This window comes from Myotis nattereri (genome assembly GCF_964212035.1).
Source record: "Myotis nattereri genome assembly, chromosome: 5".
Classification (NCBI taxonomy): Eukaryota; Metazoa; Chordata; class Mammalia; order Chiroptera; family Vespertilionidae; genus Myotis; species Myotis nattereri.
The window spans coordinates 57,469,521-57,757,878 of NC_138080.1; the positions used below are offsets into that span (position 1 = coordinate 57,469,521).

At 40.1% G+C, this 288,358-nt stretch overlaps 2 protein-coding genes across 2 annotated transcripts; one reads left to right on the forward strand and one right to left on the reverse strand.

Moving 5' to 3' along the window:
- The first annotated feature begins 89,647 nt into the window (after positions 1–89,647).
- TTC29 (tetratricopeptide repeat domain 29) lies at positions 89,648–241,967 on the forward strand. Its single transcript, XM_081090701.1, has 13 exons — positions 89,648–89,799; positions 90,439–90,481; positions 95,724–95,821; positions 98,108–98,191; positions 117,110–117,333; positions 124,345–124,530; positions 148,184–148,396; positions 151,816–151,901; positions 179,197–179,288; positions 187,743–187,866; positions 192,281–192,509; positions 240,803–240,872; positions 241,166–241,967. The coding sequence occupies exons 3-12, from the start codon at positions 95,730–95,732 to the stop codon at positions 240,835–240,837; spliced, it is 1,365 nt and encodes a 454-aa protein (XP_080946827.1). The 5' UTR covers positions 89,648–89,799; positions 90,439–90,481; positions 95,724–95,729; the 3' UTR covers positions 240,838–240,872; positions 241,166–241,967.
- A 30,450-nt stretch (positions 241,968–272,417) lies between these two features.
- Positions 272,418–274,075, reverse strand: POU4F2 (POU class 4 homeobox 2; the record flags this gene model as incomplete). The annotated part of the gene is made up of 2 exons (XM_081092680.1): positions 272,418–273,359; positions 273,803–274,075. 2 exons carry the CDS (start codon positions 274,073–274,075, stop codon positions 272,418–272,420), a joined length of 1,215 nt encoding a protein of 404 aa, XP_080948806.1.
- Positions 274,076–288,358: the final 14,283 nt, after the last annotated feature.

The window sequence follows — 288,358 nt, forward strand, 5'->3', positions numbered from 1 at the left end:
AATAACTCCACAGGGATTTCTGACAGAAACTAGGCAAAAAAGTGATGGAGGCACCAGGGCATTTGCTGTGGGCAGTTTAGTTCCTGGGCTGGTTTGGAAACAATCTTGTCATCTGTGCTCTCAGGTTGTTTCCTGCCTGACTGTCCTTATTCTCTGTTCTCATCTTTGAGAATTACATTTGTCAGATTGCCTTCGTTCTGGCATCCAGGTTGCTGTGGATGATGAGAGACATGGTTGAGGGTGAGAAAAGGGGAACTCCCAGAGTACTTCTCCTTTCTTAACATGCAGAGTCTCCAGAGAGAGCTGCATCTCCTTCCTGGCTTCAGCAGGATAGCCTCTTCCTCCTCCCTCCGTTAAGCCAGCTCCTGCTGGGCGCCCCACTGTGTCCTAGTTCTGCTTAGTGGCCCCAGTGTCTGGGCCCTTATATTATCTACTCCCTTTGTCCCTTAATCCTAGGGTGCTTGTGAATCTCTGAGTCATGTCACCACCACCCCTGTTTGGCTTCTTGCCATCACTTGTAATATCTTGTATTAAATTCTCCACTGGAAATGCCTAGAGTGATTCCTGTTTTCCTGGCTGGTCCCCGATGGATGCATGCCAACCATATAACATTGAGGCCTCTCTAGGTTTTATATATAAATGAAGCAAAAGAAAGAATCTGCTTGAAAGATAAAGGATGACAAGACGATGTCCTAAGGAGACCAGCACTGCTTGAACAGCTCAGAAGTTGAGGATCATATTTATAATAGAATTATTATTTTTTCCAGTTTTAATGAGATAAAATTGACATACAACATTGTACTAGTTTTAGGTTCACAACATAATGATCTATAGATAGTATGAAAGGATTATCACAGTAAGTTTAGTAACCATCCATCCTCCATAGCTACAATTTTTCTTTCTTGCTATAAGGATTGTTTTTTGTTTTTTACAAAATCTTCCTAAGATAAGTTTTGACCTTTATTTGGGCAAGTTAGATAATCAGAAATCAGACCTTATATGTCTTTGAAATAAGTATAAAAATGTTGAAATGACCTATAGAACTGAAATACAAGTTGCAGCCAAGACAATAGACTGAACTCTTGTCATTTTCTTAGCTCTTTTATAGATGTCTGAAGTTTTAATTAGATATTCATCTGTCATTTGTACTTTAGTCTGGTTATCCCCAGAGATGATGCTTATGTGTATTTCAAGAGAACTGTGAAAAGGCCCATATCAATATTACTGTATTTGACAATTACTGTAGAGATGTCAGGAATGTACTATTTGATATTGTACAGTTGGTAATCCTCAGTATATGAACTCTTCAAAAGGCTTGTATATTTTTCAAAACTTATTATCATAGCACCTAATGTAATATAACATATCATTATTATATTATTATAATGCTTACTATAGTATAATGCAGTAATTATTAAATATAGCAGATAAAATAATTATAGAGACAGACTTTTGTTAGAGTTTGGCACCATCTTCTCTCAACGCTGCTGTATAGTTTTCATTTTTTTTTATTATTAGTTAAGGTATTACAAATGTGTCCTCATCCCCCCCATTAACCCCCAACCTCCCCCCCCCCCCCCCGCGCCGCACACTCATGCTCCCATCCCCCTGTTGTCCATGTCCATTGGTTTGGCTTACATACATGTATACAAGTCCTTCGGTTGATCTCTTCCCCTTACCCCCGCCCTCCCCTACTTTCATTTTTAATAACATTTGTGATTATTCAACAAATGAATCAACTTATATAACATGTTATTTTTGTTAATAAGAAGGAAACCCAAGGGCAATGTTCTTCTAATTTCAAGTTGTACATTTCTTATAAACAGCACCGTACTATCATACAGGAGCCTGGAAATTAATTTTTTTCAACTAAAATTTAACTTAGATGTGCACCCAAATAATATGGCTTAGCACCAGAATCTTGGAGAGTCATCCCTTTCTTATGTGACTAGAAACATGGTAGTAAAACAGCTAATTGAAATTCTAGCTGTAGTGAAAGACATTAAGGTTAACACACGTCTTGAGGGGGATAATGTTCTGGAGGCAAAGGAATGTTTCCTTGAAAATCTCACATGGTATTTTTAAAAGAATCCAGGCGTGAGTACATTTTACCTGGTGTCTATAGAATATAAGCCCATTGTCGTTAATATTTCTCTCCTGATTTTTGTTTTTGAATGTGATTTCCTTTTATATCTCTTGTTCTGGTTTCTTTAGAAATGTTGCACCAATAAGTTCATTTAGATCAGACAGGTCTGTCCCGCTTAAGGAAGCCAATGCACAAAACAAGGTGTTCACAGGCAAGAACTTCTGTAGTTTTACTTCTCTTGTTTAATGAGACTTTATAAAAGTTACTTTTGTATTTTTTTACATATTTTCTTTTTTTAATATATTTTATTGATTTTTTTACAGTGAGGAAGGGAGAGGGATAGAGAGTTAGAAACATCGATGAGAGAGGAACATCGATCAGCTGCCTCCTGCACACCCCCACTGGGGATATGCCCGCAACCAAGGTACATGCCCTTGACCGGAATCGAACCTGGGACCCTTCAGTCCGCAGGCCAACACTCTATCCACTGAGCCAAACCAGTCAGGGCAAATATTTTCTATGTGTGAACTTTTCCACCTCTTATGAATTTTATGTTTTATAAATGTCTTCACAATTTTACTGCTATTTTAAATTTTAACTTTCAAAATACTATAATTTACTGTAGTCAACAGATCCCAAATGACCAAGCTTCTGAATCTCAAAGTCCTAAACATGTTAGTGGCCATATTCAGCTACAGAATTAGGGTCCTGATGCATTTTTGGTTAATCTCACTAATTCAGACCATCAGATTTTCTCTATCACCCTATATTTCAAGTAAAACCCACAATTTTTTTTTAATTTTAAAATTAAGAAACTATAAAATTAAGAATTAATTAACTATAAGGATAACCAAAGTCACAGCAAAATTGTGTGTGCTCTTCCATCAGTATGACACATAGGGTTTCCCATGTCTCATGTTGTGTTTTAGACTGCATATACTGAAGTTGTAGCAAGTTCTTCCTTTGAACATGCTCATTGCACTCCCTCTAGTGATACACCCATGTATAAACATTGTTTCTGTGTGTGAGAGATGGAATTTCCCCAGAGGCCCACAAAACATTTAATGAAGTGTGAAGCACAAACATTTCATTACAACATATTGTGTACTTTTGCCTTTAATAACTACATTCCTCATCCAGGAAGTCTCGATAGCTTTCAGAAATGAATTACTGTAGCATTATTTCCCCCAGAATATAGTTTTTTCATGACAGAAACAGCACTTTCCTAAACTATTGTATTTATTAGCAACCTGTTGCCCTTCGACACTAGTGCTATTTTCATCGACCCTGGTCGAGTGTGTATCATTTAAACTTCCTTTAAAAAATATTAAAATAGTTTTATGTTATTGGATTCTTTTTTCTTCACCATACAAAACCACCACTGAAAACGATGCAAAGAAAGGGAAAGTGTGCAGTCGTTGAACATTACACTTAGTGGAGAATTACATTCTGAACTGCAAAAGTACAAGCATTTAATGGTGAAGTTTAGAGGGAGTAGGGAGATCTTTCCCTCGACTGAGCACAAAGGAGGCAGATTAGCTCTGAGCTCCTGCATTTTATTACTTCCCACTTCGGTTCACTCCAGAAAAACTCTCCATCTTTGCCTTCCTTCCCTTCCTCCATAAGGCAGCCCCCTATTGGCTCTTCTATACACATCAGAAAGTTGAGAAGCAACTTGTCCTACTGACTCTGAGCTTGTGCCAGTTAACAGAAGTCAATAGTTGTCCAATATCATAGCTCCAAATGGACACTTAAAAATAAGCTTAAATGTTTACAGCATGTGTGTACCTCTGTACAGTATCCCAGACACCAGCTTTTTCACAAAAGTAAAACAACAAAAACAGACCATACAAACACCTGTGGCAGGTGGTCCTTTATAATTGGTGTGTTCTTTTTTAAACTGATTTTAGAGTGAGGAAAGGAGAGAGAGAAAGAGGAAAGACAGAGAGGAGAGAGAGAGAGAGAGAGAGAGAGAGAGAGAGAGAGAGAGAGAGAGAGAGAGAAACATTGATCAGTTGTCTCAGGTATGTGCCCTAACTGCGATCAAACCCTCCAACCTGCCACCTTTTGGTGTACAGAGCAACGCTCCAACCAACTGAGCCACACTAGCCAGGGCATAATGGGTAATTTCTCAATTTGAAATTACATACAGCTCCTGAGATGAAGTGGGTCACATAATGTTATTTTATTGCTCTATTTTCCCTAGAATCATAGCTGCATCTCATGGCTTCATGATTATTGGTTTCTATTGGTAGTCTGTTCAGTCAGAGTTATGGGAAAATTAACAAGAAAACTATGGAGATGCTGTAGAATAGAGTTTTAACTGGTTTGTTTGGGTAAGGGGGTGATTGTGCAAGCAGATTTGAAGCTAGCTTCCTTTTTCCCAGAATCTTCAGAGCTTGGAGAAATAGCTACCCTTTCTATTCCTTCCTAACAAAGAAATATTTCATTGAACAAACATATATTTTTATGTGTTTTTTAAAAATATCTGTTTTCATTAAATTGGGACTTCTTTATCCGCCATTATTTCCATTAGACATGATGCCAGAAGCTGCTTTAGAATCCCTTAATAATCCTGGCGTTTGAGTGATGGTCTGTCACTAACTCATTAGGGAAGGCAGAAGGAACTAAAGCTTATTGTTAGCAATGGAGTTGGGGATGACAATAGCCAACAGCCAATATTATAAATACATGAAATACTTTGCCTTGGTCAATGATGGCCTTCATGGTTTTATCAGTGAAATAAATTATCTAAATATTTAATATTGCTGATTTTAATTCACTTCTTTTTTTTATTTTTTTTAATTTATTGCTTAATTCACTTCTTAATTATCAATATTGTATGTCTAAATGATCATTAATACAAAACACCCTTTATTTTACTTTCTTGGATTTTTTTCTGTTAACATTCCGTTAAGAATGTTATCAAAATCTGTGTTCCTAACCTGTGGATGAAGTTAAATTGGCACTTGGTAAGGTACTCTTAGATAAATTTTGATTAAGAGAAATAAAAGTTATTTCAGTAATTTATGAAATCTATGAGGTATACATACCAAGGTTTAATTCTTGGTCTATAAAGTTCCTGAAAAAAAAAACACACACAATATTTTTGGAAGGAAAATGAACAAATGGCTACTTTCCATGCAGTATAATTTTTCTTCCGTGGTGAGAGAAAGAGGAGACAGTTTGTGGCGAGGACCCTGTTTCTCTGCCACTTGCTTTTTCTTCATAGTTTTTGGTAAACTAAGTAACTTATTTGAAAGGGTGGTAGTTGGTGATTTAAATGAAAGAATTCTGAAAAAGAAACATCAAGGTTTTTACTGACTCCAGTTCTCCTTTCTTAACTCCCTGTTGCCCTTATTTTGCATACTGTACATGTAATCTACATTTACTCATTCATTCATTCATTTGACACATGGCCATTGAGCACTGCCTATGGGCATGTGGGAAATACAAAGATGAACAGACAGGAGTTATGCTTGTCAGTATGCCTACTAAATATGGCAACTGCTTCACATTGGGTCAGTCCTCTCGGACCTACTTTTATCACTCCTTTCTGTATGATAGAGGCTGGATACCTAAGAAATAAAAGTTCTCAGATTCCCTTATAGCTAGTATTCCACATGGGCACTTGGTCTCACCAAACAAATGCACCCGTATAAGACTTTGAAAATGGCCCTAATAGGTTTGGCTCAGTGGCTAGCAGGGGTGGGCAAACTTTTTGACTCGAGGGCCACAATGGGTTCTTAAACTGGACCGGAGGGCCGGAACAAAAGCATGGATGGAGTGTTTGTGTGAACTAATATAAATTCAAAGTAAGCATCGTTACATAAAAGGGTACGGTCTTTTTTTTTTTAGTTTTATTCATTTCAAATGGGCCGGATCCGGCCCGCGGGCTGTAGTTTGCCCACGGCTGGGCTAGAGCGTCAGCCTGCAGACCAAAGGGTCCCAGGTTCGATTCAGGTCAAGGGCATGTACCTTCGTTGTGGGTACATCCCCAGTAGGGGGTGTGCAGGAGGCAGCTGATCGATGTTTCTCTCTCATTGATGTTTCTAACCCTATATCCCTCTCCTTTCCTCTCTGTAAAAAATCAATAAAATATATATTTTTTAAGAAGACTTTGAAAATGGAAGTGAGCAACTTGAGCTTGGGGTCATCTGTGGGACGATTGACTGTTTTGGTGGAAGCATTTGGTTTCCCCAAGGCAACTGAGATTGTACACTCTCTCTTGTATCCCTGGTGTTGTAGGTACCATGAACTGAGAGGGGGCAGTAGAAACGGAATTTCTATGTACACAAGGGAATTGTTTGCATACAGTTACTTTGACTGCATTGTTTCTGGATGTGAAACAGCCTCCCAGTAATTCTAGAAGCTATGTAATAACCTGTAATAAATCCCATCCTGTGTAAGCTAGACGGGGTGGATTGTATTGTCTGTGTCAAAGTACCCCGGCCTTTATGCTACACAGTTGGCGGATATCGTGGGCATAAATTACTTTAGTACCAAGTAAACAGTAATTACTGCTGTAGAAAGGTAAAGATAAACTTGTTCAGAAAGAGCTGTTGATACTTGAGAAAGGCTTTGGAAGGTGGACAAAGCAAACTTCTGGAATGGGAAAAAGGGCACACCAAGTTCAGGAAGAAGAGTAAGAGGTAGGAATGGGAGCAGGGCTGGAACATAGAAGCATAATAAGCAATAATGAGATATAATCAGATGTAGTGTTAGAAAGATAAATAGGAAATAATGAGACACTGAAATTTTTTGTGTAGGATGGAAAAGATTTACTGATTGACTTGTTCATTTAACAAGTGTTTCTTGAGACTCTATGCTGTGCCAGGCATTGTGCCAGACAGGACTCTACCTCATTATGATTAATTTAGTAGCAAAGTAAAGAATAACTTTCAGTGATGAGAACACTGACGACAGGGAGCCAAGAGGCTTTTACCTTAGTCTAATGAGAGATAATGAGCAGTGGCAATAGGAATAGAGCTACTTTCTACTGTCGGCTTCTTTACTTGCCCATTTTAATTGCATGGCACAACTTTTTATTTTGCTGTATTAGTTTAAAATTCTGATGTATATATTTACACATACATAATGAGTTATGGTTTACTTATTATTTTATATATGTATGGTATGTCACCTCCCATGAGATTGCAATTGCCCAATGAGTAAATGACTGATATTTTAGGCACGTAACAGGCACCTAATAGAAATCCCCAAACCTACATAAGATTTGCAAAAATTATCAGAGAACTCCATGAGCCTACAAAACCATATCCAAGCCAGGTATTAGCAAAGGTCATCCAGGCTTTTGTGGTTCAAGAAAAATTGATTTAAACCCCCATTTCACCTATAGAGGAAACTTAACATCCAGGAGAACTTTCGAGTGTCCTCATGGGACAGGTTTGGGGTGGGTGAGGAAGGTTAGGATTATGCAGGTCTCCTCTGCTCCCAGGTTCCTGGTTCATCTATTTATTCCAGTTGTGCCCTTTTGTTCCATGACGAGCAATACCGTGACTCACTGATCAGAATACCAATACCAGCCTTGGTATAGAACAGACTTTTACTGATGAGTTAGAGTCACACAGAGAGTGTATATTAAGGCAAGCAAGTTTCTTGCAATTGGTTATCAGGAAGTCCTGCTCCTAATAGTCTTTTTGAGCACCCAACCCGTCATTTCTCTGTCAGGCCAATCTTTCCAACATACTGGTTTTTCTTTTATTTTGTTTTGCTCTTCTTTCTCTCCATTTTATTCCCATCCCCAGTTCTCATTAATTTTATAAATGGAACAATCCAGTCATTCATAGTTTCCTACTGTCTTCTCCAGGCCAACCTCCTGGTTCAAGTTTGGATCCCACTTCCTCACCCAAAGCCATCATCTATTATGGAATTTTCCTAAACAAAAGGGGCACTCCTGTGTTATCAAATAATACGTATTTATTCTGCTATACACATAGTAGCAAAAATATGTTTCTGGGGAGATTCCTCTGTGAGAGGGGGACTTATATTCTCATCAGGAAACAGGAAGTAAAACTGGCAAAATAAATTGATGCCAATTTATGAAAAATTGTACATATGGAATTAAAATTTCAATTTTTAAACTGTGTTAAATTCTTAATTCAGTTCCCCATTGAATAAAGGAGTGATATTTAAACAACTTTTTAAAAGCATATTTAAAACTGTAAGGAGCAAACTTAATTTACTAGTCAATTCTACCAGGGCAACATTGGAATACCACTTTTTAAAGAGTTGTTGTGCTCCATAAAATGTAAATTTATTTCAACGCCTTTGGAAGTTTAAGTTCCATATATTTTTCTATGGCTCAATCAAAACTTTTGAAAAACTACATATATAGTTTTTATATATAGTAATTAAAATAAATTACTTTATTTGCAGCCAATAAAAATAATACTGTAGAAGAATATACAATGACATAGATAGATTTCAAGATTTATTATGTAAAGAAAGGTTTACAAAATATTATGAATCCACTTATATAGAATATACACATTTATACATATATGTATATATGTATATATGTGCATATATATTAGGGTATGTATATTTATACTTATAGTGTATAGATGGAATATATATAAGATGGTTACAAAAGCCTTATTCTCTTGCCCGTTTGTGAGCCAGAGATAGATTGGCTGCTGTGAAGTCACAATTCAGTGAACAGAGGCGTCAGAAGCTTCCAAACCCCAGGGAAGCGTTCAGTTACGCCAGAGAAGCTCTTTGCTCTGCCTGATGAGTCTCGTGTGGCGGGTTCACACTGATACCCCACAAAGCCTGGAAGGAGAACATCATTCTGTGCAGAAAGAGCAAGCCTTCTCCCACCTACTCCTTGGCTTCCAAATATCCTGCTCTGCCTTGGGAACAAACAGCCCTCAGGCATGTTTCCTATTTGGGGTTAAATTCAGTCTGCCAGTTGTTGATGGCATGTGACCCATCTCAGTTCACTTCTCTTCACATATAAAATACTTTCAGCTCAGAGTTCTCACTACTTTCGATAATTTAATAGTCATTTATTTTCGGGCAGAGGATATGAATGCCAAGGAAGGGAAATAGTCTCAACCTCCCCTGTTTTGAACTGTTTTAGGGAAAGGCATACCTTCCAGGTAATTTTTAAAATAGAGTTTGTTGTAGGCATGTTCTGACTATAAAAATAATGCATTTTCATTTTGGTAAATTTTGAAAAAGAAAACAGTAACTATCATTCCCAGAAATAATCATTGTTAATATTTTCTGATCATTTACTGGAGTCTTGTACATTCCAGTGTGTATAAATGTGTATAGTCTATATAAATGGTATCATAGTATTTAGTAAACCTTTCTTCACATAATAAATCTTGAGATCTACCTATGTCATTGTATATTCTCCTACAGTATTATTTTTATTGGCTGCAAGTATAGTCATTTATTTTAATTAATCCCATACTGTTCACATATTTTGGTTGTTTTTAATTGTTTAGTATTTTAAATCATGCTTCAAAAAGGCATGTGCTTGTATTTGCATATGAAATTGCACTTTATAACAAAAATAAAATTTCAAGAAGCACAATTTCATCATCAGGAAATATGGAAACATAGTTATTGTTTTTGATAAATAGTGCTAATTTGTCTTCAAGAAATGCCATGCTGCCTGTGGTGTAGGGGGATGGCCATTTCTTAGGTGGTCATTTTGATTGTCATTATTTACCTTGAACTTTTTTATTTCAGTATTTGTAATTTTCAAGCTTTCTCTACAAACTGCTTTATTTTAGTTCTCTGTTACTGCTGTAACAAATTACCACAAACTTAGTGGCTTCAAAACCCCCCACAAATTTATCATCTTATAGTTCTCGAGGCCAGAAGGCTGACATAGGTCTCACAGGGCTATAATCAAGGTCTCAGCAAAGGTTCTAAGGGATAATCAGTTTTCTTCCTTTTCCAACTCCTAGAGTATACCTGCTGCCTCGGCTAGTGGCCCATTGCATCCTCAAAGCCCTCAGTGGTGGCTAAGTCCTTCTTGTAACACCATCTCTCTGGTTCTGATTCTCCTGCCTCCTTGTGCTTCATTTATAGGCCCGTGGGATTCCACTGGCTCACCTGGATAGACCAACATAACTTCTCCATTTCAGGGTCAGCTTATTAACAACCTCAGCTCCATCTGCAGCCTTCATTTCCTTTTGCCATGTAATAGAATATGTTCGTGGGTTCTGGGATAGGACATGGACATATTTGGTGGATGTTATTCTGCTTCCCACCTTTTTCATTTCCTACAAGGAAAAATACAACATAGGAATTTCAGGGCATTTACTACATACAATTTGAATTTTGTAACCACATTACCTATGTGCAGAGTTATGTGTATTGTATTTCTATATCTATGGCTCTAGAAAAATTTCTTAAGCTTCCTTCTGTGTAATTTCTTGGACAGTTTGTCTTGGATAGCTATGTCTTTTGATAAGCACCCATGATACATGAGCTTTAGAAAGGAAATCTAGAGAAATCATCATTGTGAAGGAAATTGCTACATTGATATATTCCACACTCCAGCATTTAAAAATTCATGTTTTGGTTGTACTTCCATGGCTTTTCTTTCTGTTGCTGATGCCCTACAGCAGCGGTTCTCAACCTGTGGGTCGCGACCCCTTTGGGGGTCGAATGACCCTTTCACAGGGATCACCTAATACATCCTGCATATCAGATATTTACATTATGATTCATAACAGTAGCAAAATTACAGTTATGAAGTAGCAACAAAAATAATTTTATGGTTGGGGGTCACCACAACATGAGGAACTGTATTAAAGGGTCGCAGCATTAGGAAGGTTGAGAACCCCTCCACAGGATTTCAAAGTACCCTCATTGCTTCTGGCATTGCTTTTTGGCAAGGTACAAACAGGTTGCAGACAGACCAGCAGATTGGATTTCACAGTAGCCCTTCTAACGGATATTTATTCAAACCCAAAAATCTAGAAGGTACATGGCTTTTGTTACTGTGAGTGATCTAAAAATAGCGTGTGACTTGCCATGCACAGGATGCCTGTCACAGAGGTCAGTCCTACTGTGATCGACTGAAACAGACCGAGCGCCAAGCAGGTGCCAGCAAGCACCGGCTCACATTGATGGAGTGTGAGGGGCCATCCTGTAAAAAAGGTTTCCAGTGAAGTGGTTGGAAATACTTTTTCCTTAGAGTACACTTGAAAGGAAAGGCGGGGGCGGGGAGGCCGACCACCATGACCGAGCTCCATCAGGAAGCGCCCCAAAGCGAGAGGGAACAGCTCAGACACAGTTTTAGCACCTCTGGTTTTCAGAACACAGTTGGATGTAATGTCAACATCAAGGAACTGACAGAGAAAAGCTAACTGGTGTGAAAAAAGACCCACCCCACTCCTTCTGCCGAAGCTTCTAAATGCCAGTTGTCTAAACCTATTGGTAAGCATGGATGCATTATTAATGAAGCCAGCAGCCTGCCTGGTGCTGCTCAGAGGGTTCAAGCATTTAGTAGGAAATATTTCTGTGAAGTTGTGCACAAAATAATGACAGTGTCTGTCTTAAATCTAAACAAATGGCTGTTGCAGGCTCTGGGGAGGCTGCGAGAAAGCAGCTGCTTTCCAGAGAAAGGCAGAGGGGCACCACCTGCTGCAGACAGACGGGCAGGCAGTGGCCCGCTGAATACCGACTCCTTAATAATTTAGGGCAACAGGAACCCCTGGCTCTTCCAACATGGCGCTGCCCCTTCATCACAGGCTTTGCTTTACCCTAATGAGCTACTTGAAGAATTTGACGCTAACGCGTCTTCCAGTAATTCTCCAAAGACTAGCACTCAAACTGCCACAATGAAGAGTACTCTCTGCTACTGAAGGGTCCATTTTCTGATTTTTTCCACTTTTTCCCTTGCTCTTTTATCTCCTCTTATCCCCCCCGCCCCCCCCCCCTCATCCCCTTGGCCATTTTTTTCTGTCTTTCTTCCATCGTTTTCAGTTTTTCAATCCTTCCATTTATATCATAAGAATGACAGGTAAAATGCTAAGTTAGGAAAAAGGTTTAGAATCACCTTTCTCCATAAACTTTCGATATATTAAAGGAGCAAAACACGATACATGCGTGATCTGATTAGGTTCCTAGGAGGAATATTTGAGCAAGACCGTATGCTCAATGGGGATTTTCCCTTGGACACTTCCACAACCAAGCTTGCAGATGAGTCCAGCAGTCCCATCATGTTCTGCAGAAGGAGATATGTTCTAAGGTTCAGTAGAATAATCCCAGCCAACTGGACTGCCCTTCAGTGGTCACATATGAAGCCCAATTCTCATGACGCATACAGATCATAACTGCAAGAGGCAATCTGAGGCTTAATTGGTCTCACAAAATAAAAATGTTGGAAAAGTGGTGTTTTTATTTACTAGTGGAATAACACTTCTCTTGGCATTTTTTTTCCTATTTGTTTAACAAGGATTTATTGAACCCCACAATGTGTCAGGCATGAGGCTTGCTGATACAGCAGTGATCAAGGCTGACCACTACTCTCATGAGATTTTCACTCTCTTTGGGGATTTATGAATCATAAACTAGTAAATAAATACATCAAGGCATCAATTACTGGTTGTGTCGAGTGCTTCAGAAGCTCTATGTAACAGTTTCATGGAGAGAAAATGGGCAGGGTTAGAAGGAGGCTCCTACAGACTTGAGTTGTGAGGATGGTTTTGCTGAGGAGGTAGCATCTTAGCTGAGACCTAAAAAGTGAGAAGAAGTCAACCATAAGGTCGGAAATGTTTATCTGCAGGTACATAAGTCATTTCAGCATTATAGTATGTAGCTTCCTCCATATCTATTCTTCCCTATTCCTTACTAACAAAGTCATAATTTTATTCCAAACAGTAAGCTGCCTCGATAAAAGGTAATTATTTTATGGCTTCTTTTACAGATAAGGGTGGTTAATGAGATAGAAGTAGCAGGTATTAAGACACCGGTAAGATTTCTGGGAAATCTCGTAGGGGAATTGTCTCAACTAGGAAACATGACCTTGTGCCTTTCCCCGCCTGCCTCCTCTTTGTTGCCTGGAGTGTGGTTGTTAGGCTGGAGCTGTAGCAGCCATGTTGAGCCATGTGTCGATCTTGAAAATAAACCTGTGGCTAAGAATGTAGAACACAAAGCTAGAAGAAGCAGAGTTGGCTTGCCTCCATATTACTAGTAGCCTATGAGTGCCTAGCCCCCAACATTTTACATGTGGAAGAAAAATAAACTTCTATCTTAGTCTAGAGTTCAGTTTGGGAATTCTGTTGTATACATCGGAACATAATTCTTTCAGAGACACCGCACTGTGTTATTTTACATTCAGCCTTTGGATTCAAATATTAGTTATTGAAAGAGAATAAATATGATCTAATTTACTAGGAAAGGAGACATTGCTAAGAATTTTAAAAATAGAGGTATCTTTGAGGAGGATTTTCCCAAGACTAAAAATGTTCTTTAAAAAATAATTTCAGAGATGATTCATATATACACTTTTTCATGCTTTTTAATATTTAAAAATGAGACAACTTTAAAGATCTTATAAACAGAGAAATGAAAACCTCAGAATGTCCAAGAAGCCAAAAGGGACTTTTTCAATTCAAATTTTCCATTCTTTTGAAATTTTTTGTATCATTTCTTGTTATACTTATCCCTTTGAGCAGAAATTAAAGTAGGTCATCTAATCATATTTTTCTTTTACCAAGATAATTCTAAAATTAGTTGTACACATTTTTTTTTTGAAAATTGATGTGTTTTCTTGGCTATGTCTTCCTTCTGTTAATATCAAGCACAATATCCCTTGTGGGACTCATGAATCCGTGTTGTCGTACCTGAGACATCTTCATGTTTACATTCATATGATATCATTTACATGAGCAGTGGCTGTTGGTAAATGTTGACTCTACATTTTTACTTGTTTAAAAGTAAAAATGTAAAGGAGGAAATATAATTGTTTTTCTTAAGTTGACATTATTTTCCAAGTAGGCATTTGAATTATTTTAATATTAATTCACTTATTTTTTTTGAATTGAGATATAGCTGACATATAACATTACATTAGTTTCGGGCATATAACATAATGATTCAATATATATATATATATATATATATATATATATATATATATACACTAGAGGGCTGGTGCACAAAAATTTGTGCACTGGCCGGGGGGGGGTGGGGTGTCCCTCAGCCCGGCCTGTGTCCTCTCTCAGTCTGGGACCCCTCAGGGGATGACCACTTGCTGGCTTAGGCCCGCTCCCTGGGGGATTGGGCCTAAGATGGCAATCAGACATCCCTCTGGCAGCCCGGCAGCCCTGAGGGGATGTCCACTTGCCAGCGGGGAGCAGGCCAAAACTGCAGTTGGACATCCTTAGCACTGCTGAGGAGGCAGGAGAAGCTCCCACCACCACCGCTGTACTGGCAGCCATCAGCCTGGCTTGTGGCTGAGCAGAGCTCCTCCCATATGAGAGCGCCCTGACCACCAGAGGGCAGCTTCTGCATTGAGCATCTGCCCCCTGGTAGTCAATGTGTGTCATAGTGATCAGTCATCCCCAGTCCTGCTGTTAGGGTCAGTTTGCATATTACCCATTTACTATATAGGATAGAGGCCTGGTGCACGGGTGCGGGCAGGATGGTTTGCCCTGAAGGGTCTCCTGGATCAGGGTGGGGGTCCCGCTTGGGTGCATGGCCAGCCTGGAAGAGGGGATGATGGCTGTTTGCAGCTGGTCACACCCCCTTCAGGGTGAAGGTCCCCACTGGGGTGCCTGGCCAGCGCGGATGACGGGATGATGGCTGTTTGCAGCTGGTCACACACCCTTCAGGGTGGGGGTCCCCACTGGGGTGCCTGGCCAGTCTGGGTGAGGGGCTGAGGGCTGTTTTCAGGCTGGCGGGCGACTGAAGCTCCCAGCCTCTCCTTTTTTCTTTTTTTTTAATTCTGGGATTTATTACCTTCTATAGCTGTCACTGGAGCTGAGAGCCAGCTCTAGCTCTGAGGCCGTTGCCGGCTGAAAGCGGGTATCTGGGTTTGTTTAGATTCTATAATTGAAACTCTGTTGCCATCACTGGAGCTCTAAGCTCTGAGCCTGCTGATGGCTGAAAGCAGGTACCTGAGGTTTGTTTAGGTTCTATAATTGCAACATTGTTGCATCAAGAGCTCAGAGCTGGGCTGCGGCAGGCAGGGAACCTTGGCTTCCTCCGTCACTGGAGCAAGCAAGCCTCATGTTCACTTCAGCTGCCTGGCTGCTGGCCGCCATCTTGGCTGGCAGTTAATTTGCATATCTTGCTGATTAGCCAATGGGAAGGGTAGTGAAGTTATGGTTAATTACCATGTTTCTCTATTATTAGATAGGATTGTGAAATGATCACCAAAATAAGTCTAGTTCACATCCATCACCTTACATAGTTATAATTTTTAGTGTGTAATGAAAAATAACATTTACTCTCAGTAACTTTCAAATACATAAAAACCTTGCTTATTGTTAAAGTCTAATAGCAATGAATTTAGAGATTTTTATGAGAATTCTGTTACATTAACTTATTTACCCATTTTGTTTAATAAGTGGGAATTTTCTTTTGTCACTTAAGTTATACAATTTATTTGCTGAAAGGAGATGAAAGGAGGGCACCAACTAAATGTTTAAAATTTTAAAAAAAAATCATACTAAGAAAAATACCCCAAACAACCAGAAGTATGGTTGTGAATGTGACAGACCTGTGTACAACTAACCTTGGTGCCAAACAAGATGGGATTAATACCGTAAATAAAGTGAACTGAAACTAGAGGATAATTAATCCTGAATATGGGAATCAAAGAAGGCTTCTGAGATGCAGGGCATCTGAGGGGGTCTTGAAAGATAGAAAAGGTTTTGAAAGTCTGCAAATTGTGAGGAAGTCATGACAGGCAGAGGGGAGAGTGTGGGCAGAAGTCTGATGGGGTAAAAACGCCAGTAAATATGGAAGGTTATATTCTTGGAGGCAGGAGATGAGGGAGTGGATATTGTATGGGACTTACAGTTACTTTTGTTCTTCAAAGCCACATCTTAGGAAGGAAACAGGAAGGAAACAACAAATGCCCGCGTGACATTTAGGGAGAGTGGAATGAAAAGGGAAATCAGGGGCAATGAGAGAAAACAACTAACGTTGGGCCCTGTCCCTGCAGGCCGCCCAGTATTTCAGGTAACATTGACACTGAGATGTGAAGGTCCCCAGCTATGTAACTTTTGGGAAAGAGCATTTCAAGAGAGGGAGCTGAGCTGGTATATTTAAGGGACTGGAAGTGTGTCTGAGAGGAGTTGGGAATATGGAGGAGGAGTGGCAGGAGGTAGAAGTTATTCTGATGGTCAAAAGTCAGACTTATTTAAATCATAGTCTCACTTCTAAGGACCTAACCCTCTAAAAATAAATTTCTTTTTGTTACCTTACTTGAAATCTAAAGTAAATGCCCTAAAGTAATATAATACTCTGTGGTAGTTGTAGATTAATTTTTGGATTTTTCTTGAAACATTTAAAAATGTCTTCTTTGTTTAAAATACAAAATTTTTGTTGATTCTGACCATTGATAGCTAATCTTTTTTTCAGTGTTAAAGATGAATAATCATTCCCGATGATGGTGGTGGACAGATTCAGCTGAATAACTGAATATCTCAAAATTAATGTTAACCACCTAATTATTTTCCCTACCAAGACTTTGACTAGATTTGTTAAAACGAGCAAAGAAGATGGATTTTTTGAATTTCTCAGTTTTGCATTTGAGTTGGTGAAATGATGATCTGAGAAATCCCAAAAGGAGTAGAAAAGAAGCCATAGCACTTGGATGCCATAACGTAACTTATATAATTGATTATTAACTAAAGTCTATTTTTAAATAGTCTACAAACATAGTACCCCCTTATGCACTGACAGCTTTTTAGATATCTGAGAAGCCATATATATTTTCTTATTTTCAAATTTCAAAACAAAAGTTTTTAGAGATCAAGTAAATGAGGTCTGAAATATTTTTTTTGACTACTACTGTTCCACCACATAGAAAAAAGAATTCCTTTGAAAGATATATTTCTACGTGTGTTTCAGAGAAGTTTGAATTTGGGCTCCTAGTGGTACCCAGGAAATGAAATGAACCATAAATGAGACACATCAAAAGTAACTGACAAAGAACTTTTTCAATATTAAAGTGATGAATCAGAGCTCAAATTAACAAGTAAAGGAGTTCGCCTATAATGAAAATCTTTTTCCAACATAACACTTCATTATAAAGGGAGTTTTTCTATAATAGAAGCAAGTGTAATTACATTTTTATATATAATTAGGACATTATTATCATTTCACCATATCAAAGTTCATTATAAGACATCTCCAATACATTTTTTATAGAGTAAAAATAAGAAGAGAACAGGAGTCCTTCAATTAGATTCATATAAGGACATCCACAGAGACTGAGAGAAGCTGATCAAACAGCTTATTTAGCCCAAAAGGGACCAGGTAGAACCCACGTTGCTTTTATGACACAGAAGTTGCATTTTTTTTGTATCCCGTATAAGTTATAATTATAGTTTCCACCCCATTCGTATTCAACCATGAGACATTAAAGGTGCAACGTTCTCAGCTGGAACCCAACTTTCCCCCAACATTTCAAGCTGCTGTACCACAGTTCCTCGGTGCTCACTCTGCTTGGCATAATTCTTATTGGGCCTGACACGAACACCTGTCAAACGGGAAGGAATCTACAAACCGCGCTATTTCACCAGTTTCATAAAAACAATTAAGGCCCCTTCTTCCCCTGCCCCCAATCACCTCATAACATCTTTGGAAGATAAAGTAGTTTCTAATAAATAAAAAATTACATTTTAAAACAAATTACATAACAGATATGTCTAGTCAAATGTGAAAAATGTATCACGTGGCAGAATTTGTAAGTGGGTGTGTACAAATAAATCTTGACTTGCAGAAATTAGCACATTAATATGTTCAAAGTTAATTAAAACAAAATGCATTTTTGTGCATTATTAACCAGTGAATGTTGTTTTTGTGCAGATGAAATGATGACGGTAACATGATTTGGGGAATTGACTCTTAATACTCCAACCTCAGAATGTCTTCATTTTGGTATACTTAAGACCCCTCACTGAACAGAGCCCCGTGAATTTATCATGCATGTTCCTCTTGGTTTTATGATTTTCAGCCTTTGCTCTATAAGCAGGATGTGAGGGATGTGCCAGAGAAAGATTTATTTCTGCCACGTGTAGTTAGAGTCCCAGAAGGTCAGTGCCTGGAGCTGGAGAGAGCTTCGCCTTGTACAGACAGGGAAACTGAGACACAAAAACCGCCCTTCTGAGCCTGGACCTGGAGCCAGGGCTGGGACCTCTAGGCTCCACCCCAGTCTGCTGGCTTTTTTCTAGTTTCTCTATGATGATCTCAGTTCCAAAACATAATTTTTAAAATCAAATTATTATCTCTACTGCACTAAGTAATTTATCTTTAGTTTGAAGATTTTTTTATGTGTATGTGTTTGCTTTAAGATATACCATCTCAAATTCCCCACCTTTTTTTTAGGTAGCAGTTTGGTGTGAATTAATATACGAAAACAAATAAAATACATGTAAGTTATCTCCAAAAAAAATGATTCAGGAGGTATTTCAGGAGCTTATGATTTATAATTTTAAATACCTATTATTATTATTATTATTAAGTTACTATAAAACTATCAAAATTTATTGGATTTTCTGTCGAATACAGTTTAATAAGTGGATAATTTATATATGACCATTTCACCGGGCTCTACAGATCTTTTTATTCTTTGTGATTTTTACTCTGATGGGTGCATATTATTTTTTATAATATGCCCATACTTTGCATATAAAGTGTTAAAGAAGACTCTGAAGAACCAGGTCATTTATGACAGAGGTGGATTTGAAATAATCCTTTTCTCACTTAAACCACCCTGCTTCTCAATATAAGTGGTAAGTCATAGATATCAGAATTGTGATTTACTGGCTTGACCATTCACTTATGTAGCTAGAAATATAGTTGTTTAGACAAAGTGAATCCTCTTAAAAATTAACTTGTCCTCCTAATTTCTTAAACCCAATTTAGTAATCAGGAACTTCTCACGGTACTCATGCTCCTGCCTGTAATCCTGTTTGTGGTCACATCATCACTGGCTTGTGGGTGAAATCTTTATCCAAAATAGCAGCCAGTATTTCTGTGCCCAGGCAGGCTGTCTGCTTGTTCCTTTGGAATGTTCATAAGATTTTCTTGTAAATATTAGAATTTTCTATGGAAATTATTTCTTACAACCAGACAGTTTCTCCTTTATCATGTTAAAATGCTAAATATTAAGATGATAGTCTCTGTTAGTGATTCCTGAGGGAAGGGGGAGAAATCTGTTAACTACCTTCTTGCTCCTTGCCTTTTACATTTAAAACCCCTAAGTGAGCATGTGTCACACTCCCCTCCAAATTAACCTAAAAAGTATTGTGCGGGAACATTATTTGAATATTGCAAGTTAAAAGTCTGAAACTATCTCCATCTTTTTTTTTTTTTTAGCCAAAATGAAATTTATAGTCTGTTGAAAACAATTAACAGAAGGGAGACAAAATCAATTATTGGATTAAATTTATTAAACCTTTATCATATGATCAAACTATGTACCTGCTGTCCTGTCCCACAATAAATGAATGCTTGGACTGAAAATGAGCAAGTTGGTTTGGACCGCGCTGTCAGCTGCGTTTGGCGCCTGGCAGCCACGTTTCCAGGCCATCTCAGTGACATTAGCCTGTCCGTGAGGCACTTCTCTCTGCACTAGCTCACGTGTTCGGTTGTCACTGCGTTGCATGCTCAGATTTCTTTAAGGTGCACATGCTGTTTATACATTTACATGCATTTGTTTAGATCTGTTTCTTCCATCTGACTGTTGGCCCATTGAAGGAAGGAAATCTATTTGCCATTTTATTTCCTCCTTTCCAAAGTGCCAGGTAAAGAGCTCTGCCCACCACGGGTGTTCAGAAAATATCAGTGGTTTGTTTTCTAACAGCCGATCACTATGACATTATGGTTTTGTGCATGTTTGTTTTGTTTTAGTTCTGTGGTACTGCTATCCCTCAAATAAGCTGAAAACATCTTTCTTTTAAAAAAACATATGAATGCTGGTGGGTGAAACTGGGACCGGGGGACTCTAATGCATTATCATGTCCCCACCACCTTTGTAGATAAATACACCCTAAGGTTTCAGATGTCTTCCCAAGGAAACATCAAGCACAGACGTGCTTCTTCTTTACAGCAGAGGTGTCTTTTCACAAATCAAAGGTCTAGGTTTTTCCAAGTTGCTTTCAGAACGCTGGGCTGGGTGTAGCACCCCTTTTAGCCTATAAAAGGACCGATATCACATTCCGAGTCTGAAGTTATGTGGATTCATATTTAATTATGTTGGCCAATTATTTTGCTACCCTCACAGAAGGGGGAGGATGGTGACATAGAAGAGAATTCCCAGGCCACATGAACTATTGCTATCCCTCCTAGCCATCACTTCCATACTATCTACATATCCTGCTTCCTTTAAAAAAAAAAAGAAACTTTCGTCTGTGAAAAGAATAGCATTAAAAGAAAGTGCCACAGAAGGCAGCTGCGTTTGGCATCGAGCAACATGCTGCAAGTGCTTGCAGTTCAGAAATGCATGTTCGCTTCTCCAGAAGGAAAAATTCTTGCTCTCGTTGTGTTTACAGTAAAAAGCTCCAGACATGTTTTTACAACGTTGACTCCAGCTTGGACAGATTTATTATACTTGGAAATGGGGCTCCGCTCTTTTCAACCTTTAGCTCCTTGAGGTTAATATGAATGATTATTTTCACAAAGAATGTGCGCAGTATAATTGTGTATTTTCCTAAGTGGTGGCTACAATTGGGACATCATTTAAGGTGAAATTAAAAGGGAGCTTTGTAACACTTAATGAAGTGGCCAATTCTCAATTCAATATGCTATTCCTGTGCAAGAAAATGGAAATTTTATGAATGATAAATTTAGGTATCTGAATCTATTCCTTTTATGAATACGTCTGGCCCCAGGTAAGGGAAAATTCACAAAAGACTGAAATGATTTTGTTTTAAGGTTCTATATTTGGTCAGATAGAGCAAATCCTGTTATAATTTTCCACATGAACCTCTAGCTTCATATTTTCACATCAGAAAATCAGGCAGACAATGGTGAGCTATCACTCTCAGGAGTAGACCTTTGTATTTGTACAACCACGGAAATATACTTAACATGCTTTTTCTTCCATAAGACCTGCTCTGAAAAAGCTCTCTCCCCAACTCCCTACGCCAGGCTGTGTGTATTTTGCGGTCATCCAGCCGTCCATTCGCTCACATCTGCACACACGCTTGCGTTCAGAGAGATGCCTAAGGACCGACCACAATGCTGATAGCTGCTCTCGGGGAGCTCCCAGCCTGGCAGCAAAGCTCACACGAGCATAAACATGGGGTTAATGCTTTCATTGTTTCAAAAGCAGTGTTTGCTTGCTTTCCCTGCCTCCTCCTCCACAAGGGTTGCTTCGCCTGGGAGATTCGCCTCAGGGTTGAAACGCTGCAGCAGCAGGGACTCTGGTGGGCAGCATCCCTTCTTCAAGAGAGGATGCAGCCCTGCTCCTGTGCTGCGAGGCTGCGTCTCAGGGGCAGCTGGGACAGCTGTCATGGCCAGCTCATCTCCTGTCTTATCTGACCTCTTCTGGGCTCATTTCATCCATAAGTAATGTCTGAAGTTTCATCCAGTGGACGGTGCTCCCGCTCTGATAATGCAATTATTAGGGTCCCTCAGTCAACCAGTTGGCCAGATGAACATAGAGAGCAATCTCTCCCAGATGCCCTTGGCACCTGACAGATGGCTGTGTCAGTCATGTTTAAAGGCACTGTGTGTGCCTGAGCCCTTTTAGGCCCCTTTAAAGCTGTCCAGCCAAGTTGAGTGTTAGAGAGAAGAGTGTCATCCAAACAGCATGACTGATATGAGGCTCAAAAATTACCAAGAGGAAATAAGGGGAAGATAGTTTGAAAGGGCATGATGCAGCCAGGCTGCTGTTGCTCAGTGGTTGAGCGTTGACCATGTGCCAAGAGGTCATGGGTTCGATTCCCTGTCAGGGTACATGTCTGGGTTGCGGGCTCGATCCCTAGTCGAGAGCATACAGGAGACAGCTGATCGAGGCTGTCTCTCATCTATGTTTCTATCTCTCTATCCCTCTCCCTTCCCAGTGGATAGGCACGGGTACTGTCTGCATTCACAGAGCTCACTGTGTAAGAGGGAAGCATGATCTTCTTTGTGGATCTTATTGCAATCTAAGAACGGAGTTCCTTTTAGCCGGAAAGAAGCCTGGGATTCCCAGCAAGTAACCTCGAAACTTCCCACATCAGTGAAGACAGTGGAGCAGTAGGTAATGAGGTGGCCACTGGATGCAACTTTTAGATGAAGCTCAATCCTGCTCAGTCTGAGTCCCCGGAGTGTCTCTTGACTCAGCCTCTTTTCTTCATCTGACTGTGTCATCTCAGTCTGGAGAACTGCACGTGTCCGGTGGTCTCCCTGCACCACTGTCTCCCAGCGGGGCTGGGGCCCTTCCTTACCGCCGTCAGAGCCTCTTCCCTTCGCTGGAGGCTTTGTGTTGGCTTCCTGTCTGTAGGTTGAATTCCACATGCCTTATCTTAGCATATGAGGCCTTGTAGAGTCTGCTTAAACTTACTTCCCTCGTCTCATTGCCTGTCATTCTGTCTCCCACCTCGCCTTCCTCCCACCCCGCCACACACACACACACACACACACACACACGCACACGCACACAGATACAGACTAAGCTCTGGCCGCACGGACGTTCTCACAGTTCCCCAAAGCTGCTGCTCACTCATGACTGCGTCCCTCAGCACATGCCCTTCGCCCAGCGGGAAGCGTCTCTTCACACGTTAAAGTTGCAGACTCTGCATGTGGTCTTGCCGCCCTTGGCCTGGCAGACAGTTTAGGCAGGACTGTTCCCTCCCAGGAGATCCCACAGCACGTTTTCATTCCTTTAAAGGATGATATTATAGGTTGTCTGTGTGCACATGTCCTCTCCCTATGAGTTCCTGGGGGGAAGGGGTTGTGCCTCACCCATCCTCATATCCTAGGGGCCCAGCAACATCTCTGGCACTGAGCGACAGGCTAATAAATGCTGCCTGAATGACTGGATACGTGAAGGAAATCAACTGTGCCTGCTCCAAGGCCTAGCGCATCAGTACCTCTTGTTACTCACTGTTTAAAAGAGCTCAGTGGCAGTCATTTTGTGGCAGTCTCCGGGGTGAGTCTGTGACCACCTGGGGCACACACCGCATTCCATATCAGGAAGAAGCAGCTGCTGATGGTTTGAATGTAGCTACAGAAAGCGAAGTTCTGTATCGGAGCAGAATAGCCCCTAAGCACAGAACCTTTGTCCCTGATTGCTCACAGCTCCCCCGTTACTAGCAGTGGGGTCAGGCCTCTCTGTACGGAGCCACTGCCGGCTTTGTTTTTCCCAAAAGTATTTTCCTCTGGCTTCAAAGAAGTACAGCAATGCTGTTTGGGCGATTGTCCCTCTGTGATGCCAAGATGTTTCAGAACAATGTTACGATGCCATGTCGCACCTACTATCACTGAGACAAGCCCAGAAGTTAAATTATGAAGCAAACGTAAGCTTTGAAGAAATTTTTATTTAATCTGTATTCCCCTGTTTCATCTGCACAACCATCCAGCACAATCTGCATCATTATTAGCCACATCAACTTACTAAAAAAAAAAAAAAAAGAAAAGAAAAGAGAGAGAGTAAAAAGTAAGACATCTGTGTTACAGCATTAATATATTCAAAGGTTTTTACTTTCATCTTGCAGGCATTAACAGTGTGTAAATGCAATGTAAGCGCGACGTACAACAGCACTAAGTTAGCAGAAGAAAAGCCTTAGGAAAAGAAGGGGGGGCTGGCAGAAAAAGAAAGAAAGGTGTGTGTGTGTGGAGGGGACCACGGGGTTGGGAATAATGTGAAAATCAGAGTTTTTCCGGTACGTAGAGTATTTTGCCTATTGCTCTTCCATGGCTTTGCTTCTAATTGCCGGCGCAGTTTCTAAGGCACTGAGGCAACCCTCAAGCAGTGCGCCCAAGGTGTGTTTGTGCTGCTATGCCCTCTGGCTTGGCTGCCAGCCTATTCCCTTAGATCAGAGCCAGAAGGCAGACTGTTTTCGAATACCGATCACCTCACCCGGACCTAATCCTTTGAGTTCTCTTTGGCATCTATTCCTTCTGCCAGTTTCCTCCTCTGTTCCTCTCTTTCCTTCTGAAGTTGACAACAAAGACATCCTCAGGGCCCTCCTTGATGTGAGACCACTCTTGATGTTATTACAGTGTGTGTTTTTTTGTACCCTAAAGTTGTGCTACTTTTATATTCAGCTAGCACAATATTTGCACACCAGAAGATAAAGAACGTGTGAATACGTTATACACAGTGATAGTTTCTTTCGCATTCGTACCCCTCTGTGTTTTTTGATGTAAACCCTCCTCTTTCCCTGTCACTCATCTACATACCTGATCAAGAACCCGAAGGCCTCCCTTTATAGATGATGTTACTTCTCTACCTCAAATTGGCCTGACCTGCCACTTTTAATTTTAAAAAGATGGCTGTACGAGATATGGATGAATATGGAATTTCTATGAGGCACAAAACTTTTGAACGGTTCCTGTCCTCTGTGATAGTGAGTTTTAAAAGGGAAATCTCCAAAGAGCTAATTAGTAGACAAGTAGAGCTCAGCCTGAACAAAGCTGAAGAGATGGCGGATAACTAAAAGGACCTGGCCAGAGCTGACAAAAATCAAAGCCCTGACAGGGAGCTGGCAGTAACCTTGGGCTGCGAACTGACAGGGACAATAAAACAAATGCTCCAAACCCGGCAGAGAGTGACAGCCTCGGTATGGGCTCTCAAAGAGCACAATATCACCACAACAGGAAGCGGTGATTTTTCAGCAGGCAAACCAAAGGCTTTTCCACCCACCCCAATGCCAGCAAATGTGAACTGGCACCAGCCACCACCCTGAAGTGGGAGAGAGAGGGAGAGTGAGAAGGGGAGGGGGTCGGGGAGAGGGAGAGTGAGAGACAGAGAGACAGAGAAATGGCCCCTAAGAGCTTTTAAAAGTTCCTGGGAAGTTCCAGGCTTGTTTAACTAGAGAGTAGAAAGTCTCTCTCTGGAGCAGCAGGAGGAATGTGAAGTGGCCCCACGTGGAGACAGAGCTGGGCTGTTGCTGGCCGCTCAGGCAGAGGAGCAGAGAAGGAAAGCTGAGGGAAAGCGCTAGTTGGGGAAAACCTGTCCAGGCCAGGACTTGACTAGCCCAATGACCAGCAAATAAATGGTTGCAAATCAAAGGAGTGGTCCTGGCCAGAAGCTTGAGGCATGCAAGGGCAGAGGAAAGTGGGGTCAAGGAAAGAGTAACAGGAAACATAAGTTGTAAGGAGAGGTATGGAGCAGAGAGCCACATTTTAAAACTACTAGAAGAGAGAGAAAATGCACAAAAAATTCTTTCAAAAATCCTCTTTTATTTACTAAGAAGAGAGAGGAAGTTCCGATAGGTTTATATCAGGCTTAGGCACTAATGAGCTGCAGTCTAAAATCCCAAGGATGCAAAGCCCATGAGAGGTAGGAAAGGATGCTTCCGTTAACCGAGTGATCCGAAAATTTCTCTGTGTTTACAAGGCTCCTTATATATTTCTGGACATCCAGACAATTATATTTAGGAAAGAAGCCAAGCCCTACAAAGTGCTATGACGGCAATGAGGTAAAACTTGAAAGCAAGCACTTAAAACACATTCAGCTTTGAAACCCAAATGCTGGTAATGTACATTAGGTGGTTTTTATCATCCCTAAATAAGGTCTGAGTTTCAGGCATATTCTTCTGCTTCTATATTTATTCTTCTCCGAGATACTAAAATCCAAACCCTTACTGAAGAAGCCCTTGAAGACATGAGCAGTGACTGCACACTCCAGGGGTATTATCTCAGAGAAACAAGGAGCTAGGAGAGGTGAAAGCTTTGGGAGAAACCTGAGGCATTTTTCAAAGTCTATAACATATGCTTAAGTTCGTGGAAAATGCATCTCAATTTTCTTGCTCAGACTCCAGTGTCTCCAATCATATACCTCAAAATTTACATCCTATTTACATAATTATATTATTATCCTAAATATTATATTTGCTATTTATCTTAAGACTGTTATTGAATTCTCCCATTTGATAAGTTAAAAAGCTTGGCTTGGCTCAGAATGAGTCTGATCTCATATGATAGTCTGAATCTGGACAAGAATGAAGATAAGTAAGAAGGCAACTATTTGAATACTTGGCTCATAGACAAGCTGGCCCATGTTAAACTTTCGGTAAAGGAATAATTTTTTTCTTTTAATTTGGGTTTGAGATTCAATGACCATTTTGGAAAAATAAGCATATATTCAGAACAGCTTCTAAAATATATCTGCATATATCTAAAGGTGAGTTGCATAATCTAAAAAAGAAAAAGCAAGTAATTTAGAAGTCATTATAAAACACGGCCTAGCAAATACTTGATGTTTCTTTCTCCTTAATTCACATCTACAGGAAAAACTAAGGGTTTTCTGTTTCATATTTAAAGATGATGCTACTAATCCACCCACAGTAGAACACGTGAGTTATTTTCTCTAGGACTGGAGATAGGCTTTTGGTGAGACATTGGTGGGGCTAACTCAAACATCTTTATCCCAGAACACTATCACATGTTTGTGGTTCCTGCCCAAGATTCAGAAGAATAATGAGAATCTGGAAACTTTCCTGGGGGGGAGCACTTTGGTCCCTTGTACAGATAGAGTTCCCAAGGCCCAGGAAGTTGGAAAGCTTAAACTGCATGATGAAACTGCGCAGTGGCCACGCCAAAAGGAGAGCCCAGGCCTGACACTGTCCACCAGACCTTTCACTACTAAGAGGCACATGAACCACACCGGTACATACCCGCCTAGCTTATTGACCTGCTTTGGTAATAATCAATTACTGGCTGGAGTCTAGGTAAAAATAAACTGTCCAGCTATCCAGGCCTGGATGATCATCCCTTCGTGGTCTATCTTACTGCTGAAATCCTCCCTCCTTCCTTCTCTGATGAAATTATTGTCTCTTGCTAGCTCAGTCTAATCAGGCTGCTACACCAAAATACCATAGACTGGGTGGCTTAAACAACAGGCCTTTCTTTCTCACGGTTCTGAAGGCTGGCAGGTTCTCAAGATCAGAGTGCCATGGTGGTCGGAGGCTCAGTGAGGCCCCTCTTCCTGGTTGCCTTTTTGCTGTGTTCTCACAGGGTGGACAGAGAGATTGCCAGCTCTCTGGTCTCTGCTTTTAGGGCACTAATCCCATCATGAGGTCCCCACTCTCATGACGTCATTTAAATCTGGTTACCTCCCAGAGGACTCTCCCTCGCCCCTCTAGCCACCATCACTCCAGGGATAAAATCTTTAACCTGAATGTGGGAGAAGACACTATCATTCCGTCCACAACACTTGCCATCACTTTGGGTTCGTTCCTTCATACCTTCATCAGACACATCAGTTTGAGAAAACAAAACGAGAGTTGGTGACTGGTTTTTCCCTTGTAGCATCTGTAATGGTGTCTGGCATACAGTGGTGTTCAATAATATTTTTTAAATAAGTAAATGAACCAATTTCTAGTTCTTAGGTGAAAATCAGACAGTAGCTCTATGGATTTTAAAAAATAACTCTTCATCTGAATCTTAATTAGAACTCATTGAGATGACCCTTTATAAGCTAACTGCTCCCACTCAACTTTTTCTGGTGATTATACCTTCTTGATTAGCCCATCTATAATTTATTGATAAAAATTTCACCTAAGTTTGCTTAATTAATGCAAATTTTGAAAATTCTTCTCTAAACATATGCACTTGTTTGTATAAAGTGATTTTTTTTCCCTTTGTGGATCTCTGTGACAAATCCTTGAAGTATGTCACAACAAAATGGAAGAGAGAGTTGAAAACACACTGTCATATAGACACAGATTATGTATGCTTCATTTCCATAATGTCAGACAGATTTCCTTTTTTTTTTTTTTCTGAATTCTTCAATGGCAACTCTTCAATGAATTCTTCAAATTCTTCAGTGACTCTGAGTAGATGCTTCTCATTTCTTTTTCAGTCATCCAACTCTTAGGGCCTTTAACAGACTTCTCTGTGGCAGCATCCACATACATTGCTATCAATATGAAACCATAGAAACACTACATTTTCCCAGTCTCTGCACATTGCAATGAACTCATCTCAACACTGACTTTCTTTTTCGTTTAGACTAGAGAACAAATACATTTTCTAAAGGACCATATGGCCTTTGGTTTAAAAGAAAAAAAGACATATTGACCTAAATAGTAAAAGCTAGGCACCAATCCAATAATTGCAATTTAGGAAAATCATCAAAAGATATCAATGTTAAGTGCCAAGATAGCTTTTGGGAAACATAATGTGTGTCAACAACAAATATTTGTTGAGCTCTGCTTAATAAACTCTGCTACTGTGTGTGTGTGTGTGTGTGTGTGTGTGTGTGTGAGTATATACACCCACACACGCATTCAGATATGTATATATGAATAGGTAGGCAATCTCTAACTTCCAAAACAGTTCTTCCAAGTACATCATGCCTAAACACATTGCTCCACTATTATAATTGGCAGTCAGAATAGTCCACAAATGCTGATTTCACAGAAATCACATTGACAGTCAAAATTCGAATATACCCCCTAGCCAAATGTTGCCGTTATAATCTGAAAAGGGGTAATAGTGCTCATGGCACAGCTTTATTGCCCTTTATCATCTAAAATGTGATATATTAAATTCCCACTTCTCTTTTTAGCTGGGTGGCATTAGGAGTAAAATTTATAAACTGAGGAACTTGGCAATAGTTCCTTATCTAACTTATTGGGACTTGGTAAGTTTCCCTTTTCCCAGTTATCTTATTTGTAAAATAATTATTCCAGTAAGAGATTAGAAATACTCACACTTAAAAAAATAAAAGGTGGCAGTCTACTGCTTGTAATGATTATATTAGATTTCCGCCAGGCTTTCCTCACTTCTGAAATACATAAACCACCAGTAACATAGTCAACTACAAGATCTCTGATTTGAGACAAATACAAATCATTATGGTGCTCAAATTTAGAACAATAATCTGAGATTACATTTTGTATATCTGTGATAATAATTTCCACCTTAATGTGCTTCACATAAATGCTTGTTGATAAGTATTTTACAATTTTACAGATGGCAAAAGTAGGGAGTCTGTTAGCAAAGTTTTAAAGTTAAATCCATGATTTCCTGATTCCGTTTATCCATGAGACCCATGCTATGATCTAATTGCCTCTCCAGTCCTTTGAACATACCTATGGCAAATGTGCTGTCTTCTTTTTTTTCCTAAACAGTCACAGAAGCCCTAGCCTGTTTGGTTCAGTGGGTAGAACACTGGCCTGTGGACCAAAGGGTCCTGGGTCGATTCTAGTCAGGGGCAAGTCAAGGGTATGTACCTTAGTTGCAGGCTCTTCCCTGAGCCGATTAGGCCCTGGTCAGAGCTTGTGCAGGAGGCAACCAATGGATGTGTTTCTCTCACATGGATGTTTTTCTCCGTCTTTCCCTCTCTCCCTAAAAATCAATGGAAAAATATCCTCAGGTGAGGATAAACAAACTGCAAAAACAGTCACAGGATAATATTTAGCATTAAATTAAAATAATTTATAATTTTTAATATTTGAAAATTAAAATAATTTTCTGATATAATAGGCTAATGCCTTTTAATAGAATTACTTCAGAGTTAACTTTTCTAGCTGAAGATGAGTATACACCATGCTTTTCTAGTTAATTATTTTCTATATTTATCAACAAATCAAATGATGCATATCTCATAGATTTGATTAAGTAATGCTCACCAACAATGGGCACACTCAGCACTGGTTGAATGCTCTGTAAAAGCCAGCAGCTGTCCTATGTAAGGGACTAATTATGCATGATGAATGTCTAATTTGAGAGCAACACAAAGCTCATTTTATTTAAAGAGCAAAGAAATTGATGTGACACACTTCATGTATCTCTTGAATTTTTTGATTGACTTTACTAAGTCTAAAGATGAGTGTGTAAATGCCATCCTCTACTCTTGGTTCAGGAACCAGAAAAGGTGGTACATTTTCCATTGGGAAGAACTTATGACATATGCATGAATGATTCTGAGTATCTTACTATTTATACAGGAATTTTGTGGTTCAGTACTGAGGTGCTGTGCATTTTAATTAGAGGCTAACTGTGTCTTTCCTCAATATACCCGCAAAAAATAAAATACTGAGTAGTGGTATAAACATGATGAAAAATTCAGAAAACAACCACAAATTTCTCCTTTAACAACTTGTCCCATGTTTATGAAATATCTTGGTTAAAGTATATCTGATAAAATAAATATTTTTGTGTGTCTCTTTTATATCAACTGCATTTTTTTTTCTTTTTACCTATGAACTCCCTTCACCCATTTCTCCCGCCCCCATCCTCTACCTCAGGCACCCACCAATCTGCTCTCTGAATCTATGAGCTTCTTTGTTTTGTTTTCTTTTTATATCCCATGTATAAGTGAGATCATTAGGTATTTGTCTCTATCTATCTGACTTATTTCACTTAGCAAAATTCCAGGAGGTCCATCCATGTTGTTACAAATGGCAAGATTTCATTCTTTATTAGGGCTGAATAATATTTCATTTTGATGGAGTCTTTGGGGTTTTCTATATAGAATATCATGCCATCTGTAAACAGTGACAGTTTTACTTCTTCCTGTCCAGGTTGACTGCCTTTTATTTCTTTTTCCTGCCTAATTGCTCCGGCTCGGACTTCCAATGCTGTGTGAAAAGAAGTGGTGAGAGTGGGCATTTAGCCTGTTCCCCATCTCAGAGGAGAGGCTTTCAGCTGCTCACCAGGGAGGCTGATGTTAGCTGTGGGCTTGTCATACACAGCCTTTGTTATCTTCATCTATGTTCCCTCTAATCCACTTTGTTGGGAGTTTTTACCATAAATGGAGGTTGAATTTTCTCACAGGCTTTTTCCTGTGCCCTGATCTTGCAGCTGCCCAGGGGATGCCTCTTGACTGCCTGGCTCTGGAGGCCCGGGGAGCTTGTGCTCCTGGTCTGATGGGATTCTACTATTTGCTGTCACCCAGAAAGGAGCTCCTCCTCCTGTCTGGCACCCCTATTTTTGCACCTGCTGCCATGGGATCCTCTGCATAGCATGGCTCTGGTGGCCTCTGGGGCTTACATTAGTGGGTCTCATAGGACTGTAACCAGCAGGGAAAGAGTTCTTAAACAGCCACCACCCCAAGGGCGCAGCAAGAGTCAGCAGATCCAGAAGCTTAAATATTTTGTGAAGGAGGACTATTAGCTAATTAGCCTGGCTTTGGTCTGAGGGGAAGACTTCTAATGAAACAGGCATCTAGGTGCTGACTGTAATTCTTTACAAAGACCCAGGAGGGTGGGCAGTATCTTTACAAAGTTCTCCTTCTGGCCCTAACGGTATTGCTCAGTGGATAGAGTCGGCCTGCGGACTAAAGGGTCCCAGGTTCAATTCCGGTCAAGGGCATGTACCTTGGTTGCAGGCACATCCCCAGTAGGGGGTGTGCAGGAGGCAACTGATGGATGCTTCTCTCTCATCAATGTTTCTAACTCTCTATCCCTCTACCTTCCTCTCTGTAAAAAAATCAATAAAATATATTTTTAAAAAAAGTTCTCCTGCCGCGCTTCAAAGCTCCAGTGTTTCCTGGGAGGAGACATTACATACGGCTCATGCCCTGGTTTTTACATCTGGTGCCCCGATTTTGTAGCTGTGGCCCAGGGGAAGCTCCTTGATTGCCTGGCTCTGGTGGCCAAGGGGGCCCGCATTTCTGGGTCCCATGGGACTCTGGCAATCAGAGGGATGGTTCTTGGCAGGCTGCCACTCTTGGGGCACTGTGCAGACAGCAGACTGAGGCACAGCCCCAGCTTCTCTGTGAGGAAGGCCTCTTGGATTGTGCTGGAGCTTTGGTCTGAGGGGCAGGATTCAGGTTTGGCATTAGTCCAGAGGCTCCAGAGCTGCTCTCCAAGAATGCAGACTGTGCATCCCATCCTGGCGCCCTCTAGTTGTATGCTCCATTATAACAGAGAGCATTTCGGTCTAGTTTACCACTCCCTCCAAACTGTCTATCTCAGGGCCTGGCATGCAATTGTCAGTGAAAATAATATGTTTTGGATAAAAGAATGAATATGTTTTAGATAAAAGAATGAGTAGAAAACAGAACAATCGCGGTTATTCAATTTCGTTGAGTTCTAAAGATGTCACATCTAGGTAGTTGGGTGGACAATTCCTTATGATTTCCATTTTCTCTAATCATTATTTTTGTCTTTTACAGGGGATATAGCATAATATATCACACATGGTGCACTGAGACCCTTGAAGGTTTGAGTCATCCAGACTGATGTACTATCACCAGGTAAATGATAAAACCACTTAGAGGGAAGAACACATACATTGAAACAGATAGACTCAGACTTGTATACCAAGATACTTAGGCTCTCTGAACCCAGGTCCATTTTCATAGAACACTCACCTTGTTTTATTCAGTGAGCAAATGAATATAAATTATCTTACATCATACCCAGTAACATATGGTAGGTCTGGATTACACATTAGCCCCTTCCCTTTCCTTTAGAGGTATATATAGACGATTGTTATATTCATATTGAGAATTTGAGGGAAATAATTCTACTGTAGCCTGTGAATTATGCATCATTCTGCTGTTTTCACTTAAGGCTTTGGACGGCCTATCATCTGCTTATTTGATGTAGTCTCTTTACATCTTCAGTGCTCTCCTTACATGGACTCATTTTCCCAATTAAGCCTAGACACATAGGCATTGATTTATAGCAAGAACACAAGTAGTTAAAGGAAGTCAACATTGAACTCAATGGGCCATATTAAACCCACATTAAATCCACCTGAGATTCACTCACTCTCCTCTTGACAGTGTAATTATAGGGCGAGCAGTGAGGCTGATGGGTGAAGTGATGGCACAGATGGTGGGAGAGTGGAAGACAGGTGTTTGAATGGAGGCACCCTTCCCATTAGGTCTGTCCAATTCAACAATTATCAATATATGTGTCTTACCCTATGAGTTCTATTTGTATTATATTGGTTCTGCAGATGGTCACTGAGTAAACAGATACAAAAAAAACATCAAATTATGTTTAAATATTAAATATAACATTGACATGGGCTGATCCAGCCATTGGAAAGATAATTGTGTCCATGGTGACCTTTTGTGAGGAGAGGCCCTAAGTGTTTAGTACCATCAGTGGGCCTGAATTCTGAAAGCTACAAGCAGGTGTGGCTGCCAGAAGAGACTCACCAAATCCTAATAATTTGACCTGACCACTTATGTTAGTGTTAAGAGCGCATCGTTTCCCCTAGTTCCTATCAGCATCAGAAAGGAACAAGCACCGTGCAATAGGTCAGCTTATGTCAGTAGCTCTAAAGCAATATTTGGTAATATAGGAAAACAGTTAGAAACTGCATTCGATTGAATCTGGCCTTGTTAGAAGCCACTCCAACCTAACTGGCAACATCCAGTCAAAACTTTTTGAGTTGGTCATTCTGGGATGTTCAAAACCAGTCATTGCACTAAGAAGTACAGATTTTGGACACTGTCGTTTCAGGAGAAAGTGTGAGAGACTGGTGACAAGTGTGAAGAAGACTGGATGGCACATCGGGAGAGGATGACAGGAGGCTTGCTGTGGAGAAAGCAAGGTCAAGTAAGTGGAGAACCAAAGATATCGTCGCCTCCTTTATGTCACACAAAGTGCTGGTAACACTTCTCTTTACTTCAACCACATTCTGCCCTTCCCTCAGATTCCACCTTAACTAAAGAGTCCTGCAAACCCTTCCCCCAGATTCCACCTTAACTAATGAGTCCTGCAAACCCTTCCCCCAGATTCCACCTTAACTAAAGAGTCCTGCAAACTCTCTGCTTACACTGCCTCAAAGGTTTTGAATACATCACTGCTTTCATGGGGCAATGGCAGGTTCTACATATGGAAGACTCCCAGGCTTGCTGGCTCTAACTCTGCAATCCTGCTGCCACACTAAGCACATTCAGAACATGTAAGCGAGGAGAGATGGGAGCAGAAGGACCCTCTCTCCTCTCTGAGACAAATGCATAGAAAGCATTGTGTGCATTATATGTGCTCTACCTGGGGCCAACTCCTTGGGATTGTAAACAAATCGAGGATGTTGGAAATGCACTCAAAGTATTGAGTGCTTGTCATGTGACAGAAGGCACTGGGGAAAGAGTGATGGGCAAGCTAGTCCAAGCCTCTGTATTAATAAGACTTAACCCGAGTCAACTGGGGGTCACCAACAACCAACAAACTGTACAAATAAATATAAAAAATAATTACTATGAATTCTGTGAATTAATGTGTAGTGATTGGTACATGTAACAGAGCATCCTGGCCTCTACTTGGGGGTCAGCCAGAGCTTCTTTGAGGAAAACAGTATTCATGCTGAGACAGGAAACTGGAGAATTATTTAGCCAGATCAAAAATGGGGAAGTGTTCCGGTTTTAGGACAGAACATATAGGAAGGCCCCAGGAAAGAAAAGGGAGTGGGTGGCACATTAGAGGAGAAAAAGGAAGATCAGCACAGTCTAACTTAAAGAGGTGATACGGAGGGGCAAGATCACACAGACGCCTGTGGGAACTCGGGTTTATCCCTTGTGGTGTGGGAAACCGTTGAAAAGAATAGATGAAAGCTGAGGGACAATGTTTTCAGAAGTTCAGTTTGGATGTGTTGTGGGTACCTGGAAAGATCCAAGGTGGAAGTGGGAAAGGAGCTAAGAGAGTGTACTGACATTTCAAGTGAGAGATGACGGTGACCTGAGCTAGGGTGGCAATGGGAACGGACAGAGAAGCATGCACAGATGTGAACTGGCTTTTTTGCAAACTCTACCTGGGCCACGTCCTTTTTCACAGCTAATTAGGCCAAAGCATTTAAAGTATATCTTGCCCAAGTGGGTTTGACTCAGTGGAAGGAGCATCGGCCTGCGGACTGAAGGGTCCCAGGTTCGATTCCAGTCAAGTGCCCATGCCTGGGTTGCAGGCTCGGTCCCCAGTAGTGGGCATGCAGGAGGCAGCCGATCAATGATTCTCTCTCATCCTTGATGTTTCTATCTCTCTCTTCCTCTCTGAAATCAATAAAAAAAAATTTAAAAAATAAAGTATATCTTATTTTCTGGGAAATAATAGCTTCTCTCTCTGTAAATAGGCACAATGATACTTATATTGTTAAGAAGAGTGCTTAATACTGCCTTACAGTGCCAGGAATTTTCCAGCAATGTAAGGTTAATTCATGTAGGGATAATAATGGATTGTAAGTGAAGCTATCTCACTTCACTTCTATGATAAGGAGCCCTCTATACATGCTACATTGAAACCTATCATTTGCATGTAATAAATGAAATTATGACTATAACTTAATAAGATTAAATGAAACACCTAGATGCATTATAAATATTGTAAACCACCAGAATTATAAACAATGTGCATTTTATTGAGAGCACCAATCCTTCCTTACCTGGTTAACTGGCAATGGTTACTCCATGTCTTAGTCCATTTGCATCCTATCTCTTTAACTGAGCCCACTCTTCCCTACTGGCTGTTTCCATTGTCTGGTGGAATCCTCTGCATTTCAGCCCCTTCTTTTGTTCTAACTAGTCTGCTCTCTGCTTTTCCTTTAATTTCCTCCTTTTTTTCTGCTGGGTTAGTAGATTTCTCTTATGTTCTCCTGTTTCACTCTCATCTGTCCTTTCTCTTCCTCTTGCTGCACACCACACTGATTTCTTGCCCTCTCCTTCTGTTCTTTGCTCTTTTTTCTTTTCTGCCCTCACTTGCGATTTCTCTCAGGAAACTCTGCTACTTTTCAGAGAGAGGGAAGTTAAATCCCAAACTTACCCAGTCTGTAATAAAGCCAGTGTCTCCATTGAAGTCAGGAGAAGAAGCTGATTGGATGAACCAGTGAGCACTAGCCTTAGTTCTGGGAAACTAAACCACGTGATATAACAAGGGATTTCTCAAGGCTCTATCTGCACCAGAGGTCAGCTTTGATGCCTGAGTTCTCTAAGAGGCCCCTGGGGAGAATATGTCAGGAAAGAAGGCCATCAGCATAAGGCACAGCAGAGAACCCATGTGGTACCTACTTTGTACTTGGGCATGTGGGGGTGCTGGACCAGGTGTGTACAACTTTGACATCAGAGACGATGTTCACCCACTTGTGAATTTTAGTTGCTCAAAGTTCAAAAGTCACAGAGAAAAGAATGGAAGACTTGAAGTCATTTATGCATTCACTTACTCAACAAATAATTATTGAGCCTTAACTTTGTACTAGGCACTGTTTTGGACAATGGAAGTAATGGAGTGAACAAAACAGTCTCTGTCCTTAAGGAGTTATATTTTGGTACAGGAGACACAATAAAACTCAAACAAATAAATGTACTACTACTATTATTATCACTACTATAATACTACTAATAATTATAGCTACCACTTACATAATGCTTACAATTAGCCAAGCATTGTTCTTATTCTCTTACACAGATTAACTCCCTTAATTCTCACAACCCTCTTTTAAGGTGGGTGCTACCATAATTCCCATTTTACAGATGAGTAGAAATAGGTTAAGTATCCTTCTCAAGGTAATGGCCTTAAGTGGAAGAGTTATATAATATCAGTGATAAACATAATCAAGAAAAATAAAGGTCAAACATGTCATATACACATTTGGCCGGTGGAAGTGATATAATTACAGTAACAACATGGTCTTTGGAACCTGAGTTCTTGGATCAATGAGCTACAAATGAGTTCTGTGACTTTGGGCAAATTATATCCTTTATTTTATAAAATAAAAGCAAATTCTATAATGATTGAAAAAGACTTGGTGCAGGCTTGGCCTACAACGTATACATCAAAATGAACAGGGTTTGCAGGCCAACAGCAGCAAGGACAGAGGGAGGAGAAAACAAATTGCCTGTGGCTGAATGTTTCTAGGACAGAAAATAATTGTTTCCTTAAGGATTTGGTCACTTGGAAGACTAAGAAGGTAGGAGAGTCGGATCTCTCCAAGGAAATGGACTTTTTCAAGAAATGATCATTGTTGGCAGATGCATGAGGGTAGAGGCTCCCTGAGGAGCTCAGCCTGGCTGGCAGGAGAGAGCGGCCATGCCCCAGGGGTTTGCAGGACTTCACATACCACAGCTGGAGGCCTGAAGTTGGAAGGATCACACAGTCCCCTCTTGATGACAGAAAGTAAAAGGGCTGGGCCCGCCTGGAGCCCTGTTATTGAGGGAAATCTCACCTGGCGATGCATAGGTGGCTCTTTGTACAGATCTGAGGGGGAAGAAGATGGCCTGAAGCAATGACGTCTATTTTCATTAGTCTTAACAACCTCATAATTCTCTCTTTTGCTTTTCCCACACTCACTCTGTTCAACAGGAACCTAGCTTGTATTTCCCATTATTGTAATATGAAAAAAAATTTTCAGTTGTCACTAATGTGATCCTTAGTTTTTTTCTCCTTCCTATAATCATGCTCTTTGCTTATCTGCTTCATTATTACCAATCAAGATGCAGCCAAGTTCATTCAAAGCATATCTCTCTGAAAGATGTATTCTCTTTAGGTGGTTATTTGGTGTATTGAAAAGAAGTAGGCCTTGGGATCGCACAGGGATTTTCTTGGTGAGTCAAAAAGACTTTAGAAACCATGACCTCTGCCCAATTCAAAATTAAAAATGTTTAGTACCAGTGTTCAAATATACATTGGCATTGCAGTTGATACTAATGGTTTGAAAATGAAGATGAGTGGATTTTTTTGCTGGATTTTACCAATACTATCTTCTAGCATATGGGGAAATCCATTTGGCTTGCTATGGACATCCTTTATTCAATGGTGTATAGGGATAATAAGCATCTATAAGATTAGTGTATTAGATATAGGATGGCTTCAATAGGATCTGTCTGCAACTTGTATAGGAACATTCATTCAATCAAGGGAATAATTTAGTGCGATAACTTTATGGAGAGAGGAGAGGATGAGTACAATACAAGCTTGTTATATTGTAAAACATGAAGTTTTAACACCTGTAATATTCTTAGTGAAAATTTTATTTAAGAAAAATAAGCACACTCTTTCGGATCACTGTTGATATTACTTAGTACATTAGAGAAGAATTCCCACAGATTTATCGTTATCAGTATCAACATGCTTCAATTAAATGCCCCCACATTGTGTGACTTTGTTGACTATATAAACAGTGCCTGCTGGTAGCACAGGTTGGTGAGGTTAACCTAGCTCTTCTTGGTCTAACAGACACACTGTGGCCCCTTTTGAGTCTTTCTTAATGAGTTAGAGCTGGTGCTCCAATTTCTCTCTTACACTCCATTATTATTATTATTATTATTATTATTATTATTATTACTTTAAAAATATTTTTAAATTCTTATTTATTTTCAGCTTTGACCTCCATATATTCTCTAGACTTGATTCAAATGCCTAACCATTTTTAGGTAAATTTTCTGAGACAAATAGCCTGGAATGACTGTCATCACTAAAACTTAAAATTGTATTCTTTAACCTATGTTCTCACCTGTGGACAGTCAGTATGTGTAAGTCTATTAATAATCATCCCCAATGAGATTAATTAGCACTCTCCTCTTTTATTTGAAAGACCTGTATTTGAGTGTGAAGCCATGTTAACATACAATTGATAGAGAATCAACATTTAAAAATATATACATATTTTTATTGATTTCAGAGCGGAAGGGAGAGGGACAGGGAGATAGAAACATCAATGATGAGAAAGAATCACTGATTGACTGCCTCCTGCATGCCCCCTACTGGGGATGGAGCCTGCAATCTGGACATATGCCCTTGGCTGGAATTGAACCCGGGACCCTTCAGTCCACAGGCTGATGCTCTATCTACTGAGCAAAACCGGCTAGGGTTTAACATTTGTTTTTGTTTTGATCCATGGGCCCTTCAGAGCAGTTACAGTACGAGATTCAAAATAGCAACAACACAAAAAGGATGAAGTAAAAAATAAAAAGTCTCCAGGGAAACCAACCTATAAATCTGAGTGGGACTGGCCAGTGGTCTTTTTGGAAACACATATATTAGTAGCTCTAGACTGAACTTCTTGACTGGACTGATGGGCTTGTAGTTAACAATTGAGCAAAAATTACTGCTTCTTTAGTATAAAAAAAGTCAGCTTCACATTAACTTTTTTGCCGAGTTCCAAGCAAATGAAAAGCATCATATTCTATTTAAAAATGTTTAGGCATTAGAAGAAGTAGATTTTCATAGGACAGGATAATATGGATGTGAGTATTTGAGAAGCAAGCTTTTCCTCTTTGAAAGAGCTACATAGGAAATATAGTCAATAATACTGTAATAACTTGCATGGTGTGCTCTGAAAGGCATGGTGGTGCCTCGTAGCTCTGGGGACATTTCCAGATTCTACTTCTCACTCTGTGTTCTGAATGCTCTCGCTCGGTCCCAGAATGCTTTGTTTCTCTTCCATTGCTTGACCTCAATTAGGCTCTTGTCCAGCCACTGCTGTCCACCTGGTTTTAAATGTAGGTGTCAGCTTTGGCTGCTTTCTTTGATTACAGCCATCATCTGTGGAGTTGCCCTGCCCTATCCCAGCCCTAGACTCTGCCTTATCCCAGACTCTGCCTAGGCTCTGCCCACAGGGTATCCACCTAATGGAAGGGTTGTTTGAACTTCACTCTGAATCTCTTTCCTGCCCCTTCCAAGTGCGAAGTGGCTGGGCAGGCCAGGATTCCTTAACTGCAGTGAAACTGAGCCATTTATTTCTTCTGGAACCTCCATACCTCTGACAAGAACACACCCAGAGCTTGAAATCACAGACTCCTGCTTCTCTAGATGGTCAGCTAGAAATAGAGATGGAACCCAAATTTTAGCAGATTCCCTATGTCTAGTTTTCTTTCTAGCTTTGGATTGGGCTGCTCAGATGTGTCTCCAGGTCTATAGCCACAAACTAATCACCAAAGAAATTTCACAACATTCCAGCCTGATTTATCCCCAATGAACTACACAGTCCTCATCCCTCAACCTTAAGGCCTTGTTCTTCTCCACACTGCATTAAGCACTTCTTTTAATTTTTCTTAAACCACATAACATGGTATCTTATTCTTTATTACAAAAGCCTTTATAATCACGCCATGTCATTTTACATTGTTCCCCCAGCTATTTATTTCTGGATGTATTTGATATGTCTTCCACATGAACTTAGAACTTTCTTGAAGGTAAGGACCGCATCTTAAACTTCTTTCATGCTTTCTCCAAAGATTGTAATGTTATGCTAAGTTCATAAGTGAATATTGGTTTGAATTATTATTGACAGGAATTAACCAAAAAAGAAGGGATTGGTGCACATAATTGTTAATGTCCATTAAAGTGCAGTAAATGTATAAGTGCTAAAATTGTCAATTAGAAGCAAGTATGAAGGCCTTTTTATCTTTTTTGAATATATTTCTTTATTGATTTCAGAGAGAGGAAGGAAGAGGGAGAGAGAGAGATAGAAACATCAATGATGAGAGAGAATCACTGATCGGCTGCCTCCTGCACGCCCCCTACTGGGGATTGAGCCTGCAACCCAGGTACGTGCCCTTGGTTGGAATTGAACCTGGGACCCTTCAGTCCGCCGGCCAACGCCCTATCCACTGAGCCAAACCGGCTAGGGCGAAAGCCTTTTTATCTTTATTGAAACATTTAAAACAGATGAAATTCCAAGTTCTCAGATAAATGGTGAAAAAGGAAAATATATATATATTTTTGATAAGTTGAAAAAAGTTAAAATAGTTTCTAAATAACAATTTTCATACATTAATTGTTAGGTAGTCTTACCTCATCATTTTAAAAAGTGTCTATTAACATCTTTATTGTCCACTTTATATAAATAAATGAAAAATATGAGCCTTGCAATCAGAGGGTAGAGTTTTGGTTTGATAAAGGCAAATGCTAACACCTCATTTTGGCACTGTAGTTTAATGAAGTTCCTTTTAACATGCATTTAATAAAATACTGAATGAAAAGCTCAGCTATTTCATTGCATGCTTTGTACACAGCACCTGCTCATCCTCCTATTGGGGAAACTGCTGCTTTCTGCTTATAAATGATATGTCTTTTGTCTTGTGGCTTAATGTTTCTGGAGTTTAAAAAATATCTTATGTTAAAGTTAAACCTACTTATGGCACATTAACATATGAAGCCAAAGATTATCTTGCCACGGGCCATTGCTATGCCCCTCAATAATACAAATTTGATCAAAATCAGATATTGAAGTAGACAACATTCACTGGAAAGTTTTCATTTCTTTCCTATTTTCTTAAAATCCCTGGAAACTTGTTTATTTCAGTAAAGAGCCCACCCCCCTTCCAAACGTGGCAGCCTTCCTAGAGCTTTATTTAAATGCCTCTGCCGAATGAAAGGCTCCTTTCATGTCATTTCAAGCCCTGAAGTACCAAAAGGGTAAATAACTTGAAGTATCATTTTTGACTGACTTGACTTTGAAACAGGCGCAGCCTGCGTAAACAGCTGCTCAGCCCAGACGCTCACCTGTCTTCTCTAAGCAGTGTTTCCGTTACCTACTAATGTTGGTAACAATGATAAACACCTTAATTCACTGGATTAATGAGTTAGAGCCAATAGAAAAGGACAAAAACCCATAACTTTTCCACAAACTTAGTTAAATGTCAAGGTTTTTAAAGGCCTAGTTAGCAAGTATATTAGATGAGATATGTCAGTTTCCCAATTTACGACTCTGACTTGTCTCTTGTGATTCCTTATAGCCTCTAGCCATTCTCTTCTTACCTGAGGCAGTCTCTGGCAAAAACCTGATGCTTCCAGTCATTCTGCATTCTTGTGTTTCTTCAAAAATAATTGGACAGGCACCTTTCCATAAACAATCATCATTAGTGATATACGGTACACAGATACGAATACCACACAAATAAGTTTCAATGGAGCGTCTTGAGCCAAGCGGTAATAATTTGGCCTGTGTGTTCCTGATGTGATTGACAGAGAGTTAATGCACTTAGCACTCTTCCAGGAGGCTCTGAGTGTTAGCTCCTTGATGCTCAGAAAGTCCTGCTCCCAGAAAAGTGACATAGACGTTGACCATCGAGTTTGTTGCTATTCAATAGCCGGTTCCGTTTCCAGGCTCTATGATTAAAGTCATTATAGGAACTGTCAGCAGGGCGAAGAAATGAAAACTGTCACAAGAAGCAACTGTCTGAAATGTTAAAGATTCCCATATTGTTGAACAGTTTTAAAGCAGGAGATTTTAACTTAATGAAGCTCAACCTAAATTACAAAGCTTCAAATATTTTCTGCTAGATTGATTAATCCCATATTCCTCTATTTCTTCCTTCCCTCCTTCCTTCCTTCCTTCCTTCCTTCCTTCCTTCCTTCCTTCCTTCCTTCCTTCCTTCCTTCCTTCCTTCTTTCCTTCCTTCCTTCACCTTCTTCGGAAAATTCTGCAAAATAATAATTTAAAAAGCCAAACCTCTGTTCTTATGGCTATGAACAAAGTTTACAACAAATATGAGTTACCGCCTTTCAAGGACTGATTCTTAGCAGCGTGCTTATTCTGTGGGAAAGACTGAGTAAACTAAAAGCACATGATCTGAAGGTTTTTGGTAATTATTTTTATATTGTGTGACCGTGATGACTCTAATATTCAATGGAACACAATATTTTCATTCTGATGGTGAGCCTGGACATGCTTATAAGTTGCTACTAGTTATTTTTTTCTAATGGTAAAAGTTAACATCCCTTATTTATAATTGGGATTTATTATTGTTTTTATAATTTTATAAATAGAGCAATAGATATACAGACCATTGAAATGATTTATAAGTTGAAAATTTTTTGGAAATTCATTAATTTAAAAAAATGGATTTTGAGTACATACATCAGTACTTATTAACACTATTAGATTATCGATTAACATTTTATTTTGTACTGTATTTAAAAATAAATGGGAAGTCTAAGAAATGGCTAGAGGTCAGAGGAGCCCACGAAGGTATGATAACTGAATGTAATTTGGTATCCTGAACAGGATCTCAGAACAGAAAAGAGATATTAGGAAAATTTAGTGAAATCCAAATAATGTGTGGAATTTAGTTAACTCATATTGGTTCTGTAATTGCGACAAATGTGCAATAGGACAGCAATGAGGATTGCCGTGGGATACATGATATACTAAAGAATGATTTGCTGTTTATCTGAGATTCACATTTAACTGGGTGTCCTGTACTTTATCGGCTAAATCTGGCAACTCTGATAGTAATGTCAGATACTAACGACAGGAGAAATTGGATGAGGGGTTTACAGGAACTCCCTATAATATCTTTACAACTTTTCTGTAAACCTGAAATTATTCTCAAGTAAGAAGTGTATTTAAATTTTTAAAAAGCAAATGGGAAAACATATAGCTCATGCTTTAACATGTTAGTTGGAGCATTTTACATAACTAAAAGAGATTAAAATCTGACACCAGCCTAAACTTATAATTCTTTTCCAATATGTAAACAAGTTTGCCTTTTCAATAATGTATGTTTTAACCCATTTGCCAGTGAGAGGAGAGCCGGATACAATTATACTAACAGTGATAGTCTTCTATTTATTTTTCTTTCCTCACCTGCTATGCCCAGGTTTTGACATTAAGAATATTGTGTTTGATATTTTCTGCATTAAAAGCCACTTTAGGCTTTGGTTCCATTTTACTCCCAGTCAGAAAGATCAGAAAAAGCTCAAGTCACACAGTGAGAAACTTTATCCACTGAATGAGACATTATCCATTCCACCAGACTGCAAATCAAAGAGTATCTCTTAGGCTGCTTAAAAATTCATTTTAAAATCTGATCCTGATTGTACTTTTATGGTAATTTCGTACCATCAATCATCCTTTTACCTTTAGTCTCTGGGTCCACTGCTCTCCCCATAGATCTCATTCACTCTGCCTCATTATAATTCTTTAGGTGAGAAAACAGGGGAAGAAACCTTAACAGAAAATGAGAGAAAGATGTAAATTTCTTGAGAAAAGTCAGATTCGCTAAGAAGCAGAGCTAATGATATGTTCTGATCTTCTTTTCTTTTTGTAATTAAAAGATGGGAGGAATAACAGACCTCAAAAAAGCCCTCCCCTCCCAAGAAAAAAAATCCAGTCTTCCATGCAAATAACCTATTTGTAATCTGCATTCTGTCTCCCTAATATACCTTATAGTTCTAAGCTGCCAGGGTTCCGACTTGTCCCTGCCACTTGAAGTGAACAAAAGAAATGTTTTTGAAACTCCAGAGAACTTTCCTTGCACTGTGTGATGTTTGCCTGCCCTGCACCCAGGCTGCCTCCTTCTTAATTCTGTTTTTAGGAAATGCAAGGGTCAGAATTACCAGCAGGCAGCAGTTAGCCAGGCAGAGCAGGCCCCTCGCTAGGTACATAGGTTCACATAGAGTTATGGGAAATCAATAACATAACTTTGGTTATTATTCTCCGTTTGGCAACGTGTATGTGCCTGCTCCAGCTAACAATTAATCACTGGGAGGGAACAGCATATGGCTGCGTGTCAGCCAGAAAGCGCTCGTGGCAAGTGAAATGATTTCTCACATCCAGTTTAAGTCAAGCATTCATTCAGCCTTTGCAGCATGATTCAATTTTACTAACAATAAATGTTATATTTTTGCTCCATTGATTTGAATGCTGACTCTGGTGTAAAGCATATTTCTTAGAGCAACAAGAAATGTGATAGATAATAAACTCAGCAGTGCGGCTCAGCCTCGGTACATTTAGATTGGAATAAAAAGCGGCCATTAACCACCAGGGAAGGGGCTGATTCCTCTCTCTCTCAAGTACCAGGTCCAGCTGCACGGTCGCTCATAAGGGCTTCAGCAAAATGTCGTGCCATAAACCACAGAATGCCGATAATAGCAATAATCCCTCCAAAATGGGTTGTTCCCAGCAGTTAGTGACCAGTTTCTCAGTCAGTGGCCTGAGGGGAAAGGCTTCAGGAAAGCTGTACTCACTATTTCCTCTCAGGCAATTTAACTGGATGCATTAAACTGCATTTTCATTGGGATTTCAAAATGTTTGTGCTCTGACAAGGCACTCATCTTAAGGTCTTTTGATTAAATCTCCATCTCCACAGTTTTAGGAAGAGCAAATAAGCAACACATCTAAGTGTGGAAGTGGGGTCATTTAAACAGTCTCTTAATTAGTAACTTAAGTGACAACCTGAAATACTGTATATAAAAATATATACGCCAATATAATCGCACACAAGTTCTTTGTTCATGATCGAATGCTCTGTGCCACTGATGAGCTGTAAACTGACCCTCCGTTCATTCATTTGTTCATGGAGATGACAGTTCCCACTTCGCGGGGTATTGTGAGGCTCAAAGGCAATTCTGCTTGTGAAAGAGATGGAAAACTACCCTGTGCCTGGGTAGCATGAGGCAGGGACCGCTAGCCAGCCCCTCCTTCATCAGTAGCAGCCAGTTGTGCTTTGACAGAGCCAACTGGTTAGTTCTCACATATGACCAGAGGATTAAATTTTAACTCCATTTGCAAAGGGAGATGGGGATAAGAGTGGGGAGGTGACCAGGGCAATGAGTTTTCAGGAATTGCATCTAACAAGCGTCTGAACCCACTGAAATTTAAATTGAAAATTCAAGGTTTAAGGGACACAGCATTTATTTTGGGACTTATAAAACACTAGCTCCTCTTCTTTTGAAAGTTGTTAAAACATCTGTTTATTATAGGATAGTTTCTGTTAGAAATGAGTAGTACCTTGCATGCAAATTAACTCAGGCCCATGGACATGGGACTTCGAAGTGATTACAAGGAGTTTTAAAATTCCACAAGTGAAATAGTAAGAATGTTATAATAAGTAATATTTGGACAAACTGCTTGATACCATTATTATTTAGCATCCTAATCTACATGAACATAGAAGTATTTGACCAACATATGTGGGAATAGTTGGTAGAAACGTTTCAGCTGATAATAGGATATACAGTGGCTGAAATGTTCATAACCAAATAATAATAATAATAATAATAATAATAATAATAATAAATGTAACATTTGCCTTTCAGGAACTCCAAATTAATATTTCAAATGCCATATAATTGATGCATTGTTTTTCCTGATCACATCTAAAATAATTTCTCCTCCTGATTCATATTTTAGGTATGTGATTAACATATTAGAATGAGGCACGAACATCAAAACCCTTATTTCAATGCATTAATCATAGGAATATACTTCTAAATTTAAACTAAAGTGTTCTGACACTATTTATATATCAATCATAAATCATTCACAAACTTGAATAGGTTACATAGAATTTTTTAATTCATCTACTTCCACAGTCTATTGGTTTCATGTGAAATACTTCAATTGCTCATTAATCACAAACATTAACTTAACTTTGTAAATAAAGGCAAAAAATGATTGACATTACAAGGAAAATGGCATGCATCAGGCACCAGTTACTTTTTACTCATTATATATAGTGCTATCTCAGATCACAAATACTCACTTGTATGTGTGCACTGAGGACAAAGGTAAAGAGCATACTGTCTGTCTATCTATATATCTATCTACCTACCTGTCTATCTAATCCACCTATATTGTTGCATGTTATATATTTTTTCTTTGTGAAAAATCAAAGTAAAATAAATGAAGACTTACATAGTAAGTTTATCAAATTGAAATTACATGTCAAGGAAAGTCCAATATACATTTGAAATCAGAAGTTTTTATTTTCCTCATAACCTAAGGACAAGATGGGTCTCCAGCATCCATCCCTTTTAAAAAACAACTGGGGCCGAAACCGGTTTGGCTCAGTGGATAGAGTGTCGGCCTGCGGACTGAAAGGCCCCAGGTTCGATTCCGGTCGGGGGCATGTACCTGGGTTGCGGGCATGTCCCCAGTAGGAGGTGTGCAGGAGGCAGCTGATCGATGTTCCTCTCTCATCGATGTTTCTAACTATCTCTCTCCCTTCCTCTCTGTAAAAAATCAATAAAATATATTTTTAAAAAAATAAATAAATAAATAAATAAATAAAACAACTGGGAATGATGAAGGGCAGGATTTGTCACCTGAAGTGAATGGGCTGGGGGTTAACGTGCTTGTGAAGAGCTCCGGGGGAATGAAGACGTGGCCCACTCTGAGGTGCCATTTTACAAAGAGAAAGGCAGGATGGAGGGGCCCTGCGTGGGGCAGGTGGACAGAAATCCTTGCCACAGAAACAGGCTTGAGTTTGGGCAGATGGGGGAGGTGCTGAACCTGCTTCCCTCAAATCTGTTCTCTCTCCTCACCGCTCTCTCCCCCACGACCATTTTACGGATGTCCAAAATTATTGGAGTGGAGGGAGACTAAGCTTTCTATCCTTTGGTGCCACTCGGGAGAAGGTGACGGTGTGCACTGTAAAGGGTCTGATTGAAAGGGACAGAGTGTGAGGTCAAGGCCCCAGCAGTAAGAGAATGGACAGGACCAGGTGAGGCCTGGGCAGTCAGGAGAGGCTGTGGACACAGGAAACCAGCTTTGCAACTCTTCTGTGTTTCTTTCTCCAGCCACCCTTTGCCTGCAAATTCAGCTCTTAGGAATATTTACAGAGTATAAAATAATGAGAGCTGAATTTCTTGGAAGAAAGGAAAGCAAGCTTTCCACTCAGACTGTGTCTTGAAAGAGTATGAAGAATGGAGGGAAAGAGCATATAAAACATAGCATTAGTTCAGAATTTTACTCACTTGATTTTCTTTTATTTGACATGGTACTAATGTGTTACACATTAGAAGAGTAAACAAAAGTGTGAAAAGGATGCTAAAAAAATGATTTTGGAGGACTTTAGTGCCTTATGCTCTCACAGATGATGGCATTGGTGGGAGAGGGTGATGGGGAATCAGAGGGAAGAGAAAAAACATACAGATTATAGTTTTAGGTGTTTCATCACATATTATTATTTTTTGGTCCTCAACTTTGAGGTAGCTGTTATTATCTCCAGTTCACAGTTGGAAAGGCCATATAATTTTAAGTAATATGCCCAAGCTGGTATTTTGCATAGGTAGATAACCTAGTCTCCAAAACCAAGGCTCCCAGGTACTAATGCTCAAGTTCTTTCCACAGCAACACTTAAGGGTCTCAGGCCTGGCAGGGCATCTACCTATAAAATCACATTGATAACAATTAATTTGAATGATTATAGCATATCTGTTATTGGGGTTACACTTTAAAATACCAGTTTTAAAGTCTACACATTTTCAAAGTAAATTATCTGCAAATAGTTTTGATTCCTGACATAAGTTTCCATATTGTCCTGGTGGAAAAAGAGGATCTTTGAACGGGATATTTTTAAGCAGCACTAGTGGCCTACGTGCTTTGCAATTATCAAAAGATTAAAAAGACCTTCCTGTAATGTTTTCTTAGAATTTTTGAATGTCGCTTTTCCACTTACTGCTCCCTAACCTGCTTTATTTTTCAGACTTCTAGAGACACACTTTCCAAAGAGCCTGGCCTCATGCTTCAGGCGCTCATGGAACTGGAATTGCCAACACAACCCTTGCACCTCGGGCTTCTCACAATGTGAAACATTGTTCAAATTACAAGGTTATTCAGTAACCTAAGCCATTTCAGGTGAAATCAACATTTCAGGGCTAGATGGAACCACTGAGAACATTGAGTTCAACTCCTCAGATATGTTTGCAATCCTTCAGATGTCCCACAGTGTACCCAGTAAAGCCCATTTCTTCAAAAGCCCTCACCTAAATGCGGGACCCCCTTGCTAAAGACGTTTTACTAAAAGCAGTTCTTAGCATTATGGCCGGGTAACAGTCCCTGCGTGCGAACAGTGCAAATAAGTCTGATTTGTGGCTGTAAGCAATATTATAACAGGGCAATGATTTTCAGGCCCTGCTCCCATTCCACAAGCTGGAGCATGGGCTTTCACTAGTAAAACTTCATAGCAGTGATCTTTTTCAAATATATAGAAAAAATTATCAGGATTTTCTCTGCCAATATGTTTAGCCCCCATATCTTTGAAGGCTTCTCTATTTGAAACTTTAGTATAAAATATCTCCTTTAAAACTAAATTATTTGGAATTTGTTGCTTTACTATTTTATATTTATCAATATTTTAACATTTCACATGATGACTTTTATAGTTGTTCAACTAAAAGTTGAATATATGGGACTCACTGTAATAGGGGGCTACATTCCTGATTGAGAAACTGGTACCTGATTTTTAAGTAAAACCAGACACAAATATGCTATTTAACCAATTGTCAGTAATACATTTTTACATCACATAGCATGAAATGCTCTAATCACATTTCTGGAAGTGGTGAATTATAACTAACATCTCTAACATGTTTCTCATTCAAGTAGGAAACAGAAAAGAACCAATGATACATATTTATCCAGTGCATTCTCAGAGAAGCCTCAGGACAGCTGAGGACTCCTGGGCTGGGCCTGCCCTGGGCAGCCTGGACTTAGGAACTGGGTCAGTGGGTAGGGGAGTTGCACCCCAGCTGGGTGGTGTTTGTTTCTCTTTATTAAGGACTATAAGTAAATAGCATGGGTATAATTTCCAGAATTTTGCCCATATGAATCTCAGTAAGTTGGATCATTGTGAATCAAAAGTGAATCATACTCTAAATCTGATTTGATGAAAGCACAAAATAATAGAAAGGATTCTTATCCATGAGTAGATGAGTGGATAAAAAAGCCATGGAACATTTACAATGGAATATTATGCAGCCATAAAAAGGAGTTCTTACCTCTTGTGACACCATAGATGAACCTGGAGATTGTTATATAAGTGAAATAAGCCAGTCAGAGAAAGACAAATATCATGTGATCTCACTTATATGTGGAATCTAATGAACAAAATAAACTCATGAACAAGATTGAAGCAGAGGCATGAATACATGGAACAGGCTAACATCTGTTCGGGGTGGGAGGTTGGGGACTGGATGAAGGAAAGTGAAGAGATTAGTCAAAGAACATATCTGCATAAACCATGGACATAGACAACAGTGGGGTCAGGAGGAAGGGGGGCGCTGGGTGGAGGTGGACAAAGCAGAAAGGAGAAATGGGGACATCTGTAATAGAGTCAACAATAAAAATAAAGTTTTTTTTGTTTTAAAAAAACTCTTGTAAAATACATGAAAAGGAAGTCTAATAGGAAAGGATTTAGTTCATAAAATGGAAATGAAATGAAGAAACTAATTCTTCAAAGAACTGATAAAGAAATTTGAGACCATTTTTCTATAAATCTGGAAAGGTCTTTACATTGTACCTTACATGGAATTTTTAAAAAAATTCCTAAAGCTAGTATTATCTGCTTTTGTTTGGGGAGCCTTATGATTCTCATTTAGAATGTGTATATTCAACATAGGATTGCAGGGTTTGCTCCTCAACTTCTATTTATCAGAACAGAGGCTGAGAGAGCCGCCTAAGAACATGGGGCAGAGAGGTGGTAGGAGTGTATGTTAAGATTCAAGCCTACAAATCAAATCAAGGCGTTTGAGTATCTCATGCCACCCCATTAGTCCAGTCAGTCAGGAAAACTGGATAAGATGAATTCTAGCAAGTGCCTGGGGACCTCTTCCACTTGGTCTTCTAATTATCCAGGAAAAGAATGCTATTGCCGAAAAATTAAGCTAATGACTAGAATTCTCTCAGCAGTAAATTTTAATCCCCCACGTTTGTCTCATGCCTTTTCTATGAGAGACTTGAGTGTAAACGAGTATCTCATTTTAGTATCTCATTCAGAACTGGTTTCTTAGGAGGAGGGGGTTTGGTCCTGATGACTAAGCAAAATGATGTGTTGGAAACTGAGCTGATATTTACCTTTCAGTGTGTCCTTCCTATCTTGCTCTGCACCTGGCACATATTAAGTGTGCAAGAAACTGTTGTGCAGTGATAGGATAAATGAACGCATGCTATGTGGGAGGGATTCTGAAGACTGGAGAGGCAGTGGATTGTAAGGTAGAATATTCAAACTACCTCAAAAGTGTCGTAATTTTTTTTTTATTTCTTTCTATTTCCACTGCTACCACCTTAGTCCAGATTTTATCATCTCTTACATAAACTACAATAGTCCCTCCTTACTTGGCCTTCCTGCTGTTATTCTTGCCCCTTACATTCTGTTCTCCACAGTTCAACGTAATCTTTTAAAAATATGAGTCAGATTATACATGCTCCTACTTAAAACCCTTCCCTGGTTTCCTGTAGCATTTGAACTATATGCTGACTCCCTCGCCTGGCCTACAAAGGCCTTGCTTCACCTGGCACCTGCCTAACTTCCTTATATTTTATCCTTGACTATTTGCCGTAGCCACTATGCTCATGTGACCCTTACTTTCCTATTTCTTGGATATATCAAACTTCTTTCCACCTCACATCCTTTGCACTGGCTATTCTCTCTACCTGGTGACCTGAGTGCCTCCTTATCATGGAGGCCCCAGCTTACATCTCCTCTTTGGAGGAGCCTTCTCTGACCACCTCACCAAAAATAGCCCCCTGGTGCCGCTATAGGATATCACTGATTATTTTAATCATTTTGCACTTATTGCCATCTGCTCCTTTCTTGTTTACTATTTTATTGTTTATCTCCCTTGCATTAAAGGGTGAGTATCATGAGAACTTATCCAAACATAAATCCTCAAGAAACAGAACAGTCTGGCATTTAATAAGAGTTCAGTAATAGCCTGTTGAAAACAATAAAAGAATAAATGAGTTGTCTTGGCTTGTGAAGAATCTGTGATGGAGAATCTTGATGAAGAATGTATTGTCCTGTGGGTTTATATGTACTGCTGTGTCTGTTCCAAGTGCCAAAATAACACATTTACACAAGGTGGGAATCAGTTAAGCAAGAATATTTCTGGTGTCGTGTAGGCAATGCAATGGCTCATGAATGGGATTTTATTTTCCAGAAATGAACCATTTACATTTCATTTAGTCACATTTAAAACGTGAAGTTTCCAAGTGGCCATTTTGTCCTAATTTCTGACTTGCTTCTCAATATCTGTGCTGTGTTAGTGTGATTCTTCCCATCCAGCATAGGCAGGGTTTTCCGTGTCTCCGGTTTATACAGTTGTTGACAAGTAAACACCAGCTGTGTGGGGAGCTGGCGTATTTCCAGGCAGGGTGTTATCATAGGAATCTGCAATGGGGAAGGAGTAGAGGTGATGAAGTGGGAATCTGTCCACCCACACTGGTTGGAAAGTCTACTTTAAAACTCGCCCAGCACCAACGGAGCTTAATATGGTTGTTACAGGGAGTGTGTGCACTGTGATGGCAATGTGTCAGGCCTAATTGGGACCTTCTGAGAGCTAAGAGGATGTGAAATTCTAGCAAGAAAATGTTAATCCAGTCACAAACACCGTATTCACAGGAAAACTTCCCTTCAGCCCTCCCTGACTTCCTTACTTAGCTATTCAAGGGAAATGATCGGTGCATGCAAACTTATAAAAATTTAAACTATTTGGGTGCTTTTTGGAAATGACTTCCAGAGCTCGACTAAACAAGAAAAAAATTCTTCCATGAAAATTAGATATTTAATAGGTATCGCTGACTCCTCTCTCACATAAGGGAAGGTCCAGCCAGTTAGAAAAGCACCTGGATTTACAGGAGTGACATTTGCAGGTGATTCAAATTTAAACCAAGCCTACCCTGTGAAGTCAGCCCCAAGGAATTCACAGCTCTCTGCATTAACCCCAATTTCCAATTTTAGGTAAATGTTCACCAAACCATGTCTGGAACAGTAAATGGAAAGAAATCCAGTATATAGGAAAAAAATCTCTCTTTCTCTGACTTAGAGGGAAGCTGAGGAGGGGTAGAATGTTGTCTATGTTGATATGATCCATTCTGGTGTCATTAACACACAGTCAGGACCACTCCCTGTGGGGGGCTAGCTAAGCTTATGACCTAGATTTGTCTTTTGCTAGTGGAGGTATTGGGTCAAGTTACTTGGAAGCAAGGAGTCAAAATACTTCTCAGATCATGAGATGACTTTGGATGTCATGACCTTCATTTCACCTTGCTAGTTGACCAATCATGAACAAAAGAGCAACAACTCATAAATGCCATCACTTGTGTGTTGTACGGTATGGTTAACCATGAGAAGAAGCTTTGAACAATAAACTGTGACATCTATAAAGATAAATCTAAATGAAGTAAAAGCAAGAGACCTTAGAGAAATGTCCTTTGCCATGCCTCCCCTTTCTATTTGGAAATGAATGAACTCTTAAGGGGTTTGTTTCATTGGATGTCTAGATGTATTGGGAAAGTTTGAAGTAATTGTTGAATATTTTATCTTGGCCTGGTTTGTGCTAACATTTATTGACCATATACTATGTGCCAGATACTATTCATGTGCTTTACATATATTAAATCATTTAATTATCACAACAGCTCCAAAAAGCAGGTATGTTATTATACCCATTTACACAGGCAAGAAATTGCACAATGTCACTTGGCTTTAAAATTGCAGCACTCTTATGAAAATAAAGTACCACCTAACTTATCATTTTCAAAAGAAGGCTTGAGCCAAACTGGAGAAAATGTTTTGATTTGTGAGAATTGAGAGTGTCAGACGAGCCAATACTTAGGAAAATACATTGGGAGCCAGACGGAGGAAGAGAGCAGCATTCCGGACTTAAGGAGACTCTCATACATGGGTATGAGCATTGACTGATCAGGACCTACATTTCCAAGCATCCAGCATCTTACAGTCATACCATTTCCTTGCTATCTAAAGTGACACGAGGTCCTGGTTTACAGTATTTGCCTTGGCTGCACACCATGTATCCTATTTGTTGTTGATGTACATATTTGCTTTGCCCTGTATAGTTTATCTCAAGGGCTGCAAGGGGAGCAATATGAAAAGAGCTCTTCTGTGAGATTTCTTGCTTTCCTGCATCTGGTGTGTAACTTACATGTGACTACTTATTGGTTACTAGATGCCCGGTGCACAAATTTGTGCATCAGTGGGGTCCCTCTGCCTGGCCTGCAGGATCGAGTTGAAACCAGCTCTCCAAAACCCCCTGAGGGGTCCCAGATTGCAAGAGGGCACAGACCCGGCCGAGGGACCCCACTGGTGAATGATCGGGACTGGGGAGAGATGTGGAAAGTTGGCCAGCTGGGGAGGGGACACAGGAGGGCTCCAGGGCATGTCTAGCCTGTCTTGCTCAGTCCTGATCGGCTGGACCCCAGAAGCAAGCTAACTTACCAGTTGGAGCATCTGCCCCCTGGTGGTCAGTGCATGTCATAGCGAGCAGTTTAGCAACCTTAGCATATCATTAGCATATTATGCTTTGATTGGTTGAACAGCTGACTGGTCAAAAAGAAACTTAGCATATTATGCTTTTATTGTATAGTATACTTAGGACAAAGTGGGGTGCTGTGTCATGCCAGGTTCCCCAGAAGCAATTCTTTGTTTATCTAGCTTTCTTCTAGATCATCTCCAAAGATCTGTCTACTTGTGTTTTAGTTCAATGTTTTATGGTGTCTCACTGAGGCCAGATAGTACAGAAAGGGACTTTGTGTTTTGTGTTAATTTCTCCTTTCAAAGATTCATGCTCAAACAGAACTGATGACAGTGTCAGATGTCCTTTACCTGAAGCTTAACAAGCAAGTCCTAAGCTCCAAACAGAAAATGGCTTTATTGGACATCCCACACCAAACCACAGACAGCTTCTTAATCTTTCTCAAATATTCAAAGTTAGCATCATTCCTATTATGAAATACATTTTTAAAATTCCCTGGGAGAATTTGATTTTGTCATTTTTAAAATTCCCTGATGAAACTTATGTTGAAGTAACAAACATTATTTTTCATTTCTGCCATATTCAGCTCATTAGGAAATAGTCAGCCAGAGACATTAATGCCTGCTCCATTCATGCGAAAGTGTTCTCATTATTTGCCATGCCATCTCTAAACTTATTCAAAAGAAAAAAAAAAGATCTCACCATGAAACTCATTCTGACTACAGGGATCTCCATGAACTGTATTTAAAAATTTAGCAGAAAATGTCCTCTTCCTATACATGAAGTTCTTTTTATAAATTGTAAAGGCCTTGAATTTTAGGAGCCACTTTTATGATGTCTTTTTTCAGGGAACCTATGAAATCAAGAAAAGATGCTCCTACAGGTGGCATTGTCTCAGCATATCACTTTCTTCTGATTAAGAGCACCACGGAGCTGCTGGCAGTCCTTGCTGGATTTCATACAAATAATGAATTCTTTCAACATTTTCTTCTAATGCATATTCTGAAACTGATGAACCAGTTGGTAGGACAGTTTCAGACATGGAAAAGACTGACTCAATGAAAGCACGTTACCCATAACCCCAGTCTACAATTGAGCACAGCCCACGTCCCACCAGAGTGAGGGCTTTGATGTGGATGACACATTCAAGGACAGAGTTTCAATGCTACTCAGTTGCTCTATTATCAGTTATAAATGAGGAACTTTCTCTCTTTTGGATTTGCCCTCCCAAATTCATCTCAGGTGTTGGTTCCTATGCTTAAGGATACCTATACTTAAAAGGTGCTGTAAAAGACAGGCCTGGGAGATTTCCTGTGAAGTGTGAGGTAGGTCACCATGCTCCACAGAGCTAGAGGGATATGATGCAGTACCTGGGCTTAAGAGTGAGAAGGGAGAAGCAAAGTTTTGGATTCCAGTAGTCCAAGAAGACTGATTAATTTACCAGGTCCTGATGGTTTTCCACAATGACCCACTGGCACCTTTCTGGATAACAAGGATTCTTTACTAGTTAACACAGTCAAACTTTGATAATCCACTGTGTCCTCCTGGGTCTAAAATCATATTCCATGGATACTCATTGCTCTAGGTCCACGGCAGTGAAAGGGCATTGAGGAGGACTTGGGCATGACTGGGGTATAGACTCGTGGACTGTCTACAAAATCATCATCTCTAGTGTGGTGGCTCTCCAACTTGGCTGCACATTTGAATTGCCTGCAGAGATTTGAAAAATCCTCCTACCTATAATTAGGTAGAAATCCTTAAGAATGAAACTCAGGATTTTAAAAAGACTCTTAGGTGATGTAAGTGAGCAGAAAAGTTTAAGACCCAGTACTGTCTTGCCCTTGCTATCAAAGTGCCCTCCGTGGACGTGTAGCTTATTGGATCTGCAGACTCTGAGGTCCCTTCTCAGAATTGAGTTAGCATCTGCAGAAACACTGACATTTGGTAAGTGTTGCAGGATAATCTGCATTTATAATAAGCACCCCTGTGATTCTTAAGGCTACTCAAATTTGGGAAACTCTGATCTAGAATTGTTCTTATTATATGACAGCATACCCAAGGGTTAAACCCAGGCTGCGTGATTTCTTCTTTCTTGATTCAAATGAATGCTGTTTTATGTTCAATAGTTAATTTTCCAGTCTTCTCTCTCCTTACTGCCATTTCCCCTTCTTCCTTGAATTACTCAGACACCCACCCCCATTGGAGCTAAGAGAAGAGAGAATTCCTGAGAGATAGACACAGGTTAAGAGATGTCTTGTGGCTCTTGAGAGACACAATTTGACTTATGTACCTTTTGCATAATCTGCCTATAAAGAATGGTCATTTTAAAAAATATTTATTTATTTAAATTTATCTTTATTGAAAGTATTACAGATGTCCTCCCTTTTTGTCCACATTGACCCCCTCCACCTCACACCCACCCCTCCCAGGCCTTCACCACACAAACTTTATCTTAAATTGGTTTTTTAGCTATTCATCTTTGCATTTTTCAAAGTAGTTGCTTAGTGATTACACTATTTATTCTTAACTTTCCCCACATTTTACTTAGATTTCATATTTTACCACTTCATACAAAATTTATGAACCTTATATCCATACTAGAGGCACAGTGCACAAAATCATGCATGGGGGAGAGGTCCCTCAGCCCGGCCTGTGTCCTCTCACAATCCAGGACCCATCAGGCCTAAACCAGCAGCCAGACATCCCTCTTGCAATCCAAGATGCTGGATGCATCAGTGGCCATATTTTTCATACAGGTGAAAGGCATCTTGCTGTTTGTTGTATGGGCAGCTACATTTTTTTGCCCTGATTATAAAAAGTAGTACATAACATGATCCTTCTGAGGCAGTAGTACCATTTTCCCCATCTTATGGGTGAAAAAACTGAAGCAGAAAGAAGTTAACTAATTGGCTTTTTCACACAGTGTCAGAATCAGGGCTGACCACAAAATGTGCAAACCAGAGTCCATGCATGTCATCGCTGCATTATTCAGTTTCTTCAGTGTTAAAGTAGCCTTGCCAGGTTTTAATTTTTAAATCTAAGAGACTGTTCCCAATATATAGGGTAGGGTCCCTAGGCCTGGCTGGCAATCAGGGTCATCTGTGGGGCAACAGGCAGGCAGAGTGATTGGGGGGTCCTGCTGGCACCTACCTTGGCTGGCACCTGCCAGACCAGGAGCAGCTCCTGCATTGAATGTCTTCCCCCTGGTGGTCAGTGTGCATCATAGCGACTGGTCGGGCCACTGGTCGTTCTGCCGTTTGGTTGATTTGCATATTAAGGTTTTATTATATAGGTCAGGTCCATTTATTCTCTCACCCCAACCTTTATCCTATATAATAAATTGACCCTAACCGCGGAACAACCAGTCACTATAATGCACACTGACCACCAGAGGGCAGACGCTCAATGCAGGAGCTGCCCCCTGGTGGTCAGTGCGCTTCCACAGGGGGAGCCCTGCTCAGCCAGAAGCTGGCTTATGGCTGGCCAGTGCAGCACCGGTGGTGGGAGCCTCTCCAGCCTCCGAGGCAGCACTAAGGATGTCTGACTAATGGCTCTCCTGTGAGGAGCAGTCCTAAGCCATTAGTTGGACATCCCCCAAGGGCTCAAGGGCTGCCAGAGGGATGTCTAACTGCCAGCTTAAGCCTGATCCCCCGGGAAGTGGCTTAAGCCATCAGTTGGACATCCCCTAAGGGGTCGAGACTGCGAGAGGGCGCAGGCTGGGCTGAGGGACACCCGCCATGAATGCACAAATTTTTGTGCACCAGGCCTCTAGTCATGTAGGTTATATTTACATATTTTATACACCCTACAATACAGTGTCATAATTTTTACTTTAGTCAGATGCATTCTTCTTGGAAATTAATATGATTTTAATATTTTATATTTATTTAAATGTTATAGTTAACATTTTCATGGATTATCATTCCTTTTTGAAGAGGTTCCATCTATGCCATTCTCCTTTACATGATGAACTTCCTTTAGTATTCCTTGTAGTGCAGGTCTGCCAACAACGAGTTCTCTTAGTTTTCATCTGTTTGAACATTTTCTTATTTCACCTTCACTGGGGTGGACAGACCTTGAGGTGACTCCTAATGACCCACCTTCTGGTGTCCATGCCTTTTAATAGCCCTCTCTGGGACTGGGGCTTGCTTCTAACCAGTAGAATATGGCAAAGTGATGGGATGCCCCTCCCATGGTTATGAGACATGATAAAACTGTTTTGATAGCTCACTCTAGAGTTTCTCTTTCATTTTATGATTCTGAGCAAGCAAGCAAGATGCCTTGAAACAATTGGACTCCACAGGGCAAGAAATTGCAACCAGTGTCTAGTTGTTGAGGATGGCCTCAGTCTTATGAACGCAAAGAAATAAATTCTTCCTCTAACCTGAGTGAGCTTTTAAGAGGATTCATTATTGTTAGTTGAGTTTCCATCTAAGAACTGAGCCCTGGCCAACACCTTGATTGCGGACTTGCAGAGGACCCAGCCAAGGCATCCTCTGATTTCTGATCCACAGGAACTGTGGGATAATAGATGTTGTGTTTTTTTAAGCCACTAAGTTTGTAGTAATTTCTTTTTACTTTTAAAAAAATATTTTTATTGATTTCTGAGAGGAAGGGAGAGGGAGAGATAGAAACATCAATGATGAAAGAGAATCATTGATCAGCTGGCTCTTACACACCCCCTACTGGGACTCAAGCCCAGAATCCAGGCATGTGCCTTAACCAGAATCAAACCAGCAACCTCTTGGTTCATAGGTCAACGCTCAACCACTGAGCCACACTGGCCAGGCTGTAGTAATTTTTTTTTTTTTATGCAGCAGATATAGTCATTTATGAAGTATTAACTGACTTTAGAATTCTGCATTGACATTTATTCTTTCATCACTCTGAAGATGTTCTTCTATTGTCTTTTGCCCTTTTGATGTGATGTCAGAAGTCATTCACATGATTGTTCCCAAGTATGCAATGTGTGATTTTTCTCTGGCTGCTTTCACATATTTTCTTACCTTTGGTTTTCAGGAATTTAGTATGATGTATCTATATGTGGTTTTCTTTGTTTGTTTGTTTTCCCTACTTGGGATTTGTTGGGCTTCTTGAAATTGTGAGTTTATAACTTTCACAAAAATGAGGAAATTTAGCCATTATTTCTTCAAACATACAGAGGCTATTTAAAGAACAAATGTTCAGTTTGGTTGGAGAATAGGTTAGAGCAGGGTTTCTCAACCCTGGTGCTACTGACAGATTGGACTAGATGATTGTTTGTTGTGGAGGCAAGGGCCCTGTGTATTTTAGGGTGCCCAGCAGGATCACTGACATCTCCCACATTACGACACCAAAACTATCACCAGACATTGTCAGATACCCTCCAGGAGCAATATCGCCCCTGTTTGAGGACCAGTGAGTCAAAGAATTGCTGGAACACGGGCTGGAAAATGCACAGAGGGCTACAATTTGAGAGATCTGGTATTCCAGCAAAGGGTATTCCACTTAATTTAAAGACAAAGCATATTCACTAATGATTTCTGGGCTAGGGAATTATAGAACCAATAAAGTGACTTAGGGAGAAGAATTTGGTAGTTTGTAAAACTGTTTTCATTTTTGTAAAATATAAATAAGTACTATTTATAGTATATATCAAATCACTTAACTTACTTGTGCCTCAGTTTTCTCATGAGTAAAATGGGGGAAATGCTATAATTGTGGCATTTTAATGAGTACTAAATGAATTAATTCACATAAAGTACTTGGAACAATGCCTGGTACATTTAAATACATTTTTTCAGTATATTGTTAATGTTCCTTATCAAAAACAAGGTACTGTTGTGGTGTGAGCAACTTTAGATCATTTTTGAAGTGCAGTTACCATTTCTAATAAGAATCAATATAAAATAATTTATTCCAAAACTAAGTCTACATAGAACCAAAATAATCACACCCAAAGGGATTACTATTCCCATTCCTCCTTAAACTCTGGATTAAAAGCTAATAAAACTGCACTTAAACACAAAATGGGAGAAACATTAAAAAGAGAGAGAAAACTGATTTTCAAGCTGCTTCTCAAATACAGATTGGAGCGCCCTGGAACCATGTAGACAGACGAGGCACCAGCCCACAACTGCTCCACAGGGGCAACTTTCAACGGGTCGGCTTCCACATGTAATTGCTAACAAGCCACAGGTGCCAAGCCACATGAGCCGGCGATAGCCTGATTTTGAGAAGAGAAATGACAATTCTTTACCCATCATTCATCCCAAGGTGCGCTTGTCATCTCTCATAGCACAGAGCGAGTTACCTTTTTATTAGTGGCTTTGGAAATATTTTTGCCGGGGAGCAGCAGCAGCATCCTTATCTGCAAAACCGCGTGTAAATGAGACTATGCCTACGGAAGCCATACATGCCGCTGCCTGGGGGGTGAAAGCTGTGCATTTGAGCTCTCAGGCAGCGAGATTAGGGTTCTTGCCTGCCTGCCTGTCTCTTCACACTGACCAAAATGATGGGCAAATGCAGTTCTCCCAGCTTATTTTGTTCTGTTCCCTCTTTTTCTGGCCGTGTAACCTCACCACATGAAGTTAAGGAAATACTTTATCTAAAATACAAAATCAAGTTAATTTTATCTGTTGCTTAATAACACAACCTATTTCTTCTAGTTTTCAAAATGCTTTGCCATAAGCCATCTTGCTTGAGCCCCTACCAAAGCCCTCGATAAATAGCACAAATATTATCTACTCCTTTCTGAAGGAAACTGGGGTTCACTGAGGTTAAATGTCTTGTCCATCGACCTGGTGAAACTTGAGAGTAGAAAGTAGGTTTTCTGGCTCAGAGTCCCAACTCTGTGACTGGACAAGTCTCTTAAACATTCTGTGCCACAGTGTCCAACAATATTCATGTACCTCTTCCTTTTTATTCCAGTCGGAATCATATATGCAACTAACAAATTTACAGATATCATGAGACTCTTCCCATACGTTGACTGATTTTCTTCAGAAGATTCTTGCTTGGCCTTTAATCATGACCCCCTTAAGTCCTTCATAACCCCCTCTCCTCGGTGACACCTTGGCAGGATTCCGCCTCCTTCGGCTACTTGTCCAGCCCCATTCTTGCTTATAGTTAAGGTTTGTCCTGTTCATCCATCTTAGATCACAATTCAGTCCAAAGTTTTTCTTTCCTCCTCCCACTGTAGGTGAGATTTATGATGAGAGGCTCTGACATGGTGATGAGAACATGGTCTGGGTCTCCAATACCAACTCTCCCTCCTCCTTCTAGGTTAGTTCTTGTAGTTTTGAGTGGGAAATGGGGCGGGGGTGGGGGGACTTGAGAGAACTTTTTGAGTAATGGTAATGCTGTATATTAATTGCTGTGATAGTGGAGTCAAGACTATACATTTGCCAAAAATCAATTTGTTATACCTCAATAAAACTTACTTCAAAAAATTTAGCAACATTGTTGGTATGGTGAGCTAGTTGGAAGTCTTTTTCTAGAACTTCAGGTATTGCCGGAAATGGAAGTTACTGTTTGATTTTTTTAATGGGAATTTTTCAGTTGTGAACCTGTGAATAGAGGAACCATTCCAATAAATATATAAAGTCCTCCCAGCCATCCTTTGAGCTTCACTGAAGAATAGGAATCTACATTTAGGTGCACAAGTGCGTACTACATGAATGCAGCCACTGATTTTTTCAATGAGTAGGAACGATCCACTGAAGGTACATATACAGATGTCAGTATTTGTATCCTTGCTATGAAACATCTTTTCCATCTCAACCTTGTAGTAAGTTAGCATCTCTCACTCAGGTTCATCTTGATCCAACCAGGATTCAGATCTCACAGTTCCTTTTTTTTTTTTTTTTTTTTCAGTTTAGGAACCTTCAGTCTCTCTCACCAAAGCAGAAGTTTCCTCCATGAGATCACCCGCTGTTATATCATCTCCAGATCCTTGAGCTGTTCTAAAATCAAGATGAACTTAAATTCATTAAAGCAGCAAATAGTTATCAAGCACCTTGTATGTAGCACTGTGCCAGATGTTATAAAATATGGGAAAATATGTGACAGTCCTGTCTTCAAATAATTTAAAAATACAGCTAGAGGTCAGATAAGAAGGCATACAAAGCTAGATATCAATGAAATATACAAATAAAAGTTTACCAAAGAGCTGCCCAAAGACAGCACATGATTAATCGCATTGTGAGTTGTATGGACAGTAACTGCTATCAAAGTTTAGCAGAGTCTGTTTATTCATGTCACCTCTCCATTCCACCTGATCTACCAAAGCTACTCTGCTCTCTAACCACCCACCCCTATGTATCTTCCCCAGTGCACTAGCTTTCTTCGTACTGTTTAACTCAGCAGGCAGATGCTTGGTGAGCCTTGTCAGAATGGCCTTTACTATCACTGTATCTGGGAATTATTTGCTTGTCTGCTGAGTCCTAAGAGTCACCTACACTCCCAAGATGAGAAAGACAGCAGCCTTGGGAAATGGGTGTGTCTAAAAACCACCTCAGAACACCTGGGCACTTCAAAGATGGGTTTGAGGGATGCGGAGAAGGCTCCTCTTAGACAGTTACTGGAGGGGACCCTAAGTGGCTGAGAAGGAATGTGGGGGTTGCCCAAGAAGAATAGAGGCAGAAGGAGTGGCATGGGCAAAGGTACAGAGATGTGAAAGAGCAGGGGTAGGTATAGGGATCTGTGAGTAGCTGGTTATAACAGGAGTAAAGGATGAGAATGGTGTGGTGGTAAGATGTGAGAAAAGAAAGGGTTGATGCAAGTAGGAAAGATAGCAAATGTGGGATCCTGTTTGACACATAAATTAAAAAGTTTTAAATATAAGGTGGTTCCAAAAGGCAGCGTAGTGTTGTAATCAAGAGCACAGTTTCTGAAGGTAGACTCCCTGACTTTAAATATCAGTGCCAGCACTTGTTAGCTGTGTGTACTTGGGTATGTTATCTAGCCTTTTTGAGAGAATTAATATATTTAAATACATGTAAATGCTTAGAGCATAGCACATAATATGTACTTTAAAAGGTAGTAGTAATAGTAATAAACAGTAAAGAATGAGATAAGACCTCCAAGAGTAATGCTGAAAGTTGTGGGTTCTCTATTCCCTCCCAAACCCCTTCCCTGAAACAGGAGGATGTGGTTTCAGTGAGAATCACTGTATGGATGTATAAAGAAATGCAAGTTCACATGCTTTCCCAAGAGCCCAGGTAGGCGACAGATGATGAAAACCCAAACTAAGGCAATCAAACAATTCACAACCTGCAGTGAGAAGGGTAGAGAATCTAGAGATAGTTAGGAGGTAAAATTGACAGGACTTGGTAATCAACTGACTCTAAAGAGAGGAAGGTATCAAAAATGATTTTGAAGACAATCAGCTGCTGTCTTCCATCCTGGGAGTGAAGGTCTGTTGGCAACTCTAGCAATAACTTCACAGTTTGGTGATAGCTCCTGCGTATTATTAGGTTGCAGATAGTAGACCAAATAAAGCTTCATAGCAGTCTAATTAAATGATCGAAGAAACTCACTAATACTAGTAGGAAAAATAGCCAGAATATATCATTGAATTTTTACAAAAACACATAAATCAAAATTCTTACTTGTTCAGGCTTATAAAAAAAATAGCCTTGCTATTTTACTGGCTGAATAAAGTATCAGATTAGGTTTTTTTATGAATCATTCATTTCATTGAGGTAAATTTATATATTCTAAAGTGCACAGATCTGCACATTTCAATGAGTTTTGACAAATGCATACACCTGTGCAATCCACATCCTTAATGAGATGCACAAAATTTCCATTTCCTCAGAAAGTCCACTCGTGCTCATAACCCATCAATTCCTGCCCTCCCAGAGGAAACTGTCGTATTCAAATTTCTCATGTAAATGGAATCACATAGTCAGCACCCTCACATGTCTGACAAATTTATTTGTGTTATTGAGTGGATCAGGGGGTCATGCCTTTTTATTGCTGATTGGTATACAGTTGTATGAGTACCCTATTATTTGTCTGTTCTCAATCCATGGTTATTTGAATTGTTGCCAGTATGGGGTTAATAGGAATAAAGCTCTCACATAGAGTTTTGTATAAATATTATGTGGACATATGTTTTCATTTCTCCTTAATAAATGCCTACAAGAGTAATTGCTGAGCCATAGGATAGGTGATTCACTTTACATGAAAACAGACAAAATATTTTCCAAAATGGAGTAAAATGTTATACTCCCATTAGCAATTTCAGTTTCTCCAAATCCCATGAATATTTAGTGTTTTTATTATTTATTTTTCCCTCTCCTGTGAGTGTATTCCAGTGAGGACCTCCTTCAGGCTGCAGACTGCTGGCCTCTAGTATCCTCATATGACAGAGCTCTCTGGAATCTCTTGCAGAAGGAGGGCACTAATCCCATTTTTGAGAACTCCACCCTCATGGCCTAATCACCTCCCAAAGGTCCTACCTCCAAATACCATCACATTGGAGATTAGGATTGAACGTAGGAATGAGGGGGACAAACATTTAGTCTATAACACCCTGACAGGAGCAGGAAAGAAGAAAGAGATTCAACCCAAGAGTGGAGGGACGCTAGAAGCATTTTGTTCTACCTGGAGTATGTTAATCTGTGAGTTTTTCTTGCCACCGAAGAAGGAACTGAACCTGCCATATTCCCATATTATTTTGTATAGAGTGGTTCTCAACCTTCTGGCCCTTTAAATACAGTTCCTCATGTTGTGACCCAACCATAAGATTATGTTTGTTGCTACTTCATAACTGTAATGTTGCTATTATTATGAATCGTAATGTAAATATCTGATATGCAGGATGGTCTTAGGCGATCCCTGTGAAAGGGTTGTTCGACTGCCAAAGGGGTTGCAACCCACAGGTTGAGAACTGCTGGATAGACTGTAAACTGTAGGTAAATAATTCATTTTATTCAGCATTTCAAGTTTGATGTTTATGTGGGATGCCATGGCCAAGGGACTCTCAGATAGTTGTTTTCAAAGACAAGATTTTTTATTAAAGATTACATTTATGGAGTTACTGCCATTGTTTTGGTCAGCTTCTGAATTAAGACTCATGTTTCTGCTACTTCAAAAACACTTAAAAATTTGTGGTTTTTTTTCACTTTTAGTTTATCTCCTAGAAGGACTTGAGAAAAATGTGTAAAAAACATAGACCAACACAATAATTTGTCTGCTATCTGTAATCAATATCATTTTCTCTCCTCTTTCCTTCTTTGACATGTATTGATTGACTGACTGTTGCTTTTTGTGTTTGTATGTGCACTGTTTCCTATTAGTGACTTAATATATTTGTGGAGTCTTTTGTCATTTTCACAGCATACTACACATCGTATGCATTATTTCATTTAATCTCTTAATAATTGTGAGAGAAAAAAACAGAAAAAATAAGTGTTACACCCATTTTACAAACATAGAAATGGGAACAGAGGGGTTAAGTAACCTCCCAGAAAAACAAATGGAGCTGTGACAAGAGCTCAGATTTCTTTCTTTCTTTTTTAAAAAAATTTATTGATTTGAGGGGGGGGGGCAGAGAAAGAGAGAGAGAAACATCAATTTGTTGTTCCATTTATTTATGCATTCATTGGTTGATTTTTGTATCTGCCTTGACCAGGGATCAAACCCAAAACCTTGGTGTATCAGTTCAACACTCTAGCTAACTGGCCAGGACCAAGCCCAGATTTCTTACTGAAGCAATTTAATCACCAAATGTAGCACATACAAAATGGAGTTTTGTATACTCTATATCTACAGAAATATGTATTGAAAATTAGTAATCAAACTGACTGAGGAAAATGTTTTATATACAAACTAGAGACCCGATGCACAAAATTCGTGCAAGAGTAGGCTTTCCTTACCCTGGCTGCTGGCACCGGCCTCCCTCTGGCCGTGGCAGGCACTCAGGACCCGGGCTGCCCTCACAGCTTTGTCAGGAAGGTCATCTGGAATGATGTCCAGTCTAATTAGCATATTATGCTTTTATTATTATAGATGCATTTAATGATATATACTAGAATTATTTTTCCTGAAGAAATATTTCAAAGTGAAATCAAAATTTAGGGTTAGATAGAAATTGCAGTTGGATTCAGAAATCAGTCTTTTCTAAACTTATTTGTTAGGTTGGGCTTTATAGCATCAAAAACCAGTGTGTTGAATGCAGATTGCAATTGATTAATTTCCCAAAGAGACGAAAACAGATGCTTCTGCATCTCTTTCACATTTGCATAATGAGGCAAACTGAACTGATCATATTTTACCAAATCAATTCAACTTGCTCAACTTTAGAACAAATCATGACTCTTTCATACCACAAATGTTCAACTGTACTGCCAGGGAGTAGGCATCATGTTGATGTGCTTGACTTTCTCTCTTCTTTCATCTCCTTTCTTTGCCTTCTCCTTTCTTCATGTCCCATTCCAACTTAAAGAGACTTTTGTTCTGGATCCAGTTTGTGCATTCCGCCAAAATGCATGGTTGAATTGGTAAAACAGAAAGAACAGGTGAAAGATAATCAAATGCTAAGTCTAGTATACTAAGCCAAAGGACATTGTACCAAAAGGAAAAACAACAATCATTGTCATGCTCTGTTTGTTATTTATAATGCATTGAGACAAAAAGGAAAAAAATAATCAAATAGTCAATCCCACAATAAAACTGCCAACTCACCATGTGCCCTGAAGAGGCTGATGGGGCAGGTGGTTAGCAGGGCACTGTGGGCAGCCGGATCTGCCTTCTGCTCGGTTCATGCAAGCAGAGGCCAGAACACTCTTAACCTTTTATGGGTGGATGAACAACTAATTAGGAATCTCTAATTGCCTTCTCTCTGAGGGCTCTCTCCCAACTATGTCGTGAAGGTATCAGCAGAGAAGTGTTGTTCATCCAAGGTGATGTTAACTTTCTGTGAAATTAAGAGACCTTTATTTGAAAACCACTTCAATAGCTTCAGGCGTAGAATAGAAGAAATGTACTCCAGGCTGTAATAATTGCTGGCTGCCCTGGGAACTGGCTTCAAGGCCGGAGCAGCCGTGGCTTCATGCAAGCACATCCTCTAATTATTGAAAAACCTGTGTAGAGTCTTCATGTTAATCAGTCTCTCAGAGACTTCAGCTTTATGTGGTTAGTGCAGATTTATAGCATTTTTCTTTTCCTGTTATTAAAACTGATATTTCACAAGGAAGAAACTATCTCCAGACAACAGTTAAAATGCAAAGTTTCAGTCATAAAAGAAAACTGCAAGATTATTCTGAGAATATTCCTTAGAGAATTCCAAACAAGGATGAGAAACAACACATCAAAGCTGGGGTGCAGGGGGGGACTCAAAAATAAAAAGGCATGACTTTAAAATATTAACAAAAAGACTCAACAGTTGGCCCATGGAATCAAGAGGTTAGAGTGTAATTAACTTAAATGCTTGTTACAATTATGGAAATAAACATTTCTGCATAAAGGCAAACTGAATTATACATAATTATGAAAGCACTAAACTAATTGGAACATTTAGATGAACAAAGTAGAAGCTAAATTGCCTTTTTAAACCAATGATACAGTGCTTTGTGTGCATCCCGCATGTGCATGGCAAATAGTAGTTAATGATGGAAAGCAGCCTAGATAGAAACATATTTCTGTCAAGTCAACATTTTTGTTTCTCTTGTAGAGTATACTCATATAATATAGATTAAATTATAGTGATTCTTATTAAAGAGATACACGGCTAGGGCTGGCTGGTTATGCCAGTTGTAACTGATCTGTATAGCAAAACACCATTTCCATATTCTTGGTATTCCAGGCTTAATGCAATGCTGAGACCTGGCTAGCCTTGAGGTCACATGGGAGTAGAAACTGCTTGAGTTCTGGATTCAGACAGACTAGCGTGTAATTTTGCTAAATGTGTAACAGGTTTTGTAACCTTCCAGAGACTCAGATAACTATCTTAAAATATGTAATACTCAGTAAATAACTGACTCCAGGTTGAATTGACTCCCTTCAATGCTTTATCTGACTGCAATTTTCTTCTTTTATGCCCTCTGACCCTCAACTCCTAAGCATATGACCAACTTTCTTGTCCTGGTTCATCACATAGACCAGTGACCCATAATCATCTGAACTGGCAGTAACACTGGCAATAAAAGGGGGGTAGTGGCCAGGACTACAAAGAACTTCTGTTCCTTCTTTGGAGTTCTGTGTGTGTGTGTGTGTGTGTGTGTGTGTGTGTGTGTGTGTGTGAGTGTGTTCAGGTGGAGGGGCCATATAGATTTTATGAGTCCCAGAAAGTTCTCTGTATTTAGTTCATATTTTTTTTTTGGAAATTTGGCTTCTAACTGTGGCTCCAACTTTAGCCAACCTTCCCTTTTCATCTCTCAAAGGGAATGAAAAAGTGTGCAATGGGAAAAACTTGATTTATATTCAGACAAGATTATGTGGCTTAATTTCTCTGAGCCTCAGAATCTCAATCCTAAAGTGAGAGTAATGCCTTTTCAGAAAATTCTTATGAGGATTAAATGGAATAGCCCAGAGGGTCTGGAATCATGACTGGTTCATTATAGGTGTTCAATAAACCACCTGATTGCCAAGAACAATGGACAAGACAACTACACTACTTGTTCATTGTTTCCCAGCCAGTCACTTCTATCCTTAAATTCTTTTCACAAGTCTTACTTTTCTGCAAATCTATCTATTGAAATGAAAATAATCCTTCACAGCTAGCAAGCCAACTACATACAGATACATACATGTACACACACACCATTGATCTCCCAGTAAATTGAGAAAATATAATATATATGCATGCTTATGCTCCATAGTTTGTGTGTGTGTGTGCATGTGTGTGTGTATGTATATATATATATGACTATATGTCTCAATAGCTATTTAGAATATAACTTCTTTAAAAACAATGAATTTTGTGCAAGTTTAATTCTGTTTAATTCCTAGGTTTATGAGAACATGACAGAAACACTATTGTGGCTGCATTTTGTTGGAATAAGAGTTTCACTCACCAGCGACTCATCGCTTGACTGTTTCATATTCTCAGCATTTTTTTTTCTACCCAATCCTCACATCTCTCCCATGCATTTGTCTTTATATTTGCATTGTCTGGTAATTTGAATATTTTTATTTGAGATTATTTGGCCTATGTCAGGTATTCTTCTCTCTGGTCCCCAGGGTCTTGTATCTTGTTTTTAACTTCTTCTCTCTCCTTGCTCTCTTTTTATCAGATGTCATCCATTGTGCCTCACTATTTTACCCTTGGGTGTTTCAATTATGCATGAATGAGATCTGCCTCACAGTTGCATGCTTCCATTTTCAGTCTAAATAACTGCACAGAAGAATGAAAGTCTCTGTGTTGAACTTGAGAGGCTCTCAGCTGGACGCGGGTTTCATTTGGATGCGCTCTGGTCCTCTCTCCCAGTAGCAATTGTTTAAACCAGCATCTCTGAGTTCACCGTGTTGTTGCATCCAGCTCTCTCCAGCCTGTGCTCTAGTATTCAGCTAATCCACTATTTTCACATTTGTATATTTGCAATGGCCATAGTTGCTTTGAGTTTCCTTTGAAACAAAAAACAGATAATTTAGCAGCAGTTTCTCTAAGAGTCTACAACAACAAATAGTGTTTCAGCAGTACCAATAAAGCACTATTCTTCTATTAAGCCCCATGATTTAAATCAATCAGAATTTCTCAGGTTTTCAAACTTACCACATTTTTTAGGAGGTAGGAATGAAAAGAGTGGAAAATATCATCTTAGCATTAAAAATTGTGTGTGCCTAAGGCAGATACAGAGAAGAGCAGAGTTGGTTTCCTTTTGTAAATCATCAATCTGGCCATGAATAAAACTCCTAGCTCCCCTAGCTTGCTCCTGTCATAGAACCAACCACATTTTATTACTTATTATATTACACTTATTTGACTATGTGTCCCCAGTACCCCACACAATGCCTGACCCATAAAAGAAACTCAATGATAAATGAATGAGTGAATGAATCACAAAGATGCTACAACTGTGACAATAAAAAGATTATTATGTTATGCATTTTAATTACACATGTAAGTGAGTGAAGTAAATCTGAGGTTGTAGCTTTGTAGTTTGGACAATTTTAGGTGTTTTTTCCCCCTATGCATTATTCTCACAGGTAATCCTTTGAATCTCGTGCATCAAATAATTTTAAATATCTATGCCATCCTTATATAAGAAGGCTTCTTTATTATTAATACAATTAGAGGCCTGGTGCACAAAATTCGTGCACTCAGGCAGGGTCCCTCAATCTGGCCTGTGCCTTCTCACAGTCTGGGAGTCCCACAATCAATCACCCCACAGAGGGAGGCCCAGGCTACCTGGACGAGGCACTGCTGTGGGTGGGTGGGGCCTCCCTCTATGGGGCGATAGATGGCTGAGCTCTGTGATGGATCACCCCCGCAGAGGGAGGTCCCACCCACCTGCCACAGCACTGCCACCACTGGGTAGCCTGGGCTTCTCTCTTTGGGGCAATCATTCACACCCCACAGAGGGAGGCCCTGCCCACCTGCCACAGCCTGCTGGTCAGTGGCCTGAGCCTCCCTCTTTGGTGCAATTGTGGAGCCCCCTGACTGATCATCCCACCGGCTGGTGGCCTGGGTCTCCCTCTGCTGGGCGATCATTGGGCAATGACTGAGCCCCCGACCAATCGCATTGCACCCACCTTGGCTGGCCTGGCACCACTGGGTGTCATAGCATGGTCGTCCAGATGGTAGTTCTGCTGTTTGGCCATTCAGTTGATTTGCATATTACACTTTTATTATTATAGACTAGTGGCCCGGTGCATGAAATTCATGCATGGGGTGGGGGTGTCCCTCAGCCCGGCCTGCACCCTCTCCAATCTGGGACCCCTTGGGGGATGTCTGACTGCCACTTTAGGGATCGGGCCTAAACCAACAGTCAGACAACCCTCTCACAATCCAGGACTGCTGGCTCCTAACTGCTCGCCTGCCTGCCGGCTTGCTCGCCCCCAACTGCGCCCCCGCTGGCCTGCTTGCCCCCAACTGACCCCCACTGACGGCCTGCTCGCCCCCAACTGACCCCCACTGATGGCCTGCTCGCCCCCAACTGACCCCCCACTGATGGCCTGCTTGCCCCCAACTGACCCCCACTAATGGCCTGCTCGCCCCCAACTGACCCCCACTGACAGCCTGCTCACCCCCAACTGACCCCCCACTGATGGCCTGCTCACCCCCAACTGGCCCCCCTGCTGTCCTGCTTGCCCCCGACCTCCCCAGCCCCTCGATGGCCTGATCTCCCCCTCCCCCTCCCCCACCGGCCTGATCACCCACAACTGCCCTCCTGTCTTGGCCCCTAACTGCCTCTACCTCTGCCCCGTCACCATGGCTTTGTCCAGAAGAATGTCCAGAAGGTCTCCTGGAAGGATTCCCAGTCTAATTAGCATATTACCCTTTTATTAGTATAGATAGAGGCCTGGTGCAAGGGTGGGAGCCAGCTGGTTTGCCCTGAAGGGTGTCTCTGATCAGGGTGGGGGGTCCTCTTGGCGGGCGGGGTGGCCTGAGCAAGGGGCCTGTGATGGTTTTCAGGCTGGCTACACCTCCATTGGGGGTGGGGTCCCTAATGGGGGTCATGGCCAGCCTGGGTAAAGGGCTGATGGCTGTTTCAGGCTGGCCACACCCCCCAGCGGAGACCCCCACCCCAATGGTGGCATGGCCAGCCTGGGTGAGGGGCTGTGGGCCGTTTGCAGGCCCCTCCCTCGGCAGCCGGCCTGGGTGACCCAAGCCTCCCCTACGCTCAGGCTGGCTCTGTGACTGCCGCCCACAGGCCCCCTCCTTGGCTTCCTCCATCACCAGGGGCGACCCAAGCCTCCCACCTGCTCTGGCTGGCCATCTTTGTTCCACTAATTTGTATATTCCCTCCTGATTGGCTGTGGGGGTGTCACAGAGGTTTGGTCAATTTACATATTTGTCTATTATTCGTGTAGATGGGTGTGGCATACATAATTAGAGAAACAATATAAAGTATCTTCCTTCGTGAGTGAATAAGGTGGTTTATGCCACACTTACTTAGAAGAATACCTGAGTCTTGGTAGGGTATTTTTTACCCCAGTTAATAGTTTAATTGTTGTCACTCTGTAGAGGCCAGACACTGGTTGTGTTGTGAACAATCCTTACAGCCAATCTGTAGAGCATCGTGGAGTAGAGATTTTCCTAAGATCCTAGCAGTCTCCCTTAGATGAACAGCAAGCGCTCTGCCAGGGAAATGTATGTGCTGTTTCCTGAGCTGGTCTAGCTTCATTTCATTAAAGAAGAACATCTTTAAAAATGTTGTGTTAAGCCCTCCAGTGGTGCCACCTGGTCACAGAGATCAACGCCCTGCACTGTTAAGGATGACAAACAGTCGTGTGTTCTTTATTGCATTGAAACTACACTCTTGCAACATCAGAGGAGGAGTGACTAGAATTTGGAAGCAGTAGCATCAAACATAAGCAAGAAACGTGTATGTAGGCCAGCATTTCCCAGGAATGTGGACTTCATAAGACATAAAATTTCAAAATATTTTGTAAAAGAATGAGCAGGACCAGTACAGAGCTGCAAAGCTTTTATTACTAAGTGATGCCATTAAAACACATGCATACTCCCCATTACTAACTGTCACCCTTGTAAAAGAAGGAAGAGTTAAAAAAACGGGGAGGGGCACCATTTGAGCAGTTCATTAAGTATAAGTGTCCTTATTTTTCTTTGCACAAAGTGTGGCCCGTGCGGTTGATGGCTCAGGCTCCTGCCTCATTCTTTTCAGGATCAAACACAAGGCCGGTGTTGAATAAGCCGCATCTGTTCAGTCCTGCGCAGGACATAGGAGATGTTGAGATTTTTACTGCTTCTTTAAGCAACAGAGTAGAAGGCTGTGTCTGTACTTAAAGTGTACATTCAAAACCCACTCACCCAGCGCCAGACTGACCCTTCTGTCCTGTGGAAACTCAGGACAGCGACACCAAGAAAATCCAGAGGGATTGGAAGAATGTAAGAGAACCAATGGAAAACTGTGTTCTGCTCACCTACCGGCTAAATCTTTTCCCTTAAGAGGCTTCATTGTCATTCAGTGTAGCCAATAATTACCCCCGAGTATACATTTTCAAGGATAATAAACAAAAGGGTTCATCTGTGATGTGATCAGCAGTGCTTCTAATGGGACACAATAAGGAGCAAAGTAAATACAAATCAACAAACATACGACTGTAGGAAAAACAACATCATCCCTCTAGGGAACATCAGGGGAAAACTGAAGAAACAAAAACCAATCAGCCTGCTCAAACAAAGACTGCGTATAAGGGATGTAATTATTAGTTAAACCATCTTAATGAAATGTACAGACCTGTGTGCTCTTAGATAGATAATTCATGTGCAATTTTATCCTCTCTCAAGGTTTAATTAAATATTTGCCTTTTGGCTAATCAACAGCAATTAATAAGAGATGCTTACTTTCATAAAATGTATGAGAAGTGTGGACATGGCCTTCACTGGCATTTTAGTGGTCTACATAAAAGCATGGGCAGGCAACAACACAGGTCAGAATTAAAGAACCTGTATATTAGGGTTCTCCAGAGAAAGAGAACTCTGTGTGTGTGTGTGTGTGTGTGTGTGTGCGTGCGCGCGCGCACGTGCGTGGTGACAGAGTTAGGGAGAAAGAGAGAAGACAGAGAGATAGAAGAAAAGAGATAGATATTTTAAGGATTTGGCTCCTGCAATGCTGGGGGACAAGTCCAAATTCTGTAAGGTCAGGCTAGCTGGCTAGAGACCCAGGGGAGTAGAGATGGCAGTCTGGAGGCAAAAATTATTCATCCTCAGGGGATTTCCATCTTTTCTTTTATCAGCTTTACTGAAACTCCACTGATTCAACAGTTAATCTTATCTAAAGATACCTTCACAGCAATATGTAGACTGTGTTTGACCAAATATCTGGTTCCTGTGGCCTAGCCAAGTTGACACAGAAAATCAATCACCACAATCCCAAAAGGCAGAGAGAAAAAAAAAGAATGTTTATTTTTAAATAGAAGGCTCAAAATGGATGAAAAAGTAAATATAATAAATACTTGATAGGTAAAGTCTCTTTGTAAGTATCACATTTATCAGCATAGAGCTAGGAAAAAGAATTTGGATTGAAAGGGGGAAAAAAAGTAATAATGAGGAGCTGACCCAGAATCATCTGTATCTTAAAAATCTCCTTGTGTCTTATGTGTGGATATGCACTCATGGCACCAGCAAGGCACAGAACTGCAAGGCAAAGAAGGGGACTTATTAAACACATAAAGAACCAAGAGTGTCATGACTGGTCATGAAATAAATGATGACTCTTGATCCTCAGTGTTATGCCACACTTCATGTAAGCAAACAGCCATAGTCTGTCTGGAACATAAAAATAAAAAAATCAAGGCAGGAGGAGACTCATGAATGACAATGATGACTGTGAATTACTAGTGCATTTTGAATCTTTGGACCGTGGTTTAAGAAGGAACTTTGAGTAACCCTCTGGTGGAAATTTATTTTGCCTTAGTTTACACTCGGTGATTCCTTAAAAGTAATTTGTAGCAAAGAAATTCTTCAACTACAGTCCACAGTGAACCATGGTTTGGGGGAAGCAGAGAACGTCATACCTCTTCCAGAATTTAACCAGAGCAGCTCTGATTTAGACATCAGCTTTATCAGAATTCGTTTGAAAAATCAATGATTCCACTGCTAAAGAAGCTTTGAAAAATCACTGTTGCTCTCATTTCTTCATTTACAGACATTATTTGTATGTCCATAAAATGAGCAGAGAAGTCATGTTGGGGCAAGGCCCTGGCTATCCCTGAGGGCCCTCTGCTCTGGGCAGGTTAATTTGGGAAAAGTTGACACAGACTTGACCAACCTAAGATGACTTTGTGTGACAAAATATGTCATCCCTTCCTCCAGGGATTGCAGTCCTCAGTAGGGCACAAGCGGGGAAGTAGAAATAGGCTGGATTTCAGCCCCCATGTGTCACCTCTCCCCTCAGGAGCCTTTGTTCGAGGTCTGAAACACACAGCGGTATCTTTGACCCTGTGCCCATGTTCCTGAAGGGCCTGAATAGTTATGTAACATTACCATATCTGCCTGGTAAATTAAATCCAGGACCTTTCTCTCTGTGTGCTAACGGTGTTTATATCAGGTAAACTAATAGATTGATATAGCCAAAAGGTTACTAACCAAAAGAACTGCAACTTACACAGCAACACCCAGAAGTGGCTTGCTTGGGGAAAATAATCAATTTCCTATTTTGAAATTCTGCCCACCCTTAGAATTCACACCTAAAACAGCCAGGAAAGGGATAGGTACTCGTAGATACAGTAGATCAGCCACCAGAAGATCCATATTTGCAAGGGCAGGAGATGATTTTTTTTTTAGATAGTATTATATTTCACCTTAAAGTAGGACCTTTTTTTGGGGGGATCCTCTTCCTCATACCCTCTGACAATTGCTTTCAGGGTTAGGAAACTCCCCCTCATCTTTGCTCCTTAGGGGAAGCAGCCACGAGAAAATGACTGATAACTGCAGGGAGAGACTGGGTCCCAGGAGCTGGCAGGCACTTGGAAGGATGAGAAGAAATGGTTTTAAAGACCAATGACCATCTGGGCTTGGAAAGTTGGGGGAAGAGAAAAGAGAATCCAGGAAGATGGGCTCAGCAATGGCTACAGAGGCTCTCCCACACCCAGAGTGCAGCTGGGCAAGTCAGCCACCTCAGGAAAACACTCTCCAGGGCTGTGGCCCTGAGGCATGCGTATATATTGACATGCGTTGAACAACAACACTTCGGAAAGACACTGGTTTATTGCTTCTCAGAAGTGTGTGTGTGTGCGTGTGCGTGTGTGTGTGTGTGTGTGTGTGTGCAGGAATCTGTCACTCTCCCCCCTTAGTCTAAAGACCATCTGTTACCTGTACTTGTCCATTGCAGAGGATGGGGAGGCAGAATCATGCACAGGAACAGCTCACCAGTAAGGCTATTTTTATTTTCAGTTACAATCAGACCTTTTGTGTTAAGGGGAATAGTGTCTCAGTTTCAGCAGATTCTTGGAGAGGCTGGTCATTCCATTCCAGAGAAATTATTCTACCAGGTCTAGATTCAGTTGGGTTCTTTGAAGTTTCAGAATGTGGTGAAGTTTTTTGATCTGCACCAGATACATACGTTAGTGTTAACACTCAGTTACAGTGTGATTAGTTAGTCACTGTGGATTTTCTATATCCTTTGCTCTCTTTTTCTGATTTTTGGCCATTCCACTGCTCATTAACAACTCCATGAGAAATAAAAGAGGAAATAAGATAAAACTCAAATCAAGGATGTCATATTCTCTCTGATTTGCTCTGACTTAGCTAGGGAGAAAGTTGACCATATTGGCTGAAAAGGCAGTGAATTTCAATGACCCATCTTGACTGTGAAAGGAGAGATGACATGTAGCTGGTCTTGCAGTGTGAAGAAAGGCCTGCCTTGTCAGAGTTGCATGACCCATGTTCTTCTGCTACTGCCGTTAGCTGGATGATCATTTCATCTCCTTGGACTTCAACTTCCTCAGTTGTAACTTGGACTGGATGTCTCCATTTTCCTGGAAAACTTCCATCTAGGCACTGGCAGTTAGGGAATTCACTTGCAACTAAGAGTCCTTACACCTACATAGCCTCCTTGTGACCATTAGTCATCATCTTCTGAGGAAGTTAATAGGAAGTAATGTGCAATTTGTTAGTCATAAAACAGAGACAGAAATCTGGCCCTACTCTCATTAATCCCTTGCTCCTTCACATGATCCACTCTTCCCTATAGACCCCCAGCCAGATACTATTGCCATGCCTCACTCTCCTGGTTTTCAGGTATTTATTGGAATAAATACAGAAGTGGCTTCCTCTTCCATCCTCAGCACTAAGTATGGGAACTTTATGGTGAATAACTCCCCCACCCATTCCCCAGTTCAAGGTCCACTGTCAAAACGACATCCTTATCATCTCTTTCAGGGTTTGCACATGTTAACTCTTATTCTAACATTATTCAAATATTTATTCTAATATAACACTAACTCTTAATCCTAACATAACTCAAACATGCTATTTCTACCTCCTTAAATACCTTTTTTTTCTTGCAAATAGTCCTGCTATGTGGAGTCTTTAGCCAAAGAATGCAGTTTTCATTATTTTCTGGATATTAGCAGGGCAGCTATCTCAGATATTTTGGGGACTCACTTTGACTTTATCCTAATTTCACTGCTGGTCTAATATATATTTCTTCATTTGGAGCCAGCATTCAAAATAATCTATATGAATAAATGGATAAGATAAAATAAACTTTCCGAGTAAATCCTTAATGTTGTTCATTTTTATACTCTTAAATACCAAATGTTTATTTGCTACATAATAGAAACTAGAATGGTTTTATTAAAATGTAAATAATATGTACTATAGCTTAATTTCTCACATAAGAAAAGTATTCAGAATAGACAATTGCTTCTATTCCCCATCCATTGTTCACTATCTAATAAAATTTTGCTATGTAATTTTCAGTTTTAAATCTGTTAATTATTATAAAATGTAACGGGCCTGTGTTATTGCTAATAATAACTAATAGTAGCTTCCTTCTCCTTCTGAGGTAAACTTTCCTTGTCATGCATCACTGTAGGTCTTTTTTCTTTTGCCACTTTTTCGATTCTGTTTCACTCTTTTTAAAAAAAAAAAAATACCACAGAAGTCCTTTTTTTTCATTCTCTCTTTGGAAAGGTATACTGAAGTTTCAAAGACTTTCAGACACAAACCACATACCTGTGTCTTGAGAAATAGATGCAATGAAGGAAGTTTGATATCTTTGTAATGATAATTTAATGGCTATACTACTAGATGTTAGAAAATTCCTCAAAGTAAAATCCTTGAAACAAGATAACAATGTATGCAGTCATTAAGAATATCTGATAGGCATGGTATGAATCATATATTAAAATGTGTCCTGACTTAAATTTAAAGCATTAGTTTAAACAATTCTCTGTAGAATAAATACTATCATGACCTAGATTTTGATGATTATCTTTCATTCAGTCTGAAAGGAGACCTTCAAACTCACTGCCTAAGGCACTAGTGAGCTCCAGGTTTTACTCACTCATGAAAGAAAAATAAGAGTCACTCTTGAGAAGTGAGAAATCTCACAGTAAAAACCCAGTGTGGGGTTATCTGTATTTCATTTCAGCAACCACACCTTTGTAGACCCGTAGTTTATTATTACCAACTTATTTGGCTCTTTTACCATAATCCATGATTGTAAACTGGCCTTCATAAGTTAGCATTAATGCAACTGAAGTGTTTTTTAAATGTATCCCATTAGGTAATTTTATTTGGGAAGTAATCATTTCTAATTAGTAAATTAAAACTGATATGTAAACAAGTAATAATGGCTTACAGCCTGGAAGCAAGAGATCACGTAAAACCAGTAAAAGGTGGCAGTCGACCAGTAGACCAGTAGAATAGGTTTGCCAGGGCTAGATCTCTGGCTCAAATGGAAACAGGGGCAGTGGTGAGGGGGAAATGGAACAGCCTGCCCCAGGTAGGAGCTGTCCACAAAGAAGGCTGCCTGGGACTTCAGTGAGACTTGTTTTACTATACCTACACCACTGCCATTCTCCAAATTTCAAGTAAATATTAAGTATATATTACAAATTATGTTATGAATATTATTGAGCATAGTGATAATAGCCTATGGGTTTTGACGCTGACAAAGCCAAAATCATTTTCAATGTCAGAAGAACGTTTATATATTTCTTTAATTTTCTATTACATGTTAACACTTCCCCCTCCATGGTTTTCATCCCATTCCTGATTTATAATGCAACCAGTATTCCATTATCTCCTAATAGAGACCACCGATACTACGTTACAGACCTGTTTATTCATTGGCTCCGTGACATGCTCTCCCTGAATATGTCAATGACATCTCAAATGTAACATGTCAAAATAGCACCATGGATTTACCCTCTCTTTGTTCCACCTGAGAAACCCAACTTTAACTCTCTCAGATTTCTCCATTTCGTAAAGGAATCACCATACTTTCTGCTGCTGAATCCAAACATCTAGGATTAGGTAGACTGCATTCAAATTTTTCTTGACTCTTCTCCTTTTTTAATATATTCCATTTCTACTACTGTGATCAAAGCCACCTCATTATTTCACCTACATTAATGAATGCAATTGCCTTCTGAGAAGTCTCCCTATCTACTCCAATAGCCCACCCTTCAGAAGTAGCCAGGAAACTTTTAAATGTGTCGAAAAGATCATGGTACTCTCTTGCTTAAATTCTCTAATGACTTTGTAACATACCTATAATGAAATCCAATTTTCTTACCATGGCCTAAGGTTCTATGTAGTCACCCTTCTACCTCATCTCATATATGTACCTCTCCCCTTGGATCACTGCCCTCCAACCAAATGTGTTCTAACCTTGGGCCATGCATTAGTTTTCTATGCTCTGTAACAAATTGCTAAAAACTTAACAACTGAGAACAACACATCTATTACCACATAATTTCTGTGGATCAGGGCTTAGCTGGATCCTCTGCTTAGCCTCTCACAAGGCTACAATCAGGCATTGGCCAGGGCTGTGTTCTCATTTGGACTCTCTACTAAGGTAGCACCTGCTTCCCCACTGGTGTGGTTTTAGGAAGCTTTGGGTTCTTTGTGGCTGTGAGATGCATGGTAGCTTGCTTTTACAAAACCAACAATACATAAGCCCTGGCCAGGTAGCTCAGTAGAGTGTCATCTTGATATGCCAAGGTTGCTGGTTCCATTCCTGGTCAGGGCGCATACAAGTAGCAACCAATGAATGCATGAATAAGTGGAACATCAAAGCCAACAACATGAGAGAGGAAGACTAGAGCGATTCTAATAGATCAAGCCTAATATCACATTAATCATGGAAGTGACAGCTTATCATTTTTGCCATATTCTGATTTTTAGAACCAAGTCACAGATATCACACACACAAGGGGATGCTGTGGACATGAAAAGGAGGCAATCACAAGAGGTACCTGAACTGTCTGCCACGTGTCAACATACCAATTTTGCTCCCACCTCTGGAGCTTTGCCTGTTCTATACCATCTACCCATGACTCTCTTCCCCCAGATCACTCTTCTACCTGACTTCATCATAGTTTTCTTTCTTTTTAAAAAAATTTAAATTCTTTATTGTTTAAAGTATTACATATGTCTCCTTTTCCCCCCATAACCTCTCCCTGGCCATTCCCACCCCCCAGTACATTCCCTCCTCCTCCCCTCCTATTGCCTATCACCATGGGTTATGCTTATATGCATGCATACAAGTCCTTTGATGGTTCCCTTACCCCCACCCCTTCCCTGTCTTCCCTCTGAGGTTAGACAGTCTGTTCAATGCTTCTGTGTCTCTGGATCTGTTTTTGTTAATCAGGTTATGTTGTTCATTATATTCCACAAGTGAGTGAGTATGTGATATTTCTCTTTCTCCGACTGGCTTATTTCACTTAGCATAATGCTCTCCAGGTCCATCCATGCTGTTGCAAGTGGTGAGAGTTCCTTCTTTTGTACAGCAGCATAGTATTACATTGTGTAGATGTACTACAGTTTTTTAATTCACTCATCTGCTGATGGTCACTCTGGCTGTTGCCAAATCTTAGCTATGGTGAATTGTGCTGCTATGAACATAGTGGTGCATATATCCTTTCTGATTAGTGTTTCTGATTTCTTGGGATATATTCCTAGAAGTGGGATTACCAGATCAAATGAGAGTTCCATTTTTAATTTTTTGAGAAAACTCCATACTGTTTTACACAGTGGCTGCAGCAGTCTGCATTCCCACCAGCAGTGCACGAGGGTCATCATAGTTTTCATTCAGATTTTACTTCAAATGTCACTTTTACACGGAGGCCTTTTCTAATAGTCCAATCTAAACAAACATCCTCTAACACACACACACACACACACACACACACACACACACACACACACATCTAATGTAATTACCTCATTTTTATTCTGATTCATAGCCCAGAAAACATCTTATTTATTTACTAGAGGCCTGGTGCATGAATTCGTGCATCAGTGGGGTCCCTCAGCCTGGCCTGCGGGATCGGGCTGAAACCAGCTCTTCGACATCCCTTGAGGGGTCCAGGATTGCAAGAGTGCACAGGCCAGGCTGAGTAACCCCACCAGTGCATGACTGGGGCCGGGGAGGGACATGAGATGTTGGCCAGCTGCAGAGGGACCACGGGAGGGTTCCAGGGCATGGCTGGCCCATCTCGTTCAGTCCTGATTGGCTGGACCCTGATCGGAGCATCTGCCCTTTGGTGGTCAGTGCACATCATAGCAACTGGTCAACCAGTCGACTGTCTGCCCCCTGGTGGAAAGTGCACATCATAGCGAGCAGTTGAGCAGCCTTAGCATATCATTAGCATATGATGCTTTGATTGGTTGAATGGAAGACTGGACACTTAGCATACTAGGCTTTTATTACATAGGATTTACTATCTGTCTCCCATTTCCTCCACTAGAATATCATGCCCACTAGGCCCATTAGACTGGAGAACTGTGTGTCCTGATTAGAACCATATTTTCAGTACTTAGAAATGATAGGCAATAGCAAAACTAGTATTACTGGCCAAATTTAATGTAATATTCTACTAAACAGCTTATAATTTATAATTTTACTTGGTATAAAGAATTGAAAGAATTGTAAGATTCCCATTTGAAAAATTTAAAAATAAATTTATCAAACCTTGTTCTAAAAATTAGTCTGCTAATGAGAGTAGCAAAGTGCAAAATGCAGTGCTTGTGAGTCTGAGGTCTGAATTAAAATCTATAATTACTTTCATTTTCTTATTTTAGAAGGATTATGAAGAAAAAATACAACTTATAATTTTATATCTGCAATGATAATTTCATTTCTAAATATATATTACCTATTTACATGAGCTGTATTCATGTATATATGAATTTTGCAGACTCTAAGCACAACATTCTATCTTAACTTAGATAATTGCTATGTCTTTTCCAGTTGGAAAAGTAGAAAATTTGAACAGCTGTAATACTCACTGGGATAAAAAGAGATACTGAAATAAGTTGCTCTGTAAAGTTTCATAGAAGGCAGTTTTCTATGGAAACACTAGCTCAGTGTCTAGTTTACAGCTTTGCAGATTTAAAGGCAAATATTTACCAGTTCACCAAGACATAATTAAGAAGTATAAAATGATTTATATTAACCAAAATTTTAAAAAGACTAATTAATATACCTGATTGCCAATTTATGTTCAAATCTGTATTTGGCAAGGCAAAAATCCTGGGTGTTATTTAGGGTATAACTGCCTATTTAACAGTAGAAAGCAAATCATAGAAAGTCACAGGTGAGCACAGAATGAGAAAGGAGTCAGATGTCCTTAAAATATACATCTGCCAAGCTTTGAAAGCCTGCAGGATTGCCATACTCTAAGGCTGTCCCTGGCTAGGTAGGGACTTTGCCAAGCCTCTCTGGAGACTTGTAAATTCTTCCTCATCCACTGCCTTCTGCTGTTTTTATCAGTCATAACATTGTCTCCTCTAGGAAACTTCTATTCAGGGGAATCAATTATCGACACAACTTTCCAAAAATACAACTGGGTCTTTATAACCGTAAGTCCTCAGTCTTAGTGGCAACACTTTACAAGTGATTTCATATAATGCGCTACTTTTATAGATGCAGAGCCCTCTTTAGTACCTGTAGCTTCTTATGGAATCAACTATATGCATTATTCTTTACTTGATTAAATAATTATCTGCTTAAATGCTTTTGGTGGCACTAATCCAGAAGAAAGGAAAAATATTTTCATTCTGAATTTCATCAATACTTTAGAAGAATAAGCTATTGGAAAACATCTTCAATTTTATCACAATTTTCAACTTCTTTTCCCCTCTGGAACAAAAGATGATAGAGGGGGAAATGGAAACACTGAAATTCACGATTTGAGTGTCAGATTTCTTGAAAATATTTTACTCTTCCTTCCATGGATTGTTGGAACAGTGAAAACTGACGGATGTGCTCTTCTGGAATTTGTGTGTTTAATGAGTTGCTGGATGAGCTCTATCTACTGAGAACGATTATAATGGTGGTTTATTTGATCTTTAGCAGCGCTGCCGTCTCCATCTCATCATTCAATATGAATGTTTAAAAACAGAAGAGGTAATTTAGAGAATTTTCTAGGCTTATTATGTATTAGTTATGTATTAGGGAACCAGCAGACATCTTCAACCAAGTAAGTTTCTGTTTTTACAAAAAATATGCCTTCTATGATTTTCATGCAAAATTAAGTGCATAAAGTTAAGTTCATTTTATTTGTGGTAAACTCTTATTGAGTTCAAACAGCCTAATCAGAGTTTCTTCTTTCCACAAAACCACCCACCTACCATTTCAAAAGCACTTCTGGGATCAGAAGACAGGAAGGTATGAGACTGAAAAAATAAAGGAAGACACTGAAATATTCAGGAATTTGAGAGTCATTATCTTTTTGTAATTTAATGAGGTTTCTCTAAGTTTTCCTCCCAATCACCAATGGAAAGTTCATGCCATGCATTTCTACGTGACCTATATAAAGTGCTGTGCTCTTCCTGTTGGGATTGGCAAAGGGCAGCCTGAGTGAAGAGAGAAGCACACGAGGGTTTCAGAAGGCAGGACGGTGAATCCAGGCTGGACAGGATGCCGAGACCATGCTGCTCTTTCTAGAGAGAGGATGTTAGTGAAAGATACACTGATTCAGGGCAAGTGGGAATATACGTATAAGCAGCACATTAATGAGGTGAAAGGGACAGGGTGGTTGGGTGGGTGACATTGGAAGTTTCCATAATGAATATAGCTTGCTAATCAAAATAATTGCTATTGTCATTCGGTGGCAGTCAATCAGATGATATTAAGATTGTATTAATACTGTGATCTGGAAGAGTTGCTAGGAGACCTCTCACCTTCAAAGGGACCATTCCCATCTGCAAAACATAAATAATCAAAGTCAGTAGAACATCATAATTAGGAGCAAGGCCTGTAGAGTCAGAAAATCTGAATATTTACCAGGTTTGTAGCTTATTAGCTGAGTAAACGTAAGCACTACAGCAGAACTCAGAACCTTCTGCACAACCATGGGGAGCTTCACAAAGCAGAGGCAGAGCTAACCCTGCTCAGGCTTGAAACAGTTACTCAAACAGTACAGTCAGTGTCTGGCAGATTGGTGCTGACCTTGAATGCATTCAAGGGCAACACGCTCTAGTCCAGGCAGTAGGAGCCAAAAGTTCTCTGAAATTACCCATTCAGAAGAGGTGGAGAATTAATCAGGATCTTAGTTGTAAAGATCAGAAATCAACTCGGGCTAATATATGCAGATACTATTTTATTAAAATCATATTGGATCACTCACAAAATATCCATAGAGCTGGAGACCATATATGAAGGTTTGACACAATACCCCAAATCATGCTTCATAATTGGTCCTATGAATACTCTCATACCACAGAGAGTTTGTGGGCACAGATGCCCCACCTTGGGCTTCTACCTCCATCAGTGCTGGCTCAGGGCCCTAAGCAGTGCTGCCTTTGAAAACGGGCCATGATGGCTGCCACTGCTCTCAGCCTTGCCATTCTCTGTGTGATCCTTATGTGTTTGTATGACTCACTGCTGGTTTTACAAACTGGCTGGGAGCCGGTACCAAATGAGGTATGGATTGCTGGGAAGCCTGAGGTCAGTACCAGAGGAGAAAGAGTCCGATCTGAGCTGTGAGTGTGAGTCCAGAGCAGAGAGAATACAGAACAGATTGGGAGTAGGATGGGAGATGGGCTGTGGTACTGGTCTAGGACTTAGGCCTTTAAGAAGACGAGGACTTCAGTCTAGTTCTCTCTGGTATTGGTGGAGATGGATCACAAAGCTTGAAGGCAAAGAAGCAGTTGTCTCTTTCGCCTGCCTGTCTTTACTTCAGTGAGTTCACTGAGGATATAAGTTAGCTTTATATTCCTACCCTAGCAGAGTACCTGGCTATTGAAATGCATGGATGGATAGATGGATGAGTGGATTTAGACTTTCAAATTTGGTGCGTAGGACTGCTATTCCATATGTTCCCCTCTTAAAACTAATTCAGCTTTTATTTATACCTTTATTTAATAAGTTCTTTCCCTCTGAGACTGTACTGGAAGTTGTAGTAGAATTTTACCAAATGTGATATTTGTCATCTTATTTATGACAGTCTTTGAAAATATCATTATATTCTATATTTTTGTTTAGACTCCCCCTTGCATATACACCATTAGATTTTTATCCTTGGAAAATGGGGGACTTCATTTCTGAATTATATTGAAAAAAATAATAATAGGCCTCTTAATATATATATGTGTGTGTATAAATATACATATATGCGATATTTGTATACATATAACTAGCTGGATAGAAGTATATATGTATATGTTTATTTTTATGCACAGACATAATTAAGGTTTAAGAGATTTGATAACTACTGAAGCATATTATTTTGTGAAGATTTGGCTCTATTTGTAGAAAACATTGCTATTGTAGGTTTATCCAGTCAATGGAGGCACAAGATAATGAGTAAATTTAACAATGAAGCATATTTTCAAATTCAAATGGCATTCTTAATTATGAGCAGATTTAGCAGTCTGCTAGAATTGCATCATAAGAACCAAAAGTAAGACTATGCTGAAAAAAAGGGGGCAAATATTTTTAATACCAACTGACATTTATATGACAAATACTGAAAGTTGTTTTTTTGTATACTTTGGGTTGAAAACAATGTGACTTATTAAAGGAAAAAACAACTGAAATTAGATTTAAACCAAGGAAATATGCATTAGATAGCAAACAAAGTAGCTTAGGTTTTCAAGGTAGGTCCTGAAGACTTTCCAGGCTTTTTAGAAGTTGATAACTTTAAGGATTTTTTCCCCCAAAGCCCTCAACTTTCAAATGTGCTCTTTCCCAACATTGGCATGCCTGAGTACCATGCCCACAGTCTACTGCTTCTCCTCCACACCTCTTTCATGATACAAAATCTTGCCAAAGGGACAATTTGAGAATGCATACTTTGCAATCTATTGCTGATTCTATTTGACTAAACCCGAAAAGCTAGTTTTGTAGTTTCTTTTAACTGCAAACACTTATGACAATTACAAGAATGTTATGCATATTGGTAAAAATCTATAAAAAGACTTTTGACTCTAAATTAAGTATAAAAATTACTTGCAAGCATCAATAAGCAACTGGCTTTTTGTTTTACCTTAGAATATCTAGTGCGTTACACACTGTTTATGTAAGATCAATAAATATTGACTAGATTTCTCCATCTAATTTATTCTACAAATGGAAAATATTTAAACCTCAAAAATATTTTATAGTTTCAATGAGTTCAAAACATATCATCATTGGACATAAATAGAATATTTTGGCCTCAAATTTTTTTAAATATATTTTTATTGATTTCAGAGAGGAAGAGAGGGGAAGAGAGAGATAGAAACATCAATGATAAGAGAGAATCATCGATAGGCTGCCTCCTGCAAGCCTCCCACTAGGGATCGAGCCCTCAACCCAGGGCATGTGCCCTTGACTGGAATCGAACCAGGACCCCTTAGTTCGCAAGCCAATGCTCTAACCACTGAGACAAATCAGCTAGGGCTGGCTTCAAATTTTTACGTGAATTTTATCAAATCTCTATGTAGCAATAGAAAATGAATGTAACTATATATGCTCTTTAGTGCAATTTCTTAATTGAATTTTAGAGTTTCAGCTATTACTTTAGAAAATGTATAATGCTCTAAAATGTTCAGTGTGAAACTTGATATTATCTTTAATGCTTACTAATTTGTGTTTTTTAAAACAAATTTTATTATTTTATTTTTTATCACCTAATACTTTCTTAATTATTGTGTAAACTAGTATTCTGTAGTTGTAAGTAATAGAAATCAACTCTGGTTAACTTTAGAAAAGTTAATTTATTGGAATGGTATCAGAGGCCTACAGAATCATTGTGAAGCTGTGAACTAGATTTGGGAAGGGCTGATATCAGGCAGATCCTACACCTGGAAACCAACAACTGTCGCTGTTACCACAGGGCAGGACACAGCTTCAAGGGGAGATCAGAGACCATCATTCAGATCAGCCTCCAAAATCCAAAGATATAAATATAAGCATTTTGGTTGAATATGCAAATTTCAACAAATTATCTTTTACATTAGAATACTTCTTAATCTAAGCTATCCCCAAACCTTACTGATGTGAAAGACACCTGTATTTCCATAAGGTATATATTGTTCCTTTTGCAAGTATTTATATTATCAAGGCATGGAATTACCTGCTCCTTCTTGCTCTCCGTGTTCTATTAGACTACTTGTCAGGGCAGTGATCCGGCATAATATTCTGCGAGATGGTAAGATAATCAAGGTCCCTGAAAACTAAATTGCAGCAAAGAGCCATAGTTGATAGATTTCTGAGTTGGAAAATAAAAGTACACTGCTAACCCTCCTAGGTAACAGCAAATCGCTTCTTTTTTCTTGCTATCAATCAGAATATGGGGTGGGGGCAGTAGATGCTACCTAACAGCAAGAAGGCTCTATTAGAAACAGTAGCACAATTTGAGTTACCATCTGGTCAACCTTTTATTCTTTAAGATATACATCTATGTTGTGCAGCTAACACAGATAATTAAAAAAGAATAGTCAAGGAGTTATCACTCCTAAAATTTTCAAGTCTGACATTTCCCCAGAAATGCAGTATTGCTTTTGATTTACTATTTTGGTAGGAAAGTACAGGGTTAGCTGGCAGCTGATCTTTTTGTTTATTTATCTCCAGGGATGCCTGGAGCCATGATACTCCCTTTGGCCAAGATAGGAATAAATGTACTTGCTAGTGATATATAATCACTATTTAAAGGTTGAAGCTCCCTTAATTCACCTGTACTACCTTGTCTACCTTGTTTATTAAAAATATATATTTGATAATCTGCATCTGTTTTACCTGATTATATAGCCTGGTTTTGGCTATGTGATCAGTGGTATATAAAAGACCCTTTGGTGAAAAGGAAAGCCTTTGTACACTGTTGGTGAGAATGTAAATTTATATAGCCATTATGGAAAATTAAAACTAGAACTACCATATGACTGACATTCTCACTTGAGGTATATAGCCAAAGTGCCCTTCAATGGATGAATGGATGAGTGGAAAAGAAAAATGGAAGATATATATATATATATATATATATATATATATATATATATATTACAAGTAGAATTGATTTATGGTTAATAGAATGACTTGTATTGCTGGCTCCCTCACCTGCAGTGTGTGACAGGAGGCAATGAATAAAAGCCTTGCTTTCTAGCACAGCTGTATTTGGGAATAAGCAACAGGCCTCACTCTTTTGTCCTCTGTATGTATGAGAGAATGAGCAAAGACGTGAGCTTCCTTGCACTTACAAGTGAGAGATGAGATGGAATGATGGGCTGAGATTAACAGGCTGACATTAATCAGTGTAAATATAAAATCTTGAGTTTCAGGTAAAAAATCACACACACACACACACACACACACACACACACACACACACAGATTCTATAAAGAGATCTTGGGTTTTTAGCTCACCACAACTCAAAATTAGATTTTCTTTCTGGAGAATACAAGGGAAAAGATGGCTCTGGCTGCAACTAAGGCTGAGGATGAGGGGAATGAATTGACTTAACTAGCTCGCTAAAGTGGCATCAGGTCATGGAGGTCAGGAATGCCAATCTGAGTGTTTTCCCATCAATCGTGTGGACAGCAGAGAAATGTTGGTGAATATTGAGAATGCAGCGCCATGAAGGAAATGTTTCGGGGCGGCAAATGCCAGGCCGTTGGTCTGGACCTAGAACGAATTTCTGAAAGCGGTCTCACTTTTGAAAGCTGCCTTGTTTGAAAAGCCTGCAGGGTCTAAGGGCCTCCCTGCCCCCGTCCCCAGCCCTCTGCAGGCCCCGCCCCCACCAGGCCCCGCCCCCGGGACGAGGAGTCTGGGAGCTGCCCCAATCCCGAGCCCCAGTGCAGCCTAACCCCGCCCCGCCCGCCTGCACCGCCCCCTCTGTATCCCTGGAGACGCTCCGGCGTCTGCTCGCCCAGCCCTGGCTTCGCCAAGTCCTGAAAACAAGAAGGGAAGTCGGGGCAGCGCCGGGCCCCTGCACCTGCCATTGGTGGAGGAGTCACTGAAGGGGAATGGAAAACCAGCGCTCCCCAGAGCCAGTCCACCGAGGTTCGTGACGCAGGGACAAGGCCGGGGCAGCGCTTCCACAGCTCCCAGGAGAGGCGGGCAGTGCCTTCCCTGCCCCCCACGGACCTTCCTCGCTGGTCTAGAGACTCCCCTCAGAGTTCCTCAGCTGGGGCCCTGGCTCGGCAGTGCACCTGAGCCTGTGAGGAAAAATTAGTTGGCCTGTTTAGAACCAGGCAGGAGCAGACAGGGACCTGAGGTGTCCTCAGTTTGGGTAAACGTAACACAATCTCATAAGTCTGAGCGATCAAGTGGTTATCCCTAATGTCGCATTTGTGTTGGAATAGAGGGTGGGGCAAAAATAGTTGTGAGCACCTGAAACACAGAGTTTATTCTTTATTAATTATTGTATTATTTTACATCTGAACAACTGTAAACCGACTTTTGCCCCACCCTGTAACATAACAATATAAGTAGTGGCGTTTCATTGATTAGTGATTAATTTATCCCATAGTGTCTATACTTTTTTTTTAAAGTTCCTCTAACCTCATAGTAAGTATTTGGTATTTGTTGTATGAATAACTTTTCATGATGTGGGGCGGGGAGAGAAATTGTTCTATTAACTAATTTAAATTTTTTTTTCCTTTTCTCCTTCGCTATTATTCTTTACTTCCTGATGTTCAGGCTGAAGTCTAGCTTGGAAAGATTTTCAGCAGAAACCTCCATTGTAAGTCGAGTGAATCATGCCTGTCTTCAAACACGTTCACTAATGTATATTTTGATTAACCCTCAGTAAATGTTCATTAGTAGGAAATCTATGTACTTAAAAACTTACCTAATTACCTCCCATGGAGTGCTAGAAGTGTCCAAAAATTATGATGTAGGAGATAAAAATTTAGTGACTCTTCAAACTCATGTTAATTTTAAAAATTCTTGTTGGGAGTGTAATTCTTTGTATTTCTTTGGTAGTTTTTTCAAACTTTCTTAGTAAGAGAGCTTGTGGTGATCATATGAAAAGTTCTCATTGTTATAAATGGTTTTGAACATAGTAAAATCCTATTTATTTTGTATTCTCTTGATGACAACTAATAAATTTGCTTGCTGCGGTTTGTTGGCTTTTACCCTAAAGTGCCTGATCTGGAGACAGTGGTCAGCCTCAGGCATTGTCACTCCTAAGCAGACTGCCCTGCACGATGCTAGGCCTCCCCTCCTCCCTGTGTATTTCCTGAGGAGGATCTCTCCTGGGAGAGTGGGCAACAACAGGGTTACTCTTTGAAGAATTTTACTTGGAGGCCAGAGATTTAAACTCACACTGTGGGACACATTCAGCCTGACCAGCGTTCTCAAACCTTTCATCCCGTGTTTCTCCATTCTCATCTGTCCTTGCATGTGGGGGCCAAATTTAGAGACTAAATATGACCGATACAAGAGCCAACCAGCAGATCAAAGAATCCACGGGCCATGAATTGGCTTCAGGCAGCCTTTTGATCTCTGTCTCAGCCCCTGTGGTGCCACATGCAGCGCGGCCCACTTGCTGGCACTGGGGGGGGAGTGGGGGGGGGTTGCCTCTGGGTCCTCCTCACAGACTGCTTCCCCCTCAGCTCCTGGGGCTAAGCTTGTTTTGGTACCAGCTAGAGCAGTGGTTCTCAACCTTGGCTGCACATTAGAATCACCTGGGAATCTTTTTAAAATCCTGATTTCTGGGCCTCACCCTCCGGAAATTCTGTTTCTTTGTTACTAATGTTGTGGCCTCACCCCATAACAAAGAAACAGAATTTCCGGAGGATGAGGCCCAGAAATCAGGATTTTAAAAAGATTCCCAGGTGATTCTAATGTGCAGCCAAGGTTGAAAACCACTGAGCTGGAGAAATACCTCTCCTTCTCTCCCTTACCGGAATCTGAACCATTGCCCTTCCTGCCTTTGCTCCCATCTTGTGTGATTTCCTCCGTGGTCTTGAGCTAGGAGAACCTCGATGAAGTGCCATGGTTAAGGATGTGTTCCATTTCTGCCTCAGGCTCGGGTACTTTCACTCCTCATGATTAGAGATCACCTAGGGGCTGGGGATACTGGTCATACCAGGAAAATGATACAGCTCAATTTAACAAACAGCAAAAAGCTTTCTTCACTCTGCAGGTAAAAGCAAGCCTGAAATAACAGGCCCCAAAGCATGCTTGCATTTTTTCTCACTTATTTTCCCTCTGGCTGTGTCTATATGCTAGATTACAACTATTCTCTAATTCAGCATAAATAAGACTGTATTTATTAAAAAAAGATAGTGATTACTTAAATGAGAAAATAATTTGTTACAGGATCCCTTTAAATATTTAATGCATTTCAAATATTAAGTGTGCAAAATTTCAGTACACACACAATCTATTATGGAAAACAAAATATGTGGCCATGTATTGTGAAAAACAAAAATCCCCTTTTTCAAAAGGCATAGGCAAGGTAAGCTGTGGGGTTTAGAGTGGGGAGGGAGCCTGTTTAACTGCCACCCTAACTCTGGCCTGAAACTTTGCAGCATAGATTGCTTGAGGGATATTTTCCCCAATATGCAGTTAATACCTTTTTTCTACTTTATCATTCAGCTCTGATCACCCCCCATTCAGAGTTTGTGCCTTGAGGCTTGCCAGCAGGGCTTGCAATACTTACATTAAACTAAATTTAAGAGTAAAGGTGCTCCTGCTGCTAATGTTCTCAGATCAGAGGAGAGCCAAATGAAGGAACTGGAAGCTGAAACTTTAATGGTAGGAAACGTTGACTCAAGTTTTTAGAAGGGAAAAAATCACAGCTGATCTGTGTGACAAAGAAGACCTTTTCCTCTCCCTATATGACAGTGATGGCGAACCTATGACACGTGTGTCAGAGGTGACATGCGAACTCGGTTTTTTTGGTTGATTTTTCCTTGTTAAATGGCATTTAAATATATAAAATAAATATCAAAAATATAAGTCTTTGTTTTACTATGGTTGCAAATATCAAAAAATTTCTATATGCGACATGGCACCAGAGTTAAGTTAGGGTTTTTCAAAATGCTGACACGCCGAGCTCAAAAGGTTCGCCATCATGCTCTGTGACATTTGCATCGGATTTCATTAGTTGTTTATATTTCCTAGCAAAATAATCTAACCCCAGTAAACGTTAAAAAGGACAATTCTTATATCCCATACTTGTAGCCCAGCTTGGGGAGAGGGTGCTGATACGTACCTTGATGGGATATATTGGCTGGATCAGAGCTTCTGGGGCCTGGTCCCACTGTTTGTAAGCAGCCTTGTCTTCCGAGTATTTAGAGAAATTACAAGTACTGTTTTCTCATTTTAAAGCACAATTATGCATTCATCACCCCTGCACCAATGCCCTTGTTATGCAAAGTGGGGCTCTCAGAAGAGTCTTGATTCATAGAGGATGGAATGCCCAGACTGAAGCAAGAACAGTCTCTGTTTTCTCCTCTCCTTTTCAAAACCCACTAGGGAGAGACCAGTCAGGGTTAGGAAACTGAGATGGTCCAGATTTGCTCTGTAGCATTAGAGGATTCTGTACATGGCGTCTCACAGTTTCTGTGAAATAGGCTCGTGGGAGGTGGGTTTGGGAGCCTTTGGTGTCCCTTCAAAACTGTACGTGGGGTCCAGCCCTGCGTTGGTCATAATTTGTCACCACAAGTTCTGCAAAGGTTGCCACTTAATAAGTTCTGGTTATGCAATAACTCAACTAATTAATGCAACACCTAATCAGAGAAATAAATTTTTTTTTCAAATTACAAAAGAATTAAGTCACTATATTATGAAGTTATAAAGTATAATACAATGTTTCTAATGTTTGCTATAGATCTTCTATATATTGTGTTTTTTGTGTATTGTCTTTTTTCCCCCCACATCCACCCCTATCATGTAAATTCACAAAGTCAGAGATCTTTGTCTTTTTGTTCAGTTGTATCTTCAACACCTAGAATAGTATCTAGCACCAAGTAGTACCTTAATCGTTGAATATATTCAAGGTCTAGATTGATGATGACTTACCCTATGTCACAAAGGTAGTAAATCCTGGAGGTAAATAATGTGAAAACCAAAAAAAAGCCTTCCTGTTGCTTGGTGGGGCTCATGGTAGAGGTCAAAACTGATGGACATAGTGGTGGTGGAATCAAGAAGCTCTGGCTTTGGGGTGCCTTTCTATTTAACAGTAGAAGTGTGGGTTCTTTGGCACCTGAAAGCCCTCACAGCATGTGACAATTTCATCATTCTATGTCCACTGACATTGTTTCCACACTTCTTCCTCTTTGGAGTAAGGTTTAGATAACTTGGTTTGTTTGTTTGGTTTTTTAAAAATATATTTTATTGATTTTTTACAGAGAGGAAGGGAGAGAGATAGAGAGTTAGAAACATCAGTGAGAGAGAAACATCTATCAGCTGCCTCCTGCACACTCCCTACTGGGGATGTGCCCGCAACCAAGGTACATGCCCTTGACCAGAATTGAACCTGGACCCTTGAGTCTGCAGGCTGACGCTCTATCCACTGAGCCAAACTGGTCAGGGCTAGATAACTTGGTTTTATAGACTCACTTTTTTAAAAAACATTTTTTAAAAATATATTTTATCGATTTTTTACAGAGAGGAAGGGAGAGGGATAGAGAGGTAGAAGCATCGATGAGAGAGAAACTTTGATCAGCCGCCTCCTGCACACCCCCTACTGGGGATGTGCCCGCAACTAAGGTACATGCCCTTGACCAGAATCGAACCTGGGACCCTTCAGTCTGCAGGCCGACGCTCTATCCACTGAGCCAAACAGGCTACAGCCTCACTTTTATTATTATCACTCATCTTCTCCACTGTGACTAATTGCATTTCCCAAAGATGGCCCCAATAATATCGTTCATCTCACATTCTTTCTGTCAATGTGACTTTGATGCTCTCTCATCAACTGAGGGGGTCTATATTCACTAGCTTTGAATTCACAACTGGGGGGCCTATTGTTATAGCAGAAGTGATGCTATGTAACTCCCAAGGACAGGCCCTAAAAGGGGAACAGCTTCCACCTGGCTTTTCTTAGGGATACTTGCCTTTGGACCCCTAAGCTTCCAAGTAAGAAGTCTAGGTTCGCCATGCTGTGAGGAAGCTCAAGCCATATGGAAAGGCCACTTGTACATGTTCTGCCAGAGACCCCAGTTGATGTCCCAGCTAATAGTTGGCATCAACTATCAGATATAGGAGTAAAGGCACATACAGATGCTTTCTGCTTCCCCTCATTGAGTTATCCCCAACTTTTAAGTCTTCCCAGCAGAGGTCCCTGCCATTGTGCAGTAGTGAAAAGCCAATCCATTGTGCCTTATCCTAATTCTTGACCACAAAAAATGTGAAAGATAATAAAATGATTATTGTTTGAATTAATCTTTTTTAAAACCACTGTGTTTCGAAGTGATTTGTTACACTGTTTTCTTTGTGTGTCTCTCATGACAGCTATCTCCATGTTGAGAATTATTCTTGGCATCTGTCCTTTCTAAGGGAAAGCCTTTATTTGTGAATGATAAAGTTTTTTAGAAAATAGAAAAATATGAGCAATTTTCAATTATTGATCATAGCAGGCAAGCAAAGCATGAACATTTGAAATTCGTAGCTGCCCTAAAAATCTTTACTTTTTAATTGCAATCATTTCTCTTATACCAACACTCCTGATTGACTGAATTTTCAACTCATTAATCAGATTTTCTCCTTCATGGTAGAGAGGCAGACAAGTAATAAATTGGCCACAAGGCATCTAGTAGAGGAAAATAATGAGAGAAGTAACCTGTGGAATTCACTCACTGAGTATCTGCCCCTATAATGAATAACAGAGCTATAGCTCTGTGTACACCCAGGCTTCCTCAGCTCAGATGATAGGCTGTGGATCTAACAATGTCCTAAAATATTCTTTGAAAGATTTATTCTTTAAAATACCATTTCTGTGTGTGTGTGTGTATGTGTGTGTTTATTTGTAGTCTGGAATGACGACCCTACCCCCACTGCCCATGTCACGCCCCAAGCTTACAGCCTTGGCCAGAGAGAAGCTGCCATGCTCCCCCAGAACAACGCCACGGTACGTGACCTTGGCTTTCATTTCTCTTCCTACAGAATAAACTCCTCCCTGTAGGAATGCCAGTAACATGTCTCAGAAAACAAGGTGTTTAAAGACAAAAGTGTATTGTTATATTTAGAGTATTCAAATGTGTGGTGTTAAAAGAATTGATGGACTTCACTTAAATATTAAGAATATATTTAATTAACAAGCTAGTGCTCATTTGATCATTTTATTTCATACTAGAAGCACGGTGCACGGATTCGTGCACCGGTGGGGTCCCTCAGCCTGGCCTGTACCCTCTGCAATCCAGGATCCCTCAGAGGATGTCGGAGAGCCAGTTTCAGCCTGATCCCTGCAGGCCAGGCCAAGGGTCCCCACCAGTGCACAAATTTATGCACTGGGCCAGTTTTGGCCCAGTCCCCGCAGGCCAGGCCAAGGGACCCTGCTCGTGCACAAATCTGTGCACAGGGCCTCTAGTATGCATATAAAATCTTTGGCTAATCTCTTTCTGCTCTACCCCTCTCCCCTTCCCTCTGAAATTCATCACTCTGTTCCATGCTTCCATGCCTGTGCGTTGAGCATCTGCCCCCTGGTGGTCAGTGTGTGTCATAGCTATCAGTCAAATGGTCGAACGGTCACTTAGGCTTTTAGATAGATAAATAGATAGATTCCCATTATATCATAGTTCCTATAAAGCTTTGGAAATACATTTTTTTAAAAAAAATGTGTATGGAGAACAAAATGCAGAAGCTTTAGGAATGAATAGTGTCTGGCTTCCAATCCACAAGGTCCTGAATGCTGATTTATGCTTTGGGGGAAGGAAGACACAGTCTTACTACTAAGGTAGATTGGCAGGCATGATTTAGCTCCTGAAATGACCATAGGGCCTGCAAACACACCATGTAACTGCTGCTGCCATTGAGGGGCTGCAGAACCCCAGAGTTGTAGCCCAGAAACTGCAGGACAGAGAACTTGATGTATTTTGTCATAATTATGAATATTAACTAATATTGCATTGTTTGGTAATTGCATTTATAATTGTATTGATGTTTAATAATGCACATGCTCTTTATCAATATAAATAATTTGCCTATCTTGGTCTGATTATTTTCTTTATATACATGCTTTTCAATTCCTGCCAAGCATAATGATCAAAGACAGTATTATGAGACTACTTTGTTCTGAAAAACATCATACCTCATTTTTAGTATTTCTGGGAAAGACCAAAGCCCCTGGACCAAACAAATACATTTAGCTAGACTACATAAAAAACACTTTTATAATAGAAAATCAAATTTTCTTTTCAAATTTTTCAAAAAAATAATTTTTATAAATACATAATTCCAGGATATATATTGTTATGGTGGTATAACTGGTATATTATATTACAGATACATATGTACATATACTAGTATATATATTTTACTTTTGAGCAATGTGAAATATTAACAGAGCCTGAAAAAGATTCTTCTTATTCTTGTTTTTAATTATTGAGATTACATTTCCTTTACAATATGAGTAAAAATATAGCCAATCTCACATCTCTAAAATAAGATGGATTTTCAAAGAAAAATTTTTCTTGTATTTGTATTGAATAAAAACATTTTTCATCCTAACCATTTAAAGGAAAGTTTTGTATCAACATTCTCCATTACTTCCTAATAAAAACAGATAATTGTTCAGTTCCATACTCCCATGCTTATAAACTATTAATAATATGCTTATATTTAAAGGTTCAAGGGAGTGTAAAGAATAAAACACTATACATGTAATATATTTCTCAGTAAAGTGTTCTTAAAATCACTTTGAACTTTTAATAATTATTTGAGTTTTATCTATGACTTAAAAAAAAACACTCAAGCAGCATTTCAGAGCAAATTTGTTAATGTTTGGAACAAATAAATGTTACACATTTGTATCCAATAGGTAGTCTTAGTTCAAGATTCTGTGCCAAACAGAATATGACTTCGTGAAAGTTATACTGTGAAACAGCATGAGTAAAATGGAAGATCTCCTCAGTTTTGAGTAAAAAAATTCCATTAATTAAAAAATGCAGATTATTTTAATGTGTTTGGTTTTTATTTGTTTACACACTGGGTTTAATATTCTTCCCTGCCTCTTTCATATGAGAAAATGAAAATTTAGAAATTATCAATCAATAACCTAACTCTACAGCTACTACAGAACATTTATTATATATGGTTTCATGCCCTGAATATTTGTGTTCTCCTGGTGGCATTTTATGTTTGGTAGCTTTTCTACTTGATAAGGCAGTGCTTTATTATTTCTTTCCATTTCATTTAGGTCTGAGTTGATCAAAGAAAAAGATGACATAGATCATTATCTGGAGGTGAAGTTCAAAGGATTGTCAAAAGAGGAGGTTGCTGCGTGAGTATAACCTCTTAAAGGCACTTTAATATAAAGTTTGTTTCTTTTGTCTTGATTCCTTATTGAAATTTCAGTTTTCCTGTGCAGTACACCTTTTCATTGGAACTTGACATTTAAAAATTAAAGCTCATATTAAATAGTGATAAGTCATGTCTATTGATCTTACACATATCAAAGTCTTTAATTTTATGACTCTCAAAATTCTCATATTTACCAAGCTATTATACTGTCACATTTGTAATATTATAGTTAAATCTGTGCCGTTAATTGCTTATTAACCTCCATTTTAAGGTGTGTTGCCTCCATGTGGGTGAAAAAAAGCTTTAAGAGAAAGATTCATATATCTTTTTTTCCTAGTGATTAAAAAATAATTCTTACTAATGTGTTTCCTCCCCACCCCAGAACCCACAAAAGATTTAATGAATTATAGTTTATTGGTTAATTTTTAAATAATTCTAAATTGTATGAATTTAGTTTTTAAATAAACAATGTAAACTTTGCCATTTTACCACTAGTTAGAAGCTAATTTATGTTGAGTGTAAAAACAATTTAAAAAATCCATGTAGGTTAGTGATAAATAAATAGAAAAATAGCTAAACAGGTTTATATTTCTTACCTATAGACTTGGTGATTCTGTTATCAGATCTTTAGTTGTAAGCATTGAAAAATCAAATCTTGTAAATGCATGTGCATCTTGTAGAATTCACTAAATCATCCAATTAAAATATTTTATGAAGAAATACTTTAACAATTATATTAGTATTGTCCAGGACTAGTGAAAAAGTATTCCTAATGATATTTTTGATATAGATTTTTATATAATCTAAAATTCTTAAGTTTCTTGATGCATTTCCTTTTATTCAATATTATTTTGCCAATTTGAATATGACAGAAATAGGGAATAGCTCATTCTGTCAGTAGATACTTTATTTTATGGAGTGACAAAATTTTACAGTAGCTGTCAGCACTTCTTCCTTGGAGCTCTACTGACAGCCATATGTAGTATCTGAGACCTTTTGTTAAATGCTCTTCTGATTGTTAGTTTGTTAACTTCCCATGGTAGCCTGTTGGGTAAAACTAAAGGTCAATATTGTCTGATTACATACTTCTAAAAAGAAAAATACATATGAGTGACACTTGCATTCTGATTTAAATATAAGAACACCCAAACAGCTGTAAGTGGCTTAAGAATTTGGGCTTTAGTTTGGAATTAAACTTCTTCTTCTATAATTTAACAAGCTGGAAATCCATATATGTAAAATCTGCTAAGCTCTCAGTCGGTATTGAAGAAAACTTTGATCTAAGACAATGCAAAATAGGCTATATTGATGCGTATTCTCTTAATAATATATTTTTTCACTAAGGAGATTACCAGATTGATTTTAAATTCAACAAGTAGCACTGGGTAAATTTCAGTCCTTAATATTGCATTTTTCTTAAAGCTACCCATCTGTCTCTAAAGTACTCAGACCTTCATTAAACAGCACCCTCTCTCATCTTCCAGCTTTAGTGTATTGCCATTTCCTTGGCCTAGAATGTATTTTCCCTTTACCATGTCCTGGCTGACGGTTACTCATTCTTAAATGGCTCAACTATATTAGGTAACCTTGCTAGCCTAATACCTGTAATGAAACCTACCCTAAGATCTACAATACCCAGAATGCCTCCCATCATGGCACTTACAGCTTTGTATCGATATGGCTACTTTGTGTCCTCTCCTAGACGGTCAGCTCCAGGAGGGCTGGAGCCATGGATGCTCACGTGTGTCTTTAGTGCTCGTACCTGTCTCACAGGTTTTGAGCCAGGTACGAAGATATCAATGAGTGGTGAGCATTTGTCCCTTCATCGCCTTGCACATGTGCCCTGTCTAAAATGCCCTCCTCTTTCCCCACTCCTGTGTACTTGCTAAACTTTTTTTCTTCCAGCCTCTGCCTGCTTCTTGCTCTGTGAGGCCTCCTTTAGCTCCTCCTCACCCACATGCTAGAGTCCAGGGCTCCTGCTTGAGCTCTCTTTAGTAACCACTGACAATCATGTTTGTGTGGGGTTTTTCCTTCCTGATTAATGTTTAACAAACTATAGAATGTGACCCATTAGTGGGTAGTGGTTATGACCCATCTGTTTGGGGATCATGACCAGTATTTAAAAAAATGAAAGGGAGGAGAGTAAAATAGAGCTTTAGAATGGCATGCTCTGCACAGAGTAAGGCTGATATTGGGAGGGCGCCCAATGTAACGAAATAGAGTGCGGGTTCTACTACCAGCCTCCCCAGGCGCCAGCTTCACACTACTAGCACTGGCTGATTTGGGCTGAGCACTTATCCTTCCTGTGTCTCACTTTCCTCATCTGAAAAAAATAGGGTTAATAATGATAGGGCCTGGCTCATTCGTAGTTATGAGGATTGAGTTGCTGTTTATTAAGATATGGGAACATTTTGAGTAGTATTGGTCTTGAACTTTTGCTTCATAGACACGCATGAAGCAAATATATGTGCACATGTACTGAATGGCAATAGAAAAGTCTTTCTTACTGTGAATTGCCATAGGAAAGGACTCTGCTCTAGACTTAGAGTCCTTTGCAAGCAGGGATTGTTTTTCACTCTCCTTTTAAGACTCTTCTGACTTACACAAAATACCACTTTATTGCTTGCTTACTTGCTTTGTAGGAAGGATTGAAGAAATTTAAAGTTAACGTTTTATATTACACAGCTGTCAGATTATAAATAGAAAATAAAAGGCAAATGAAGGAGAAGTAGGTAAATATGCTTCCCACTAGAGTTAATATAGTTCCCCTGAGGAAACATTAAGTTTCACTCTGAACTCCTGGGCAGACTGGGCAAAAAGGGAGAGGTAATGGACTATGCATTTCTCATTACCTGAGGAAAGGAAACATATCAATTCTTCAAAAGAAACAAGCTTTTTCCTGATAATAAATTCCAAAAGGAAGTTATCACATGACATCATATAAGGAAAATGGAGCAACATATTATAACTTTGCATACCTAATAAATAATAAAATGGATATTTTGCTTGTCATAAATATTATATCTCTTAGGTAGGTTTTACTTCAAGCAAGATAGCAATGGGTAAGATATATTAAATGAATCCTGTAAGCTGGTCTGTTTTAAGTGATCCTTACAATAACCCTGTGAAGGGCTGACATTGCTGCCAGAGACCAAGGCATGGAGAGGTTCAGTAATTTGACCAGGGGGATCTAATGTTATAAATAAGCTGAAGCAATAAGATAGGAAAAGTGATTCATAGAGAGGAAGGAATGACTAAGCGAGACAGAAAATGGATCAGTCATACATGGGAGATCAGAACTCCAGACTCCTCCGAATTCCCATTACCACTGTGGCTCTGGAACCTCCCTTCGGGTCTACGTCATGAGGATGCGGTCATTCTGTAATCCTGATTCAGACATCCATAAGCTCCCTTTAAGCTTGTCTGGAACAACCTCTTATCTTACAACCAGAGCAGCCAGAGAAATATATTACTAGACAGGGAATTGCCTTAAAAATTTAGTTTAGTGGGTTTTTTCCCCCCTGGAAGATCAAGATCAAAATGGATAGCTAAGCACATTGCCTTCCTCTATTTGAATTTACAACGTAGAAGTACAAAAGATGGTAAAGTCTCAACATAATGAGAAAGAAGAGGAAAAAAAATGAGAGCTTCCAAGATTTCCAGATATATATTTTAAGAAAGAGGTTGGAATATTACCAAGGATAAAAAGTGGCATTTCATAATGATTAAAAGAGGTGGTTTATCAAAAAGACATAGACCTAAATGTTTATGTTCCTAATGACAGACTTCAAAATACATAAAACAAAAAATGATAGAAAGAAAAGGAGAAACAGATAAGTCCACATTTATAATTGGAGATTCTAACACTGCTCTCTCAATAATTGATAGAAAAATTAGTATTATTGAAGACTTGAATAATACCATGGATCAGCTTAATTGACATTTAGAGAACATTCCACAACATCAGAACACACACTATTTTCAAATGTACATTGAACATTCACCAAAGGAGATTATATTCTGAGCTATAAAATAAAACAAAAATGAAAGGATTTATATCCTACAAATAATTTTCTCTTACAACAATTAAATCAAGTTATAAATAATAGCAGGAAGATCTCTGGAAAACCCCCCACCCAAAAAAAAATTTTTTTGGAAACTAGACAATATACTTGTAAATAAACCATGGATCAAAGAAAAAAATCACAAGGCAAATTAGAAAATATTTTGAACTGAGTAAAGAAGAAAACATGGTGTGGAATAGAGCTAAAGTAGTGCTAAAGGGAAGTGTATAGCATTGACATGCTCATATTAGAAAAATAGAAATGTCTAAAATCAGTGTCCTAAGCTTTCATTTAAAAAAAAAATAGAAAAAAATTATTTAAACTTAGTTAGCAGAGGAACAGGAATAGTGAAGTGAGAGCAGAAAACAAAAACATTAGAGAAAAATCAATGAAACTAAAAACTAGTTCTCTTAAAATATCAATAAAATTGATTAGTGTCTAGTCAGACTGGTCAAAGAAAAAGGGAGGAGACACAATAAACCCTTTCAGAAATGAAAAGACATATCAATATAGATTGTCCTAATATATAAAGAGCCAGGGTCCGTCATGACTGAAACATCCAGATGGACGACCAACCACAAGGCTAGGGTGCTGGCCAGAGCGGCGGAAGTCAGTCCTGGACCCAGTGGCCCACAGCGGGAGCCAGTTCTGGGTCCCAGCGGTCTATGGTGGAAGCTGGTCCTGGGTCCCGGTGGCCCATGGCACAGCAGCGGGAGGGAGCTATGGGCCCCGGCCGCCTGCGGCACCGCGGTGGCAGGAGGGAGCTGTGGGAATGGAGCCATGCTGCCATTGAATTGGCCTCTGGGTCCCTCCCCCCACCCACAGGCTCCAGGGAACCAGACCCTGCTGCCATTGGACTGCATCTTGGTGCCTACCCCTGGCCCTCAGGCTCCAGAAACTGGAGCCACGCTGAGATGGGACTGGCCTTTTGGTCCTGCCCCCCTCCCACAGGCTCTGGGGAACTGGAAACATGCTGCGATCGGACTGGCCTCTTGGTCCTTACCTCCCCCGTCCACAGGCCCAGGGAACCAGAGCCATGCTGCGATGGGACTGGACCCTACCCTAGGGGTTCCAGATTGTGAGAGCTTATAGGCTGGGCTGAGAGACCCCTCTGAGTGCATGAATTTTTGTGCACCGGGCCTCTAGTACAAATATAAGAATGCTACTTAGGGAAAAAGCATTATGCTGATAAACAACTTATATGGAATGGCTAAATTTCTTGAAAGACACTGCCAAGTTGGCTTAAGTAGAAATAGAGAAAACAGAAGGTTTATCTCCCTTAAAGACATTGAATTAGTCATTTAAAACCTCATAAAGAAAATTCCAGGTCCATATGGCTTCGCTGGTGCATTCTACCTAACTTGTGAAGAGGAAATAAGGCCAATTTGGCTCATATTCTTCAAGAAAATAGAAAAGGAGGAAACACTTCTGAACTCCTTCTGCCAGACTGGGATTACCCTGATACCAGAATGAGGAAGAGCCAGTTCATAAAAGGAAAACTATAGGATAATATCTCTCATGAACAATGATGCAAAAAATCTTAAAGAAAAAAAATTCAAAATGAAACTAAATAAATAGAAAAACCTCTGCTTTAAGAAGCCTCAATCTTACGTAAACAAAAAATATTACACAAAGTGTATGTTCTGCCAAAGTAATACATTAAAAGGTCTTTTTCTGGACACACAGTGCATTATGTACACTATCTGTACTTTGCTTTTTGTATTAATATATTTTGAAGGTCACTACAAAAACATCTGAAAGAATAGTCACAGTTGGCCTGAGCTCCTGCCAGGGAGGCTGTGCACCCTGCAAAGTCCTTCCCATTTGGCATTGGCGCGAGGAGTACCCAGCCTTGCTCTCCTGACCCGCACTCCTCAGAACGAAGCCTGCACACAGAGGGAGTGCAAGCATGCTTACCTGTGTTAGGAAAGCTAGAACTCACCATGGCGGGGGGGCTCCGTTGGTTGAGCACTGGTTCCCATGAACAGAGAGGATACTAGTTTAATTCCTGGTTTTAGGTTTGGTCCCCAGGAGGGAGCCTGCAGGAGGCAGCCCATAGATGTTTCTCACATCCAGTGTCACTCTCTTTCTCTCTCTCTAAAATATCAATAAAAACATATTTTTTTTAAAAAAAAAAAGAAATCTAGAACTTCATTATCATAAACAAACAAATATACTCTGATATTTGAGAATAGAACACAATACAAAAGAAAGAAAAGGTGAACCAAAGAATACTCAGCCTGAGCTGAAACAAAGTTTCTATAGGGAAAGGAGACCTTCTAAAGATTTCCAGATTGTTTTTTACAGACATTGTAGAAAATCTTGTAAGATGTACCTGATGCTATGAAGGACTTTAAAGAAATGGAATTTTTTTTTTTATTGTACAAAGATTTGTCTTTTTATATCACCAGTTATTTTGTTTTATGGGTCGACTTTTTGGTTTTTGTTTATTCATTATGGATTTACCTTTAATATTTTCTTCCCTGTACTTTATTTGACTTCATGTCATTGGTTATTTTCTTAGGATTTCTTTTCTAGCATCCTGAGTTGAAAGCTCGCTTCTTCACTTGTCCAAGTTGTTCTTGTTTTCTAGCAAATACATTTAAATTATACATTTCCTTTTGAGTACCATGATGACTTCCTCCCCCAGGACCTGATATTTAGTTTTTATTCTCTCACTTCTAAATCTATGAAAATTTCCAAGATGGTTTCTGTTTAGGCAATGAATAATTTAGAAATATATTTGTAAATTTTTAGGTGAATAATTTTTTCTCATCTTTTTTTTTTTAATGAGAGGATTCAGGATTGTGAAGTGAATTTATTTTTGTGCTCAGTAAATGAACCCTATATGATATCAGTTAATGAAATTTCTAGTGTGTCCAGTACATGGTCAATTTTTATAAATATTTCTTGTACTTTTGAAAAATATGTATTTTCAATTTATTTGGTAGACAGTTCTATCAGAATCTAATAATTAGATTGAGCCTGTTATTTTAGTCAAGCTCAACAGTTGTTATTCAAAACTTTCTTTGAAATATATACTTTTTCCTCACCCACAGATATACTTTTTATTGATTTTTAGAGAAAGGAAAGGAGAGAAATGTAGAGAAACATCTATGTGAACCCTCCACCTTTCAGTGCATGGGACGGTGCTCCAACCAACTGAGTCACACTGGCCAGGGCTATATAAAATTTTTAAACCTCTACTTTATTTGTAATCTTCGGGGGTGGGGAGAGGCATTAAAATAAATTTCTTCTTTTTCTGAAATGTTTATAAATCTTGAATCTATGTTATTTGATGTATTGTTTCCTAATTGCTATATTTTTCAGAAAATTAATCTATTTATGAATCACTGATATGTGTATGCCCTTTAATTTTTTATGACTTCTTTTTTGCTTTATGTTAATCAAGGTATACAAACTCTCTTTTTGTTGGCATTTTCACTATTATATGAAAATACAGAAGAAACAAATGACATGTTCTCTGTCTCAAGGAAGTTATAATCCCTAATATATCTATTTGTACTATTTCCTAAACATTTAAATTCAAAGCTCTTTTATTTTCTCAACTCACAAATACTTCCTTTAGTTCTTACAATATTATTATCCTTATACATATTTGATTTTATATACCTTATGCTCTCAGTTATAAGTAAGAATTTTCTGAATGTTTGAGATAGCTACAATAAAATTAATACAACATTCAGGAAAAGAAGATACTATCTGCAAGTATTGTCTCACCAAAGCTTCAAAAATGATTGATTTATTTTTTGGTTTTATTTTAGTTTTTACTAAATGGAAAACAAAATGTATGTTCTGGAAGTTTGATCACTATGTACACATGGCCTGTGAGGAATGCTGGCCCAGCTCTTCCTATGTGCAGTACAGCCCTCCTTTGTTGTGGTAATTAAAGAGCAGACAATACGAAAGGTTTCTTCACAAAGCTTCCACTTTGGTAGTTACCTTTTAAGCATTCAAGTTTGAAAGGGGAAAATGTATGCTTAAAGTATTTTTGATACGGGGAAAGTTAAAATATGTTTCATGAAAAGATGAATATTCCACAATAGAAACTTAAAAACTCAAATAAATGAGGTCACCTGCTGCCCTAAAATAACCAGAACTTGACATTTCTCTTCAGTTAAATTTACTGCAGATTTCTTATCCAAGAAATAGAACAGGACAAGCTGGAATGAGCCTAAAAGTTATTTGATTTAGTTTTTAATTTATTCTACCCAAAAAAGTCAAAAGAGTGTAGTTAACAGAATACCAATGGGTAGTTTGTAATGATCAGTTTATAAAGATTTTTTTTTTCTTATGACAGAAGAAATGTCATAATGAAGAACTGTAACTGCAGTTTTGTCACTTACTCTTATCTTACACTATGGTTCGTTATGTTGCTGAATAGAGCATGAATAGTATTTTGTTTTCATTTTTAATTTACATGATTTTTCCCTTTGAATTTAAACCAGTATTGTTTTTCTTAGGTACTTCTCATGTTTATAGCCCATGCATGCTATTTTTTGCCATTATTTAAGTATTATAGTATCATAATATTGTAAGGAAATATGTTTGAAAGGAGCAAAATTAAAATGTATGTGATAAAGTTATAGGTGTAAAGAATTGATCAGTTTACTTTTACCAAAGAAACCTCTTCTTACAGTTGTTTAATGTGAAAGGCTTTTCTTGAAAAGGTTAAGAAAGTTCTAATCAACTTTTGTACATTATGTAGAACTTCATTTTCTAAACTCTGCAAAAGAAAGTTTCATATTTAATGGGAAATCATGAATTATTCCATTTATTATCTACTTCCTCCTTTCAAAGACACGATCTGGATAAAAGGCGGGGTGAATAATTTCAAAAAAATACAATACATTTTTAATGGGAAGGTGCAAACTACAGATTCTCATGACTATTAGCAAGTGTAGAGGAAACAGAATTTTACTTGCAAAACTCGTCAAACTCTTGAAAATATAAAATGTATGACATACTTTAGTAAAAAAAGAGCACAGTGAGCTGAAGTTTTCTTTTTAATGCAACTTGTTGTTTTTACAAAGTTTTAACTTTATATTCTCCAGCCTTACATTTTTATTAAAAATTTGATGTTTCACTCAATTTATATGGAAACTTGATAGTTCTTTTATTTATAAAGATATGTAGACGAAGAACTGAAAGAAAAATTTAAATATCTTTTGAGATGAATTGTTTTAAAAGAATTCAAAAAATTTGGAGAGCAATCACAGAATTATGTTTTAAAAAACAGTGATATATTATATGGAGTTTTATATTAATTAAAAATTATAAATAGTAATTTAAACAAAAATATGGGAGTGATGTGCTAATGTAATCATGTTTACATGTGTGTGAAGTCCATTGTTCATAGTGATGTAGTATGAAGCTTATATTTTGTTTTTTTCCTTTTTTATGGTTCATTTTCATTGTATTAGGATGCAGAACATAACAGAATTGTTATTCAGATTTTTTAATAATTATAACTCAATCCAAAAACTAAGATTATTTTCAAACTTTATTTTTTAGCTTATGTTTAATTGGTTAAGTAACAATATAACCAATTTAATACAATTGTTATATAGCTGTTTTCCTATGGCGGAAAGTCATAGTGTAAATTTAAAAACAGCAACACCAACACCAATACTAGTAAACACGGCTGCCTCATTTAGCCAAAGTTGTCTGGACTCAATTGAGGTACTTCTGGCTTGAAAATACTTTCACTGAAAATTCTTTTTAAACAATGGCATTCACTTTATACCTTTCCATTTATGATCTGTGTCTTAAAACATCTTTTGTAAAAAAAAATAAAAAAATAAAAAATTAACTTCTCCAGAGAGTTTGCAAGTAATAAGAGTATTTATAAAGATTTTATTTGTAATTAACCTCATACAGAGGTTAATTACAGTGCTTTTTCACTAAATTTCTTCCAGTGATTTTTCACTAAATTTCTAAAGAAAAATTTTTTTAAAATGTGGTTAAGTTTAGTAAAGCCGTGGGTAGATATTTTGGTAATATTGTATATTGACTGATGAATAGTTTATTCATTTCTGATTGATTACAATCGCTGTACTTCAAATATTTGATTGAATGGGAATCACTTGAGTAAATCATTTTCAACAGGGTATGTACCTGAAAAAATGCCTTTATGTTACGAGAATTATTTAAAGCTATTAAAAGGATTGTAGTCTGTCTACTAAATAACCATGGCTTTCCTGTGATACCAGGTAACAACCACCAGCAAAATTTCTATTAGATTGATTAACATTTATTATCTCACAAAAAGTATTGCCTTTTTGCTAAATATCAGTTTAACATATTGAATCTGTCTTTGTTTCATTCTACATGAATATCCTGTATATTCTAAAATAAATCACCCATATTGAAGTGAATTCTTATTGTGCTATTGAGAGAATTCTTTGCTGATCAAAGTTTTTAATATTTTATTTTTGTTGAAATACTTATATTAGTAACAGTCCAATTTACATAATACTATGAGCTAAACTTCCTTAGTTGTTATTGTTGTTATTATTTTTATTATTAGATTTTTTAAAAACGAATTAAAGGTTGATTTGGATTAAATAGTGTTTTTCAAATAGCATTTTTCAGTTGGTATATATACTTTTAAAATTTTGAAAATCTGTGCTTTCTAACTTTGATTATCAAGAGATACAAATATGTATTTTCAAAAAATATAAAGCAAAACATATATGTAACAATTTCCTCTAAAGACTCAAATTAGTAAACTTCTAATTGCTTAGAAAAATCACAAAACCTCTTGTGGAGTGGATTTTATTTATTTATTTTTAAGTTATCAATAAATCCAGCTATCTAAAATAAATCTTAATCTAAACTGAAACCAAAATCCTGCTGTATTACCAGTTATTAATGTTCTGATTGCTGATAACATTTTTATGTTGGTTAGTTTTTTCAGTTGATTATTTATTTGGACAGTGATTCTAATAAATTTTCAGGAGCAGTATAAACTAATACATATATGCATTAGTGGTGTTTTGCTTTTATTATTTATTTTGGAATGAAGCTAAAATGTTATATATGTCAATCTTTATTAGGAGGATGTTTAGATTAAATTATAGCAGTATATGAAGTATATTATGATAAGAAAATATGATTACAATTTCACAAAGAAAATCAAGATTATTATAATGGCTATGATGTTAAAATTCCTATTATATGATTAATCATAGCTCCAATAATATCAGTATGTGTTACTTTGTTTATTAAAAAAATTAAGCTTCAGTGATCATATTATGTTCATTACATGTTCATTTTTCTTTAAGGATGTTCTGCTAAAAATGTTTAGGAGAAATTAATAACAATGTTCATTTGAATAATTAAATCTAATTGTAATGACTAATTATTAGAAAGGATAGATTCTTTGGTCCCAAATATAACAAACTCTATTTTTTGAGATATTCACTTCTAAATAGTTAAGTAATATAGAAAATAAGCAGTTATCAGGTTATTTATGACTTGTGGATATACTGAGATACAAAGTGTCTTTGTTTTAGAGAAATCATAATTTTAAAAGGGGTTTTATATATATTTACTTTGGATTAACAAAATGCCTCACTAAGTGTGTGAATCTCTAAAATATATTTCTAGTTTTTTCCAAACATGAGCATTGAATGGTTTGAAAACTTCATCTGTGAGATGCCATCTGCCCTATTTACATTTTTAAGAGTTGAGTATTTGTTAACTGATCTCATAGACAGTTACATGTTTTGCTGTTACCAGATGGATGAGATAGAATACCATGCATAACTTTACATTTATCTTCTTTGAGTGCCACCTTATTTGCATATCAATTAAAATAATATCTGTATTAAGATGGATAATGAAAGTTATCAAATTTACATGAAGTGACTGCAGTTTGCTGAATTTCCAGTAGATGCCCCCAGAGACCAGTCAACTCATTGGAAATCCTTTAAATTTGAAGAGACTTTTTTATATTGAAACTTTTTTTTCTTGCTATATTTTGAAGTACCTGGAAAATAATTAAAGGTCATAAAAAGCTCAACTTTCCAATAGTTATTACACAAAAATATGTATGCGTGATGGTAGTGTGATTCCTAATCAGCATTAATCAACACTATTACTAATCATTGTTAAAAAACAAATGTGTAAAATTAAGAAAAATGCTTTCAGTTTTCATTGTGATATCATTCTATATGCTTTTAAAGTTAAGTCATTTCAAACGGTGCTAATTTTTTTTTCTATCTGATTTCTCTTAATATGCTGAAAAATGCTGTATCTTTGCTTTAGCTTTTTTGTAGGAAATTGTCCTTTTCATGAAAAACTATAAAACATAACCAGATAATTTATGTGATTGTTATCAGTGTGTGTGTGTGTGTGTGTGTAAAATATATATTCCCCGTTCTAATTATATGTAATATCTACCCACACTGAAAAGTATGGCTAAGAATAGTGACTCATTTTATTCCATGGAAATTATATTAACTGAAGCTATTTAAGTATTAATTTAAGAGTCAATGTAATTATCCCGTAGGTGATTCCAATAACATTTATCCCTACAATATGAATGTAAGACTCTTCTAACTGACACAAAGATAACCCACTAGTGACTTATAAATATTAATTTAATGGAATAAAAGTATTATCCTGACTTTTGATTAGATATTACATATCTTTTGAGTTTATCTTTGTCAGATTAAATAAAAATTTTATGATCTTTTTAAAGTATGGTTTTTTTATTGAATTGCTTTTGAACTATTTTACTGAACGTGAAGTTTCACCTTGATACAGTATTTCAGTTTATAGTATAAAGAAAATATGTTAAATCTATTAATTCTATAATAGAATAGTTGATAATGCGTTTTGATTTTGAAAGTCTGTAAGTAAGAGAGAATAAAATAAGCTGTCATATCTACTCATTCCATTCATTCATGTGTTCATTTTTGTAGAAGTGTGTGCTTTTCATCCTTTCATGTGTTTGTCTCTTTCGGTGTTTTCCCTGTTAGGATTTACACCCTTGAGTGGTGATCACGTTATTCAGTTGGCTTTGCATGGACGCCGTTGGTTGTCTGTTCTCTCGTTTTAAGGGCAGGGATTGTCGGGGAGAGTCACAGAATGACACCTGGCATTGCCCCCAATTTACCAGGGATCCAAACAACAAATTGAAATTACATTGTAACTGTCTGGTTATGTCAAATTCCTAAACAATCAGTGCAAATAAACAGAAAATTGTGCAGGAGGAGGAGGAAAAGAAATATCAACAATATTTGGTATAGTAGGCAGCAATGTGGTAAAGTAAAAAAAATTCAAGATTTCCAGTCTGAGAAACCTGGGTGCAAATTCCAACTCTGCCTCTATTAGTTTGTATTGCTTTGGCCGCAGTGATGGCGAACCTTTTGAGCTCGGGGTGTCAGCATTTTGAAAAACCCTAACTTAACTCTGGTGCTGTGTCACATATAGAAATTTTTTGATATTTGCAACCATAGTAAAACAAAGACTTATATTTTTGATATTTATTTTATATATTTAAATGCCATTTAACAAGGAAAAATCAACCAAAAAAATGAGTTTGCGTGTCACCTCTGACACGCATGTCATAGGTTCGCCATCACTGGCTTTGGGCAAGTCACAACCTCAGGTTTTTTGTTGTTGTTGTTATTGTTTTTACCTGTAAAAATAGAAGTAGTACTTTGTAGAGTTCCTGTGTGAGTTAGAAATAATGTCCACACAGTGTCTGACACACTTAGGTGCTCTATAAATGGTAGCTATTCAAAAATGGTGTCAGGCAGAGTTTAAAAATGATATAATATCTCCATGGCCTTTTAACAGAAAGCTCCCCATTCCCCAGCTCCACGCATTCAGCTGCTGTGGAGGTATTCGAGATGGCTCAGTTTTACTTTCTGCCAGTCTACAGAATTTTTTAATTTTAGAATTTTTTAGGGAAATTTTGATGTAAATTCAGAATATTTACATATAATCTCTGCTGAATAATGTCTTTGACTAGTAGTAATATAGTCCATGTTAAATGCATGGCTGCTTAATTCTTTAAACCCATTCTTCCCCAGGGCACCCTTAGCCTAGGGCAGCCTCAGGTATCTGCAGTGGCAAAAATCTTCCTTAGGCCAGTGACCCATAGATGTCCAGCACACCCACGGCTGTCGCAACTTCTGCTTCCATGGGTGGCCTGCTTTCTGTCAGGACAACTCTTCCCAAATTCCACACGATCAAATCTCCCCATAAGTTTTTCCAGAATTCTCAATTTTCAGTACAGTGACTTCAGGTCAAGGAAATTTTTCTTCTCCTGATATTTAGAAAGGACATATTTTAATTTAAACTAGTATTTGTTTTAATATGTAAATGAAACCAGAGACTAATCAGTTCATGTCCACGTGAAATAAATAATGAATTTGCATTCCATTTATATTTATATTTGTATTTTTTAAAAATTCCTTTCCATAAAGTGAGTGAACCTTGGCTGTGGTTGTCTGTTATGAAATATAAAACCTGAGAAGTCCAAATATAATATAATGGTGGAAATTAACATGTATTTTTATCTTCAGACACCCAGCCAGTTTGTTGTAATAAATGAAAAATTTTGCAGGTAAAAGAAATTATTTACATTATAATAATAAAAGCATAATATGCTAATTAGACCAGACATCCTTCCGGACGTGATTCTGGACGTCCTTCCAGAAGAAGCCAGGGCTGGAGGGAAGCCCGGGTCCCGGGTGCCAGAGGGAAGCCGGTGCCAGCAGGCAGGGGAAGGAAAACCTACTCTTGCATGAATTTTGTGCATCCGGCCTCTAGTAAAGTATAAATAAGAATCTATTTAGCAAATCACTATAATTGCTCTTTTTTGCTCTCAAATATTAGTAATAAGACTTAAAGAATGACACATACACACACACATATAAAATAGAGATATTAGAATAGTAACATGTATTCTGAAATACTATTCTATTTGAAATGTCTTTTGCAAAGAGTGGTCTATTTTAAAAATATACTTGAAATTTTAAAAATTGCTTTTCGTTACATGTTGTGGATATTTTGAGGTTGAAAGATGTATTGGAAACAAGTTTAGTCCAGTCCCTTCTGAATCAGTTCCGTGTTCTTTGGTCAGAGTCAGCAGAAACTGCTTCTGACTAAATAAAGTGGAAATGATTTTATGGGCAGGATATTGGGTAACTTGCTGAATTTAGGGGGGAGCTGTCTCCAAAGAAAAGAGCAAGACCTGGCACCCTTGAATCTTGAATGGGTCTAGGTAGCAAGACCTACATGAGACTCCCGTCGGGATGTTGCTGCCAGGTGGTTTGAGCTCCAACCTTCTACACTTTTGTGTTTCTTACTTCAGCTTTCAAAATCCTGGGAGAAGGGGCAGTGGCTTAATTGGAGTCACTGACCCACCTGTGCCCAGGGAGTCTTTGCAATCAGGTCCAACCGAGAGGACACACAACGTGGGGCCGGCCGTTTCCAAAGTACTTTGCATTCTGGGAGGACCCAGTCCAACCCAGGCAGCCTCGCCTTCCGGGGCAGGGAAATGGACCAGAGGGTGCTTTTCTGCATCTCTGTCCCAGGTGAGATTAGAACTGGGATGGCCTCATCTAGTGTTTATTTTTATTGTTTAAAATGAATAGTCTAATTTTGGTTCATTTAGACTATTCTTCATTTCTGCTCCAGAATGTGCTCCTCACTCACAGGAAAACATGCTCTCAGCTCAGGCATCGACCTACATTTAGTGACAGTGCTTGTTTGAAGCCTGGTTGGATTTCCAGGCCCTTATCCTCTCAGTCCTCCTATACCACCCAAAAACTCTCTTTGGGGTTACCCCTTGGGTATCCTTTTAGGCTCCTCAATCTGAAGTTATCTGAATCCAAATTCATTATCTTTCCCCAAAACTGTTCATCCTTTTGTGTTCCCCTCTTCAGCAAATTAGCAATTACCCGCTCCAAAAACCTGGCTCCTCTTGTTCCATCACCCCCAACATTCACTCATGAATCAAGTAATCAATATTTTTCTCTCCTAACTATGTGTTGAATCCACCTGGTTCTATTTATCTCTCTCAGTTCCCTCAGTTCCATTGTATGACATTCAAATTAAACTGGGCAGCCGGCCCAGCTTTATCCGGCATCCCTGAGCACCGGGGTTTGTCAGCGTTCACTTCCAGATCTTGATCTAGGACCTGTGATAGACACTGGCTTTGCCTATCTGTATCCATTTCTCCCTTCTTCTTTGCCAACATAACTGCAGCTTCGTTTAGGGTAGCAAGGTGCCCTAGAACAGGCAGCGCCTTTGTTTTTCTAGTCTCCTTGTAGCAAGGATGGCCGTGGGACAGGGTTCTGGCCATCCTCCCCCTTTTTTTGTGGCCTTGAAGGTGGAAATGATCACTGGGAGCTGGAGAAGCCCTCCAGTGACCCGCAGGGGACAAGCATGAAGGAAAGGTTAAAATAAGGTTCAAGGCCTGAGCCTTGAACTTGCCAGCACTGCACCAAGGCCAGTAGCAGCCTACCTTTAGGCATCTTGTTCTGTGAGAAATATAAACCTCTCATTTTGAAGGCAATGTGAGGCCAGTTTTCTCTTTCTTGTAGTTGAATGTTTCCCTAACGTGGGGTTCTATACAGATGTCCATCTCTGATGCACGCGATCCATCCTTTTCCATCAGCTCTGGGAATATGCTGACCTGACTCCCTCCATCCCTCCTCAGTGCTTCTTATTCTCAGAGTCGTAGCTGTGTCCTCCTTCGGTCCCCAGTGGGCAGTCCACACAACAGCCGTTAGCACTCATCCCCTTCCTATGGCATTGTGGGGAGGGGAGGAGGGAGGACATGGGCTTCCACAGCATCCCATTGCTTCTTCTCCACACTCTCTCATGACTAGAAAGCAGGAACTCAAATGTTATTTCCTCCTGCCCTGTAGGTATGGCATGTATTAATATGCACACTTCACAGATGACAAGAAATGAGGTTGAGGGGGATTTCATAGACCTGGGTGTTCTGATCCAGACTTTGGGTGTTTTGACTAATTCTAGTCTATTTCCACTCCACACTGAAATTTTTATTGCAAGTAGTATCACATCAAATCAGTTGTTCTAAATATTTTTCTTCTATTTATTAAAAAAGAGGAGTGTACTAACCGGTTTGGCTCAATGGATAGAGCGTCAGCCTGCAGACTGAAGGGTCCCAGGTTCAATTCCGGTCAAGGGCATGTACCTTGGTTGCAGGCACATCCCCAGTAGGGAGTGTGCAGAGGGCAGCTGGTCAATGTTTCTCTCTCATCAATGTTTCTAGCTCTCTATCCCTCTCCCTTTCTCTCTCTGTAAAAAATCAATAAAATACATAATAAATAAATAAATAAAAAGAGGAGTGCAAAATAGTTAATATAAAGCTATATCATTTGGTCTCTAAATTCTTGTTTAGTGGAATAATAGCCACCCTATTTCCTGCATGGCAATTTGCATCTGAAATTATTTATTATTTGTTTGCTTATTTGTTGATTGTTTTCTCCCATGACAATACAAACTTGCCCCAGGGCATTGAACCTAATTGGTCTAGAACAGTGCTTGGTGCTTAACAGGAAACTCAATAGCTATTTTTTGAATAAATAAATAGAATATTTACTTGTCACTTTATCTCCTTGCATATGATTTATTATTAAGTTAGTAGTGAAATATTGATCTAACAAATTATAATGTAATCTTAACATAAGTAATTCAAAAATATATTTGGTAGTACATTTCAATAAACATATTCTGCATGAATGAATGAATGAATGACTGAGCCTACATAACATACAGTGAAACCATTTACTCTAGACTGCATGCTTTGATATTAAAATATTTTACTTATTTTTGTTTTGCTCAGGTTATTGGTTGTTTTGTTTTGGTAAAAGTCTAGTATATCAAGTATTTTTGGATGTCATCATTTGCCATGGTCTGGAATGTTTGGTGCCCCAAATTCATATGTTGAAATCCTAATCCCTAAAAGTGGTAGTAAATAGGGGCTTTGGGAAGTGCTCAGGTCATGGGTAGATCCCTCCTGAATGGGATTAGTACCTGATAAAAGAGGCTTCAGAGCAGCGGTTCTCAACCTGTGGGTCGCAACCCCTTTGGGGGTCGAACGACCCTTTCACAGGGGTCACCTAAGACCATTGGAAAACACATATATAATTACATATTGTTTTTGTGATGAATCACTATGCTTTAATTATGTTCAATTTGTAACAATGAAAATACATCCTGCATATCAGATATTTACATTATGATTCATAACAGTAGCAAAATTACAGTTATAAATTAGCAACAAAAATAATTTTATGGTTGAGGGTCACCACAACATGAGGAACTGTATTAAAGGGTGGCAGCATTAGGAAGGTTGAAAACCACTGCTCCAGAGAGATCTCCAGCCCCTTCCACTCTGTGAGGGCACAACACAGCTAGAAGGCACCAGCACAAACCACACTGTCGCCTTGATCTCGAACTTCTAGCCTCCAGAACTGTGAGCGATAAATTTCTTTTGTAAATAAGCTATTCAGTAATATTTTGTTACAGCAGCTCAGACAGACTAAGACATCAGTCAACTACCTAGCTTGTGTGTCCATATCAAAGGGAGCTCAGCTTTAGAATTGATATATTTATAATGTAATTTTATTAAAACTACTGAGTTTAGATAGCTCCTGGCATCTTTCGTTAAACTGAAGTTCTTCAGTGGTTAGTTTTCAGTGCTTTCACGGAGGAAAAAAAGGCAGCATGATTCAACCTTTCATTATTATAGGATAAAAACACTGCACAGACTTCAAGAATGAAAATAACATTTTGAGTGTTCTGATTCTTGCTCCCAGTTACCGGAACACATACAAGAAGAACATCTGTGTGGACATGCTGCGAGATGGGTATCACAAGTCCTTCACTGAGCTCTTCACCCTGATGGAGAAGTGGGAAGCCCTGAGGGAGGCTGCGAGGGTCAGGTCCGTCTTCTGGTTGCAGAAACCCCTGGAGGAGCAGCCTGATAAGCTGGATCACTTCTACTACTACCTGACCAGGGCTGAGGTGGCTGAAAGGAAAAGTAAGTGCAGGGAGGATTACAAATTGTTTCTTGTATACTGATATACCTTGATGTGGAGATGGGGGAATGAGGAGAGATAAACCAAAGAACTTATATACTTACTAGAGGCCCAGTGCAAATATTTGTGCACTAGTAGGGTTCTTCGGCCTGGCTGGTGATTGGGGCTGATTGAGGCCATCTCACCAATCCCTACCAGAGCGATCGGGGCCAGCCGGCCACAGGGAGGGACCGCAGGAGGTTGGCCACCATGGGAGGTTGGCTGTGGGAGCTCACTGACCACCAGGGGGTAGCTCGTGCATTCAGCGGCTGCTTTCTAGTGGTCAATATGCATCATAGCAACTGGTCGACCAGTTGTTCATTGCAATGGTCACTTAGGCTTTTATGTATGTAGATATGCATAGCCCATAGATATGGGCCATAGAGTGGGGAACCCCTGAGGAGATGGGTTGGGTCTAGATGGAGGGGAACAAAGGAGGGGGAAATGGGAGACATTGTAATACTGTCAACAATAAAAAATATACTAAAATAAATTGTTTCATGTATGAATTTGAGACATTAAGACATCTTAGCACAGTTCAACCTAGTCAAATAAGCATCTTTATGGAATAAGTGCCAAAACCTTGAATCACAGGGCTGCCCCAGACACAGGGGTATTGTGGTACTGTCATTGCAAACCAGAGGAGACAAGGAATAGCACCTAATACCATCTCCACAACTTTCCAATGTATTAAAATCTTCTGTATCATTAAATATGAAACTTTCCAGAGTTCTTTATCTATGAACTGAATATTGACTTTCATTGAGGCGATACTTTCAAAGAGCATTAGAATTTGAAAATTAGTGTACTGATTTTCTAGTATTTGATAATGGAACTTGAGGGTTTCATCAATAAATGCTATAGATTTTAATCAGAATTTTTACTGGTAAACTAGAGGCCCAGTGCACAAAAATTTGTGCACTTGGGGGGTCCCTCAGCCCAGCCTGTGCCCTCTCGAAGTCTGGGACCCCTGAGGGGATGACCACCTGCTGGCTTAGGCCTGCTCCCCAGGGGATCAGGCCTAAGCTGGCAGTCAGACATCCCTCTGGCAGCCCAGGAGCCCTCAGGGGATGTCCACTTGCCAGTGGGGACCAGGCCTAAGCTGCAGTTGGACATCCTTAGCGCTGCTGAGGAGGCGGGAGAGGCTCCTGCCATCACTGCTGTTCTGGCAGCCGTCAGCCTGGCTTGTGGCTGAGCAGAGCTCCCCCTGTGGGAGCGCACTGACCACCATGGGGCAGCTCCTGCATTGAGTGTCTGCCCTCTGGTGGTCAGTGTGTGTCATAGTGGCCAGTCATTCCCAGTTGTTCTGCTGTTAGGGTCAATTTGCATATTATCCTTTTATTATATGCCTGGTGCATGGGTAGGGGCTGGCTGGTTTGCCCTGAAGGGTGTCCCAGATCAGGGTGGGCATCCCGCTGGGGTGCCTGGCCAGCCTGGGTTAGGGGCTGAGGGCCATTTTCAGACTTGCCACACCCCTTTCAGGGTGGGGGTCCCTGCTGGAGTGCCTGGCCAGCTGGGTAAGGGGCTGAGGGCTGTTTTCAGGTTGTCCACACCCCCTTCAGGGAAGGGGGTCCTGCTGGGGTGCCTGGCCAACCTGGGGGAGTGGCTGATGGCTGTTTGCAGGCTGCCAAGTCCCCCAGCAGGGACCCTCACCCCATGAGGGTGTGGCCAGCCTGGGTGAGGGGCTGATGGCTATTTGCAGGCTGGCCACAGCCCCTTCAGGGTGGAGGTCCCTGCTGGGGTGCCTGGCCAGCCTGGGTGAGTGGCTGATGGCGGTTTGCAGGTGGGCCACAGCCCCCAGCCACCCAAGCTCCCAGGGGAGGCTGGCTGGAAGCAGGTATCTGGGATTTATTTATCTTCTATAATTGAAACTTTGTTGCCTTTAGCGGAGGCCACAGCTGGCCAGGGCAGGCGGAAAGCTTGGCTTCCTCCATCACCGGGGCATCCAAGCCTTTTGCTTGCTCCAGCTCCGTGGCTGCTGGCCACCATCTTGGTTGGGTTAATTTGCATGTTGTCGCTCTGATTGGCTGGTGGGCGTGGCTTGGGGCATAGCAAAGGTTTGGTCAATTTGCATGTTTCTCTTTTATTAGATTAGATAATGAGAAGAATTAAAAGCTGCAAATCACAATTATGAATAAAATTGTTAATTTTATGTATTTCATCACATCGTTTCTAACAGATTCTTTTTTTGTGTGTCCTAAGATTTTCCAGAAAGTCACTATGTTTCAAGTATTGAAGAAAATATTTTAATCTCTACTATAGTACTGATGTTGTTTTCATTTGTATTTCTTAGTTGCATATTAGAGATTAGTCATTTTATATCATCAAAGACAGGAAATCCTAGATTTTGACATACACTTGGCATTCTAAATTATTCTTTCCTTCAACTTCTTGTGTGAAAGTACCATAGGACCTAAAGAGAGAAGCTCATGCCCTACCATGACAATGTTTACATTTCACTTCAGGCCTTTCTATGAAAAAATATTAGCAACATTTTGTTACTTAATGCTACAATGGGGGAAATTGATGGGGCCATGGAAACAGCATCAGAAGATAGCAAGAAGTCTTTCAACATCCTTAATAGAGTCAATACGTATTTCTCATCAGGTTGTGACCTGACTTACAAATATGAGTAACACAAAAATCCTACCACCACCACCATAAGTGAACTAGAGAGAGAGAGAGAGAGAGAGAGAGAGAGAGAGAGAGAGAAAGAGAGAGAGAGAGAGAGAGAGAGAGAGCAAATAGGAGGTGATTATTTGTATTATGAGAAGAATTTAACTGTAGAATTGACTTTTAAAATAGAATACTTGGGCAAATTTTAAAATGTTATTTACATACAATTTCTCTGTAAATTAACTTTTATAAATAAAAAAATGCTATTTTAAAAAACCTACATACTGATATCAACCACAAATTCTGAAGTGATATTTACACTGAAAATAAAATTGATCAAGGTTAAATTTGCCCAGTGGTCATTTTTTTCAAGTTGAATCATCATATTCACTAAAGCCTTTAAATAGAGGCTTTCATTTAAGTAGAATAAACATGAGTCAAATATATCACTTCAGAAAGTGTCATTAATATGAGAAACTTATCATAAAGCATTTTGTAATGATAAGCAAACTAAAAATGCTAAATAGTCCATTTTAAGGTAGAAAACATTTTAATTTATAATCTTTTATTAAAGAAAAGTAACTATACATATAAGTAAAAATGTTTCTCCAATTCCAAAAATTAGCAAAGTCCAAATTTTATAATAACCAATATCTTATATACATGTTATAAATAATGAAAATAAATATTTCTTTACTGAGTGGTCTATTATATATCCATGGCAACCAAGGTTGCATTTGTTAAATGGAACAAAATTACCTCTTGCCCAAAATTACTCTTTTATAGGGTTATCTCCATCAAAATGCAGTGGCTTTTGCCTGTTTGAAATAGAGAAAATTAAAATTATTGAAATAAATATTATTGTAAATGCTTCCATTGCAGGACATATGAAGCATTTACATGTTCTTTTTAAAATTTTGTATACTTTTTTTTTCACATTTAACACATGAATTTTGTTGGGAGAAAATTGTTACTTGAGTTAAGACTATCTCAGGAAATGGGTAAGGAATATGCACATTCACTCTTATTAACTTGGATTAATCCTAAATCCTTAAACACACACACACACACACACACACACACACACGCACACACGCACACACGCTTCAGGTAATATATAGAATTCTGTTAATTGTACCTCAAGATTCCATTGCATATGGTTATGAGATCTGAGACATTTACTCTGAAGTAGCATATCTCTGAGCATTCGCATTTCTTCTCATTGAAAAGACCGTCACTCTAGAGTTACCATGAAGTTCATGTTATCAAAGCTGTGGCACTAACAATAGTTACCTTGGGGTCAGTTCTGTCTCTTGAGATTTCCAGAACGGGAATCTAGACTTACTTAAATTATTTTGCAAAACATTTTCTGTTTTCTAGCAAAGAAGTATTTTAAAGTAAGCCAGTCATTGCTTTTTGGATTATTTTCCTTTTGTTAAAGTGTTTCTTTGTCCCTGAAAATGTTTCTTATATTACCCGTTGTTGTGAGTAATCTCTGTACCATCTGTAACATTATGGTTATGGCCCCGTGCCCCCATGGAGCTAGAGAAGAGATGACAATAATGGTAATGGGCAACTGAATCAATAGATAATTCAAACATTATTTACACTTGACTTTATTTTTTAGATAAGTCTTTATTGTTGAAAGTATTACATATGTCTCTTTTTTTCTCCATTGCCCTCTTCTAATTCCCCCCACACCCCTCCCACCCTCCATCCTCCACCCCCCTCCACCGAGCCTTCACCACCCACTTTAAATTATTGCCAAGGGTTAAGTAGCAATTTTTTTTTCTGATAACATTTACTTAGGATATTCAAAGTACATTCTACTCAAGCAGAGTTCCACAGGATGTTGATAGGTTTTATGTGAAGCAAAACAAAAATAATTTTCTGGTGAAATAAATTTGAGAAACATCATGTGAATTAACATTAATGTCAGGCAGGTTGGTTTATTGCAGGACTTACCATAGCCTTTAACATGCCAATGTATTTACTGAAGGAGGGAAATTAGCAAGATAATTTCCCAAACTTATTTTATCATGGAATTTCCTTTTTTAGGTAACTTAATAAATACTGATCTAAACAAAAATGAACAATAAAGTTGATTTTTATTTTATAAATAAACCTGCAGATAATTCAAGGAGGGTAAAGGATGCTTATAATGTGAAAAATACAAGCCATATATTTGAATCACACAAAGATTAAAAACTTGAATATATCCCTTTATACTTATTACTCTGAAAAAATTCCATTTATCTTGATAGCTCATATCACTCATTCTAAAAAAAAACACACAAAACTTTATTTATGAAATGTTAGAAATGTTTTTCTATTAAGGCCTAATTACTGAAAAAATAGAAAAGTTATTTCAGCATTACATATATTTTTTAAAAGTTCATTATATAACTTTTAAAAATGGAAGAGAAGAAGTATTTTAATTACAGGCTTAAAAAATAACTCTCTAATCACTAAATACGACAAAGAATATAAAATACTACAACCCAGATTTTAGTGCTCTGTTCACAGTAGGTAGAAGGCTCAGCATGGGAAGATCGCGCATGGGAGAAGCCAGCTCTGAGATGAGCGCGTGGTTTTGAAGTAAATACCCTCAAGTTAGTCTCCGATTTTCACCTGTGCTGCTGCAGGATGGCTCTCCGGAGGCCGACAGGGAAAACTTTTTAGTGTCACTTTATTTTTAGGTATAAAACCTATTTTGAGGTAAATCTGATTTCCCGTGGAATTATGAAGCAATATATGTAAAGGAATGACTGGTTTAGAAATTTCTTTTGTAACATTGGAGTGACTTATGTACAGTTCTAGTAAGCTTAGTTTCAATTTTTCTAAGCAATTCAACTTTAATCTTACAGGAATGGTTGTGGGCAATGTATAAATATTTTTCACAATAGTAATCTTTTCAGGAATATATCAGTGAATAATAATGATTGTGTGTTTTTTAAATCCTTGGAAAGGTAATCCAGAGGCTACCACATATTTACAAGTGTGCTTTTTGCACAAAGGCAAAAAGACATAAGGATTCTGAATTTGTTCATATTCACCAATAGATTGGAGTTTACAGGATTGAGACACAATTTATAAACATAAAATGTTTTGATTCAAGTTTATGATTGATGACAGTGGGATTTACAAGACTGATTCACAAAGGATTAATACATTTTTTTTTTTTTTTTTTTTTTAGTACAAATAGGTCAGATGCCACTTCAGGGGAAAGGGTAGCTTTAACACACTAACAACTAATAATCTAATACTGTTTGAGTGACAGGGATGACTAGTATTAATGCATTTTCAGCAGAAAAAAAGGACTCATAGAAAACAAAAGCATAGAAGTTCACTCTTTCTTAGCGTTGCTGGTAACTCTTATGGCTGGAAATATTGCTAGAAAGTATATGGAGCTTATTGCATCATCTTTTTTTCTTTTCTTTATTGATTAAGGTATTACATATATGTCCTTATCCTTTCATTGCCCCCCTACTTCCCCCACTCATGCCCTCAAACCCCTGTTGTCCGTATCCATTGGTTAGGCTTATATACATGCATACAAGTCCTTTGGTTGATCTCTCCCCCTTACCCCCACTCTCTCCTACCTTCCCTCTGTGGTTTGACTGTCTGATTGATGTTTCTCTGTCTCTGGATCTGTTTTTTTTTTTCATCAGTTTATGTTGTTCATTATATTCCACAAATGAGTGAGATCATGTGATATTTATCTTTCTCTGACTGGCTTATTTCGCTTAGCATAATGCTCTCCAGTTCCATCTATGCTGTTGTAAATGGTAAGAATTCCTTCTTTTTATAGCAGCATAGTATTCCATTGTGTAGATGTATCACAGTTTTTAATCCACTCATTCTTGATTTTTTTTCTTATAAGCCTCATGATTGTTTTTCTTCTAAGTGAAAAACCTTGCCATTTTCATTTACATTATTTACATTATCTTTTGCCATAGTTAAGAAACCTTGCTTTCTCTGTATTTTTAATCTTTAGTGAGAAAAGTTTTTAATGATAACCACATACTCATTTCTTCTGAAAGCACTGAGCACATTGCTACTATATGTTGTTGTCTTTTGTCTTATATATAAAGTCTAGTGAGTCAACCAAAGAGTATGTTCATTTCCAGCATGTGCTAAGTTTTGGGGATGATTTTTTGTTGCTTTCCTCATATGCATATTCTTTAATTAATGCCACTACTTTCTTAGTTAATATACATTAAGTTTTGCATTCAAGTTTTAAATGTAGTTAATCATGTTTTAAAGGAAAAATAGAAAATAAATGTCACTGTATCGGTTTGCCATTCGAAGGGATGTGTCATTCTAATGCAGTTTATGATGTTTTTCTCTCTTTGAAGAATATTTTGAAGATGTCTATGATAACTTGTATGCTCTGGCCTGTTACTTCAATAATTCTGAAGACAAGTGGGTAAGGAACCACTTCTACAAACGATGTTTTGAGATTGCTGAACTGATCAAAATTGACGGTGGGAAGAAAGAAGCCGAGGCGCATGGACACATGGGACTTCTCTTTGAGGAAGAGGGTGAGTGACCCTCGGCCTGGATGCCTTGGGTGCCTTGGAGGATCCAGAGTCCAGGCAATCAGAAGGCACGTGGGGGTTGACAAAAAGACCTGAGGCTTTATAAAAATATAAGTTACTGAGATTCAAAAGCAAAGGTGTGACTTACGGACTCACCTTCAGTGTTGCTTGTGTCTGACGTCTGCCCCGGCGCTAAGCCTCAAGTTCCCAGCAGCATCACAAAGAGAAAGCTCCCCCCAACCCCCGTACATCCTTCATTCACAAACATGCTGCACCATTTTGAATTGTTTTTCCTTTTTTAGCGCTTTCTTTGTTCATTTTAAATTAATTTCTCATGTGTGAAAATGGGTATTTTTCCAAGTGCCCCTATACAAAAAAACAAAAAATATCTAAAAAACTCAGATATGGCTCCATCATGATTTTTATAGTAATTTCTGAAGGAAATGTTCTTTTTTAAAAATAACTTCATAGCTAACAATGTTATCTTAAGACAAACCAAAGTCTAAAACAACAAAAAATCATCAGAAACATATGTTGTATGGTGGTTTGTGGTTTAATAAGGACTGCAAGTAGAAATTTAAGTTATAATTATTTATCTAAGGACTAGTGTCCTGGTGCACGGATTCGTGCACATTGAAAGGAAATTAATTAGTCCCTCTGGTGCAGGGATTAATGCAGGTGGTCCCAGGCAGTGGCTGGCGGGGCAAGACTGAGCCAGATGGGCCGGACACCCCCTGGAGCCAACCTCCCATGGTCCCTCCCCAGCCGGCTGCACCTGGGCCAGTGCTGCAGCTCAAAGGGCATCTGCAGAGTAAGCGGGGTCCCTCCAGCAGGTGGGATCCCTTGGCCTGGCCTGCAGGGATCAGGCCAAAACTGGCTCTCCGACATCCCCCGAGGGGTCCCGGAGTGCAAGAGGAATTGCAAGGAACCGGGCTCCCTCCTCCCTGGTTCCAGGGTGTGTCACCCGAGAACCGAACCGCTGCTGCCAAGTGACCACAGCTTGGCAGCTCCTGTGTTGAGCATCTGCCCCCTGGTAGTCAGTGCGCATCATAGCTACCGGCTGGTCAGATGGTCAGACAGTTGCTTAGCCTTTTATATATCTATAGATAGTGGGTAGAAAATATATCTGAAGACAAAAATACTTTATCATGTTTTTCAATTTGTAAAAATGGGGTAAGTTCTTGCTTAAATAAAGTAAGATGCAAGGTGAAATTTTTGCTTAAGCTTTTAAAAATTACTACCAGTATTCCCATTTCACAGGTGAGATAAATACTTTTTTTTTTAAGCTTTTAAAAAGTATCTTCACTTTGAGGATGAGGAAACTGGCACAATGAGGGAAAGCTAGTTAGTGTTGGAACTGGTATTAGTCAGCTACCTTCACAGCCTGTTGCTAGTAGCCCCTGCTCTACACCAACAAATAATTGCTTTACTTTTATGATGAGCTAAGTCTAAAAATTCCTGAAGATTATATGCTAAAATATAATGCTGCACTTTGCTGTCAACTATGGGAACCCCCTAAAAGAATAAAATAAAAATTGCTTTTTGGTTTGTTTTTATAATTGAAGCCATCAAATTCTGTCACCTATGATGACAAATCAAATAATCAAACTGTCAGTTACTGGTCCCAAAAGAGAAGTCACAAAATAAATAAGAAATAATATCAGAAAATAAGGGGTGATTAAGTCAGGGCTACACTGATGAAAATGTAAGAGTGGTCTGGTAAGATTCAGATAGCTACTAATAAGTATATTCTGAATTTTTCTAAAAAATTTATTTCTGATTTTTAATATTTGGTTTGATTTCTCAAAAAATTGTTATTGTGGTAAAAAACTATATAACAAAATTGACCATCTGTTTCTAAGTTCAGTGGTGTTAAGTATATTCACATTATCATATAACCAGACTTCAGAACTTTTTCATCTTGCAAAATTGAAAGTCAATACCTAGTAAACAACAACTCCTGGTTTCTTTGTTCTGTTTTTTTTTTTTTAAATCTTTCAATGTATTTCTATTGGAGGATTTATTAATTGCTTCATTCATTCATTCATTCATTCATTCATCCATTCATCCATTTACTCATCCAACAAATATTGGAGTGCCTAGTAATCTTGATCAGTAACCATGGCACCTGGTTGCCCACATCATTTTAGTGGCTGAGAGTGAGGATGCATTTGGGAAATGTGATCAGGGTGGGGCTGCCCTGAGAGCAGGTCATTGGCTGGCTTACATTTAGCTGTCCCACCATATAGCATAATTCCATAGTAAATTTGAATATTTTGACGATGTAATTATTTTCAGGTTGTGTTGTTTAGTTTTGCAACTACTTTCTGTCAGATCTGAATTATTTTTCTATGGCTTAATCAGTTCATAGGCCCTGAGAAGCATGCCTTTACTGCCTGATGGATAAAGTGGGTGAGTTGGTGTTGATGAAAAATTCTAGAGACTGCCTTTGATTGTGTACTGTACCTAGCAATGGTGAAAATTACTGGTGTAGCTTTTATAATTTTAGAATTTTCATGAAGGAGGTAAAGTAGAGCTATCCAAAATATGTGGCTAGGGTGGAATGGGGACTTACCTGGCTGTAGGGTTCCCACTGAAGTGACTATGGTGTAGCTTCCGCATATCTGATCTGATTGGTCTAGACAAGCTAATGGAGGCCCCACAGCAACAGCTAGGTGGCAGCTGTGCTCAGGGGCAGGTGGCAGCATCCTGATTCCAGGGGTGCCCATTTAGGTTCAAGCAGGATACCAGCCGGCAGATGGCAAAAGGCAGACTGTCAGGGCCCAACCGAGCAGGCTGCAGTCCAGGGCATGGCTCCAGCACCCTCAGGGAACCATAGAGCAAATGAACTTGAGCAGAGGCCATAGTCACAGGGTCTGGGCACCTGAGTACAATCAGGGCCAGTGTTTAGCCCAGTGGTACATATGGGACCAGAGCCTCACCCAGAGCCTCCTGGCCAGAGTCAAGCACAGCAGACAGGTTCTAACCCCCAGTGCTGCTAAAGATGGGCCCTCTTGTACAGTGTGCCTGATCTCCATTGGCTCAAGGGCTGGCAGTTTCATTCTTCAGGGCAGGTATTTTGACTGTAGCTGGGGTGGCAGACATGGACTAGTCATGGACTGAGAAACACTTGTGCAAATCAGTGGCTATATATTCGGTCAGAATTGTGACCTATTTGTCAGGACTTTTTCATGCAAACAGGGCAAAGAGGCAGAGAGCATTCATGCCATGCCTGGAGCACTGGGGAAAGCCCTCAGACACTGATCAATAGGAGATATGCCCATTCAGAGGTCTAGTGGGCCAGGTGTCAGACCTGGGGAGAGAGCGCTTTTTAAAAGACAGGATTAGGGAAGCACTGGCTCCTTCCCGGTAGGATCAGGGGCAAGGACAATGAAAACACGATGATATAGCAGAACCTTAACTGCAGTCCTTTCCTGCCAGGGCAGCATTAGTGATCAGATGCAGCCCCAAACCCTTCCCTGATCAAGGAACTGGGTCCAGTTCCTTGCAGCTTTATTGGGAGCTGGTAAACTAGAGCAGTGTTGACCACATCAGTATTTATAGTTGAGCAAATACCAGAACCTTTTTCTCTGCCCTTTCCAATGATTTAGAATCTGGGTCCAAACTTTGCTTTTGACCAAATTAATGGACTTAGTACTAGGGACCAGCTGGTTTCCGTAGAGCCCTGCAGAAGGCCAGTCTCTTTTGTAGGAGGCTAGCATGGAGGGACATCAGACTTGGACAAATTAACCCTTAATTTCTGCCTGCTTTTTGTCCTGTCACTCCTTCCCCAATTCCAATGGGAAGCTTCTAATTATCATCTCTCACTCTGGGACCACCCTCTTCTATTCCAACCCATATGGGCTTTGAGTCTGAACTTGCCTGTGGGAGAACGGGAGGAGGATTAGAAACAGATGTTGGGTGATAGCCCCAGATGCTGATCATGTTCACGGAAGACGGGCAGGGGAAGCCATTGTTGGAACAGCTTAGGGAGTGCACACCACCTATTTCAGAAAGCCATTACCTGTGCTTTAGCCCAAGGATTGATTAAAGGCAAACCAGGATCTACAGCATTGATCCCAAGTTCTCCCCGCAACTGAGGAAAGACAGAGTTATCCTGGTTAGCTTGCTCAGATCTTAGAATTAATGTTGACCTGGACAGATTCGAAATAGTGTGTGTCAGTGTGGTTTGCCAGGGCCCCGAGGGCGCCAGTAGTAGGGTAGTGTTTGGAGACACACTGGAATGCCTCTTGGTTACTAACTGGCAATCCTGAAGCTGGTCACACCACCACCAGCAGGACTCTTCCTCTCCATGGTTGGCCTTTAATCTACCTCCAGTCCCCTGACTTGCTACCAGGAGGCCATGGTCTGGGCCTGGCTGGACACCCAGTTTGCTGGGACAGTTGCCATGCTAACCAGGTAATTGGTCAGAAGCACACACAGCATGCCTGCTGGGGCAGCACTGCTCAAAGATGGCTCCCAGAGACAGGAGCAGCAGCAGGAGTGCTGGTCCCCCACCGCCCTGTCATTGGATGCTGTATGTCTAGGGAAGTATCGTCCAACTCCTGGTGTGACCTGGGGCCAGACAGAATAGCAATATGATGTGGCAGAGCCTTGATACCAGCCGTATCCTGCCAGCTCAGCACCCAGGCTTTGAGGTCGCAGAGTCCCCCCCGTGCATGGTCTGCAGAGGGGGTGCAGGGAAAGGTATGGGGGCTGAGGTATGTGCCTAGGGTTGCAGCCATGGGATGTAGCATACAAATAGCAAGATTTCCCACGCAGGCATTCACTGTTAGGGGAGCATCAACCTCTCCCCTGTCAGGAGAGAGGGACTGAGGCATAAGCCTTTGCAATAGGTCAGGATTGAGTTCCTTAAAAGCACTGAGCCTAACTGGTTTCCTTGGAACCTTCTTAGAGTCCATCTTATTTTCTAGGAAACCAGCCTGTGGAGAGCGGCTACAGTGTTTGGACAGGTTCAAGCCTCAGACTAATGAGAGAGCATAGTCCTCTTATTGCCACGTGCAAGTCCCAGCTTGGAGGGCAAAGTCTTCCCAGCACAATTATAGTCAACAGCTATAGGTGTAAGCTTGAACCTACAGTCCAAACATGTGGTCTCACGTGTCCGAGTAAGATGGGCTTGATAGAGTTCAGGTGCATGTAGTAGTTGAGTAGAATCGAAACCCACAAGAATGTTGTAAACATCTTGACCACACCCTTACTTTGCCTCGTGGAATCCGGCTATAAAATAAAGACATGGCTTGTAGTACGTGGCGCTGTCGCTAGCTCTCCATCAGAGAGGACAGCTTTTATTCTCTTGTCTGTCTTTTCTCAATCTTTCACTGTCCCCTCTCAGCGTCACTGAACCTGGCTGAGCTGGCACGGCACATAAGGTGCTTTGGGGCTGAGTATGCCATGGCCATGTCAGCTCGCCACACCAGCCTGCAGGGGATCAGTGCTGGATGAGTTAACCCTTACCTCTTACTAGTAAATCTTTAAGTTCTGCATAAAGAGATTATGGGCACAGAAGTCCTGATCTTTAAGAATTAGGACAAAGCTAGGAACATGGGCAAGATTCTGAGCTTCAAAAGGAGCCCCCCCCCCCCGCCACCCCTTCCCCACGACCAGATGTTTCCAAGAACTGATCAAGGTAGAAGAGAACCAGTGAGTTAAAGCAAGAGACGATCAAACCTGTCCTGGAAGAATGCCTGGTAGACACTGGACTTGAATGAGGTGCTGTTCCTACAACTGCCTCCCCCACCCCCAACTCTAGGTAGAAGCAGGGTATTCTACCAGCCCCAATGGCTCGTGGACAGAGCCAGGGGGAGACTGTCCATCCTGCTTGCCTTTAAATACCAGGACTAAATAGGCTGCTTCTCATTGAGGAGTGTAGGGAATGCCAGGAAAACAAAGCATTCGTCTTGCAACAGCTCTCACAGCAACTGATTCAACTCCTCTAAGCCCAAGCCCTACATGTGTGAGGGGAATGGCATTTTCCCTGTTCAGCACTCTGGGCGTTAAGCCGGTTGGAGGCACCACCAAAAAGACCAGTTCTTATTTCTTCAAATGAAGACCTCCTGCCGTGAAGCCTCTTAGCACTGTCCTCACACACAGCCTGATCCTTTTGCCCTGTCCCCTCTCTGCCTTGACCTCAGATTTGCCGTGGGCATGGTCTCCCATGTGCCTCACACTATGACCATGTCTGTGACTCTGATTATCTGTTTGCTCGGTGGAGAAGGACTTTTCCAGCAGCCCGCAGACTCCTGTCATGGGATCACACTCTTTTGCTCTGCTTCTCCAGGTTTGGTACTGACAGCTCTGAGTAACTGCACTGCCAGTCAGGACAAGTGTTGTAATACTGCTGGCACTTCCTGGTTACTCATTTGAGAAAGAATTTCCAATCACATTTGTTATGCGTTGAATTGTGGACCCCAAAAAGATGTTGAATTCTTAACCTCCAATATTTGTAGAAGACGGAGATACGATGACCCTAATTAGGTGGACCCTAATGACTGGTGTCCTCATAAGGAGCAGATTGGGGAGAGAGAAAGACATATACAGAGGGAAAGTAATGTGAAGACACGGAGAACATCATCTACAAGCCAAGGAACACCTGAAGCTATCAAGACCCATGAGGGTGGCACTGAGTGGGTTCTCCCTACAGCCCAGCAGGAAGCAACCCAGCTGACCTCTTGGTTCAGACTTGCAGCCTCCAGAGAACGAACTCTGCTATTGACGCCACCCAGTCTGTGGTACTTTGTAGCGGCAGCCCCAGGAAACTAACACGGTATTCGATATGGTGTCAGTAATTTTTCCTAACTTAAAAAGAAAAGATGTCATTTCAGGGGCAATAGGGAATTACAATAATGGTGGAGTGATGTGAGGACATGTGACGAATGTCATGTTCCTTCATTTCAAGCTCTGACAGATAAGACATTTGTGATAGTATCAACTGGATACTATCTAAAATAATATGAGGAGATGTTTTCGTATTCTCCTAACATCTCCTATAAACAATCTTTTCCTACAGTTTTGGCTTTTTTTACCTTATTCCGTATTCCATTAAAACATGACTTCATTTGGTGGATGTGTTTATTCTTTGTTATTTTAAATGAAATTTATCATCACGGTATTCAGTTCTCAAAAAAAAGGTTAAAATACAATAATATCATCAAAGATGCCACATCAAAATTGATAGAAATTTCTTGGTAGTTTCTTATTTGTCATGGAATAATGTTTGCCACTTTATTAGAAAAACAGCCTTAATAACTAAAAGAAATGCAAAGGATATATCAGTTTTTAGTGTGGTATTTTATTTTCTCTTTCATTTTATTAAAAATTAATAGAGATGTAAGCGCTGTTGAGGGGATTTAAAACCCATCAAATACACAACATCTCATCTGAACGGAGGCGCCTCTGGAGAAGCACGCTGAGGATGTGGAAGGAAGACAGGTGCATTCTGCATATGTGCCCTTTCGTACCACACAACTGGTTACCTTGTGCATGTGTTGCTTTTTAATTAGGGGAAAAGGTAGCTAATTTTTTAAAAATCTGTTAAATTAAAAAGCATAGGAAAGGGCAGAAGGTTTTTAGAGTTGGTAAGAAATATAGTGGGGGATGGGAGCAACCGGGGGGAGGTGGGGGGGAGGGGGGAAGGAGACTTATGTAATACTTTAAACAATTCAGAATTCAAATTAGAAAAAAAATGCAAAAAGATATAATAGTGACGATTAAAGAACTATTATAGATCCAGTCCCATTATTAATGAAGTAGAAAAGTGGGGGCAATGTGAATTGTGAATTGGTTTTCAGATAGCAAGGGAAGCTCAAAGCTGCAGGAGTGGTAGAAATATGGGTTACAGCTTAAGTAAAGCAGGCACAGGGATTACATTAGTGTTAGCTGATAAACGCTGAATGATTTTCTTGGTTTAGATCAGAGGTCCTCAAACTTTTTAAACAGGGGGCCAGTTCACTGTCCCTCAGACCGTTGGAGGGCCGGACTATAGTTTAAAAAAAAAGCTATGAACAAATTCCTATGCACACTGCACATATCTTATTTTGAAGTAAAAAAACAAAGCGGGAACAAATACAATATTTGTATTGCATGTGGCCTGTGGGCCATAGTTTGAGGACCCCTGGTTTAGATACTTAACCTAACACGGCATTGAAGCACAAGGCTGCAGATGAAGTCTAGCAGAGGAGAAACTATTAGGCGGGGCAGTAAACTTGGATTCTCTTGACATTGTCATTGGCTAGTTAACTGTGTGGATCTTGCTTTCCTCGTCTCTGACGTGAGGGAGTGCGAGCACGTGCACTTTGCTCTTAGTTCACGTCCAGCTTTGATTTCCACGGCTGCTTAGATGGCTTTTGAAAAACCAGTCTTTTAAAACTCTGTCAACTTCTTTACTTATTAGGGAAAGAAAAATGTCAGTTTATAAAAAGCAGAGATGGAGCCTAAAATTAACTTCTTTGTACCACTCTTCATTATTAAAAAACAATAATAAATCAATTCTAGCTCTTCAGAGAATTCTTTTGACGATTAAATGAGATAAGCGAAGCGCCTGGTGTTCTGCTTGGCACATACGGCACGTAGGCCTACATAAAGGCTGCGTTCTGTTTTCACATTTTCTCCCTCCCAGTGTGCCTGCTACTTAAGTAGACGGGGAGAGCTACCATACCACAAAAGTGCAATATCAGGCCGACAGGCAGCAACTGTAGTGAGCCCCCAGTTAAAACTGGAGAAAGTCCTCGGAGAGGCCAGCAAGGCAGTGAGTGATCTGCACTGGGGACCCCCTCACCTGCTCCAGCTGGGAACCGCTGCTCTTCTTCCTCTGGGTGTCTCCCTTCATCTCCTCTCTCTTCCTTTGAGCTCCGACCTTGCATCTCAGTCCTCCCATCTTCTCCACTGATGATGCCTCTAGATGAGAGGGCAGGCCTTACTCTATGAATAACTTCCCTGTTGCCTTTCCAAGTGCTAAGATCACATTTCTGCACACAGTAGGTACATATTATTTTGGTCTTTGCTTGTCCCTATTCTTCCACTTGAATGCTGGGCTCCTGCAGACACTTTGAAGGGGCAGTAGCTTGGGTGGAGAATAGAAGAAGACAAGAACTATTCTCTGGTGATTCATTTTTCACAGGTTTTCATGATTCCTAAGTTGATGCTCGAGAAGAGCATAATTTGCCAATGAGGAAGCTGAACCGGAGTAATTAAACATTTTGCCATGGCCACATAGTTTGTTAGTAGCAGGTGCAAGACCCAATCCAGAGCTCCATACCCCTGTCAGCTAGCTTCTCCTTCTCTGCGAAATGCTCAGCACAAATACAGACTATCTTAATATTGCATGGTTCTTCAAACTGATTTACCAGTATCATTTAGATCAGTGGTTCTCAACCTTCCTAATGCTGCAACCCTTTAATACAGTTCCTCATGTTGTGGTGACCCCCAGCCATAAAATTATTTTTGTTGCTACTTCGTAACTATAATTTTGCTATTGTTATGAATTGTAATATAAATATCTGATATGCAGGATCTATTTTCATTGTTACAATTTGAACATAATTAAAGCATAGTGATTAATCACAAAAACAATATGTAATTAATGTGCTTTCCAGTGGTCTTAGGTGACCCGTGTGAAAGCGTTGTTCGACCTCCAAAGGGGTCGCGACCCACAGGTTGAGAACTGATGATTTAGATGGACTTAGAGCAAGTCAGCTGTATCTGCGATGTACATAGCAGCAGTCACACACAGGTGTATGATGCAACATATGAAGTGCTTTTTCTCATGCATGATGTAGGTGATGTTATTCCCCTTTGCAGATTTGCAGGAAACAGGGATCTGAGAGCTTACATGAGAACTAAAACATATCAGAGCCCAGACTGGACCCCCATGTCTTTGGATCTTAGTCTGGTGTCCTTTCACTTCCTGGAACCACATCTCTGCACAAAGGTTTGCTCAGCAGAGAGACCTCACAAAGCTGACCTTCTGGATTCACCTATTTTTATTAAAATTATAATAATAAAAGGCTCTGATATAAAATGAACCCTGAGAAAATTATAAATAAAAAAAATTGTGTCTCCTTGTTTATATCCTCTGTCGTTTGCCAGCTTGACCAACCATCTGCCTTCATGGTCCTTTCCCCATCCCCCACCCCAAGAGCCCCATGCAGTGTTCACTGAGAATCTCTTTCCATCCGTGGGTACTAGTGACCTGACCCCCTCGTGATGTAATGTTTACTACAGTTTCAGCCTATCCAGGTTGTGCAGAGACAGGATGGTTCTCTAAGAAAGCAAGTCCATGAAGGCTAGCACAGTATAGAGGCCTTTTCAAACAAAGCAGATTGGAGGAGAACGTGACTAGTAGACTGAGGGGGTGGGGGCAGGCAGGTCTGGGTGGCTCCATAATCCGGCTTTTGTCATGTGTTGACATGTGAATTAGGCTGCTCAATAATTGTGGGTAGGATAACCTAGAATGGGGGAACTAGAAGCAGGAGAAGCTCAAGGAGGTGTTGAGACTGGTGAGGGGAGTGGGCTGGTATGTTGGCTAAATAGATGGAAAGGAAGGATGACTCCAGACATTGCAGCAGAAGAAACAGCATTGGTATTCACATAGAGGGTAGGGGATTGGAGAAAGGAAAAATATAACTTTATATGCAGCATATATGACAAAGAACAAGTAGCTATATTCTGTATAAAGTATATATCAATTGGTAAGAAAAATGTTAAGATGACTGTAATTTAATGGAAAGAGGATAAAAAGAGACAATTTGTCAAAGAGGAAATATGATATGTAATGAATATATAGGAAAATAACAAACTTCTACAAAAATCAGTTTGAATCATTGTGAAATGCCATTTAACACTTCTTAAAATGCAAAAAAAAAAAAAGTAATTAAGTTTCCTTAAAATAATACTTACAGGTATTGCTGGTGATAATTTGAATCATTTAAATGATTTTGGGGAGAAATACAGCAATGCATAGCAAGTATAAAATTTTCAATACATTTTTATCGATTAACTTCACTTTTAGAAATGTGGAAAGTCGTTCTAATAAAATAATTAGGTTAGCGGAAATTTACATTAATCTCTTTACAACTGTTTAAAAATTCTGTATGAATTTAGAAAAGGAGGGGAATGATACTTGACCAAAATTTTCAAGTGCTTTTTAAGATTCCCCCCTCATAGTGTTTTATTTATGCTGATAAAATATTTTTTGCCTGTAAAATATATTACACTTTTGCTAAATATTTTCAAAATTCTTTGTATTTTGAGTCAGTGTAGGGTCACGGCTCCACAGGATTTGCCTGGGACTGAGCAGGCTCCCGGGACTGGATTCGGTGTTTGAACCTGCAAGTCCCGGGCAAACCTGAATGAAATGGTTGCCCTAATGTAGGGAACATTAACATTTTACTTTGTATCTCTAAACCTAGCATTTTATTCATGCTCCAAACAATGGTAAGACAATCATGTCTTTTTTTTTTTTTTTTTTTGCTATTAATAGATTTTGACACGCATAACATGATTATTTTTGGGTTTAAGTGACTCTTATTTATTTTAATTTTTATTGAATTTATTGAGGTGATATTAATTAATAAAATTATATAGGTTTCAAGGGTACAATTCTATAATCCATCATTTGTATATTGTATTGTGTGTTTACCATCCCAAGTCCAGTCTCTTTCTGTCACCAGTTATACCCCTTTACCCTCTTCTACCTCCCCCCACCCCCCTTGCCCCTCCAGTAATCACCATACTGGTGTGTTTTTTTTTAATTTCTTTATTGGTTAAGGTATTACAAATGTGTCCTCATTTCCCATTAACCCCCAACCTCCCTGTCCCCCCTGCCCCCACTCCTGCTCTCATCCCCCTGTTGTCCGTGTCCATTTTTTTTGTTGTTTTGGGGTTTGTTTGTTTTTGCTTACTCCCTTCACCGTTTTACCCAGCTCCCCATCCCCCCTCCCCTCTGACAGCTGTCAGTCTGTTCTGTACCTATGGAATCACTCTTATTTTCTGTTTAAGTTGCTATCATATTTTAAAATGTGTAACCATGAAGCCTCTATTACACACAGAATGCCTCAAGAGAAAACAGCACTGGAACCAACAAAGGGCAACTCATTCAATGTCTACCCTGAAAATAGATTTCCTGGTGGGCACTGTGGATATTTGGGCTGGAGAAGTGGGGGGAACAAAAACCTCCCTCCAACGGTTGCTGCTCAATCATGACCAAGCTCTCCCTCAGCCCCGTGTCCTTCCCCGCCTGCTCACACCTCTAGTACAACTGCCCAAGTTCATGGGGAACGTTTTTTCCCTCTTAATAGTTAAAAAATAAATTATATTTGTCTATTTCCCCTCACTTTTAAACTGCTTCTAAATTTGCATTTTAAAGGTCCCTTCAGAGGAAACTTTTCCAAAAAGATTCTCTGAACGAGTGAACACATTAATCCATTCAGGTTTCCTAGTAACAATATGAAATAAAGCCAAAAAGTGTCTAAGGATGAACCCGATTACTCCAACATATCCACCCATAGGAAGGCGCCGGGGCTGATGCCTGGCGGCAGCATCTCCCCTTTCACGTCTGCATGGTTGCCTGGCTCACCGCTCCGGCACTTCTCATTCGGATTAAATTCCAAGAATGGATTCGAAAAGTGGGCACTAGTATCCATTTTCTAAGGTGCACCTGACTAGATCAGTATTAGAAACTGATCACTGTACATTGGAATGAAAGTGAATTTAATATTAAAAAGTTATTTTTTGCCCTGGCCAGATTTGCTCAGTGATTAGTGTGTAGGCCTTGGGACCGAAGGGTCACAGGTTCAATTCCTGGTCGAGGGCACATACCTAGGTTGCAGTTCCCCAGCCCCAATAGGGGCAGGTGAGGGAGGCAACTAATTAATGTCTCTCTCACATAGATGTTTCTCTCTCCCTCTCTCTCTCTCTCTCTCTCTCTCTCTCTCTCTCTCTCCCTCTCCTCCCCCTCCTCCCTCCCAGTCTCTAGAAATCAATGGAAAAAATATCCTCGGGAGAGGATTAAAAAATTTTAAAAAAAAGTTATTTTTCATAAGCTAAGTCAATTAGCATTACTTTTTCTATATTAATTAGTTGTCACTTTTCAAGGCATGTCAGTTTATTTCCCATCTACTATATGTACTTGTTCATAAGACCTTACAGTATTTAATCAAGAGATCCTTTTAAAGTATTGATAGCCACAAGAAAATTATTCCATGTTTGATCTGTGTTAAAGAACCAAAGTCCAAGATCTTTGAATGGAACTTAGAATAAAAATGTAATTAGGTTACATCCCTAAAGTCTGATATATCTTTAAACAAGACTGCAAATGAAACTTTATTAGAGCTTCAAATGAATTATTTCATTGCATTTTTTTAAAATTCATTTTCTTCCCCTTTTCTTTCATGTCTGTGTTACTGACAGAGCTGCCTCTATTTTACCTGTCTTTTTCGGGGAGTTTTAATTATTTACTGCTTAACGAGGAGTGCGGAGACACAGCCTCATTCGGAGGTGCCTGCTCTGCTGCGGGTTTTTCTTTTTCAAAGCTTTGCAGGGAGGTCTTGAAAGCTGCACTGAGCCTCCAGTCTCCACACACTGAATAGATGGCTCTGGAGGCCGTGTGGCCTCTGATCCTCTGAGAAGAGGCACTGCCCCAGAAAAGCTCTTTGGAAATACCACTGTCCAAGGGCGAGAGGGGTGAGAGTTGGGCGAAGTGTACCGTTTCCAACTAGCACCTCAGGTGGGTCTCAATTAGAAGAAGTGGCACTGCTCCATGCTATTTAGGTGTTAAAGCAGTCCCTATAGCAGGCCCATCCCGATTGGCTCCAACTGGCAGACAAATAGAGACCATGGCATGAAACGTTACTGAATCTGTGCAAAACCCAGGCACTCTGCACAGTGCCAGCACAATTGTTTTAATGCCCCTTGCAAACACATCCCAAAGTTGGCATTGCCATCCTCATTTCAGAGCCCTTCAAGAAAGGATGTGAATGGTCCAATTATATCATGATGTTGAGGTTCAAGCCTTGGTCTCTGCATTTATGCCAAACATTGGACAAGTTTCTAAAAAAAAGGCTCACCATAAGGAAGTAAAGCCCCATCTCTGGGCATCATTCTGCCACCTGCTTGATATGTGAATTTAGGCCAGAGAAGCCCTAAGGCTTATCTTCCTCATCTCTAAAATATAGGCACTAACAAATATATGTAGCAGCTACTGTTGTGCTCTGCATATGATCAGTGCTCAAGTAACATTTTTTTCTCCCTCCAAACTCATCTAGATAGATTATTGTCAGTTTGTTATCTATAATAATAAAAGCATAATATGCTAATTAGACCAGACATCCTTCTGGACAACCTTCCGGACAAAGCCAGGGCTTCGAGGGAAACCCGGGTCCCAGGTGCCTGCCAGTGGCCGGAGGGAAGTCCAGGTCTCAGGTGCCAGAGGGAAGCTTGTGCCAGCAGCCGGGGGAAGGAAGGCCTACTCTTGCACAAATCTCATGCATCAGGACTCTAGTCCTATATAATAAAAGGTGAATATGCAAATCAACCCAAATGGTGGAATGACTGGTCGTTATGATGAGCACTGACCACCCAGGGGCAGACACTCAATGCAGGAGCTGCCCCCTGGTGGTCAGTGCACTCCCATGGGAGCGCTGCTCAGTCGGTTCATGGCTGACAAATGCAGCAGCAGTGGTGCAGTGGTGGGATCCTCTCCTGCCTCCACTGTAGGTGGGTGGTAAGGAGTGAGAGGTCCGGGACTGCGAGAACCCCAGACTGCAAGAGGGATGTCTTACTGCCAGCTTACTAGTAGGCCTAATCCCCCAGGGGTTTGGGCCTAAGCCGGCAGGCAGACATCCCCAAGGGGTCCCAGACTGCAAGAGGGCACAGGACAAGCTAAGGAACCCCCCCCCCCTCCTCCAGTGCACAAATGTCGTGCACCAGGCCTCTAGTCTATATATATAAAAGCCGAAGCGACCATTCAACCGTTTGACTGCTGGACTGTTCAACCAGTAACTATGATGCGCACTGGCCACCAGGGGGCAGATGCTCAATGCACAGGCATGGAAACATGAAACAGACTAAAGAATCTGAGAAGGAAAGAGGGAGGACAGAGGGAGGAGAGCCGGAAGAGATTAACCAAAGATCTTATATGCACACTAGAGGCCCGGTGCACGGATTCATGCACCAGTGGGGTCCTTCAGCCTGGCCTGCGGTGATCGGGCCAAATACCTGCGCCAGGCCTCTGACATCCCCCAAGGGGTCCAGGATTGTGAGAGGGTGCAGGCCAGGCCAAGGGACCCCACTGATGCATGAATTCGTGCACCGGGGCCTCTAGTTTATTTTATAATATCCAAAATATCATATGCTTATTTTCAATCAAAACCACTCACCTCCAACTTCCATAAGTTAATCAATACTGATACTTTGGTCTATATGCTTCCATCCCTTTCTCTTTACTCATATAAATACATATCCATAATCAGTATGCGGTTTATCTAAAATCAGGAACACTATGTGATTCAAGTAATAATTAAATTATTGATTAAGTCCAGAGCAATATAATTCATTAGTTGATCTAATGTCAATACTGACTTTATTTCTCAGATTTTTATGCTTGTCAACAACACCTCTAACTTAGTATTTTAAGGTGAGGTGGAAACCATGAAGTAAAACAATTTGTCATTTGAGGAAAATAGTAAACTCTATGAATTCTCCCAGGTTTATAATGGCTAGTATGAATTTCTTATTTATGCATTACACATTTTAAAAAATTGAGTAATCTTCATACTTCTGATTATGAACATGTAAGAGCAAAAATGTCTAATGCTTAATCCTTAGAAACTAGAAAACGTGGATAGGAACCACCTGCCTATGTTTATTAGAACATAGACCACGCCGAAACCGGTTTGGCTCGGTGGATAGAGCGTCGGCCTGCGGACTGAAAGGTCCCAGGTTCGATTCCGGTCAAGGGCATGTACCTGGGTTGCGGGCACATCCCCAGTGGGGGATGTGCAGGAGGCGGCTGGTCGATGTTTCTCTCTCATCGATGTTTCTGACTCTCTATCTCTCTCCCTGCCTCTCTGTAAAAAATCAATAAAATATATTTAAAAAAAAAAAAAGAAAAGAACATAGACCAGTGAAGCCTGCCCACCGTTTCCATCACTGGCCACAATGCAGCTATCTAAAATCACAAACAGCAATTAATAACAGGTCCTCCAAAATATTGTAGGGATCTTCTAGATTTTATGTATTTATTTTTTGCATTGGTTTCAGGTGTATAGCACAGTAGTTAGACAATCATCTACCAAGTGTTGCCCTCGATATTCCCAGTGCCCGCCTGGCACCATACAAAGTCACCGAAATATTATTGGCTGTATTCCCTATGCCGTACTTTACATCCCTGGGACCATTTTGTAACTGCTAAATTGTACTTCTTAAGCTCTTCTCCTCTCTCACCCAGTCCCCCACCTCCCACCAGTTGGCAAATCCTCTGGATTTTAAAAATCAACTTACTAGCATTGCCAACATCAGTAAGAAAGCCCTTGGTGAGTTCCTCCCACACCTGTGTTCCTGGGGTCCTTTCCGCTGTCTGGCTTAACGACTCGTGCCCTTTAACCGGGGTGTGGTAGCATTCCTCTAATGTCCATCTGAAGTCTTTGCTCAAAATGATAAAGGAAGAATTTCATTTTCTAAATAGCATCTTAAATTTCTTCTAAGTATCCCAAAGTAGCAACAAAAGTTATGGGCACATTTTCTTCCTGGTTTATTAGGGAGACTATTGAGCTGCAGGACAAAATCTCTGCTTTCCAGTGTTCCATTTGCAAAGGCGTGCAGTGGGTTATAATATAGAACAGATCTCCTCTGACAAGGGAGAAACCCTTGAAAATGATAGTTTCCACTGGGAAATGGGACCGGCCCTTAACTATTTCTGCATGTATAGTGCCATTATAATGATCAGAATGGAATGTAAAAACCTAAAGATAATATAAAATGTTCATGTGGTTAAACTGAAATGGAAAGCAGTGTCTTTTGTTTTTACAAAAGGGCAATAACATTTTTCTCTTTCTGCTACTCTTCAATATTGCTTCTAGCAGGTTTTATGTCTACACTGTATGGAATAGTAGCTTAACGCCAAAGATGTCCAGTAGCTCCAGATTAAAATGTCATAAAATATACATAAAGCTTTATTGTTCCTTTAGGTTGCTGCTTTAAACTAAAGTGGAATATTTCCCTAAATTCCTCAACAAATGTGCACAATTTAGAACTAAATATGCCTAAGACTTATACGAGTGCTGCTGAAGAAATAGGCCTTATGGGCCTGTCAAATTATTTTCATGCAATTGTTTCTGTGGCATTATTTCTACTGGCAAATGTACAAGTTGATAGAAAAGGAAATAATTAGCTACTTTCAGAACTGCTGATGCATGGAGCTAATGCAGGCCAGTCTGAGCGTCTTAGAGATTGTGACATTTTAAATTACCTGAACGAAAAAAAAAACCAGGAGCCATCTTTGGACATAATTAACATCTTGCCTAATGAATGTCAGGCTAGACAGAGTCACACTTTATTTATGAAATATTATTTTATTCAAACTTGCTCTCCCCCTTATTATATTGCAAACTTTAGATTTGTGTGCTGTTTTCTTAAGTGGAGCAACTTCTTCTTTTTTTCTTTTTTCTTTTCCCTCCCCCTTCAAGTAATCAATGCACTGCTGAATGAGTTCATTTTAATGCACTCAATCATGCCTCTAATGTTCGTAGCTTACGGGCGCAAGCATCAGTAATGCAGGAATGTTATATGGCTTTAGTTTGGGCCATTTCATAAAATATTCATGGAATCAAAAATGTGCATCAAAATAGCGGCTGGGAGAATTACATTTATGTTCCTGCTTTTATGGCAGCTTCACATTTAAACCCATTTGTGTTAATATCTAGTCAATCTTCCTACTTTAAAAAAAACTAAAATGGGAGAGATCATATACATTCTCCTTTGCTTAATATTTGTTCTAGACATCTGCTGTGATACCACAAATATCTATAAACTTTCAGAGACGCTACGCAGGGAAGAGAGGCAAACAACTATTTGGATAATACCCAAATATATAAAATCTTATTTTCTCTACATAGTGTTTGTCTTAGAATCCTACCAAGCAATTTTGCAGTTTACAACATTGTTTGGGTTTGGTTCGTATTTCTATATAAATGGATGGATTTCTTGGTTGTGTGGGCTTTCGGTAAAGTGAAACTCCTTTCTAGTAGTGTTATTTTGAAAGTGCACTTTCCTTTATGTGACAAACAAAATACATTTCCTTTATGTGTCAACCTTTTTCTTGTTTATGTAAATGTTATATAATTGTTTAAAAAACAACCACCCTGAGGCTTAGGCTACTTCTATCGACACCTGGATCCTCTTGTTCTACGCACTTGTTCATGGTGTGTCCCTAAGATGTGCTTTCTGACGTTACCTCCTATTACTGAGATAAATCGATCATTGATGATATTGATGGGAGGCCATCTCCAGTCTATTCAACAAGACATATTGGCTCCATTTTCTTCCCTGAGTCACTGGAAGTATTAGTGGACTCTCTATATTCTTGCCAAGCACTTGGGTGAGCAGTAGTTGGTGTATCTTCCTTATTGTGATGACTCATGTGATCCTTGTTGCTCACGGTGATGATGAGTATTTGTTGGTAATTCAGGAGACTTTTAACATCTATGACTATTCCCAAGGCCTTCTCTTTTCTGTCCTTATTTCAGTTAACTTTTATTTTTGTGAGACCTTGGTGTAATCATTCTTCTCTCCGACCTCTTCTTCAATAGGAAATAATGTTGGTATTTGATAATTCCAGAAAAGGGCAGTTGTCTAGATCCTTGTCCTTCAATGAGATTGATGGTAGAATCTGAAAATCTGTCCTGGTTCTAATACATTAAAGTTTATTTTTTTTAAGTTTATTTGATGACAAAGTGTAGTAGGCTGTATATGAAGACTTGGAAGATGCTATAAAGGGATGCTATGAGCCAAAGTGGAAAAATCTAGTTCATGATCTTCATTTATATTTAGCTTTGACAAAATGAGCACTCTATTGATGACCATTTAAGGTATTTCTATTAAATTTAAATTTCAAAACAAGATGTATTATGTCTTAATAAATATGTAGTCTCAATATCAGAGTCTTTACTCAGAAAGTAATAAAATCTTTAAAATTCCTATGCACAGTTGGAAATATAAATTGGATGGAAATCATATCATTGTTAATCATGCTTAAAGGGAAATACTTGCATATTTAGATGACTATAGTCCCTTTATAGGATAGACGTATATTTTAACATTTTAAATCAAACATTGTACTATTTTATATAATATGTACTTTCAATCTGACCAGCCTTTAGCAGTTTTAGCCACGCCCTTTATGTGCTTATGGTCATTTAGATCAAGTCCCTGCTGGCTTATTTACTGACCTATTTACCTCTGAATGATTTTAGAAATGAGTCCCTACATCTGAGAAGGACTGGAAAACTCTACTTCCTCTGTGTAGGCACTTTGGTGTAAAATGCTGATCAGAATCCCCAGTGAGCTCATCTGTGGCAAAGTGATTAAGGAACAGTGAAACCATAAACAGCTAGGTATGGCCACAGGTGACTAAGTCTGGGGCACCTGAGGAATTCCAGGTGCCCCCCACAGATGTCACCACGTGGTTCAGGGAAGTAAGAAATTTAGATGTAGGTCACATCCGAAGCCCATCAGAGGCTAACACCTGTGCTTTTATGTTAGAGGTGACCTTGATTATCTGAGTATAGTCACAGTTAGAGAATGGGCAGAGACTAAAAAATCACACAATTTAAGCATTACTTTTTTACTTGAGAGATTTATGTCCAGAAAATATAACTTACCCCACCTAAAGTCCTGACTCTTGGTTTGTTGGCTAACATGTGATATGGTGGTACGAAGCTGTACGTGTTTTGTGATCCCGGGTTTAAATCCTAAACATCCGTTTTTAGCCATTTAAGTCATTTAACCTTTGTGAGCCTCAAGCTTTCTCTTTAGTGTAAGAGTAATATTTACTTCACCAGTTTTTTGAACGTTAAGTCACATAATGTATAGGATGGGGAAGCTTTCCATTTTGACTAGCACCTAGCAGGCCTTCAGGGGAGAATAGTTCCCTGTTCTTTTACCTGAGCGTCTTGAACCACGATCCTTCCTTGTGGGACACCTCAAGTAGTCTCTTCTGAGAGCTGAATCTTGGCCAGTCATCAGGAGCTAAGCACTACTAGCCCCAAAGCCCCCCAAAAATCGAGCTCAACCGAAAACAACTATTCTCAGTAATTCAGAGGCCGCCTTTCATTGCAACGGGCCAACACCAATGTCCCAAGTACCTCCCTCACCTCATTCCTGATTAGACAGCCTGTGCATGATGCCTAATGGCATCGGTGACCCAGGGCAGTCTGGGATATGTGGGACACAAGGACACAGTCCCCACCTTTTTTCACTCTTCCCCACATTCACTTCACCCCTCTCCCCATTTCCTCCACCTTTCCTTTCCCCACTTTCTGCCTTCCCCTCCCCTCCCCCTTTTTGTCCCCTTGCAAATCAAATATTGAACATGACTATCAACTCTCATATTTTATTTGCTTCATTATACCTCATTTGCATGTCATTGTAATGAGTTAAGTTAACCAAAGCCTCATCTCCTGGCTCTCCTCCTAAAATTCTTAGCAAATCTGTTATTTTATAACACAACTTTGGACCCTCTTTCCATCTGGTTACTGTATGCGACCCTCGATGTTGTTAAGTCTTTCCTAGTTTCCTTACAGTCCCAATTTTTTCTGGACTTTCTGGTTTACTCACAGTCCCCTGTATCCACCATCTCCTGTTCACATGGCCAAAGAGAAATATGTGTCTATGCTTTGTGAATAGATGGATGCTGGAGAGGAAAAAAGAACTCTTGTATACATCTTCCCAGGGAGGCAGAGCTGTACTTTACAGGTAGAAATATAGTTAACAGAGGAAACATAGCACACATATATGTCAATGCTTCATTCAAGTTTCTTAAAGAATGAGGGTCATGGGTATTCAGAGCAAGGTGTTTCTGGTGAGAGGTGCTAAGGAGAGAGATGACAAACTATGCTGCTTTTTGGGAGGTAAAGAAAAATTGTCGGTTAAATGTAAAGATAGATTAGAGCAGTGAACTTCAACCTTGAGTATTCGTATCAAAAATGAAAAAGGATTGGGCATTATTTTTAAAATAGCTCCTATTGTATACTTATTACAAATGGACATAATGTGCTGAGAGAAACATTAGGAAATGACAGTTATAAGAGAGAAAAAATAAAAGCAGGAAAAACCCGTTCCTCACCTGTATAACACTGATAATGTTTTGTAAATGTTTTCTGATGCTTTTCAATATTAACACTAGGCCATGTAATGAAATATTCTTATATAATATCATACTTATAGTCTTTATAATATCATCTTTGCAGTCTTTTATCATGTGAAAACTTCATAATACAAGTTTATAAACATCTCTGCAGTACACATTCCCGTTTGTCTGTGTCTTTGCTCATATGCCCTCCTCTGCATGACACAGCAGGGTCCAGACAGGCCACGTCTTTACTGAATTTGGGTACAGATTATTTTCTCATTAACCATCTCTCTTTTTGAAAATATTTGTGTTGATTTCAGAGAGGAAGGGAGAGGGAGAGATAGAAATATCAATGATGAGCGAGAATCATTGATCAGCTGCCTCCTGCACGTCCCCCACTGAGTTTTGAGCCTGCAACCTGTGCATGTTCCCTGACTGGAAATCAAACCATAACCTCCTGGTTCATAGGTCGATGCTCAACCACTGAGCCACGCAGACTGGCAGATTGGACATTATCCATTTCTTTTGTGTTTCTGTGTGAATAGTATTCTTTTTTATGTGTGCATTCTTTAATGCTTTAATATTGGTAATGTTAGATAACAAATTTGGTGCAAAAATAGGAGGAAATGATATGTCATAGTCTTGGCAGTGGCTACACTATCTGGTAATATCCAACCTGAAATATCCAGTGAATCCTATTTGAGGAAATACATTGAACCTGATATGATCTAAACAGGGTTAATTTAATCAGCCATAATAGCATGGTAATAAGGACTCAACTGTGTCTTTTGCAGGAAAAGGAAATTGTACTTAAAAAACAAATTAGTGCCCTAACCGGTTTGGCTCAGTAGATAAAGCGTCGGCCTGTGGACTGGAAGGTCCCAGGTTCGATTCTGGTCAAGGGCATGTACCTTGGTTGCGGGCACATCCCCAGTGGGGGGTGTGCAGGAGGCAGCTGGTTGATGCTTATCTCTCATGGATGTTTCTAACTCTCTATCCCTCTCCCTTTCTCTCTGTAAAAAGTCAATAAAATTATTTAATAAAAAAACAAATTAGTGGCTATATTTCAATCAACCATTTGGATTTTTAAAAACTATTATCGCTATGTCAACAGTAGCGATGTTTATTGAGCACATACTCTGCATTAGGTATTGAACTCATATTAATTTCTCGAAAAACACCTTGAATAGTTCCACTATAATTGTATTTTACAGAAGAATTAAAGTCAGGCACAGGGAGGGTAGTAATTAGCCTGAGGCTCAACAGCAAAAAATGATCAAATAAAGTTGGGATAGAAACTCAGGCTGTTTGGACTCATCCTTAACCACTTCTGTTTGAACTCCTAGATATAAGTGCTTTTCCAGTTTATTTCAATTAGGGAACTCCAATAAAAGAGTATTTACATTATAGGACGGGGTGAACATTTCCACAAGGCAATTCACAAGTAAAATGCAATCCACAGCAGGGAGCTGCAAGCTGCTCTTCCAGAAGTAGGTTTGCTCATATTCCAAAGAATGAAATGACTCAAAGCTAATTTAGAGTTTTGGCTTTGAGAAGATATAGTTGGACTATATTGGGGAATGTAATCCAGAAAGGCAGTTAAGTTACATTTTGATTATTCAAAATTAAACAGAATTATGTACACAAATGCCTGCTTGGAAAGTTCTGTCAACTTTGAGAAGACCCATAATATTTGAATTTGGAAGTTCTAATGGATGCATCCTTTCTCAAGATACCAGCATCATTCTTGAGAATGAAGAATGCTGCCCGGTGGGAGAGCAGTGCAGGGCAGTGGTGCAGAGCCTGGGCGCTGGAGTCAGACTGCCTGGATCTACGCACCCACCACCCGGGCCATCTTGGGCAAAGTTCTTACCCTCCCTTTCTCTTCTGTAAAATGGAATCATACGTCTAGTCCACGTGACTGTTCTGAAGATTGAGAAATGTATATAAAGCACATAACTCCGTGCTTTGCATATGTAATGTTAAATGAATGTTAGCCAGTGTGATGCTAATGAATAGTTATTAGTGGACTTTCACACTCTCTCTAAACATCAGTAATCCTAGTCAGTTTCTACTACCAAAGTGCATCCCTCTAGCAAGTGTCCAACCAGAATCAGTGCTGTATCTGAGGTCCACATGGAGACAGCTCCCTTTCCAGCTTAAGTCTTAGAAACCCTAGAATATATTTCACGCTCTCCCCAACCCCCTTAATAGTAAAATATAAGATGTACGCAAAATTTTTGAAAGTATGTTCTGGCCTGTGGTTTATATTTATGAATGGCTCTTACTCTTCAGGTAAGCTTCTGGACGCTGCCGAGCATTATGAAGCGTTCCATCAATTGACTCAAGGGCGGAGGTGGAAGGATGAGACAGGCCGCTTTCTCAACTTGTTGGCCTGCGAGAGTCTCCTGAGGACGTACAGATTACTCTCCGACAAAATGCTGGAAAATAAAGATTACACACAGGCCATCAGAATTCTAATAAAAGCTTCTGAAATAGCCAAAGAAGGTAAGTGGGAAAGAACACTCACACGGCTTCCTTTAATGGGCAGACGCTGCTTCTCCCAAGAGAGACATAAACATCGTCAAGTGTTTGGGTGATTATTTCCTATGAAATGCAAAGACAAATGCCATCAATATCCTTTCAAATTTCACTGTAAAACAGAGGAGCCTTAGTGCTGACAACAAGAAATCCATTAGTTTCTTGAAAGCTTTATCTCCAAAATTACAACCTTCTGGGAGGAGTGTTGTAAAACAATGAACCCATAATGAGAAAGTACGGTGGTTTGCAAAAGTTAAGTGTGTGTGTGTGTGTGTGTGTGTGTGTGTGTGTGTGTGTGTTTAAGGTCTTATTATTCTCATAATCTGATAGACATTTCATTGTTTGTAAATTCCCCATTGTCAGGTAATAGGGAAGATTTGATAAATATTAGGAGTAACAGGAAAATAGAACTCTAATATATTGTAGACTCTTGCCTGTCACAGTGTGGCCTTTGGGCTGGCAGCATCCGCATCACCAGGAAGCTTGTAAGTAAAGCAGCAACTCGGGGCCCCTCCTGGGACCTCCTGCATCAGAATCTGCAGGTTAGCAAGTTCCCCAGGTGATTCACATTCACATTACAGCAGTAGAAACACCTTTGCAAAAGGGGATCCCTGACATTCTGTATCATTTGCATACATATAAAGTATTTAAAAATTGTGGAGCATACTAGTATGCTCACAAGCTTTTACTTTGTGAAATGCAAGGGTATTTTATTACCATACTAGTGGCCCGGTGCATGAAATTCCTGTACTGTAAGGGGGGGGGTCCCTCAGCCCAGCCTGTGCCCTCTCACAGTCAGGGAGCCGCATGATTGATCACCCCGCAGAAGGAGGCCCCGCCCACACACCACAGCTCGCTGGTCGGTGGCCTGGGCCTCCCTCTGCGGGGTGATCATGGGGCGATGGCTGGGCCCCCAACCAATCGCATCGCACCCCACCTTGGCTGGCCTGGCACCAGTGGGTGTCATAGCGTGGTAGTCTGGATGTTCGTTCTGCTGTTCAGCCATTCGGTCAATTTGCATATTATACTTTTATTATGGGTAGTAATGTATTAATAGAGTAGCCTTTTCATGAAGAAAAAAAGATAAAAATTATGCTCTTGCCCTGAACTTTATTGGCTTGTGGATATATTTTCTCTATTGGAATAGCAGATGGCTTATTTGGAATAAGCAAGACTGATTTTTCTGGGTGTGATTTTAATTTTGTAAGTAGCAAAAGTAAACATCTTAGCTTATTGTCTCTATTATGTATTTTAATGATATTAGTTGGAATACCCATAGGAAAACATCCTCCCCCCCCCCTTTTGAAAGATGTATTTCACTGCATGAACTACTTTTGAATGAATGGTGATCTAGTACCTTCTCCAAAGGGGTAAACCGTGATGTAAATAGTTAGCTCTTAGATCAATTGCAGTAGCTGACTTTAGTTACCTGGAAAGTTACGTGGAATTTCAATGAAAATATCAATTAGGAAAAGGTATTTTGCTTTAGGTTCCCATATGCTAAATTGTAAAGTCGTTCACAAAGAAAGAATGGTTCCCATCAAGAACCTTGAAAATAAAAACAGTATTTTCTTTAAGATAAATGATTATTGATTTAGAGAGCAAAGCCAATATTAATTCAACCCACTCAAACTACACAATATAAATAGTATTTCTCCCTTTGCTAGATGTGTCACTCAACTTTAATAGCGCTGACATTTCCCTCCGTTCTTTCATTGCTTTCACTTTATCTTAACTTTTTCTGAACTAGTAAACAGGAAAAAATTTTATGCTTAAATCCCATTTTAAAACTAATATTTGATGTGATCTAGCTGTTTAAATTAGCTGCCTCAAAATCAGTGGTTCTCAACCTTGGCTGCACATTAGAATCACCTGGGAATCTTTTTAAAATCCTGGGCCTCATCCTCGGGCCCAGAAATCAGGATCTATTACTGCTCAAAATCTATCAACCAGGGTAGATGTTCTTCCTCTCCTCCTCTTTGCTGGGATGCCCTTTACAAAAAAAATAGATGCAAATGATAGTAATACATCAGTGCATGCTGTGGTTAGTGGTTTAACGCAGTTACTCCATTTAACACAGCAAGTCAAATATAACCAACTTTTAATCATTCCAGGGCCACTTCACTTCTCAGCCTCTTCCTTTTGCCGCCCCTCCCCCCCCCCTCTTCCCTAGTCTCATTCCTATCCCATCACTCATATACCTATTCTAGAGGAAAAGTTAGTGCCCAGGTGAATTTTAAGAGTTAAAATTCCAGACTGGATCTACTGGTCCCATCCACTCTGCTGAACGGAAATCTTATAATTCTCTGCAATTGGTGTAATGGCTAGAGAAGAAAAAAATACAGCCACTGGCATTTGCAGTCCTATTTTCTTGCAGTCTTCCAAATGAGACACGCTCCATGAGGGATAATGCACTCGTGAAGTGCTGAGCACGAAAGCAGCACAGAGAATTGCTGGCTCCTGCTGACATCCATCATGGTGGGAACGCAGAGTTCAGAAATCTAAGGATACTTACTTTCTAAAGATCAAAAGTGAGGGTGCACCTGTCAGCATTTGCATTACCCAGGAGTTAGTTAGGTGACACTGAAAGCCAATGACTTCCCAAAGTAGAAGGATAGTATTCTTTTCATGTTTAAGCATCTTGAATGGTTTTTATAAGTATATCATATGTAAATGTTATACTTAGTGTATTAAATGTGAGTAAATTATGTTTATGAGATGGTATGATGTATATATTATTGGACCACATGTTGCATGTTTACACATTCTACTTTTGGAAAAGAGAATTTGATAATTCCTGGAATAAAGCGCATTACACAGAAATAAGAAAGGTTTAATTCCTCACGAAAAGAAGATGAAAAACAAAGAAAAATGACTCTTTCAGTCACTCTCATCCAAGTTTTAATCAATAGCTTTTAAATTGAACCTAATAAAAAATAATTCCTGAATTTGCTAATCATCTGCCCTGTTAGAGACTTAGCTCAATGGCAGTTTTGTGTATGCATGTTTGTGTATGCATCATGTAATGTTGGTTCTCTTAACTGACTATTTGATGTGTGCAGTAGCAGCCATGCTGGACGACTCTAGGTCTTTACACGGTGCACCAGCATAGAAATTATACATGAGTCTCAAAGTGATAATACCGGTCTGTGCATGTCGAGGATAACTCCTCGTGATTATATTACTTATGCACTTTAACATCTGTGATTCAGGTAAATTGTGAAGCAACAGACTTTTTTTTTTTTTTAACAGAAAACAGATTTCAGGGATTGTTGATAAATGTGTATACTTTGCTATAACTGTCTACTGTCTTAAAAGCAAATATTGTTTGTTGTAATGAATAAATTTCTTTAAAGCCACGATAATTTTCTGTATTTTCACTTTAGCAAATGACAAAAAGATGGAAGGGGAAGCTTCCTATTACTTGGGCTTAGCACACTTGGCTGCTGGAGAGCTTGACACAGCATTAGAAGTAAGTTGAACTAAATGTTTAAGTTTTCCCACTTTAAATTTTTGTTTTATTGTATTTTATTTTATTGTATGTTGTTATAAGTCTAACAGATATGGACCTTATAGCAGTGTACATATGTATAGACACTAACATACAATAGCAATATTCTGGAAACACAAAAATTGTTTTTATTGTTTATAAAAGGTAGTACATAGTCAATTACCATTAAATGCTTTAGGATACATGAAAGTTAAATATATAGAATCATGTAACTGTCTATATTCTCATATCACCAAGGACAAGAGAAATGGGTTTAAATGGCAGTAAAAAGTAAGTAATAAAAAAAGTTACTAAAGAACCTGGCGGGTAGCTCAGTTGGTTGGAGCATCATCCAGGTACTCCAAGGTTGAAGGTTCAATCCCCCATCAGGACACATACAAGAAGCAACCAACAAATGCATAACTAAGTGGAACAAATTGGCATTTCTCTCTGTATATACAGGCATCATGCCATGCACTGGATCTGTTCTATAAATTTGCAAGATAACACTAGTGGTGTAGTGTAGGGTGCAGCTATAGGGTTAAGCCTCGGACTGACCTGTTGGCAAAGCCACAAACAAGTCCCAGCTTAGAGGGCACAGTCCTCTTAGCATAATTAGGCTTGGCCTTATGATGCTCCCTAGATCTTATCTGGGAAGCTAATGGGCTGTGGGAGATGTAGCAAGTGCTGCCAAAACAAGTGAAACTCACAAGAACATTGTAACTATGGTGACCACTACCTTGTTTACCTCTGACTATAAAATAAAGGCTCAGCTTGCCTCTGGATCTCTCTCTCTGTGGCCTCAGCCAGGCACAGGAAGATCCGCCTAGACCCAGCTTATTCTCTTTGTCTGTCATTTCTTCATCCTTTCGCCGCCCTCCCTTAGGCTTTTGAACCCTTGACTGAGCTGGCTCGGCCCAGTGTAGGATAGTCTAGTAATGAATGTTATTAGGAAACTAATACACAGAGTGATTAGAAAAGATAATTCACATAAAGTTTTAAGACCACCTGCCTGGTATATAATAAACCTTTGATAATGATTAGCTTTTAATACTTTTACCCTGACCAGTTTCTGGGCATTAGTAGAAGTGAAGGTGGTGACGAGTAGATGCAGTAGTTCTGAAAGACTTGGGAATAGACCAGGGGTGGGCAAACTTTTTGACTCGAGGGCCACAATGGGTTCTTAAACTGGACCGGAGGGCCGGAACAAAAGCATGGATGGAGTGTTTGTGTGAACTAATATAAATTCAAAGTAAACATCATTACATAAAAGGGTACGGTCTTTTTTTTTTAGTTTTATTCATTTCAAACGGGCCGGATCCGGCCCTCGGGCCATAGTTTGCCCACGGCTGGAATAGACTAAATGTGGGAGGCGAGGGACGTAGAGGTGTCCAGATGGACCCTAGGTTCCTGGCTGTGTGGCTGGGTAGATGCCGGGCTCATTCTCTACTAAGGCAGAGAATGCTGAAGGGCACCAGCCTTGGGGGAAATGGAGAGTTCCGTTTTGAATGTTGAATTTGAGTACATTTTAAGATATCCAAGGAGACAGAAGTACATGTGAGTCTGTACACAAAAGGAAATCTAGGTTGGAGATTCTGTATAAACTTCACACTGAAAAATGTGTAACTTTAAGCAAACTAGAGCTGAGGAGTAGAGGAGATTTCCTAGAGTAGGTGAACAGTGATTGATGAAAAAGTCCTAGGGCCAAGCTGGGTGAAGGTGGTACAAAGGGGATTAAGTAAGAGTGTCCATGGAAGTGGGAGGAAAACCAGGAATAGATGATCTGACCGAAGATAAGCCAGGGGAACTCGGCATGTCTAAAAGACTTAAATATGCCAACTCCTTTGCCTCCTATCCCAGGTTTTGGGCTGGAATAAGAGAGCTCCTTGCAGATATTTTCAGTAAGAACTTATCCCCCTCCCGTAGGCAAGTATGTGGGTTAGTTAGGTTAGTTAATGGTTGTTCCCAGCCAGGGCAGAGGCTTTGGGAAACCAGGCAGGCCACACTCCAGGCCTCGGGCTCACTGCTGCACTCACCATACAAGACCAGCCTTTGCAGTTGGGAAGAGTTGGGGGCTGTCTTGGAACCCAGGTCTCATGGCAGAATATTGCTGCCTTTTGGGAACACAGCTGACCCAGAACTGAGGCCTTGCAGGAACCAAGCATAAGATTTGGGTCAGATCCACAGGAGAGCTGCAGGGCCAAAAGTGGGTTTGTTGTCAGGTCTGGACACAGGACGCCAAGAGCAAAGTCGAGAAGGAGCCACCAAGGATTGGGAAGTTGGGCTGGGGTCTGGCTGGGTGGAGAATGGACACTGAGCAGTAGTGGATTTGGGGGGTGGAGGTCTCCCAGCTCAGGCTGGTGGCAGAGAGCAGCCGGCTTCTGTGGTTGGACTCATATAAAATAGGTTCCCACAAAACCTGACATCTTGCTTGGATCTCAGGCTGAAGGCCATGTCTTTTCATCCTCTCTAGTATCTGACTTCAGCCACTTTCCCCTGCTTCCTTTCAGGGATAACAGGGCATGCTTCAGACTACCATTTGATTCCCCTCTCTCTTTTTGCTTCTGGACCTGGGAGCTCCTCATGTTACATAAACGATCTATTATTATTTATTGGCAAACTACCGCGTGTCTTTCCAACTGCAGTCTCTCTCCTCCCGACAGCATTGCTTCTGGTTTACAAGATATCTGTTAGCAACTCACAACATATTTTACTTGTTTAGTGAATATATTGTGGGGGGAAAAATCACATGATCAGTTCATAAATAGGATTGATTACTTGATTGATTGATTAGATATCTGTCCAGTTATCTAATGATAAAGTAAAAATTCAACATAAAAAAATTTTTTTTGAAATCTTCTTTTATCCTACGCTCCGCTCCCTCCCTGTGCAGTATTACCAACACCATTGATAGCATTTCTGTCCGGTGTGGCTGTGAAGGGGGCCAGAATGCTAAGAAACCAGCTTTGTGTTGCTGGAGCCACCCTGATAGCTGGTGGTTTGATCTAGCACTTCTTTCCCTCTTCTTATTCAGTCTAGCTTTAGTGTTCCTCAATGCCATATACTGTTTTTATTTTCTCCACCTGTAATTTAAGTTTTGAATTTAGAACATTTTCACATATTCAGTATCTTGCCTCTAGATTCAGTCTCCACCTCTCACAGATGTCTCCCTTCCAATAATGTTGTTCATCTGCTTAAAAACTTTTACATGATTTTTCTGAGAAACTGGGCTTAGAGAAACCTGTCATAAGGAAATATTTCTAATTGAAGGTTCTGATGATCATAAACAGATGAGATTTTGAAAATTTTCTAATTTATCTTAACTTAAAGGCTTTAATTTATTGACATATGATTAATACATGTAATATGAGAATATGTTGGCAAGCATATGAATACAGTCTGGCTGATAAAAAGTTCTTTTCTCAGTGACAGAATAGAGCCAACCTAAAAACAAATAGTGGATTTCTTTAGGGCTGAAGTACCTATAGTAATGAGGAAAAGGTATTTGGTGAAGGGAAAGGACAGTTACTCTAATAAACCTGTGCATGAGGTCATGGAGACCCTGACATTTAAAGAGGAGAATGTTACCTGCATATATCAGGTGCTGAGAAAAGAAATAGTCATCCCCTTTGGCCATCATCAATTTAGATCTATAAATGCTCCATGTAGAGTAAATTCTGAATTTTAGAAGGTAAATCTTATGAAGTTCTAAGGTTTTAGAGAGAAAAACTTAGGGGTGGGCAAATGTAGGTTAATAATAAATAATGCAGTAATTAATATGGGAATAATAATACAAGAATAAACTGTGTTTCACATACTCACAGCTGTAAACCTGCTTTTTCCCACCCCTTTATTTTATTTAAAATCACATTTAAGGCCTTGTGCAAAGTTGGACCAGCTTTCACAGTCAAATATTGCAACCATGAAATTATTTTAAGAAAAAGGAAGGTCCTCCCTTAGCACTTTGTTTTTATACATGAATTTTCTTCCCTCTAATCCTTTATTCCACTTAAAAATTTTGGGAACACCACCTTTAAATTTACTCATTTAGTATGTTCAGTGAATTATTTGCTTCCTGTTATTTAGCAATAATGCAGCCTACCAAAAAATTATACTATGAAAGCAAAATTCATCGTATTGATATTTCATTCATTTCATCATATGTACTATGATTTAATTTTTCCATATACAAAACAGCAGCTCTCTTTTTGCATACGTTAGCATCTTTATAATAGCTTAGAATGCTTCTAACATTGGTGTTAGTGTACGTACAAGGTTACCCTAAGTCCGTAGCCTCAGCAGCAGCAGCATTTTATGGCAAAATTATCTTATTAACATATCAGAACAAATATAGGATGTCCCAAAAAAATGTATATATACACTTTGAATAATTATAAAGGCAGTGTTTATTAACATACATTTCAGTTTCAAAATTGAGCTATTGGCCATTAAAGTGTGCATACATTTTGGGGGACATACCCTGTAGTTAGACTATTTAATTCCAGTAAGTCATGGATTGTTCATAAAGTATATGGATCATATTTGTAAAATGATATATTCTTGGGGTCTCACTAAGTAAATGTAATTAAATGTTATTTATTTTTTCAACTCAATAGATGTAAACAAAGATAAAACCATTTTATATGAGGGCATCTCTAACAAAGAATGATTTGTTTGTAATGTTTAGCTAACAGAAAGTAGGTGGGGGGAATGATCCTTGTAGCTATTCCCATTTAGTTCCTTTCTCTATTTAGAATGTTACCTTCTCCCTTAAAAGTCACTCCATTCTTGATATTGGTGGACTCTTTATTAAAATGACTAGAGGCCCGGTGCACAGATTCATGCACAATGAAAGGAAATTAATTAGAAGGTGGCCAGCAGGGCGGGACTGGGCAAGACGGGCTGGACACACCCTGGAGCCAACCTCCCACAGTCCCTCCCCAGCAGGCTGTACCTGGGGCAGCACTGGGTCTCAAAGGGCATCTGTGGAGTGAGCAGGGTCTCTCGAGCAGGTGGGGTCCCTTGGCCTGGCCTGTGGGGATTGGGCCGAAACTGACATCCCCCAAGGGGTCCTGGAGTATGAGAGGGCATTCTGCAAAGTTGCTGTCGCTCGGCTGCTCCTGCATTGAGCATCTGCCCCCTGCTGGTCAGTGCGTGTCATATCTACTGGCCAGTCAGCTGGTCACTTGGCTTTTTATATATAAAGATAATCTAGCTGACATGCAGATGCTTTGGTAGATTCCACAGTAATGTTCATAAAACAAGTTTTCCTTTTGGCCCCTTTTATAAGCAGAGACTTTTATCTACCGCGGACGCCATTATGCAAATAGAATAAATTGGTATTTCATATTTAAAGAAAAGAAATCCAGCACACTGAAAGAAAAGCGATTTGAATTTCTACTTCCTTGTCTTCAAAGAACAGTAAAAGAGATACATTCTTGACTCAAGGCAACATTAATTTTTTTAAATCCTCACTTCCATTTAAATTTTTTTTCAATTTGTCATTCTCTAGGATATTCTGAAGCCTGTATGTTTCTTCATGCCACTCCCTAAACGCCAAAGTTTCTCGTTTATTCCACTCACATATTAACCACTCCTCTCCCTTCCCTCTCTCCTTCTGCCTTCTCTTCTCTCTCAGGTAAAGAAATTGTGGCTCTTTTCAGCAGGCCGTTTGTATCCTTACATCCCTATTCTCCCCCCAAATTTATAACTCACTTAAAAAACAGGATTTATGGCCCTAACTGGTTTGGCTCAGTGGATAGAGTGTCGGCCTGCGGACTGAAAGGTCCCAGGTTCAATTCCAGTCAAGGGCATGTACCTTGGTTGCCGGCACATCCCCAGTAGGGGGTGTGCAGGAGGCAGCTGATCCATGTTTCTAACTCTCTATCTTTCTCCCTTCCTCTCTGTAAAAAATCAATAAAATATATTTTTTTAAAAATAGGATTTAGTCAAAAAAGGAATTTGAGTTATTTACTTATTTAAAGATCAGAACTATTCACTTCTCATGCAATAGAAGCTGTCTTTACTTGCCAATTAGAAACCAGTACCTAAAATTGACCCTTCTGCTCCTGTTTAATGGCCTCAGTGTCTGAGGGGGGCTCCGATGCGGGCACAGAGGAAACGGTGGACTCCTTCTCCCTGAAGACCGCTGGTTACCATTGCCCCAAACATGCAGACAGTCCTGCCTGCGGCCAGCTTGCCTCCTGTGCTGTGCAGTTCATCCCCCGCTTCCGGCGCAGGTTAGAGGGCTCTCCACTCCACTGGAGACGATTCAGGTGTAAGCTTGGGGTCGCAGCAGTCATTTTCCACTTCACCCCAGAGTATTCATCTGCCTCATTCTTGTGTCCTATGACCCACTCAGGCGGTCTCCTCCAGAATCTAAAAGGAGCAGCTGTTACAGACCCATTTACCCCAATTGTTGCCACACCAACCTCTTTCCTTTAGCATCATACTCCATCCACACACCCTCCCACCAGTGCACAATTAGCACTTACTTCCTTTTCATTCCAAACATTTGCTAACTAGAGAAATGTTCAAAATATCCGTTATCTGACAAGCAAAAGAAAGATGATAGGATTAGAAAACACACCCATATAAGAAGAAAATAGTAATATTTCCTAATTTTAAAAAATTGATTTATTTCCAAACTGCATAAAGTTACATTACTCAAAATTATAAAGCAATCATCTAAGGCATGGGATAAGCATGAATTCCATATCTGATATTATTTAATACATTTTTGAACAAGTAGACTTACTTGGAAAATAACATTTTAGGTAGTTCATAAAAATGTGTTTTAATAATTTGGTGATTATTAAAATGTAAAATGTCTTACTAATAATTTGCTACTACTGTCTTTATATTTAAAGTCATGACCTTTCTAAAATATTAAAACAGATAACCTCCAGTAATAACTAGATATATGTTTCTGGAGCAAAAATTGTTTGTAGACTAGAATATTAGTAAATTGAATGTGGTGTATTTTAAAATTTCCTCATTAATTGAGTTTAGTTTTCGTTATACCTTTTTCTTCTGTTTAATTTTTCTAATTCTTCTCTTTTCAGTGTTACAGATTAGAAAAATAGCAAGCGTAGGGATTTTTCTTTTGAAATGATGAATACTTAATGGTATCTGTCATATAAATTATAATACTTGTCATTTAAATGATAAAAAATTACAGAAAAAGAAAAAACTCAAGAAAAATGAAAATATGTCCTTTTAAAATAGTAATATGTAATGTAAAAACTTGTAAGATATATACAGACTTTAATGGAAATAAAGAGATATTTGATGTCAGGAAAGAAAGGGGTCCATGGCCTAAATTAATATAAACACTGATATTCTAGTAGTAAGATGTATTGATTCTTTGACATGTGAAAACTGGTTTTGATCCCTTTGAGACCTAGAATAGCACTTTAACCAAAACTTCATGATTATTATTATTCATTATAAAAAGTGCTGCTGGAGTAGCTGTTTACAAAGCTGCTGACATTTTATTTCCAGTCATTCACATTTTTAGAAATAGTGCAAAAAATTCCCAATACTAATTTTGAGAGAAAATAAAGAAAAGGATAGTTACTTTTATTTGGTTCATCCTAAAAGGATAAACTTCAACACGCTGAAAATTAAGTACCTAATCAACTACACGGAATAGTAGTGACATATGGAACATAATGTATGTACACTCCTTAAAGTTCAAGGCCTCGCACAAGAAAATGTTCTCCGGAGCAATAAAGCGACCTGCATAGTTCATCAGAAGACTAATTGTGTGACAGACCTAGAGGCAGTGGCTCAGCTGTTAGTGCACGTATATAGAGGCTGCAAAAAAAGAAGAGGCATCGCACCTGCAAGAACCTGGAGATGATTATAAGACTCACATGTTAAACAGCAATAGTATGTGGATCCTACTTTGTCCTTCCAGATTGAGCCAAATTATATTTTCCTCTACCACACAATAGGGGTCACTTCAGAAAGAAAAATGTAATTCAACATCTTAAAAATATCCAAAATATTCTCAAATGTATTTGCTGTGTAGACAATTACTTGATCTTCAGTGAACAGCTATATGGATATTAGAGCTTATCCTATATAATAAAAGCCTAATATGCTAAGTGTCCAGTCATCTGGTCGGCCATTCAACCAATCAACATGTAATATGCTAATGATATGCTAAGGCTGCTCAATTGCTTGCTATGACGTGCACTGACCACCAGGGGGAAGATGCTCCAACCTGTAGGTGAGCTTGGTGCTAGGGTCCAGTCAATTGGGACTGAGTGAGATGTGCTGGACACACCCTGGAGCCCTCCTACTGTCCCTCTCCAGCTGGCCAACCTCCCACATCCCTCCCCTGCCCTGATCATGCACCAATGGGGTCCCTCGGCCTGGCCTGCACCCTCTCACAATCCAGGACCACTCAGGAGATATCAGAGAGCCGGTTTTGGCCTGATCCCACAGGCTAGGCACAGGAACCCCACTGGTGCACAAATTTGTGCACCGGGCCTCTAGTTCAGTATAATTAGTGTTCAATAAAAATAACATATAATAGACTTTAAAATAACATTAATGCTACACTCCTAGTATTCAATTGTGTATTTAGAGCACTATTTTACCCAATAATTTCAGTTTCACTTAATAAACATAAAATTTTAGTCAATAACTAATAAACTAAACTTGCTCTATATTAAATCTGCATTTGTCCTATGAATGTCCTCTATACACCCTCCTTTTCCCCTAAATGATAATGACGGTGGCCATGATAGAGAAAGAGAAGGAAGGTGACAAAGAAACCAAACAACCCACAAAATGATATTCAGCTCCTGAATAATCAAGAGTTGTTAAATGTAGGTAACAGTTTTTATTTGTGAGTATTTTAAAGGAGAACATTAATATTCTTTTATATAAAAGCATAATTTAGAGGTATGGAAGGTTAGGAAGGATGTGAGACAACAGGAAGTGCAGTTAGAGGTGGAAGCTGGTGTAGAAAGTGAAGGGATGGGTGAGATTCAGGATGATTAACCTATGGAGGGCCAGTCCCACACTGCAGAGAAACTCTGTAGCAACACATCAGAGAGGGGAAAGGGAGCAGAGTGGGGAGGAAGGATGAAGGAGACAGATTTATTAAAAACAACTGATAAAAACTTACTGACCAATGATTAACGTGTATCTTGCTCTAAAGAGTGTGAGTAACTCAATCCATGTGTTAGAGTTTCAAAGTAAATAACAGTATAACTTACAAAATCTTTTTCATTGTAGTCTTAACGTGTTTTTATAGTTCGTACTTAAAAACAATATTCAAATTTTTTTTGCAAAGCTTATAAGGCGTTCTTTGAGTTTCTGTAAAAGCGTGGGCCATGAGAGGTGAAGTTTTGGACTCTTAGACTAACAACCGTGGTGTCTTGGTTTGGTTTTCTCCAGTAGCAGACTTCGAGATGTGGCTTTGAGTGCAAGTAGTTTATCTGGGAGGGGTTCCACCGGAGAGTTACTACTGTGGGAAAATGGAACTCAGTCCTGCTGGACACTGAGAGCCAGTGTAGAAACCAGCCAGTTACCCCAGTGAAGGGACAAGGGAGCTGGGGTATTTGCCCACCAGTTCCCATCCTTCATCGGTTGAGAGCTGCTTCCAGGGACACTCATTCTCCAGCAATTCTAGCGTACCATGAGCCCAGCCGTTGGGCGGACAGCAGCCTTTGGCTGGCTGTGGTCTTCCCTCTAACCTTGGATTTATAAGCCTCCCACCACCACTACTTCTCACCCCAGTCAATCTCTAGGAAAGGTTCCCTAAACAAGCTAAGCCAATCAGGTTGCTTGCCTGGTAATTTTGTCTTTTCAAATCAGAGCCAGTCCTCTTTGGTGAGAAGGTTGGCCTGGAGCCTCCAGAGCCATGAAGGACTGTGGGAAAATAAAGCTTACACCCAGAAACCGAGATGAGAAATGGAGAGAGCAATTCCTAGTGGCATTGAGTCCCTAGTTTACCCTTTTGCCTAAATTAGATTGGGGTGGTCTTTGTCCAGTGAAATCAACGGAGCCCTCACTGATAGAGAATCATCACCAGGAGCAACAAGCAACCAATGTGTCTTCGTGTGCTATGTGCCTAGAACAGTACCAACTTTATCATTTACATGTTTCATCCCATTAATACTCACAAGAACCCTAAGAGACAGATATGATTAGTATTTTCTACTTACCCTCACTCCCATTTCACAGATGAAGACCGAGACTTAGATTAAGTAACCCATCTCTTCTTGCTCCCAATGCAAATTTACTCTCTGCCAGAAACAATTAGGAAATGCAAGGGAACATGCATAAACAGTACTGTTAGTTTGATTTTAAGTTGAAAAATCTGGTAGGGCAGAATGCTTATATTTTTTGGGTAAAATGAAGTAGAGGAAGGGAAATAGGGTCCTTCCCGTAGATTTCAATTCTCTGTTACCGACTTAAACATTATCATGGGTTAATAGAGTGGTTAAGAACATGGCCCCTGGTTTCTAATCCTGTGACCTTGTGTGCCTGGGTTTACTTAATCTCGCTTGTGCCTTGGTTTCCTTATTGACAGCATAAGGATTATACTAGTACCTAATTTATGGGTAATTTTGAGGATTAAATGGATTAATATGAAGAAAGTATTTGGAACTATATCTGGCATACTCTACTGTCTCAATAAATACTGGTGAATATTATAGAACAGTAAAAGTATAATTTGCTTATGGGTTATGTTATTCCTGCTACCACTACTGTCTTACCAGATCAGAGACAAATCTCGTAGGATCCTGCTTTGTAAAATGAAGATGCTATTTATTAATATAGCATGTTGATAAAAATTCCAATAGAACAGTAAAGAGATAATGGTTTATTGGTCCTTATTATTGTACTGCAAATGATTTAACTATACATTTCCCCTAAATTTAATTAAACATATTCATTTTCCCTATGAGCTTATATTAGCTTACAGCAGAGTGACTATTTATTATGTTCATTTTATATGTTTATAATATCATAGATATTACAAAAATAAACATTTCCTTTTGAAATATTATGTAAATGAACATTAATATTTGTTACAATGTTGCAAAGCCAAAATTACTTTTTAATTGTTTATTTTAATAGATTACATGGGAATGGAAAAGTACTACCCAGGCAAATCACTATGATCTTCAAATTAATTTTGAAAGTACCAGAAAAGACCACCAAATTGGGAGTCAGACATCCTAGGTTCCAGTTCTGGTTCTGGTTTTGTCACCAAGTTCTTTGGCCTGGATAAGTCATTAAGCTTTGTTCAGCTTCCTCAACGACATTGTGGCAGGACACAATTGTTGTAATATTGGTCAACAGTAGGGCAGGTGGTACCAAAAGGAGCTAGAACTTGAGCCCGTCTATGTGGTGGTATTGTTAGGCACCATCTTGGCACTGAGGTGGGAGGGGCCAGATAAGAGTGCTGCCTCTGAAATCAGGCGACCTGGGTTCATGTCCTTATGACTTGTATGACCTTGGCCTAGCAGCTTCATCTTTATGTACCTGTTTCCTTACCTTTAAAAAGAGATAAGAATAAATATTAATGCCTACTCATGGGATGTTGGGAAAATTAAAATAGTTGATGGGTAGTCTTAAGAATAATCTGTGACTTATTTATTCAGCACATAGTTTTGGAGCACCGATTACCAAGCCCTCTCCTAGACACTTGACTTATCAGCAATAGCAAACCAGAGATCTCTGTTGTCCTGAAGGTTCCATCCCATTTGAAAAAGATGATAATGAAAATTAAATGTAATAAACAAGTGAATGAGATAGTATGTTAGATAATAATAAGCACTATAGAAAAAAAAGAAAATACAACAGAGGAATGCTTCAGGAGTATCAAAGCAAGTGGTGGGGTGAGGATTTTAAATAGGTGATCAGAGAAGGTCTGGTTGAGAATTTGACATTTGAGAAAAGACTGGAAGCAGATGAGAGAGTTAGCCAGGCAGATGTGTGAGGGACGCACGTTCCAAGCAGAGGCCATAGTCAGGGCCAAAGCCCAATGGCAGCAGTGTCCCCGGGAAGCTTGGGGCCAGCAAGACTGAGGAAGAGCAAAGGAGAGTGGAGCAGGAGGAGTCAGAGTCAAAGAGGGAAGGGGTGGTGGCCTAAACCGGTTTGGCTCAGTGGATAAAGCATTGGCCTGCAGACTGAAAGGTTCCAGGTTTGATTCCAGTCAAGTGCATATACCTTGGTTGTGGGCACATCCCCAGTAGGAGGTGTGCAGGAGGCAGCTGATCAATGTTTCTCTCTCATCGATGTTTCCAAATCTTTATCCCTCTCCCTTCCTCTCTGTAAAAATATCAATAAAAATATATTTTTTTAAAAAAAAGGAGAGAAGGGGTGGGATCCTGGAAGCCTTGCTGGCCATTGTGAAGCCAGGCGTTTTCTCCTGAGTGGAAATGGGGTCATTGTAGGCAGATGAATGTCAGAATAAATACTCAGTATTGACTATTATAATTAGGCCACGGACTGAAAAAATAGCAACTGGTAATAGGCAAAGCTGTATCTGGGCAAACATGAAGTTAACATCTAGACTGGCAGATGTCAGTGTGCAGTAGGCGCTCCTGTGGATGTTTAGAGGCTGGCTTCCAGGAACTGTGAAGCATTACACTGTGAGTGAAGGTCTAGGTCAGCATAGACATGCTTGCTGTAATCCAGCAGCAGGAGTCACAAACCAATAAGCCCAGTTCAGGTTCTTTCTCCTCCTCCAACTCTAGGGCTGTGTGTTCTGGAGCAAGTCACTCAACCTCTCTGCACTTCATTTTTCTCATTTGTACAGTGGAAATATTGTGAAGATTAAATGCACCATAAATGTAAACACTTGCACATGTGGATTTTGCTCAATACATGGTAGTAACCACCATAGGCAAGTGACAAGCACAAAGCCACAGGCTGGAGATCAGGAGTAGGACTCCTAATGTGAGCATATTGATGGCAGCAAGGTAGGTCTCCAGACTTTCAATAAGTAGGGATCAGATCAGGTATCAAGACAGAGATTCAATCAAGAAGAACAAGACTGGGACACAGCTCATGAGAACAGGGCTAGGACACATGGTGGGGGCTTGGTCTAAGCAGACATGGTAAGAGCCAGGTCACCACAACAGAGGTTGAGATCAGAATATAATCTACGCACACTGATGTGATACCAAGCTTCTACCCTGGCACGTCGGGGACAGACATGGTCCTGGGGACCGGAGCAGGGCAACACTGCTCAATGAAGGGACCCCGGCTGGGAGGATGGCTGAGCTTAGGAAACAGGGCCACTAGCAAGGGATTCCAGATATGATCTCCACCAGTCCTTTGGGCTCTATAATCTCCATTTCTAAGTATTGGTAATAATTTGAAAACGCCAAAGATAATTTCCTACTTTATGCTATCAAACCTAAAGCTTACTATAAGAACGGTAGCAGCAATTTGTTTTGCCTTTTTATTTTCAGCTCATATGTTATTTCAGAGCTGATCAAAGGCATTGGTTGCAAAGTAGAGAATAAATCACACTTCTAAATAAACCACTAAAGAGTGTTAAATTGATTTAAGTGATTTTAGGAATATTAATATTTAAAACATCTGTGTCCCAAGTCTCTTTATGACTACCTATAGCAATAATAACTACCATTTCATTCTACCATTCTTCATTTTATAATATTACATAGTAAACTGTGGGAAAACATTATTTTTTAGCCCCAGAACAGAAGTATAAGATTTCAGTTGTTTATTTAGGTTCAAATATCTTGAATTTTATTCAGTCAATAAAAGTATACTCGATTAATGCCTTCATTTTATCCTTTGCCTAGGTTGAGGTGAATAGAGTGCAGTGTCTGCTTTTTATTATTTAAAAAACTTTGCCTTTCAGTCACATTTCTTTGCATTAAATTTGATTTTAAGCTGCATGTATTTCTGGATTAGTCCCAGTCTGGAGAAATTTTCTAGCTTCACAATTTTGCATCTGTGGCTTATCTTCAAATATTCTTAAAATCGCATATAAGAATCTCCTAGATTTTTATTAACACACGGGGGAGGAAAAGGAAGTCTCAGTGTTCAGTGGAGTACCAACGAATGTCTCTCAGTGGGAGGGTCTGGGCACCGAGGGTTCCACGCATCCACTTTGGTGTCAGAGGCACCCAGGCTGCCCGGTTGGACAGCCAGCTGTGTGCGTGGTGAAAGCGAGCAGACATCTGGATCCCAGTGCACGCGTTCCAAGGCATTTCGGAACTGCTCACGCATTCATCCTTACCCAAGTCCGCAGCCTTGCCCGGGGCTTGCTCCTCAGTGTCCTCTCCTCCTCAGCCTGTCCCCATCTTTTTCCGCACTTCAGCAACCTCCCTTTTCCTTTCCAAGCTGCCTCCATCTGCTCATGTGTCAGCATGGCCCTCCTGCCACACGGCTCACTGAGGAATCCGTGCCGTGCCTGTCACCGCTCAGCGCTCTGTGCCACACTGGCTTGTTTTGTCAATAACCATTTATTTGTTGCTGGAACGGTAGCAGCCATTACATCTGACCTCCCTGTTTCATCAATTATGGATAGATTATTGGATGTGAACATCTGCAAAAGCTTGCTGTTGGACTCACCTCCTGCCTAGGATTAGATAAAGTACTAAACTGTTGTTTATTGTCAGGCCAAAACTCTACTGGGAAGGCAGGGAATTCCAAGAGTGGCAGAGCCCCATCAGAAGTATCAGAAATTGTTTCATATTGCCACCGTTTCCCCGAAGATTCCAGCCACTCATTATTCACACGTATTACTAGCTGGTATAACCTACTTGATAAAAGCTCTTGGCAGGCGTCACATTTCCACTCATTGTCTCATCTGTCAGAATGGAAATGACTCATAACTTGCTTTCTTGTCTCTTTTATCACGGTGAAAGGGTGATAGACAAAGCTGCCTCTGCATGCAAGCATTCGGGGAAGATTCAAGAAATGTGTTCGTATAGCCCGATAGGAAATCCTTACATCATGGATCTAAATCAGGGTTTACCGAGTTTACCAGAATAATGGCTTGTGGTGGAAAGGTTATCAAATTGTGCAGAGAGAATATGCTCCAAATGTTTTTCAGGGCTCTCATGGATTTCTGAGAAGGGGAAAGAAAATGGAATTTTATGGAAGCCTGCCTTAAATGAGGGAGAAATCTAGTAAAAGGGATTATGAGTAGAAGCTGGCTCTCCTGCCAAGGGAAAGACGAATCTCCTAGTGGTAATTGGTTCATGAAGAAATAGAAAAATATTCACAGTATTAGTGTTTATTAAAACCATCTAGGAAGTCACTCCCTGATAGAAACCACTCATTGGTTTGGTCCCATAGAGCCATAAACCATGTTGTTCAGAGGTCAAGTGGAAGAAGGCTGCTACGGTGGCCACTTTGCGGAAGGCTGAGGAACTCGGCTTGTCACCACGCTAGTGACTTTTCACGGTTTACTTCTCTGTCTTAACTCCTTACTTATCAAAGTAGAAACTACATTAGTCTTTCATCATTCTAGATGAAAACAAAGAGAAAAAGATATTTTGTATTCCCTCCACAGATTGGAAGAATTATTCCTCAAGATACCATGGCTACTTAACATGATTTCAGCCTCTGATCTTCCTGTGCTCACTGAGCATGAGGCCACATGCACTCATAATGGGGAAACACATTCATTAGAGAATGCGACTAGATGAAACAAGCACACATTTACATAGGGGCTCTATGTTATTTTGAAAAATCATTTAAATCCTCCTTTGGGAATCTGGCTTGTTTTCTGGTACTTGAACTCTCCAGAACTGGCTATTAACTGAAAATTTTCATATAGTTTCCATTTACCATAGTTATAAAGTTATTTTTTAATAAAGGGAGATGTAATGTAAAACATTATGAAATATGATATAAATATATAATAAGGTGTAATATATTATGTAAATATATTAATATCTATAATAATAAAAGTGTAATATGCTAATTAGACCGAACGTCCTTCTGGAGTCCTTCCAGAGGACCTTCTGGACAAAGCCAGGCTGCAAGGGAAACCTGGGTCCTGGGTGCCTGCCAGCAGCTGGAGGGAAGCCCGGGTCCTGGATGCCTGCCAGCGGCTGGAGGGAAGCCCGGGTCCCGCGTGCCAGAGGGAAGCTGGTGCCGGCAGCCGGGGGAAGGAAGACCTACTCTTGCACAAATTTTGTGCATCACGCCTCTATTTATATAATAATTTACATAAGAGCTTATTCTTCTTTAAGCCAATTAAATAGTTATATATATATATATATAATATAATTACTATAATATAGCATGTAAAATAACATGAAATCCACATTAATGTTTCTGCAAGTACTTCACTACCAGTACTTTGCAAAGGCTCTACCATATTTATTCAACAATTGTCAACTTTAACATAAGACTAGGAGTTAGGGGTATAATGGAGAACAAAACAGAAATAGTTCCTGTCTTTACAGTACTTATGATATAATTGGAGAGAGACAAATATTAATAAGTAGATATATTAATGCTGTGGTAAGTGCTACAATAGCACAAAAAAGTGATGTGTGTGTGTATGTGTGTGTGTGTGTGTGTGTACCCAAGCACTGAAAGAGTCGGGTGTGAAATCCAATGCGGGCAGAAGGATGTGGAGATGGAGAGAAGTGAGCTCATTCCTGAGAGTGGAAGGCCTGCATGACACAGTCCAGCAGGACAGTGATGTTGACATTTCTGCCCTGAAAAAAGAGTAACAATACCTAGTTGGTCAAATTAGATTTGGTGGGCATATCAACTGATTCATTTTGCCAGCGCTCTCTTTGGTCTCCATAAATAACAAGGAACTGAAATTACTTTCAATGTCATCATGGGTATAATGGAATTATTGTTCACACTCACGTATCATCATGTAAACATAGCCAAGTGGAGATTGATCATTTCTCAGCTTAAAAATATACACTCCCACTTCCTCCCCACTCCCACCCCTTTATATAATCTGTGTCTACTGGCCTGTTGCCATGGAAAGAATCAACCTGTAGTCTCTCACTGATTAACATAGAGGAGGAAATGGCTTGACGTTATTTACTTGCCACTTTAGCTCTAGAGAACCCTTTTATGTCTCAGTACTTCTCAGTTTTATTCTTTGGGTATAAGAAAGAGATTCGTTCAGATTACGGCAAGTAAGGGAATTGATTGTAAAGATTCCTGTGGCAATGAGAGAGACCCTATCCGAGGAATACCCAGGATCAGCAGGCCTCCCAGACCGAAAGATTTGGGCGAACTGGAGAACCCCTAGGAGACAAGGGCTGAATTTTCTCATTATCCCCTCAGCAGCAGCCGTCGGTTTGATTCACTCTATTGACACAACTCGGTCACTGTCTTGGTGTTCACTTATCTCTGAGCACCTTCTCACTCCTGCCATCACTAACTTCTCAGTGAGTCTGGATTGCCTAAGAGAACATGATTGGGCTAAATAATCACTATAATCTTCCATTGAACAGAACACTTTATATGAGGCCACCTCACAGATTACTGGACTCACTTTCATCCAGGTCCCCCTAGCAATATATAAAACAAAACCCCAAAGGATTTCTATCACAGGAGCTTAAGGGTAGAGAATTTTTCTTCTTAAGGTGCTATAGAATATAACTCACACTATGATTGGGCTGTACAGGATAAATATTTCCACACTTTCAGATTTACAGTATAAAAATAACAACTGAGAATTAGAATAAAAATTCTTCATTAATATGTCCCTCATTAACATAGCACGAAACTGTATCACCAACTTAGGAATTGGCAGTTTTGAACAATATATTCCAATTTATTATTTAGGAAACTTTTATTTTTAACTGTAAGTGAAATTTTATCTTATTATTTTGGAATTTGAGAATCATCTGTACATGGATGGGTAGAGAGTTTTAGGTGAGAGAAGATTATTGGAAAGTTTTTGAAATATAATACTATCCTTATAACTTTTGAAAATGCAATACAAACTCCTAGCATGTGAGAAATTAACTAGCAACTCTAATTCAGTTTATGAAATTTAAGGATAACCTTAAATTTTATCAAATTCTTTAAAATTTCAGACTGTAAAAGAAAAATTTGCTAATTTTGAAGAGCACTGGTCATTGCATTTATAATAGCTGCTATTTAATATGAATCAAAACCATTGTAGATTCAGCTCTCTTTGCTATCACCTATTTCATTGTAGGGACTTTAAAAATAAAAAATGTAGCCCTAACCAGTTTGGCTCAGTGGATAGAGCAAATCCACCTGTGGACTGAAGGGTCCCAGGTTCAATTCTGGCCGGGGGCACATGCCTGGGTTGCGGGCTTGGTCCAACATGCAGGAGGCAACCAATCAATGATTCCCTCTCATCAGTGATGTTTCTATCTCTCTTCCTCTCCCTTCCTCTCTGAAATCAATAAAAATATATTTTTTTAAAAAAATAAAATGTAGGTCATTAAGATGATACAAGATTGTTCAAATGAGGGGGTAGCATAAAAATAACATTTCAACTGAATAAAATGAGTCATCATTAAAAAATTTTTTTAATATAAATTTACTGGGATTTTAAAGCCAAAGATACATGATTGGAAATAATAAGGGCATATATTGAATTACTAAATATATCGATGGAGAGTCCTAAAATCAAAGTCATATTTTTGGAAGAGAAAATTCTAGATCATTTTGTCCCACCCCATTGTCTTGCAGACTTGGAAACCGAAGCTCAAGGTACCCAAGTTACCTATCCAAGATCATACCCTGAGCTCATGGCAGAAGAGAGGCTAGAACTCATGTCTTCTAACACTCAGTCCTTTCTGTAGCCCACGTGGCCTTCACTTTATCGCTGGGCGATGTAAGCAGTCCAAATGGTGAGCAATGCATTTCAGGGAGAAAGAGTACATACTCCAAATGATCAAATAAAAAGTTAGGCTACACTTCCCCTAACTTATAGTTTCAGCAGAATGCAAAATATTTGACTACTTTTGTGTATTATAGTTTATGGAGCTGCATGCTTGATGGCCGTAGTGTTGATTCCATATAACATATTTGTAGGGAAGGATTATGTGTTTATTGCATGACAGATACTGTGCGCTTGCACAAAGTGTTTAAGAGACTTGAAGTGATGTGAGACCAGCCCTGTCTGCTCCGTTTTTATCCTCTTCCACCATTGCCTACTGCTGGCTCCAGGAGACGCTCTGACTGCTGGTGCTGCCCAGTCTGGTCCTCAGCCTGTTACTGCAGTGCTTGTCAGAAATCATTAGCCATCGATTTCTTGACTAATGTTGCAGGTGATTGTCTGAATCAGGTTCAGACACTGTAAATGAGGCAGAAACATCCTTTCTGCTCACCAACTGTGAAATGGCTAAAGGGGGTTAGATTGCCAGGAATCAAAATAAATGTATTTCCGATAAGATTTGACAATGATTTCAAGCTCAAGATGGCAACTTGATTTTTATCTCTGCGTTTCTTATCACACAGAAATAAAGCTGTATCATTGCCTTTTTCTCCTCAAAGTAATGCATTGTATTGAGCCCAGTGTGGAGCTTTCATTACAACGAGGCACAATTTGGAGTTTGTGTAGGGGATGTATAACCACATATGCGTTGTGCCGCCTTTCAATGTGAACAAGAAAGAAAGAGATTAAGAAAATGCACACCTGGCAATGGACGCATAACTTCTTGTTTACAGACAAATCTAAAGGATGCCCCTTTATGGTTTTTCAGACATATTTTTGTCCAAGTGGGTTTATTTGAGCCCTTCTAGGACTCTTAGACTTGCAGACGAAACTACAAATAAAATGTTCAAATGCAGCTAAACTGTTGGGTCTTTGTTCTCGCTTGTTTCAGAGCATCCCTGATGCCTCTGTAAGTCTGGGGGCTTTGACGCGGCAAAGCAGCCATCTTTCAGGATTGGAAGAACTGTCACAGGGAAGGGGAACCAACTTGTGTTGTCCCACAAAACACAACCTGGCCAGCAGGCAGAGGTTACAGATTTTGCTTCACCTCTGCCCATAGTTTTCTCACGTAACTCTCCAATAGCTGAGTGGCTAGCCTCACAACGAGATAGTTTCCAATTATGGATAATTTTTCAAGTGAAGGCTAGGTCAAGGTTTCTCAATAAAAGCACTATTTACCTTTGCGACTGGATAAATCTTTATTGTAGGGGCTACGTGTGAATTGTGAGGTATTGAGTAGCATCCTTGGCTTTCACTCCCTGGATGCCATGAGCACCTCTCCCAGTGAGGACAACCTAAAATGTCTCTCGTCATTGCCAGATATCTCCAGGGGGCAAAATTGTCCCCATTTGAGAACTGACAGGTTAGATAATGGGAAAAGTAAGGATTTGCTTCATTCAAATCCTTAGTGGGGGTACTGTGGGTTTACTTTTAGTTTTGTTTTATTTTAGTTTTTTATTGAATTTTAGAGAGGAAGCAAGAGGGAGAGGGAACAAAACATCAGTATGAGAGAGCTAAACATTGATTGGCTGCCTCCTGCAAACCCTGTATGGGGGATCAAACCAGGAATCAAACTGGCATCCTTATGGTGCACAGGACAATGCCTAATCAATTAGACCACACTGCCAGGGTGGTACTGTGGATTTTTTAATGAAATGAAAAATACTTCTATTTTTATCATATGTGCTTTCCATTTGTACCCTTATTTAGCTTGTAAGTCTCCTACATATAACTATGTTTCAAACTTTTGTAGGAATGGTGGGGGGAAGGATAGGTAAAGATGCACACATTTTTATATAAATGTCAGGCTTATTATTCTTTACCTTTCAATTTCTCATTAGATTTATAAAAAAATTACTTACGCAGTTTGGGCAATGATCGCTCTGAGTCAGGGCTGCTTTTGTGCATGTGCCACCTGGACAATCACAGAGGACTATTTGTAAAAGGACCATCGTGGGTGCTTTTAAACACCTCATCTTATTGGAAATTCATAACTTCCCTTCAAGTTAGACTTTATTCATTTCCATTTTATACCTGAGGCATTGAGTCACTCGATACATGTCACTCAGCTCCTTAGTAGGTCTGCCTGACTTGAAAGCTTAGGATATTTGGAGAAAATTGGAGCACCCAGAGGGAGATTTGATTAATTATCCCACAAGGCCCTCCCAAAGCCTGGTCTATCCCCTTAAAGTAAAAGTCCCAACTGATTTCAAATATTGAAATAACTAAGAGAGAGCAGAGGGGTGGAGGGTGGTAACTGGAGGAAGGAATATACTGTATATAGGAAAAAATAGCAGAAATATGATGTAAAGGTAAGATTAGAGTTCACTACAAGTTTTACAAAATTTCCACATCAAATGGTCTGGATGCAAGAACTTATTTACATAGTAGTTTCTATGGATTGGATTAGTTTCCTGCAGAGACAATGGTAGATAGAGTCACCAGGCAGAGCACAAGGCCCATTTAAACTTCACGCCACCGATCAGTATTAGTTTGAGTTGTGCATGCTCTAGGTTATGCCATGAGAGAAAGAAAAATATTTCCTCTCCTTTCCCTAGACATGGGAACAACTCTAGATAAAATTTTGAAAACTTGGAATCATGGGAAACAAGGCAGCCAATTGCTGCATCTTGAATGTGGCACATTTTAACCAAGCACATTGAGCTGCCTCAAGAGTAGAAAGACAAAAAAGTCCTGAAAAAGACTACTTTTATGTGCAGGTAGAATAAATGGATGAAATGGAATGACCAGCCTTACTTTTAGAACAATAATCAAATTCTTTCTTGGTAATCAGAAAGTTAAATTGCACATGGAAAGTCTGTCAGTTAATGTCATCAATTAGAACTTTGATTACTTGGTCCATGTTACTAGACAAAACATCCTATGTATAACCTTTTAAACAAACTTTTATATTGGACATTGTGGCTTCTCTGTACCCGGTAACGCTTTTTTCCCCTTATTTTATCACTCATTTCCATCTCCAATCATTTGCTCAAGCTGCCCCTCTTCACTACTGACCCAGCTCCTATCATTTGTTTAAAATGCAGATTGAGTTTCTCTTTCTAGGTGAAGCCTTACCCAGTTGTATTTTCTTCAATGTTCCTATGACTAGCTGAAATTCACTTATTTATTTACTTCATTCCAAATCATCTCCTCATCATCTAAATACAGCGTAGACTGTGTGGGGGCAAGGATTTTGCATTACTCTCTGATGTAGCCTTAGCACCAAGATCAAAGCTTGGAAGATAGAAGCCATTCAGTATTTAATAAGTCAATGTCCTTGGACTAAATTTTTATTCCTTAATACAGACTTAAAGCACTATACAATTTCAATGTCTGTAAGTCTTATTGCCTTATATAGTAAGATCTTTAAGACCAGGGTTATATCTAATATATATATGTGTGTGTATCTACACTAATAAAAGAGAAAAATGGTAATTGGCGTACGACGATACCCTTTTCATTGGCTAATCAGGGCTATATGCAAATTAACTGCCAACTATGATTGGCAGTTAACTGCCAACTAAGATGGCGGCTAATTTGCATATGTAGGCACAATGCAGGGAGGCGAAAGGGAAAGCAGGAAGAAGCCCCCTGCCACTGACAGTGATGGGAAACCCAGGGGGGAGCTAAGAGCTGGGGGGCAGGACAAAGGTGGCCCTGGGGCCGCCTTTGCCCTGCCCTCCAGCCATGATGGGAGAATCAGGCGCCTTTGCCGCCCTGGCCAGTGATAGCAGGAAGTAGGGGTGGAGCCAGCGATGGGAGCTGGGCACGGTCGAAGCTGGCAGTCCCAGGAGCTAGGGGTCCCTTGCCTGGGCCTAAAGCGAAGCCCACGATTGTGGGGCCGCTGCAGCTGCGGGTCCCGCTGCCTGGGCCAGACGCCTCAGCCAGAGGCGTTAGGCCTGGGCAGGGGCGGAGCCTGCAACCGCGGGGAGCTGGGGGTCCCTGCCCAGGCCTGACACCTCTGCCGGAGGCCTCAGGCCTGGTCAAGGGGCCGATCCGGTGATTGGTGATAGGAGGGTGATGAGGGTCAACTCTTCTGGCCGAGGCATCAGGCCTGGGTGGGGGGCGGAGCCGGGGATTGGGGGGATATGATGGTCCCCTTGCCCAGGCCTGAAGCCTGGGTTAGAGGCGTCAGGCTTGGGCTGGGGGTGGAGCAAGCGATCAGAGGGAGATGGGGGTCCCCTGCCCAGGCGTGAACCTGGGCCAAAGACCTCAGGCCTGGGCAGGGGCCAGAGCCAGTGATCGGGGGGAGATGGGAGTCCCCTGTCCAAGCCTGACACCTCTGGCGGAGGCATCAGGCCTGGGCAAGGGGCTGATCAGGCGATCGGAGGGTGATGGGGGTCTACGCCTCTGGCCAAGGCATCAGGCCTGGGCAAGGGGCAGAGCCAGCAATCGGAGGGGTCTGGAGGTCCCCTGCCCAGGCCTGATGCCTGGGCCAGAGGCATCAGGCCTGGGCTGGGGGCAGAACCAGTGATGGGGGGAAATGAGGGTCCCCTGCTCAGGCCTGACACCTCTGTCAGAGGCATCAGGCCTGGGCAAGGGGCCGATCCTGCGATTGGAGGGTGATGGGGGTCAACGCCTGAGGGCTCCCAGTATGTGAGAGGGAGCAGGCTGGGCTGAGGGACACTCCCCCCCCCCACACACACACACACCCAGTACACGAATTTCGTGCACCAGGCCCCTAGTATATATATAAGCTCAAGCAACTGTTATGGCTGGTCGCTATGACATGCACTGACCACCAGGGGGCAGATGTTCAATGCAGGAGCTGCCCCTGGTGGTCAGTACATTCCCACAGCTAACCTCTCACAGCTGGCCAACCTCCCATGGTCCCTCCCCCACTCCCACCCCCCAACTGGACAAGAAGGCCCTATCAGTCCTGATTTCTGGCCAGGCCGAGGGATCCCACTCGTGCATGAATTTGTGTACCGGGCCTCTAGTAAAATTTTATATATATATATATATATATATATATATATATATATATATATATATTATTTGAATTGAAATAATACATACATTTTACACATATATAATTTTACCTTACAGTTACATCTATTTAGCTAATGGAATGTACTAAAGGAGTTCTTTGCATAACACATTGATCCTGAAGGTTGAGCATTATTAAGAATTCTTAAAGGGATAATGAGAGGAAATGAAAATAGCATATAGTTACCTTTTTTAGTATCAGTGACTTACAAATACCTGACTTTCATATCTGCTGCTATTAATTTTGTTTTTAGGTGACTGATATAAATTATCTCATTTTAAGAACTTGGATTTTATTTGAAAATATCTTTCCAAGTAAATAAATTTCATTCTAGTGGGAAGATAAAGTTCATTTCAGTGAAATCACTGTCAAACCTTCATCTCCATTATTCACTGAAATCATTGAAACAATTTGATCCACTGGTCATGTAGCACTCAGTTTTTATTAGGTATGTAACCTGACTTTTCCAATTTTGGCAACCTCATTATCATGCACAATTTGGTGTTCATTTAAATTTACATTGTAGTATGCTTAATCAGTGTTTTCCTCTGTCTTTTGATAAAGGTTGATTAGGTTCATTGTCTATAAAAATTAAAAATATATAATGAATTTTCAATTTAACAAAATTTTTTGTACCTGAGATTCTTTCTTCTTTCTTCTTCTATTTGTGATGCTAGATTTTAATCTTCCAGACCCTGGACTTGTTTCCAGCATATTGCGTGCCATGGGATAGTCAATCAAGTACAGGGGATCCCTCAGATCTCCACACTGTAGCTTATCACTTGAAGTACTCATTGAAAAGGGGTTCTAGTCTTTGTCTAAGGATTCTAGTTGATCAATATTTATTAAAATTTAAATTATACCTTGACGACTTTAAAAGACACTTGAAGTTGCTTACTATGAGAGCAATATAAAACATCTTTATTTTCGGAATTCATAATCTCACTTTCTCTTTCCACTTACTTTTATGGGTTTTCTTAATTTTCATTTTAACGATGTCCTTTCTACTCCCTTCAGGTTGAACTATACAATTCACCGATCTTCTGGGTTTTGCCTTGAATTCTCCTTATGATTTCACCTGACTTTACTTTCTCGCAATAGTGCTCATGTTCCTGAGGAACAGGTTCCTTGTTCTTGATTTAGATGAGCTCCTCTACTGCACTTACCAAGGTCCTCAACATAGATTTCATGTAATTGACTGTTTCCCTATTGGACCAGCGATGACCTGTGTTCTTCCCACTGCCTATGTATTTCCTATTTGTAGGTAAATGAGATACAGGAACTTTCTCAAACCACAGATACAATTTGAGTCTTTGCCTTGAGGTAGAAAGCTTTCACCAGGAGTCATTCACCGATGGCTGGTTATTCCTAGAGACTCCCTGTCCTAAGGTTTACTATGTCGCACTCTATATTACCTTAAGGTAGCCTCACAACAGCTCTCAGAAGTGGGTTTTCTTTTTTACTTCTGAGGAAATTAAGTTTAGGGAGCCTTCCTGGCCCACATATGTTAAGCTTGAAAGAACTGGAACTTGAAGCAAGTCTTTTTACTCTATGGTTAGTATTCATTCCAGCATCCATACCACGTCTGGCTCTATGAAGAAGCTTCTATAGAATCAAGTCTGAAGCCAAAACCTAACCCCAGACTGAGCTGTTTTGGGCCCTGCTGCTCCCTGGAAGCATGGCACACTGGTGTGAGATGAGAGCTGTCAACATGGATGCATCTATCTATAGTTACTTGGGCACCTACCCTCTTATCCTTGGACTGAAGAGTCCCACCTCTGAAATAAAATTGGGCACCCCCATATGTTATTGTACTGCTTCAGGGCCTCTGGTGGCCGGAAGCATGGGGGAATGGCACAGTGTAAGCACCATAAGCCCTGGAGAAACCTGTCTTCAGTCATCACTAATTCCCACAATTGCATCAGGCCTCGAGGGCTGCAAGCATGCTCTCTACTGGTTGAGGTTTCCATGGGTATGATGTAGCACCTGGCACACAGTAACAATATTTGCTGAAAACAAACTATTTTTGACATAATATAATAGTAAATCTTAAAGCTCTAGAATGTCAAATAAAAATATATGGACCAAAAAAGATACTAGAAAGTTGCTTTCTAAATTTTTATACTTGGATTCAATCAGGCCTTATAAATTCACAAAATTTTGGAGTTCTTCCCCTTAATTCAGAAAGGTCTATGTCAAGGCATATCTAACTAAGTCTAGGTGTTGTCAGTATGCAAGACCAAGTGAGAAGAATATTCTCAGGTTTATACAGGTTTATTAAAAGCCTTAACAATGATAATTAAACATTTGAACTTTGCAGGTTTAGTGGGAATTAAACTGGGTCAGCATGTATCAGTAAGTTTTAATATGAGTATCTGCCAAGCACTCACTTGGAAACCCAAATCTCATGAGGTATCCCAATGGCCTTCTCTAAATTATTTCCCAACTATTAACTTTTAGGAAGTAAAGAAGAAGACCAACACTGCCTCTTATACTTAATTCTCTGAGCTGCTGAATTCAGGCCATGGTCCACGCTCATCTTGGTGTCCTCCCTCATACCGACTCTCCCAACGCTGTCAAATGATTCTCACTAATTCTTTCTTAGAAAATGTACAAAAAGGATTTCCATAGAGGTCTTTGGAGATTTCCTGTATCCTCCTGTGTGTAATAGGTTGGTTCAAATAACAATGAAGGAAGAAGAAAGAATGGGGGCTTTGTTTTACGTACTTTCCTTCTCTTGGCCATCAAAAGGGGAAAGGAATAAAAAGAAAAATGATACCATACAGATGATGTCAGTGTTAAATTAAATTAAATTAATATCATGCATTAGACTGTGGCAGCCATAATCTTTTGATTATTGAAGAGATTGTTGGTAATGAAGTACATTTGTAAGAAATACTTTTAGTGTATACTGAATATGTGTACAAACTGTGAGAAATGCATCTAATAAAATGATAGATTTAGAAATTGCCTGGCACCTAAATTCATGTTTTTCAAACAGCTATTTATAGAAAGAAAAGTGATATTTAAGCTCCCATAGTAGAATATTATAATCTGCTTTATATTACCTTAGGTAATAGTCCCATATTTTAAAATAATGGTGCAAGCCATTCAATTATTTATTCACACCTAAGTTATATAAATTGGACGATTTTGGATTGTGCAGGAAAAGAATTATTACCATGAAAGTAAGACCTCACTGTCACGGCTTAAAGAGAATGCTGTGAAACAAGTTATACTATAGATAAAAATAAACCAAACCAACATGAATTTTTAATAAACAAAAAATAGTTTATGGAAACATTAAAAACAACTATTAATTTTAATCACTCTGGCTGTGCTGTACATTTCACATGTGTTTCTCCTCCTGCTAGGACCTCAACACTTACAGCGAGATCTCCACGGAGCTGGAGGATGACCTCAGCCTGGGGAGAGCCTATGAAGCCATAGCCAGAGTCCTGCAGAGGTAAGTTAGCACGTCCTTGTCTTCCTGTCACTGGGAATTCACTCAGCTGTGAAAGACTTAAATTGTTTGAGGTCTGTCGCTTCCCATTACTGCCTGCTTAAATTTTAAGCAGTGCCCTTCTTACGTGACCCTTTCATCATAAGTTATTTTAAGCCAACGTGGTATTTCACGCTATGCGTCTAAGGTCTTCTCTGTCTATTCCTCCTTTGTATTACTTTATTTTTTTATTTTCTGTACATTTAGTGATGACCTTGAGTGAAAGGGGAAAATCAGGTCACATCTCACAGGTTAAAGAAGCCGAGAGCACAGAAGTACATAGTACGCTTCCGTCACGGTGGCTCCCCGCCTTGCCAGATCTCCTCTTGGAGGAAACTGTCCACGTGCGCTTCAGTCATGCTGCTTCCATTAAGACATCTCTCCATAGAGCAGATCTGGAGGAACAATTGGGTGCAAAAACAATATTCCCAAAATTTCACTTAAAACAGAAAATTTAAGGAAAGTATACATGAAAAACCTCTGATACAAATTTTTCCATGGAAAGTATATGATTGGCCCTTCACTCATTGTGCTGTGTCTGTTGTACACTCCATTTAAGCATTGCATCATAGAGGAGCACCACTCGCATTATAATGTAAGGCAAGGTAGTCTAAGATTTGGTAAGAAAAGTTATCAAAGTTAAGACCTTGGTTTTGGGTATGTTATCTTATATACAAGATACAGCTTTTTAATCATGATAGTAGTAATAATATAGGTATAGATTGTGTCAAGTTTAATTTCTTCTCATTTATATTTTACTTGTAAATATATACAGGGTGGTGTTTTAAAAGGTAAAATTGTTATTTAAAAGTCGTTGAAAACATCATATGCCTAGGGAAGTAAGAGTACGTCATCATTATGTAATAATCCTTAAGTGCTAAATAAATAAATAATTAAATATTAAAATCCAACACCAATGAACGAAAAGGTGCCCTACAAAATGCCAAATAAAAGGACAGGCAGTCATCACTGGGTGCATGGGTAAGGACATGGACATATGTATAAGGAGAGAATGGACGTCTGCTCACGGAAGGCAGAGCCTTATGAGTGTCGTGGTTCCTCCAGGTAAAGATTAGTGACTCACCCATGGAAGAGCAACCCTGCTGTCCCTTACACTTTTACTTTACAAATAACAATGGGAAAGAAGCAAATGTTTGAACACAAAGAATAGATACGTATGTATTCAATTTCATGCCTATGTGGGACACACAAGCTCTGTGCCCTTTTGTCCAGCTCTATTTGATTATTAAATTACTTAGCCCTACTGTTAGCACTGCTCAGAATCAGTAAAAACTGGCTGGATTATTTATCTTGCTTTGTAGTAACAGACCTGGCCTGAGCCCATACACTTAAATTAATGTGTCTGTTAATGTGTTTATAAAATAATTTTTACAAAATGACATTGTGTCCCAACGTAACTAGAGAGATAAAACTCCAGGGGAAAATATTTTCTTTTGTAAACATATTGAGCAGACAAGTGTTTGGTTACAAAAATACAATTATTTTTGAAACTTCTGGAGACATGCGGTTATCTTAAACTAATTCTCACCTGTTCACCTAGTGCAGTGATGGCGAACCTCTGACACGCGAACTCATTTTTTTGGTTGATTTTTCTTTGTTAAATGGCACTTAAATATATAAAATAAATATCAAAAATATAAGTGTTTTACTATGGTTGCAAATATCAAAACATTTCTATATGTGCCACGGCACCAGAGTTAAGTTAGGGTTTTTCAAAATGCTGGCAGGCCGAGCTCAAAAGGTTCGCCATCACTGCCCTAGTGTTTCATTGGGATATTTTAGTGTCTCCACTTCAGGGTTTGAATTTCTGGTCTATACAGTAAAAGCTAGGCGGGAGTTGAACAATTATTGGTAAATATTGGCAATAACAACAACAGACAATCTAATGTTTTAATCTGACTGCTTAAGTATTACTTGGGATGCAGGTGTGAAAAAGAATATTGCTTTGGAAGATTTGACATATGAAGTGGGGTGTGTTTGGGGTAGTCATAGGGACAATTCAATTCCAATATTCTCAACAGTCCAGCAACCTGCCTTGGGGCAAAACCTATAATGGGCAGGAAGACTTATCCCTAGCTCACTTTTATTCCAAATGAAACTAATTCCACCTGTAAGAATTCTCATCAACCAAATTGCAGATGAAGCTGTTGATGATTTCTTTGGGCTTTACATTTAATAATGTTATGCAGCACACAAGAATACAGGAGATGCTTCATGTGAGGTTTTAGGGCAAAAGTGTTCCAAGCCCACAACAGCTTTCCAATCCAAACCTGAAGCATTGCTGGTGCTTATGGAGGTGCGCTACCGGGAGTGTAAGCCTTGGCATGTTCTTCTCCATGTGTGCAAAATAACTCAAGAGGTGGGCAGATGTGTCAAAACCAAAAGTTCTGTACAGGCAACATCAGCACCCAAAATATCTGAGAAGCCTTAGTAAATCAAGCCCACTACTTACTGGAAATATTTTGATATGAATTTTGTGATCTTTTTAAAAAAATTGCTTCAAGGGCTTGGTGTTTTTTGACACATATTCTCTCTCTCTCTCTCTCTCTCTCTCTCTCTCTCTCTCTCACACACACACACACACACACACACACACACACACACACATGTATGTCCCTTTCATAGTCCTAAACTGTCCTCAAATTAGCAGAAATAGAGCGCAACAAAAATAGAGGAAATTATGGTGGTGTCGGCTGAGGAATAAATCAAGCTGCATATGGAGCTTAGCATCACCTCTAAATCTCTTTCCCAACCTGTGCAATTGCACAGGCTTCACTAATGGGAAGCCCTATCTCTATAAACATATTTTATCTCTTTAAAGGAAATGGAAGAGGATAGCCATGTCTGGGATAAGTGTGTGTCTGAGGCCATCAGCTGAGCATGCATGAAGCGTGAATAGGCTTTAAGGCTGGAAGCTTCTAAAATGGTTATAAGAATTTATACTGTGATTTCAACTGAAAAACACAGCACATTCCCTCCAGGCTGAGGACTTGGTAATGCAGAGCTGTTCAGTTGGTAATGCTAGAACTATCCCTGGTATTAGAGTTATTGATGCAGGTTTTAATAATGAGCCAGGTTTGTTATTTTTGCAATTGGTCTGAATAACATTAAGCAGCCTAACAGAAAAGAGGCATTTACAATGCCCTTTTTTCCTACTTGAAATACTAGTGGGGGGAAAAAGAGTCAGTATTCTAACATAACAATTGCCCATGACACAGCTATGAAAGCCAGAATTATAGTCCATAAAACAAAGAGACAGTGAGTTGAGAAATTACCAAGTAAGTATTATTATATGTAGACAAACAATTTGAGTAAATATAGAAGGGGGAATAACCTCAATTTTTCTTACAGCATTTTTTGGCCTCATTTTCTGAAATAACTCATTTACTAAAACGGCACAACTCTCCAACATAATCAGGGTGGCTTATATAGGGGGGAAATTACAAAAATGACAGTTGTTCAAGTCACCTTGGTCACAATTGGCCTGGGTTTATTCCATAGCCCTTGTAAATTTTCTTATAAACTTGGGTTCAATTATTTCCTAGAAAACTTTCCACAGTGGACATCTTTCAATCAATCAGTACAAAGTTTCAAGTTTGAAAATTAACTTTCTGTTACAGCTGAAAATTAATTTCTTCTTGCTTGAGAGAAATGACATGCCCTAGTAATTTCCATATATTCTTTAAAATGGAACATTCAGGCTTTGATGCGAAATCTCCTAAAAATGACCCCCCAAAATACATCAAAACATTTCTATTAATTCATGAAATTAAAGACAGCATTTTACATTTTCTCCTGTCACTGATTCCATTTGCCTTATTGCTTTCATCTGTGGCCCACAAACTTGGTAGCACAATCAACAAACCCCTTGGCGGCCGCTTCATCTCTGCTCTATTTGATTTCTTCTCTCTGAGTAAATGATTAAGTTTTCATGCATTGGTTCAACCAAAATCTATGTTCACTCAACCACATCCTTTATTGATTACTTCTACTGCAAACAGTAGGCCAAGTGTGATATACATAATTGGACAGTTGTCAGGGGATGTGGGTGTTAACAGTCCTGTTTTCCCAGTTGGAAACTGGAATCACCTTGATACACAAATATTCTGCACTGTTTCATTCTCATTCTTTGGACCGAGGAGTCCTGTTCCTCAGAATATATGTTTTTAACTCTCTAAGGTCTGGTTGAATGAATTTAATGATTATACCATATAATATGCTGCTCAAGTTGCACCTGTGCACTGCATATAGAAAACTGGAATTAATATTTGTCTAACATTTTAACCTTGTCCTTGAACTCATTCAAGTAATCCCTAGCATTTCTGTGAGTAAAAAAAAAATTTTATTATTTCCCTTCTAAAGAAAGACTGGCTTCTAAATCTAAGGCTAACTTTTAAATTTAGAAATCCTTTAAGCAACATATAATGTTTATATTTCAGATGCTATATTAACAGCTTTGCTAGCTATAGAACTGTGTATTCACTGAGTGGAGCATATAATTTATAATGGGAAGGCTATTTCTGTAGCATTATTTGTTAGAGCAAGTTCCAGATACTTTTCAATGCTTTGGAGATCTGTTGCTCCTTTGGGAGGAAAACAACTCGACTCACCCAGCAATAGTTTTATTTATACTATTTTGTATTTCTTATACACTGAACTTGTTGTGCTTTTTTGTTTGTTTGATTGTATATGTTGTGATTTAACAATCCTCAGCAGGCCAAACTTAATTCAAAATATACTTCCATCAAAAATATATCAGCTTTTAGGAACATTAACATAAATAAGCTTCAGTGAGTCCATTTTAGCTAAATAAAAACAATAATTTTTTCCACTAAGGTTTTAAAGTGATATGCAAAGAATTCTCTATTTTTTTATGTCATATTTTTTTTCTTGAATACTACTATCCAAGAAAGAGCTTGGAGAGTTAACATCAATTTGATGAAACATTTTTAGTTCTAGGAATTTATGAGTTTGCTCAAAATTCTTAATATATTTATTTATATTTTTATACTCTTGAGTTCTCTATCATTTTTGTTTTTCCATGAAGCAAATATTTAAATTAAAGCAATGAGTATACCTCTTTTTAATATTTTAATTCATGTCTGCATTTGAAATAATCCTCATAACAACTCATAATTTTTTCTGGAGAATTGAGCCATGCCTAAATGTAGAAGAAGATTATTCATAATTTTGTTATGAGAAGGTGAGAACTGAATCATAAAAGGCAATATTAACTTTGGGAATGTAAAATTCCATTCTATTTCTTATATGTAAACCATTCTCTTACCAGTAAGAAAGGAAGAAATAATGCATTTGATAGTGCCTGGTACTCAAGTAAACAAAAAGTGTTAGTTCTTTGACACATGTCCCCTAGAAAATAGATAGTAGGACTTTATTTGCCTATCTGTCTTGCAAAGTGTCCCCTCAAACCATGGTGTTTCATTCATAATGAAAGATTTTCTAAAAGTAATGTCTAGCTAATTTGACTTTTCTTCTCAGCTGGTGGTAGATTCTATCAAGCAGAGAACTGTGGGTATGATAACTTTTTACTTCACTGAGAGGTAATAATAATAATAATAATAATAATAATAATAATAGCTGTCCTTTAATGAATCTCTGTGTGCCAGGCTATACATGCATGTAATTTTTCATCTCACAACACTCTGTGGTCACTTTAAATATCAGAAAATTGGAGCTGAGGAAGATGTGTTCAAAGCTATTCAATTAAAAGGCCAAACTTGGGCCGAAACCGGTTTGGCTCAGTGGATAGAGCATCAGCCTGCGGACTGAAAGGTCCCAGGTTCGATTCCGGTCAAGGGCATGTACCTGGGTTGCGGGCATATCCCCAGTAGGAGATGTGCAGGAGGCAGCTGATTGATGTTTCTCTCTCATCGATGTTTCTAACTATCTCTCTCCCTTCCTCTCTGTAAAAAATCAATAAAATATATTAAAAAAATAAAAATAAAAGGCCAAACTTGGGATTCATGGCTAGATATTTCTAATATGCTCCATAGTACTCTGCAACTTTAAAGCAATTTACCTGATTTTTATAAACATACTAATGCTTATCTATGAACATGCATGTGGTCCTTGTCAAATCTTGGGAGGTTATGCAAGTTGATACCTCTAATCCTGCTACCACCTGTTTTTTAAAAAAATGGGGGACATATGCAATTCTTTCAACAATCAAGATTTATAAAAATAATAATAATAAATTGCACACCTTTGAAATGCTTGTGGCATATTCTTTTAAATGACCCCTATAGATGTGCACCTTGTTTGAGAGGTAGGTTTGATATTTGCAAACAGCCAAAGGATTTAGAGTCACATTTAGAAAAAAAAAACAAACCACATAATAATATCTAGGGCTAACTCCATTTGGGGGACATAATTGATTAAATTACTTATAAATGCTTTATAATAAACCTACACTATGAAGATGTTTCCTAAAGAGGGATTCCAAGATGCCATCAGCTTCATCACTAGGTGCCATCTTTGGAGATAACCACTTGGAGGCAATTCTGTTCCTTTGCATGTTAGTAAATCTGGACATTTGGAAATACAGTCCGGGGGTGGGGAGAATGAGGTGTAGAAATACAGATTTTCCATGTGTGCATACGGGAGTTAGAGCACGCCATAGCAGCATGTGAAATTGCCCATAGTAAGCATCTAGTGGGGGAGGAGGACAGTCTTAGAACTCTGGAAAGAGTCAACTTTCCAGAGATTCTAATGTCAGTAAGATACCCAGGAAGATAAAAATATGAGAAAACGGGTCAGCTGGAAGTTCTGGACAGTAGAGGGAGAACCATTTGGAGAAAGATGGGATGTTAACGGCCGGGATTCCCAGTGTGTGTGTTAAGGCCTGAGTAAAGGCACAGGATGAAGAGGCCTGGGAGCAGAGCAAGGAGCCTGAGTCCATATACACTAAACATGTGATCCATTTCAAAATTCAAACATATGACAGTTTTTCAAATTTATATAGGTGCTTTGAGTTCACCATTGTATTCCCTGAAGTTGGCTCCAAATCCTTTGGCTGTCTTTTACGATCAAATTTACACAATAAGCTCTAGATATGTTCTTGTGAGGAGGATATTGAAGGGACTATGCTCCAAGTGTCAAAGCACTATACACAGTTCATCGTACCCATCACAGTTAATCCCATGCACAAATTTATATATTTATCTCTCCAAATTGACAGGGAAACTCTTTAAAAGCAGGAACCATATTCCCCAGAAAGTAGCATTCTAGGTTTCTTGATATTACTGGAATATCCAAAAGACAGGAGTTTACAGTCATGAACTTCAAACATCCAACCCCATGACTAGGGTTCTCACAATTTACCTGGAAGCTTGACTTTCATGTCTACTGCATAAACGTTTCCAGTCTCAAACTTCCTACCATTGCTTCATTTAAAACTATATGAATGGCTGGTATATACCAAGCACTCTGCTAGAAACGATGTCTTTCTGGGCATTTTACCAGTATGTAACACCTGTATAGGTAACTTCTGGGATGCCTGAGACTTCACTGCCGAGGGATGCTGACAATAAAAAACTACCATTCACCTTTCATAAACTTTTAAAAGGTTTTATTGAAAAAAAAAACCAACTTTATTGCATTATAATTCATATACCATGCAATTTGCCTTTTAAAGTCTACAGTTCAGTCACTTTCAGTATATTTACAGAGTTTAATTTGAGATCATTTTCATCACCCTGAAAAGAAGCCCTATACCCTTTAGCAGCCACTCCCCAGCCTCTGGTTATCACTAACCCACTTTCTGTCCTTATGGATTTGCCTACTGCACATTTCATGTAAATGGAATTATATAATATGTGGCTATTTGTGACTGGCTTCTTTAATTTAGTATGTTTTCAATGTTTATCCATATAATAGCATGTATCAATACTTCATTCCTTCTTATAAGAATGAGGCTAAATAATATCCCATTGTACAGACATATGACATTTTGTTTATCCGTTCATAGACATTTGGATTGTTTCCACTTCTTGGCTATGAAGAACAATGTTGTAATGAACATTCATGTACAAGTTTTTGTATGGACATATTCTCATTTCTCTTGGGTATATATGTATGAGTAGGATAGGTGGGTCATGTGATAACTCTATGTCAAAGTTTCTGAGGAATTGACCAGCTGTTTTCCAACACAGCTGCAGCAGTTTACATTTCCACCAGCCATGCATGAAGGTTAAAAGGTTTACATTGTAACTTACTATATATTCCAACAAAATCAAGCCATGTATTTTTAACTTGATATTTTCACTTTAAATTTCACTATCCTGATAACCTTCTAAAGCAAAAGATGCACAAGATCTTCTCTTCACTGTGATATTAAGTGAAATGATACTCCAATAGTTTCCTGTTTTTTTATTCTAGCCAAGGAGACATGGTAGAAGCAATTACATACCTGAAGAAATTTGTGAAACTGGCAAGAAACAATTTTCAAAAGCTAGATGTTGTGAAAGCAAGTACAATGCTTGGTGACATCTACAATGAAAAAGTGAGTATATGTGTTTCTTGCTTATGGGGGAAGAAAAAGTAGCTTTAAAATGTATTCCCATTGTATCCTCACTTTCCCCCATACATTGTGCAGAATGACCCCAGGGCTGCGGCACTTAGTTGATGCACAGGGCAGTGACTGGAAAGAGAACCATCTCTTTTTTTCCTCTTCCTCCAGCACCTGAGTGCCATGTCAGGCACAGTCACCACAATCTGCCAATCTTGATGCCCATCTTCACAGCCAATGCAGGTCCTAAGTAATTTCAGATGTGAAGGTCAATTAAAATATTTAAACTCAAAGGAACTTCATTATAATAGTTGGCTCTCACCAGCTGACACTGACATTGGTGGCTCTTGCTCCAAATTCTCGTTTTACTAACCCAGCGGTGAGGCCTCTGCTAGGTCCCACAGGAGAAGAAAGGACAGTCCCAAGAGCAGTTCTGAAGGAAATATGCAATTCTAGCAGCAGATTGGTTATGGGAAAGAAGAGAGAAAGACGAGAAAAAAGTATAAAATAAAAGTATCTCATTCAAGAGGCCATTACTAGTGAAATGCGGGTCACACTTTAATGTTAACTTTCCATGCAGCACTTATTGTTTTCTTATTTGTGACGTTTTATTGTTGCTATTGTTGTTTAATCTGGCTGGAATGGAAGCTTAATGAGAACAAAGAGCATATCTGCTTTGTTTATTATTTTATTTCAGTGTCTAGCAGAGAACCCGGCTCAGAGTTGGGGAGCTAAAAATTTAATTTGCTGAATCAATCAATAAAGTTATAAGCAATTTTATATAACTGAAGAGTAGTCTTTTCTCACTTATAAATCCTAAACTTATATATTTTATTCTTGTACAATATTTTGGCAGTTTGAAAACTTGTAGTGAATCTTTAAAAGCAAATCTAATGGTACTCGTCAATCTACCTTTTAAGACTCTCATCATAAGATGAAACCTTTTCTGGTTTCATATAATCATGTAATGTATTCTAATAATAATTTCTAAGAAATAATATTTTATTATAAGGCCACAGTACAAAACTATGTTTGGAAAAATGTTGGAGTTTTCTCTCATTGGTATAGTGTTATTATAACTAAAATTAACATATCTTAAAAATATCCTTTATCTTAGATCAATTCTCTTTTATGTAGTAAAATAATCCTTTTCCTACATAGTCCTGAAAGTGGCCACCAATCCTGCCCTCCTCAGATGATCTTTTTCTGGACTGACTGTTCATTGAAAACATATAATTAATACAAAGTGGCCAAATGAGAATGTTTTAGGGAAAATAACTTAATGAGATTTCTCATTCCCTAATAAGATCAGAGAATAGTCACATAGTTAAAACAATCATAGTTCCAACACTGAAATAGTAGGGAAAATGTGTACGAAATTATTCTTCCTTATTTCTGAGAAAATGCCCATTTGTTCTGAGCTTTAGATAGAGTAACATTTTAGACACCAAAAAGGATCTAGTAAGAATCAGAATCATGCTTGAAAATTCTATGTTATAGTGTAATAACACAAGCTTTGTTTCAAGGCCTATGATGTCATCAAGACCCTGTCCTGAAATTGTCCACTAAGCGCTTATCAGTGATATTTATAACATTAAATGAAGTTCTTGTCTAATAAGATGCATTCATGAAATGCATAAATTCATTTATATATTCTCAAATTCATATTTAAGATTACCAGGATTAGCAACTAGAATCTCCTGAATTTTATAATAGGATAGGGATTAACTGATAACAGAAATGAACTATCAAGGTTAGACAGAACCTTTGGAGAATAGATTAAATTTAGATATTAAACGCTTAAAGAATTAAAATTCTGGAAATATAATATACCTTAATGATGTCTCATTCCAAAAAGGTATGTATAAAAGCACTTCCATCTGAGAATGAATGTATTTTATTAAGAGTGTTTTAAACTAGAGAAATTACATTAATGCCAGTTTTATGACAGTTGTGTGTCTAAAGATTGAATGCTAAGCACAATTTAAGGGAAGAATAATTACCTGAAGAATGGTGAAGGCCTGGGGTGAGGGGTGGGGGCGGGCTAGACGGAGTCAATGGGGGAGAAGGGGGACATATGTAATACTTTCAAAAAAAAATTTTTTAAAAGAATAATAACCTCATTTTAATGCTCCTATTTTTAAGGGAGAAAAAGCACTTGTTAAATAAGATCTAATAAAAATTTTAGGCACATAAATACTTACACTGACAGCTAGCTCACCTCCTGATTGTAAACTTGTTTCATTGCTGAATTCCCAGTGTGTGGTATGGGGCTGGCATATAGTAGATGGCCAATGAATAAATGGATGAATTAAATGAGTTTGTTTTAACATAAATGAAGTAATATACCAAAAAATTTCTGGAAATTCAACTATATGTTAATTATTCCTGGTTCCTAATTTTCCTGAGCCTCTCACCTAAAACAATAAATAGCCTAAAGCACAGAATTATAACTAGAAAAATAATTAGATATTTATACTTCTCTTTTTAAAAATAGAAATATTTGGCCTGGCTGGTGATGCTCAGTGGTTGAGCCTCAACCTATGAACCAGGAGATCATGGTTTGATTCCTGGTCAGGGCACATGCCCAGGTTGTGGGCTCGATTGCCAGTAGTGGGTGTGCAAGAGTCAACTGATCAATGATTTTCTCTCATCATTGATGTTTCTATCTCTTGCTCCCTCTCCCTTACTCTCTCTGAAATTAAAAACAAAACAAAAAAAACACATTAGAAATAGAAAGATTTGGTCTAGTCATATATTTTCATATATTTTATCCTATATCTTTGCTGTCTAGCAGGACAATCTATAATTTCAATGAATTTTATTTTCACGTTCAATATTTCTGTTGTTTCTCAAGCATCTAATTTACTAATTGGCATATACATATCTGATAGTTTTGTTTCCTAATTAAGTAATCTTATTCTCATATCAATTCTATTATTCTATGTTTTATACTTTGAAATAAGAGAAAGAATTGCTCATCTCAGCAAACAAAAATTATTATTTGTATAATATAGAAGGATTTTGTTTAAATTGGCAAACCTAAACTGCCCTTGTGGGCACGTAACAGAGTGTTATATGTGCTGCTCATAACTGTCGCATAAGCCCTATTTCTCCCCCTCCTCACCTTGCTAGCAGCGTCTTTATTCAGTCAATTTGACTGCTCTCTGAACTCCAGTTATACAGAGGTACATAGAGTTGACTGTGCACTTTACCTGAACTGGTGTGTAGTATAAAGCTATTACTGTGGTGTTTTTATTTCTAATTCCTTCATAAAATATTGTGAGAGAATGACTCACAAAGCCAGAACAAAACATTCTCTCTTATAAGGGTTTCCTTTCAAAAGAGAAAGCATGTAAGTTTTTGTGTATATGCGATAGAGCGTAAGGTGAGGGTAGGGCAGGGAAGGGGAGAGGAGAATGGAGCCCAAGTGTTATGTCAGTGAAGAAAGGAAATCTTGTTGCCTAGAGTTTTTATAAATATAGCTCAATTCTAAAAAGATCTTTCGTTGAGGAAGTTTTTAATGAGGATTTTGAGAAGACTTGGGGGCAGCAGAAGATAGTCTTTTCTCTGAGACTCAATTTCATCATTTGTAAAATAAGATTTTCTCATAGGATGACTTATGAAAGCTAATGACATACTTATATCTGAAGTCCTTGGGCCTGGCCCTGATACTTCATAAAAGTTAGAGAAACATTATTCATTTGTGGGCAATAGCTTTTAGGAGGAGAGGTGAGGATGACAACAACAACAAAAAAGAAAAGAACAACAAAGACCTTTAATTTTTGTAATTTAAAATGTTGCAGAGAACTTGGAGAAGAGATGGACATTTAAACGATCATTTAGGTGGTATTAGTCCTGCCAAGATCTTTTTTTTCTTTTAATCACAGTCAAGAATGGCATGTGCATGTGGTAGAACAAGACTAAATACTAAATCAACAGACAGATACATCTATCTTCACTGATGATTGCTTAACAGCTTGGCTGGAAATTATCTTGTACTGTGTCTAATAGCTAAAGCTAGTTAAAAATATTTCATTAGGTAAATCCAGTACTACAGGTAAGAAAATGCCATCCATATCAATGTGAATTGATTCATTCTTTTCTAAACTTTTTTGCTATCATGTATTAGGTTAAACCATATAAAAATGCTGATATTTAAATATTTTTTTTTATCCAAAAAACTTATGTTTCATACAGTTCAACCTCATAGATACAGCTTTCTTAGTGAATTAACTTCAAGAATCGCACAGTTAGTAATCCTGATGTTTAAAGAAAACCTTGTTGTAACAGAGACCCTGAAGATGAACTGCTATAACTGTTGAAAGAACAGTGTGGTCCTTGTCAAGGTGGTAAGACATGTGAAATGGTAAACTGAAAATTAAGAAAAAATCATTTCTATTTTTAGGGACACTACAACAAAGCTTCTGAATACTTCCAGCAAGCTTTTGACACTACAGCAGAGCTAACAAATGTGCCTCTGATGGATGAAACCAAAGTTCATTACGGAATAGCAAAAGCTCATCAGATGATGCTGACAATTAGCAATTATATAGAAGCCGCAGATCTCTCCAGCCTGAACAGCCTGCTCTCGTGGAAGGAGACTAGAAGTAGCATTTCACCTGACCCGGTTATTGGTAAAGCATTGGTTTTGTGTGTGTGTGTGGTTTTTTTTTTAAAAAAACACTTTAGATTTTACATCGTTCTTAATGGCTAAATCATTTTCATTTGTAAAGGTTTACTCAGCCATTGGTGATTTTAATTATATGGGCAATTTTATTTGTTCCTTATGTGAACATTATATGTACTTTTGTGCTATCTTGTACCTTCAATTTTAAGGAAAGCATAAAATCATGGGAATGATGCCTTCAACTTGATAAATGGCCATCCTCAAGCTTTTTTTTTTTTTTTAGACCAGTGATGTTCAATATTCAACAGTAAGTAGTGATCAGTTGTGAAGACTGTGAAATAAGTTGTTTTTTTTTTAATGTTCAGTGTTGTGCCTTATTGTCAAGAGCAGGTGCATATAGATGCTGATTAATATTAAACTCTTACTGTTCTGATGGTAGTGAATTTTCCTATTTTTTGTCAATTCAAATATTGTTGAATATTAACTTCAACAATATTTGGTAGTAATTTCACTCAATGCCACTTTTTTCCTATATATGTTTGCTGGTGACAGTTAGTCAAAATAGTCCATTAAAACAAATAACTTGGTAGGGGAGGGTCAGTTTTGCCTGTCAACTTGACTAGGCTTTAGTCCTCAGTTAAGAATTTTAGATTAGGGTGGGTTGTTTGTTTTTTAACAGTACTGCCTGTGACAGACCTTGGGTTACATGATTATTTGTTTGCAAGTCAAACTTTTCAAAGCAGTATATTTTAAACATTTTGGGATAACTCAAATGGAAACATTTGGAAAAATTTTGTAATGTGAAGCAGCATCTCCACCTTTGAACTCTTTTTTTCTTGTTTAGATAAAACAATAATCTCTCTTGATATTTATTTCCACCATAGAATAAACAGTATATTGGGCACAAATAAATTTTATTGACTCTTTATATTAGCAAAATACCAATTACCACTCTCTGACCCCTAGTTATGAAGTAAGAATGGTCTCGTTCCAAATGTATGCACAGCAAGGAAAAACAAGAGGAAGTCTTTAAAAACAGAAGGCTTGTTGAATTTCAATGCACTCAAGTGCCCCAAAATATTTATGGTTAACTATTGGTAATTATTGATAACCACTTTTGATCATATTTTGCTTACTTCTGAATGTTGTCTTGTCATATATTTGGGAGTTTCTTCTGTAGTTTGGAGTTATCTCCCCTTTCATTTCTCATTCTTCCTTCCCAGGAGATCAAGTAGGGAAAGTACGATCCATCTAGTAGAATACTTGCTTTGATAAAAGGTTTGGCAGAGAGTAGGTTGAGTCACTCATGTTTCAAGTTTCCCTTGGATGTACTTTAGCCATCACACGATGATCATGAAAATAATACTCAAAACCGGCTTTTGATCAGAGCCATGTGTCTAATTGCTATAATCCGGCTTTTGACTTTTAAAAAATCTTATTTTACTTTTCTTTACTCTATAAAGCTATTTTTCTATTTTTAAATATTTTATCTCCATAGTGTTTGTAAGAATGCATTGTGTTCTAAAGGACTTGGGAAGAGAACAAAAATGCATTTGAAACTATTATTCAGAGAGTAAAACCTCAGCTATTCATATGATAGAGATGATTAAATTCACCAGAATGCTAAGAAAGTGCACCCCCTTACTGATTCATTTGATCAAGATTAGAAATCTATGCATGGATGAGCGACATCATTATAAAAGTGAGAAATAATCATCATTCAGATTCTAATATAAATAAGTTAATTCTCATGCTATTAGGGTGTTTAACATTTTTAGGGGCAGTTGTTCTATATAGAAATAAAACCTGTATGACATTATCAACACAATTGCTTATTTACAAAGAATATTTTAGCTCAAAGTACACTTTAAAGTCTACTTCACAATGTTTCCAAAATATTTCCTTAACCACAACTCCTATTATTCTTCTGTCTTCGCTCTGCTTAAAAACCTTCATTGGCTCCCTACTGCCTATAAATTAAGTACAAGCTTCCCAACCTTTTCTGACCACCTCTCTCCCCAGCTACCCACCTCCTCCCAGACACCTCACTTCCAGCCCCAACACTCCTCAGAAACATCTCACTGATTTTGCAAGGACCTTCTCAAATGCTAAAGTCTTCCCTGATTCCCCTCTCACTTGAATGTTATCTTTTCTCTCTGTTCCCACATTGAATCTCATTCATTAATCCCAAACACGTTTTGTCATATTTTGCATACTATCCTGGCCATTTCTTTAATTGCCTTATCTTCCCATTGGGAATATGAGTCTCTTGGAAACAGGTTCTGATTCTTGGCATTCCCTACGAAAGAAGGCACATGTCTAACAACTGCTTGCTAGCAGGTAAATATTTGTCAAATTAAAGAAAATTCAATGAGTATGTATGTCTTAGCCATAAACTAGTTTGCACTAACCGCTTTTAAAAACAAGATTCATAGTTTCCACCTCCTTGGAAAATATGAGAAAAACAACCCTATGATCCAACACCGCATTCTGATTACCATGCAATCACGTGAAAGCAGGACAACGTCAAGTATGAGGTTGACAAAATGCAGAAATATTATTTGGAAGTCTGAGCAGCTTTTAGGTTTTCAAATGTTGCCTTTCTTGTCAGAAAAGGCATCTTTAATCTTGCTACAGAGGGGTCCCATGTATTCAGAAAAAGGCAGATCAAAGATTTGAAAGATACATTATAAAAGCTGTGCAGTTATCTTCACCTCTGAGACTCGCATCCTCCAAACAAATCATTAGCTCACAGAGCAGGCAATATTCTTTTAAGCAGAGGAACATGACCCCCTAAGGGAATAGAGCAGTGAGAGCACTCAGGTCTCTGGATGAAATGCAGCAGTCATTCATCAGCAATCCTCTTATCTTTGTACCCTTCAGAGGAAGCACAGCAAATATAGGAACCTTCATACCATTCTAATACTCCCCGGTATAGTTTGAATGGTTTCACATTCCTCCCTCCCTTTCCAATAGTTATATAAGAATAGATTCTTCTCCCAAATTTAAGAATTTAAAAGAAATTCAAATCTATTGCAGTTTAATAACATATTTGAAGTCTGACCCAATAGAAATTAGTTAGCTCTGGGAGGCTTAAGGGCCTGTGAATTTCTGTTGATTTCTCTAGACCAGTGATGGCGAACCTTTTGAGCTCGGCGTGTCAGCATTTTGAAAAACACTAACTTAACTCTGGTGCCATGTCACATATAGAAATTTTTTTATATTTGCAACCATAGTAAAACAAAGACTTATATTTTTGATATTTATTTTATATATTTAAATGCCACTTAACAAAGAAAAATCAACCAAAAAAATGAGTTCTCATGTCACCTCTGACACGCGTGTCATAGGTTCTCCATCACTGCTCTAGACTATAGTTTATTTTCCTTACTATAATTATTATCTCTACAATCATGAAATTTTTGGTAATGAAAAGTTAATTCATTTTGCCTTGTGGAGATCACAGACCCAGATGTGGGACAGGGACACAGAAGCAAAAGCTATCTATTATCTATCTATCTATCTATCTATCTATCTCTATCTCTGTCTCTCTTCCTCTCTTTCTCTCAAACATATCCTTGGGTGAGGATTAAAATGAATGAATGAATAAATAAATCTATACTAATAAAAGGGTAATATGCTAATTAGACGGGGTCGACTGGCCATCTTCTGGATGTCCGACTTCCTTCAGGACAAAGCCATGGTGGTGGGGGCCAAGGCAGAGGCAGTTAGGGGCGATCAGGCTGGTAGTGGAGAGCAGTTAGGGGTGAGATCAGACTGGCACGGGAGGGCAGTTGGGGATGACCAGGCTGGCAGGGGATGGCAGTTGGGGGCATTAGGCAGGCAGGCAGATGAGTGGTTAGGAGCCAGTGGTGGAATTGGGCCTAAACCGGCAGTCAGACATTCCCCAAGGGATCCTGGATTGGAGAGGTTGCAGGCCGGGCTGAGGGACACCCTCCCCCCCGCACAAATTTCATGCACCAGGCCTCTAGTACATAAATAAATAAGTCCCAAACATGATTTCTAGAAAACCCTATTTAAAAATTCTTTTACATTGTTTTTGCCATAATATTACAAGTATATTAACTTATAGTGAGGGAGTGAGAAAAAAAAATAAAGGTTAATGAGAGGAATCATTATATATAACCTTGTACAGAATTACTTCCAAGTTCCTTAGCTGTGCTCTATAAAAACACTTCTTTAAGGCTTTTTAGGCAGACTCAATGACAGGATTAAGGCAACTTCAAAAGAGACAAGGCTGTGAGTTTGGAAAAGGCATATTTCAGATGGGCCATCTTCTCGGACCATATTCCCAGATATTGTGAACAATCACTTTGAATCCCATTTCTATCACATCATAGATGGCGAACCTGGGTAGCTTTACCTTTTTTTTTTTTTTTTTTTTTTACCTCATATCCAGGGGAATATGACAGTTTCTACCTCACAAGGTTTCCCTGACAGTCCTTTTGGTTGCCGACCCAGTGGCCATTGCCCAACTTCTTTCCTGCTAAGGGAATCCTGATTGTTCTCTTTCCTCTAGGTGACATGTCCTTAGGGGGAGGTCAGGCCTTTTCCCATCCCCAGTGGCTGAATATTACATAACTAGTGTAAGCCAGTCACTAAGACCTCATTACACTTGCCAAGTGATAACTGTAGGGAGGATGTGTGACACAATTCTAATTAATGATATAAGAGAAGAAAATCTTCTGAGGAATGAATGTTTTATTCATTCTTAAAAAGGGACACAAGATGATGCAATTTCCTTTTTCCTGACTTTAAATGTCGCTTGAATATATGATGCCTAGAGATGCTTTAGCCAACTTGCCACCAGCTACCAAACTGATGATGGAGCAAGAAAGCGTGGAAGGAGTCTAGGTCCTTAATGAGCGAGCCCCTTCCATGCTAAATTAACTAGTCCTGTAATTTAACCACCTTTTTTTTTTTAATGTGAGATAAATTTTTCTATTTCTCAAGTCACTTTTAGCTGGTGGGAGTTTTTTTGGTTGTTGTTTCTTTAAAAACAAAACAAAACACAAAACAATAGGTTAAAGCTCTAAGAGCTACGGGCACAATAACAATAAAGTGCCAAGCCGCGCTGACACACGATCTAGCACAGAGTAGCCACTGCGGCCGATATTGTGGCCCCAGCAGCTACCGCAACACCTCGCGCATAACAGTGCTCAAGGGTTGCCTGATCTGTGGACTTTTTATTGAATAATCCTTTTATTTCGTTTTCAAGCATTAGGCAGTATCTCAGAATCTGACATTCTCTCTGAGTTTGAAAGATGTCCCATGATCTAAGTTTACTTCCCTCCTCCCAACTTAACCTCTTTCCTAATTAGAACACCTACCCTTCAGAGGCTGAAGTTCTGGCCACTGCTAGGGAGAAATCACTGAGTGAGCTGATTCACACCACACTGCGAAGGGCTGAAAGTCTTTAACCTCTTCAGAGCAATTGTGATCTTTTTAAATGTTTGAACATTGCCTATTTCCCAAACTTAGGGCAGCTGTAATGTAGTGAGCAATTGAAATCATCCAGGCACTGTTGGGCACGATAATTATGAATAATGAGGCCAACACAAAGATCTTCTGAAGTCTGGGAATCTACCCTAAAATTCAATTCTCTACGCTATTCCTGCATTCCAAATCTTTCCTTTTCAATGTAAACCTATACCTATTTTTGAAAAAATGAAATCAAAACCTTATTGGAGTTTTTATGTGACACATCACGCTCCCATTAAAGAAAGTGATGAAAGCTAAGGTTCCTCTCATCAGAAAAACACACAGTTAGCGCATGTAGTACTTAGAGGGCTCAGGAAGCACTGCGGAGGGGTGGAATTCACAAGTGCTTACCCGTACCTGGTTCTTCACTCTTCTGGGCACATGGGAGATGGCTCTTCTCAGTACCTGGAAACCAGGCCAGGGCTCTGGGACCAGTCCTGGCCCGGGCGCCAGAGGCACCTCTGAGATCCTGCCGCTGGTTCTTGCCCGGCTGCAGTGAGCAGGGAGGAAGCCTCGTTAAAAATTCTGGAGCCGCAAGATTGAAGCAGGCGGGATCGCTCACTGCGCAGGTGCGGAGCACCTGTTCTGGAAAGCCACTTATACCTGCAGCAGCCTTGTGTGGGCACAGAATAACCCTCTACTGGGGAGAGACACGGTGACTTTCGGAGTAGTTTCTTCTCTCCGCTTAATTTAGGCTGCCCTGACTCCACGAGCTTCAGGCTTCTTGATGACAGCCCCCTGGATAGCAGCCATGGGAGCTCCGGTGGGAAAACGGTGACAGCCGCTTCTCTGTATGACAAGTCAGAAACTCTGTGTTTCTGTGTTACAAGTCTGCCTGTGACTTTTGAGAGGCAGAGAGCCTTTGTGTTTGCTTCCATTTCCAGTCACACAAAAAACAAGTTTGCTAAGACAAGTTGAAGATGAAACATTAAAATATATTCTTTTTAAAAATATATACTTTTTATTGAGTTGAGAGAGAGAGAGAGAGAGAGACATCAATGATGAGAGAGAATCATTGATCAGCTGCCTGCTGCACGCCTCACACTGGGGATCGAGCCTGCACTCTGGGCATATGCCCTGACTGGGAATTGAACTGGGACCTCCTGATTCATAGGTCGACGCTCAACCACTTAGCCGGCCAGGCTAAAATATATTCTTTATATGTGCTCTGCTACTGTCAAACAGCTTAAGAAAGATATGCATCTTTTCCATTAATCTAATTTAAGTTGATAGGTTATCAAAGTGTACTTCTAATACATTTCAAGAAAGAGCTTAGGGAATTGGATGTCTTCTGCAAATGATAAAAAATAATTCCAAATCTGAAACATGCTGAAAAAGACAAACCAATAGCTCACTGCAGCCAAATTCTTAAATAAAAAGGACAGCAGAATTTGAGCCTGAATTTCAAATTTCCTCATTCAAATACAGTTCATCCATCTTCGTATGTTTTCTACAACACAAGCGACAGGTTTGGCTTTCTTAGGAATCAAGTATTCTTCAGAAAACTAATGCTCACTTCATTGGGAAATAATAATGTAGTTCTAGATCCCTCGGGTTGAAAGATCTTTTTTTTCTTTTTCTTTTTTTCCCCTCTCTGAGAGCCTCCTTCTCTATCTGCTGCTGTGGTTCAATAAAAGAGAATTCTTGATTGCTCAAACAAAAACTGTACTTCTTTTAGATTCTGCTCACAGTTCTTGGTAGCTGATGGTGTTACCAGTTTTAACTTTCCAATGTACACTGAACTCACCAAGAAAAATGTAGCTGAGTTTCTCTAATCTGGTTTAAATTCAATTTCTGCAATTGCTCATTTGAAAAGCTTATGAAAAGCTGGGTGGTTGGTGCAAGCATAGCTGGCGCTGTTCCAGTAGAAGGCGAGGGTTGCAAGTTCTGGCAGAACCCTGTTGTCACCTGTTTATATTAATTTTATTCCCAGTGAGGGTCTTACCTCGCTTCTAGCTACATCGTTTTACCTATGATCATGGATTCTAAACAATGTGCCAATTTAACTAAAATACTTTCTACCATTTTGCCCCCTAATTGGTAGGGGGCAAAGGTCTTCTAGCCTTGCTTTATTGTTACCGTGCTCTTAAGGCTCTGTTAGGACAATTGTAGTGATATTTGATCCATATGATTCCCCCCCCCAAAAAAAAGTGACATTAATACTGTATTTAAAACATGAACCTAGTAAAGAAACACATTTTCTTGGCTTCTAATTCTTCCCAAAGTTTCCCTGATCCAGGGTATTGTGTGGGAGTTTTTCTTTCTAATTACCTCTCACTTGGTATTTTCATCATTATGAATTTTATTTCTTTTAACCACAACATCAATCAAAAATTATATCCATGGTCCCAGAATTCACTGTCCTTTATATTTGTTACTCTGTCCTCCCTGTGTCTTTAACTCCCTGACAAGAGTGAATGTTTTTATAGTCTAGGTTCTTTAGCATAATTAATAGAAAAATAAACACTTTTCATGATGCATATTCTTTTAGAAATTATAATGCTTTATTATGTGACTGACTTGGCTAGCAGTCACTGGATATATATTTCACTTCTCATGGATGATTCTTGCCACCGGGAATGGTACAATAAGTAAAGTATGGGAAATATTAAGCAAGAATCTGATCAGAAGAAATGCTAGAATATTTCTTAATTTTTATGCCAGTCCATCCTGACCAGTGTCTTAACCTTCCTAAGTGAATCTTTAAAACACTTCTAATGCACCTGAACACATTTACTTCCTCAATCCTCTGAACTAATCTTGCAATAAAATAATTATTAAAGACACTGACCAATATTCATCACCCCCAAATCCTTTAACACTACAATGTACTTAGGTTGTTTTTTCTACCTTTTAATGCGTTCTAAACTTCAATCAAAAAACCTGAGTAAATAGATATGTGTTTTTTTTATCATGCCCTTAAGGTAAACAAAGTTGGATTTTGTCAAACCAATGGAGAAAACTAAAGTTAGCTCATTTAAGTGCTATGCCTCTAAGGCAGCGATTCTCAACCTGTGGGTTGTGATCCCTTTGGGAGTCGAACGACCATTTCACAGGGGTCGCCTAAGACCATCAGAAAACACATATATAATTACATATTGTTTTTGTGATTAATCACTATGCTTTAATTATGTTCAATTTGTAACAATGATATTGGGGGTCACCACAACATAAGGAACTGTATTAAAAGGTCGCGGCATTAGGAAGGTTGAGAACCACTGGTCTAAGGGATTGCGTTTATTGGCTTCTAACATGGAATCGGGCACCCAAAATGAGAAAGAAAAAAACTGGTTAATTTTAGCCTTTGGTGAGATACAGTATCTGATTTTTCTGAATTAAGACTATACATTTTATTAGTTGATGTAGTACAGCTGTATTGCAGAATACAACTAATAAAATGTAGGTTGTATTGTTATCAAAAGAATTTTAGTTCAATCCTTTCAAAGGTCTTCTAGTCTTGCTTATTAGACAAGCTCCTGGGAAGGAATACATAGTTTTTCTTGAGTCTCCACATATTTTTAACTTAGGTATTAAAATAACAGTGGAAATATGAAATGAAGCTGCAAAATCAATAGTTAAGAAGAGGTTGGTGAGAAACATTAGAACAATCTGGATCCAAATGACCATTATATTATTTTGAGGTTAATATTTTTGCTGTTTAGATCTATTTGGTCCAAGTTTTTGCCAACAACAACTAATAAGATTATGAAAAGAAGGAGATAAACTACACAGAAGGAAGATGGTATGTCCAACCTTTAGGTATTAATTAAAATTGAAAACAAAATTAATAAATATAAAAGCTCGTTGTATTGATTATAACATAAGCAAGTGAAACATTTTTCATAAAAGTCTTAGTGGGGACAGGTTAACAGACTGGTATTATGATTTGATAGAAGGAATTCTTCCTAAAATATGGATATCCAAGTAGCTATATTAACTCTCTCTCATCTGAAGGGACTCACTTATTCATTCACCTTCATACAGGGCTTTACATTATAACTTTATCTGAAGACTTCTATGATGAAATACGAATATAGTATTTTCTTTGGTAATTTGATTGGCAGGAAATAGAGAGCAAATACACACAGCTTTTTAATAATTTATAATTACTTACATGAATCTACTAAGTTTAGGCACACAATTATATGACTAATTATGTTGAAAATCCAAGTGGATGCTTAAATAGATGACCATGCCTCGAGGCCTTTCCAGTTGTTTCTGCTGTCTCATTTAGCCATGCAAATGTTATTAAGCATTCCTGGCTAAAAATGTTCAAGCAAGTGTAATTGCATAGATAATTATGCATAATACTGCCACTTCCTATATCTAACATAGGAATTTTCCTTTAAAGAATATTAGCTTCCTACTGGGTAACTTTCTCAGTACTTGCAAAGAAAATATAATTTGTAAAAGATAAGTAGACCAATAAATTCTATTACTCTTTCTTCAGACTCTCTTCTTGACTCTTTTAAGCATAACAATTTGAAATAAAACAGAGAAATATAAAGCCATATACAAAAAGTTAAAGCAATTTTAAATACCTATAAGTGTAAAAATCTATATTCACAAAATATAATTCAATAACTGTTTTTAGATTCGTGTAAATATTTATACAAACCTGTTAACAAGGATACAAAAGAATTAACAACCCTGTTCTATGAATAAAAACATATGTGACCATATATTAAAGGCATGTTCATATAAGAGCAAAAAATGTCCAGAAAAAAATTAAACAGCACATTCACATTAGCAAGTTAATTTCTTGTCAGGAAAAATATTAGAATGTCCTTGCTGATGCCATACCTCACCAGGTTGGATTCTGCATGGACCTGCTGAGCTAGTCACAGCTCTGGATGCAAACTTTGGCATGCATGCAGCTGATTGGTGGAGCCTGGCTCACATGACTCTGCCCAGATGCAAGAGAAGCTGGAAAAGTATCTGGCTTTTCAATGCCTTACATGAATTATAATTTCTGAAGCATGGAAATGGAGGTTTAGATGCTGACAGGCAACCACTAGAAATAGTGCCAAGTGCTATGAAGGAAAAAAGAGGGGGTGGAGAACAGAAAGGGATTGTCTTTGGGGAGGGCTATTTTAAACAGAAGGTTCAGAGAAGCCACACAAAAGAGGCATGGTTTGCATAAAAACCTGATTGAAATGAGCAAACAAGCTGTGTGAATATCTACAAGGGTGGAGAAAAGATATGCAGGTAAAGCTAGGCTTGTTCAAATAACAATGAGAAGACCAATATGGTGGGAGTAAATCGAGGGAGGAGGAGAGGGAAAAATTGAACTTTTAGTAGCTGACAGTTCATTTAGGCCCTCCAGGCCATAGTGATGACTTTGGATTATATTCCAATTATGATGGAAAATTGTCCTTGAGGTCTGAGTATGGGACACTGACTTTTTAGAAGGATCACTTTGGCTGCTGGGTGAACAACAAGTTGTAAAGCAGTGGACTTGAACTAAAACCTCCAGTAAAAAAAAAAAAAAAAAAAATGTATTTTACCTGGTGACAGAATTCATAGTTGAATCAAGAGTTTGACAAAAAAAAAATACAATATGTGAAGCAGGCTGGTGTTTTTCTAGTATAGTCTGATCTATTTCATTTTTTTAATTTTAAAGAAATTATAAACAAAAGGGCCTTATAAGGAAAAAATTGAAATTAGAATTGTTCTCTGGTGACTCGGAATATACCGTTTCATTTTCTATCCTGATACAAGTATTTTAAGATACCCTATGGAAAACTAAACTTCACAATAAACTTTAGGCAGTTTCTCAAGGGTGCAACTAAAGGGCCATCTGCATTAAAACTGCCCGATAGGTGGTGATCAGGGAGGTGGTTGTAGATGCATTACCACAGATTCATCGAATCAGAATCTCCTGAGACTAGTGCTTGAGAATCTGTTTTTAACAAGCTCGCCAGGTGATTCTTATGTGTGAGAACTACTCATAAATTTTTCAATATTTTAAGGTAATAATGCAAGGTTAGATTTTTATTACATATATTCTATACATTTATATATTATATACTTCTATATTATATATTTATATATTTTGCTATATATAATGTATACATGTTTATCAATATATAAAATATAGATTTATCAATATATAATAAGCATATATATGTAAACCCATTTAGTGGATGTTTGGATAACATTTCTTAATATTATAAATTCACATGAAATATGGAAAGCACTCTAAATCAGTACATTGATTCCTTTCATTCCTTTTAAATATCTATTTTTAAATCAAGTGAAAGTCCTTGAACTCTTCCTTCCTAATCCCGATGCTTATTTGTTACTTCGCATCATTTATCAGAAGTAACATATTTTTTCTGCTCAGTTACCTTTCCTTTCTCCTCCTAAATGTTTCCAAAATTTCACTTCCCCAAGAAGCCAAATACCCACGTTGAAGCACAGTTAAAAGCCACATAGTCACAACTCCACGATTCTAGGTGTCACATGACCGCCTCATTTTTCAGTAGATTTGCATGGCATTGACTTTTACTAAACATTTTCCTCAGAATTTTCTCACCATGTCATTCTGTTTTTGATACATTCTGAATACAACAGATTAGATGGTTTCTCTAAAAGAGGTTTTTAAGGTATCATTAGAGAGTGGGGAAAATGTTCTTAGTTCTAAAAGGAAACAGGAAGCAGCTATATTATTGATCACATGCCTGCAAAATCTGCTTCGACCTGATGCATTTGATGTGTGTAAAGAATTGGGATTAAGATCTGATGTCCTAAAGTCACTTTGTCAAATGTTTTCCGATTTCGCATTCACTTTTGTTGTGGGTGGAACAATGTCCCCCACATCAATGGTCTGCACGTCAAAGGAATCATCTCCCATCCACTCAGCTTCGAAAACAAAAAAAGGGACAGAATTCTTAGGTGTTCCTGGCGAAACATGGGTTAAAGTGGACAGTACGGCAGGAAGTGCTCAGTTGGCCTGCTCTGTGGTGGGAGACTGCGGTCCGAGCTAATGACTTGTAGGTAGGAATCCTCAGGTCTCTCAGGTGGTTTCAGTCGACCAGTTTCAGCAGAATGATGAAACGGTTGAGATAAAATAAACTGACAGTTGCTACTCATCACAGGCAGCAAGCTGTACCCAGGCAGCTGAGACCCCGGGAGCCCTCTTTCGAAACAAAGGCTTTCACTGCAGTGAGCAATGAACTCCACATTTAAAAAAAAAATGGGAGCAGGTTGGCAGCTGGTGACCGACTGGAGGAGGGAAAGGAGGGAAACGGAGAAACACAGCAATCGTTGGCTAATTAGAAGCCATCCCCACCTACTTAATACCAACCCATTAAGCAGAAAACACTTTTCATCCTTCTCCCCTGCTACACATGGCATTGTACTCCAATCAATACCCTCCCACTGGCTGCCTCGGTGCCCACCAATAAATACACTTCAAGTTTAAGAATGCAGTAATTGATTTGGGGCAGTGAAACTGCAGCTTTCCCAGTGTATCTTCTGAAGATACTAATGCGGTGTTTGTGATGCTTAGATAAAGCAATCATATCTGTAAACTGACAGCTGCCGGAGTTGAAAAACATAAGGGAAACCTAGACATGATAGGCTTGTTTGAGCTTTCAAATATTTGGCTTGCTAAACTCACAAGCACCATTTGGCCCTCTACACCGACACACACATACATGCACTTTATAAGATGGCATATGAGAAGTAATGATAGGTATACATAAAATTATCTTGCATTATGTTTGTACATAATTTTAATAGAATTATTAAATAATAAAAAAGAGGCTCTAAAAGCAGTGGAAATAGCAGGTGGTTCTATTCTACATGGAAACCTGTAAATTCAATCTTATTTTGACTGGCTTCCAGGGTAGTCATCCAGCCAGAGGAGATTCAGAACCAATGTAAAGGAAGTAAAATGAGCCCTTGGCAGTTTCACCGATAGGTGGGAGCCAATGAATGTAATTGCAGTGATGCCCAGACTCATCCAGATAGAGGCAAATGTGATCTAACTCTAACCTGTTTAAAAATCCCAGACTATAATGGCTCACATGGTAAAAATTAAAGAGAATCATATCATCTAGTTCTTTTCTTTAAAATATTTAAGTCAATATTTTAATTACTGATAAAACTCACATATTAACAATGTTAACCAATGGATCTAAGAATGTGTCACATATTTTCCTCAAACTCAATTTACAATATTATTTCAAAGCTTTTTCTAAGCCACAGTGAATTCCTTTAAAAATCTATTGCTCCTATTTGTTTATGGTATAAAGCTATACAAAACACTGAGATAGTTAGAAATTACTTGGGAAATTTAAGAGATTATTTGGAAGAAATAACATTATTTTTTAAAACTATATAAATGGGAAATATTCCATTGAGGTTAGCAATAAATGGCTATAATGAAATCTTTTTCAAAAGTCCACACACAATAATTCTGGAACTAGACATTTATTTTATTCCTTTTTTGTTCAAATATGTTTTTATTGATTTCAGAGAGTAAGGAAGGGGGAGAGATAGATAGAAACATCAATGATGAGAAAGAATCATTAATTGGCTGCCTTCTGTATGCCCCACACTGGGGATCGAGCCCACCACCTGGGCATATGCTGTGACCTCCTGGTTCATAGGTTGAAGCTCAAACACTGAGCCATGCCTATTTATAATTAACTTTACAGGGATTCTAAGATCATTTTAAATATACTTCAGATTGAAACTCTTCCTCTTATTTTTCCCAAAGTCGTTGCTGCCCAACTTATAAATCTTAGAACAGCATTTCAAAACTTCTTTCTGCAAGGTTGCTCTTTGTTGCTCATCATTTCTAGAAACTAACTCAGTATGTGGTCCATTTCTTCCCTAATAGAGAAATGTGTACTCACATAAGTACAGTTGCAAACATGAGATGTGATTGTAGACACTGAAATTGCTGTTTGATGTGTGTACATGTACAGCTGATTCTGTGCATCAGAGAATCTATAAGAACCTAAGTATTCAGAAATCAGAATGAAAACTGGAAGAGATTTTCCAACAGAATTCCTACCAAAAGAAAATTAAATGAAAATAAAGAAAGGGTAAATGACATACTGATACATTCTGCCCCTCTCTGAAAAGTGGTTGCCCTCAAGGTATTGGCACAGATATGGCAATAAGAGAGGCAGACAGACTTGAGATATATTTTTGTGCAGAATCAAGACTTGTTGACGGATACATTTCAGGGTAAATAACAAAAAGAAATAAAGGATGATTCCTTAATTTTTGGCTTGAGTAACTGTGTAGAGATGACTGGGAAAAATCAAGGATTCTAACTTAGATGTTTTGTTTTAAATGTTGAAGGTGTTTATTAGGTCCTCAACTACAAATGTCAAGCAGGACTTGTATGTGTATGTCTGGAGCTCAGATGGGAGGACTGGGCTGCAGATATGAATGTCAGAATCATAGCTCATGAATCATATTTGCAGCAGCAATGCTTTATGAAATAACTTTGAAAGAGCATAAAAAGTGAAAAATGCCAAGGCCTGAGAATGAGGAGGTTACTCTACAAGTTAAAATTGAGGTTTAAGGGCGGAGCTAGAGGACAGGAAAGAGCACAGATGACTACATATCCATGAAACACTTTATTTCCATTTAAAGGCGGAAGATATATTTTTAGACTTTAAAAGTCATTGTGGCTTAAGAGGAAGGAGCAAGAAGACAAGTGATAGGATATGAGTTCCCAAAGTTAATGGCAGGGGTAAGGTAGGAATGATCCAATAGACAGGGAAGAAATTATGGTGAGAGAGAGGGGACAATTGTTGGAGCAGTGTTCTTATTTGGTCAAGAGGGAGTGGGATCTACTACACAAAAGGCAGGGTGAGCCTTTGATGGCATCTTGAACACATCTCCATGGAAACAGGAGTGCATACACATGGCAAGTTAGGTGAGTAGATATGTTGGAAGCTTATCCAAGTTATCTTTTAATTGCTCCAGGTGTCTTAGTGAAATAAGAAACATCATTATCTAGAGGCTACACTTATGGAGAAAAGAGAAGGCATAAAATCATTATCTAGGAGAATGAGAGAGTAGGTGGGCTAGGTCAATATATGATCATTCCAAGGCAAATCTAATGGGTCACTTGAGGTTTAAAGTGTACTTTTTCATTTGTTATAACCGGGTAGTTCTATGTTCTACCTATGTGAAGTCTGGCTTATGAAAATCATCCAGATTGCTTGAAGTCTGATACAAAAGGAAGATATTGAAATTTTTATTTTAATCCTATGCCCTTCCTATACTCAACCATCTTTAGGGGTTATTTTAGCAAAGCTATCTCCTTTTATATCCTCTACATTTAAAGTTTTGCAGTTGAGAGAAATTTTGTATTTCCAACTGTATCTCTTGAAAACTATTTCTCTTAAAAAATGTAAAAAGAGGCCCAGCCAGAGTGCTCAGTTGACTGAGCATTGTGCCATGCACTGAAAGGTTGCATGTTTGATTCCCAGTCAGGGCATATACCTAGGTTGTGGGTTTGATCCCCAGTCAGGGAGTGTATGGATGGCAACCAATCGATGTTTCTCTTTCACATCGATGTTTCTCTCTCTCCCTTCCTCTTTCTAAATATGTCATTGGGTGCTCAGCCAGGGTGGCTCAGTGTTTGAGGTTGATGCATGAACCAGGAGGTCATGGTTCGATTCCAGTCAGGGCACTGCCCAGGTTGTGGGGTTTGGTCCCCTGTAGGGGGGTGTGCCAATTGATGATTCTCTCTCATCATTGATGTGTCTATCTCTCTCTCCATCTCCCTTCCTCTCTCTACAATCAACAAAAATAAATATATAAAAATAAACATGTCCTTGGATGAGGATAAAAATTAAACAAAAATTGTAAAAATGTAAAAAAGGAAACTGCTTAAAATGGAAACTATTTCATAATTAAATGAGCCATTTCTGAAACTATTAAGCTAATTGATATGCAAAGCTTTTTATCAAATTTGTATTTAAGGAAATGTTAAACATTTTTGCACTATTGCTGTCACTGGAATTTACTGATCATGTTTACAGACATACTTATCAGTGCTATTAGAAGAAACATTTGAGCAACATACAGCCTTTGACCAAAAATTGACCATAAAACTAAAAACTAAAGTCCACTCATTTCTCAATAATGATGGCTTAGCGCTCTGCTCCCGGGCATTTCACATAATGTGCCTGTAAACTCTATTCTGGATCCAAAACTATGATTAGTATATTTAATCAATGGTTCCTGTCCTTATTGGGGCTATCAACCTATCAAAACAGTATGTGCTAATTGCACATTAAAACAGCGAAGATTTCAGAAGTAATATAAAATAATGACTAACATTTACTGAGCCCTCACACGTTAGACCCTATGCTAAGCAATTTCTATGCTGTATCTCTTTTATTCCTGCAAAGATGCGGTAAGGCAGGCACAGGTAAGCTTCTTGGCAGAAGGAACCTTGGCCACCCTGTTCACTGAATGTCAGTGCCCGGCACCACATGGCCTTCGAATGTACATTTTTCAATAAATGAACAAATATTCTTACTGCTGCCATTTTACACTTTAGAAAACTTAGGCTTAGGAAGAGATTAAGAGTGAGTGACAGAGCTGGAATCTGAACCCAGGTTCCTTTGACTTCAGAATCCATGTTTTAACCACTGTCTTTGCCCTATTTAGTCATTGACCCCTGGCTGATTTTAAAAGATGTTATCCCCTATTAGATGATGCTTAATTTTGAACTCCTTGAAGACCAGAATTCAGTTGGGTGCATTTCTGACAAGCAAATTGTTATTCATTCCAGTCAAAGAAATTGCAGACCTACTCAAGGAAATATTTGCCTCCAACTCCTTAAATATAAAAGGTCTTCTTTTTTAAAAAGTGAAGATGTTTTAAGTGTTCCCATCAAAGTGGTAACAGAAAACTGATGTGAAGGAGGAAGCATGGTCTTGATACTCAAAATGTGGTAGCAAGACATCACTTAGCAGTACAGACACCACATGGCGTCTCTTAGAAATGAGAAATGCAGAAGCTTGTTCCTACCCAGCTCTCCTGATAAGATCAGCATTTTAACAGGATTCCAAGAGTTCCCAACCCTGGCTGCACTTTAGAATCCTCTATCAGCTTTTTAAAACTTGATGCAGAGACCTCACACCCCACACCCAAAGATCTGGATTTTAATGGTACCCAGACAATTTTTTTAAAATAAAATTTAAAGCTTTTTGAGCTCGGCGTGTCAGCATTTTGAAAAACCCTAACTTAACTCTGGTGCCGTGGCACATATAGAAATTTTTTGATATTTGCAACCATAGTAAAACAAAGACTTATATTTTTGATATTTCTTTTATATATTTAAATGCCATTTAACAAAGAAAAATGAGTTCGTGTGTCACCTCTGACATGCGTATCATAGGTTCGCCATCACTGTTCTAAGAAGAGCCTAGAGTTCAGAACCACTAGAATTATAAGCCTGACAGTGATCAAGTCTAGGTTCTTTTCCCAGTGCCTGCACCAGCTGAACCAATCATCTAACTTCTCTAGGTCTGCCTTTTAGTCTACTCGGTGAAGATGCTATATATCCCCCTACTTCAGGGGAGTTGAAGCAAATCGACACAATAAACTCTGAGAAAGTTTAAAGCATAATGTGCATGCTACTTTTATTTTTTAATTATTTTTATGTTCACCATTTCAATGTAAAAGTCTTATTTTAAATGACTGGGACTATGCGTGCAGGGCAATTCTTTAGAAATTTTGAAATTGTGAAAGCAACTGAAGATTTACATGCTCCTAAAACATATGAGGAATAACCGAAAAGTGTCTGCATGAAAGCCAGTTCTGGGTCATTTTTGTGCGACACTGATTATCAGCCCAAAGTGTAACTAAGACGGTAATTGGAAGTAGGGCAGACCCACTATGAGAAGATACATTTTTCTGTCCTGTGTAAATCACATCAGAAATTGGGCCTTTCTTTTGCTTTTCATGATATGTCATGTGCTATCTCTTTATTTGGGGCATGCATGAAAATATATCCTTTATCTTTATTTTCGTTTCTAAAAGCTATAAATAACCAGTGGTAGGCCCTTATACTATTTTTTGCTACTTTATTTTTGTTAGGTATGTCTTAGTAAAACTCCATAATTCATAAAGAGAGAAATCTTTTTTTAAATCCTGAAAGTCAGGAGAATATTCTAAAATGTGATTAAAAAATTTGAGTATTTGACTTTATCAGATACAGTACTTTTTATTGTATGTAAGTCAATGTGTATTTAAAAGGAAAGACAAAAATATTTGCAATCACTAGAGCAAATCATTCACAACATTATGTCTTGTTATGTTAGAATTTCAACCATAAATGCTGATATTAAGGATTTGATGCAAAACTTTGATATTATAAGGTAAATAGGTAGTTTTAAGAAAAGAAAGATTTGAAGAAGAGGGAAATGCTTGAGAGCAACCGTTTTGTTGCTGAAAGTTAGGCATAGTTAATAGGTTAATTTCTGTTTATTGAATAAGAGAGCCCAATGCTGATTGATATAGTAATTTCAGTGTTTGCTATGGCAAATATTTAGCTCATTATCAGTTTTAATAGCATTTTGCAGAACAAGCCTTTTCTTGACATCTAGAAAATACTATTAAATTTCCCTGCATAGATACATTGTTATGACATGCAATAACTACTTGAATATAAAGGGGATTAATAATTTAAAAGGTGTTAACAAATTAGGGCCATCATTAAAAATAGACTTTGAACCATTTTGTAGCAAAATCAGATTGAGGTAATGCTCCGCTCTTATGATAAAGAATTACTGCATTAATTCTGCAAAGTGAACTTATTGCTCCTATTCGTCTCCAAAACCCTGGAGCATTAAAAGACAGGAAGAATGAAATGATCACTGCATTTTTTCCAGGCACAACAGCTCCAATATTTCCATCACAGTTTCACAGCTCAGCCAGCCCAGTTGTGTTAATGGGGGAGGGAAGGGGCCCTTCCACATGTCATCTTTTTCTTTAATTTTGCTTTTAGCCTGTCCTATAAAATCAGGCCAGATATTCTCAGACAGCTTATGATAATTAATAGAGAATTGTATGTAACTTAGGGACCGTCAGTATTAACTACATGAAGTTAATGCTCTTTTGCATTTGACTTTTTAAAATTTAATCCATGAGTGTGTTGAAGATCTTATTTCCACATCTGTTACCCTCCTGGTGGCTGGAGTTGATTTAGCTGATGAGGACAGCTAAGTGGTGTCCCCTTCCTCTCTACTACTCCATGCACATCTCTCCTAAGGATAAATATTCATCCTAAAACTAAGCACTTTGGGATACAGAGGGCAACCCGCATAAATTATTGTTTGGTTAGGAGAAACTGGTAGCTACATTCTCCCATTTGAATATTTAAATTTAATACTCAATTTTCTGTACTTACTTAATCTTCTTTTCTCCAAAAAAAAAAAAAAATTACATATGATAGCACATTTTTTAAAACTATTATACTTGGATAACTGAAGTCTCTGTGCAAACTGTTGACATAAACTGAAAAGAAAATGAAAACTTGTATAGAAATTGCAACTCTGAAGTATATGTTTATAGAATCGTGGCCTAGTAGAGCTGAAATAGAACTAAGAGGTCGCCTTGCTAAACCCTTGACTTTTAAAGGTGAGGAAACTGAGCCCAGGAGAGCTTAAATGGAGCGCGTCCCCACGCAGCGCACTGAATGATGGGATCTCTCCGCTGTCGGTTTTGCAATACCAGCCATCCTTCAGGTCGGAAATTGCCATATTTCTCAATATTACTTGAGCACTTTATTAATTACAGCTGTGAAGTAGAAGGAATGCTCTACTTAGGGTGAGCTGGCCTAGAATTTGAGTCCCGAATCATGCACATGCCCTGGAGAAAAATCACTTGACCTCTTAATGGTGCCAGTTCCCTCATATCCACTGAATGTAGACAACAGTCCCCCACCTCAGAGATGCCATGTGGATGAACTGAGATGAAGCCTGTAAACTATAAATCATTATACAAATATAAGTTATTATCATTAAGAGGGAATGTCTGCTTCCAGTAAATTAAGGCATTTTGTTATCTGGGAGGGGAATTATTCGTTAACTAACACGTTAGCAAGGCCTGGAGGCAATGGGACAAAACAATACGTTTTCATTGTGAGAGAAGAAAGGTAGAGAAAGACCTTGGGCTTTGGTAATTAGAGTGGAAGAAGGAGGCACCCAGGGCAGTTGTCAAAAACAGCAGAAAGGAAAGGGGGGAGATGGTAGCTTCTTCTTATAATTGAGAAAATGGGGGCTTAGAGAGGTTAAGTAATTTGACCCCCATGACCCAGCCAGAAGGTGTTAGAAGTAGAACTGAAAACAAGGCTCTCTGATTCCTGAGACCAGATGTGACTAACTCCTGGGGGAATGATTCACAATATCAACAGAATGAAATTCTCGCACAGAGATCATAAGAGAACACTCTTATCTCACGTCCAAAGTTGTAGGTGCCATGTACTGTGAAGGAAAACTATGCAAGCTCTGGAGATGTGGAAGGCCAACCTGCTGACCAGTGATGGCCGGAAGGTTTGGTTTACAGCAAGATCGAGTGAATGATTCTAAAGGAATTTGCCAATGACCTTCTTTAACTTTATACAATGCATTTAAGAACTGAATGACTCCTAAATGTCTAGTTCTAACAATGCTGTTTTTACCCACCAAGGCTTCTTCTCAATTCACAGGCCTTTTAACAATCCCTTCTAACCTGTATCTCCTATTTGGGTTATAAATTGAGAAAAAGGTATTTAACAATTTATTAAACCTTTTGATTTCATCCTGTGCTAAGGTCTAATGAAACCTAATGCTGAAGTATACTTACACATAATGTCATTTAATCCAGTTTTGAAAATCACTGCAATGAAATTTAGTAATTATGAGACTAATGGCTTTATTACAAACCCACTTTTAAAAGATACTAATTCAGTTTTCTTGTTTAATGTTTTTATCAGATAGGTAGTCCATGGGCAACAAATATATTATTAAAATATTCCTTTAGAAATATTTAGCTCTACCAATCCCATTCAAATAGTGAGGCCTCCTCATCCACCACCGATGCCATGGGAATGTGTAGAAGAATTGTAAACTTCATCTCTGAAAATACCTCCTGGTATAGAAGTAGAGAGAGAGAAGCAGCTCTGAAATGGTAACCAATAAAAGGAGCAATTTGTTCTGTGGTAGATGCCAACCCCCAGACCAGGCTTGCACACAATGATCTCCTGATCAAAATCATCTTTCCTCACTTGTCAGAATTGTTTTACTTCTGACAATACATCTTACTTCTGTCTGAGATTCAGTAATGATGTATTTCTTTAAGTAAACAAACATTCATTTTTAAATGCAAATATCTGTCAGAAGGTAGTGGGCATTCAGACATGAGAATTAACTGGCTTAATCAGATTGCTTTCTTCCTAACATTTAGCTGAGCACTGCTGAACTAAGGCCCTGTGATTCAGAGTGAATGATATTTTGACTCTCTGCTCCCCCGATTTATTCCATTTCTGAAAACCCAGGAAATGCAGCCATCAGAGGGCATAGGTGCTTAGGCAGAGGCCATATATGCTGAGCAACATTCCCCTCCAGCGAGTCGGAGCTTTAAAAACACACAGCCAGTGTATTGACAGTTGATATATAGCCTTTGAATTTGCACTCCTAGACCAAGATTCCCCTAACCATGGACTATTATCATCACTTAAAATGGTAAACCTGGGCAAATGCCAAGGCCTGCCTGTCTTTTGAAGTCTATCTATCTAATCGATCCACCTGGTGTGGGGCTATGTTACAAAGCAAATCAACTGTGTTAGTGCTGACGTAGGGATAAGGAATGCCTTGGTATCCCCGAAGGACCATCTACTAGTACTTATACACAGGGATACTTTCAGGAAGAAATGATATTAAATACTTTCATTTTCATAGATAAGATGAAAATTAGAGCTTTAGTTCCAAATTTAGCCCATTCTTTGTTTTAAAAATTAACACCTGGAAAATTAAATGTATTTAATTTAAATGTTAACTTGTGATTTTTTTGTTTCTTTAAAAAAAAAAAAAACTAGGCCTTTAAGTTATAACTTGACTTTATCAAGAATTGCTTTCCATTAAAATCATGTCTTACAAGTGAATTAGCCTTAATACATACACTTCTCTCTTTTTCTTATATTAAGGATGTAATGTTCTAAGTTTTTAAAATAGCAGACAATTACCCTTTTAAATGTATCTAGTGTATGTACATGCCTCTAAGATATATAAGGCTAGCTGTTTTTAAATAAGCCCTAAAATTCTTTTAAACTTTTCATTACATTTTTTTCTACAAAATAATAAAGTAATATATGAAGGGGTTTTTTTGGTAACACATATAAAAATACATAAATATTGCTTATGTCCAGACTGAAAGCCAACAAGCCTGTGCACAAAAAGCAAAATAGTCTAATCAGTAAATTGGAATCTGATGTTCTTCCTGGGGAGATAAAAAGAAGGAAACACCCCTCTTCTAGTAGCTGCCACTTTTATCAGACAATAGGAAAGCCCCTCACGTTAGTGGCACCTCAGGCCATGACCGTCCTTTTTGAACTGACTTTGTCCAGCACATTCCTGTCCCTTAGCCTCATATCTCGAAGGATTGCTTTTGCTAACATTGTTAAGGACCCCAGTCTGGAGGGGATCCCTTTACTATATTTTGATCATCTGTAGATAAAATGTCAAGCACTAGTGATGTAATAGAAGCAGATTATATTTATGCTTGAACATGACTTATTTTTAAAAAAGAAAAACCTCTTACCTAACTGAACCTAGGTATATGTACTCTCCTAAATGGATTCTATGTTCAAGTATTTTTCCTTTTTAAAATTAATTATTCTTATTGAAATACTTATAAACCAATTAACCAGGGAACTGTGTCTCAGTAATGCCTTAAGGAATATTACTTATTGGGATGACGGAGGCTTGGAGTTGTGATTGAATATGAAACTATCAGCTCCCTCCCCCTACGCCCCCCAGAGAGGGGTGAAGGCTGCATCTCTCTCGAGTAGCCCCTTGAGGTTAGCTTAGAGCAGAGCTTTTGCTTTGGAAGAAGCTGTCAGCCTCTGGGCTACAGGAATATGCTGTTTTTAATAAGAACCTTGCACAAGACAGTAGCTATGATTTGGAGTCTATTTTCTCCCCTCTACCCCTCTTGAAATGGAACCTATCACAAGGTGATTGAATACTTAATGCCAAACTAGTTCTGAGTGTTAGAAATCACCAAGAACTTCCACTCCAGATGTTAAACTTACAAAAAAAAACCGGTGTTATTAAGATGCTTTTGGCTTATCTCCTGCACTTCGCACTCGGCAAATATCGTTACGTTGCGTAGTGTGATCTTTTCTCTAGAACAAAGTTTGGAACTTGCTTGGAGTCAGCCTTTAAATATGAATGTGCCATCTCTGAAAAATAAATAAGGTGCAAATTAAAAAAATAGAGGCTTTTTGGTCAAGTCTCTGAGTGCAGCAAGTTTGGAGGCCGTGGTCTATGACTTTCAGATCTCACTGATGGTGACTACGATAAAGACTGATACTGCTCCTGTTTCTGACATCCTGCTATTCTCTCTGCCATCAACCAGTTAACCACTGACCAATTTTACCTTTTTAAAACATGTGTCATTTAACTAAATCTATCTGAAAGTGATGAGATAAGTACATCTACTCCTTGTATTGCCTTAAGACAAAAGTGGGGAACGTCCAACCCCAGAACCATACAAGGCCCATGAAATCATTTGGCCTGGCCCTGCCAAGGCATTAGGGATGAGTTAATTAAATGTTTGACCAAATACAGCAGGCTAATCTTTAAGTTGGTAATTTTGCATGGCCCACAAATGATGTTATAAATATTCAAATGGCCTTTGGCAGAAAAAATTTCCCCACCCCTTCATTAACAGTCCTAGCCTAAATTCAATTGCTCATCACCTTTAATAAACCCTTTACTAAGTATCTCACAATATAAGTATCTCACAATACTTATATTAACCTTACCTTGAAGATTGTATGTTCTACCATATCCAACACCACATTGGGGTTAAAGCACTTAACACATTTGGGATTGCCATCAACAACAATGCCTTACATTTACTAAAAGTCAGCAATAGAACTGAGCATATATGGAGGTGATCAGAAAAAATTTTCATCATATCCCCAAGAATATGACTCTTCAACCTGAAGTTGATAAAGAGATTAAGAAGAGATTCTCATTTACTTAAATAGTTGGGATGAGGAGGGGAATATCAGAAGCAGAGCACAAGCAACAGAGAATTAATGTCATTCAGCATTATCCCTGGGGAACTGACTGTGAGCCCCAAATCCAGAAATATGCTTCAGCTACACATTTACAGCTCCGAATTTCAATATCAAAGCTCAGTTTGGTTGTCAGCTTTGATAGCTGATGTAGAATGTGGGCTTATCCTATATAATAAAAGGCTAATATGCAAATTGACCAAACAGCAGAATGACCAGTCGCTATGACATGCACTGACCACCAGGGGCAGACGCTCAACACAGGAACTGCCCCCTGGTGGTCAGTGAGCTCCCACAGGGGGAGCTCTGCTCAGCCAGAAGACGGGCTCACGGCTGGCGAGCACAGCAGCAGTGACTGGAGCCTCTCCCACCTCACGGCAGTGCTAAGGATGTACCCTGAGGGCTCCCAGACTGTGAGAGGGCACAGGCCAGGCTGAGGGACACCCCTCTCCTAAGTGCATGAATTTTGTGCACCAGGCCTCTAGTATTGTTTATATTTTAAAAAGATAGAAAGGTATTCATGTCCTACAAGTGTATCAGAAATAAGAATAAATGGGACATTATACTTAGTGTTTCATAAACCAGACAGCCTACGGTCTGTGGTCAACTCAATTCTCACCTTTTATTTGTAGCCCTGAATTCTTTTATGACTATTTTTCAATAGTTAAAGTTTTTAATAGTGTGCATGTGTGGAAAGCACCTTCTTTCTTAAAAGATATGAATGCATTGCTAAGTGGAAACTGAAAATATAGATACATTAAGCACTGTATGCATTGTATCATTACTTGCATATCTTTTTTGTGGGAGGGAAGGGGAATTGCAGGGGTTGACTAAGTTAGATAATCTATTCCTGAATCCAAAAGTCTCAAAAGCAGTAATCATGTGCTCATTCCTGCACACTTTCCTGAAATAAAAACTGAACACAGTTAATAGAATTAATGTCTCAGTGAACCCCAATTGTGTATGTAATAATTGGCTACTATAGACTTTATCTAAGGGGGTGATTCTTGGTTGACTGTAATAACAGTGAAATTACAGTAAAGAGAGATGGCCAGCTTTTGTTGTCTACAAACTATGTTGCCTTAAGAGGCATTGAAACCAGCAGAGAGAAAAAGAAATTACACCAATTCTATAGATATACTGCTGAGAGCTTTCTATTATATTTCTACCACAGATGTTATATCACCATTAAATTCATACATTCAGGCCCCGGGAATCAGGTCTGCCTGACACATAGTTTGGCTAAAATGAATCTACTGTATTAGTTTTTGTGAAAATGATTAAGCTCTCTGGATTCCAGATCAGTTCTATTTTTCAAGTAGTTGAAGGCAAATAAACCCTAATGTAAGAGACAAAATGAGGAAAAGCCGACAGTGATAAAAATTAAACCGCAAAGGAAAGCAAGCTGTCATGTGACATAGTCTGAGCCACAAAACAGCACAAGGTCATTGATTTGGCAGTTTTGTTTTTTTTTAACCTGCTAATCCGCAACATTTTTAAAAGCCTTTTGAGGAGATTGTCTGTCACAAACGCATAATTTTAATCAGAATTCTTACAATGTTTCCCAAGTTCCTAAAGGCAATCAGCTCCACTGAAATTAGTAACTCAGATAAATCACCATTAATTCACTAATATAAGCCAGCAGGTGGTTTTGAGCCCAGAGACATTCCCTGGTTATTTAAATTATGTATATCACACCACTAAAGAAAGAGTTAGGAAAAGGGAGCACAGAGGCAAGTCTATTGAAAAAAAAAAAATCTGTTGAGGGATAATACTCAACTAAAATCTCCTGCAACTTCTACATCTTACCCAGAGGAATACACGGCAGCTTTGACCCCCTGGATCAAAAAATATCATTCACCAACATCCAGCTCTTATTTCAACATCGATTATGCATGCATTGTACAAAGTGTGCATGGGAAGCTTACCTGAATATATTTGTTCTAGAAAGATTACCAATTACTAAAGAATAGCAGAGGAAGAATTGTTTTTCATGAATAATTTGTGACACAAGAGAATCCTTTTCATAATCTTTATGCCCTTGTGCTCTTTAATTGACCTACTCCAATTTATGTAATTGGGGTTTATTTCCTAGATTATAAAAAGAGATAAAGGCACCATGCAGCTGCCAACCATCTAAGAATGTATTTGTGATTAAATGGTACAGAAGATGGTTAGTTTATATTGAAAATTAACTTGTCCATATAGAGGCAACTTTTCTTAACCCTGTTAGAGATCTACCCCTGTATTCTCATGGACATCTCCCTCAACAGTTAAAATTTTGTTAGTCTAACCACAATACCTTTTGGGCAAAATCCAGATACCTTGTTTTATTCTGTTTTGCTAATCCTACCTATAGTATGTATCATTTAAATTTCATAGATGTAATATCTCCTTAATAAGATCTCAAAAACATGAACATGATAAAGTAAGTATACATCTGAAGCTGACTAAAGACTTTGCTGAAGAAAATCACAGAGCCTAATTCTGTTGAAACAAAGTTGAATTTCAATAAACTAGAACATGTTGGGGCAGGAGATATGCATTTGTTTTAGCAAGACCAAAAGTCTTTTTTTTAACTTACCTTTATTGTTGACACTATTACAAATATCCCCATTTCCCCCACCTCCACCCAGCTCCCACTCTCCTTCCCTCTGGCCATCACCACACAGTTGTCTGTGTCTATGGATTATGCATCTATGTTCTTTGGCCAAAAAGTCTTTTTGAATTGAAGCTTTCAGAGATAAACAAGCTTCTGGGATAGGCTAGACTTAGTTCTGGGTCATTCTTTGAGCTCCATTTGGAGCTGTTGATGCAGAACCTGCAATTTACACCTTCACCACGTCTGGAAGGGAGCAGAAACCAGACCCATCTACCGAATTGGGCAGTGAGAGACACTTCTCCCCAGCATTTCTCTAAACACACTCTCCTTCACCTCAGGGAGGGCCGGGGGGAAAACCCACTCCCCTCCTCCACCAACACATCAAAATTCCCTAAAAGTACTGCTGTAGTTTAGAATTACCTGGGAAATACTTTAAACCATTAGTCCACTGTGCTGCATATTTGCAACAGGATCAAACAAAACGGAAAACCATGACTACTTTAATTTCTTGAAGTGAGATTCAGCATCAAACTGAGCAATTACTTCACAAATAAGAAAACCTTACACCCTAACGCTAAGCCAGTTGGAACATCGGCAGTGCATTTGGAATTTGGGACGATGTACCATCTCCAATTTCTCCTCCGAGTCTGCATCCTTGTTGGAGCCTCCTAGCAAGTCCTGTGCGGCGTCGTAGCCCCGGATGGTGCCAAGAAGCAAGCACCGACTTGTTGCTCGCTTCATGTAACCATGCCCTTTGATATCATTTTCTAAGTTTGTAATAATGCTGTGACTACTGCTGTTCACAAATATTTTATTTATAAAATCTATCCTCCCCCAGGGCTGGTACAGAGGAGCTACAAGCTGAAGGCTAGTGCGCACACGTGAGCGCCACGCTCTAGGAGACCGAGCTGCTTTCTCTCACGGCAGTCGCCGAGCTGGGAGTTTAGGCAGAGTAAAGTAGCTGCGCTTCCCACCTGCCATGCAGAAAGAGAAGTATCTCTTTGCAGATAGGTTTTCCTGTTGTGATATTCTTTGGACAAAAGGGGAAATAGATTGGGAGGTAACAGTGCCCTTTGCTTTCATGTGAGCCCTAGAGGCCAGCATGACAGGCAAAAGAAAAAAATATTTTCCAAAACCATCTTTAGAGTAACATTTGAATTCTCAACCTGACACGGTATATTTCGGAACATCGAGTAGTCTTTATGTACTCCACACTCCCAACACTTGGCCACGCTGTTCCATCAGTTATTGAAAGCATCAGTACAGTGTGAGTCCAGGTAGGGTGGGCAGAAGAGTACTTCGTTTTGTATCAGAAGGCCTGGGGTTTCTAAAGATACAAGGATTGCTCTGTCAGTGGTAGTTTAGGTAGCCTTCCACCAGTAGAGCATTGAGCATGACTGTAGTTAATAACTAAACTATCGTCTAGAATTCAGACATTAGCGAAGCTCTGTTTAAAACAGGGTGGAAGAAGAATTCTTCATTTCCTCTCTGTCTGTTGCCCAGCCAACCTTTGCTGCTTCAGCAGACAACACCACTGTGACTAACCACGCTGAAGTGTCTCCCTCCACACCCAACATCTCGTGCCAGTCCCAGCTCCATGACCAGGGGTGCTCTCCCCACCTGCCACCATTTCCTGTTCCTCGTCTGTTTCCAGGAGCCTTTGGTTCTTGCCAACACATTTCTTCTACTTTCTCTCACTTGACTCAGAGTGCCCTCTGCCCTTTTTCCTCCAGGCTCTCGCCCCCCCGCTCCTGCCTTCCCCATCCGTCCACCAACTTCTGCCACTGTCTTCTCAGACCCGTTGTCCGATATCCCCACTGTGGATATGCCAAGTGCTTGATCAAAATCGGGGGTAGTCCAGCACCCACACCAGGCCTCTGGGTGTTGATGTTCAATAAACATTTGCTCTCTGAATCTGGGTAAGTGGGCTTTTGATGAAGAATGACAAGGAATCCATTTCCACTTTCCTCTTCATTTTTCAGATTTTCACTCCTGAGATATTGAAAGGGTTGGGGGACCACACTCTTGTCTCCACCTCTAATACATACACCTCCCTGCAGGGGTAACCTTTATTTGAGTATGAATTATAAGCTGGGTATTTCCTAGGCCCTGGAAATATAAAATGAAAAAACACAATCCCTGCCATTAAAGAGCTCCTATACAGACAAGTAAGCAGATGACAAGAGGCCGTGGCAGTGATGAGAGAGGCTCACATGCCACCTGTGGGGGCACACAGGCTGCCACCCATCCTGCTGAGCAGAGGTCCTTACTGCATCTCCACGCTGTGCTTGGGGAGGAACCAACCCCTGTGCTGAGCCCTTTGGGGAACTAGAATGTACATGAGAAGACTGTGGGGAAACTTGCAGGTGTTTACTAGAAAAATCTCTTTGACCTGGAAAATCTATATTTGAGGAACCTCTACGTTCTCTCTCTCTGTCACTGCACCTATTCATTCTTCATTTCTCTCCTCTGCCTTTCTCTCTCTCTCTCTCTCTCTCTCTCTCTCTCTCTCTCTCTCTCTCACACACACACACACACACACACACACACACACACACACACACACACACATCTCTGCATAGACATCTAACAAAAACCTCCTTCATTACAGGTGTGTGGGCATTTGCTCCAAGAGTTCCTGTTACGGGGTTCTACCTGTTCCTTTGATTAGCTGCTTCCTGTGAGGGGAGCTCTCCCCAGCCCAGTCTGTAGTTATTTCCATTCCGTCAATCCCAGATGCAAAAGGAACCACTTGCTGCTGATGCCGTAATTCAGCGACTGTGCTGCCCACACCCTTCATGGGGCAGTGTAGATTAACTGCTCTGTCAATTCAAACTGATATACAAAGTTTGGGTTTTCAAAAGCTAAATAAGCAAAACGCCCAGCAGAAGAAAATCAAAGCGATCTATAATAATCCTCAAACTAGATGTATTCACCCCAAACTGGCTCTTTTTTTTAAAATATATTTTATTGATTTTTTTACAGAGAGGAAGGGAGGGGGATAGAGAGTTAGAAACATCGATGAGAGAGAAGCATCGACCAGCTGCCTCCTGCACACCCCCCACTGGGGATGTGCCCGCAACCAAGGCACACGCCCCTGACTGGAATCGAACCTGGGACCCCTCAGTCCCCAGGCCGACGCTCTATCCAGTGAGCCAAACCAGCCAGGGCCCAAACTGGCTCTTGATGGAGACCGATGCACTGAGGAACTGGACTGAATATTTCTTTGGGCTCCATAAAACCAAAGGGTGTCTCGAATGCAGTGCTTTGTTGTCTTAGGACATGAGAAGAAAAAATAACCCAGAAAAAGCAGTCTGGCTGTGCAGCTTGTTCCCTTTTGAACTCTGCAAGCCATCTACCTCTAATGCAACCTGACACTGCTAATTTTGGCATTAGAGTTTGAAATGAAAATCAATATCTGTTTTGAGCTTGAAAACAGTGACTGTACCTTGGGCAGAGCATGGCCAGGCGCTTATTTTCAGTGATCCATAGGTGAGGTCATAGAAATTTCCAATTAAGAGCATTGCAAACACATATTCAGATGAAATCTGATTGTCTAGGTGGAATTAACTATGTCACATTCTCCCACCCTCCTAAGACCTGTTAATGCTTTACAAGGTTTCTTATGTTTTCTTCCTTAAAAAACCCCTGCTCCTGAGAACAATTTCCACATGAGATTTCTAGACTTGCCTGCCTTTCCTGCTAGGACAAAAGGTCTTTGACTAATGTAGGTGAAGAGTAAAGGGATGAGGGCCTGAGGACTGACCTCTCTCATGATGTCAGGCTGAGAAGTTAGCTAATGCTTTTGCAGGAAAAAAGTCCTGTCTGAGAAATTTATTTCATATTGTGTTTTCCGTTACCTTTTTTCATTTTATATTTCCATTAAAGTCTCTTCTGAAAAGAAAATTATATTCCAAAATGTTTTATATATGTAGCATAATATAATTTAACCTTTACTTTGATCAGTAGGAGAATGGATTAATAAAGTGTGGTACATTCAGAAAATGAAATATTACTCAGTGTTAAAAAGAAATGAGCTATCAAGCCATGGTAAAACATGGAGGAAACCTGAATGCATGTTACTAAGTGAAAGAAACCAATCTGAAAAGCTAACACACTATCTTATTCCTACTACATGGTATTCTGGAAAATGCAAAACTATGGAGACAGTAAAAAGTAGTGGTTTCCAGGGATTAGGGTTGTAGGAAGGATGAATAAGGAAAGCACAGAGGGCAGCAAAACTATTCTGTATGATTCTGGTGGGTACATGTCATTATATTTGTGTCAAAACCCATAGAATTGCAATACCAAGGGTGAACCCTGATGAAATCTATGGACTTTGGGTGATAATAACATGGCAATGTAGGTTCACTTTTATGTGAATAAATATTCTTTTATCCTTCTATACATGCATGGAATGTTTCTGAAAGGATACCCAATAAACAGAAACAGTGATTGCCTCTAGGGAGGAGACATAAGTAGCTGGGGACCAGGGGTTTTGAATAGACTTTTCACTGTCCAACCTTCAAAAAAAAGAAGTACCATGTGAATGTGTCACTTATTAAAACATAACTTTTGAAGTAAAGAATATGACATGCAGGGAATTCTATATAATAAAAGGCTAATACGCAAATTGTCCCGACGGGCGGGAGTTCGACTGACCAGGAGTTAGATGTAAGCTGACCCCGAGGGGGCAGCGTGGAACATGATGGGTGTCAGCAACATGGCGCTGGCAGCAGGTGGTAGTGGAGGCACTGCCGGCCCCAATGGGCCATGATGAGAGCAGGACCACAGCGGGATGTTGGAGCAGATGAGCAGGTGGCGCCAGGCCAAGGCAGGTGTGAGTGGGGGCCCTGATTGCCCCGCCGGTTGGCTCACAGATAGGCCCTGATCACTGGCCTGGTCTAGGGACCCTACCTGTGCACAAATTCCGTGCACCAGACCTCTAGTAATTACATAATTCTTAGAGCAGTCTATTGAGCTGCTGAAACCAAAATATCATAGACGGGGAGGCTTATACACAACAGGAATCTATTTCTCACAGTCCTGGAGGCTGAGAAGTCTAAGATCAAGGTGCTGGCAGATTCAGTGGTGAGCACCCACTGTTGGCTCTTGGATAGCTGGTCTTTCACTGTGTCCTATTATGGTGGAAGGAGTGAAAAGCTTCCTGGGGCCTTATTCATAAGGTCACTAATCCCATCTATGAGGGCTCCACCCTCATGACCTAATCTCCAAAGTCCTCACCTCTAAATATCATACATTATGTTGGGTGTGAGGATTTAATATGTGAATTTTGGGAGGGCTCAAACATTGTCTATAGCAGGGCCTATTATTTTTTCACTGTTTTACAGATGACTTAATAAAATTCTTCCTCTCTAGTGTCAATACACACAGACTGCTTATTCATTTTACTTCCTGAAGTTTAAACCCCTTTACTGCATTTAGTTTACACTTTATAGTTTAGAAAAAGTGGCCTCATGGAGGCCTCTTTAATATCATTCCAAATGCATTGTTTGTATATCATCTTAATAAAAAATACTACTCAATGTTGAGCAAGATAACAGGTAGCAAATAGGAAAGTGTAACTATGTGACAATATTTAAATACAGGTCAGCCCAAGTAAGATATAACGAGGTATGAGGGCAGAGACTGCGTTAGGAAAGGTTTTAAATAGGTAGTGTAGGTGTATAGATATAAGGGACTCTATTCAAGTTTATGTATAATTTTCCTGACTTTCCCAATATGTGTGATTAGATGCTGTATGATGCTGGAGCAGCCCACCACAACTGTAAAGTAGACCATTTGAGTTTTTTATTCCCAGATTTTCAAGTCAGATAAAAACAGCAAGATTGATGACTGTATATTTTTATGTATTTTATATTGATATTATATGTGTTTAACATATTAAAATATATTTATATTATGTCTACATATTTATATTATGTATATACTAAATATTTATACATTACATATAAATTTGATAGTCTTATCACTGAAAAGCCTATTTTTATTTTTTTTTTACCTTAATTCATCCACATGGGATTAGCCATAAAAAGTCTTTTCCCAGTAACTTTTATCATCTGAATATGAATCATTATCATTTTTAATCTCTTCCCATTATTAAAGCATAATGTATGTAGGTCTTTACATAGAAAATATGTCTGGTTTTAAGACATAGCACCTTTCCCCCCAACCACAGTGTAATGGAGCCAAAGAAGGTAAATTTGAATGGAGATTATTTGTGTAGTAAGAAAAAACATCCTTCCAACTCTGCTATTTCTTGCTCCTCCCCTCTGTGCCCATGCATACTGCAGTTAGAGAACTAAAATGGGGAAAATGGACATGATGCTCTCTTTGCTCTTTAATACAACTGAATTTTTAAAAATTAAGATAATTTGTGTAGCTGGAAACTTCTTTTATAAAGACAGGAAGGAAATACGTATTTATATAAATAAGTATTTATATAAACTTAACTTTTAAATTATTTGAAGCCATCGTGCATAAAAAAAAAAAATGTCATTTCTGCCCTGGCCAGTGTTTCTCAGTGGTTAAAAGGGTTTTCAAAAATGACTTTCACTTATCTAAAGTCAAAACATATGCACAGACGGATAATAAGCACATGTTGAGGATACAGCCTCTAACACAGAGATGCTCCACTTTCCAAATTTTTTACCAACTAACCAAGCTATCAAAGAATCTGCATCCTACCATGGAAAACCCAGCAGTCTTATAATTTCCCGAGACAAGCATTTAAATGTCTTCTGTTAATGTCTTAATGTGTTGTTGTTTTTTTGAAACCCTGTGCCCCTTACTAGATTATTCTAAATTAATTGCTTTAAGAAATTATACATAAAACTCTCATTTCCCCTCTGAAGTCCAGGCACTAATCCAAAGAAAGATGCCATGATTGGAGACAGAGCGCCCCACTGCCCCCCTCTACCATGTACTCCTGAGCCCATCTAACTTGAACACTGCTACAATCTGTACCCTAGAATCTATCCCACAAATGTTTTTCACTTGCTGGGTGCTCAGTGACTGCTGAATGAATGACAAATGAATAGCGGTTACCAGTTGAGAGACACAGTGCGTGTTCAACATAAACTCTACACACTACTGGAAAAGTTAAAATTTGTGTCATTCTGAGAGTGGAGTTGCCTGAATCTCTGTCTCTTTCATTGTTATACAAGTGAAATAAGAAATATGCTTAATCAAAAGAGTGTTGCTGCAAAGCACACGTCATAATGGCCCAGGCCTGTTCTAAGTAGCATTTCAGGAGTCTTTGTGTATGATTTTGATTTCTCATTGTCCTCACCTTCTCTACAAGAATGACTGATAGCCTTTCCTTGTGATATCTTGGCTTTTAAGAGTGTTGTTTTATCTATTTTTTATGACCAACCTTACACTGGTTAAGTGTAATTTTCACTTTATGCAGCATATATAAAAAAATCTGTGATATGGTATCCCATGAATTAACAAGAATGGCTGGACAAAAGACAAGAAATCTTTTAAAAACGAATGTTCACATTAGATACCTTGGATAGGTAGGCCTTCTGGGGATTTTTCCTCAATGCAACAAAAGTGCACCATTTCTATTTTCAGAAATAGCTTCTTTAGGACACTGAGCTCGTCCAAAGTCATATTACATAAGTAAGGGCTTAGTTTGTACATTACTATTTTACATCTTAGAGTCTTACTAAATCCTTTTTTGATCAATCTGATATTGAAGAGATCTATATTGATTTCTTCTTCACTTGTTTATGGTATTTATTTTGATATACCTAAGATTAAAAGCCAAATTAACAAGTGTAATCAATTTTGGTAGCGATAAAGAAAAGTCCTCTGGTACCCTTACACACATTCATCTAGGGATAAAATACTTAAGTGAAGATGTTGTAATAAATGGATCGATTTATTCAATCGCTTGGCATAAAAACATTAGCCCTGGGAAAGCACTTTCCTCTAAGAGCTTTAGCTCCCCAGGTTCACTTGTGTTGCACCAAATGATTTGCATTTTTAGAGAAATTTCATGTCTGCGGTGAGCTCCTGTGAAAACATGAATAAATTGCTTTCTTCCCCTCTTTTCCTGACTTTATAAAGCTGAATCCATTAGGGGTCCAGTCAAAGTATAATGAAATCAAGGCAGCAACAACTCACATGATGCAAACCCTGGATTAGGATTCGTCCAAGCTCAGTTGTCCTGGCCTATGTGTCAGACCAGTGGTCTGCAGGGACATCCCTGGGGCACGTGGCAATTTTTTAAACTGCTGCATTAGAAGCAGTCTCTAGAAGACAAGAAATTAAATAGACAAATAGAGATTAAGAACTGAATAGGCTTTCTCCACAAAATCAGATAAATCAACCTCTCCATGGCCAACACATTGAGTTGCCTGGAGCCTTTCTTGGTACTCACCTTCCTTCTGAATTCACTGGAGTAAGAATGAGTATAAAAGTTAGGAGCATGGACGACGCATACCATATTATTATGTGGAATCTAATGAATAAAATAACCTAACAAAATAGAACCAGAATCATAGATACAGAGAACAGACTGACAGCTGTCAGAAGGGAATGGGGTTGGGGCCTGGGTGAAAAAGGTGAAGGGGTTAAGAGAAAAAAAGACATCATAGATACAGACAGCAATGTGGTGATTGCCAGAGGGAGGGGGGGCGGGGGAAGAGGGCAAAGGGGAGATAAATGGTGGCGGTAAGAGACCTGACTTTGGGTGGTGAGCACAGAATGCAGTATGCAGATGGTGCGTTATAAGCTTGCACTTGAAACATGTGTAGTTTTATTGACCAGTGCCACTAAATTGACCAACTGATTCAATACAAAAAAAAGACTTTTTTAAAGGAGCATGCCCTTTGAATCCAATCCAACCTGGGTTTGAATCTCCACTAAGCCAGTTATATATGAGTGATATGGAGCAAGTGAACCTCTCCAACCTTTGGTTTCCCTTTCTGTAAAGCAGGGATAGTAATACCTGGAGCATAAGGTGGTTGAGAGGTTTTTTTAAAAAGTCCCAATTACATCCCCTAGTACAGCATACATTCTCAATCCATGGAAACAAATTTAATTTCTACTTACGATCTGAATGTTGCAACTAAACAGGACAAGTAGCTATTACTTCACCTTTTACAGAATATGCCATTTTGCTCCTACCTTAAATAGTATAAGTAAGAGTAAGCTTATATAAAACAACTAGAGGCCTGGTGTACAGATTCATGCACCAGTGGGGTCTCTTGGCCTGGCCTGTACCCTCTTGCAATTGGGACCCCTCGGGGGATGTCAGACTGCCGGTTTCGGTCCCATCCCCACAGGTCAGGCCGAGGGACCCCACCAGTGCATGAATCCCTACACCGGGCCTCTAGTATGCATATAAGATCTTTGGTAAATCTCTTCCCGCCCTCCGCCGACCCCCTTCCCTCTGAAATTCATCAGTCTATTCCGTGTTTCCATGCTTGTGCCTTGAGCATCTGCCCCCTGGTGGTCAGTGCATGTCATAACTATTGGTCCAACAGTCAAATGGCCACTTAGGCTTTTATCCTATATAATAAAAGCCTAATATGCTAAGTGCTGGGTCATCCAGTTGTCCGTTCAACCAATCAAAGCATATATGCTAATGATATGCTAAGGCCACTCAATCACTCACTTTGATGTACACTGACCACCAGGGGGCAGACACTCTGACCAGTAAGTTAGCTTGCTGCTGGGGGTCTGGCCAATTGGGACTGAGTGAGACAGGCTGGACACACCCTGGAGCCCTCCCGCAGTCTCTCCCTGGCTGGCCAACCTCGCACATCCCTCCTTGACCCCGATCGTGCACTGGTGGGGTTCCTTGGCCTGGCCTGCTCCTTCTCGCAATCTGGGACTCCTCAGGGGATGTCAGAGAGTTGGTTTCGGCTCTATCCCACAGGCCAGATCAAGGGATCCCACTGGTACACGAATTCGTGCACCGGGCCTCTAGTGTATATATAGATGAGTCTCAATGTTAATGAGAAAATGAATCACCTTGAGATCCTTTTAAAATGTAGATTCTAATTTACTAGGTCTGCATTCCTAACAAGCTCCTGATAATACTGGTGGGAGAATTGTTTTGGTTTTTCAAGGAAGATCTATTTCTAGGAACTAGAATTTACTAGAAACTTTGCTGCTGACAAGGTCCATATTGACTCATAATATTTGGATTGGATATTGTATACCTACAGCATCTTTTGTTTGAAAATCTCAGCGTACATTGGAAAATTCATGTTTTGCAAAAAATATTAATTTTTACATCTCTATATTATTTATTGAAAATGTTAGCTCCTATACACTCCTTTGTTCTAAAGTAGTCTGTTCATGAAAAAAGTATGGAGTTTGTGTGTTTTCCAAACACTATTATTTTTATAAAAGCACCAGAAAAAAATCGAAATCTTCTACCAGTATTTAGATTTATATTACATACTAGAGACCCAGTGCATGAAATTTCATGCACTGGGGGTGGTTTCTCAGCCCGGCCTGTGCTCTCTCGCAGTCTGGGACCCCTTGCTTCTTACCACCCACCTGCAGCGAAGACAGGAGAGGCTCCTGCCACTGCCACTGCTCTCACCAGCCATGAGCCTGGCTTCTGGTTGAGCAGCGCTCCCCCTGTGGGAGCACACTGACCACCAGGGGGAAGCTCCTGTGTTGAGTGTCTGCCCCCTGGTGGTCAGTGCGCATCATAGCAAACGGTCATTCTGCCATTTGATCGATTTGCATTTTAGGGTTTTATTACTAGTATATAGGATATTACATTTCACCTAATTTGGTCAAGGACAATTAAACTTTGGGAGTGATAATAAAATGGTTACTGATTTTAAGTCATTAATTCATCCCCAAGCTTCAGTTCAGGGAAATATATAAGCAAGATAGATTTTCAAATGAAGGTTTAAATTAGAGGTAGATTTCCTCATTTTTAGATTTGAGATATGATGATTTTCAAATCTTGAGGGGTTTTTTTCTTTTTAACCAAAATAGTTAAAACAAAAAGTATAAACTACAATGTGAAAAAAAAAGTAATGATCAGCATATATCCTTAATTTATCACAGTTTACCTTCACATGTCATTAGACCAGTTAGCATCCTATATAAGAAGAGGCTAATATGAAAATCAGCCAAAGAGTGGAATGACCGGTCGCTATGACATGCACTGACTACCAGGAGGCAGACGCTCAATGCAGGATCTTCCCCCTGGTGGTCAGTGCGCTCCCACAGGGGGAGCACTGCTCAGCCAGAAGCCGGGCTCATGTCTGGCAAGTGCAGCGGTGGTGGTGGGAGCCTCTCCCACCTCCGCAGCAGTGCTAAGGATGTCCGTCCGGCAGCTCAGTCCAGCTCCCCACAAGGAGCGGGCCTAAGCCACCAGTCAGAAATCCCCCAAGGGCTCCCGGACTGCAAGAGGGCTCAGGCCAGGCTGAGGAATCCCCCCCCTCCAGTGCACTAATTTCGTGCACCAGGGCTCTAATAGAGATAAGAACATTGAGAAGCATACTTCTATTTCTCCCCTCCCAGCCTTTGCAGTGTTGTTATCATATATTATACTTTTACATATATTATAAACTCCACAATCTATATTAGTATTATTTTGTTTAAATAATCAAATGTTACTTGAAGAAATTCTTAAATTAAAAAAATATTTTATATTCATTCATGTACTTACTATTTCTGATGTTTTTCATTTCTTAGCATAGATTCAGATTTCCATCTGGTGTCATTTTTCTTCTGCCTGAGGACTTAATCATTTCTTGTAGTGCTGTCTACTGCTGATGAATTGCTTCAGCTTTGTTTCTCAAAAAGTCTTTATTTTGTATTCATTTTTAAATTTTGTTTTCCATTACTCCTTATCCCCTCCCCCTCCCCAACAATTAGCACATTGTTATCTGTGTCATGATGCATTCATTTTTTAAAGATAATTTTACTGGATATAGTAGTCTAAGTTTAACAGGGTATTGTATTTTTTAGTATTCTAGGTTTCTTTTACTTTAGATCTGTGTGTTTGTGATATTCATTAATTCTAATTTTTTACATTATTCACCCATCATCTTCCAGAACTCTAATAACATATATAGTATGCTGCCTAAAGCTGTCCTATACCTCACTGATGTTCCATTCATCTTTTTAATTCTTGATCTTTCTTTGTCTTATTTCAGGTAGCTTTTACTCTGTCTTCAATTTCACTAATGCTTTCTTTCATTTTACCTTCCATGTGTCTAAACATTCTTTAATGTCTAAAATACAGCTATAATAACTTTCAATGTGTTTGTCCCAAATTCTAATGACTGTGTCAGTCTTGATTGATTTATTTTTCTCCTCATTATGCTTCCTTTCATAGTTTGTAATTTTTATTAGATGACAGACATTTTGAATTTGGCCTTATTTTTGGGGCTGGATACTTTTTTAGTCCTGTAAATATTCTTGAGCTTTGTTCAGAGATGCAATAAAGTTATCTGGAAACAATTTGCTCCTTTTGGGTTTTCTTTTGAGATCTGTTAGGTGGGGTCAGAGAAAGCTTTTGTCTAGGGGTAATTATTCCCCACCTCTTAGTCAAGAACTTTCTGGGTACTCTACCCAATGCCCTATGAATTATGAGTTTTTCTGTTCTGGCTGGTGACAACAAGGAGCATTCCTAGCCTTCTGTGAACACCATATACTGTTCATTGACATTCTTTTGCATTGTTCTTTCCTCATCCTTGAGTAGTTTCCTCACATATATGCTGTGACCTGTCCTTTGCTGAATATTTGCAGGTGGCCTTCACAGATCTCCAGGATTCTGTGTGCAGCTTTCTCCTCTCCAGCACACGGGTTTCTAATGACTGTGTCAGTCTTGATTGATTTATTTTTGCCTGGGTCTCCCCAGCCTCTCAGCTTCATCTCCTCAACTAAGGAAGTTCTCTGGGCTCTCCCTGGCTCCTCCCTCTCTGAGCCATGACTGGAAGCTTCCTCAAGGCAGCAAGCTGGGCAATCATAAAGCTCATATTGCTTGTTTCCTATCTTTCAGGAATCACTGACTTTTGTTATCTCAGGTCCAGTGTCTTCAAAATCATTGTTTTCTATATTTTGTTCAAGGATTTGGGGGGAGCTGATGGAGGTATTGTTTCAAGAAAGAGGGTAAACTGATTTCTGTTCCTCCATCTTGACTAGAAAAAAAAAATGCAGAATTTGTAATGTAGCATTAGCAGGAGAAATAAAATGAACAGTATGAAGACATCAACATTGTATTTATTTATCTTAAGAAAGTATTTAGTATCTACATAGATTGACAGATCTAAAAGAGAAACTCTCATTGAAGTTTAGATATCCAAAAGAAGAAATTCAGTATAATTTTGTACTAATATGGTATCTTCAATACTTCCAGGTCTAGCCCCATTCCACCTATTTTTAAGATAATGATGCTTACGGGAAAGAAAAGAACCCCTATTTTTGAGTTAGAATATACTTCTGATCCTTGTATAAATTTTCGTTGGCTTCAAATATTAACAAAACCCTTTGGAAGGGAATTGCTATATTCCAGAATCTGTAATATGAAGAGTACATGTCAGTTTTTGACACTTGAAAGAATCTGCCCAAACTTAAATTATATCTCCCGCCTTAAAAGTTTGCACCTTGACTGTTATACTCACCAGCTATGGAATAACCACATCATAACCTCAACTTCAAAGCACAGAACAAATTACCTTTCTGTTTGTTTGCAAAAAGTAAGAGAGTCTTACTAGGAAACAACTCGTACATTTTCTTGGTAGAGTGAGATTAAGTCTATAATCTCAGGGTTCGGTTTATAGAATTTTTACAGAACTGTTGGATGAGAAGTGGAGTGGGGGAAGGAGAAAGGGAAAGAGAAGGAAAAGAGTTGCAGCAAATTATATGCTAGCATCAAGTACATGAACACATAAACTGCTCTTCCCATGACTAAATTTCATTTTGTGATTGTTATATACTATTTCACACACACACACACACACACACACACACACACACGCCAAGATCCGTTGTCCCACTTTGCTCTGTGTCACAGGACACAGACTTCAGACTGCATCTCACAGGTTCACTCGCCTCTGGCTTCCTGGTTTGGATCAGTCCAAAGGGAGTCACCAGCAAGATTATCAGAGGTGAGGAAGGGAAAGAAGTCTGGGAATTATTTCTCTGCCCCTGACTTCAGTTCAGTTCTGCAGTGGTGACACTCTACAACTGCTGCTTCTGGATTCTACAGCTGACCCCTTTTCTAAACCTCCGCTTCTCACTCAGGGTGCAATAACACCATCCTCTCCCCCTTTCCCTTCAGCCCCAGGGAAGATGATGGCATGGCATCCCTTCATGGCAAGGTGCTGGGTGTTTCCCCATCCCTTGTTGGTTCCTCAGCCCTGCCCTCACCTTCCAATAGTCCCTTCATTAGTCTCTTCAGACTCCTAGTTGAATGTGCCATCTGTTTCCTCCCGACTGATACCCACTCCTCCTCTGCTGTGAGTATCAAGTGGAGTGGCTAAAGGCAACCAAGTACCAGAAATATTAGGAAACTTCCACTTGCTGGGAAGTTCAGTCAATTGGAGCACGGAGCTAATGAGGCCAAAATTAGCGCCTGGCTGTGCTCCAGGATGGCAGGCTCTGTCCCTGACCAGACATTTTCCACACTATCAGTTACAAGGAGGAGCATGCGGGAAAGGACCAATGAGGCGATGCCAGTCCGCCGCCGCTCTGGGAGCCTGTTCCAAAACTGGCTGTTAACGGAGATCGCTTCAAAATCATCTTTGTTCCCAAAGGACAGCTTTTGTGACCTGGTTCTAGTAAAAGTTTTATGTAGGTTCTTTAAAATAATACAGCCATAACTGTCAATATCTTTTTCAAAGTTATGCCATCATTTCGTTACTTCACCTATAGCTAATTTATGATACCATGGGTTAAAAGTCAAACTTACCAAATCATGTTTTAAATTGGTAATGGGATTCAGGGTTTATAAGAATATATATTTAACTCACTTCTTTAAAAAAATTTTTAACTGTTATGATTAAATGACTGAAACTACATAACCATTGTCTACAGAATAATAAATAAATGCTTATTTATTTATTTATTTATTTATTTATTTGAAGTTATTTTATCATTATCAAGTGTGAATGACAAATTTTCTTTCTTTTTTTTTTAATCCTCACCAGAGGATATGTTTCCATTGATTTTTTAAGAGAGAGTGGAAAGGAGAGAGGGAGGAGGTACAGAGATAGAGATAGAGAGAGAGAGAGAGAGAGAGAGAGAGAGAGAGAGAAGAAAAATCAATGTGAGAGAGGCACATCACATCAATTGGTTGCCTCCCAAACACCACAGCTGGTGATCAAACCTGTAGCCCAGGCATGTGACCTTGACTGGGAATCAAACCCTTTGGTGTGAGGGCCAATGCTCTAACCACTGAGCACACTGGCCAGGGCAAATTTTCAATTTATATACATATTTCCTCAAATGAAACTCTTTTCTCCTTAGTATAGTTGCCTTATAAAACCATATTGTAATTAGGCTATTGTAGTTATGCTATTGTATTAATATTAATGTAGTGGACTTACTTCCATGGTTTTAATTTTATGTGATTTGAATACATGGGAAGGAGGGGGAGGCTTTTTTTTTTTTTTTCCAGAAATCAGTTTCTGAGACTCTCTGCTATCAATGAAAAAAAGTATTGTTTCTACTAAAATTCAATCTATGACTTTAAGTAGAATGTGCTGAAATGCTAAAGCAAAATATAATCTCTTCATGGCATAATGCTAAAAGCGCCCATAAGATATGAGCATTTATATACATAGCATTTATTCTTAATTGTTTTCATAAAACACAATCTATTTTATTTTTTAACAAAACCTTTTGCATCATTTTGATAAGGTCAACAGAAAGCACAGTTTTTTAACGTTAGGTGATCAACTTTTTGACAATAGCAGAACGAGCGTGGCTAATGGAATAATAGCCTGCAGGGTCCAGCTAAATATGATATACGAACGTAATCAACCCCTGTGATGACTATTCAGAAGTAATCCCTTTAGCTTTGAACTGCAGCATATATTTCAACAAGGCAAAAACCATATGAAGAAATTCTCTACAGACCACACTGATACAATACAGCCTTCATATCCTGCTCTATGTGTTTGCTGTTTATAGTGAGTTTTAAATTTAAGGTAATGACTACTGTATATTCATGTGAGCATACAATACTTTTGATTTGTTGTGGAAAGGTTGAATCCATTACCAGGGGTCTAAGTCTATAAACTCTGACACAACCTTTATGTATGAGTTATTATTTACTTTTTTCTAGAATACGGCCACTAAAAATGTTTTGCATGGCAAATTTATAAAAATTCACCTTTTCAGTTACAAAACTACCAGGTAGTATCTCCTCCATTTTGATTTGTACTTTTCTACAGATAACATTTAAAAAATATTAGTTTATTTATAAAGTTTACATATAATACTGTATTACAGATTTGAAAATTATACGTCATTGTTTTCAAATAAAAGGGTGCGTGGTAGGTTTATTGCAATTCAGCATTTGCTGACTTATTCCATTGCTCTTTGGTACAATGTAGGCTAAGTGGTGGTATAAATGAGATCCTTTTGTTGCCTGCTTGAGGGACTCTACCATTTAAGATTCCTCATATTAGCAACAAATTAGTGCTTGTTTCTACTGAAATGGGCGACAGTATAAGCAATTATCGCACTCTCAACTTTGTCTTGGTTTGGTCTCCCTTGCTGGGGTGAATTGGTCCTAATCTTCCAGCTTCCTTGAAGACCTACAGATCAAACATCTCAAATCACATTGTCAGGCAGACTCACAGCAGAAAACCTAGGTGAGGAATCTAAATGAGAGCGTCTACCAAGACGGAAACAAGAGTGAGCACCCCTGTGGTGCTCTCCTTGTTGCAAATAAAAGCATCAGAACACTTGAATGATGAGGTAAAGTGCTCCCCTATGTAATTAATCATCGCTAATGTTTCCTAGCACAGAGAGAACATTAATGTCTTCTATTTAAACTAGCAAATGTGGCCTACATTGAAAAGAATCGCTACAGATAGAGCTATTTTTCTCAGATAATTTACTTGGAAAATATTCCTCAATAAAAATCACCACTCCTCAACATCTGGGGAATGAATGCTAAACAATTACTTGAGGCTACCCAGGCACAATTTCAAACTTAGGAAATCCAGGAAGGATTTCTCCAGCTTAAGAGATATTGTTACATCTGCCATACCAAGAATGCTGAGTTTTAGACATTAGATCTAAAAGAGGCACCGGGATGTTACTATGCTTCTATATGTTGTGATGCAGTGAAAAATATTAAACTGAGAACCCCAAGGTGCTTCTTCACCTAAAACAATGATAGGGTATACTTGCCAGGGTTCTTGTTCCGGCATTAAGAAGGGTTCAGCAATCTGGAGAAGGGGCTGTGTGTAACTTAATAAAGAGTCTAGAGATGAAGCATAATTTTCAAAGGCACTTGGGGGTCAGAGGAGCCTAGCTAAAGAAACTAAGATCTCCTCGTCTCAGGACTCCATGCTTTTTATTAGCACAAATTGTCCTGAGGTGAGGCAGAGATATACATTTCAAAGGGTCAGAGTTTCCTATACAGAGGCCATTGTCAGATTTGGCAAAATCGCCTATGGCTGTTCAGGTGTTTGGCCAGTAGGAGGCAACAACATGTAGATTAAGATGCCCTGAGCTGTCTGGCAGCAAGCAATCATCCCTTTTCAGGTTTGGGGAAATGCCCTTCAGCCACTCCAGATGATTCAGCCCTTGCTGACATGCTGGAATTGGCTTCTAGCACCTACTAGTTAAGGTAACAGCTAAGCTCCTGTTTCAAGAGCCCCAAAAGTACAGCAGTTTTAATATATATATAAATTTCCTAATCCTTAAGTGGGCCATTTATATTAATGTGGTAGCCCCACTGACATTCAGGGGGCCATGACCTTCCATCTGCCTGCCTCACCACCCTCTAGAACAGGGTTTCTCAATCTTGCCCTGTTGACATTTTGATCTGGATGAATTTTTTTATTGCGGAAGGGAGATGAAATGGCTGTGATAGGCACTGTTGAATGTTTAGCAGCATCCCAAACCTCTTCCCACTAAATGCCAGTAACAAGTCCACCTACCTGTTGTGACAACAAAAATGTCTCCAGACAATTTTCAAATTCCCCAGTGGGGCAAAATCACCTGCAGTGGTGAACCACTAAGTTAGGGTATCGTCATCGCCTACATGGTAGAAAATGAATCCTAAGGTAATAGTTCCATGTGTAAGACTGAGGGAAAGGGAAGGTTTTAGGGAAAATGAATGCCCAACATCTAACACTCAGACCCAGGAGCATAATGTCTCACTGTCCACATTCATTGGTGAGAACTGAAGCTTGTCACTTCAACTAAATATTGATGTGCTGGTGAAGATCTAGGAGAGAGGAAAACCTGATGCTGGAGGCAGAAGGAGTTACTGGAGTCATGTCTTGTGTGGTGGGCGGGGGAGGGTGAGATCTAATGAAGAAGTAGAGGGGTGGCCTTCGAAGGGAGCACAGGAAGGAGAGAGCATGGGTGAGTTACTCTTGACACGGAACTTGAGGAAGTTGTTTTTTCCTACTGTTTTTTATTCCCTCTTGAAACTAGGAAATGAATCATCAGCTGAAAATGATGATGCCTGTGGAGGGTTGGAGTTTTGAGAAAACAGAAAAAAAAAACAGTTAAATAGACATCTAGGAATGTAGAAGAATGAATGGACTAGGAATGTTTAAAGTGAGGCCACTTGAGCTATACTGTGCATGAGAAGAATGGGCAGAGTTGAGTTTACAGTTTTGCGAAGTTCCCATGACAAAGTGGGAGAAGGGTAAGGAAGTCAGGCGACATGCAAGGGAGTGAACGACCCTGGACTTTAAATTGTATGAAGAAGGAATAGAATTCACTAACGTGAGGATGAACAGTGGAAAGGTGGTAGGCTTGCAGGTCCCAGTTTGAAGAATTCCTGGGGTTGGTGTCCTAGAAGGAGTGATCTAAAAAGATAAAAGCTGTTAGTCAAGTAGTTAAACACAGAAAACTTGAGTTTGAAGGGGACTTGCAGTCTCTGGTAATGACTAAGTCCAAGTTATGGCCATGGGAATTAATGACTGTGGGTGGATGAAGGTCCAGATTTAAAAGGATGGAGCTCAAGGAATTAAGACTCTAGGTCAGCGGTTCTCAACCTGTGGGTCGCAACCCCTGTGGCGGTCGAACGACCCTTTCACAGGGGTCGCCTAAGACCATCCTGCATATCAGATATTTACATTACGATTCATAACAGTAGCAACATTACAGCTATGAAGTAGCCACGAGAATAATTTTATGGTTGGGTCACAACATGAGGAACTGTATTGAAAGGGCCAGAAGGTTGAGAACCACTGCTCTGGGTGGAAGCATCTTCTACATGTACATTGAAATTGCTAAATTACGAAAAGTAACAGTGAGCCAATACAAAAATTAATTGTAGTTAGATCATAATACTTGATTGTATAAATTGATCGTGTGAACTTCGGGAAAAGAGGGAGGCCAAAGGTCCTGAAGGAGAACGGGATGTGAGAAGGACGCCTACCTATACCCAGGTCCAATGGTAAGAAGACTGAGGAAAAGAAAAGCAAAAAGGGCTCCTGGCCTGGCCGTGTCTGCAGAGGACAGCCACGTTTCTGTCAGAGCAAGGAAGGAAGGGTGAGAGCACAGTGGGCTGTGTCAGGAGCTGTGGTGGGTGTGAGATGGGGACAAAAGAGGAAACGTACAGAGCCTGAGGGGAAGCAGAATACAAGAAATGAAGGGGACCTGGAAACTGAGGCTTGTCATAAGCAAGGAGAAAACGCATTTCATTAGATTCGTTCCAGTGGCTTCAACTCAAAAACAGAAGGGCAGCTATGGAAGTTAAGTATCAAATTAACATGTTTATCTGTATCTATAAACTTCCCATATCTCATTGCATTATTTGCATACTTTATATTGCTCGAAATTATTTTTCCTTCTGAGTGTTTCTTTAACAAGTCATCATATCCCCAACATGTGGCTGTTGTAGTTGCATTTTCTATGTCACAAGAATTCTTTGGGTTAGAAATTCAAGCATGGCTTGGCTATCATTTGAGGTCACCCAACGGTGATGCACAGCTGACAGATGGGCTGGTTTGAAAAGTCTGAGACAGCTTCACTCACAGCCTGTAGCCTTGGTGGGATGGCTGGAAGGCTGGGCTCAGCGGGGACTATCAACTAGAGCAACCTTCCTAATGCCGCGACCCTTTAATAACAGTTCCTCATGTTGTGGTGACCCCCAATTTCATTGTTACAAATTGAACATAATTAAAGCATAGTGATTAATCACAAAAACAATATGTAATTATATATGTGTTTTCCAATGGTCTTAGGTGACCCCTGTGAAAGGGTCGTTCGACCCCCAAAGGGGTCGCGACCCACAGGTTGAGAACCACTGAACTAGAGCACCTATTCATGGTCTCCAGGATGACAGTCTCAGGGCGATAGGACTTGTTATATGATGACTGGCTTCCGTCAAAGCAAGCATCCTAAGAGCACTGAGTGGAAGCTGCATAGCCATTTGGAGTTAGCCTCAGAAGCCAGGCCGTTACTTCTTCCACGTTCTGTGGATGACAGAGTCCTAAGCCTAGCCCAAATTCAAGGAGAGGGGAATTAATTTCCACCTCTTGATGGGCGAGTGGCAAGGTCAACTGTGGAGGAAAATATGAGGGGAGGGGAGATATTGTTGTGGTAATATCTTTGGCCAATATTATCTGCCCTGGTGACAGAGGGGAAACATACCTTTATCATACAAGTGCTTAGGGTAGATATCCCTGAAAAGGGATTCCCAGGTTCAAGTTCAAAATAACTGAGTTGTATTTGTGATAAACCATTAATTGTATAATTTCTTTTTCTTTAGGAGACCCTAGAAGATCCACAATGGAAAAGATATAGCACACCTCAGAGCATTTGGAAGAACAACTCAGTGGGTATGATAAATCAAGTGAATAGTTTCTATTAAGAGCCCACATTGTAAAGATGCTAAGTATAATCTAATTCTTCAAACACATGAAGAATAATTTCAACTAGCACTTGATAAGCTAATTCTGAAACATTGCTTTTTAAAAAATCGTATTTACTGTTAAATATCACACAAGGTTAAGTATTTTTCATCTTTTAAGCTATGTCTGAAAATTACAGAAAACAATAATATCTTTCCAAGCAAGTGTATTTACTTTCTAGCCCAAAATAAAATTTAATTTTATAATTTATTTTATTTTAGATTTCCAGCTAATAAAAAAATGAGACTTAAACCAGCTTTTGACTCAGCAACAAAGCAAGAAGAAATTTATCATGTCACCGGAGTCTTCAATTCTCTATACAGTAGAATGTTACAAATAACACAGAGTTATAATAAACTATGCCTATGTTTTCATTGGATTTTGTATTGCAATGTACAAATTTTGTCTAAAACATCTAAGTCCATGAAAATAAATTATATCCAAAATGCTTGAATATTAACAATCCATGGAGTTTCCTCAAAAAGTTAAAAATTTGACTCCCAGTAATCCCACTTCTAGGACTATATCCCAAGAAACCAGAAACACCAATCAGAAAAGATATATGCACCCCTATGTTCATAGCAGCACAATTTATAATAGCTAAGATTTGGAAACAGCCTAAGTACCCATCAACAGATGAGTGGATTAAAAAACTGTGGTACATCTACACAATGGAATATTACACTGTGGTAAAAAGGAACTTTTACCATTTGCAACAGCATGGATGAAACTGGATTCATTATGCTAAGCAAAATAAGTCAGTCGGGGAAAGATAAATAGCACATGATCTCACTCATATGTGGGATATAATGATCAACATAATTTGATGAACAGGAATAGTAGGAGCGGGGGGTTAGAGAGCAACCAAAGGGACTTGTATGCATGCATATTAGCATAACCCAGGGGTGGGCAAACTTTTTGACTCAAGGGCCACAATGGGTTCTTGGACCGGAGGGCCGGAACAAAAGCATGGATGGAGTGTTTGTGTGAACTAATATAAATTCAAAGTAAACATCATTACATAAAAGGGTACGGTCTTTTTTTTCAATAGTTTTATTCATTTCAAATGGGCCGGATCCGCCCCGCGGGCCGTAGTTTGCCCGCGGCTGTACTAGACTGTCCCTACTTGAGAAACCAATCGCAAGTTCTAAGTTATTCCTTATATTTCTGATTATGTTGGCTACAAATCAGGAATTCCATGACCCACTCCTCAGGTTCAATAAATTGCTATCACAGCTCACAGAACACAGGGAAACACCTGCCAGTTTATTATCTATAGAAAAAAAAGCATAATATGCTAATTAGACCAGATGTCCTTCTAGATGTCCTTCCTTCCAGACAAAGCTGCAGTAGGCGGGGGCCAAGGCAGAGGCAGAAGAGGCCCCCAGCTGCAGCAGTGGCGGCAGGGGCCGGGGCCAAGGCCCTTGCATGAATTTCGTGCATCAGGCCTCTAATAAAGGATATAATAAATGATATAACTGAACCACCAATAGAAGAGATGGATAGGGCAAGGTGTGGGGGAGGGGCACAGCACTTCCATGCCCTCCTCAGGCCTGGCACCCTCCCAGCACCAGCTGGGAACTCTGAATCTTACCATGGTGTAATGTGTTTCCTTAACCATTTTCATTACAAACACCCCATCTCAATCTCACTCTATTTAAAAAGTAAAACTAACCATCAGAAAACTTTTTTTCCTTTTATATGAATAAGTGTATCCTTGAAGTTCTAAGTTCAAATAACAATTTTTTTTTCCTCTGAAGCCTTTCTGTAATAACAGCCTTTTGCTGTAATGTAAGCAAAATTAATTTTAAAGATCCTTTAAAAATGTTTGGAAAGTTTTGTGAGAATATCTATATATGTGAAAGGCTAACATGCTAAGTGTCCATCTGACTGATAGCTATGATGCGCACTGACCACCAGGGGACAGACACTCAATGCAGGAGTTGCGGTGACATGCACTGGCCATTTACAGAAAAATGGCACCGTGGACCTGATGCCCACAAAGCAACACTCAGCTTCCCCCAGGTGGACACAGGCCCTACCACCACCCGGAGCAGCAGCCCACCAAGTCACAGCCAATGCTGCCATGACCCCATGGCGCAAAATGTGGCCCACAGCCCAGCCCAGTCCGGAAACAGTGGCTGTGGGCACTGGGTAATGACGTCACATAGCAACATCCAGCTTCCTCTTCCTAGCAACTAGTCTCCTTGCAGTTTCTTCAGCCCAGGAACACAACTTGCTTTATAGCCAGGTGGAAACATTTTACACTTTAACCAAATGTCTGTGAAGCATTTTCCCGTGCCTCATCTCATTTTATCCTCACAGAAGTTCTGGAGTAGGTAGATAGGAGACTCGGTGGAATCCTATTTTTTTTCATTAGCTGGAAAACGGAGATTTAGAAAGCTTAGAAACTTGACCCGACTGAAAAGAAGTAAGAAATGGTGGACCTTGAAAATGACTTCAGGTTTTCTCACTATGCAGAATACAGTCAAACACTGCTGCAGTTAAATATTTTATCCTTTGTTCTCCCTGCATGATCTACAATAATAATCTGCTTCATGTAGATATTTACTGCTGCGTTGCTGACAATTACCTGAAAGAGAAGTTGGGGTGCTTCACTGGGCTGGAAAAAGTTTAGCTAAATCAGAAAGCAGGAGTAATTAAGCAAGTTTATTCTGTGTATATGAAAGGCTAAGTTGACTTGCACATGCGCACTACATATAAAGCTCTCACTGGCACCAATAGCACATGTGTGTTTTGATCTGTCATTGTCATTTGTGAATTTGGTTGACATTTCTATTATAGAGAAAGGGCGAATAGCAATATCTAAATATTTCTTCTAATTAATTTCCTTTCAGTGTGCATGAATTTATGCACCGGGCCACTAGTTGTTGTTTTTTTAAATGCCCATATCTTTGTAAACACTTCAGGAAATTAGATATATCAAACATAAACCTGTTGGAAAGGTCAACAGAAGCCAGACTTCACCATTAAATGCTGAACAGACACACTGCTATCCCTTCTAATAGATTTAATCAAAAGGTTTTTCTTTAAATTTCAATTTGAGTCATTTTTATTTGTGAATCTGAAAACAAAATCAAGATTTTATGATGACAGGTGCAAATCACAATTGTATCAAATGCTAGTACTTCTCTACAAAGGGTCCTTACATAAATAATGCAGCAAGGACCATTCACTGAGAACATATAACTATGTACAATGATCTCTAATTCCTTTTAAATGTATATGGCAGTGCCTAAAATACAACATTCTATAATCTATAATAATAAAAGTGTAATATGCTAATGAGACCAGACGTCCTTCTGGACGACCTTCGGGATGAAAGTCGGGGCTGCGAAGGAAGCCCAGGTCCCAGGCGCTGGAGGAAAGCATGGGTCCCGGATGCCAGAGGGAAGCCAGTACTGGCAGCCGGGGGAAGGAAGGCCTACTTTTGCATGAATTTCATGCATCGGGCCTCTACTATACTATAATTACTTTCACTTTTAGTTCCTCCTTTTAAAATTGCTACGATATTTTGTCATTTCTGTTTTTCTGCCATTTGTGTTACCTAAAAGTAATTTAAAAATGCAGCCCAGTTTATAATAAACAAATATATTTGAGCCTCTACATTGTAGGTAACACCGAAAGTGTCCTGGAAGCTATGAATTGATGTAACTTTTAAAGGGTCCTTTGTCTTTCTTCCCTCTCCCCACCTTTTCCCTTCTAGGGGCCTTCCTTTCCTCCCACAGACTTGCCATAGCATATCTACACAGGGATGATGGTACATATCAAAATGTATAAGACATATTTGGTTAACTTTCAAGAGCCTCATTTAAAGATAAAATATAGAGAGTTTTCAGAAAAAGAAATGAACATGACTTCCATTAGGTGAAAATCTTTAAGGCCTTCTTTCCAAAGTTACATTACCCCAATATTTTTATAGGAATGTATTATATCGTTATCACTAACTGATATTTATCTCTCCTCCCTCCCGCCACACATACATATAACATCCTATATAATAAAAGGCTAATATGCAAATTGTCCCCATGGGTGGGAGTTCAACTGACCAGGAGTTAGATGTGCACTAACCACCAGGGGGTGGTGTGGAACATGGTGGGCATTGGTGATGCAGTGCTGGCAGCGGGCGCCAGTGGAGGCGCTGCTGGCCCCGATGGGCCCTAATGTGTTCAGTCTAAGTTTTTTTTAAAAAAGGAAAGAGGGAAATGAGGGATGAAGCTACGAGAAATTTCTTCTTTTTGTCCAATTTACACATTGTAGAAAACTACAGTTTCTTTAGACATAATTCATTCAGGATTGAGATTCCCAGTGCAATTATTCACTTTTGCTAATTGTCAAGATGCTGTAGGTTTATTCTAGCTTTCAAAGTAAACCGTCATTATTGAAGCAACAAGCAGTGAGGATATTGTAGCTTACAGCAGACAGGATAAAAAGCCACATCCATGTAGCCAACATTCAAGTCTTAACAAGTGAGTAAATAAACAAGATAAATCAACAGTTTAAATTTAAAATCAATATTTTTAATAAAATAGTTTTGCACTTTTCATCTTTAGTGCAGAACTAAAAATCAAACATATTGGAAGAGAATCCAAATGAGCTTACGCGGTAAAGAGGGGGCTATCAGTGAAAAACATTTTAGCAAAGTCCATGAAAATGAAATATTTCTGTTTCACAAAAACCTATGTGAATGGACATATCATGTAACTCTTACTCATTAACTATAGATAAACTCTTAAAATTGGTTTCAGGGAAAGAAAGTAAATTGATTGATATCAAATTTTTAAAATGCATTTGGTAGTTTTGAGATAAGTTAAGTAGTTTGTTCTTTTAAAGTAAATACTGAGTACTTTTCATTGATGGTATTCTTGAGTCAAACATGTACAGAAAATGTACTTTAGGGTGCAGGGATTTAAAAGCATTCCTGAAGTTGCTCAAAGTGCTTATGCTAGTACTTAGATACTACCTAAATAATTCTCCATTAATTTGGGAAAGTGGAATGATAACTTTTTAAAACTACTCAAAATTACATAATACACATATTGTAGAAAACACAAAATACAAATAATTAAAGAACAAAATCACAAATAAGTAAATGAACAGAACAAAAATCACAAAGGGATGCTATATTTTATGTGTTTACAAAAAGATGCTCAGACTACGTATTTCTATTTTTAATTATTTTGTTGTGGTAATGCATTTTGTGACACACAGTTTTAAAAATCTACTACAGAACACATTTTGAAGTCTAGCTTTCACTCAGATCTCTGCTTTCCTTATTACCCTGACCCATTTTTAATAGATTCTTGTGTATTCTTCTAGTTTTATTTTTTAAGTTTAATTCCATTATTAAGACCTTCTCTTTTCTTTTTTAGCACTTTTAGGTTGACAGCAAAATTGAGAGGAGGGACAAAGATTTCCCATACCTGTGCAGAAAGCCAGGAATCCGCTCTTTCTTTGCCATCAGAGAACAAGGTGCCAAGGAATCCAAACATTCTAACTGAAAGGCTAGCCTTCCGGGTCATTTAGCAAATATATCAAAAAATGCAAGATCATGGGGCACATACATTTGGATAATTTGTTAGGTTTCTGTATAGCTTTTACATACTTTGGCAGATGATATGTGGGTGCTCATTTGTTCTCAGCTTCCGGCAGGGCAGATGGCTTCTAAGTTCTACAAATTCTTAGAAAGCAAAGAGCTTCTCATCTTGTTTACTGCTGTATTTCCAGGATCAAACACATGGCAGATGAACTGTTAAGTGAAAAAGGTGCCCCATGGTTAAAAAATGTTTGGGAAATGCTACTTTTTGCAGTTCCCTCTGGATTAGCTATACAAATTAGCACTATAAAGTGCTTTGAGAATCCAACAATTTTAACCAATTCCCTGCCTCCTTTTTCCCCAGAGACCTGCACACATCTTCTTTATGGGGAAAGACTTAGAAATTGTTCAAATCAATAGCATATGTCAACCAGCTCACTTTGGGAACCTCTCAAGACACCTGGAATGGATGGAAGGTACACTCAAATATGGTCCCAGATACAATCCAAGCATTACAAAAAGCTAAGAAATATTTTGAATACTCTTAAAGGAAATAAATATAAGATTTTATCTTTTAAGAACAAATCAAAAATTAAATGATAATGAAAAAATCTATCTTTTCCTGGAATTTTTCTACCTAAAAATAGGCAGCTTAGAGAGGGATGAAGAGGGAAAAGTTATGATCCTATTATTAAATTTGAGGTGAAGAATAAATATCCCATAAACTTTTAATACTAATTTAACACCTCATTTGTCCATTTAAAATGTATTTACTTCTGTTGTCACTAAGCTTGATTCAAATGCTAACCAGTTTAGCATTTTTAGTTTAAGCATGGATGTGCATAGTAATTAATACTGATGCTAATTATGACTAACACTTGGTGTCAGTATAAGTTAGAATAAGAAATTCATACTATAGATTTTTAATTTAAACTGAAACTATAGAATAAGTGGGACTGTATATTAGGATTCTTTCAGGGGGGAAAAAAGCCACAGAAAACCCATTCAAACTCACTGAATCATATAAAAGGACTTATGGACACCATTGGCCTCAGGAATCACTGAAATGAGGAACTCAACTCTCTCCTTCTCTCCTCTATTCTTCGACTTATCTCCCATTCCCTCCTCTGCTCTCTTCACTCCTCTTATTCTCTGACCCTCTTTCTCTCCCCCTCTCACACCCTCCATCTCAACCCACAGTGTCTCATCTCAGCTTCTCTTTGTATTGCCCTCCTTCTCCCCAGTTGCAGAGTTTTTTTCATAAGTCAGGAATCCTGGCAGCCGACAGCTCCAAGTTATAGCAATACAGCTTAGAATCTCCAAAGGACAGAATGTCTCAACTCTGTATATGAAAGGGAAGAAGTCTGATTGGGCCTCTGTATATGAAAACTCAAGGGAAGAAATCTGATTGGGCCCTTGCAGCCCAAGCATACCACCAAATGAAGTAAACTAAAAAAGGCAGGTACTCTTACTGGAAGAGGGGGAAAGTGATGCTTGGCTTACAGAACCTCAGTCCTGTAAACTGACTGTAAACTGTTAAGTTTTTGGAAATGAATCTGACAACATATATCAAGATCCTATAAATGCATGATGGCAATCTATGCTAAGAAAAGAATTTAAGCCCAGAAGTCATATGCATGAAGAAGTACACTATAACATCATTTACATACCAAATATTGTGTTTAATCTATGTACCCAGAAAAAGGAAAACAAATAGGGAAACTATAAGTTTACAGTGAGATATGATGTTACCATAATAAAGAATACTGCCTGAAGCCAGGATTCCTGACCTAAGTAAAAACGCAAACTGCAAACCTACAAACACAACCCTGGAAAAAAATAACTAGATAAAAAGATAGAAAAAACAAACAACTCCAAAATGTTAGTTGACTTTGAGTAGTAAGGCAGTGGGTCATAGTTTATCCTTCATGTTGTATATTCTTAAAATGACTGAGATGAATATCCTTCATGTATATTCATTTTAAAATATTTCCTATTTACCATATTTCCTACAGTAAACATGTATAATTTTAATGATTAACACCCATTAACTTTAAGTTTTAATAAATGATAAGACTCAAGCATTTAAGTATCAAATAGCTGTTTTTTGAACTTATCTTCCCAAGTTTACAAAGGGTTTCTCAAAAACCGTCATTTATTTCAAAATATTACTATAAATTATATAGACTAATGGCCTTTACCTACCCTAGGGAAGTGGGAAAAACTAAAAAAGGAACATACAGAATGAGGTACGAGCTAGTTAATCATAAGAGGAAGGAATATTTGCTTCCCTAATCTAAAAGCTATGCTATCCAGAGATAAAACATCATTAGGTAACATGTGCAGCAAATCAGCTATTTCTTGAAGGATGAATTTAAATTGTGTAGAATGGAACAGAAACAGCTAGTTCTTTTTAGATTTAGGCAAGGTCTAGCAGCTGTCTCCCCACCCCTAGCCGTCCTTCAGACCTTCCTGCCCCTTGACCCCGGGGCCCTGATATGCACAAACCTCACCTGCCCCACTTCCAATCCATCTCCTTCCCAACCTCAACCTGACTCCTCTGCGTTGTGATTCACTTCACCCTCCAAGTTTCTACTCAGGAGGATGAGGAAAGCCATTAAGAATTGTCTTCTAGTCAATAAGGCAAGAGGGGCAATGGGGAAGTGAGAGCATCAGACAGAGGCCACGCAACAGCTGCCCCATCCTGGTTGTGCTACTGAGACAGAAGAGACTAGTTCCCCACCATGGTCGCTCAGACCTCAGTCTCAGCAAAATGAAACACTGCTCTGAAACTAAGTCTGCCGCATGTGCAAATAGAGCCCTTAATAGTCACAATCATTTATGTTATCCAAATTTCTTATAAGGTCATCATCGGACAGAAGGCCACATAGTAAAGGTTTCTTCCACCTGGAGTTTGTACCACCCATATTGCAGTCTTGCTATGCGACCTCAGATCAGTACCTTCATCTCTTTGTTCCTATAATAGGAGAAGTTTGCAGGAAGTCATCTCTAAACTCCTTTTGGCTATAACATTTTATTATCCTATGGAATTCTTTCTCCAAAGCTTTACCTATGGTGCTTCAAAATCTTGTGTCATTGCCTGCTAACTCTCCCTTGGGTCCTCTCACAGGGTAGATTTGAAACTTTTCAGTTTGCCCATAAGCTCAACTATAAAATCAAAATGTTAGTATTCAAAACAAAAAGAATTACTTTCATTTAACATTTCACACACAAAAATTTAGCTATTAAAATGTAGCTATATGATTAAATTTAAATAACCACTGTAATGTAAAATAGGTTTCAGATTTTTTTAAAAAAAAACCTATGCTAAGGCCCTAACCGGTTTGGCTCAGTGGATAGAGCGTTGGCCTGCAGACTGAGGGGTCCCAGGTTCGATTCCGATCAGGGGCACGTACCTTGGTTGCGGGCACGTCCCCAGTGGGGGGTGTGTGGGAGGCAGCTGATCGTTGTTTCTCTCTCATTGATGTTTCTGACTCTCTGTCTCTCTCCCTCCCTCTCTGTAAAAAATAAACAAAATATATTTTTTAAAAAACCTATGCTAAGGAGCAAAGAGTTTAGAAAAGGGGATTTAATATGAGGAATAGGATGTATGGGGAGGGAGAGAAAGAAGACGTGAACGAAGGATAAAGGAAGGTTGTGTATCATTAGATAATAGAGACCCAGAGCACGAATTCGTGCATGGGTGTGGTTCCTCAGCCTGGCTGGCAATCAGGGCCAATCGGGGCTGTCTCGCCCAATCCAGATCGGGGCCGATGGGGGCCAGCCAGCCTGGGAGGGACCACAGGAGGTTGGCCATCCGGGGAGGGGCTGTGGGAGGGCTCCAGGGCATGTCCAGCCCTCTTGCCAGCCCCGACTGGCCAGACCCCAGCAGCAAGCTAACCTACCTGTCAGAGTGTCTGCCCCCTGGTGTTCAGTGCACATCATAGCAACTGGTCAAATGGTCAACCGAACTGTCGACCAATAGGTCAGACACTTAGCATATTACACTTTTATTATATCGGATGGGAACGTACTTTCAAAAACCAATTACTAAAGTTGAGTGAAAATTCTATCATTTGTGTTTGAAAAATAAAACCTGGGAAGTCAACTTTTTAATTTTTTATATCCTACATAATGTCTCCTAAATCCCCCTAGATCAGTGGTTCTCAACCTTCCTAATGACGTAATACAGTTCCTCATGTTGTGGTGACCCCCAATTTCATTGTTACAAATTGAACATAATTAAAGCATAGTGATTAATCACAAAACAATATGTAATTATATATGTGTTTTCCGATGGTCTTAGGCGACCCCTGTGAAAGGGTCGTTCGACCCCCAAAGGGTCGCAACCCACAGGTTGAGAACCACTACCCTAGATAATAAATAAAGATCAAGCAATCTTTATTACACACACCATGCTCCTCCACTCTCTCCCCAACCTCCCAGTGGAATCAGACATCACAAGCTGCTGATTTAGCTGCCAACAGTGACTCCTCACTTCTATTGCCTACCCCACTGCTGATCTGACTTATCCAGGGGCCTGAGACCCATTCTGCTCTGTAGATCATGCTTGGTCTTGCACTAAGCAGTAGGTTACTGCCTTCCTTCCCTTCAGTGGATAAGATTTTGCTTTCACGTGGATTAACCACCTCAGAGTACCCTCTCTCAGGACTTCTTATGATGTGATAACAATAAACATTCTTCTTATTAAAAATTTTAAAGTTGACTTCAGAGACAGTGGCCACTTTCATGTGTGATGACTCAAAATTGTGATCTATAAAAGGAGGTTTAGAATGTGCACAAACTAAGGATCCAGCAAGGACAGTCAGTGGTCCACAGATGTAAATAAATTGAATGTGTCTGGATGAACCCAGGTGAGCTACATAGAAACACATCTGCTTAAATGCCTTCCCACTTTAACAAACCCCGCCTGTTCCCAGCACCGGCCAGGATGGCTGCTCTGACTGGAGTGGAGCTCCCAGCAACCTGAGGGGCCTCAGATCTCTCCATCCCTGTACACATTCTTGCAGGCTCTTAGGTCTGCTGAGTACCCCTTCACAGCCTAGCACTTCCTTTGTATTTTCATACGTAAAGTTTAGTAAACTGTTTTATTGCTTCTGTCAGTATGCGGCCTACTTTGAGCATTTGAAGTATAACTGAAGTTTTGAGTCTCTACGCATCTCTACCAACAGGAAAGGGTGAGTTAATTAAAAGCTTAAGCTTAACTAATGCTCCTCACCCGACTTCCACACCACCTTTTCTTGTGGCCTGGCTCCCAGCCAAGTCCTGCAGACGGTGACCGCCAAAGCCAGCTCCCCAGCTGCTGGGAAATGCGGGTCCCAGATTATTATACCGTGGCTGGATTATTATGTATTAAAACGAATAAGAAATAGATTTGAAATAGGTAACTGAGGGTTATTGACATGCTATCATTTTCTTAACTCTGTTAACACTGTGAGGTTCTCATCTTGCAAAATGAACACTGTTCACATCCACAACTGTTAAAGCAGGGACTGGTTGCTTCTTTCCCAAAATATTACACCGACATGTTCTGCAAATAATAAACGTGAATCATTTTTGAAGCAGTAGCACAGAAAATGCAATCATCTAGTTCCACAAAAAAGATTAAAAGAGAAACTTTGCCCAGTTTACAGCCTAAATTTTTTAAAAATGTGTTGATTCTAAAAATAAAACCATACCATCTCTATAATATTAGAAAAGGAAAATCTCCTCTACTTCTAATATCCTGTTTCCTAGAAACCAAAAAGAAAGTATCTTTTCTCAATAAAAGGGTAATGAATGGAGTATTGTTTTCATTGAACAAAGAATGTGTGCAATAATTGTGCATAAACTTAAGATTCTAGAGCAAATGTATGAAAAAGCATGTTAATTGAAATGGCAAATGCGTGCAAAGTTCAATGGCCAAACAGAATCTTTTCTTGAGCATCCACTATAGTTATCTCAGGTCTCCACTTGACTTTAACAAATAAGTATAGTTTACATAAGTGGAAGCAGGCTCTGAAGAAGAGAAATTCTTCATTCTGCCTGTGTCAGTTCTGGGTGTGTGTTGCAGGGGTGAAGGGGAAAGTGGATCGGTGTAAACCATCTTCTGATGAAATATAATTTATTGTTCCAACTTCTTCAACACTCTGTACTTACATCCACAGCTCTCATTATTTACTCATCACTTTCTTCAGCTGTCTTTCCCCCCAAAGTATGTAAACTTTTCAAGGATAAGATATGTATTTTATTCTCAGCATCTTTCAAAATACCTGAAACTCAATGAAAGTTTGTTAAATTAATAATTTAAATGTCCCACTTACTAATTAATATAGTTATTCCAGGAATCATGGTGGTGGGGAGCATCATCAGATATGGGGAAAACAGGTCTCATATCTCATCAAATCTTAAATATAGCAGCAAAATTCCCTAAGTTACAATGACTTCCAGAATACACTTGCAATCATAGATTCACACATAAAACCCAAAAGAAAAAGGAAAGTGGAGAAAAATACTCTTTGTTCATTTCACTCCTATGCACCCATGTATAGTGTTATATTTTGAATGACCTTTATTTTCTACATGATGAGCTGCTCCCTACCTGGAACATCAGAAATTGGTTTCTCAGTCCCAGGTTATTGACCTCCTAGAATAGATCCTGACACTTGACTTGCTTCTGGTACCAGCGAGCAGCCTGTGTGCCTACCTAACCAGTTCTACTGGGCTGCTATTTAAATGTTAGCATTGTTAGCATTGTAATGCTAAAGCCACTACTAACATCTTAGCATTATTCCCCTAAAGCTGAAGCAGCATCTATTTCACATTCCCCTAGGTGACTTTACTGTCAATTTCCTCAAAAAATATAAGAAGAACTTATAACTAAAATACTAGGAAAACATCACATTTTTATGTGGTTAATACAAAAATATGATCATTGTCACTAGAAATGACATTCTCAGCATATCAAGTTATCTCTTCTAGGCTTTTCAGGATTATCCTTAAGACAATAAATACATGGCATCTTCAAATAATTTATGCATCAATATTATTAACAAATAAGCCCCTGAGGTAACATGCTAATTATGTTCTGAATTTTGTAGATAAAGTAATTGAGAGAAACAAGATTATTTCCCCAAGTTCTCAAAATATCCTTTATAATAAAAGGCTAATATGCAAATTGACCAGTCGCTATGACATGCACTGACCACCAGGGGGCAGATGCTCAACGCAGGAGCTGCCCCCTGGTGGTCAGTGCGCTCCCACAAGGGAAGCACCACTCAGCCACAAGCCGGACACTGCTGGTGGAGCGCAGCAGCGGTGGCGGGAGCCACTCCCACCTCTACAGCAGCACTAAGGATGTCCTACTGACGGCGTAGGCCCGCTTCCCTCTAAGCCATCAGTCGGACATTCCCCAAGGGCTCCTGGACTGCGAGAGGGCACTTGCTGGGCTGAGGGACCCCCCCTCCCCCCGCCCGAGTGCACAAATTTCGTGCACCAGGCCTCTAGTAGAAAATATAACATTAACACACCAAACTCTTGTGTTATCATGGCTCCAACTAATCTCCTCCCAAAGAGGATTTGAAGTTACACACCATCAGTGGGGGGGGGGGGGGGGGGGGCGGGAAGAGCTAATATTTTGTGAGTATCTAAAATGTGCTAAACACTATGCTAGTAACTCAGATAATGGTTAAAGCATTGAATAAAAAAGTGTTAGTCTCATTTTACAAGTGACAATAGTAAATCACAGATTTGTTTTCCAAGATCACATAGCTAGGAATATCACAGTCCTAATTTGTCCAGAATTTGAAGCCAGGTCTATCCAATTCCAAAGCTGATGCCTGCCATACTAAAACCAGAAAGCACATAATGCAGTGAATAGACCCAAAACAAAAACAAACAACAACAAAAACAAGTTATAAAAGACTGGAGGACAGGGAGATAAATATTCCCAAGAGATACATATTGGGGAAAAAATCTCTTACATTTTAACCCAAATCTTAAACCCTCACTATCAGCCAAGGCAACTTGTGAAATCACAAAAGTAGCAGCCCTCATTGATCTAAATCAAAGAAGACTATCTGTTTATCAAGAAGGAGAAACAGCTTTGTAAGTTGTAAGAGATATTTCTTGTGTAGGTCAGATACTGAACCTCATACAATAGAATCTATTTTCTCCACAGCAGTTACTCAAAGATGTCAGGGATGCCGCTCACAGAGCTGTTTCTTACCCGGACCCATCTCTATAGCCAGTTTCAAGCAAACTAGCATGCCGCTAGCATAAGTGAAAATAATAATAATAACAATGATAAGGCAATGGCATCATACAAAATAACGTTCTCACATCATTATATCTGAGTCTTCCCTTTTCACCCCATGTCATTAGCAAACATATTTCTGATAACAAGTAAAAGAGCCTGCCACCTCTGCCAGAACTACTGGTCATTTTTTAAGTCCTTTAGTCTGTCAGTCAATCAACAACTATTATGGCCCACCATGTGCCAAGGTCTGTGCTCAGTGCAAGTTAAGCTCAACAGATCGGCCCCCTGCAATACAGTTTACCCGCCGGTGGGGGAAACAAGTCACCTAGTCACATAAATATTTATATTCAGATTCCAGGAAGTGTTATGGAACTACTGGTCATTTTTTAAGTCCTTTAGTCTGTCAGTCAATCAACAACTATTATGGCCCACCATGTGCCAAGGTCTGTGCTCAGTGCAAGTTAAGCTCAACAGATCGGCCCCCTGCAATACAGTTTACCCGCCGGTGGGGGAAACAAGTCACCTAGTCACATAAATATTTATATTCAGATTCCAGGAAGTGTTATGAAGGCACTGCAAGTGCTAAGACAGCCAATCCTAGCGGCGTGCCCTGGCCTAGAACAGAGGCAGAAAGGCTAAGAAATGCATCCCTGAGAGAGCAGCATGTGAGCTGAGATCCGACTTGCTTTTGTGAAGCACAGAACTAGCCACCAACATTTGTCAGTTAGGTGTGTGTACCGCAGCATGTTAGACACTGTGGCATGGACAAAGAAGCCTAAGGTATGCATTGTTGAACAAGTTTAAATTCAATGAGACAGAAAAGATATAGACACATGAGACGTTCACAGTACAAGGAAGTACTAGAGAAGTAACAACTAAGTGGCACAAACAACTGATACGGGCAAAGGGATAGACTAGTAAGGAGGGTGTGGCCCACAAAGGGCTCTCATAAAAGGTGCATGATGGAGGCCCTACGACGATGGTTTTCCAATGGTTTTGACTGAAACCCCCAATATGAAATACATTTACACTGTGGCCAAATACAAACATACAGATATACACAACTAAAATGAAAGTTTCATGAAACAACACTTGTTTTCACATGTAGTCCACAGTGATTGTATTCATTTTTTAAAAATATTTTTTGTGCTGGTAAAAACCCACTAAATAAGTTTATTACCTACTAATGCATCATAGTCTAATATTTGAAAGTCCTGTAACAAAGGATTTCTTCACCAAGGTAGAAGGGAGTAATTCTCACCTCCTGCAAAGGTGGCCCAAGCCTAATTCTTTTCTCACCACGCCTCCTGCTTCTCCTCACTACTTGCCACATAGCTCCCTTCGCAGGAAGGAAGCACACCCAGAATGTGGCCACACCAGATTTCCACGTTATAACCTCCTCCAAGGCACTGTCCCCACCACTAGCTCCTACCACCACCAGCAGCACCAGCCTGACGCTCAGTGGAAATGTGTGAAGCCAGACTTACATTTCAGGGCCTGAAGCTACACATGTACAGGGGGAATTTATCCATTCATTCAGTATGTTTCTTCGGAAGCACAAGGTTCAGGCCCAATTCCCTTTTCCAAGGTCAGTCCTTTATTGATCACACCACCAGTTAGTGGAGACAGGAAAGCATGTATCATGCAGAGTAGGCAACCACTTTTCCACGAAATCTATGGTGCTCCCTCACCAATACCCACCAATGTTAACAAACATTTCACCTAGGAAAGGGGTCTCATTCTTCAATCAAGCCTATCTAAAATACTTTTCATTAAGTATAAAGGCAATGAAAAATTCTGGCTATAGATCTGACCTAAGACCCTAAAAGGAATAGTGCCCATTACATAGACATTCTCCAGTGTGTTTTTCTTTTATTAAAGAAGAGATAGTTGTTTAAAAATAAAATGTTAATTCAAGCCCTGGCCGGCTTGGCTCAGTGGATAGAGCATCGGCCTGCGGACTGAGGGGTCCCCGGTTCAATTCTGGCTAAGGGCACATGCCTGGGTTGCTCGTTCCCCAGTTGGGGGTGTGCAGGAGGCAGCCAATCAATGATTCTCTCTCATCATTGATGTTTCTATCTTTCTCTCCTTCTCCCTTCCTCTCTGAAGTCAATAAAGAAATATATTTTAAAAAAATAAAAAATAAATAAAATAAAAATAAAATGTTAACTCAAAAGAATACTCAGTTTGAATCAGATGGGGAACAGGTTAAGAAATGCATCCATTGCATTGTATTGCTACAAATGGTGAAAATATATGTATTGATCAGGTACTAAAAATTAAAACCAACATTGATAAACATGTATTTCTCATTTTGCCCTACTCATGTACAAGCCGCCTTTAAAAATCTAGAGGAATGGTTATCTTCCACCACCGGTAGGCATAACTAATGTTAGTAATCCGGGACGCCATGGAGGAATTCCTCAGCTGACACACATGTCCCTGTGTTTCACACACCTGCTAACCTACCCTGTGCCGGCATCACAGGGGAGAGTAGAGCTGCCTCCTGGCCTAGCCTGGCTCACTCTGCGGTTTGTTTTGTTTGATGTGTAGTAATCTGAAGAGTACGGATGCTAAAAACAAGGCATTTGATGCTCTATGATGCGAGCATAGAAGCAGGCTCATTTCTGTCTAGTCTTAACCACAACCACTTCACCGGGCAGCCGTATTTCTAGAACTGGCATTCTCCTACAAATGAAACTTCAAACCTGAGTGAGCCCCCAGTTTAGGGCTGTGGCTCCTCTGGGCACAAATAGGAGGGGCTCTCAGATCACGAAAGTTATCTACGGGGTGTTAGAGACTAAGGGACCTGATGTGAGATTTGAATCAGATCTGATCATCTTCATTCTCTTATGTCAAAGATGGTGCTTAAGTCGCATGTACGTGTTTAAACTTCCATGTAACATGCTGAGACCAGGCGGCTCCGCCTACTCACATGGTGGGAAGGAAATGAGGCCCATTTATGCATTAACTGAATTTGCTCTCCTGCGTGCCTGGTGGTTGCTGGGCCGGGGCTGGAAAAGCAAGTTCCACCTTTTAGTCAAAAGGCCCGTGAGTTGTTTTCTCGGGTCTAGAAGGGGTACCCTGTAAGAATGACAATCGGAAAAGCTGGATTCGTGGGGCAGCCTCGGATGGGAAGTCAAATGAAGCTCAGTGATGCACTGTGGCTCCCGGAAGCAGAGGGCCTGGGGGACCCCAGCCTCGCAGCCTTGGGCCGCTTCTCCGGCTTTGGGACAGGGACGAGGCTGTGCCTCCGATGGAAGCGCAAATGGCGGGCCTGGGCTTCCTCGGCCGAAGTGGGCGGTGAAGGCACCTGGGGGTGGGGGGTGGGGGGGACTGGGGGGCGCCTCGCTCTGATTAGGAGGAAAGTGCAACAAAGGCCTGAAGGCAGCGGGGAGGATAGGCGGACGAAGGAGCTGCTGCATTCACACCAAGGCCAGGGCGCAGGCAAGGGCTGCGGGGCGGGGACAGCCGGAACCCTCCAGGCTCCGAGGCCTGGGCGCCCCCCACCCCACCCCCAGGACCTGACGCCCGCCTTGCAGCCGATCGCCGTGGTTCCCCAGCCTCGGGACACCCGACCGAGACGGCAGCCGCGCTGCGCCTCCCGAATGCAATTTTGACCTATGTCCTCCCCTTCTCCCCCCCCCTCCCCCCCGCGCGCGCACACACACACAAAACACCCGGTCGGCAGCCTGAAGGCCACAGCCCGGAGGGAAGAGCAGGAAAGAAAGGGAATGGGGTGGGGGAGGGGATGCGGAGCGAAGAAGCGGTGTCATTTCCACCAACTGGGCTCTTTCCTGACCCAGCCGCTCATCTGTCACCGCTGTCTCATTCCTGTTATTTACATCTGTCTTTAGCATTCTAATTACTCGCTTTATTACTTTAGCCTGGAGGAATCCTGTAAAAAACAACGGAGATGAGGATCCTACCACACAATAAAACTGCCCAAAATCCCCACTGCACATTATACAGAGCACTTGAGAATATTTGTGCTGTTATATGACCTCAATATGTCCTTAGATTGATCTTATTATATCTCTTTCTCCCTTCTCTTTCTCCGTGAATGTAATGAACTCTTTAAGGTGTGGAGGGCACGAACAAACTGTCCAACAAATGATGCAAATGAGATTGTACTTGGAGCAGGAGGGAAAGGTTGGGAGGGTTGGGAATGACTTTGAGTATCTGGACCCCTCTACCCAGGACCAGATCCTAAATTCTTGGTTTTATCTTTACTTCAATGTGGTAAGGTAGAGCTGTAGAGCCGTCTTCACACACAAGCGTCTAAGGCTGAAAGAAGTTGGAAATTTAGAGGAGAGAATAAAATGCCTAATGTCTTTACTTATCTTGCATTAATCTCTGAGTCCCCAGAAGGTCTCAGGAGGGGAAGGGAATTTAGAGTAGAGGTAGAAGTGGGGGTTCAAAATCATGATAGTCCCAATGTTTTCCTTACGATGTAAGACGTAGAAGTGCAGGGGCAGCGGGCGTACAAAAATCTCACTAACGGCCAGTAGCAGGATTCACAGACACACTCAACCCGAAAGGAGGCTGATACAACCTACCGGGAAGTCCGGGGCAAAATGCAGCTTTCTAACGTTATTTATTCCTGCTAGTGGAATTATTGTTGCACTCAGTTGCAATTTTCTGGCTGTGCTAATGGTGTTCTTTATTATGTTACACTAACATAATCTCCTCCAGAAAGAAAATGACAAAATATATGGATTTTTAGATAAATAACTGAGGTAATTTATTGGCCTTTATGCTCTTCTGGTGGGGTGGCTGATAGATAATGTAATAATATGTACATAATTAAGCGGGTTTACTGTACTTCAGTCAAAATATGGTCAAGAGCAGTATCCCTGTCTTTAGGCCTATGGTTTTCTCAATGGAAATTTACTTCCTCCACCCTGTGGAATAAAAGGAAGACCTCAGGAATGAAACAGCTAGGTGCTAAGTAAGGGATGGAGGTGTCAAAAACAATAATAAAGAAAACAGGTGCACTCTTTCATAAAGAACCTTAGATCAGAGCCCATTTTCCTACACTCCCCACCCCTCTTCATAAGGTTCAGGGAGTCATGTTAAATATGAATTAACAAGAAAAAAAAAAAGGAAAGGTTGAAAATAAACAGGTCTTCCCAGAGAAGTGAATGACTTACACCCAGGTCAGGGACACACACCTTTGCAGGACCCACAAGCAGGACCTGCAGTCAAGGAAGCTCAAAGGCTGCTGGGAAATCACTCACAGCAAACTTGGTCAACAAATGCCCCCTGGCCCCAGCTTCTGGAGGTTGCCCCTCCAAGGCCTGGTGTACTTGCTCTTCCAAACTCATCTAAATTACATCAATAACAGAGCGCACTCTTTAATGAGCTCTCAACTTTAAAGACTTGAAGGATATTAACAAGCCGCTTGACAAATGGTGCTTAGAAGCACATTAAAGACGCTGCTAATGGAGCGCATAATGACGGCTAATTTTCGATCAGATATAAATTAGAGCCCCAACAGTTATTTGCCTTAAGGACTTTATGTAAATGATTCTGTTCTGTATAAACTGAAAAGCTAAGAGAGCCCTGCCATTTGGGCAATCCTTGCGGATATGATTAATAGATCTGCAACAGAACTGGGCAGAGACAACTGATGGCATTTCTCTCTGAAAGTCAGTGTTTAGGTAGTAAATATGGTAACATCTCCCTCAACCAGAAGAGTACAAGTGTCCTTGGCTTCTCCTCCATATGCTTAAAGACACGCACAAAAGTAGGGCATCCAGGCTCTTCTCCCTTAGACTGGAACCTCACACCCACCAAGATACCCAGAACAGCCACAGCTCCACCCTTCACTGGGACCCAAATCTGCACGCATGCTCCCTCACCACATAGCCCTGCATCACCTCAGAGGCACAGAGGCACTGGGATCTAAGCTCTACTGACCTCTCTTTAGAATCCTCTACTGTGAAATCGCTTGAGAGCTCATGCCTAGCTTTGCACACAATTCAGATTCTGCTTGAGTGTGCTAGAAAGGGCGATTGGGAGAGGAACATGAGGAGGAGAGGGGGAGGAAGAAAGATGATGATAGTAGTTAGTGGTGAACTGAGAAGAATAGAAAAGAATTTGAGAACAGGAACTGAGATAAGAAAGGTTGGGGGAACACTAATATCTACCCAAATTAAAGTGGAGGAGACATTGTGGCTTTGTTTTTTGTTTGTTTTCCCTTCTATGCCTCCCAAGTAAGTGCTAAGTCTCAAGTCATAAGAGTGTGTGAAAGGGTTTGGAGATTGATTCTTAAAATGCATTGCCTTCCAACCTGCTCTGATGGTTATTGGGAAGCCTGGAAGAGGAGTGCCCCTACCATGCTGTTACCTGTGTCCAGTTTCTGCGTTATCACTTCTGCTGGGCATCAGCTGGGACACATGTCCTGTGTAACGCTCTGAACGTAGTTTCAGACATAGCATCCTCTCCTGAACAAGGGGAAAGAGTTTGTGTAAGTGTGTGAGTTTTCAAAACCTGAAAAAACACCCAACTCTAGCTTGTCAGCAGCTCATTATGAATTACAAACAAACAAAAATTCAACATTTCTGCTCCAGGAAAGCCGAGCATTACTGAATCTCAGGACAGTTTTCTCTGCCTCATGCATGCAAGATAAATATAGATTTGGGGGGATCATTTTTATAAGCAATTCATGGGCAATATTAAAGTTGATACAGAAATCCTGCCTCAATAAGGGAGCTGTGACCATCAACCCTCAGAGGGAAGGCAGGGGAGGGGAGAGATCAACCAAAGGACTTGTATGCATGCATATAAGCATAACCAATGGACACACACACCAGGGGGGTGAGGGCATGAGCGGGGAGGTGGGGGGGCAATGGGGGGATAAGGTCACATATATAATACCTTAATCAATAAAGAAAAATAAATAAGGGATCTGTTTCTACCAGTGGCACCAGCTTTTAAGATATCCTTGTCCAAGCCATTTGAGAGATAAAAGTAATGAAATGCAGGCAGGAGATGGGGGAATGGAAGGGTGAGAGGCTGAGCATTGAAGAGATTTCTCCTAGACGGATGAAATCATTTTATCTTGTAGTAATTGATATCTAATGGCCAGGAGTTAAATGCAGGAGAGTAAGATGTTTCTTACCATCATTAGTGAGTTATGAAGTAGTTTTAAATTGGGGTACAATAAATACTATGGTCCTCATCTTCCACTAAATCTATCTATTCCTCCCTCCAACCCTCCTCCCCAACTGCACACACTTCCGGTGCCAGAGGGGCACACAGGAAACATCTGGACATGCCCTGTACCTAGCGGTGTGGGGGTCCGTGGCGATGGGAGCAAGTGGAAAGAGCAGCCTTCACTCCCGTTTTGTCTGATAGCAAAACCCTGCTCCTCCTCGCTGATGCCAGAATTTGGCGGTAAAAACTATTTTTTAGAAATAAAACTGAGAGTGATGTTACTAACAAAATTAATAACAAAACCGAAGAATTCTGGTCTCACTGAGTTTTCAAAGGAAACGTGGCTGGGCAGTTCAGGATGAGAAGTGGTATTCGCCACCTTCCATTCAGGAGCTTGATTGGCTTATTCTTCCACTTTCTCCTCCCACCCCGAGTGGATATAGTTCGTGTCACTTTTAGGGAAGTTTGTGGCTTTATTTACAGTGAATGAGCACATGTTATTAAGAATAATGACTAGTTATCCAGGTACTTCAGCTCCTCTCCCTGAACAAATTGAGAATGCCTGGTGGCCTGGGACGGGGCTGGCTCCCGCAGTGCCCTTTGCATGTTATCACGGCTCCTCTCCCTCTTCCACACACCCACTCGGTCTAAGACAGGGAGGGGGCAGGTGTGGTCATTCTTTGCTTTTCTTCCTCTCCCTGGGGGAAGGTAGAGCTCACTCCTATTAACCACCCGGCTCCCCCTCACACTCCCTCTTTTTCCTCGTTCACCGCTCCATCTCCCAATGAATCCCAGGGGGGTGGGGCATAAGTCTCACTGAAAAGGAAAGAAGCGTGAGGGGGAAAAATCAATGAAATGATTTAGGAAATGAAAGGATGGGCCCCTCTGACAGGTGCTGTAATTAAAAGCTCTCAGGGCTGCAAAGTGAAAAGTTGATGAAGAAAAGTTGCCAATCAAGTCTCTCCTAACTCATTTAGGACCGGTTCACGGAAGTTAGAAACTTAATTTAAGGATGTGAGCCCCACGGTCCTCAAAAAATGACTTTTCTCTCAGGAGGACCACAGGTCCTAGCTGGGCAGCCAGGGGCGGGGTTCTGTTGCTACTCACCCCCCTGCCCCAAGACTAAAGACTCTGCAGGTGGAGGAGGGCGGGTGCCTCGCTCTGGTTCCAGGCGAAGGAGTGGGCACTTCCAGGGACTGAGATGGAAAGTGAGCCAGCTCAGGCCTTGCTGGTTAGAGCCTGGGAGTAGGTGCCACAGTGGCACTTAAACCCTCCTTTGGAAGTCACCACGAAGTCCGAAGTCCCAGAGGGCCCAGAGCCTGACTCCCCAGGGAATCTAATTCTGGCCCCGCACCCCTGCTGGGGGCCTAGCCGCTTTCTGGGAGTCACAGACTCCTTCCACCTCCGGAGCCAAAAGACACACGCGTGGGCTCTGTGGAGAGACAGGAAGGACACCCGTGGAAAACAGCAGGTAGAAGCCGGGCAGGTCATGGAAGAACAATCCCACGAAGGTGAGTCTCCAGCACCTTCTAGGCGAAGCCTGCGTCGTGGCCAGACACGGGGAGATGCGGAGTGAGTTTGAGAAGTTTCCCCCAGGCCTCCTAGGCCCCGGACTGGCTCTGAATGTGTCTGTGTCCATTCCCGTGTGTGTGTCCCGGATGACAAGTTGAGAGGAAAATGCCACAGTGACCAGAGGGTCTCTGCCCCTCCCCGCGGGCCCTGGCTTCAGGCCAAGCCCAGGGACACGGGTGCACTCCGTCAGGTGCATCTCCTCCACGTGGTCAGGGATTTGGTTCAGGCCGGTTTGTACAGCGCCTGTTTAATACAGACCTCGCGTTTGCTATGCCAGAGGGCCGGCTGGTCTCAGGCCGCCATCCCCACCCATAGTCCAAGGAGTAGAAAAACCCATGGGTTTATCATTAGGAAAGCACGACACCAGGATTGGAGCAGAAAGGTTGGCTTTTCTGGGCAAGTTGTGGACTTTCCCAGGACATCCTAGGCTTACACACCTTGGCCCCAGACTGCGGTTGAATTTGGACCATAAGGTGGCACGGCCCGCCCCTCCTCCAAGGGATGACCTCCTTCCCCAACCCCGCACTCACCACCTCACCCAAACTGAGATCTACTCTGTCTCTTGGGGGTCAAGAAACCTCCACCCCGTTTGACCAAATTGCACAGAGATGCTATTTAGCAAAGCCCTGGTGACCAGCTGGGAAAGTAGGAGTCTGGCCCTGTGCGTATTAACCCTCCACCTCCCGGTGAGCACAGCAGCCTCAGGCCACTCAGGCCTCCCAGGAACGCAAACTCTGCCCCCCCCCCCCCCCCCCAGTCAGGCAGAGGGCGCTGACTGACGCCTTTGAATCACTTACAAACCCATCAGCAAGTTGTTTGCTTTTTAATCAAACCCCATGGATTTAACAGGACTACTTGGCATCTTACAAGAATTCTAGGAGTCAGTTTACTTCCTTCAAAAATGCTGAATACAAATTTTTCATTTTCTTGTCGCCTCAAATTGCTAGGGGAAACGTAGGATGCTACAAGAGACCACCCCCCACCCAATCAAAGAAAAAAAAAAACACCACTTACCAATATACACAAATAAGATTTTGAATATGCTCCTAGGGTCCAGAAAATGAGAAGGCTGAGGGAAAGAGGAAGGAGGAAGTATTATATTTCTGAAAAAATATAACAAAAATTTTAGACGCACGACCCAGACACTATGGGAGGGCGAGGGGGCTCAGGCTTCCGTCAGCTACACTGACGTCTGGGGGCGGGGGCAGGCGCTCGCTCTCCGCCGGGTGACAGCTGGAGTAATGGCTGCAGACCCCGCATTGGGGTGGGGTGGGGTGGGGCGGGGGAGGCTGGGGGTGGGGGGCAGTAATTACCAGCGGGGCTCACCGCCTCCCTACTTTAGGGCGAACCCGTGCTTTTTTTTTTTTTTTTTTTTTTTTTTTTTTGCGAGTCCAGCTGAGCGTTCGCCTTGCTGCTGGGCCTCGGGGCATCTAGGAGCCTGGAAGGGGACGGGGGGGGGGGGGGTGCTAGAGAACTTTGCATCGGGGTTCCTAAAGAGACTCTGAAGTAGCATGTCCCCGAGGTCCCAACCTTTCGGGGCTGTGGAGCAAAGGAAAGCTGAACTGAGACCGCTCCGCACCCAGCAGCCCCCAACCTCTGGGCCCGCGTTGGGGACCCGGCAGAAAGGGCGGGGGGCGGTGCCGGAGCGGGTAGCAGCCCCGGAAACGGTGATCCTTCAGTTCTGGCGGCACAAGACCCAACCGTTTCACGCGGGTTCCAGGGAAGGCCAGGCCAGGTCCTAGCCTACTCCCACCATCTCCCCTCCGGGCCCACGAAAGCGCAAACCCTCAGAGGGCGCACCAGCTCCCTGGGGCCCCGTACCCTGAAGTGAAGTGTCCGCCGAGGGATCCAGCTGGGAAGGGCGGGGAGGAGGGGCGAGGGGTAGGGGCTAGGGCTCTCCACCTCCTCCCGCCGCCTCCCTCCCGCGGGCTGGAAGCCTCTCGGAGTCTGGGATTTTTTCAGAATAATTGATGGGTCCAGTTCTCCAGAGCTTTCCCCGGTGAGAGCGCGGCGGACCGCGCTAGAATTTAAATAGACGTGATTAGTGCAATGCAAGGGGGCCATGCGCCCGGGCCTCTCTTTCTCGCGGGTTCCTGGCTGCGTTCCTGGCAAGACGCCTGCTCCCCCGGGCTCTAGGGGCCGTGCGGGGCCAGCGCCGGTGGGCGGCTCTGCTCCCCACCCTCAACCCTATGGACTCCAAGCTTCACTCTCTCCCCACATACCTCTGACCAACGTGCACCCCGACCTGGAGGAGAGGGGAGTGGGGGCTGGCAGGCAACCCAGGGCCAGCGGCTTGCGAAGTGGTGGTAAGCCAGGGGGGTGGGTGCAGGGATCTGGCGGCTGGATCCCTGTCCCCGCACCTGCTTCTCACATTCTCCCCTTTCTGTACCTCTGCCCTCACCCGCCGTCCCCTCTGCCGGCTGCCCAGCCAACGCAGCTTGAGCCGTGGAATTCACAGCGCCCGGCACTTACCCAAAGCGCAAAGAAGGTCCCCTCCACAAAGAAGTGACCTAGGCTGGGGGAACGCCTTCCCCTTTGCTCTCTCTCACTTCCCTGTCTCGTTGATTTGTTCCTGAAGGGGGGCCTGTGCATTCTTATAACATCTACAGCCAATTAATATTGCATTAACTCTATTTTTTAAAAAAAACACACACACAAAAGCACCAGAACACTGCACCCTATCAAAGCCATCTATTATTCACGGAAAGGTAATTGGAGACCTCGGCTATGTGTGTTACAGGCCAGTGGAGGAAAACAGAGTGGTGACAGTATTTCAGAAAGCAAGGGGATCGAGGGGATCTAATATTTAATTTCAAGTCTGTGGTTTTCTAATTCGAGATTAAAAGCAGTCACGTCTTTGAAGCCAGACAGTTGGTATAAATGTACAGTTAAAATATTCTATTCCGGGGTCCCTAGGCAGAGCTCTCTGCTCGTCCCAGGCTTCATTAAATTTTTATTATCATCCCAGACTAGAGCAGGGAATGAGTGGAAAGACTGTCCATCTAATTGCAATTGATAAAAAAAAAAAAGCTTTGAGATTTCCCCCTCATTTTAATGAATTAACAGCAGTTTTCTTCTTATGTCCAGCCTTTCCCAGCCCTGTGGTACACATAATCACTTTATCACACAGACACATTTTCTACTTTCTAACAGTGGGGGTGGGAGGTGGGAGTGAAGGGAGACGGAGTCCTGGAGGCTGGCTTCAGAAAGTAAAGATATATGAAGAAAAGGTGACATCAGTTCTTGAAGGATCTGGCGAAAGATCAACGACAGACAACATTTGCACTAAGCTGGTTCTTCCTGTGGCAAGATGAAAGCATATTGTTACCCAAACAAAACAAACAGATTATTAAACCCGGCTGCACTTTTCTACAGCCTTTCCACTGTGTGGGATGAAAGCAGAGTCATATTTTATTTTATTTATCTTTCTCACTGCCACCCCATCACACATACCTCAAAAAAACCCTTTTGCTCTCTTTGAGCCTTCATGTGCTGCTAAACTGTCACACCAAAGAACTATGGACTGTAGATGTGTGTGTGTGTGTGTGTGTGTGTGTGCAGGGAGTCTGTTTCAACAAGGGGGTTTTAAATTTTTTTGAAACTGGTGCAAACAAAGCTTTTCATCTCTAGGCCTTGAAAGCACAGAATAAAACCCACAGTTTGCTTTCTGAGCAGCTTCCTATTATCACATCGCCACTTAATTTTATTTCTATTCTCTCCAAGTTAAATAGAAAGACTGGCTCACTAGGGAGCTGCCATGTGCCTACAGACTGGGGATGTCAAGCAGAGAGACTCACTGTGCAAAGTTAATTTCAATTCCCGAGGAGGATTTCACATTCCGGCTGGCTCTGACCCACAGTAATTAGCTGAGATAACTAATGATTACTTACTTATTCCTTGTAATTATCTGGATTTAATAATTTGCTGTGTAATTTATTAATTTGCTCATAATAGCCTTTCAGTACTGGGAATGGCTCTCTTAAAGGGGCAAAGCAGGAAAAACTCAGTGATTTTTTTTTGGTCTCATTGCCATAAATCTGTCTCCTGACAAATGTAGACTTCAGGAGCATTTCTATCATCATCATCTGGAAGCTTTGTCTTTCTGTTGTTCCATCAGGATACAACTTTTTTTCTTCTGTCGCAGCCCCTCCCTCCAAGGCCAACTACAAAGTGAGGTGCATGCATGCAGTTTTGAGTTCTAATGTGGACCATTTATACCTGGAGATATAAATTATTTTCAACAAACAAGTGAAAAGATGAATTTCTAAACTTACTGTCATGGCTTTCCCAGAAAAATTTGAGATTCATTTTTTTTCATTAACATGCCTTTTAAAATCAAGTAAAAAAAATGTAGTACCTTTTTCACCATCTCCTCAGAGCTTCCCCAAAAGATACATCAAAAGTAATTTTTTCATTTTAAGTTTGAAATAAAGCATGTTTACCATACAAATTCTAATTCAGTTGGCAAAGAGAGGTTTCAGAATCTTTTACTGTGAAAAGACTTAGTTATGTTTTGTTGTTTACTTTAAAATACATTTTCTAGAAAAACAGGAGAGTATTTCATTGAATGTAAATCTTATTTCATTTGCTTTTGCATAGTTCCATTTCCCCCCAAGTTTATCTGTCAATGAAACTTAGTCTAACAAAAGAATTGACCAACTGATTTAATGTCAAATATCCAAAGGAAACTGCATTTTTCTAGAAATATTATAATCCAATTGGTGTAGAGAATACTTAGGTAACAATCAGGCCTTACTCGATCTTTGCTGTTAGTCATTTATTCCATTCTAGTTTAGATTTAGATAATCACTTGGAACAAAAGGATTGAATCATTTGCCTTTATGAAAGTTTAAAAAATAAACTACAAAGTTCTGAAATATCAAATTGAGGATGATTAGATGTACTAATTCAATATATAAATATCAATTTCCAATAGAAAGTATTGTGAATCTTGAGGAAATAAAGTTAGAAAAGGAGTCATGAATGCCTATGGATTTGATTGATATGACAGAGGTCTTCAGCCTCAATTTGCTATTTATCCATCTGAGTATTTTGAAAGTCAATACCAAATGGATATTTCTCAACAATGTATACAGGATTCACTCCACTCTTACTTTTCATTTCTTTAAGATCAATTCTCTTCTTTCTAAATCTCTTTGGTTTGTTTTGGTATGTCTCTGCAACTCTAATTCATAAAAACTTTCAGAATATATTTTTCCTAAAATTCTGCTCTTCTCATAAAGCAAACACATTTAAGCAGGCTTCATTAATGGATGTAATTTCCATCTTGTAGGCAAGAGAGGTGGGGGGAGGGGTTACCCTTGTACTTCAAAATGCACTAAAGAGGACACCTATTTCTTTTCTATTCAATATGTTTCTCAACTTATACTACTTCCCTCTTTATTTGAAGGTGTCATATTTGTAGAAAGAAAACTAGCACACTTGTTTTTCCCCTGACTCCCCTCTCTCTTAATGCACCCATCCTAGACCCTTAGATAACAGTCACATATAGAAAGAAGGAGGTGCTATTTATTGAAGACAATTTTTATCCTAGATTAGCAAGCCTGATTTGCTACATACTCAACCCATTTAATTCATTTCCTCCACTCTGCAAAAAAAATAAGCAAGCAGAAAGTTCTCCAGGTGGCTAGAACTGCACTGTCAAAACATGTTGTAGGGCCCAATCATGTGGTTGCTATCCGTGGTGCTGAAATCAGTATCCAGCGCAGTGAGATTGGAGATTGGCTGTTTAAAAAGACTTTCAGAAAAACTGAATCTAAGTATAGGGGATGAAATGGAAGAAGGGACTTTCAAACTCCAAAACACAGGATCAAAATTAAACCATCAATATCACTATATCTTAATTTATAATTCTTTCTTTTAAATCCCTATAACTTTTGGTTTTCTTAGGCATCTATGCAATGCATCCTATTATTTCGAAATGGACACATGGATTTCGTTTCTTCAAGGGTCTTCTTATTTCAGATATAGGAAGATAAATTCTTCTACCCATTACCCGTCCAACTTTTACAACTTTTTGTTACATCTGAAAATCACAATCAGTTTTCCAACATGTAACCCCAACTTGAGTCACTATAACAATTTTCATTGACTCATAGTATATTACCTATCTTCATCCTCAAAATAAGAAGTACCCCCAGACAATTCCATATTAGAAGGGTCACAGCTCAAGCTAGCAGAATTACCCCTGGTGGATGACCTGTTTCCTCTCTTGTTGACTTATAGATTAGTATGATGTTTCATCCTTAATAATGCAAGTATCTAAACTAGAGCTTTCCTGGGGGGGGGGGGGTAGACCATTTGAGTCCCTAATATGTTGCTCAACTGTAAGTCTTAAAATTATTAAAATGGGTAAGGAGGTGTCTTTAAACTATGATCACAAAAAAAGAGAAGTCTGTGTATCAAATATGCAAAATTTCTTTGTGCCAGAGCACTGTTAGACAGACTTCCAGCAACTCTGATTATCTGTGTGAGACATAGAAAGGGGGCAATAGTTTGCTCCTTCTAACCACCTAGGCAATAATTTGCTCCTCAACCCCACTCTACATATTGTAGAACGTGGGTTTCCTTAAAGGTATGGGAAAGAGGGAGGGAAGGTGGGAAGGAGGGAGGCAGAGAATAAGGGAGAGAGGGAGAGAGAGAGTAAGGGAGAGAAAGAGAGAGAGAGAGAGAGAGAGAGAGAGAGAGAGAGAGAGAGAGAGAGAGACTGTACTTCCTGCTCTGGTTTGGGGGCACTGCTTCCCAGGAGTAGTAGCTAAACTGAGGACTATGGAGGACCAGCTCCTAGGCCTCAACCAGAGTTTCCTACTCTCCCAACTAGGTCTTGACTCTTGACATACCCAGTCTCCCAGCGCTGCTGAAAACCAAACTGAGTTTCTTTCTTCCTTTTACTCATGCAACACCTCTGCTCACAAAGATTCTCTTTGCAGAATTATTGCAGATCCAGGGAAAGGACTCTCAAGGAGGTATTTAGAATCACATATCATGATCTCAACTGGGCAGAAAAGCAAAGCACCCTGTGAGATGAGCTCTGACTGTTAGGAGGCCATGAAAACCCTGTCATTTTGCACTTTCCTAGAGAAACAACTCCTACTAAATCCAAGTCAGACTTTGATAACAGCCTCTCCATAATAAACCATAAAATGTGTTTCTGTTTTTAAAAAATTCCCTATCAAAATAATTCCCATGTAAATGATTTAAAACATCACATTTTAAAAGCCATTTAATTTTAATAGCACATTTTAATGAAAAAGCAGCATACTTTGCCAATAAAACATTAAAATCATCTCTTCAATGAAAGACAATCAAACCACACCAAAAATAATACATTACCATAGTAAATAAACCATCTATTAACAAAAACAAGAAACCAGGTCATATACAGAACTCAAGACTTCGGAGATCCTTAGATGGAACAGCAATACAGCAAAATTTGTAACAATATATCTATATGTGTATCGTTTTGAATGAAATATTTACAGTAGATAAGGTACCAGTCATCATGTACCCATTTTTTTGTTCCAAAAGAATTTTACCAGACAATGTGAATTTACAAGCAGTGCACTGTCTTTCTTTGAGAAAAATTAGTTTTTCTACAAACAAACCTCCAAAAGGAAAAACCGAAGGAATCCTATAAATGTTAAAATGTAGTTAACAAAGCAATAGAAAACCAGAAGACTGAAATACCTTGGTGAAATCTTAGAATCTGGAAGAACAAACACCAAGTGGCAAATGCACCAAAAGCTAGAAAATGATGCATTATAGTCATGTTTCCAACTGCTTCACTTCTTCTCTTCCATTAGAGGTGTGTGTGTGTGTGTGTGTGTGTGTGTGTGTATAAGGGTGTGTAAGAGCATGTACAGTGGGGACAATGTGGGAATCCCCATTAAATATGTAACGAAGTAAACAATACTTTGGACAGTGAATCAGGTCTACACGATTAAGACATCCATTACTGAGTGTCAACTCACAAATCAGAACACTACCAGTAAAAACAAAGAAAAAATTCTTCATTCCAAGTGAGCATATACAAATGGGCTGAAAGAAACAGTGTTAATAGGAAAGCTGTAAAAATTCAGTAAACTCATCAAACATAAACATTTTTTAACTTCACTAACCATACTCCCCCCCATTTTTAAGACTAAAGAAGTTTAATTAATTAGAATGTTTACAAATTAAGTTGCCAGAGAGATAAATTAATAATTTACAGAGGGTTGTTCGGCAATAATCTAATAATAGCTTTCAAGATCAGTGAACACAGCAGGCGCAACTCCTTTCTTAAGCATTAACACTTCAGAGAAGGACGAAGGGGGTAAGAACCACAATAAAAATATATATATAATATACAGTGTAAATGCAGAAAATCTGCTATCTTTTTTAAAATTCAAAATACTTTAGAGACGTCTCTGTCACATTAAGCATCAACTCTAGTTTAAAGTTCCAGTCCTGAATCAATTTCTATTTCTGAAAAATAGCTGCAAAGGGTACTTTTAAACTTGAACAAGGGTGATGTCTTTAGGAATAAAAACAAATCTTACTTGATCATTCTGGGGGCCTTTCAAAGGGCTGTCTCTTCTGCCTTCCCGCAAACAGCCAGCCCACAGGCTTCCTCTGCGGAAGTCCAGGTGCCTTTTCCGGGGTGGGGTGGGGCTCAAAGGGACAACTTTGCTGCAACTTGACAAATCCCTTCTTTTGTTTTTCTTTCCTTGCAGGAGTCGTTTCACATTCTCACCGGGCTTGCGGCTCAGCTGCGCGCTCACTCTTTAATCCCCCATTTTCTCTGGATTCACATTTACTGGAATGATTTCTGGTCGCCAAACGTGGAAAGAAAAGGGGCAGGAGAGAGAGAGAGGGAGGGAAAAGAGGGGATGAGGAGGGGGTTGTCCCTGGAGAGGCCAAGGGTCTCCTAAATGCCCGCAGAATATTTCATTCTTTTCTGTTTCTGCCTCTGGTTGCAGAACCAGACGCGCACCACGTTTTTCTTAAGGTCCAGCTTCTCCGCGATGGCGGCGATCTTCTCGGAGGAGGGCCGCGGCTGGATGGCGAAGTAGGCTTCCAGCGAGCGTTTCTCCGGCGCCGCGATGGATGTGCGTTTGCGCTTCTTCTCTGCGCTGTTGAAGAGCTCGGGCTTGGTGAGCTTCTCGCGGTGGGACTTCTCGGCCTCCTCGAGCCATGCTTGCAAGATGGGTTTGAGCGCGATCATATTGTTGTGCGACAGCGTGAGGGACTCAAACCTGCAGATGGTGCTCTGGCTCAGCGAGCCCACGCCGGGGATCTTGAGGTTGGCCAGCGCGGAGCCCACATCAGCCTGGGTCACCCCCAGCTTGATGCGTCGCTGCTTGAAGCGCTCGGCGAATGCCTCCAGGTCCCGGGGGTCGGCGTCCACGTCGCTCATGCAGCCCATGTGTGAGGGCAGCCCGTGAGTGTGGGCCATGCTGAGCGCTGCTTGATGCATGGGGTTCATGGTAGCCATGTGCGGCGCATGAGCTGGCGTGGATACCACGGCGCCGTCGGGGCCCGCCATGGCACCCAGCGCCAACCCGGGACTCAGGTGCTCCAGCAGCTCTCCCTCCAGAGCCTGGTGTGGCTGATGGTGGTGGTGGTGGTGGTGATGGTGGTGGTGGTGCGTGCCCGCCAGCGCGGACGGGTGCGAGATGGGCACCGACGATGAGGAGGCAGAGGACGTGCACGGGATGGTGTTCATGGTGTGGTAGGTGGCGTCCGGCTTGAAGGGGCTGTGGTGGGGCGGGTGGTGGTGGTGGCTCTTGCTCTGGGAGACGATGTCCACGGCCGCCAGAGCCTCGGCGCGGGCCAGCAGACTCTCATCCAGCCCGCCGAATATATTGCTCTGCAATTGCAAGTAAAAGGCACACATTACGCTCAGCAGGGAATTGTGCGCGCGCTCTCCGGAAGCCCCGGCCCTTCTCTCCACACCGCAGCCGCGCCTACAACATTCCCAGAACGTTAAAATAATAATAATTAGTAGCAACAGTAATAATCCTGAAATTTGCAGGTGAGGAGGAGAGGCAGGAAGCCACCCAGAGAAACTGAGCGTGCACGAGGAGGAGGAATGTGAGCCTGCAAACACAACACAACACAGCACGAGCACAGGCAACATCCCAGGTCATAAAAATTAATATGAAAGGAAAGACCCGCTGAATACATAAGAGAGGGGGGGGAAATTGGTTGGAGGTGTGGGGTGATTTGCTGTGCAGACATGAAAAAAACATCAAGCAGATAAAGGGGCTGTCAAAATGTGCCTCTAAGCGGTGATTATGCAGAAATACGCACCGGTGGGGTTGGAAGACACGCTCTCCGCATCGCCTCGGAACCCCCTCCGCCGCCGCTACCACTGCTGCTGGAGCTACTGCTCCGGCCTCCGCCGCCGCCGCCGCCACTGCCGCCAGCATTGCTGGAGCTGCTGGGAGAGCTGGCCGCGGGCGCCGCAGGAGCGGAGGAGCCGGGAGAGGCACTGTGCAGTGCCGAGTACTTGGGCTCCACGTGCAGGCTGCTGCCGTGCGGCATGCTGAACGCCTGCTTGCTGTTCAGGGACATCATCATCATCTTCCCAGCCGGCCGGAGCGCTGGTCCGTAGCGCAAGAAGTGACCCCGGCTGCCGGGACCCTCCCGAGAAGCGCTGGTCAAGAGCGGCGGCGAGGACGGGCGGTGTGAAGTTGCGCTCACCCGCCGCTGCTCCGAGCTTGGCGCGTCTTGCCCCGACTACGCGCTCCTCCGCTGGCTCCGGCGTCAGTCTGATCCGGTGCTAGGCTCCGCTAGGCGCTAGCTGCAGACCTGGGCGCCCGAAACTGCCCCCGCGCCTCGCGGCAGCGGAGTTATACTCCCCTCTCCCTGCGCCTGCCCCCGCACCCCCTCCTGCCCTCCCTCCCGCGCGCCTCCGCCCTCCCCTGTTCGAGTCTATCTTCGCCCCTTCTCCGCCTCTGCTCCCTCCAGGCTCCGGCCCTTTCAGATACCCGCCTCCTGCTCTCCCGCCGCGTCCTCCACCTTCCCTTTGGGCTCCAGCCGGCTCCGACGCCACTGCCCCTTCTCGGCGCCCCGCAGCTCTCACTTACCTTAGTGCCCTCTCCACCCCACCCACTGGCCAGGTCTACACTCCAGTCCGGGGGCAGTTCCTACTTAGGAGCTGGCCTCCAGCCCCTTCTGGAGACGCGCCTCACCGGGAAACGGAACTCCTAAGTAAAGTTGCGGGCCAAGCCAACCTCGAGTGGGGTTTTCCCTGGACTGCTCAGAACGTCTCTTACCTGGCTGCCTCCCCCGCCTCCTGTTTACCGCTAAGTTCCACGCCTCCGCCCCTACTTGGCCCGCCCCTCCCCGCAGCTCTGGTGACCCTGATCCCAGGCTCCCCGCCACACCGGTGGACCCGGATGCTGCCCTCGACCGGGTTCCTCCGCGCTGCTCTGCGCTTCCGTCCAATGCGCGCAGTGGTTGGTGCTCTGCTCTGCACCCCCTCGGCCCGGTGGGTGCCTGGTGCCCAAGAGACCGGGGGTCGACAGGGCTGCAGGGCTTTCTCTCCCTTGGCTCCTCGCCGCTCTCAGCGGATTGGACGGCCTCTGAGCAGGCTCGGGTCGCCTGTGCGCATGCGACTCCCCCCTCCGCCCCTTGTCCCCGCGTACTCCCCCAGCACCACCACCGACACACACTCCTCTCCACCCTCTTTTCTCTTCCTACGGATCTTTCTCCTCCTCCTCCTCCCTGTATCCAGTTCAGTGTGAGTTGGGTCTTGGGCGGATCCATGGGCAAACCCTGCCATTGGATTTATTATTCTTCATTAGCCACAATCAAAGGAGGAAGGGGCAAATGACAGAGGGAGAGGCAGGGCCAGAGATCAAAAAGCGCATGTGCTACTGAACTCCCCCCCCACACACACACCCCAACACACACACACACACACACACACACACACACACACGCCCTCAAGGGCTGGCACAAGTCCCACTTATCTTCATTTCCACAGCCACTCGGTGAAGAGACAGCCTATTTTTAGCCAACAGTTCTGTCCCAGTAGGTACCACTTTTCTTAGAAGTGGACACACACTGTTCCAATTGTAAAAGAAGGAGACAACCTCTCCTACACACACACACACACACACACACACACACACACACACACACACACACCACAGCCTTCCATCCTCCCCGCTCTGGTGCCTTCTCTCTACTTTCCTTGGTGTTGGGGGCTGCAGTCACCTCCACGAGCGCGGAAGGAGCGGGGTGCAGGTGAGGGTGAAAAGGTCCCGACGCTGATCCGGCGGGTGGCCGACGAGGACGGGGGTGGCTGGGAGCAGGTGCAGGCACACAGTGCCTGGGGAAGGCGAGCAGGTGCGAGAGCAGGCGGCAGGCCTGAGAGGCGCTGGCGCGCTCTGGGACAAATCAGAGTGGGAGGAAGCGTGGCGAAGGGGGGCCATCGAGTGGTCAGCACCCGGAAGCCCCGCGGCAGCAGCAAGAAGGGGGCCGCCGGTTGACCCCTGACCTCAACGGGGCGGGACGCCAGGTTCAAATTGGGAGCATAGACCTTAGTACACGCCAGGACTGGGAAGATGCCGCCAACAGCACGCGACGGGATCTGTCCATGGTCCTTAACCCCCTTGCGCTTTCCTGTGCTACTCCCAGGTTTGCCTTTCTCCTCCCTTCTGTGGAGGAATAAGTAAATAGTAGCCAAAGGGGATTCCTCCTACCTTCAGTAGCTGAGCCGAGGGGCCTGGACAAGGGACTGGAGAGGGGTTGTTGACATAAATGAATGTGGCTTGCCCCAGACGGTTCAAGTAAATGTTTAGGTGTTTAATTTCTATATCAACAACAACCAGGGTAATTTTCAAGGAAATAAAAAAAATGACATTGTACAGCTCTCACTGTCTCAAGCTTCGAGAAATGAAATAAATCAAAGTTAAAAGCTTGAGTATCATTTAATTATAGTGCGAATAGCGCTTTGAAAGAAGTAGAGCAACATCTCTAAACAAATTATGACTGGGCCAGGAAGGAATTATTAGATTGAAATTTCATTTAGGCTCGGGAGACACCGCGCTTCACTGTGTAATCTGCTATGCCTCATCTGATTTGTATGCTTAATTCAGCTTGACGAATTTATTAGTTTTCATAATAGTGAAAATATTGAGCAGCACTATGGGCTAATGCATTGTATGCACTATAAATTGTATGTCATCGTGGAAAGGCTGAAGTCTATAGAAATCTTTTATTAATGCCAGCATTGGAGGGAGGATTTTTGTTCAAGCCTTGGAGAGGTTCACACCAAACTCCACTGTTGCTGTGTCTCACTTGCCCATTAACATATTGTCATACTAATTAGACTACTTCATCAGTGATATAATTTCAAACTTTAAATTATGTTCTAATTAACAAGGGTTGTCCAATTTGCTTAATCTTCAAAAGGCTTTGGATAGTCTAATTAGTATAAACTGTTGAGCATCTCTAAAGCCTAATAAAAAACCCATTAAAATATTTTGGGTATGTTTTCTATCAATTCTGTGTAAGGTTAACATGACTCGTGAGAGTGCAGGAAGACAGTAACTGGAAGACAAATATATGTGTCTACCTAGTTTCCCCAGATTATAATACTAAGTGAATCACAGGAGAAACTTTGGATATTGCATCTCCTAAAGAATCTGTTTGTGTGTTTATTTTATTTTTAAAAAATATTTTTTATTGATTTTTTACAGAGAGGAAGGGAGAGGGATAGAGAGTTAGAAACATGGATGAGAGAGAAACATCAATCAGCTGCTTCCTGTACACTCCCTACTGGGGATGTGCCCGAAACCAAGGTACTTGCCCTTGACCGGAATTGAAATTGAACCCAGAACCCTTCAGTCCGCAGGCCAATGCTCTGTCCACTGAGCCAAACCGGTTAGGGCTGTTTGTGTGTTTAAATTAAGGTGTAAAAATATCAAGGAAACTCAACACACACACACACACACACACACACACACACACACACACGCCACAAACAATCCAATTAAAAAATGGGCAAAGAACCTGAATAGACACTTCTCCAAAGAGGATATATAGATGGCCAATAGACATATGAAAATATGCTCTCGACATCACTAAACATCAGAGAAATGCAAATTAAAACTACAATGAGGTATCACCTCACACCTGCCAGAATGGCTACTATCAATAAATCAACAAACAAAAAGTGGTGGCAAAGATATGGAGAAAGGGAAACCCTGGTGCACTGTTGGTGGAAGTGCATATTGGTGCAGCCACTGTGGAAAGCAGTATGGATTTACACCAAAAAACTAAAAATGGAACTGCCTTGTGACCCAGTGATTCCACTTCTGGGACTATATCTGAAGAAACCTTGATTCAAAAGAATATATGCACCCCTGTGTTTATTGCAGCATTATTTACAATAGCCAAGAGTTGGAAGCAGCCCACGTGCCCATGAGTAGATGAGTGGATAAGAAAGCAGTGGTACATTCGTGCAATGGAATACTACTCAGCTGTAAAAAAGAAGGAAATCTTACCTTTTGGGACAGCATGGATGGACCTGGAGAGTATTATGCCATGTAAATTAAGCCAGTCAGAGAAAAACAAGTACCATATGATTTCACTTATTTGTGGAATCTAATGAACAAAAGTAATTAAGAATATAGAAACAGACTCATAGATACAGAGAACAGACTGACAGCTGTTAGAGGGGAGGGGAATTGGAGGGCTGGGTGAAAAAGATGAAGGGATTAAGAAAAATTAAGGAAAAAAAGAATATCAAGGAGAAAAAACCACATGGGGGAAAAATTCTTCTCTTTCATTAGGTGCCTAATTAGATGTAAAGTGAAAAGCCACCCTGAGGAGTTTCCCAAGCATTGTTGTGGCAACAGTCTGCTGAACTTGGATTGCAAAATCAAATATTGGGGGTGTTTTGAACCTCTCCCTGTCCCCTCCTCCTTTATTGAGCTTAATTACTTGCAATAGTTGTTTTAATGTATGTTGTCACCTGGGAGTATTGAGAAATGCATATCGTTAATATGAATTAATCTTGATTTTAATAGCAACTGACAACTGATCTCCAAAATGCTAAACACTTGTCACCATTTCATATGGTAAATAAGGTAGTATAATAAATTCATGAAATAAAGAGGGCACTGTTGAAATAACTGGGGAAAAAACTTTGTTTGATATGGAGTTTATTGACTGAAACTATTTTAAGCAGGACAGCTCCCAAGAGAATATTTCCTGATGGCTAAAATCCATATAGCCTTAAATTAATTTCAATATGATTTTTTAAATCTCCCAGATATTTCTCAGTGATCTCTCTAATTCCAGGCAGGAAAAAAACACGAAGCTCTTCATGCTAATTAACAAGTTGAGATAAAATGTGTAGTTGTCAAGCAGTTCAAGAGTTTACTTCCTATATTCCCTTCCCCTGAAAAATACACTTTTTAAAAACTCCTAGAGTTAGATTTCCCCTTTTCTCACCTAAAGTGAAAAATGAACAGCAGTAATTGTGCTTCATTAGTGGGAAAATGCAATACTTCCTTCATCACCAGGACTTGCAGTCTTGCAATCATTCCTTCCAGGAGTGTCCAGAATACCAACATATTTGCAGTGATGTCAAGAAAACCCATTTTCGTTTTGCCCACAGGCATTGCTGCAAAGTGCTCCAGTAAGTGTGGAAGCCGCTCACTGATGAAGAAAGACTCGGGCCTCCCAGTGGGTGGAGGTCTTCTAGAGCGCTGGATAGTAGGGAATAAATGGCCCAGTATCTGAAACCTGCTTCATATGACCTCAGCATACACTCTTATGCCCAAGCACCTATCGACGTTGGTGCCTCTGCACACCTACAGACTTACTTACTAAACCAAAAACAACAAAGTGACTTTTAAAGCACAGAAATGAAAAATGGATAAACTGTGGGACCACTGAGAGGAGCACCTTTCTTCTTGCCAAGCCCGTTTGACAATAGTTTCCATCCCATCTGCTGCCAGAGGCGGACAGAAGTGACCGGCTTCCCTCCAGGTGGGTGAGGAGTGGTTGGAGATTGCACTCAAACTCTCCGGTAGTGGGGTCCCAATCTCGAACTCGCCCGCAGCCATCCCGAGGGGAGAAGTCACTGTCTCCTCATTTACTATTAAAGTTTTAAGCAGTGCATTCATATTTTACCGGAGCTAATATGTTTTATTAAATTTTAATCCATAAGGGCAATGTGATTTCTTTGTATTTCAAACAGAATTGAGTTGGATTGCAAGGAGGATTTCTTAAAGGGTAGGTCTGACCCTATTCATGCACCGTTTCAATCCTGGGTAGACAGGACTTGGGGGAGGAAAGAGGAAAAGGATAGACAGGCCCCCTCCACCCCCATCTCCTCTCCTCAAGGATCCGGAATAGAATCAGACGCCCTGAGCTCTCTCCGGATTCCGAAGCTTGGGGCTGAAGTGTAGGAGGTGATTAGAAGCCTCCATGGAGGCCTCGCCTGCTCCAGGGAAAAGAAAGAAAGAAAAGAAGGGAGTTCTCCTTGAAACGGAGACGTCTGGGCGCGCAGAGATTGCTGGCCGCAGAAGGAAGTGCTGCGGTTGGCGCGCTCTCCTGGGTTCCCTGCGTCCTGAGACGCGGGCTACGTTCCCGGAGTGACGCGCGCATTTTGCTCCAACGTCTTTCCTCTTCCAAGCGGTCCGCCAGAACTGCTGCGTTTGTCTCTCATGTTCTCTCTCCACCGTCTCTCCGTGAGCTCCAAGTCTCCCCGCTTCGCTCAAAGGTGTCAGGCACCCTCTCTGCCCCATGGCGCGGCCTCCTTCCAGAGCCTTTCCGGCTCACTCTCCCTCTCCGCCTCCCAATGCGAGCGATCCGCCAGCGTCTCCGGAAACCTGGCATCCGGCGTCCCCAGGCCCTTCTAGATGGAAATCCGGGCTTGCAGCGCCCAGCCCTCCTCTCAAGGCCGGCAGGGCGATGGGAGGGGAACAAAAGCAAGTGGCTATTGGTGCTTTGGGGACGGGGACAGACTTGCGCCAGGGCCAGGGGCCTGGAGTCGTCGGGCGAGCCACGTGGGGCTCTCCCTAGGTCATTCTGGACTGAGGAAAGTGGCCGGGCAAGGGGCAAGGGACAAGGGGTGAGCCGAGGCAAGGTGGAAAGGAAAGCAACCGTTCCCTCTTTCCCTGGTGGAGGGAAGGAAGCAGAGTTCAATTTCTAATAAAGCAGACAGGGAGGAGGGGGGTGCCGGACGCAGGACACAGGACGCGGGATGCAGGACGCGGCCAGCCCGGGTCCGCTAGATGCCCGCGGGGCTCCCAGACGCCTTCGCGGTTCTGCCAGGTAGCTTTGCTGACGCTGTGTGTGGCGGGGAGCCCGCACGAGGGGCACAGCTGATTGGACCCACTGGAATCGACCAACCTTGGGAGCAAGCACTACAGGCTCCAAGGAATTACCATCTGCCCCAGGGAAGGACTCAGTCCTGCGCATCCAACCCCGCTTGCCCCTGAGCGCGGGGGGCGGGGGACGCAGATTCACACACTGACGCACTGGACACCCTCACAGACACGCTCACACACCCACGCACGCAGGCACACACGTGCTGACAGTCACGCACACTCACTCGGACGAACACCTGCTCCCCGCTCCTCCCCGGCTTCTGGAGAGCCTCTTTGGAGGGAGGGGACAGACCTCATCGTTCCATCTCCAAGCAAGCACCCCCGTGTTTACTTGCCCCGACAAAACAGTTATTTTTTGTTGCAGTAAATTTTCCTGGCCCGTGTGTTTACCTCTTCCTAAAGTTAAGTCCAGTCACGAAATCAAAGTTAAGGCATCGGAACAATCAATGAAGATTTTGCAATCCTTGGCGCCTCGCGCTTCCTGGAACTAAAATAAATGCAGGAAATCGAAACTTAATTACTTGAAAGAAATCCAGAAATCCCTCTGCATAATGTATCCAGTCATTTTTGGTAGCGTTTGTGTTCGATGCAGTGTTTGGTAACGCTATACTTTTCACTAAGATCTGGCTCCCTTCCGGGACTCCTTGGGGGTCGCTGCACCCCACCCGGGCCAGGAGTTTTGCCGGACACTAGGCTCCCCCTCCTTCCACTGCGCACAGCTGAAGAAGTAACATTTCTTCTCAGAAGTCGTCAACTGTAATGGTACAAGAACCCCTGGCTCTGAGGGCTCTGTGTAGGTAAAAAACAAACAAAAAGTCTCACCCACTCTCTCTCCGTTTAGCTCACTAGGGCTATTACTTGAATTTGTGTGAGTTGTTTCATACTAGATCTGAAACCAGGCCCCTTAGTAAATGCAAGCCAGGGCCATGTCTCTGAGGGAATAGTGCACCAGGGAAAAGGGCCATTCTGCTGGTGATGGAAAAATTGATTAAAAGGTGGATTTTTTTTTTTCTTCTCTCCAGGGAAATGCTTTCTCCCCCCAGGTGTCATTATCTTCCTAAGGCACATACTAGAATGTTCGTTCTGCCTACACTGATCTTCAAGGTGCCTCGCTGGACCACAAAACCTGGACACTAGTTTCTTCCTCTGGTGCCTGTTCCTTTCAAACCCACTCATTTCCCCTTTCTCCTTTGGTTGCTAATTAAGAATCTTCATGTGTATAAAGTGCCAAAGGACCTTCATCAAGCAGATGCTCTGCGTTCAGCCCAAAGATTCTGGCTAAGATCAAATAACTTTGGTACATGTTGTGATGCTGACATCAGGTACTTTGGGGAGTTTAGAGATCTGGTGATGACCAATGACGTGGCCAGTGAATTGGCAGAACAGGGTAGTCCCTGAGTTTATTAGCGTGCTGACGGTGACTCCAGAAAGACAAGCTTTCTCATAGATACCTTGTGGAAATCTGAAGTAATGTTATGAAAGAATAAAAAATACATTGGGGAACAGCTTGGCAACTGAAGTACATTTTGATTTAACTTACATTAACAGAAATGTAATGTAAAAGTGAAAGGATCTAACAAAACCATTAATAATTAAAAAATAATTACAGATAGTCTGTCCTTACTATTCATAACCACTCAACACTTTAGACAAAGAAAACGGAATACTCTTAATGGAAATGAAATGTGAGCAGACTGCTAATGAGAAGTTAACCAAGAACTGAGCACTTGTGAAAGGAGAGGGTTTCCTTGTTTTCCCCACCTGCATATTTTAATTCTCTCAGAGGTAGTTTGGACCTTCCTCTTCCATCAGCATATAAACTGAGTGTCAGAGTTTATACAACAGAAATCTCTTGAGCAATAACAATACAGACTTTATTGAATTCTGAAGATTGGGGGCACCAGATGGCTTGTCTATTAACCATCCTCATTGACAAATATTTATAGGTGCCTAGGAGAGCCATGCCTCTGTAATAGATGTTGGTTGGACAATCCCATCCCACAAGAGTTTCATAAAACAATGACCCTCTAAAGACAGTGGTTTGTTCCCTTCCCCTATTTGTGGTCATGTGAAAAAAAAACGATTAATCATTCTTTATGGATTCAATGCCAACCTTTTTCTTATACTCCTCACCAAAGGAGTTGCATCCTAGTATAAAAAAAATGTGTGCCCTAACCAGTTTGGCTCAGTGGATAGAGCGTTGACCTGCGGACTGAAGGGTCCCAGGTTCGATTCCAGTCAAGGGCATGTACTTTGGTTGCGGGCACATCCCCAGTAGGAGGTGTGCAGGAGGCAGCTGATCGATGTTTCTAACTCTCTATCCCTCTCCCTCTCTGTAAAAAATCAATAAAATATATTTTAAAAAAGGCATGAGTGTATTTTTCTATTACCTAAATTATATTTCTTCTCTTTACAGTATGTATTTTTCAGAGTCCAAAGTCTTTAGAATAGTGTTCTACACATAATCATACAGTAAACCATCAATCATATGCTAGACCTTTAAAAAGGTGTTGGACGAAAGATATAGCAACTCCATTCTGGTTTTCCCTTCATATTCTTCTTTATTTTGTTTGTGAGACACATGGGACTGCCCCTAGAGTGCTCTGTTGATGTTTGGAGGATCTGGGAGGAAATCAAAGCAGCCTGGCAGAAAGCAGACTTCACAGCCTCTTTTCAGAGATAAAGGGAAATCTTACAAAAGGAGAGATTTGCAGACAACAAACTGGAATTCAATGAAGTCATGGCTGAGGCATCTGCTGGGACACCACCAGGAAGTGGTGACCTACAGCCTATGTCAAATCTTGTGCATCTAAAGAATTTGAAGCCTCCTTCCTTCCTTCCTTCTTCCCTTCCTTCCTTCCCTCCCTATCTCCAAGTGAATTAGAAACAGGACAGCATGACTTTTGTAAGAAACAAACAAATTTAAAAAACTAAGAAAAAGTCCAATAGATTGACTACAAAGCTTGCAAATACTTTCTAGCTATATAAATATGAGTTGAGTGCATAAAGCATGTTAGATTCCTTGTAGGCATCCACTCTCAATTTTTTAATGCTGCAGAAGGACATTACTACAATGACAACAAACTTACCTTTAAACCTTTATTCTTTCTTGAAATTTTATATATAGCCTATGATTTGCCTGTAAATCCCATATATACAGAATGTGAAAATCAACCATAGGAATAGAATATTTGGGCCCAAATATGTGCTATTATATCCCCCTTTCTCTTTTTTATATGCCTAGATAGATCATGCAGACACCACACATTCAGCTAACATGTACTCTGGAAGATGCTGTAGCCTTGTGCTTTGACTAGTTTTTCCTGATATACATGTGACTTAAACTGACCAAGCATCATGACAAGCATGCTGTATTTTAAAGTGTTAAGATCTCTCTTCTTCAAGACACAAATTCTGTATACTTTGTGATGGCATGTGCTCATTGCACTTTTTCTTTGCCTTTCAAATGCCAAAGTAGGCATTATCAACATTGTGCTAATCTGGCATATTTCTTTCTCTTTCTTTAATAGGATTAAATTATTGTGTTGCTAAATTATTATTTTTTATTTCAAATTTTAAATTACAAAATATTTTAGGCTTACCAAAACTACACACACACACACACACACACACACACACACACAGTATCAAAAATAGAGAATAATACATGGCCAAGATATGAAAACAACTTATGTGTCTGTCAGTGGATGAACGGGCATAGATGATGTGGGATGTACATAATTGTACACAATGGAATATTATTCAACCACAAAAAAGAAAATCTTCTTATTTGTAACAACATGGATAGACCCAGAGGGTTCCATGCTAAGTTAAATAAGTCAGACAAAGAGAAATACTGTGTAATCTCACCTATATATGAAATCTTTAAAAGCTGGGGAAAAGGAATGCTGTATTAATCATTTCATTTTAGCCTATATATTTTTTTAAATATATTTTATTGATTTTTCACAGAGAGGAAGGTAGAGGGATAGAAAGTCAGAAACATTGATGAGAGAGAAACATCGATCAGCTCCCTCCTGCACACCTCCTACTGGGGATGTGCCCGCAACCAAGGCACATGCCCTTGACCGGAATCGAACCCGAGACCCTTCAGTCCGCAGGCTGACGCTCCATCCATGGAGCCAAACCGGTTAGGGCTTAGCCTATATTTTTGATGTTTTAACATCGTGGGGTCTTCGTTAGAGAGAGACCGCCCACCCTAGAGTTAGCTAATTCCAAGAGATAGCAAATAACTTGCCTGTGAATGCGGCTTTTACATACACACCAACTAATCCAGAGCCCACATGCCCAGCAACTTCCTTTATGGAGCTCTACACTCAGGGCCACTTACCACTGCTCCAGTCACCCCAGACAACCAGGGCCAGTCCCTGAGATCCAGAGCATGCTGAAATTACTCAAACTAGCCCATCCTAAGCCTGCTTTCCTGCCTCACCCATGTTTTTCCTGTGGAAATCACAATAAAGGCTCTTGCCTACATTCCCTCTCACTCCCCCTGTCTCCCATTTGGCCCCATGGCAACGTATGACCCTCTTCTCAGGAAAGGAGAAATAAGACTTCGTTTCAATGGTGTTCTGACTTGTTGGCCTCAATAGTAATAAACTTTTATTTTAAAACCGACCCTTTCGCTCATTCTTTTCACTCAGAACTCTCAGTGGGGCTTGTATTGTCTGGCATTTTTCAGTCATCCATGCCAATGCCTCCTCCTCCAATCCCGCAGTTCATTAAGAACTGATCATAATGGTTTTCTCCTGCTCTGCTGCAGGAGATGTAGAGCACCTGACTCCACCTGCAGTTCATTTGCTCTGCCCTGGAAATGGAAGCCGGAGGAGGCGCCTAATGCAGCGCCTACCACTGAAACCTCCATCCCTTGACGACTAGATGATCGCTGATTGGGTGAAGAAGGTTCTGGCTAAAGGGGGAGTGGCCTATTCCAGGGAGGTGTTATAAGGAATCACGGAGACATGGGAGAGCTGATAGCCGTCTCTCCCTGAGTCTGCTCACCACCCTGGCTAGTGGACTGCAGAGCCAGGTAGGGAAATAACTAGTGGGAGGCTGTCGTTTACCTTAGTCTCGTGCAAACAGAATGCACTATGCAATGCTGGGGCCTGTCTTCCCAGCTGAAGTCCACAACACAGTGTGCTCTCCAGACATAATGGAATCAGCCCCACAATGTGTGTCCTGTATGCAGGTCTTACTCTTATAAGCAGGTGAATTTTGGGCAGGTGTGTAGTCTTCCCCCCACCACCCACCCCTTCAAATCCAAACTCTACCTTTATGTAAATCTCCTCTTAAGACTTTCAAACACACAAAATATCTTATCGGTTTAATCTTCTTGACAAATCTTCAGTTGGAATATCTGATGTGCTTCAGGCTGAATTAGTTGACAGCTATCATCCTAGGATCCCCCTTCACCATTATCCTAGGGATTCCCTATTAGGTTAAATCCTGTTTACCAGAATCTACATTTTCTCTTTAGGTTGATTACGCATGCTTTCTGAGAAAGTGCAATGAGAGATTTTTTTTTTAAACCACCAGGTTTATGCTATTCTTATACTTAGGTGGTTATTTGACCAGCTATAGATTTTTCCTGAGCATTCTGAAGAGATTGTTCCATTGTCTTCTAGTATTTCTTGTTCCTTTTGAAAAGTTCAAGGCTATTCTCATTCTTGATTTTTGTTGGAAACCTGTTTGTTTTTTAAATCTCTGGAAACTTATTGGGTAGCATTTTTTTGTTTGCTTATTTTGATGACCATTTTTCAATATTGGAATTCACAACTTTCATTTTGGGAAATGTTCTTGCATTATTTATTTGATGTTTTATGATTCTTTCTCCCATATTTCCATACTCCTTAAATGCCTGTTGATTTAATATGGGACCATTTGGATTGATTCTCTGACTTAATATTTCTCTACTATTTTCTCTTTGTGTTTTTGTTCTTCTGTGATGTTTTCATAAATTTTAGACTTCAACCCTTCTATTTAGTTTTTCATTTCTCCTATCATTAAAAACAATTCTAACAGATTTTTAAAAATATATCTTTATTGATTTCAGAGAGGAAGAGAGAGATAGTAACATCAATGATAAGAGAGAATTATTGACTGGCTGCCTCCTGCATGCCTCACACTGGGGATCAAGTCCGAAATCTGGGCACGTGCACCTGACTGACCAGAATCAAACCCAGGATCCTTCAGTCAGCAGGCTGATGCTCTATCCACTGAGCAAAACCAGCTAGAGCTCTAATATATCTTTTTATTCTCTAAATTAAATGAAATAATATTTTTATGGATACTATCTTTTTTAGCTATATCTCTGAGTTCTATTCAGCAACATCTCTAATATTTCTAAGAGTTTCTTTTCAATTTCTTTATCCCCCCAGAGTCTGTTTCCTCTAAAGTACTTTTATTTTTAACGTGACTGTTTTGGTCTCTGTCCCTTATATAAGATACTGTTTGGTTACCTGAGTAAAATGTTGATTGGAAGCTCCATGCACCTGAGTTTGGCTTTAGTACTTTGGTTTCCCATTTGGGTTGGCCTGGATGGACTGTTCTGTTCCCTTGGAATAAAACTCATGGTAGTTGTATTACTGTGGTTGTTTTCTTTTCTAACCTAGTTGATTCCCAGAGAGTAATTTCTCACATAGAAGCTGGTCCCTTGTGTAACACCTAAAAGGCTGGAATATTGGACACATGCTCCAATTTTTCCCCTCCTCAGGGAGAAGCCAGGATTTGGGTCTTTTCCTCACTTAGTCTGTGCTAACTTGGGGAAAGGTCAATGCTGGCCCAAGCCATAATTTTTTTAAAAAAATATATTTTATTGATTTTTTACAGAGAGGAAGGGAGATGGATAGTTAGAAACATCAATGAGAGAGAAACATCGACCAGCTGCCTCCTGCACACCCCCCACTGGGAATATGCCCGCAACCAAGGTACATGCCCTTGACTGGAATCAAATCTGGGACCCTTTAGTCTGCAACAAGCCGTAATTTTTGTTCTCAGTGGCTCCCAACCTGGGGCAAGACTCAGGCAAGACAGAACCAATCCCTCAGGCAGCCCCTCAAAGTGTTAGAATATTGAATAGGTGGACCAGTCCTCTCGTGACTCCATGGTGCTGTAGTGGGGAAGAGATATGGCAAGATGGTGCCATGCATTTTCTACTTGCTTCGATGCAGCTGGACTCATGACCAACTGGGGAGTGGGAGCCTCTCAACTGGTTTCTGAATTTTTTCCAAAGGAAACGGATCCATGTGTTGTTGTTGAATCAGTGTGTCCATGTGGGGAAGGAAGTCTGGGCTTTCTATTCTGCCATATTCATGACAAGTCAGATTGGGTGAGAGCCCACACTAATGACCTTATTCTAACTTCACCTCTCTAAAGACCCTATCTCTAGATACAGCCATGTTCTGAGGAACTGGGGCCTATGCTTTCAACATATGCATTTTGAGAGGATGTAATTCAGCCAATAACAATGCTACAACATAGATGAACCTCT

Excerpts from the sequence above, each read along its gene's own strand:
- TTC29 (XM_081090701.1), top strand. The coding sequence starts at position 95,730 with ATGACGACCCTACCCCCACTGCCCATGTCACGCCCCAAGCTTACAGCC. Across the intron at positions 179,289-187,742 it reads ATAGCCAGAGTCCTGCAGAG|CCAAGGAGACATGGTAGAAG; the intron begins GTAAGTTAGCAC and ends TTTTTATTCTAG. Across the intron at positions 187,867-192,280 it reads GTGACATCTACAATGAAAAA|GGACACTACAACAAAGCTTC; the intron begins GTGAGTATATGT and ends TTCTATTTTTAG.